Consider the following 228,496-nt stretch of genomic DNA (forward strand, 5'->3'; position numbering starts at 1 on the left):
TTTCAGCTTCTGTTTTAAATACAGTATTTTGGTTGGGCTGTTCTGTTTGGATTTGTCTCATGATAGCACTTACATTTCTGAATAGGAGCACTACAACTTACAGCTTAAACCTTCTTAATTAAAAATTGCAACATTAATTATTTCCTTGAAATCTGTTTACTATCTCTCTTTGTGGTTTACTAAATTGCTCTGTGAAGATACCTCCATAAATCTAAAATAGCTGATGTAGTATGTTAATTTTTATCGCAACACATCTCTATTTCTTTAACTTATATTTTCTATCTCCTAATCCCAAGTTTCATATGCATTTTAGAACCACCTCATTATTGTATTTGGGAAAACTTACATATGTACAAATATGTATCTACAGAGATACTCACAGTAACACTTTCAGACTCTCAGCAAATGAGAGTCCAAAAGTGGCAGGTTAAAACTGTGACTGATACCAGATGAATCATAGAATCATAGAATCAAGGAGTTGAAAGAGACCTCATGGGCCATCCAGTCCAACCCCCTGCCAAGAAGCAGGAATATTGCATTCAAATCATCCCTGACAGATGGCCATCCAGCCTCTGCTTAAAAGCCTCCAAAGAAGGAGCCTCCACCACACTCCGGGGCAGAGAGTTCCACTGCTGAACGGCTCTCACAGTCAGGAAGTTCTTTCTCATGTTCAGATGGAATCTCCTCTCTTGTAGTTTGAAACTCTCTCCTGGGCACACAGAAGACTGGACAACTTGGAAGGCCCTGAAAAGACTATGTGCACTCTGGTACCATCTTGTAATTGAAACTACTTTCAAATTATTTATTGAGCTATTATTGTTTGTTGTGTGCCTTCAAATTGTTTCCAGCCTTGGCGATCCGAGGGAAAACCTAGAGCGACCCAAATCTATGAGGATATAATTTGCTCAAAGGGGATTTATCCTTGCCTTCTTCTGAAGTTACCCTCTTTGTATCTTATTTACAGTACACACAGAATTCAATAAAACAGTGTTTCTCAACCTTCCTAATGTTGTGACCCCTTAATAAAATTCCTTTTTGTTGCTACTTCATAACTGTCATTTTGCTAGTGTTATAAATATCTGATATGAAGGATGTATTTTCATTCTCTGGACCAAATTTGGTATAAGTATCCCATACGCCCAAATTTGAATACTGGTGGGATAGTGGGGTTGATTTTGTCATGTGGTAGTTGTAGTTGCTGGGATTTATAGTTCACCTACAATCAAAGAGCATTCTGAACTCTACCAATGATGGAATCGAACCAAACTTGGCACCCAGAACTCCCATGACCAACATAAAATACAGGAAGGGTTTGGTGGGCATTGACCTTGAATATTGGAGTTCTAGTTCACCTACATCTAGACAGCACTGTGGACTCAAACAATGATAGATCTGGACCAAACTTGGCATGAATACTCAATATGCCCAAATATGAACACTGGTGGGGTTTGGGGGAAAATAGATCATGGCATTTGAGAATTGTAGTTGCTGGGATTTATAGTTCATCTACAATCAAGTAGTATTCTGAACCCCACCACAATAGAATTGGGACAAACTTCCCACACAGAGCCCCCATGTCTTCTTCCAGCCTTGCACGCTCTCCCTCGCCCACACATGTGCACCATGCTGCCATGCGCTGAGCGCGCCTGTTTTCCCCTCCCCACTTGGAATTTCAGAAACAACCCTCCCCTTGGTTGAGAGGCCAGCCAAGAGCCCGGCCAATCACAGCAGAAGAGGACTTTTGGTGGGAGAATTTGCCGTGTATCCAAAAAGGAAGAGAAGGTCAAGCGGAGAGATCTTCAGCCTTCTCTGTACAAATATATGTTTGCTGATGGTCTTTGGCGATGCCTCTGAAACCCCCTCATGACCCCCCAGAGGTCCCAAACTCCAGGTTGAGAAATACTGCAATAAAATAAGGCTCCAAAAAACTCAAATCTTGGCCAGCTTTCATGGAGAAATGTGTACCTATTGGTGGCCCCCAAGTCAGTGATCGGTAGAATCCACTCCAATCCAAAACACCTCACCTATTTTAGGGACAAGTTCAGCACCTTGGGGAGTTCTTACAAAGTCAGAATAGAACCAGAATGGATTCACTGCTCCACTGAAATGGAAGCATCATCCGGACTTGGCAAAATAGACACTTTTCCTTTACCTTCACATTTGTATCACCAGATATTCCTGCAAAACTTCACACAGTTAGATCAAACATTAATGGATTATTTCATCATTCATAGCTCGCTATCTATCTCTGTCCAGGAGCTGTTCCAGCTGTGTTTTGTCTCAAACTGACTGGGGTAACTTTTTCAGAGTGAAGGAGGAGATAGTCTTATCGCGTTTTGAGTTTTATCATGCCTTCGGATTCCTATGGGAAAAGCCAACTCCAAGGAGAAGGAATCACTGTGGTAAATCCAAAGACTTGATAATCCTGTAGGGCAGGATTCATTTCTGACTCGTGTTTAATCTATTTTAAGTATGTTGTTGTTGTGTGCCTTCAAGTCATTTCCGACATATGATAAACCTAAGGCAAACCTGTCACTGGGTTTCTGGAACTGAGAGCGTATGACCCGTTCCCCGCACAATCACACTTCTATGTAATGGAGTCCATTTTGGTCAGTAATGAATCTCCTCAACGCTTCACATAGGGATGGAAGCAGGAAGATGTAGGCCTTAAGGGTGGAGAGAGTCATATTCCCACGCAATATTGAGACATGCAAAATGTATTTTCCATATCTTATTTTGAATCACGTCCTACAAAGCTCTCTGCTGTGCTCATTCAAGGCATAGCGATGGAGGTGTCTGGTCCAGCAGGGTCCTCTTTCCGCGGAGAACAGTGGCTCGCACAACGTGGGTCTCAACGTGGTGTGTCGAACCACAGCCCTGAGGTGGGTTGCACAATGGCAGCATCAATTTCCCACTATTGTTTCATGTTTCTTTCTAGAGAAGCAGGTAGCCAGGAAGGGAAAGAAGAAACTTGACAGAATGACTAGACGTGGGGCGTTGCCGCTGTTGTTGTTGGGTGCCTTCAAGTCATTTTCAACCTGTTGTGAACCTAAGGTGACCCTATCACGGTACTTTCTTGGCACAATTTGAGAATTGCCTCTGTTGTTGAGAGTGTGATTCACAAGAGGTGCATTTCATGGCCAAGTAGGTATTGAAACTCTGGTCTCCATGTCTAATGCTCTAACCAGAATTCTTTTTTTATATGGTCTAAAGCATTGGTACCCAATCTTTGGTCTGCCAGTGTTTGGGATTTCAGCTTCTATAATTCCTGAGCACTGGACAAGCTGGCCTATTGAAGCTGAAGTCCAAAACAACTGGAGGACCAAAGTTTGGAAATGACTGGCCTAAAGGATTCTTCTGTGCCAAACAACTTGTTATCCTAACAAGAGAAGAAGAGCAAAGATGTGAGAGTGTGGGCGTTTGTTGTTTGGGTTAGCAAATCTATCTTGAGACAGCATTCCAAGATAACCGCTGTTTCTGTCGCATAAGGTTGCCAAGTGAAACAAAGGGAAAGGCTTTAATGGTGGCTCAGAACATGGAATTTCAGCAGCCGGTGCTTACAGGATAAGCAACATCTGGTGAAGATCCTTCTCTTAAGCACCTACAGTTAGCTCTTCACATTTGTGGATATTTCTTTTGCCACTTTGATTGGATTTGATTAATATGGTGGATTTGATTAATATGGTCTTTAGGAATTTCTAGATCCACCAATGTAACTCTATGGCCAATTTCAAGTGGGATTTCACCACAGAGTTGTGTTGGAGGAACTAGAGCAGCGTTTCTCAATCTGGGGGTTGGGACCCCCCCCCCCGGGGGGGGTCGCAAGCGGGTGTCAGAGGGGTCACCAAAGACCATCAGAAAACAGTATTTTCTGTTGGTCAGGAGGGTTCTGTGTGGCAAGTTTGGTCCAATTCTTATCATTGCTGGAGTTCAGAATGCTCTTTGATTGTAGGTGAACTATAAATCCCAGAAACTACAACTCCCAAATGTCAAGGTCTATTTTCCACAACTCCACCAGTGTTCACATTTGGGCATATTGAGTGTCTGTGCAAAGCTTGGTCCACATACATCATTGTTTGAGTCCATAGTGCTCTCTGGATGTAGGTGAACTACAACTCCAAAACTCATACACTTCCAGTATTTTCTGTTGGTCTTGGAAGTTCTGTGAGGCAAGTTTGGTTCAGTTCCATTATTGGGGGAGTTCAGAATGCTCATTGATTGTAGGTTACCTATAAATCCCCTCAACTACAACTCCCAAATGACAAAATCAACCTCCGCCCCTAAACCCCACCAGTACTCACATTCGGGCATATCCAGTATTTGTGCCAAATTTGATCCAGCGAATGAAAATACACAGTACATCCTGCACATTATGCTATCTAAATACCCCAAAGGATAATCTTAGGTAGCTCCTCTTAGTACTTGGATGGGACACTGCCAATGAATACTAGATGCTGTAGGCTATATATCAAAGGAAGGAACTGGGAAAACCACTTCTAGGTATTCATTGCCAAATAAAACCTTATGATTTAAAGGGTTGCCATATGTCAACATATGACTTGAAGATGCATATGCACAATATTTCATCATCTTTTCCATCTCCTTGTTTTCTATTCTGCTGACTCCAGGAATTGCCCCATAATCCAAGTTGTCTTTTTTTTCAATCACAGTTATATTTTGCATATTATGTTTTAATCGTTTGTCAGTTTGAATCTTAAGAGTCTAATACTTTTTTTTTTACTTCAGAATTTAGTTTAGAAGCAGAATCCTTAACTTAAGGGGCTGTTCAGCCCAGTGGCATAGTGGGTTAAACTGCTGAGCTACTGAACTTGGTGACCAAGCAGTCGTTGATTCAAATCCGGAGAGTGGGGTGAGCTCCCGCTGTTAGCCCCAGCTTCTGCCAACCTAGTAGTTCAAAAACATGCAAATGTGAGTAGATCAATAGGTACTGCTCCGGCGGGAAGGTAACAGCGCTCCATGCAGGCAAGCCAGCCACATGACCTTGGAGGTGTCTATGGACAATACCGGCTCTTTGGCTTAGAAATGGAGATGAGCACCAACCCCCAAAGTTGGACATGACTGGACTTAATGTTTGCCTTTACCTTTACCTTACTTCTCAGACCACGGTGAAATGAGGGGATAATTCTTTCTCACTTACTTAGGGAATTCAATATGAGAAAGCTGAGCATTAGATGAGAACACTGGGAGACTAGACTTCAAATCCCTGCTCGACCATGGGAATCACACTCTCTCAGCCTCAGAGAGAGATAATCTGAACCCTCATCTGAACAAATTTTGCCAAGAAAACCCTGTGATAGATTCGCCTTAAGTCAGAAATGTCTTAAAAGCACATAATAACAAAGAATGTGCTTCTAACCAGAAGGTGGATAAGAGAGCAGATAGGAGGATGAGTCCTAGCAGCAGAACTACTGAAAAGGAAGGAAGGCACTAACTCCCCTTTGGAGAGTCTTGCAGAAAGATATTTAAGCATTGCAAATTGCATCACACTCCTGTTCTAGTAACTGAGCTGAATATTTGACAACAACGTTTTCCTCTTGCCCACGAAAACTGGAGACTTTGTACTCCCATCTTCCACCTGGAGATGATCCACAAAAACCAAGCTCTGAGACCTGCCAATTGTACCTGAAGGTCTTGTGCAAGTTCAGGAGCCCTTCCCTATGTACTGTAATGCAGCTGCTCTCCCTGTTCCTTGACGGGGATGGTGGATCATGGCATAGTCATTGCCCAGCAGCTTGGGCCGGATGTCAGGCTGTCTTTGTGCTCTGTCAGAGCCAGGTACATCTCGACAATCTGGTGCCAAGCAGGGACAGGGCAGTGATTGGCTTCTTATCAAAGGGCCCCTCCTTGTGCCTGCCAAGAAGATGAAAGTCCAGTTTTGCGTATCATAGGCCTTTTCCGCTTTCCACTTGGCAGTGCTACAGCCATTGGGAGAAACCATGGATATCCTGGAGATAGATGCCCAGTATAGGAAGAAGGTGGCGGCTAATGTAAGAGCCTTTTTGTGTGTGTATCACTCACAGTGGAGGGAGTGGGAAATGGAAGCACAGTCTTGGGTGATGGTCTCAACCTACTATAGAAAGTTCCTTCCCTTGAGGGAGCTAGGATTCTACAACTCTATGGGAAAACGCTGTATTTATTTATTTACCATATTTGTATACTGCCTTTCTCAGCCCGGAGGCGACTCAAGGCAGCTCTGTATGCTTGTCAGTTTGACTATTTAAGACCCATTTCTGCCCTCTTTTTCAGGATTATGTTCTCACCAGTTCTTTGAGGGTTGCTGTGAGTTTTCCGGGCTGTATGGCCTTGTTCCAGAAGCATTCTCTCCTGACATTTCACCTGCATCTATGGCAGGCATCCTCAGAAGTTGTGAAGTCTGTTGGAAATTAGGAAAATGGGGGTTATATATCTGTTTATATATTCACAGATATATTAACCCCATTTTCCTAGTTTCCAACAGACCTTACAACTTCTGAGGATGTTTGCCATAGATGCAGGCGAAACATCAGGAGATAATGCTTCTGGAACATGACCATACAGCCTGAAAAACTTACAGCAACCCAGTTCTCAAGTAGCCTATTCACTGGTATACTGCATAAACTCACAATAACCCAGTGGTTCAGGCCATGAAAGTCTTTGACAATACACAGTTCTTTACGGATAGTAAATTTGCATAGATTCCAATATATCTTTGCCACCACTTCATTATAGCAATTTTTATATTCAGAACTGTGCTCAACAGTTTCTTCTTCTTTACATGAATGACATTTCCAATCTGTGGTTATTCTTTCATAGAATCATAGAATCATAGAATCAAAGAGTTGGAAGAGACCTCATGGGACATCCAGTCCAACCCCCTGCCAAGAAGCAGGAATATTGCATTCAAAGCACCCCTGACAGATGGCCATCCAGCCTCTGTTTAAAAGCTTCCAAAGAAGGAGCCTCCACCACACTCCGGGGCAGAGAGTTCCACTGCTGAACGGCTCTCACAGTCAGGAAGTTCTTCCTCATGTTCAGATGGAATCTCCTCTCTTGTAGTTTGAAGCCATTGTTCCGTGTCCTAGTCTCCAAGGAAGCAGAAAACAAGCTTGCTCCCTCCTCCCTGTGGCTTCCTCTCACATATTTAAACATGGCTATCATATCTCCTCTCAGCCTTCTCTTCTTCAGGCTAAACATGCCCAGCTCCTTAAGCCGCTCCTCATAGGGCTTGTTCTCCAGACCCTTGATCATTTTAGTCGCCCTCCTCTGGACACATTCCAGCTTGTCAATATCTCTCTTGAATTGTGGTGCCCAGAATTGGACACAATATTCCAGGTGTGGTCTAACCAGAGTCTAACCAATAGTTGCCTTGCTCCTAATTGTTTAAAATATGTTTTGAGCAGAAAATAGGTCTTTTTTAGTGTTCCACATTGTAACCATTTCCAGATAGTAGTCTCCTTTTCTACTCCTCTTTTTTATTTTTGCCAGGCAACAAGGCATTTTTTCACACACACACACACACACACACACACACACACACACACTCAAAATCCAATATATTTTCTCTATACACACCTCTCAATGTTTTAATTGCTGTCTTTGTAGTATTTACTCAAGCATTTTAATTCTTCTACAGTTTGGTTCCCTCAGCCTCCATCATTGTGTGGTATGCCTAAGTAAGTGCACTGTATAGATACATTTCATCATCATCGCCCTCATCACCTTCATCATCTTGAGCAACATTTTGCTCTTTTCCTCAGGTAGCAAAATGTTATGTCTGCTTCATCTGTTGAAAAGGGTTGTTGGCTTGCTTGTCTTGTGTGTATTATGTGTAGTGCTTTTCATTACTCGTAGTGTGGCAAACCTTGAGAAAGATTAATAGCTGCAGGTGAGATAAGATTCCATGAAAGATATCTTGCCCATCCCTGCTTATCTTTCCATACAAGTGCCAGTCACATGGAAATACAGGGCAGAGTGGTAACCTGCTCTCATTTTACATAGGATGGCACTCACAAGACTACACTGAGCTGGCAAACATTCTTCCTGAGATGAGTCAGAACTTAACATAGTACCCAGAATCCCTTGCAATATTGATGGGGAATTAACATGATTCTCCAAGATGCCAACTCAAAGACAAAGAAAAATAACAACTGGCCAAGATCCAGAAAAAGTGACAATGAGGGGTGCGGCGAGGAAGATAGAGAACGGTTGAAGAACAGCCGGAACTTAGATACAGATATACAAGTTAAAAGTTATGGGACTGCACTGGATACGCAGGCAACAGAAATGGTAAATTATGGTTTTATCCTAGTATTCACTGGTTAGAATATATGCAGGTGGAAGAAGATTAATTCTGAGAAGACAGGATTGTAGAATAAGACAATTCTGCTGCAAAATCTTTATGTTGAATTCTGATCATTATCTCTTTGTTCTTCATCATACTAGAGAATAAATCTGGTTTCTGCCTCCTGCAAAATTCTGGGGTTTGTAGTTTAATGAGGCTGTTAAAGGCGCCTCCCTAAACTACAAACCCCATAATTCTGCAGGAGGCAGAAACCGAGTTTAAAGCGGATTCATTCTCTAATTTGATGAGGTCCTTTTCTTGAAAATATATCCCTGCATATTATGTAGGAGGATGATTTAGCCTGTCTCAATCCTCCCCTTGTCTGGGTGTTTAACATAGACAGTGTCTGCAACCAGGGATCCTCCAAATGTCTTAGTCTGCAAGTCCATGCTAGCGTGGGAGTTGTAGTTCAATTCCGCCAAACTAAATTAAAGCATACTTATTTGGGGAAGGTTACTATAGACAAATGTCTTAGTCTGTAGGTTTGTGGTATGGGAGCAAAAGTCCTCTAAAGCTTACTTTGTTGAAATAGGTTACTATAGCCCAGGCATGGGCAAATGTTGGCCCTCCAGGTGTTTGTGGGAGTTGAAGTCCAAAACACCTGGAGGGCCAATGTTTGTCCATGCCTGCTATAGCCTATTAAAAGCTTGATAAGAATTATTCTAATCTCTTTTAGCCTGAAATTCTAAAGAACATTGTTTGGCAACTAAGCTGTTGGCTCGTTTTGATGTCTTCACGTGAAACAATTGATGTTCCACTTTTTTTTATGTCAGGAGCGACTTGAGAAACTGCAAGTCGCTTCTGGTGTGAGAGAATTGACTGTCTGCAAGGACATTGCCCAGAGGACGCCTGGATGTTTTGATGTTTTACCATACTTGTGGGAGGCTTCTCTCTTGTCCCCGCATGGGGAGCTGGAGCTGACAGAGGGAGCTCATCCGTGCTCTCCCCGGATTCGAACCTCCAACCTGTTGGTCTTCAGTCCTGGGCACCACCGGGTACTCCTCTAAGAGACCAGAAAAGACACTTTTTGGACTATAACTTCAGAATCTCCTGGCCAGCATGGGAGCTGTAGTTTAACAAGGAACTTTCCCAAGTTTGGTCACATCTTCCTATGAATAAAAACCAAGGAAAAGAAGGAAAACTGCTAAAACATGTCTGTAGTACTTCAACTTACAGGGTTACAGCCTGTGTTGGATGGGGTTACACTCCCCCTGAAGACGCAGGTTCGCAGCTTGGGAGTGATCCTGGATTCATCGCTGAGCCTGGAACCCCAGGTTTCGGTGGTGGCCAGGGGAGCTTTTGCACAGTTAAAGCTTGTGCACCAGTTGCGGCCGTAACTTGGGAAGTCTGATTTGGCCACAGTAGTCCACGCTCTGGTTACATCCTGAATAGATTACTGCAACGCACTCTACATGGGGTTGTCTTTGAAGACTGTTTGGAGACTTCAACTAGTCGTAATTTAAGATCTACTGGGAGGCCCTGCTCTTGGTCCCACCAGCATCTCAAACACATCTAGTGGGGACGAGGGAAGGGCCTTCTCGGTGGTAACCCCCCGCTTGTAGAATTCTCTCCCCAGCGAGATTAGATCAGCATTCGCCCTCCTTACTTTTAGGAAAAAACTAAAGACGTGGTTTTGGAGCCAGGCCTTTGGCTAGTGGGCACAGCAGCACTTTAGGCACTGAACTCAGACAATAGGATTGTTTGAAAATTGGAAATGGTTTTATGACCTGTGATTATGTAATTTTAATTAATAACACTGTTTAATTGTTATGTAGTGGATTTTATATTGCTGTTTTATATTGTTGTTTTGATACTGTTGGCATTGAATTGTTGCCTGTTGTTAGCTGCCCTGAGTCCCCCCTTGAGGGTGAGAAGGGCGGGGTAGAAATGGTCTAAATAAATAAATAAATAAATAAATAAACTTTAACTGTTCTCTTTCTCCCTTTCAATGTCCCCTTCTTAGATGAGGAGTGTTCTATTGAAAATGACGCCTTTCTTCATCTCCTGTGCCATCTATTTTGTACTCCGGGTCCCTGAACCCAGCATCCTTGCCACTGTTGTCAAGTGCCTTCCGACCCTCTCCTTGGCGTTCTTTGTGGCCAGCCAGTCCCATAGTGTTGGAGCCTGGACGCCGTATGCCCGGAGGCTCTTCCAAGGGTTTCTGCTCTCAGCTCTGGGAGATGCCTGCCTGGTGTGGCCTTGGCTTTTCATTCCAGGTAAGGGGCTTGCAAAATTGGATTGAATGGAACTTGGTCCAACTCATGGCATTTCCATGGCTTAGTCAAAATAGTAAAATGGTGCCACTCCACCACACAGCACAGGGACAGCACTGTTTGCAGGTGTCAAACACAACACACTAGTAGAGAGGGGACCTCATCAGACACAAGTCCTCCCAATTTCCACACATTTCTGCAACGTTTCAGGGACAAATAGCCACAGACCCCTTCACATGACGTAAAACTATTTCAAGTTGTCATCCATTGTGTTTCATCCCTGAAATGTAGTAGAAGTGTAGAGAAATAGAAGACAGGGAGAAATCGTCTTCTGAGCTCCTGATGCGTCTGGAAATGGAGAAAGTGGGGAAAAACAAATGGCATGGCATCTGTCAGCTTTGCCCATGTCGTTTTGGTTTAGTGATGAGGAGCAATGGAAAGATATTACTTGATGGAATGCCGGTGGCCCTTTTGCTGGAAGGACTGCTGACCGAAACGTCGGTGGTTTGAATCTGGGGAGTGGAGTGAGTTCCCGTCTGTCAGCTCCAGCTTCTCATTCAGAGACATAAGAGAAACCTCCCACAAGATGGTAAAACAGCTGGGCGTCCCCTGGGCAAAGTCCTTGCAGACTGCCAATTTTCTCACACCAGAAGTGACTTACAATTTCTCAAGCAACTCCTGACACTCACACAAAAAACCAACACTTGATGATAGCACTATTTTAAAAGGTTTCAAAGGTGCGTGATTTCCTTGGTTTAAAAAAAGAAAGAATACGGAGTGGGCAGAGACTACACTCGCCCATGTGATGGTTCCAACATGAGACACAATGGGAGAAAGGCTGGGGAACAAATGTGTCTGATGGGAATTTTAAATCGGAACTATGGGTTTTTAAATGGAATGCTATGATACACTGTGCTAAGAAGATGATTCCCCCTGCTTTCCAAAGCTCATCTGATGAGGACTAGGGCTGTCAGGTTTGCAATATTAGATATGATGCATGAAGCATCTATGGCAGTTCCTCAGAGAACATCTTTCCAGGCAGGAATCAGCCAGTCTTTGAAGCTGTAAAGCCATTCAATGCTAATCAAGGTGGCCAACTACAACATTCACACTTGCCTCAAGCAGATGAGAGTACTTACTCCCACCCTGGACATTATTCCACAGATATATAAACCTCACTTGCCTAGTTTACAACACACCTCACAACCTTTGAGGATGTCTGCCATAAATGTGGATGAAGCATCAGGAGAAAATGCTTCTGGAACATGACCATGCAGCCTGGAAAACTCATAGCAATCCAATCTTTCCAACAAATAACAACCTGTCTAATACAAATTAGGAAAGATTTTACCAGTTGTAAATTTATATTCCAAGGTTGGGAAGACTTGTAAAGATGCAAACTCTATAAATCTGTCTGTAGCAGTTGGTCTTACCAAGTAAATTATCACCTCTGACCACATGAGGGCACCAATGACATGTCCAGGCAGTCCCCAAGTTACAAACAAGATAAGTTCTGTAGGTTTGTTTTTAAAGGTCATTTGTAAGGGACTGCCTGTACTGTATATCTCTGGTTCTGTACAAAGTAGAAAGATTTGCATGGTTGGAATTTAATATGCTTCGAAGCCTGTGCCTAAATGCCTTAAAGGCACCAAATCCATCTGAACCTAAACAGTGTTAGACCTGGTTAAAACTTGAATGAGAAAACACCAAAAATATCAACTACTGTATAAGGAACTGATAGAATAATCTCTGAGTATTCCATGTGTACGAATCTTAATTGTGCAAAGGCCCTCCCGGCCACCGCCGATGCCTGAGCCTCAAGCGTAAGTGATGAGTTCAGGAGGACACCCAAACTGCAGACCTGTGACTTCAGGGGGAGTGCAACCCCCTCCAACACAGGTTGCCACCCTATACCCCGATCTGGTTTGCGATCTACCAAGAGGACTTCTGTCTTGTCGGAATTAATCTTCAGCCTGTTCCTCCTCATCCAGACAGCCACAGCGGCCAGGCACTCATCCAGCACCCGAGGGGCTTCCTAGGAATTAGGTGGAAAAGAGTAATAGAGTTGCATGTCATCTGCGTAGAGTTGGCACCCAACTCCAAAACTCCAGATGACCTCTCCCAGCAGTTTCATGTAGATGTTAAGAAGCATGGGAGACAGAATGGAACCTTGCGGGACCCCACAGGTCAAAGGCCAGGGGTCCGAGCAGGTGTCTGGAGCGGCCCTCCAGGAAGGATTGGAGCCATGACAAAACCGTGCCTCTCCGAAACCCATCTCGGAGAGTTGTCCCAAAAGGGTACCATGATCGATGGTATCGAAAGCCGCTGAGATGTCCAAGAGAACCAACAGGGTCACACTTCCTCTGTCAAGCTCCCTACAGAGGTCATCCACCAAGGCGACCAAAGCCATCTCAGTACCATGACCAGGCCTAAAGCCAGACTGTGACTGATCCAGATAGTTGATGTCATCCAGGAAACCCTGGAGCTGAGAGGCGACCACCCGCTCCAACACCTTGCCCAAGAAAGGAAGGTTGGAGATTGGTCTGTAGTTGTTCAAGACCGTGGAGTCAAGGGAGGTCTTTTTCAGGAGTGGTCTAACCACAGCCTGTTTTAGTCTAGATGGAAAAGTCCCCTGCTCCAGCGATACATTAATGATCTACATAAACCAATCAATCAGCCCACCTTTGGCCGGTTTAATTAGCCAAGATGGGCAGGGGTCCAGAGCCGACGTGGTTGTCCTCACAAAATAAATATGTATACCCAGCTTCAAGTTAGCCATCAAATGTCTGTAATTCATGTATATGCCATCCTAGAGCTCTGAACTATTTGGGCCAAGTTGTTTTAATTATCTACTTCTGTCTTTTATCTCTCTCTCTCTCTCTCTCTCTCTCCCCCCCCCCCCCCTTTTGCAGGGATGGCTGCCTTCGCTGCTTGCCACATCGCCTACATCTCGGCTTTCGGCTTCACTCCTTTTCGGCCTCTTATCCTCATCGTTGTTGCAGGGCTAATGACGACGTCTTATGTCTCCTTGCTGCTGCCGTGCCTGGAGGGCATCTATGTGTGGGCTATCACAGCCTATGTAGGTCTACTTGGCATCATGGCATGGCGCGCCCTTTCTCTCAGCAAACGACTGAGTGCTTCAGTCGGCAGCGTGATCTTCGTTGTGTCCGATCTGTATGTTGGCCTCGATAAATTCTGCTCCCACATGCCTCATGCCCACATGGTCATCATGCCCACCTACTACATCGCCCAGGGCTTGATTGCATTTTCAGTGGCCTCTCAAAAAGTCCCTCGGAAGGAGCATTGAGCCTTTGAATGGGACTCATGCATTAACATTTTAAAATAGTGGGACAACTTAGGAATCCTGTCTTTCAACAATCCATCCTCCATCTTCTTTTCGTCTATTCTACAAAGAATTTACACACTCTAGCCTTCTTTCATCTCATTCCCTCAAGAGAGATGTCTTCATTTTGGGACATTCCAACATCTATTTTACTGTATCATCTATGATGGCTTCTGAGGCATTGTCTACCTCAGTGGTTCCCAGCCTTTTTTTGACCAGGGACCACTTGATTAGGGACCACTTTGACCAGGGACCACATTCCAACATTGGTACCAAAAGAGTTACCAATCAGTTTTTTTTGTCAACTTTAGATTCAATTTGGTTATTTGATTCAGAAAATTGCATTGGATAGACCACATCAGCTCTAGTTTCTGGTACAGAGCATATGCCATCCAGTAGTCACCATCTACTCACCCACAGAAAACCATATTTAATAAGCCTTGGCATTATAAGAGGATTTCATGAGACCAGTCACTCTTGTTGCAACGGTGTAGTAACTGTGAGGGTGCGGACCATAAATGGCATTGGATAGACCTCATCAGCTCTAGCTTCCGATACAGAGTATATGTCATCCAGTAGTCACTGTCTGCTCACCCACAGAAAACCATATTTAATAAGCCTTGGCATTATAAGAGGGTTTCACGAGACCAGACACTCTTGTTGCAACAGTGTAGTAACTGTGAGGGCGCGGACCATAAATGGCATTGGATAGACCACATCAGCTCTAGCTTCTGATACAGAGTATATGTCATCCAGTAGTCACTGTCTGCTCACCCACAGAAAACCATATTTAATAAGCCTTGGCACTATAAGAGGGTTTCACGAGACCAGACACTCTTGTTGCAACGGTGTAGTAACTGTGAGGCCGCGGACCATAAATGGCATTGGATAGACCACATCCGCTCTAGTTTCTAATACAGAGCATATGCCATCCAATAGTCACCATCTGCTCACCCACAGAAAACGATATTTAATAATCTAGAGCTGAAATAGTAGTGGTAGTAGTAGTATTTCGTGGGTAGTCAGCCTCTCCCCTCCTGACATCCCTGCTGCCTTGGCACTATAAGAAGGTTTCATGAGACCAGTTGCTCTTGTTGGCACGTAGTTTCGAGGCAATGGTGTAGTAATGGTGAGGCCATATTTTCATTCTTGCAGACCACTGGTGGCACATGGACCACAGGTTGAAAACCACTGGTCTGTATGGACTAAAAAGATCATATTTATCTTGTATCTGATGTTGGAATAGCATACATCATATCTGGAGAATTCTGTTCTTTCTTTCCTTCCTCCTCCTCCTCCTTTTCTTCTTCCTCACCCCTAAAGATTTAAATCCAAGTTTAAAAGATCAAATTTATACCTCACATTTTTCTGGGAAACCCAGGTTATTTTACATCTCAGCTTTAGGGGCCTTTATTATTATTTTTTCAGGTGCATTTATATTGATAATTACATATCGTTATTTGCACATCTCTGTCTATCAGCATTTAAATACCAGTCACTTCACTTAACACAATACAATGCTGTATTGAGGCAAATGTATAAACTGTGAACATATTTATATACATCAAGGAGAAGAAAATGGAGCAGCCACAGTCGTGTGGTGGGAAATAATGTGGATTATCATCATGAAAACGGCTCTTTAATATTGAAGTGACCTCACACAGGAAAAAAATCATGTGACTGTTTATACCGCACCTTATTTCAATTTAATAAGGATGCGTTTGGTGCTAATGTGGTCACTAAGGGCCAGGAAAATGTGAACTGAAGCAGAATGTTTTTGTTTATGTAGACAGCACTTGTAATTTCCTCTTGGATACAGTCCTAATAAAGAAGTTAACTGGGAATGCCTCGTGGTTTAAAAGCATTTATGGTTGAAAAGCAAATGTATGTTGCCATTGTTCCAAGCTGACATCTATAAGAGTGCGTCTAACAATTAAATTAATGCAGTTTGAGATCACTTTAGCTGCCATGGCTGAATTCTATGGAATCATAGGAATTGTAGTTTAGTGTTGCACCAGCACTCTTTGTCAGAGAAGGCTGAAGATCCTGCAAAACTAGAAGTCCCATGATTCCATTGCATTGAGCTATGGTGCCAAGCTTATTAATACTACAGTGCAGAATCATAGAATCATAGAGTTGGAAGACCTCATGGGCTATCCAGTAGGCCTGGGTAACAACGGAAAAATTTGTTTCTAAAATCGATTTGTATTTGGGGGTTTTTTTTGTTTCGATATTTAAAATAATTACAAAATGTTCCTTTTAAAAAGTTCGATATTTACGAAATTTCGTAAATGGTAAAAAATTAACGAATCGATTTCCGAAACAATAACGAATCGATTCGTTAATGGCGGACGCGACCGCGAAATACGCTAAAAAACCTCCAAAACCTTCTGAAGCTTCCCTCTCCCTCTGTTGTTGACTGTTGGTGTGATATTATAATTTTTTTCACTAATTAAACCATAAAACTGGCCCAGACATGCGGAAATAATAACGAAACGACCTCAAAACAATAACGAAACGAATACAATATCGAAATACGAAGCATTTACAAAACGTTTTAGAAAATTTGTTTTTTTTAATAATTGCTCCAGAATGGTTCGTTATTGTTTTGTAATTGAAAAAATTAACGAATTATTAACGAATTACGAATTAACGAAACGAAACCGCCCAGCCCTACTATCCAGTCCAACCCCCTGCCAAGAAGCAGGAAAATCACATTCAAAGCACCCCCAGCAGATGGCCATCCAGCCTCTAATTAAAAGCCTCAAAAGAAGGAGCCTCCACCACACTCCGAGGCAGAGAGTTCAACTGATGAGCAGCTCTCACAGTCAGGAAGTTCTTCTTCATGTTCAGGTGGAATCTCCTTTCCTGTAGTTTGAAGCCATTGCTCCATGTCCTAGTCTCCAGGGCAGCAGGAAACAAGCTTGCTCCCTCCTCCCTATGATTTTCCTCACATATTTATACATGGCCCTCATCATGTCTCCTATCAGCCTTCTCTTCTTCAGTCTAAACATGCCCAGCTTTTTAAGCCACTCCTCATAGGGCTTGCTCTCCAGACCCTTGATTATTTTAGTATAGATTCAGCTTAAGTGCTGTTGACTCGGACAATCTTCTTCTGAGTACATATACATAGGATTTTATTTTTCAAGTGGTTTCAAACTGCATTAATACAACAGTGATGTTCATGGGTTTGGGCACATGGTTTCTTACACTGTTTAGGTAAAGGTAAAGGTAGTCCCAGTCCCCTGACATTAAGTCCAGTCATATCTAACTCTGGGGTGTGGTGCTCATCTCCATTTCTAAGCCAAAGAGCCAGCATTGTCCGTAGACACCTCCAAGGTCATGTGGCCGGCATGACTGCATGGGGCGCCGTTACCTTCCCGCCGGAGCAATACCTATTGATCTACTCACATTTGCATGTTTTCAAACTGCTAGGTTGGCAGATGCTAGGGCTGACAGCGGAAGCTCACGCCGCTCCTCGGGATCGAACCTGCGACTTTCGATCAACAAGCTCAGCAGCTCAGTGCTTTAACCCACTGCGCCACCGGGGGCTCCGGTGTTTACAATGTTTACGGTGTTTACACTGTTTACAATGAATGAATGAACTGCTTATTGTACCAGCCATAGGCCATGACATCAAATAATACACAACCTTTAAAAGTAAAATAAGCACTTTCCAATATAAACATTAAACTTATTCTATATACTGGCTCTTTAAAATTACAGTAGCAGTGGCATGATAACAATAACAATGTATGATCTGTATCATTCCAAACTATCTCCAATGAAGTTCAAGCTCTTTTTTCCAACTTAAAAAATTATATTTAAAGCATAGGAGAATCGCCAACACGATGAGTGATGACTGCCATGGTGCCAACCAGGAACTTTGCTCTTGCCCACAACCAGTTTACAAAACGATTGATCAAGTATTTCAACACATACTTTCAGTACTTCCTTGAGGTCCTTTTCTGGTCATGCTCCTTCCTTCTGGATACTTTCTTGAATAGAGAGTAATGAAGGTGGAGGAGATGGGGCAAGTGAAGTTGTGCCCAACTAGTGTGTCTACAAACTATGAAGTCTGGGGGAAGTTTGGGGAAAAACCAGCAATCTAGCATAATGATTACCTTAAAAACAAAATAACCAATGAACGAAATCACACCAAATTTGACAACAAAATGTCTCACAACACAAGGAGTGACCATCACTCAAAAAATTATGATTTTGTCATTTGGGAGTTGTAGTTGCTGGGATTTATAGTTCACCGACAATCAAAGAGCATTCTGAACTCCATCAACAATGGAATTGAACCAAACTTGGCACATAGAACTCCCATGACCAACATAAAACACTAGAAGGGTTTGGTATACATTGACCTTGAGTTTGGGAGTTGTAGTTCACCTACATCCAGAGACCACTGTGGACTCAAACAATTATGGATCTGGACCAAACTTAGCACGAATATTCCATATGCCCAAATATGAACACAGATGGAGTTTGGGGAAAATAGACCTTGACATTTGGGAGTTGTAGTTACTGGGATTTATTGTTCACCTACAATCACAGAGCGTTCTGAACCAGACCAACGACAGAATTGGGCAAAACTTCCCACACAGAACCCCCATGATCAATGGAAAATACTCAAGGCCATCCAGTCCAATTCCCTTCACTAGGGCAAGAAAATGTAATCAAAGCCCTCCTAACAAAGGTCCATCCAGCCATAGATATAGATAGATAGATATGATTCATACACACACAGATATAGTATCATAGATTTGAAAGGGACTCCTGAAGAAGGAAAATTATAGGTTGCAAGTTCCAGAGTAGGCAAACCAGACACTCTCCACATCAACACTGAATAAGAAACAGCAAGAAATACTATTTACCCACAAGCAGAAAGAAATTACATATATTAGAAACCAACACTTTCTCATTACTTTATTTTCCAGATCAACAAACTGGGCCACAGCAACGCCTGGCAAGGGACAGCTAGTAATAATAATAAATACTAATAATAAACTTTATTTATACCCTGCCACCATCTCCCCAATGGGGACTCGGGGCGGCTTACATGAGGCCAAGTCCGAACAACAAATTACAGCAAAATAAAACCAAAAACAACATGCAACAAACAACAACATGGTAATTACATAAAATATATGAATACATTAACGATATAAGATTACAATAAACATAGTCGCAATGACAATGGGCAGGCTACATGTGCAAGAAAATGATTTAAAAAACTAATTAAAGACTGATTAAAAGCACAGGTGAGATAAAAGGAGAAGCAGGTTATTTGCGGGGGGGGGGGTCATTAAAACAGGAATTGTGGAATCAAGCTCTCTCACAAAAGTGGGGGGGGGGGCTATACTGCAATGACAAAAATGTTGAGGCTAAGCAATAGTGTGAGGTTGTATACCTACTCACCAAAGGCACAGTGGAAGAGCCAGGTTTTAAGGTTCTTTTTAAAGGTTTCTAGGATAGGGGCTTTCCTAATCTCTCCAGGTAATGAGTTCCAGAGTCAGGGGGCCACAGAGGAGAAAGCTCCCTCCCTTGTGCTCACCAGGTGAGCTGGTGAAACTGGTAGGGGCAAAAGAAAGGCCTCCCCAGGAGCTTCTACAGCCAACAGGAGGGTGGCCAGATGCAGTTCCCTGTAAACACAGAAGCAATTACTACAAAAAGCAGAAAACATAAAATTTCCAGGTGTGGAAATATTGCAGTTTTGAGCCAAATATTATTTATTTTATTTATTTATTTACCACATTTATATACCGCCTTTCTCAGCCCGAAGGTGACTCAAGGCGGTTCACAATCGGCAACAATTCAATGCCTTCACAACTATCAAATGCAAGTTAAAAACAGATTATAAATAAAATTAAAACATTAATATATAATACAAAAAACCAAACAAAGCCATAAAAACATAATCTGCAGCGTCTCCTTACTAAAATCGTGATGCAAGCGCATTGTCAAATAGTTCCAAATTTCATCTTAATCTAATTATGTTGCATTAGCAAAAGCATGCTTGAAGAGCCATGTTTTAATTTTCTTACGGAATGTCAGGAGGAAGGGGGCTGATCTTACATCTGTGGGAAGGGTGTTCCACAGCTGAGGGGCCACCGCTGAGAAGGCCCTGTCTCTCATTCCCATCAAACACATCTGTGAAGGAGGCAGGACCAAGAGCAGGGTATTCCCAGAAGATCTTACAGTCCTAGATGGTTCATAAGGAGAGATACTTTCGGACAGGTAAGCTGGGCTGGAACCATTTAGGAATATGCGGATCTTTGCATGTCTGTAAGTCCCTTCAATTGGAAATTACGGTATTTTAAATCTGGGTTTGTTCCTGCGTTGTACATGGCTGTTTCTGATTGATCAGCTCCTAAAAAGAAGGTGGCACTTGAGTAGAAGGCAACAACTTTGTTTGTGTGCCAGAAACTTCATGAAATGTGTGGAGGGCACATTTTTTCTGGCCAGGACAAAACTGTGCCTCCCTAGTCAATGTTGTACATCTTTTCACAAGAAGATCAATCAGGAACAGCCATGTACAACCCAGGAACATGCACCCTGTTGTTTGATGCCACAAGTACACAACCAAATCTGTCTGGACGGATGGCCAGGCAGCCAGGCTCTAAAAAGTGTAAATAAAGACAGCGTTCTGTTCCTGGCTTGAAAGTGTCTGTTCCTGTTTGATTATGCAGTGTTGACTTGGGCAGAAGTGGTCCTACCCCATAAACTTTGTGTGGCAGATACTTCATGAAACATCTGGGGGGCACAGTTTCTCTGTCCAGGGCAAAGAACAGAACTTTTGCAGTGATCTGCTGCAGTGATTCTTTGTTTATCTGCATATTCACATCTTGAGGGTTTTTTTAAAAAAAAAAGTGGCCATCTTGGGAGCTTGTAAATATCGCAACAAAGCATCAAGTCAGGACAATGGAGGCAGAAATCCCGGGACCAACAGGTCTGTATGTGGACCTCTTCTGAAGTCCCAGGATTTTTTTGCCTCTGTTTAAAACCCGTGATTTTGTGCTGTCTGGCTAGTCCTTTCCTACTGCAGAATTCGAGCGTCGTATTCCACTTTATTCTACGGCAATGTCTAATGCGTTTCTGGGATTTGCAGTTTATGGATATAGATTTAAAATTCACAGACGCAAAACTCTATTGCCTCATCAGATTACCAATTCCAAAGGGTACATTCAAGGTATTTAAACTGCAATTATAGTGTTAAAAATGTGTAGTGCGGAAGTCTTCTACATGATTTCCACCACTACTTTTCTTGTTTCTTCCATCAGATCATAAAATTAGAAAGAATGAAGTAGTGTGTGTGTGTGTGTGTGTGGCACTAATAATCTTTGTCAATAGATGTTGTAAAACTACAACTATTTATTTATTTATTTACAGCATTTATATGCCGCCCTTCTCACCCCGAAGGGAACTCAGAGCAGCTTAACAAGTAAAAAGTAAATACAATATATTATATAATTACCATAGCACAATATTAATATTATGTATTACATTGTACTATAACATTATACTGTAATGTATTATAAGTAATATTAAATTTAATATAAAATATAATTATTTCATATTATTATTAGTATTATATTGTATTACATTGTAATATTATCAATATTATATGTATATATAATAAACATGAGCCAACAATGTGATGTGGCGGCAAAAAAAGCCAATGGGAATTTGGCCTGCATCAATAGGAGCATAGTGTCTAGATCTAGGGAAATAATGCTACCCCTCTACTCTGCTTTGGTTAGACCACACCTGGAATATTGTGTCCAATTATAGGCACCACAATTGAAAAGAGATATTGACAAGGTGGAATGTGTCCAGGAGGGCGACTAAAATGATCAAGAGTCTGGAGAACAAGCCCTATGAGGAACGGCTTAAGGAGTTGGACATGTTTATCCTGAAGAAGAGAAGGCTGAGAGGAGATATGATAGCCATGTATAAATATGTGAGAGGAAGTCACAGGGAGGAGGGAGCAAGCTTGTTTTCTGCTTCCCTGGAGACTAGGACATGGAACAATGGCTTCAAACTACAAGAAAGGAGATTCCATCTGAACATGAGGAAGAACTTCCTGACAGTGAGAACCGTTCAGCAGTGGAACTCTCTGCCCCGGAGTGTGGTGGAGGCTCCCTCTTTGAAAGCTTTTAAACAGATGCAGGATGGCCATCTGTCAGGGTTGCTTTGAATGCAATATTCCTGCTTCTTGCCAGGGAGTTAGACTGGATGGTCCATGAGGTCTCTTCCAACTCTATGATTCTATATTGTGTTATATTATATTATATTATATTATAACTACTATGACTCCACAACACTGAGCAATGACAGTTAAAGTTCTGTCAATCTGCATTAAATCTACACTGTTGATCAGGCATGGGCAAACTTTGGCCCTCCGGGTGTTTTGGAATTCAACTCCCATAATTCATAACAGATTATGGAAGTTTGTCTATGTTGTAGATGCACCGAGAAAGGAGGGTGGGGTTTAAAGACAGAAAAGATGGCAGGAGTCCTACATCTGCTAGTAGGTGAATAGGATATTTTTCTCCCCAAAACACAGGATTGTTTAGCCACCCAAACAAGTCACAACTATAAAAACTGGGGGTAAAGCCTCCACCCATTTCTAAATAAATTGTGTATGGATTAGCAAAACCGAACTTGCTCATTACTCATAGCATTCTTTTCATGATGTAGAAAAACCAGTCCCATTGTGCCTGACCCCATTTTCTTCCAGTTTCCATTAATTACCCAAGGAACGCACACCCACATTAAATATTTAAGGCGCAGAAGCTTTAGGCACAATTCATATATTAAGTAATCTGTCTGGTTCTACTTGGCATCTTCATTCCGATTTGATTTGTTTACGTTTCTTCTATAGTTTCTTATGACTCTAGTTCCAGGTAACATCTACATCTACATCTGTGGATGAATGCAGGTTAATACTATCTTAACTGCCATGGCTCAATGGTATGGAGTTGGAGAGTTGTAGTTTTACAAGGTCTTTACCATTCTCTATCAAAGAGTGGTGGTGCCTCACCAAAACGCAGCTCCTATGGTTCCATAGTATTGAGTCCTGGCAGTTATGGTGGTGTAAAAATCCATTTATTCTCAAGTGTAAATCAGGCATGGGCAAACTTTGGCCCTCCGGGTGTTTGGACTCCAACTCCCACAATTCCTAACAGCCTACCGGCTGTTAGGAATTGTGGGAGTTGGAGTCCAAAACACCCGAAGGGCCAAAGTTTGCCCATGTCTGGTGTAGATGCACCACCAGCATACATGGAAGCATTGGGAGATGTTTCTGCAAAGCTTCTCCAAAGTATGGAAGCAGTTATGAAGATCAGATGGAATTTGACATAGAGTCACCATAAGACCAAAACAACTTGAAGGCATGCAATAAAAATTTCCATTATGGTGTCTGGCCCTCACAACTGCTCAATGTTATGCCTCTGCTGCTTCAGTACAAAATTTAATATCTATTGTTGCTCTTCCACTTTTCAATGCTAGGAGATAGCCTTTCAATCAATCTCATTTAATTGCTAACCAAGAGCCACATTGGTAGGGTTAAACTCTTGGGCGGCGGGACTGCTAACTGACAGGCTAGTGGCTCGAATCCAAGGAGAGCGGGTTGAGTTCCCTCTGTCAGCTCCAGCTCCCCATATGGAGACATGAGAGAAGCCTCCCATAAGGATGGTAAAACGGCAAACATCTGGGTGTCCCCTGGGCAATGTCCTTGCAGATGGCCAATTCTCTCACACCAGAAGCAACTTGCAGTTTTTCAAGTCCCTCCTGACATGGAAAAAAATTGCTAGCCATCCTGTGATCAATTCATAGCTGAAAATCAGGACTGAAATCAATGATAATCATAATGTTGTTGGCAGCTCAAAACAATTAATGGGAAACATCCTTGAGTATGATTATGGATCCATAATAATGTTTCCTGGTTATTTTGATGAGCCAATCTCCATCAATAAGGTAGTTTCACCTGACTGTATTGGAGAAAATACTGATGCATCTATTTGGTAGAATTAATGCAGTTTGATACCACTTAAACTACTATGGCTCAATGTTATGGAATCATGGGAGTTGTAGTTTTACAAGGTGTTTTGTCTTCCCTGCCAACGAGCATTGTTGCCTCATCACTACAAATCCCAGGACTCCATAGCATTCACCATGACAGTGTCAAGCCACCTTAATTCAGCAATACTCTCATCTCCTCACTTTTGTATAGCTACATCCTGAGATAATCAAAACACAAGGTCTTGCCAGACTAAAGGAAGTAGTTCAGAACTGGCCTTGGGCAATAGATTTAGTGTTGCTCTTTAGTCCTATATTGAAACAACTGGAGGCACCCTGAAAAATAGCCCATCAAAAGTTACCTCCTAGTCACAGTCTTCTCCAAAATGGTAAGATAAACCATATTGATCTTTCCATGCTACTATTTTTTTTTTCAAAATTTGTTCCAGAGCTTGTGAATGACAGCTCTTGAGCAGAATTTCTAAGGCCAATGGGAGATGTAGTACAAGAACAAGAACAACAAAATATTTCCAACTCAGCCCTGTCTCTGAACTAGCATATGCCATGCAAACTTCATGCAAATATGGGTCCTCTTTCGACTTCTTTTCCAGTGAAGCATTTCTTCCTTTTTGGGCTGATGTGTCAACAGTAATACCTTTTTTTTGTAGAGTACTTATTTTTGCATTTGCATATTCCAATGGTGGACAAAGTACAAGCTGCAAAGAGTTCCTCCCAAATTTTTAAAAAGCTTGAAAAGAAAAGATCCTTTGTGCCATCTAGGTGTGGGGAACTATTTGCTGTGGTTTTGCTTCACTCTGAATTGTTTTAGACTTGGACAGGAGTCCTTTAAAAATGGATATAAATCTGTTCAGTTCCATTTTTGAATGGGTGGGCTGTACTTTGGGAAACTGTCCATATTGCTATATTCTTGGTTGTTGAAGAAATGTTAAAAATTCCTCTGACTCTCTAAATGATTAGTGATTCAATTTCTATTGGTGTTGGTGTGTGCCTTCAGTTCATTTCAGACTTATGATGACCTTAAGCAGCATTTCTCAATCTGGGGGTCGGGACCCCTGAGGGGGTCATGAGGTGGTGTCAGAGGGGTCACCAAAGGCATCGAAAACACAGTATTTTCTGTTGTCATGGGAGTTATGTGTGCCAAGTTTGGTTCAACCCCATCATTGGTGAAGTTCAGAATACTCTTTTATTGTAGGTGAGCTATAAATCCCAGCAACTACAACTGTCAAGGTCTATTTTCCCCAAACAAGTGTTCACATTTGGGAATATTGAGTATTTGTGTCAAGTTTGGTACAGATCCATCAATATTTGAGTCCACAGTGCTCTCCAGATGTAGGTGAACTACAACTCCATAACTCAAGGTCAATGCCCACCAAACCATTCCAATATTTGCTGTTTGTCATGGGAGTTCTGTGTGTCAAGTTTGGTTCAATTCCATCATTGGTAGAGTTCAGAATGCTCTTTGATTGTAGGTGAACTATAAATCCCTGCAACTACAACTCCCAAATGACAAAATCAACTCCCCCCCCCCCCCCAACCCCACAAGGATTTGAATTTAGGTGTATCGGGTATTTGTGCCAAATTTGGTCCAGTGAATGAAAATACATCCTGCATATTTGATATTTACATTAAGATTCATAATAGTAGTAAAATTACAGTTCTGAAGTAGCAATGAAAATAATGTTATGGTTGGGGGTCACCACAACATGCAGAACTGTATTAAGGGGTCACGGCATTAGGAAGGTTAAGAAACACTGCTCTAAATAATTAGATATTCAGTTTCTATTGGTGTTGTTGTGTGCTTCAGTTCATCTCAGATTTATAGTGACCTAAAGGTAACCCTATCACAGAGTTTTCTGAGGCTAACAGTGACTTGGTCAGCAAAACCTAAGTGTGACGTTTGTCTCGTGTCTCTTCTCTTTGACTTCCTAACTCTGTTATGATCCTGTATTTCAAATCACCTTCAGGCTGCCAGATGTCATGTTGCTTAACAAACCTGTTTAGTTACTAGGAACTATGCACAAATCATGACAGGTATTTTATTTTATGCTCCTGTTAATTCTGTTGTTGTGTCCAGTTTTGGGCACCACAGTTCAGGAAGGATATTGACAAGCCAAACGTGTCCAGAGAAGGGTGACCAAAATGGTAAACATTCTGGGTATTATGCTCTTTGAGGAGCAATTTGGGGAGTTTAACTGAAATGTTTTTAATACTAATGATAATTAATTCTGTTTTAATATTTGTATGTTTGTATGTTTTAAATTGTATTGAAATGCTTTTAATGTAATCTGCTTTGAGTCCCCTTTTGGAGAGAAAAAGTAGTATATGTTTAGTCTGGAGATGAAAAGATTAAGAGGTGACATCGTATCCATGTTTAAATATTTGAAAGGATTGGGTTGCTGTGAGTTTTCCGGGCTGTATGGTCATGTTCCAAAAACATTCTCTCCTGACGTTTCACCCACATCTATGGCAGGCATCCTCAGAGGTTGTAGGATCTATATATCTGTGGAATGTCCAGGGTGGGAGAAAGAAGTCTTGTCTGCTTGAGGCAGGTGTGAATGTTACAATTGGCCACCTTGATGAGCATTTAATGGCCTTGAAGCTTTAAAGACTAGCTGATTCCTACCTGGGGGAATCCTTTGTTGGGAAGTGTTTGCTGGCCCTGATTGCTTCATCTCAGGAATCCCCCTGTTTATTTTTTAGTGTTGCTCTTTATTTACTGTCCTGATTTTAGAGGGTTTTTTTTTACTACTGGTAGCCAGATTTTGTGCATTTTCATGGTTTCCTCCTTTCTGTTGAAATTGTCCACATCCTTGTGGATTTTAATGGCTTCTCTGTGTAGTCTAACATGGTGGTTGTTGCAGTGCTCCAGCATTTCTCTGTTCTCAAATAATACACTGTGTCCAGGTTGGTTCATCAGGTGCTCTGCTATGACTGACTTCTCTGGTTGAATTATTGCGCAATGCCTTTTGTGTTCCTTGATTCGTGTTTGGGCGCTGCATGCAGACAAGAGTTTTTCTCTCTCACCCTGGACGTTCCACAGATTGGTTGTGGGTCAACACAATATGAGGAACTGCATTAGAAAGGTTGAGAAAAACTGGAGTAGTTGAAGCTTCCGGACAGTCTTCGAAGGCGACCCCATGTAGAGTGTGTTACAGTAATCTATTCGGGATGTAGCAAAAACTATATACAGGACCAGTGCTTTTGAAAACTAAATTAAGTTCCCAAAGTTTAACTGCTTCTGTGGTTTACACCAACAGATATAATGGGAGGAAGAGAAACTGGGACTTTTAAAAACAACTGAAAAGTAGGGCAACGAATGATTAACTGGGACTGCTCTTGCCAAATCCCTGGTGGATAGTGGCTAAGCATATATCCTCCTGTTAGGCTATGATTCCATTTCCCTCCCCTGGGAAGAAGGAAATTATATTTATTTCATTGTGTATGTGTTCTGTTCAACAGAGTTTTCATTTATCTTAGGTAGCTAATCAAATCTTCTCTATCCTTGCCAGGAAAAATAAATTATTAACAGATTTTAATTCAGTTATAGGAAGACTGTATGGTGTGTTCTTGGTTGTGTGTGTCCTGCTTTGCTTTTGGAAAACTTAATGCAAGCCAGGAGGTTTATTTAATCAAGCAAACTGGGAGAGAAGATTTCCCAAGCCATTCGTATATTGCTAATTATTTTCTAGAGCACTCTCCAACCAGGAAAGCCTGGCCTAAAAGACAAGAAAAGTCATCTTTATAGAAACACCATGCTGAGATAGAGAAGGTTGTGAAGCTACAATTAGCTACATGCCCGAATGAGAGAGAATATTACCTAGGGTTCCTTCATGCTGTGTCTGTATGGCACCATAGTTCCACTTTAGTTGCCACAGTTTTGTCATATGGATTGCTGGGATTTGTAGTTTAGTGAGGGGCATATAGAATTTTCAGCCAGAAAGAGGCTGCTAAGGAGGCTGTTCAGGTTCTGAACTGGTGCTTGGCAGCTGTAATGGTCTGGATGAGGTTGAACATATTGAAATTGAATCCAGACAAGACAGAGGTACTCCTGATCAATCACAAGGCCAAACAGAGTATAGGGTTACAGCCTATGATGGATGGAGTTACACTCCCCCTGAAGACACAGGTTCACAGCTTGGGAGTGCTTCTGGATTCATTGCCAAGCCTGGAACCCTAGGTTTCAGTGGTGGGTAGGGGGGCTTTTGCACAATTAAAACTTGTGCACCAGTTGCGTCTGTACCTTGAGAAGTCAGATTTGGCCACAGTAGTCCATGCTCTGGTTACATCCCAAATAGACTACTGCAACACATTGTACGTGGGGTTGCCTTTGAAGACTGTTTGGAAACTTCAAGTGGTCCAATGGGCAGCAGCCAGATTACTCACCAGAGTGAGTTACAGGACGCATTCAACTCCTCTATTACAGCAGCTCCAGTAGCTGCTAGTCTACTACCAAGTACAATTCAAAGTCCTGGCTTTAGCCTATAAAACCTTAAATGGTTCTCTCACGTCCCCGCATGGAGAGCTGGAGCTGACAAAGGGAGCTCATCCATGCTCTCCCCGGATTTGAACCTTCGACTTGTCAGTCTTCAGTCCTGCCGGCACAAGGGATTAACCCATTGCACCACTGGGGGCTCCTAACAGGGTAAATAAATAATAATAAATAAAAAAAATTGCCTCATTAAACTACAGACCTCAGGATAGAATCATAGTAGTCAAAGGGGAATAACAGCCCATAATGGTGTCATGTGTAATCCGTATCCAGGATAAGTATTTGCGTGCCCTTTGTTGCTTTCCTTCTGGCAGCAAAACATCTTGGACCAGTCATGAGTAGCCTTGTTCAATCCAAGTCATTCTCCCTTTGCCTTTTCATGCCCCTCTTCTTAGACTTGGAGTCTTCTAATGAAGCTGTTGCCCTTCTTGATCTCCTGCATCGCCTGTTTTGCACTCAAGCTCCCCGAACCCAGCATCCCCGCCACCATTGTCAAGGGCCTCCCATCCCTCTCCTTGGCATTCTTTGTGGCCATCCAGCCCCACGCTGCCGGAGCCTGGACACCGTACGCCAAGGCAATCTTCCAAGGCCTGCTGCTGTCCGCTGTGGGAGATGCCTGCCTGGTGTGGCCTCAGCTTTTCTTTCTAGGTAGGTGGTTAAAAGAGATCCTGAAAAGGATTTGACAGGAACTCAAGAATGGATTCGGTGGAACTGGGTCTAGTTCAGGCACAGGCAAACTTTGGCCCTCCAGATGTTTTAGACTTCCACATTTCCGTAAAAAAAAAAAGTTTTACAAGGAATAACATGTTTGAAACTGGAACAGTTTGATTTAGTTCACTCAACAAGTGAGTCTGAATAATTTCATATACCAAAACATAACTACGCAACTGTTGTGCATAATGCTCAAAAGGTTGCACCCCAGAATGTGAGATCCATAGTCCTTCGTCTAATACAGTGGTTCTCAACCTTTGGTCTTCCAGCTGTTTTGGACTTTAAGATCCAGAAATCCCAGCCAGCTCACCAGGGATTGTGGGAGCTGATGTCCAAAACACCTGAAAAAAACAAAGGTTGGGAACCACTGGGCTAATATTAAACAATGATGACTATTGCCTTCCCTGTTATTAAAAAGTTAAAGGAGCTATCCATGGTGCTGAATATTCCTGGGGTGGGGGAGGCAGTATTCAGGAATTTAGATAGTGTGATTTAAATTGATACTTAAATGCCATGCTAATTGAATGCATGATGCACCACATGCATATTTGCAATATTGCCCACTGGCTATGTTCAGCAAATAGGATCTGTAACAAATATTTATAATCTGTCATCTCCATTAAAAGGAATACTGCTCTTCAAACCAACTGGATATGGCCTTTTTCATTCTTGGGCAAGTAAAGCTGAAAGGGACTCTGGGCACCGCAGCCGAAGGGAGATACTGAGAAGCTGTAATGTGTCCAGAGAAGGGTGACTAAAATGATCAAGGGTCTGGAGAACAAGCCCTATGAGGAGCGGCTTAAAGAGCCGGGCATGTTTAGCCTGCAGAAGAGAAGGCTGAGAGGAGGCATGATAGCAATATATAAATATGTGAGGGAAGTCATAGGGAAGAGGGGGCAAGCTTGTTTTCTGCTGACCTGGAGACTACGATGCAGAACAATGGCTTCAAACTACAGGAAAGGAGATTCCACCTGTGAGAGCTGTTCAGCAGTGGAACTCTCTGCCTCGTAGTATGGTGGAAGCTCCTTCTTTAGAGGCTATCAAACAGAGGCTGGATGGCCATCTGTTGGGGTTGCTTTGAATGCAATTTTCCTGCTTAGCAGGGGGTTGGACTGGATTGACCATGAGGTAGAATTCTATGATTCTACACTGTAGCATTAATAAGCTTGATACCATTTTAACTGCCATAGCTCAATGCAATGGAATCATGAGACTTCTAGTTTTGACTCTATGATTCTAGGGCTTTAAAAACCTTTTGCTGGGGAAAATGGAAGGAAAAAGGAAGAGGGGGCGACCAAGGGCAAGATGGCTGGATGGCATCCTTGAAGTGACTGGATTGACCTTGAAGGAGCTGGGGGTGGTGATGGCCGAAAGGGAACTCTGGCGTGGACTGGTCCATGAGGTCACAAAGAGTCGGAATGACTGAACGAATGAACAACAAAAACTTTTTGCACTTGTGATTTCTTTCTGGCTGAGAAAATTTTCTGTGACTTTGGTTATTAGATATATAAAATAAGTATAAAAACCAAACATTTACTGATAATAAATCAGCATTTGCTAGGCTTGCGAGATAATAACAGGAATCTAGGCTATAAATTATAACAGAGACATTAGAAACGTAACCTAGCTGCTAGTGTTTTGCAAAAGGCAGGCTGTGTTGACATTGTTTTTCACCACATGAGGGTGCCAACAACATACTTATATTACAAGAGCCTACATTCCTAGAAAGATCAGAAAGAGAGTCAAATATCCCATCTCTCCTTTGGGGAGATGGGATATTTTCCTCTGAGGCTCATTTGATGGCATTGCATGGGTCTGCTGTGTTATCATTTAACCTTTTTAAGCAGAGGGCTGGTTCACAATCCCTCAGACTGTTGTGACAGAAGTGATTATAATTTTTAATTGTGTTGTTGTGTGTCTTTAAGTCGTGTCAGATTTAGGGTGATCCTAAGTCTAAAGTTTAGGTCCGGGGCCGGGGAAATGACCTTGGAGGGCCACACCTGGCCCACAGATCTTAGTTTGGGGCACCCTGATCTAACTTGTGGCACAATTAAATGGCCAGGTTAGATAGTTATTTGTCCTGGAACTATGACTGAAAATGGACCTGAGCAACAGACAACATTTTAAAGATAAGGTTAAAGGTAAAGGTTGTCCCCTGACATTAAGTCCAGTCATGTCTGACTCTGGGGGTTGGTGCTCATCTCCATTTCTAAGCCGAAGAGCCAGCGTTGTCCATAGAAACCTCCAAGGTCATGTGGCTGGCATGACTGCATGGAGCGCTGTTACCTTCCCACCGGAGCGGTACCTCTTGATATACTAACATTTGCATGTTTTCGAACTGCTAGGTTGGCAGAAGCTAGAGCTGACAGTGGAAGCTCACGCCGCTCCCCTGAATCGAACCTGTGATCTTTCAGTCAACAAGCTCATCAGCTCAGCGCTTTAACCCACTGTGCCACAGCACTATTTTAAAGATAGTTAGGGTGAATTTTTAAAAAATCAACATATGTGCCTATCATGCATCACTCTTACAAAATCAGAATCATCCAGGCCATAACATGTCCAACATGTAGGTAGGTATGGATTGAAAATTGGACAGTGCACAAATCTGCCGGGAAGGAAATCATCCCCTTCGAAATGTGGTTCTGGAGAGTAGTTTCCAAGGACTGCTGAGAAAACAAATAGATCATGGCTGAGCTAAACAAAAAATTAAAAAACAAATTAAATGACACTATTGTACTTTGGATATGTAATGAGATGAAATGACTTAGTCAGATCAAAAATTATGCTTGGTAAAATGGGAGGCAGTAGGAAAATAGGGAAACTACATTCCATTGGACAGAGATGACTAAAAAAGCCACAGCCTTGAGTCTTCCTCTTGGAGGTCTCTCATTCAGAAGGCTGCCATCAATCAAAGATGACTTAATAGAAAATATCAGCAATAATGTATTTTCAACTTTTTTCTCTTTTTTCAGCATGGAATGGGAAAGTTATTGATAAGTGTGTATGTGCCTTCAGTGGTGCAGTGGGTTAAACTGCTGAGCTGCTGAGTTTGCTGACCAAAAGGTTGGCAGTTCAAATCTGGGTAGCGGAGTGAGCTCCCACTGTTAGCCTCAGCTTCTGTCAACCTAGCAGTTCGAAACCATGAAAATGTGAGAAGATCAAGCTTCAGCGGGAAGGTAATGGTGCTCCATGCAGTCATGTCGGCCACATGACCTTGGAGGTGTCTATGGAGAATGCCGGCTCTTCAGCTTAGAAATGGAGACGAGCACCACCCCCCAGAGACAGGCACAACTAGATTTAATGTCAAGGGGAAATCTTCACCTTTACCTTTTTACGTGCCTCCCAGTCCCCTTGTCAATTTATGATGACCCCATGAATTTTGTAGGGTTTTTTTAATGCTAGGATACCAAGAAGTGGTTTTCCCAGTTCTTTTCTCTGAAATATAACCTTCACTACTTGGGATTCATCAGCAGTCTCCCATCTAAGAACAAACTGGGGCTGGCCTGCTTAGCTTCCAAGATCAGATGGGATCTGGTGATGGGTTGAGGACATATTGTGCTTGTAGGAAATCCATTGCAACGGTGCCATCTTAGAACTGAAGACCCTCTAAACCAGGTTCTGTATTGACCTATTTCCTTTCCTTCTCTGCTGCAGGACGGGCTGCCTTTGCCGCGTGTAACATCTCCTATATCTTAGCATTTGGCCTGACTCCCTTTCGACCCTTCATCTTTGTCATCGCCTTGGCCTCCGTGTTTGTGCCTTACGCTTACCTGGTGCAACCATGCCTGGAGGGCCTTTCTCGGTGGGCCGAAACAGCTTCCAAAGTCCCACTCAGCATGATGACTTGGCGGGCTTTGTCTCACCCTGGACTCAGGACTTCCATCGGCAGCCTGCTCTTCGTTGCATCTGATCTCTTCTTTGGCATTGAAACGTTCTGCTCTTTCCTGCCTCACTCTCGCTTCCTCATCATGTCTACCTACTACACTGCCCAGGGCTTATTTGCCCTTTCTGTGGCCTTCCAGAGAGTCTCCAGAAAAGACAGCTGAAGTCTGGAAGTGAAGACTTCAGTAATATTTTCCATCATTTGCTTTCCTTCAAAATTCAGATTGTCCACCAACTCTCCCAAAGAAGCTCCACCTTCTTTCTGGAAACCAGGCTTATTTATTCCTTAACATTACAAGACATGATCCACTTCAACTCCAAGGACCTTTGCTATACAGAAACTCATTGTGTGACTTCAGGCTGGTCATACTTTTTCTCGACTTGATCTACCTTACTGGGTTGTTATGGGGATACAGTGGGTGAGGTAGAACCAAGTACCCTGCTTTGACCTCAGTGGAAGAAATGCAGGACAGAGACATAATAAGGAAATTCATGAATAAAAGTCAGAAGTGATATGTTTAAAGTATTGTTCAGTCAGAGACATCTCCGGCCCATTCCCTGTTCGGATGTCAGCCAGCACGCCAATGCCTTAGATCAAGAAATAGTTTTCTAAGATCTACAGAGACACTCACTGGAACAACCCAGCAAGCAAGAGTCCAAAAGTGGCAGGCTAAAAACCCAGAACCTCAATCAATGGCTGATACCAAATGAAAGGCTCCCTCCTGGGCACACAGACAACTGGGCAACTTGGAAGTCACTGAACAGGCTGTGCTCTGGCAACACGAGATGCAGAGCCAACCTTAAGAAATGGGGCCACAAAGCGGAGTCCATAACATGCAAGTGTGGAGAAGAGCAAACCACAGGCCACTTATTACAATGCAATTTGAGCCCTGCCATATGCACAGTGGAGGGCCTTCTTATAGCAACAGAGGCACTCCAATTGGCCAGCTACTGGTCAAAGGACATTTAATAGAATGCCAAGTTTTCAAACTTTGTGTGTGTGTTTTTTAAAAAAAATACAATACAGCTGTTTTGTTTGCTCTTGATACAATAAATAAATAAATAAATAAATAAGTTGGGAACCTCTGGAATAAAGTTATTTTAAAACAGTAATTAGTTATAGTTTTGTTGCCCCTACTATAGATCGTTATTGTTGTAGTTAGAGTTTTATTAAAGAATGCTCTTTACTTCCCCATTACACACAATGGTTGTATTTACTGAAATGGCATTGTGTATTTCCATCGACCCAACAAATTAGCAAATGCAGCAAGGATGGGAAGCTCTGGGCCTTTATATAGTTTGGAGCTTTAACTCCCAAATGTCTTAACCAGGATGGCAAATGGTATATGGTTATTAAAATTGTATTCCAAAACACACATACTTTCAAAATATCCTGATTTGGTAGAAAGTTCAAATGTATTCTCTATCACAGCTTCTCTCTTCTTCTCCTATTTCCTCCCTTATCCTCTATTCCAGTGGTTCCCAAACTTTTTTTGACCAGGAACCACTTTGACCAGGGACCACTCTGACCAGGGACAACTCTCCAACATTAGTATCAAAAGGGTTAGGTAAAGGTAAAGGTTTCCCCTGACATTAAGTCTAGTTTTCTCTGACTCTGAAAGGTGGTGCTCATCTCAATTTCTAAGCCAAAGAGCCGGCGTTGTCCATAGACACTTCCATGATCACTTCCATGGAGCACCGTTACCTTCCTGCCAGAGTGGTACCTATTAATCTACTTACATTTACATGTTTTCGAACTGCTAGGTTGGCAGAAGCTAGGGCTAACAGGGGAGCTCACCCTGCTCCCCGGATTCAAACCGTCAACCTTTCAGTCAGCAAACTCAGCAGCTCAGCAGTTTAACCTGCTGCTCCACCAGGGGCCCCGCACCAAAAGGGTTACTAATCACCTCTCAACAAAAAATTGCTCCAGGCACTAACAAGCCACAACAAACAAAAGCCAGGCCATCAAATGCTAATCAAGGTGGTCAGTTAAAACATCCTAGCTCCAGCAGACAAGAGTCCTTTGTCCCACCCTGGTCATTCCACAGATATATAAACCCTTTTTCCTAGTTCCAACAGACCTCACTACCTCTGAGGATGCTTGCCATAGATGCAGGCGAAATGTCAGGAGAGAATGCCTCCAGAACATGGCCATATAGCCCGAAAAAACCTGCAACAACCCGGTTATAAATCGGTTTTTGGTCAACTTTAGATTCGGTTTATTTGGGAAGCTGATTCAGAAAATTGCATTGGATAGACTACATCAGCTCTAATTTCTGATACAGAACATATCCCATCCAGTAGTCACCATATGCTCACCCACAGAAAACCCTGGTCCTACCATCTTAGCCCAAAACAGAATTAGTTGTTGTTTACCCAGCAAGTCAGCTGGGCCCGAGTAATCCACTTCCTCCTGGACTGTGGTGGGTGTGGGGAAGGAGTGGAAAAAGCAGCTGCCCAGCCTCAATGCAGAAGCAGGTGCTCCATAACACAACAGTTACACAGCAGCAAAGGGAAGTTGGATGTAGCAGTCGGGATGTAACTCCCTTGTGGGGAGATCTGGAGATTCTTTTGCTCAGAGGTCAGTTGGCTGATGGCATCTTGTATCCCATGCCCAGGAGGAGTCTGGTTGTCCTTATGGCTGGTAAGTGGATGAACCTACCATTCAAAAGTACAGTGAGAAATGGGGCGAAGTCAAGCCTGCTGGTTGGCATAATGAGGAATGTTTCTTAGGGCCAATCTACACACTGTGCAGTTACTCTTGGCAGGGGTCCCGACTCCCAGGTTGAGAAACGCTGTTCTAGTTGTTCTTCCTTATTAATAACCATTGCCACTTGACCACAGAGTCACATTGCCACTTTAACCACACGGTGACATGTATTAACCTCATATGTCCACATTTTCATGTTTAAAATGTTGGAAGATATGGCATTCTGAAGCCCCAAAGAAGCCCCAAAGTTTTGGAGAGAAATCAATAAAAGTTTTGAGAGGCAACCGGGCCACATTTTTTGGCAAATCCAAGAGAAAGTGTCCTGGAAGTTGAATACATGGTTGATTAAAGTGAGTCATAAAAGACGTGCTTTAATTCTACCTATCCTTCTCCAAAGAAATAGAAATCCACACCTCCTTCATTATACACCCTAAAATCAATTTCTAGCTCCCTTTGTCTCAACTTGTTAGCATCTATTCTACAGCTACAAGGCTCCAGAATGTAAGCCCTTCCAGTTAATTGGCAGAGGAGGAAAATGAAGCTGGCATCCTGGGATGAGTAAACAGTTTGGAGCAAAACGGAAGATTGGCTTTATTGTATCAGCCACAAGCTGTACTGTGTAGGAACAATGACAAATATGGCCGGAAGACAAAGCCAGTTGGCATCAGGAAAGAAGAAGATATTCATGAGGACATGTTAACATTTTCCTGAATTCCTAAGTTGTTCGTAACACAGAGGGACATCAAAATAATCTTACCAGACTCAGATCATTCAAAAGAAAAATAATTTAAAGGGAGACAGTTGGATAAAAAAAGATGACAAATTATATTTGGTATAGATGACTTGGTGGAATTTATGTAAAAATAATGACAAGTTGTAGTTTTAGATAGAAAATAAATCCTAGTAATTAGTATTATTGTCAAGTTTAAGCCTTAAAGGGTTGTTGTTGTTGTTGTTGTTGTTGTTGTTGTTATTGCTCAGACATGGCAAATGTTGGCCCTCCGGGTGTTTTGGACTACAACTTCCACAGTTCCTGACCTCAGGCCTTTTCCTTTTCCTGCTCAGTCACTTAAGCTCTTTGACTATAGGTAAACTATAAATCTCTTTGACTATAGGTGAACTATAAAGCTCAGCAACAACAACAATTCCCAAATGTCAAGGTCTATTTTCCTCAAACTCTACCAGTGTCTGGGCACATTGAGTATTTGTGCCAAGTTTGGTCCAGATCTATCATTGTTTGAGTCCACAGTGCTCTCTGGATGTAGGTGAACTACAAATCCAAAACTCAAGGTCAATGACTACAAACCTTTCCAGTATTTTCTGTAGGTCATGGGAGTCCTGCATGCCAATTTTTGTTCGATTCCACAGTTGGTGGAGTTCAGAATACTCTTTGATTGTAGATCAACTATAAATGCCAGCAACTACAACTCGCAAATGACAAAATCAATCCCCTCGCAACACCATCAGTATTCAAATGTGTGCGTATTGGGTATTTGTGCTAAATTTGGCCCAGTGAATGAAAATACGCCCTGCATATCAGATATTTACATTATGATTAATAACAGTAGCAAAATTACAGTTATGAAGTAGGAACAAGTAGCTGAGGGCGAAAGGGAAAGGGTCTGAGGCCAGGAATTGTGGCGTTGAAGTCCAAAACACCAGGAGGGCCGAAGTTTGCCCATGCCTGTTATAGCTCATGCCAAGCTGAAATGTCACATATTTGTTTTTTTAGCCTTTAAAGAAAACCAAGCTCTTCTGATTACTTAGAGCTAGATTTGCCATATTTCTGGCAAAATGTTAGACTCTTCTTTGCATATCTACACTTCCTTCCCTGGGATGTGAGTTTATGAGGGTTTGTGGTGAAGCAGGCGAAGGGTGTGACCAAATGGCTCTACAGTGTCTGAATGTATTACACATATGTGTTTCTCCTGTAAACTTTCACTCTTGTCTTCTGGGATTTAATTTTGTTTATCAGAAACAGCTCCTATTCAATGAACCCAGCAGATGCTCAAATACACCTGGAGAGCAGGTTACAGGTGTGTGTCTGTGTATATAGACTCATGGAATTATAAAGTTGGAAGAGACCCCAAGAGCCACTTAGTCTTAAGTCCATTTTATCATGCAGAAATATACAATCAAAGCTTTCTGACAGATGGCCATTCAGTCTTTGATAGGTGAGGCATGAGCCCTCTTTGATAGAGAAAGCTAAAAACCTTCTATAACAACATCTCCTATGATCCTACAGATTTCAGCTGTGGCAGTTAAAGTGGGGTCAAACTGCACCAATTCTACAGTGCAGACCAATGGTTCCCAATCTTTTTTTGACCAGGGACCACTTGACCAGGAAATCACTTGACCAGGGCCACTTTGACCAGCGACCACTCTCCAACATTAGTACCACAAGGGTTACAAATCAGTTTTTGGTCAACTTTAGATTTGGTTTGGTTATTTGGGGTGCTGATTCAGAAAATGGCATTGGATAGACCACATCGGCTCTAGTTTCCAACACAGAGCATATGTCATCCAGGAGTTGCCATCTGCTTGCCTACAGAAAACCATACTTCAGCATTTCTCAACCTGGGGGTCAGGATCCCTGGGGGGAGGGTCATGAGGAGGTGTCAGACGGGGAGCCAAAGACCATCAGAAAACACAGTATTTTCTGTTTGGTCATGGGGTTCTGTGTGGGAAGTTTGGTCTAATTCTACCATTGGTGTGGTTCAGAATCCTTTTTGATTGTAGGTGAACTATAAATCCCAGCAACTACAACTCCCAAATGTCAAGGTCTATTTCCCCAAACTCCACTAGTGTTCACATTTGGGCATATTGAGTATCCGTGCCAAGTTTAGTCTGGATCCATCATTGTTTGAGTCCACAGCGCTCTCTGGAAGTAGGTGAACTACAACTCCAAAACTCAAGGTCAATGCCCACCAAACCCTTCCAGTATATTCTCTTGGTCAAGGAAGTCCTGTGTGCCAAGTTTGGTTCAATTCCATTGTTGGTGGAGTTTAGAACGTTCTTTGATTGCAGGTTTACTGTAAATTACAGCAACTACAACTCCCAAATGACAAAATCAATTATCTTCCAACCCCACCAGTATTCAAATTTGGGCATATTGGGTATTTGTGATAAATTTGATCCAGTGAATGAAAATGCATCCTGCATATCGGATATTTACATTACAATTCATAACAGCAGCAAAATTACAGTTATGAAGTAGGAACAAAACTTAGATGATCCCTTGTAGTCCAAGGATGATTGTCCTCCAAGTGTAGTATCCTGGCAGTGGGTCTGTAGGTGACTGTGGAGCCCTATTCTTGATCTGCATCTTCTCCCACAGTGAGGGCATCGGTTTCCAGGTGGAAGGTGGTTCCAGTCGGGGTTTGCTTGACGTGCCTTCCTCTTGGCATGTTTCTCTTTTGCCCTCCATTTGTGCTTCTTTGAATTCTGCAGCATTGCTGGTCACAGCTGACCTCCAACTGGAGTGCTCAAGGGCCAGGGCTTCCAGTTCTCAGTGTCTATGCCAGAGTTTTTAAGGTTGGGTTTGAGCCTGTCTTTAAATCTCTTTTCCTGTCTTCAAACATTCCGTTTTCCATTCTTGAGGAACAAAAATAATGATATGGTTGGAGGTCACCACAACATGAGGAATTGTATTATGGGGTTGCAGCATTAGCAAGGTTGAGAATCACTGCCATATTTAATAAACCTCAGCACTATAAGAGTGTTTTGGGAGACCAGTTGCTCTTGTTGCAACGGTGTAGTAATGGTGAGGCTGTGGACCATCTTTTAGTTCTTGCAGACCACTGGTGGTCCACAGACCACAGGTTGGGAACCATAGGTGCAAATGCACCCTCAGTTAATAAAACCTCTGACAGTGAACCTCTTTTTTAGACAGTCTTTTTGCATTTTTTGAGACCTTTCCCCCTTCTCCTCTGTCTAGATGAAAAGGAATTTTAGCAGCATCAGTATCAGGATGATAGTAATGGGAAGGATGGAGAAATACAGACTTTCAAAGTCAGGTTGCAGCAGTAATTCCAGAGTAAACAATGCAACAAAGCCTGAGCTGGGCTGATCCTACTATTAGTTCTATCCTCTTCCTACAACATAGTAACGGGGAGTTCGCTTCTTTATTTTGTTTACATCTCACCTTTTTCTACAGAGCCCACGATGGCTTTCATCCAAATCAAACAAGTACTGCTTAAACCTTATTTGTGTAATATCACAACAACAATAGATTTTATTACAGTCAACAGACCATTAGGCGACACAATATAATGCATGTTAAGAGCAGCACAGTCAAAAAATATAATTACTGCCTTGCTATTTGAAATATAAGCTATTATTTGCTGGATATATTAATTATTCCAGAATTGCACAATATTAAAAACAGAATAAAAGTTAAACGGAGTAAAGGTTAAAACACAAAGTCAAAATACATTATAAACAGAGAAAACGTGAAAGCACAGCCCTATTAACATATATCTCAACTGGGAAGCATGATCTCTGATCTCTGTCCACTAAGAGGAAAACATCTTTTGATTTACTGGTTTTGGATACATTTTTACATGATTTGTTTATGTAATTATTTTAAATGTTTGTCTTATGCACTGCTTTAATTGTATTTTGTTTGGCTTCTGTTATGAGCTGCCTTGAGTCCCATATTGTGAGCAAGTTTAGATAGATAGATAGATAGATAGATAGATAGATAGATAGATAGATAGAGGTCATCTAAAAATAAACTTCTATGGTACAGATCAGCAAGGATACAACCTATTATTATTATTATTACTATTACTATTATTATTATTATTATTATTATTATTATTATTATTATTAAGACTCTGGCACAAACCAGTCAAGGTGGTCCCAGTGTTGATCGGCACATTGGGTGCAGTACCTAAAGACCTTGGCCTGCACTTAAACACAATCAGTGCTGACAAAATTACTATCTGTCAGCTGCAAAAGGCCATCCTACTGGGACCTGCACGCATCATTTGCCAATACATCACATAGTCCTAGACACTTGGGAAGTGCCCAACATGTGATCCAATACAACAACCAACAAAGTGATCTTATTTCCTGTGTACGAATCTTGTTGTGTTAATAATAATAATAATAATAATAATAATAATAATAATTCTCACTCCCTCATATAGGTCCTTGAACATAAACCCTCATGGAAATGCCAATGGTTTTCATTTTGAATCATAGAATCATGAAGTTGGAAGAGACCTCATGGGCCATCCAGTCCAACCCCCTGCCAAGACGCAGGAAAATTGGATTCAAAGCACCACTGACAGATGGCCATGCAGCCTCTGTTTAAAAGCCTCCAAAGATGGAGCCTCCACCACACTCCGGGGCAGAGAGTCCCACTGCTGAACAGTTCTCAAGGTCAGGAAGTTCTTCCTAATGTTCAGGTAGAATCTCCTTTCCTGTAGTTTGAAGCCAGGGCCACAGAAAACAAGCTTGCTCCCTCCTCCCTATGACTTCCCCTCATGTATTTATACATGGCCATCATGTCTTCTCTCCACCTTCTCTTCTGAAGGCTAAACGTGCCCAGCCACTCCTCATAGGGCTTGTTCTCCAGGCCCTTAATCATTTTACTCACCCTCCTTTGGGCACATTCCAGCTTGTCAACATTTCCCTTCAATTGCGGTGCCCAGAATTGGACAGTGTGATTCCAGGTGTGGTCTGACCAAAGCAGAATAGAGGGGTTGCATGACTTCCTTGGATCTGGCCACTATAGTCCTATTTATGCAGGCCAAAATTCCATTGGCTTTATTAGTTGCTGCTTGACTTTGTTGGCTCATGTTTAACTTGTTGTCCATGAAGACTCCAAGGTCTTTTCCACATGTACTGCTATCGAGCCAGGCATCCCGCCATTCATTTTTTTCTGCCTAAGTGGAGTATCTTGCATTTGTCCCCATTGAACTTCATTTTGTTAGTTTTGGCCAATCATCTCTCTAATCTGTTAAGATTGTTTTGAATTCTGCTCCTGTCTTCTTGGGTATTGGCAATCCCTTCCAATGTGATGTTGTCTGCAAACTTGTTCATCATGCCTTCTAACCCTTTATCTAAGTCATTAATAAAAACGTTGAACAGGATAGAACCCTGCGGCACTCTACTTGTCGCTTCTTTCTGGGACGAATCTTTAGCCCCTCTGGGCCTCCCAACTCTTTGAGAAGGCAAAGAACAGAAAGACAGCAAAAACTGTAGCCACTGACAGTGTTTAGTAACTCTGGAACAGAACAGTGAAAAACATTGGAGGAACCAGCCAAAGTCCAAGCCACTGTATTAAAGAATAGGGCTTTGCATATTCTGAAGCTCTTGACCCTATTTGCATGAATAATGACTCACAGAAGCAGAGCCACTCATCTCAGCAGAACAAAAGGGCATTCACGTAAAATACAAATGCAATGGGAACTTCATAGCTTCCAGCATTTCACAGATAAAAGCTGCGGTTAAGCAACATCAGAGTGTGGACAAGATAACAAAAAGGTATTCATGAGAAAGAGCACGCGAGCTAGGAGAAGACGCCGAAGTTTGCTTTGGCTTGAACCTACAGGGAAGAGCAGGATTTGTGTATCCCGATACAAGTCTGCCCATGCTGTAAGATTTGCAGAAGAAGGCTTTCTCTTCCCACCCCAGGCATGTCTGGTGAGAACATGAGAAAAAGCCTTCTAAGACTGAATCTACACTGCCCTATACCCCAGATCACTGCCCTATACCCCAGATTCCAGATTATTTGCTTTGAACTAACTAAATGAAGTTCAACAGAGGCAAATGCAAGATACTCCTCTTAGGCAGAAAAATGAAATGCAAAGATGCAGAATGGGGGACGATGCCTGGCTTGATAGCAGTATGTGTGAAAAAGACCTTGGAGTCCTCATGGACAACAAGTTAAACATGAGCCAACAATGTCATGTGGCAGCTAAAAAAAAGGCAATGGGATTTTGATTGTAGGTGAACAATGGGAGTGTAGTGTCTAGATCAGTGGTTCTCAACCTGGGGTCCCCGGATGTTTTTGGCTTTCAACTCCCAGAAATTCTAACAGCTTGTAAACTGGCTGGGATTTCTGGGAGTTGTATGCCAAAAACATCTGGGGGCCCCAGGTTGAGAACTACTGGTCTAGATCCAGGGAAGTCTGTGTCCAATTCTGGAATCACACTGTGTCCAATTCTGGTCAGATGTTGACAAACTGGAATGTGTCCAGAGAAGGGGCAACTAAAATGATCAAGGGCGTGGAGAAAAAATCCTATGAGAGCAGCTTAATGAGTTGGGCATGCTTAGCCTGCAGAAGAGAAGGCTGAGCGGAGACATGATAGCCATGTATAAATGTGTGAGGGGAAATCATAGGGAGGAGGGAGCAACTTGTTTTCTGCTGCCCTGGAGATTAGGATGTGGAACAATGGCTTCAAATTACAGGAAAGGAGATTCCACCTGAACATTAGGAAGGAACGTTAGGAGGTGAGAGCTGTTCAGTAGTGGAACTCTCTGCCCCTGAGTGTGGTGGTGGGGGCTCCTTCTTTGGAGGCTTTTAAACAGAGGCTGGATGGCCATCTGTCAGGGTGCTTTGAATGAGATTTTCCTGCTTTTTGGCAGGGGGTTGGATTGGGTGGCCCACGAGGTCTCTCCCAAATCTATGATTCTATGAACTGGACTATATGACTCTCCACTGCCATATAACCTGGGATAAGCAGATAATCTGGGATTAAATCCTGGGATATAGGGCAGTGTAGAAGGGGCCTAAGTAGTGACTCTTGAGTTATGGGACTCCCTTCCAGTTGGCTTCTTCCTTGCTGTCTTTCTACAAAATGAAGACTTTTGGAATTTAGTATACCATGGCAGATAAATGGAGTAGGGTCATAGTCTAATTTTTTAAGGATTTAAGCTTTTATCTTAAGAATGTTAGTAAAATGCATTGTACTTTTAAAACATTGTATTTAGTTGACAAACTAAATAAACAAAACAAGATTCTGCCTATTCATTCCTCTCCCCAACACTGAATTGAGTACAACTACTTTTTGCAGCAAATGAAGTAGACCTAGGACATAAGTAGGAATTGGAGAAGAAAATTAAGACATTTTAAAAACAAATGACAGAGGATTAATCAGGAGTGACCATGACCATGCCAGATCAGGACATCAGGAGGTTATGAATCGTCTATTAACAGGGCTTTTTCCTCCAGAAAACTCTCAAATTGGAAACCACAATCTTTCACATCCCGCCTTTTCTTTGCCAGGTTCTCCTGTTGCTCCCTCTGCCTGGACAACATGATGGTGAGTTGATTCTAAATGAAGAGATTGTTCCTTTTTGTTCTGTATTTGTATGCATGTTTAATTATTCCCAAGAGAGAAATTAGCATTTTAGCAAGGACCCAGCAAACAATGTCAATAGCTTCAGTTTCTCTAAGACAGATATGCAGAAATGGGGAGAAATGTTTGTATTGAACTTCTGTCTAGAAAGCTGCTTTTACGAGGCTTTCTGCAGCTACGGTATGTCCCACTTGTAGAAGTTCTGGTTGAAAGCAAGTTCATGAACTTTTTGGCCTCGTAGAACAAGGCTGCCAACCTAGCAGTTCGAAAACATGTAAATGTGAGTAGATCAATAGGTACCACTCCGGCAGGAAGGTAACAGTGCTCCATGCAGTGATGCAGGCCACATGAACTTGGAGGTGTCTATGGATAACACTGGCTCTTCGGCTTAGAAATGGAGATGAGCACCAACCCCCAGAGTCGGACGCGACTGGACTTAATGTTAGGGGAAAACCTTTACCTAGAACAGGGCTGTTCACAGGCATTAGATAAACCATCTGTTGCACTCTGGTCTGAATTCACCTTTGCACCCAGCAGCACACAAGAGTCCAGTAGTACTAAGTAAACAGTTTATTGAAGCAAGCAAATATCAAAAGGCAAAATGTAAAAGGCGATGTAAAAGCAATGTCCAAAAAGCTTTCAAAAGGCAATAGTTCAAACATCAAAGTTCTGTTCAAAAGTGACAAGGTATTTGAACTGGATTATATGGCAGTGTGGACTCATATAATCCATTTCAAAAATCAAAACATAGACATAAATCCATAACCTGGAACACAGGAATTTATTCCAAAACATGAATTTATGAACATGAGCACAAGACTTTCCCAAAGATCTTAGACATAGACTTGAATGTGGAACAACAAGAAGATCCAAGGTGTACACAGTAACGCAGTGTTGCCTGCTCTAACCCTTTCAGTAAACAACACTTTAATCCACGAAGTCATGCCTTTGACATCTGGTCTGTTTCAAGGATTTCTCACTGAGTCTCTGTGACCTCCGTAATCTGATTCCCTCCTCTCAGAGATTGAGTCCCATACTCCTACTGACCTAAGGTGTGGATCTTTTCCTTCCAGCTCCTTGTCTTCCATTGCCAAGGAACAACCAGGGGAAAGTTCTTCCCTATCTTCTGATGCCCAAGCATCTCCATCTCATCCCTGCTCTAGAGCTGTTCCTTTCTGAGCAGACACACACTCACCCCCCAGACAGAATCATGATACAAAATCCCCTTATTTCCCACACTGGAAAACCCATTATTCCTCACAACCCCTGAGTGAACAATCCCGTCATCTTCAGAATATGGCTGAACAACAACACTATTCACTTTGACAAAGGTTGAGTTCAAAATTACAGAATTACAGTTCGCCATTATATGCTTCCATGTCTATGGTTTTCTTGAGGGATGTCTGTGTGTATGTGTGTGTTTGTCAGGAAAAAACACCTTTTTGGACAATTATTCCCATTATCTCAGAGATTTGGGGAGTGGAAGTCCAAAAAATAACCTTTTCAAGCTCAGATGCTGCGTATTACAAATAGTAATGCACAATTGTTATATGTTCTCGTGCTGTGTTCATATACACAGTGAGATTCCACGCTGTACATAAATGCACACATTAATAATTCAACACTTTACTCTGCCTCTTTACTTTCAGTTCTCCCCCATCCCTCACTTCTGACAGGCAAAACGAATTCAACCAGAACTACAGTTCCTCCTATGACAACTCCTGGTGAGTAAATATCAGCTCAAGTGGGTTCCTGACATTTCCTTTTTATTTCTTATCCCATTCCAAATTAAGCTGGTGTGACTGAGGGCAGAATGATGCATAAAACTATGGGGATTTGCAGGTGTCTCTTTCCTCCTCCTGAGGTCAATAAGAAGGGTACATCTACACTGCAGAATTGATGCAGTTTGATACTACTTTAACTGTCATGTTTCAATGCTATGGAATCCTAGGAAGTGTTATATGGCAACACATCGGCTTACTTTGGTAGAGAAGGCTGAAGAACCCATAGAACTACAGCTCACATATTTCAATTGCATTAATCAATGGCAGTTAAAGTGGTATCAAACTGCAATAATACTACAGTGTAGATGCATGTTGAGCATCTGTAAAAATCTTGTTCCAAACTGTGCTCTTTACTATCATTAACTTTTCTAACCAAGTAACAACACTGCCAACTTTGCTGCCTGATTCCTATCCCATCTTTGACTAACATAATGGCCAATGGTGGATTCTAGGCCCTTTCCACACAGCTAAATAAAATCCCATATTATCTGCTTTGAACTGGAATATATAGCAGTGTGGACTCAGATAACCCAGTTCAAAGCAGATATTGTGGGATTTTCTTCTTTGGTATTCTGGGATATAGGGCTGTGTGGAAGGGGCCTAATGTTTATTTTACTTAAGTGATATGTGTCTTTACTGTTCTAATGTAGCACAAATCCTATGTAAAATCATGCTACGTATTTTTGACATTAATATTGAAATCTGAAATATATACAGGAAGTCTTTACTACAATGGATCTATACACAGTTTGAGTCCAAATTGTAATAGGCAAATCCAAAATCCCAGGTCATATATCTAAAATTGGTTCAGGATTTAGGCCCCCTTTACACTGCCATATACAATCTAGATTATCTGTTTTGAACTGGATTATAAGGCAGTGTGGACTCATATAATCCATTTCAAAGCAGATAATGTGGGGCCAGGCTTAGCATAGCAGGTTAAACTGCTAAGCTGCAAAAATTCTTGCCTATTGAAAGGTTGGCAGTTCAAGCCCAGATCGAGGTGAGTGTCAACCGTCAGCCCCAGCTTCTGCTTACCTAGAAGATCAAAAACAGAAATGTGAGTGGATAAATAGGTACGGCTTTAAGCAGGAAGGTAATAAAAGGCACCCAAAAGGAGTTGCTGGCTATTTGATCAGGATGATGTTTATGGATGACAAAAACCTCCTCAGCATGGAAGATGAAGCACCCCACCATGGCCAAAGTCAAGCACAGCCTCCAGATGCCAGAAATGGTGAATAATGGGAAAAGCCTTTACCTCTGTTTATGTATTATCTGTCCTTGCTAATTGTATAATGGCATTGCATGTTTGCTGTATATGTGTTCTGTAATCCACCCCGAGTCCCCTCGGGGAGATAGAGTGGAGTATAAATAAAGTATATTATTATTATTATTATTATTATTATTTGAAACACAACTAGATGAGTCCACAGCAGACACTCTACTGGTTGTTGAATTGGATCACACGTCGGACACTTCCCAAGTGTCTAGGACTGTGTGATGTATCAGCGAATAATGCGTGCAGATCCCGGTAGGGTGGCCTTCTGCTGCTGACAGATGGTAATTTTGTCAGCGCCGATTGTGTTTAAGTGCAGGCCAAGGACTTTAGGCAATGCACCCAGTGTGCCGATCACCACTGGGACCACCTTGACTGGCTTGTGCCAGAGTCTTTGCAGTTTGATCTTTAAATCCTCATATCGTGTCAGCTTTTCCAGTTGTTTCTCTGCAATTCTTCTGTCACCTGGGATTGCGGCATCAACGATCCATACTTTGTTTTTTAACACGATTGTGAGGTCAGGAGTATTATGCTCCAAAACTCTGTCTGTATGAATCCGGAAGTCCCAGTGGAGTTTGGCATGTTCATTCTCTGTAACTTTTTCTGGCTTGTGATTATTATTATTATTATTATTATTATTATTATTATTATTACATGGCAGTGTAGAAGGGACCTGAGTTAGATCCTTTCAAGTTCAGACAATGGAGAAGCTTACCCATTGCCAAGCAAGACTGATATCTGAATCCAGTCTCCTCCAGATATGTTGGACTACATCTCCTATTATGTCCAGGCAACACAGCTAGAGTCTGGGAATGATGGGAGATCTGGTCCAAGGAGTTTGGAAGACGTCAACTTCTGTTGTGTCCATCTTCATTTCGCTGCCTTCACAGATTGCTGCAAAGACTCTATCGAAGTCACGGAAAACATTACTGTTGAGCTGTGCTCTCCATCCGTTGATGTCAATGCCACAAAACTTCAGTGCCAATGGGATACAGAGGCACAGGAGATGGGCTGCATTAATACCACAGATCTTTGCCATGAAAACCAGTCCCAAGTGTGTGTGAACACAGCCTTTCCTCTACTGCCTAACTGCACCGTCTCCATATGCACAGGTAAGTCAAAGTAAAGGCTAGGAACTATAATAGAAGCTGAGGGGGAAACAAGTTTTTACAAGTTGTGGAAATAGAATACATTTTGCTCCTTTAAGTAAAATCTGAATGTTTTCATTTCTGAATTTGGAGGCTGGGCATGAGATATTATTGCTAGTAGCCACTTTTTGCTTGATATTCAAGCAGTGCATCTTATAAGTCAGAGCACGGTCCAGAGTAACTCCCAGGTATTTGGTGTGCTGCAATGCTCCATTTGGATTCCTTCCCAGGTAATCCTCAGAGCTCGGGATGCTTGTCTGTTCTTAAGATGAAAAGCACATGTCTGTGTTTTAGATGGATCAGGGATCTGCTGATTTTCCCTGAAATAGGCTGTAAGAGCACCTAAAGCTTTGGAGAGCTTCTATTCAACTATTTCAAAGCTTGAGCGGTGATGACATGATCGTCAGCATAGATGAAACTCTGTTGCTTCTGGCAGTGGCTGAGATAGATTTATACTTTAACTTACATACGCTTTTAAATGATTTTATCATGTTTTTAACATGTTATTTAAGTGCGATGATTTTAATTGTATTTTAGAATTCTTTTGTGAGCCGCTTTTGGTCCTAATCCTGGAGAAAAAACATATTATAAATCAAATAAAACAAATAAATAATAGATTGTCTGAACAATTTGAATATTGTGCTGGGAATTGCCTTTCTATACACCCCCATCTCTTGTCTCTGTTAATAATGTGCCATTTTCCATTTTAATGAATCAGTGAAGCCGGTTAGGTCAATTCATTTACATTTTGTTAGCGAAAATGTGTTGATTGTTTATTCAGCCGGACCTTGGCAGGCAATTCAAACTCTAAATTTAAATTTCAATTGAACAGTGTAAAGGCTTTTAATAGGGCTGTGCTTCTTATGTTTCAACTGAACTGTAATTTTTTTCAAATTTGTATCATTATTTTGATATGTGCGTCTGAATGTATATGTATGTATATCTATATGTATATGTACATGAATATGTATATATAGATATAAACTGTATCCTGGTTTTAAGCTGTTTTGGATCCTGTATAGTACCCCCAGTGGCACAGTGGGTTAAACTGCTGAGCTGCTGAAGTTGTTGACCAAAAGATTCCCAGTTCTAATCCGTGGTGTGTGCTGAGTTCCCACTGTTAGCCCCAGCTTCTGCCAACCTAGCAGTTCAAAAACATGCAAATGTGAGTAGATCAATATGTATTGCTCTGTCAGGAAGGTAACAGCGCTCCATGCAGTCATGCTGGCCAGATGACCTTGGAGATGTCTATGGACAACACCTGCTCTTTGGCTTAGAAATGGAGATGAGCACCAACCCCCAGAGTCACACACAACTGGACTTAATGTCAAGGGGAAACATTTACCTACTATAGTGAGAACAGTGAGGAAAGAACTAAATGTGTGTAGCTCCAGAATCCAAAACCACATCATTTTTAGCAATGATGGAGGCCCCTTCTATACTGTCATATAAAATTCAGATTATCTGCTTTGAACTGGATTATATGGCAGTGTAGACTCATATAATCTATTTCAAAGCAGATAATGTGGCTTATCTGCTTTGTTTTTAGATTGTATGACAGTGTAGAAAGGGCCAGAGAGGACAGAGCCAGAAAAAAAAATAGTTCTATCACTCTTTTGGGACTGTGACTCAATAATTTCCCTGTTAGCATGGTTATGTCTTAGGTTGTTGTAGCTATTTGATTTAAGACTTTGGACTATTTAGTTTCAGCTGTAGTTTCTGGTTATTCACCAGCATGTTGGTTCTGTTGAAGTCGGAACAAGAGCAGGCATGGGCAAACTTGGACTCCCCCAGATATTTTGGATTTCAACTCCCCTCCATGCGTTTTGAACTTCAACTCCCACAAAGCCTAACAGCCTACAAGCTGTGGGAGTTGAAGTACAAAACACCTGGAGGGCCAAAGTTTCCCCATGCCTGAACTAGAGTTCTCATGGAGATGCAGTGCCACCTGTGTTTCTGACTTTGCTGTACTTTTTCTGCGCAGGTCCAAGCCCCGTGAAGAATTTGACCTTAGGCATCCAGACCAATAGTTCCATCATTCTTCACTGGCAAATTGCAGTAGACTGCTGCTCCACATCCCCTGCCATCAACCATACATCAGTGGCTGATGACAACTGGAGGAATGGTACAACAGAGATCTCAAGGCTGTTACCTGGGGAAGATTATACCATAACTGTGTACAGAACCCTAGATGGAAGAGTTAGCCAAGGCACCTCCATCAACGTGACCACAAGTGAGTCTCCAGTGCATCTATACCAGGCATGGGCCAGGTGTTTTGGACTTTAACTCACACAATTCCTGGCCTCAGGCCCTTTCATTGACCATGGTATCCTTCTGGGTCGCCTCTCGGGAATGGGTCTCAGGGACACTGCACTTCAATGGCTCCGTTCCTTTCTTGAGGGCTGTATTCAGTCGGTGAAGCTGGGGGATACCTGCTCGAACCCCCGGCCATTGACCTGTGGGGTCCTGCAAGGTTCTATTCTTTCCCCCATGCTATTCAATATCTACATGAAACCGCTGGGCGAGATCATCTGGAGTTTTGGAGTTCGGTGCCATCTCTATGCAGATGACACTCAACTCTTACTCTTTTCCACCAGACTCCAAGGAAGCCCCTTGAGTCCTTGACCAGTGCCTGGCAGCTGTGATGGGCTGGATGAGGGCTAACAAGCTGAAGCTTAATCCTGACAAAACAGAGGTCCTCCTGGCCAGTTGTGGGACTGATTGGGGCATAGGGTGCCTACATGTGCTCGATGGGGTCGCACACCTTCTGAGGACACAGGTCCGCAGCTTGGGGGTCCTTCTGGACTCCCTTTTGACACTTGATGCTCACGTGTCGCCAGTGGCTGGGGGGGCCTTTGCACAGTTAAAACTCGTGCGCCAGCTGTGCCTGTACCTCGTGAAATCTGATCTGGCCATGGTGGTCCATGCCCTAGCCACCTCTAGGTTGGATTACTGCAATGTACTCGACGTGGGGTTGCCCTTGAAGACAGCTTGGAAACTACAGTTGGTTCAAGGATCAGCATCCAGGCTACTCACGGGAGCTGGTTACAGAGAGGGATCAACACTCCTGTTTAAACAGCTCCACTGGCTTCCAATAAGTTTCCGGTCCCAATTCATGATGCTTAAGCGGCTGAGGGGGGAAAGGAAGGGGCCTGAGGCCAGGAATTGTGGGATTTGAAGTCCAAAACACCTGGAGGGCTGAAGTTGTCCCAGATGTATGCAGTAGAATGAATGCAATTTGGCACAATTTTAGCTGTCATGACTCAATACTATGGCATCATGGGAGTTGTAGTTTTACAAGGCCCCTACCAAAGAGTGCCCCCATCAAACTACAACTCCCATGATGGTCTCCAGACTCATAGTCCAATATTCCAACCACTGCACCACATTCTTCCTCACTTGCATATACATGTAAGCAAATTAACAGGGGGTGGGGCAGTTCTCCCAAGGCCCCCCATTTGTTTTGGGGCGCATGGCCACCATTTCTAGCCACTGCCAAGCCAGGAGCCTTCCTATGCTTTCCCATGACAGCCTTGGCCATTTGTAAACTGGGGGAAAACAGAAATGAGTCACCACGTGTGCTTTCTGCTTGCTTCCAGATGAAGGACTCCAAGCCCTCCCAATCAGCCATGCCAGAATAGCCTGAAACCAAATGTTGTTCCAGTTATTCGGGCCAGAATATCCTGCAACCAAATTTTGTTCCAATTAGAGGACCCAAGTGTGGACTTAACAAATTTGTATTGATTCAGGAGGCTTACATTACTTCGGAGAACACCAGACGATTAAAAAAAAGAAACACAACATCTGAATCTGTTTCTTTCCTCTATAATATTCTATGTAAATGGCAGGGTAACTCAACCATAAAATTATCACAAAAATGGAATGTGATTTTTAAACAGTATTTGTACGCAGTCCTGAAATGCAAAAAGGCTGTCATCTTAAGCTGCATCTACACTGCAGAATTAATGTAGCTTGACATTTAAACTGTTATGACGCAATGCTATGGAATCTTAGGAGTTGTCGTTCAAGATTTTTAGCCTTTTCTGCCATAGAATGCTAGTTCTTCGCCAAACTACAAATTGCAGGTTTCCATAGTGTTGAGCCACGCAGTTAAAATAGGGATCTGTATTAATTCTACAAAGTAGATACACTTTAGGTAGCTAGAACCATTGTCAATTCATAGTTGCTATGAGTTTTCTGGGCTGTATGGCCATGTTCCAGAAGCATTATCTCCTAACGTTTCGCCCACATCAATGGTAGGCATCCTCAGAAGTTGTGAGATCTGTTGGAAACTAGGCAAGTGAGGTTTATATATCTGTGGACTATCCAGTTTGGGAGAAAGAACTCTTGTCTGTTGGAGGTAGGTGTGAATGTTTCAATTGGCCACCTTGATTAGCATATAATGGCCTTGCAGCTTCAAAGCCTGCCTGGTTGCTGCCTGGGGAATTTTTTGTTGGGAGGTGCTAGCTGGCCCTGATTGTTTCCTGTCTGGAATTCTCCTGTTTACTGAGTGTTGTTCTTGATTTACTGTCCTGATTCTAGAGTTTTTTAATACCAGTAGCCAGATTTTTTAAATTTTCATGGTTTTTGGTCATGCTCCAGAAGTATTCTCTCCTGAGCATTGAATAGCCTTGCAGCTTCAAAGCCTGGCTGGTTGCTGCCTGGGGGAATTATTTGTTGGGCAGTGTTAGCTGGCCCTGATTGATTCCTGTCTGGAATTCCCCTGTTTTTTTTGAGTGTTTTTCTTTATTTACTGTCCTGATTTTAGAGGTTTTTTTTAATACTGGTAGTCATTTTCTTCATTTTCATGGTTTCCTCCTTTTTGTTGAAATTGTCCACATGCTTGTGGATGTCAATGGCTTCTCTGTGTAGTCCGACATGGTGGTTGTGAGAATGGTCCAGCATTTCGGTGTTCTCAAATAATATGCTGTGTGCAGGTTGGTTCATCAGGTGCCTTGCTATGGCTGACTTCTCTGGTTGTTTGTTTGTTTGTGCAAATTGTCTCTTTGTTTTATTTGGATCTTAGAAGCACAGTCCAAGTTCTTGACAATACAATATTCTGGGACATACAGTAAACCCTTGATGTCTGCTGGGATAGCATTCCAGGGCTTCATGTGGATACCAAAAATCCATTGATGCTCAAGTCCCATTATATATAACAGCATATAAAATTGTGCTCCTTGTTTAAAATGGCAAGGTTGCTTTTGGAATTTTAAAATAATCAAGCTATGGATGGTTGAATCTGTGGATACAAAGCCCCCACGGTATAGTTTAGCATCTTTACAACAGCTTTAAAGTTTAGACTAAAACCCACAGTGGATTCACCATCCCATTGACTTTGGAGACTCCAGCTGCTGCTGGTTAGAACAACTCACCCACATTTTGTCACCACACGTGCAATTCTAAATCAGCAGCTGCTTGTAGATCTGCTCCTTGACATTTTGGTTTTTTCCTTTGACTCAAGTACCTTCACCTGTCGTAAACGTCGCAATAAAGAACCGCACCACGGATTCTCTGACAATTGGATGGACCCCACCTGGAGACTGTCAAGCTAATACCTACAACTACACAGTTTGCATCCTCAACTGCACGGTTGTCTCCGAAAGCCCATACATTGCGGAACATCTGCAGGCAGGAGTTACCTACAGTATTGTGATCTATGCTGTCACCAAGAGCAACATCTCTAGTCCTGGGAAGCACATAAATGCCACCACAGGTAAGGTGCAGTTAGTGCTGTGTGACAGAGATATGGGGAGGAGGTGATCAGAAAGTCGTTCTTTGCCACTGGCAACATCTATACTTGTGCATTAAAGTATTTGATTGCTGTCTGGTTGCTTTTTTTGGGACTCTAACTCCCATGGCACTGCTGACTGGGATATTCTGGGAGTTCCAGTCCCCCAAAAGAAGTCCCCAAAGTCTATGCTCAATATGACAGACTGGATACAATGTACATAAAAGGCCAGGTTGGCCTTTTGCAACACACAGCCCTCTAAGTCAGCGTTTCTCCCGGGGGTTTGCAAGGGGATGTCAAAGAGGTCACCAAAGACTATCAGAAAACACAATATTTTCTGTTCGTCATGGGGGTTCTGTGTGGGAAGTTTGGCCCAATTCTATCCTTGATGGGGTTCAGAATGCTCTTTGATTGTGGGTGAACAATAAATCCTAGCAACTACAACTCCCAAATGTCAAGGTCTATTTTCATCAATGTTCATATTTAGGCATATTGAGTATTTGTGCCAAGTTTGGTCCAGATCCATGATTGAGTGAGTCCACAGTGCTCTCTGGATGTAGGTGAACTACAACTCCAAAACTCAAGGACACTGCCCACCAAACTCTTCCAGTATTTTCTGTTGGTCGTGGGAGTTGTGTGTGCCAAGTCTGGTTCAGTTCCATCATTGGTGGAGTTCAGAATGCTCTTTGATTGTAGGTGAACTATAAATCCTAGCAACTACAACTCCCAAATAACAAAATCAATTCCCCCTGCAAACTCAACCAGTATTCCAATTTGTGCCAAATTAGGTCCAGTGAATGAAAATACATCCTGCATATCAGATATTTACATTACAATTCATAACAGTAGCAAAGTTACAGTTATGAAGTTGCAATGAAAATAATTTTATGGTTGGGGAACTGTATTTAGGGGCCGCGGCATTAGGAAGGTTGAGAAACACTGGCATACATGATAATACTTATTTGAGGTCTATGCTACCAGCACAGAATGTATCGCAAGATAGTTTGATGTTTACAAGGGCATTCTTAGGATCTGGCACTGTATGTCATCATCCCTTGTGGTTGTGGGTCCTGGGTATATAATATTGCAGTTTCGTCATTTCTAGCATAACACAGAGCTCAGCAAACCATACAGGCCATGGGGTGACAGCAGCTATTGTCAACGTGAAGTTTATTAGGCTAACTGAAGCACATCAGCATACAGCTGAATCTTGAATTCTTATTTTATGCCAACACTTATGTTTTGACCATACAATCTTTTACTTGGTAAAGGTAAGTTTTTCGGGCTGCATGGCCATGTTCCAGAAGCATTATCTCCTGATGTTTTGCCTGCATCTGTGGCAGGCATCCTCAGAGGTTGAGAGGTCTGTTGGAAACAAGAAAAATGGGGTTTAGGTATCTGTGGAATGTCCATGGTGGGAGAAAGAACTCTTGTCTGTTGGAGCTAGGTGTGAATGTTGTAGTTAGCCAGCTTGATTAGCATTTAATGGCCAGCCATTTTCAAGGTGTGGCTTTTTGCTGCCTTTGTTGAGAGGTGATTAGCTATACCTGATTGTTTCTTGTCTGAAGCTCCCCTGTTTTTATTTACTTTTTTGATTTTAGTTTTTTAAAAACACTAGTAGCCAGATTTTGTTCATTTTCAAGGTTTCCTCCTTTCTGTTGAAACTGTCCCCATGCTTGTGGATTTCAGTGGCTTTTTTGTGTAGTCTGACATGGTAGTTGTTGAAGTGATCCAGCATTTCTGTGTCCTCAAATAATATACTGTGTCCAGGTTGGTTCATCAGGTGCTCTGCTCTGGCTGACTTCTCTGGCTGAAGTAGTCTGCAGTGCCTTTCATGTCCCTTGATTCACGTTTGGGCAATTCTGCGTTTGGTTGTCCCTATGTAGACTTGTCCACAGCTGAACGGTATATGGTAGATTCCTGCAGAGGTGAGAGGATCCCTCTTCTCCTTTGCTGAACATAGCATTTGTTGAATTTTCTTTGTGGGTCTGTAGATTGTTTGCATGTTGTGTTTCCTCATCAATTTCCCTATGTGGTCAGTGGTTCCCTTAATGTACGGCAAGAACACTTTTCCTCTGGGTGAATGTCTTTATTCTCGTGGCTTGTTCTCAGTCTTGCAGCTCCTCTGGTGTCTGTGGTGGAGTTTCCATTGGCCTGTAAAGCCCAGTTTAGGTGGTTCAGTTCGTTTTGGAGGATGTGAGGTTTGCAAATTGTTTTTGCACGGTCTGCCAGGGCTTTAATTATACTCCCTTTTTACTAGGGTAATTTATTATTATTTATTTTCAGCAACTTAACAATCAAATGGGCATGATCTGTGCACAGTAAATGTTCAAACTCTGATTTCACTCATTATTCTTTCCCAGTTCCAACCAGCCCAAATGTAAGTGTGATTGAGTACGGCAACAACAGTTTCTCCTTTTCCTGGAATCCTCCTGAAAACCAAAAAGCAAGCTATACATACTGCTTGAGCTGGTTGCCTGAAGACGAGAAAGAGCCGCTGCAAAATTGTTGCATTTCAGACTTCAGTTACACCATCCAGAAACTCCTACCAGGACGCCTCTACTCAGTGAATGTGACTTCGGAGATTCATGGTCTTAAGAGCGAGAAAACTACAAAATGGATTTTGACAGGTGAGTGCAATTGTTAGGAGAAGTGAGAACATGGCTTGTAATGCTGCCGTTCAAATTTTCCAATTAGGAGAAGTAGACACTATGTTCATATTTCAGTTCAGACATGAAGCTGAGTTGAGTAGGATTTGGGACCAGTCACAAACTGGTAATAAATGGGAGGAGGAGGCAGACCCAAAGATGTGATCTGGAGACTTCCAAACTACACAACTATAGCACTACAATACCATTTTTAAATGCTCCAGCAGCATACTAGGGAATTCGGGGATTTATAATTTGGTGAGTTTTTTGGTTGAGAATTCTAAACACTTCTCCCTAAACTACACAACCCAGAATTCCACAGGATGTGGCCATATAGAATCATAGAGTTGGAACAGACTGCTTGGGTCATCCAGTCCAATCCCCTGCCAAGAAGCAGGAAAATCTCATTCAAAGCACCCTCTACAGATGACCATCCAGCCTCTGTTTAAAAGCCTCCAAAGAAGGAGCCTCCACCACACTGCAGGGCAGAGAGTTCCACTGTTGAATGGCTCTCACAGTTAGGAAGTTTTTCCTCATGTTCACGTGGAATCTCTTTTCCTGTTGTTTGAAGCAATTATTCCACGTTCTAGTGTCCAGGGCAGCAAAAAAAAAAAAAAAAAACAAGCCTGCTCCCTCCTCCCTATGACTTTCCCTCACATTTTATACATGGCTCTCTTCATGTCTCCTCTCAGCCTTCTCTTCTGCAGGCTAAACATGCCCAGCTCTTTAAGCCACTCCTCATAGGGCTTGTTTTCCAGAGTCTTGATTATTTTAGTAGTTATGATTATTATTATTTATTAAATCAATAATAATAATAATAATAATAATAATTTGTTGTGTCAGGAGCAGTCACTTCTGGTGTGAGAGAATTGGCCGTCTGCAAGGACGTTGCCCAGGGGATGCCCAGATGATTTGATGTTTTTATCATCCTTGTGGGAGGCTTCTCTCATGTCCTCGCATGAGGAGCTGGAGTTGATAGAGGGAGCTCATCTGCCTCTCCCCAGATTCGAATCTGTGACTTGTCGGTCTTCAGTCCTGCCAGCAAAGGGGTTTAACCCACTGCACCATCGGGGGCTCCATAATAATAATAATAATAATAATAATAATAATAATAATAATAATAATAATTTATTTGTAGCCTGCCGAGGGGACTTAGGGCAGCTTCCCGCATAATAAAGGCAAACATTCAGTGCCTGTATAAAACAGAGGTAAATATAAATAACAATAAAATATATGTTAAAACAAGTAATTTAAATAATGGCAATCAGCATTTGAACCATTAAAAGCCAGGCAAGCTAGCATATCAAATCTGTTTCCCAATGGATGTGAGTTAAAATGGAACTATAGCACTATTATTCTGTAATGTGAACAGTGCCATGGTGTGTTGGTCAATATTGGACTGAGGCAGAGGGGATCTGGGGTTTAATCCTGCATTAAGCCATAAAACTCTCTGGAAGACCTTGTAGACCTTAATCTGTTTCTTCTAATACCTTTCTTTCAGTCCCATCCCCACCAACTGATTTCAGCATCCAAACCATTAACCAGACAGCGGCCATGTTCACCTGGGTGGCTCCATGTTCGCCTTTCAGTGGGTACCAGCTGAAGTGGAAGAATGACTCTGAGGAAAATGGAATTTGTCTTCTCCAAACTTCCAAGGGAACTGTTTTACCTGGGCTCACTCCAAGCACCAACTACACCTTCACCCTCTTCAGCTTGGTGAAAGGGAGAAACATGACACGGCTCAGCACTGATGTCCAGCTACAGAAAGCCACAAGTACTTATTTTCAGGTTATACAAAGAAAGGGCAGAGAAAAGGGGACAGGGTGGGGTCTTATTATAAAAATAATATGGATCCAACAAGGATCTGGTTCATGGAAAGAAACATTAGCTTGAGCAATGGAAGTTCAGTGGAGAGCAAGGTTTGAGAGGGGACTTGACATCAATGCTTGGAAATGTTTCTTTTCTTAAATATTGCCATTCCCAAAGTCTCCAATGGACATTCTGGCTGGCAGATTTCTGTGTTTATCTATATAAATAAAAATGTAATGTTCGTTTGTGGGATTAACAGAATAGAAACACTACTTTGTTTGTGCTTTTCCTGCATGGCAGGGGGTTGGACTAGAAGGCCCATGTGGTCTCTTCCAACTCTGTTAATCTATGCTTTTATGAACATGCAGATTATGAGTGCTAGCATTGAAAATGTAGCTTTTCTAATTGTGTAGACAACTCCCTCAATCCTCTTTGTTTTTCTGCCTGCACAGAGCCAGAAAAAGTAACTGACCTGCAGTGCAGGGCTTTGTCAGGGGGTGACAAATTAAAGTTGTCCTGGAAATGCCCCCAAAACAAGATCAGTGAATTACGTATCCTCGTGTGGAATCAGATTTGGACAACATGGGATACATGTACGAAATCAGTAGTGATTGACCGCCTTCAACCTGCCAGGAGATATCGGATCCAAGTGAGAACATATTGGTATGACCAGTATGCAATGTCCGATCTTGATTATTGCTTCACTGACAATACAGGTGAGACGCCTAGGAAATTTTAATGGGTATCTTAGATCCATGTTTGTTTGTTTATTTATTTTATAGTATTTATATATTGCTTTTCTCAATATAAGTAATTTTGCAATTATCTTTTGTATACTGCTTTTCTCACTCCTGGGAGGACTCAAAGCAGTATACAAAAGATAATTGCAAAATTACTTACATAAACCAAATCATAAAAATATGTAGTAGACAATATATTGGTCTGGTTCAGCTTGCCTTTTTCTTATGTTCCCATTTGGCATGGGTTCCCTCCTTCCAATTTGGTATCATGGTATGAGGGAAGCCAGGCTAGATTTTAATCATCTCCCCTTCTACCAGTTTCCCACTGCATGTGTGGTCAAGTCACAAACATGTTGCTTTCAGTATTAAAAAAGACAGAAAAGTGAGATTTTAGAAAAAAAGATGGAAGCTATGATCCTGTTTGGATGAAGGATTCATTATTGAACCTATCTGCCATTTTAAATCTAGGTTCTATTTTGAATTGGGTAGCAAAGGGGATGATGACATATTGGTTTGTGGTATTATGCACTAGGCTTATGCACGGATTCGGAGTGGTTGGTTCCCTTTGGCCAATCTGACTTGTTCAGCTTGCTCAGATGGCCATAACAGCAACGGCCCAGCCGTCACATTTTTTCGTCCATTACGGGACAACGTGGCGGCCGATCATGGCTCCTTCTCCCCTATTTGGCATCACGAGGATGCCGTGTGCTGTGTGCTGTGGGTTTCCCTGTGAGCCCTTCCTGTTGGGCCAATCGGAGTAGAAGAACGCCATGATGTGTTCTTATGCAAGCAGTGTCTGCTTCCTTAACCCCATTGCTGAAACCCAGGCTCCCTTGAAGGGAAAAAAAGAAAAGAGTCTCAGGAAGGGTACTTCCTTAACCCCATTGCTAAAACCCAAGCCCCCTTGAAAGGAAGAAAGGAAAGGATTCCAGGAACAGAAATGGGAGCCTCATAAGTTCACCATTGCTGCCAGTGAGGTGGATATAGCCACATTTTTCTGCTGCGGACTGATAATGGCTATCTGGCTACCCACTTGTTTTTAGGAGGCACGCAAAAATGGATATGGGTTCTACCAAAATCTGGCTAGCAGAAACGGATCGAGGTTCAGCCGAAATGCACAAGCCTATTATCCACACATGTAACTGGAGGAGAGTGGGGAGATTGCACACATTCACGCACTTCCAAGATATTGTTGACATCCTCTGCCCTTCCTCTCTGTGCCCTTAGGGATTATCGTAGGACCACTGGTTGCTGTGCTGCTTCTCTTAGTCATCCTCAGCTTGCTGCTCCTCTATTTCAGGAGGTAAGCAAGCTCATTAGTGCCAGCTTCCCTTCCATGGAATTGTCTCTTCCACCCAAAAGAGAGCACCCAGGGCTGTAGTATGAATCCGAGTGGCATCGGGTGGGTTCTGTGTCAGTGCTAGAAAGGGATAGGCATGTTCTGGGTTTTGTTCTGAACTTTAAAGACGCTATTCCAAGACAGAACGTATTTTGGGAATGGAATTAAACACATCCTCGTGTAATGATTTGAGTTTTGGAGACCTGGCTCAAATCCTTGCTCAGCTGTGTAAACCCACTGGATGACCCTAAGCAAGTCAAACATTTTCATCCTCAGACTTTTGCCTTGTTGCTGTGTGTTGTCAAGTTATTTCTAACTTATGGCAACCCTAACGTGAGTGTATCATGGAGTTTTCTTGGTAAGATTTGTTCAGAGGGATGTATTGTTGGAGACTTTAATGGCCGGAATCTCTGGGTTGTTTGAGTTTTCCAGGCTGTATGGTCATATTCCAGAAGCATTCTCTTCTGACGTTTTGCCTGAACCTATGGCAGGCATTCTCACAAACTCTGAGGATGCCTACCATAGATGAAGGCAAAATGTAAGGAGACAATGCTATTCAGATGGAGTTAGCCATTGCCTTCCTCTGAGCTCAAGGTCATCCAGTGGGTTTGCATGGACAAAAATGGATTTGAACGGTGGACTCCACTGCTCCAACTATTACACCATACTGACTCCAAAGGTCACCTTACAATCACCATAAGTCATACATGACTTGAAGTCACACAACAAACCCTTGGATACTTCCATCGAATGCTGAATAAGACTGGATTCAGTGAAGCACCTTCATGGCCATCCTCAACAACCAAGGCTCAACCCACAGGTTCAGTCCTATTACCAAAGCAAGGCAGGTAGTTGTAGGGTCCACGCTGGTCCCTAATGTTGGAGGGCAGGGTTATGTGTTGCAGAAAATGTGTTGTCCCAGGATGTGGATCAATGCAATATTTTAGCATTATTAGTATTCATTGGGGCTGTCCAACCATGGAAAAATTTGTTTCTAAACTCGATTCGTTTTTAGGCGGTTTTTGCGTTTTGTTATTTAAAAGAATTCCGAAATTTTTCTTTAAAAAAGTTCGATATTTACGAAATTTCGGAAATTACGAAACAATTTCGAAACAATAACGAATCGATTCGTTAATGGCGGACGCGATTGCGCAATACGCTAAAAAACCCTCCAAATGGGACAGGGGGAATTACTGAAGCTTCCCTCTCCCTCTGTTGTTGACTGTTGGTGTGATAATTTATTTTTTTATCACTGATAAAACAAACAACAACTATAAAACTTGCACCAGACATACGGAAATAATAACGAAATAATAACGAAACAATTTCGAAACAATTTCGAAAAAATTACGAAACAATTACGAAATAAATTGAAAAATTCGTTTCGATTTTAAGTTGCTCCTGAATGGTTCAATATCGCTTCGTTATAAAAAAAATAACGAATTAATAACGAATTACGAAATTAACGAACGGAACCGCCCAGCCCTAGTATTCATTATTTCCAGCACCCCATTTTGCATTGGGCTAGTGCTGAACTTTGAAAGCTTACTTTTTTGCACTACATGCCCCATCATCTGGAAGTTATTGTCCCCTGTAGTAATGTTTCTAAGCTGTCTGAGAGTGAAGGCATTAACAAACACCGAGCCATTTATGAACTCTGTTTTCTTGTCTTGTTTGCAGGAGGAAACCCAGTAATGGCCTGAAGAAACCAAAGCCAGATATGGGACTGCCTGAGTGAGAATGATGGGGGAAAGGAGAGGGTTTTTTAGTTGTCTTAGAAAAATAATGTGGTTTAATGTGCCTGAAGCAGGGGTGGGAATGATTTGGTCCTCCAGACATCTCCCCAGAATACTTTCCCACTGGCTATTCCCATGCTGCTGGGAATTACAGTCCAAGCACATATTGAGGGCTTAATGAAACCCACCTCTATGGAAAAGCAACGATGGTGTAAACACATTCCCATGCTATTACTGTAATCTAAGAGAGTAAAAGAACAAAGAAAATAGCATCTTAAGATTTCCCTACTCCATTTGCCTAAAGTTGGTTTGTATTACCCATGGCTCATAACATTTAAATGGATGTGCTTTCCGCTTTTCCTCCCTGTACAGAGTCCATGTCTCAGTGCCAGTCTCAACTTTCCCAAATTACTGCGATGAGAAATTTTCCAGTAGTGCCTTTGGTTTTGTCAAGGAATACCAGGTATGAAGTTTGGGCTTTAAAAGCCATAGCCTGCCAGCTTTGAAGCCAAAGCCTCCAAATTCCACCCCCATTGTCTGCCAAGAAAAGCTGCTACCAAAATTCAGGTGTCAGGTCCTTTATATTCCCAGCCTCTCAGATCTTCAGCCATTCTCCTGCCTCATATCCAACAGACAAGTAGTGAATAATAATAATAATAATAATAATAATAATAATAATACACTCTATTTATATTCTACCTTTCTCCCCTAGGGGAGTTAGAACAGATTACAGAATTTTTATACATAGGCAAACATTCAATGCCTTTACAATCATAAACAATGAGACACACAAACAAAGGCAGAGGCTTCTCCTTTCATTTCCTGCTTCTGGAGGCAGTGCTCATCTCTGGCTCTGGGGAGGTGCTTTCTCCATTTTCAAGCCAAGGAGTCACCTGCATTGTCACCTCCTGGTTGTGTGGTCGGCAAGATTGCTTGGAGTGTTTCTTTGCCTTTTCCCGCCAAAGTAGTACCTATTTATCTACTCACATTTGCACGTTTTTGAACTGCAAGGTTGGCAGGAGCTGGAGCTGACAGAAGGAGCTCAACCCATCTCTCGGATTTGAACTGCTAAACTTCAGGTCAGCAGTTCAGCCAACCTTCAGGGTAGCAGTTTAGCCAACCTTCAGGTCAGCAGTTCAGCCAGCCTTCATGTCAGCAGTTCAGCCAACCTTCAGGCCAGCAGTTGAACAGCACAAGGGTTTAACCCATTGCATCACCACAACTCCATGAATGAGATGTGAGACTATAAAGAGAGAGACAGCTCTTACTGTACACTATGAACAGTAAGAACTGTTGATAGCTAAGATATCTATTTATGTACATATCTACAAACATAGGTATTCCAAAATAAGAAAAAAAAGCATGTCAGATAAGGAATATTCAGCCTGAAGTGTCATTCAGTGGTATCAAAATAACGTCACATGATGGAACTAATTCCTTCTTCAATTTGAACCACACACTTAAATCACATCATAAACCCGGTGTTGTAGATTGCCGTGAGCATACAGCTTCACGCCTAAAAGCCCGTATCATGAGGGGTGTAATTGGATTGAAGTGTGCATTCCAGACATTTACATAGATATCTTCATTTCCATAATATGCTTAAATCTCATTTATTTGTTTCTGCTCAATATCTCACAAAATGAGTAAGCATTATCAACTATGGCACCACAGATCCTATTCAGACAGCCTTTAACACGTTGTTGTTATTATTACATTTATTATTTTACTCTCTTTATTATTATTGGAAGGATACGTAAGCACATTTACATTGAAGGTGGTTAGAATAATGGTTTAATCAGAGTTGGACAGTCCTATCATAAATTACAGTTTTATGTAAATATTCAAAAACATTTCACCCATTGATGCCCTAGGAATTGAGAGGAAAACAACAACAATTGCCAGAAAAACAATGAATTATAATCAATTAAGCCGCAATCTTTCTCACATTGTGACATTTTTGCTCAGCCACTTGATGTTTGATTTCCTGCTTTAGTTTTTTTAAATGTACATTTAATTGTACTCAACCCATCAACACTGGATGTTCAGTTGAAATGGCAGGGAGAAGGTTTGAGGAAAAGAGACAAAAGAGAGTTCCTGAGGTCTGTAAAAGCACGGTTTATTCTCGGTTGGCGCCAACCGGATATGGACCCTGTTGGTATTCCAGAAAACAGGGTGATGAACAAAGGAACTGCCTTGGTTTATATACCCTTTAAAATAATATGCATGCATCATACAAGCATCACAATGTGCGTCACAAAATTCCACTTTTACATCATCTTCAATAGCATATTTTAACTTCAACACCTTTAATCTTCCATTAAGCACCTTTATCTAAAGAGCTGCTATTAGTATACCATTGTGTACAGGGGCGGCTCAACCCATTACGCAAAGTAAGCATTTGCAGTATAGTTGATTTTGCCCAGGGGCGCTCTTGAGGCACTCTTGGGGCAAAATAGACCTTGACATTTGGGAGTTGTAGTTACTGGGATGTATAGTTCACCTACAATCAAAGAGCATTCCAAACTCCACCAATGATGGAATTGAACCAAATATGGCACACAGAACTCCCACGATGAACAGAAAATATATATCAGTGATTGGTTGGGGGGGGGGGGGAATACTGTTTGCTTACTGTTGAAAATTACCTGGGGCTGCCTCTGATCGTGTAACCCATAGCTCCAGAGTGTCTACTGATAGCAAGAACTTCCATCCATCTTAAGACAAGTCCTTTCCTGGTACGAGAGCTTCTTGATAGCACTGTTCAACGGAGAAAATGTTGTGGGCCTGAAAATAGTTGTTCTTTTATGGTTTTGGGGTGCTGAAAATGAAAATGACATTTAAAAATGTATATTGGCTCTAGTTTTTATGATATAAGCAATCACGTGATCACGTATGGTTGAAAAAATGCATGTTGCGACTTACACTATGGAAGATTCTAGAATATTCTAGAAAGTTTGATGACGCAGTATTAGTGCCGTGTGCCCTATATAAGGCCAGACTTTTGAACGGTGAGGGTCAGTCAGTTGAAGACTGAGACAGTATCATTAAACATCGTTTTACATTGTTCTTTTTACTGTAGTTATGCCTCGCACATGTGTAAATAAAGCACTATGGAAAAAAGATATCAAGGTAAATGGACTCCGTCAATGCTGTCAGACTACTGCTGGAGCATTGTAAGAGACAATCCTTTCCTTGAATACAAAAGAAAAGTCAAGAGAAGCAAACAGGATATAAACTAAAGTCACGATTAAAGCGACATTTAAACTTTCAGACTTTTCAACTGCATTAGGCCTACTAATATAGTTTCTTGCTGCACAAACATAAACAAAAGACTAATTAAATAAATATTTCTCATGTATAAACTATTGGCAATATAATTTGACTAAAATTTAGTAAATATTCACGGTTTATATACATGCAGTAAGGTTAGGCGCATTATCATAATATTAACTAATTACCTATTGTGGAGAAAATTGAAATAGCTGTTGCATAAAAGTCAGAGCCAATTAACACATTTAATTATTATATTTGAATTCAGCATGTTAAATTTATTAAGAAGCTGCACATTTCATTTCCGAAACAGAAAAACTGAAAATTTGTAGAACAGTGTAGCCAGTCTACATCATTAATTTTACAATAAACCCTGCTTGGTATGAAATGGAAGAGTCTCATGATATTTGCTAGAAGCCTTAGACATTCCTTTCCATAGATCCTGGCCTCTTTCTGGCCTCTTTGTGGCATCTAGTTTGCAGCTTTTAGGAAGAGCATTTCTTCCCAAGTGAATGTTCATGCATATATTTCCCTTTGTGATTTCATACATATTTTCTAATTCCTATTCCTAATATTTATTTATTTATTTATTTATTTGTCGTGTCAGGGCAACCAGTCAATTATATTACATTTCTAACAGAACAAAGCAAACAGACAGACAAAATACAAAATTTGTGAGTTTGGTAGTTAATTAAATGTCCTTTGACCAGTATCTGGCCACTTGGAGTGCTTCTGTTGTTGCTGCAAGAAGGTCCTCCATTGTGCATGTGGCAGGGCTCAGGTTGCAGTGCAGCAGGTGGTCAGTGGTTTGCTCCTCTCCACACTCACATGTCTAATATACACACTCCACACTCGCATTTCTAATATAGTAACATCCTATATTATGTATTTCCATCATGCCTTCATCACAGTTACAAAGCAGGGCAAAGCATTTGGCCATTAAATCAATAAAACGAACTTGCAAATAAGAAGTATCTTGCTTTGCTGAAGGAGCTATCCTGCCATGTAGAACTCTGTGCCCAAGGTCAACTAATGGGTTCTCGTGGATGAGCAGAGATACGAATTCTGCTCTTCACAATCGTAACCCAACTGTTAAACCACTCTAGAATACTGTACTGATTCAGTATTTCTCTTTTCTATATTGTCATAATAGCAACTGCAGGACATAGTGGTGGAGCAGCCTCAGAGTGTGGTCCAGCAGCCTGAGAATCAGCCCAAGAACCGCTATTGTAATGTCGTGCCATGTACGTTTCGTTTGTTTCCCTATGGTCTGCATTACCTTACATAACCCCAAGGAATCTGCTTTCCATTTGGGCATCTTGCTGCAAGGCAGACATGGGCAAACTTCTGCCCTCCAGGTGTTTTGGACTTCAACTCCTACATTTCCTAACAGCCGGTAGGCTGTTAGCAATTGTGGGAGTTGTAATCCAAAACACCTGGAGGGCAGAAGTTTGCCCAGGCCTGCTGCAGAGGGTTAGCTTTTTTGTATGCATAGCTTTTTTGGAATCACCTAAAAAAAAACCAGATTCAAACAGGAGAAGACTGGACATGTCTCTTCTTGTTGTGTGAGAATCACTTGCTCCTTATGTCCAGAGATCCTAGCTTGGCAGCCTAATACATCTCCAAGCTTGGAAAATATTCTTTGTGAAGTCTTTTGCATCTTGCTTATATCCTCCATGATGGGCCAGGGATTCTGGGAGTTGAAGTAGAAAAAGATTTCCTGAGATCTGCTAAGACAAACATTAGGATGGATGAACTAGAGAGGCAGATAAGAGATCTCCATCTCTATCCTGGATTTATACTTCCAGACAGTAGTACTTTATTAAATGCCAGTAGTATAGCAGATAGAATCTGGGATTTATATTGGGGAGTTGGGTAAATCTGTGGGTCATGAGCAGATGTGTGATTCTGTTGCTAATACATGCCTCCAGGTTGACTCCAACTTATGGCAAACATAAGGTTTTCTGGGCATGGTTTATTTTCAGGGTGTTTGCCATTGGCTTTCTGTGAGGCTGGCAGAATAAGACTCCCTGAGGTGGATTTACATGCCTGAGTAAGGATTCAGTTTCCAGTCTCCCAGAGTCAAAATCCAGTATTAAAACCACCACACCGGCTCTGACCTGGAAAAACTCAAGTTTATTTGTTTAACATGTCAGAAGCAAATTGAGGAGACAGTTATCATGCATTTAAAAATGCAAACAAAGTTAAAAACTTGGCATTATACTAAATGTCCTTTGACTAGAAGCTGGCCACTTGGAGTGCCTCTGGTGTCGCTGTAAGAAGGTCCTCCATTGTGCATATGGCAGCTCAGGCTGTATTGTAGTAAATGGTCTGTGGTTCGCTCTCTTCCACATTCGCATGTTGTGGACTCCACTTTGTAGCCCCGTTTCTGAAGACTGGCTCTGCATCTCATGGTGCCAGAGCACAGCCTGTTCAGCGCCTTCCAAGTCACCCAGTCTTCTGTGGGGAGTCACTCATCCATTCTCAGCCACTGATTGAGGTTCCGGGTTTTAGCCTGCCACTTTTGGACTCTTGCTTGCTGATGCATTCTTGTGAGTATCTCTGTAGATCTTAGAAAGCTCTTTTTTGATTTAAATTCAAGTTCAAACTCACCTTTAAGCATACATTCACTGGATAATTTTGGGCCAGCCCTACCTCAGAAGCAAGAGATCAAGATCTAAATAAGTGTCTGATATTTGCTTTCTTCTCTACAGATGACCATGCCCGAGTCCAGCTCCTCCCCAGACCTGGAGACCCCAACTCTGATTACATCAATGCTAGTTATATGCCTGTGAGTCCCACAGACTGTATTCTAGTGTGAAATGATACTGTATGTTCAGATGTGGTTTGATTTAGAAATCTTTGAAACCATCTTGGATAGAATCCTGTGACTTCCCTTGGCACAGATGTAAACGTTCAGTTTTGAGTAGGACATAATTGCCCCTGGATGTAATGCAGTCACTCCTCACAGGCTGCATCAAAGCTGTTAGAGTTGGCTATCCACATTTGTGGATTTATTTTTTGGTGGATCTGATTACTCGTGGATGTGATTAATGTTATCTCTCTTGAAATCTCCTCCATCGTGACTCTGTGGTCAGCTGCTGCTAGATGTTGACTATAGAGTTGGACTGAAGGACCTAGGGACTCCTAGAGAGATAATCTCTCAAGTAAAATAAGTTTTTTTTTCCAACTCAGTTTTGCCACTTTCACAGGGGCCCTTGTGCTCCAACCCCCCATCCTCCTAAAACTGTAGGGCTTCCTGTATAACAGCGTTTCTCAACCTTCCTAATGCCACGACCCCTTAATACAGTTCCTTATGTTGTGGTGACCCCCAAGCATAAAATTATCTTCGTTGCTACTTCATAACTGTAATTTTGCTACTGTTATGAATCGTAATGTAAATATCCAACCTGCAGGATGCATTTTCATTCACTGGACCAAATTTGGCACAAATAGCCAATACGCCCAAATTTGAATAGTCTTGGGGTTGGGGGAGGGGGTGTTATTTCATCATTTGGGAGATGTAGTTGCTGGGATTTATAGTTAAACTACAATCAAAGAGCATTCTGAATTTCACCAATGATGGAATTGAACCAAACTTGGCACACAGAACTCCCATGACCAACAGAAAATACTGGAAGGCTTTGGTGGACATTGACCTTGAGTTTTGGAATTGTAGTTCACCTACATCCAGAGAGCACTGTGGACCAAAACTTGGCACAAATACTCAATATGTCCAATGTGAACACTGGTGGAGTTTGGGAAAAATAGACCTTGACATTTGGGAGTTGTAGTTGCTGGGATTTATAGTTCACCTGCAATCAAAGAGCATTCTGAACCCCACCAATAGAATTGGGTCAAACTTCCCACACAGAACCCCCATGACCAACAGAAAATACTGTTTTCTGATGCTTTGATGACCCCTCCAACACCCCCTTATGACCCCCCCAGGGGTCCCAACCCCCAGGTTGAGAAACACTGTTGTGTAAGCTATTTTTCTCTTAGTCTTAACCAGCAATGGCAATATAACATGCAAAGAAAGAAACCGTCACCCACAGTCGCACAAACAGATTAGATCTTCAAGTTTACTGAAGAATACTAAAGTGTGCACAACTTTTTAGAACAAATGTTCCAGTCCCAGCCCAAGGCAAGTACTTCTTTCCTTCCCATTTATTACAGGGATTCAAGAGGGAAAAGGAGTTCATTGCAGCTCAAGGACCGCTCCGAGAGACGTTGTGTGACTTCTGGCGCATGATATGGGAGCAACGGATCACAACTTTGGTCATGCTCACCAACTGTTTTGAGAATGGACGCGTAAGGGTTACCCCATTTTGTCTGGGGACGAAAGAGAAAGCTTCTAAGTAAAGCTTTGTGTCGTTGGGAATTGCACACGGAAGGAACAGAGACTATGTGCTGTGCCAATATTTATTATGGGTTCATTGTATTGTCAGCTCCAGCTTCCCATGATGGGATATGAGAGAAGCCTCCCACAAGGATGGTAAAACATTAAAAATTCGGGCATCCCTAGGGCAACATCCTTGCAGACAGCCAATTCTCTCACACCAGAAGCAACTTGCAGTTTCTCAAGTCACTCCTGACACAAAAAAACAAACAAACAGAAAATTTTGGGGAAAGAATTGACATTTGAGATCATAACCTTTTGGAAAAAACAGAATCTCCAAAACCTTTTGAAAGTGTGATCTTTTGGAGATTAATTGGCATTCACTATCATTTGGAAAATCATAACCTTTTTTGTAAAGTATGATCTTCTCAAGAAGAGCTAAAAACTCATTTGAGTGAGTCTTCTTTTTAGTGGTATATATCCACTAGTATTCATAGAGTTAAGGGAAAACTGCATACCAATACACACATATACAATACAGTAAGCAATCTGAATTATATACATAACAAATAAATAGTATAGGAGGCTTGTAGAAGGTTGATATTTCCAACAGAAAGAGAGTATCCTAAAATTACATCACTAAAGTTTCATGATTTAGTGTGGGCTAGAATCTTAGGATATGCATTGCCCCAATCATCTCACTATTCTCAATATTCTTCTTGTCTCTTTTCCTCAATGTTACTCTTTCCTCTTCTGGACAGGCGAAATGTGAACGCTATTGGCCTCTGGATTACACCCCCTGCACCTATGAGGACATCAGTGTCTCTGTTCTCACAGAAACCATCCTTCCCGACTGGACCGTCCGGGACTTCAGTATCAAACGAGTGAGTGAGTGGGATTTAGGGCTAGTTCTGCTTTTGCTTCCTCCAAATGTCTTACCACTTGATCCCCTCTTACTGCTACAGTGAGAAATATCCTTCAAGTGACTTTGACAGAGCCCTCCCTTCACCAGATTTGGACCTACCTTTCTTCAGTGGAGACTGGTGGCTTCCCTATTTATGGGGCAGTAAATCTTGTTCTAGTTTCAACCCAAATTTTAAAGGGGTTGTCGTGGATATTGGACCCTATCCTATCTTCATAATACAAATGGCACTTTGGGGGTCTCCTTTAAAATTCATACTAAAACTTAGAATGAATTCACCATCCCAACTGACACAAAAACTGTGTGTGTGTGTGTGTGTGTCTTCCAACAGGTGAACGAATCTGAGGTCCGTCTTGCCAGGCATTATCATTATTCTTCTTGGCCAGATCATGGGGTACCCGAGACCACAAGTGGTGTCCTTCACTTTCGAGATCTCGTGAGGGCCCACATAGAGGAACACAAAGACAGTGGGCCAGCTCTGGTGCACTGCAGGTAAGCCAAGAATGCATCTACACTGTAGAATGCATGCAATTTGATGCCAATTTAACTGCCATGACTCAGTGCTATGGAATCCTGGGATGTGTATCTTTACAACCTTCCTTGCTAAAGAATGTTGGTGCCCCATCAGATTACAATTCTCAGGATTCCATAGTATTCAGAGGAAGTATTTTGAGTATCCCTTGCTTAAGAAAATCCAGAAAGGTGACTTGAAGGCACATAAACATGCATTTATATTTTAGCTTTTAAAGCAACAATCCTTGAGATATTAAAGGCTTTCATGGCTGGAAACACTGGGTTGCTGTGAGTTTTCTAGGCTGTATGGCCATGTTCCAGAAGCATTCTCTCCTGACATTTCACCCACATCTATGGCAGGCATCCTCAGAGGTTGAGGGACGCCTCAACCTCTTGTTCCCATTTTTACAGCGCCGGTGTGGGACGGACAGGAACATTCATCGCCTTGGATTCACTGTTGCGCCAAGCCCAAGAGGAAGGACAACTAGGTGTCTTCTCATTTGTCCAAAGACTCAGGATGAACCGTCCACTGATGATTCAGACGGAGGTGAGAGGCAGACCCTAGATCTCCTTTGATCAATATGTCAGATTTAGACCCAAGCTGAATAAGGATAAAGAATTAGGATAAGGGCAGGTTTGGGGCAACATTTTTACCCATGGCTCTCATTGTGCCCTAAATATCTAAAGGGATCAGATCCCTTCTGGTCTTGGACTCTAACAGGGTTAACTCTGGTCAGTACTTGTATGGGAGACCCCCAACACATACCAGGAGATGGAGACTATTTGACAGAGGAAGAAAGCGGTAAACTGCCTTTATATATTCCTTGATTAATGAAAGCTTTAATATTCATCTAAATCAGTGGTTCCCAGCCTTTTCTTGATGAGGGACCACTTTGACCAGGGACCACTCTCCAACATTAGTACTGAAAGGGTTATGAATCAGTTTTTGGTCAACTTTAGATTGGTTATTTGGGGTGCTGATTCAGAAAATGGCACTGGATAGACCACATCAGCTCTAGATTCTGATACAGAACATATGCCATCCAGTAGTCACCATCTGCTCGCCCACAGAAAACCATATTTAATAATCTAGAGCTGATGTGGTAGTAGCAATCTTTCGTGGGTAGTTAGCCTCTCTCCTCCCGACATCCCCACTGCATTGGCACTATAAGAGGGTTTTGCCAGACTAGTCGCTCTCATTGCCTCATGGTTACGAGGCAACACTGTAGTGGCATTGAATTGCTGCCAAATGTAAGCCGTCCTGAGTCCCCCTTCAGGGATTGAGAAGGAACGGGGTAGAAATACCGGAAATAAATAAATAATAGTAAGGGTGAGGCTGCGGATCTCATTTTCGTTCTTGTGGACCACTGTTTGGGAACCAGTGCTCTAAATAAATAGAACAATGCCATGATTGCTGGCAGCTATTGATATATTTCCCCACAGCAGACGTACTATGTCTCATCTCACCCACATTTGCTTTTTAGGGGTCTCTGTCACATTGCGTGAGAGTGCATTCCCTTTTCTGTAGGTTGGTGTTGCAGGTGTATGAATTCATATGTTAGAACCAAAGAATTGGAGTAAAATTTGTAGAACCCCCCCAGGCAGTTGCCATGAGCCTGAGGATTCTGGGTATTATAGTAAAGCTTTGATTTAAAGGGATTCTTACCATTGATTCATGCAGATGTATAAAAGAGAAAGAAAGAAAGTCTCTTACCCTTGAGAGGTGGTCAGTAAGCCTGTGCTCCCTCCAGGTTCCAACTCCTATAAAACCTGGTCTTTAGAGCCAAAAATAATAGGATGATGGCCGCTAGTTCCTCTTCCATGTTGCCTTATATTGTCCACTTCTGCCTTGGGGCTATATTATTTCTGTTGAACAAGCAAACTCCCAAATGAGTTGCTGTGAGTTTTCCAGGCTGTCTGGCCATGTTCCAGAAGCACTCTCTTCTGATGTTTCTCCCACATCTATGGCAGGCATCCTCGGAGGTTGAGGGGTTTGTTAGAAACTAGGCAAGTGAGGTTTATATATGTATGGAATGTCCCAAATGGTAGCTCATCCAGGACACTGGAGAGCTGATTCTTCACAGAGCTTGGCATGATGCAGCTCAAAATGTTGCCAGTGTCACAGCTCCACACAAAGGCTTCCTCTCTGTCTCCACAGTCCCAATACATTTTCCTGCACCAGTGCCTCCTAGATGGAATCAAATCTGCCACGAAGCCTGGGATGGAGAAGACGGAGTACACCATTGTCTATGAAAACGCCTCGACTTTGCGGGAGTATGAGATCTCCCGTGTGTGAGGGATCTCAGAGCTGGACTTGCAAAGAGTTGGAGAGGTCTATGTCCCAGGTCTTCCCAAACGTTGAAGTGGTCATTTTCCTGGGAAGCATGGGGTAGACAGTTTCTAAGGGGGACTTAAGTTTCTTTGTAATTCCTCCTCTTTTCCATGCCCATCAAATATTTGCAGATGTGTTCATGGAAATGGAGCACAGTTTCAGAAGGAAATGCTAGCTTCACAACAGACAACATAGCTGCACTAATGTTTATGTGCATGCCTCAGAAGTTCTCCAGATATCTGTTCCTCCAGAAGTATATTCCATGTGACCCTCTATGATGGTGTTGGGGGAAAATGTGGCTGCAGGCTGCGTGTGGCCTCCAAATCATACTTTTATTGGCCTGTAATGTCTCCCAACCCCCAATAAATTAATCCATCAATTTGGGGGTCATTTCTGACCTGAAAACAGGCTAGGAGGTCCTCAAAATATCTGCAAATGCGACCAATTCAGACTACCATCTTGTTAGTGATATGCAACAGTGGCTGTCCCATTTTGGATAGTACACAGAGAGCTGTTCTTTTCTCCTTTATGTCCCATCCCCAAGCCTCTCCCTGGCCACTGTCCGATTCAGCTGCCTTTTAGATGTGGAAAGAAGAGGGAGTTATGCATTTTCATGTAGATCTAACCATTACATTCACATACATTTGCAGGGAGAGGCTGGGACAATTTCTATTGTTTTTTTAGGTAATCCAGAACACAACTCAAAAGAATCATTGCCTTTGGGAAATGAGAGAGGAGGGAACATGTGTATTCTAATGTGATTTCTTCTGCTTACAATGTTTATCTTTAAAATAAATGATGGCTGTGATTCTGCGTTATAGTCTATAGTTCTTAACGTTAAGCACCTATAACTACATTACAGAAATACAATAAAAGTCTATTAGTAAGTGGCAAAGATACACATCTGGGCATGATGTCATGACAGCCCCTAGGTCAGGCATGGGCAAACTTCAGCCCTCCAGGTGTTTTGGACTTCAACTCCCACAATTCCTGGCTCAGGCCCCTTCCTTTTCCCCCTCAGCCACTGCAACTGCAACTCCCAAATGACAAAATCTATTTCCCCAAACCCCACCAGTATTCAAATTTGGGTATATTGGGTATTTGTGCCAAATTTGATCCAATGAATGAAAATACATATGACATATTAGATATTTACATTATGATTCATAACATAACAAAATTACAGTTATGAAGTAGCAACAAAAATAATGTTATGTTTGGGGGTCACCACAATCTAAGAAACTGTATTAAGGGGTCACGGCATTAGGAAGGTTGAGAAACACTGCTCGAAATGGTCTTCTGCATGCACTCTTCAGGTTTATCTCTGTATACGTATACAGAGAGAAAAAGAGAAAGAGAGAGAGAAGAGAGAGAAGAGAGAGAGAAAGCGAGAGAGGAAAGGTGGAACTAGGGACTCCCTTAATACACACTCTTTCAATCCCACGCTCAGCCGAATTGTATGGAGTTTGGACATTCAAAACAGGCTCTCAAATGGACTCAAGGGCTACTTGGTGAAATCATACTCCCTTTTTCTCAATGTGGAAATGACAGAGAGGTTCTTTGGTTGCTCAGGCAACCTAAGTGTCAGCTCCATAAAGTTGCCATAGTAATGCTCTCAGATCCTTCCCTGTATTTTTTCCCCCCTTTCCTCTTCCGCCAGGTCAGGGCTCTCTGCAAATGATCAGATCTGACTCTCATTTCTGACAGGGAAGAAGGAAAGAACAGGCTTCTTGTTGTTTCTAGGAGCCGAGCTTGGAAATATGAGATTTTGGGGATTGCAACTCCTCAAATATTGAAGACAACATAGCTAGTGATGTGGGAGTTCTGGGAGTTATTATTTTTGAATAATTAATGCAAAGACAGTAAGACACTCTCCCATTTTTGTAGAGGATACATGTCACCGGAAACCACAGACAGAACTGAACACCATTAAGTACTTGATTTCTGGATCCAGCATATCATGCTGCAGGATTTAGATAATCCTAAAAAAAAACTTCAATAGGAAATTCTTAACCCTATGTGGTGTCTCAGCCTGGTTGTTCAATGATTTTCTTCTACATTTATTATAGTTATGAACTCACATACTACATTTATTGCAGCATTTCTCAACCTGGGGATTGGGACCCTTGGGTGGATCGTGAAGGGGTGTCACAGGGGTTGCCAAAGACCACCAGAAAACACAGTATTTTCTGTTGGTCATGGGGGCTCTGTGTAGGAAGTCTTGCCCAATTCTATCACTGGTGGGGTTCAGAATGCTCTTTGATTGTAGGTGAACTATAAATCCCAGAAATGACAACTCGCAAATGCCAAGGTCTATTTTCCCCAAACTCGATCAGGGTTCACATTTGGGCGTATTTAGTATTTGTGCCAAATGTGAACCCTCACCCCATCAGAATTCAGTGTGCCAAGTTTGCTCAAACATCATTGTTTGAGTTCTCAGTGCTCGCTGGATGTAGGTGAACTACAACTCCCAAACTCAAGGACAATGCCCACCAACACCCCCCCCCCCCCCCCCCAGTATTTTCTGTTAGTCGTGGAGTTCTGTTTCGTTCAATGCCATTGGCGGTGGAGTTCAGAATGCTCTTTGATTGTAGGTTAACTATAAATCCCAGCAACTACAACTCCCAAATGACAAAATCAACCTCCCATCCCCACCCCACCAGAATTCAGTGTGCCAAATTTGGTCCAGTGAATGAAAACTACAACTTCTAAATGACAAAATCAATCCCCTGTCCCAACCCCACCAGTATTCAAATTTGGGTGTATCGAGTATTTGTGCCAATTTTTTTTCCAGTGAATTAAAATACATTCTGCATATCAGATACTTACATTACGATTCATCACAGTAGCAAAATTACAGTTATGAAGTAGCAACATAATGTAAATCGATGTTAAATAATGTTATGGTTGTGAGGTCACCACAACATGAGGAATTGTTTTAAGGGGTCGCGACATTAGGAAGGTTGAGAAACACTTCTTTTCCTTCTTTTCCAGCTAATATAATGGAAATCTGATTCCTCTTCTTTTGAAGGATGGTAACTTTGCTTTGGTCAGTAATGATTCCTTTCATTTCTCTCTCTGCAGCAATTGCAAAGTGCAGAAAGTATTTCGTGAAACCTTATCTCCCAACTGCTTTAATGTGTTTATCCTCAAAATGGTGTTTCTGGTGGTGCATGGGTATGGCAAATCTTGCTCTAAGGGCGCACTTACACTGTAGAATGAATGCAGTTTGACTAAGGTTCAATGCTACGGAATCCTGGGAGTTATAGTTTGATGAGGTTCCAGGCCTCTTTGGCAGAGAAGGTGAAAAACTGTGTTGTGACAGTTAGTACACAACTGTGGCAGTTAAATGTCAAAGTGAATCAATTCCACAGAGTAGATGCACCCCAAGAGGTTAATTTTAAAATAGGTTTGCAGCACTTTGAAGTCAATAAAGGACAAACTGGGAAGAGGAGAATGAAGCTGGGAAAATTTAAAAACAGATGAAAAAATGGGATGGCAGGGGATTCTTGGGGATCATCTCTGCCAAACCAGGATAGTTGGAGGGTATGGATAATATGAAGAAAATTCTATGCATATGGAGGGAAATTGTTGAATCCCATTGTCAGTAGGTCATCAATTGTACCCACTGTTTAACATTTACACAAACAATCAGCCACTGTCAGAAGGGACAGAGAGTTTCATCTATGCTGATGATCGTGCCATCACTGCCCAAGCAGGGAACTTTGAAATGGTTGAACAGAAGCTCTCCAAAGTTTAAGGTGTCTATTACAGGGAAAAACAGCTGATTCCTAATCCATCTAAAATGCAGACATGTGCTTTTCACCTTAAGAACAGACAAGCATCTCAAGCTCTGAGGATTATCTGGGAAGGAATCCCATTGGAGTATCGCAGCACTCCAAAATACCTGGGGGTTACTCTGGATCATGCTCTGACTTACAAGAAGTATTCCCTGAATATCAACCAAAAAGTGCACTAGAAACAATATCATATGAAAGCTGATTGGCACAACCTGGGGGTCACAACCAGACACAGTGAAGACATCTGCTGAATACACATGCCCAGTGTGGAACACACCTCAGTATGTTAAAACAGTGGATGTGGCTCTTAATGAGAAATGCCACATTATCACAGGATATCTATGCACAGGATATCTATGCACCTCACTACTGGAGAAATTATATTGTCTAGCTGGTATTGCACCACCAGACATCTGTATGGTGGTCCGCGAGAAGGCCTTACTGGTGCATTATTTAAACTGTTATATTTATTCATATAATGATCTGATCATCATACTCAATATATCCCATATGCATGGGGGTATTGGGGTACGATACAAAAGGTTTGCTACGGTAGACCCTCTGTCACTCAGATTCAGACCCCCCCCCCCCAAATCAAAATCCTGGCTACGGCCCTGTGCCGGGAAGTAGCAGGTAATCATGAAAGGACCAAGGCAGTGACATCTCCGGCCCATCCTGTTTGGTTATCAGCCAGCACACCAACGCCTTAAATCAAGAAATAGCTTTGTAAGATCTACAGAGTTATTCGCAGGAACACCTCAGCAAGCGAGAGTCCAAAAGTGGCAGGCTAAAACTCAGAATCTCAACCCATAGCTGGTACCAAATGAAAGACTCCCTCCTGGGCATGGAAGGCACTGAACAAACTGCTCTTTGGCACCACAAGATGCAGAGCCAGCCTTAAGAAATGAGGCTACAAAGTGAAATCCACAACATGCGAGTGTGGAGAAGAGCCAAACCACACACCACCTATTAAAATGCAGTCTTAGCTCCACCACATGCACAATGGAGGACCTTCTTTTAGCAACAGCGGAGGCACTCCAAGTGGCCAGCTTCTGGTCAAAGGACATTTAGCATAATGCCAAGTTTTTAAATGTTGTTTGTGTTTTTAAGTACATTACAACTGTACCCTCAATTTGCTTCTGACAGGATAAATAAATCAATTGTACTTGAGTGCATTTTCCAGGAGAGGGCAGTGATGTCAGCTTTTCCCTGGTCACATCTCTTTCCCATTCACACACACAGCGTTTACACACCCACATGCTCTTCAGACAATTCAGACTCCCCTATCTATCATCCTCTTTGCTAAATATAAACAGACCAACCTTTTCTCGAGCTGTCTTCAACAATCAGACCTCCCCATCTGCAATCCCTTGCAGGGCTTCTGCCTCACAAAAAGGTGTATGGTTCACCCTCTCTCAACCTTAGGATCTTCCACATTTCTTGTACTACAATACCTGTCATCCCCAACTGACAGCAAATCCAAAGGGATCTGTATTCCAATGTATCAGGGAATATTATAGAATCATAGAGTTCAAAGAGACCACATGGACCATCTAGTCCAACCCCCTGCCGTTCAGGAAAAGCACAATCAAAGCACCCTCGGCAGATGGTCATCCAGCCTCTGTTTCAAAGCCTCCAAGGAAGGAGCTTTCACCACATTACATCCCTTTTTTTCACTGACAATTTCCCTCTGTCTGGGAGCAGCAAGTGACTTGTAGCCTTCATTATTTATTTATTTATTGTTGTGTCAGGAGTGACTTGAGAAACTGCAAGTCGCTTCTAATGTGAGAGAATTGGCTGTCTGCAAGGATGTTGCCCAGGGGACGCCTGGATGATTTGATGTTTTTATCATCCTTGTGGGAGGCTTCTCTCATGTCCCCACATGAGGAACTGGAGCTGATAGAGGGAGCTCATCCGCCTCTCCCTGGATTTGAACCTGTGACCTGTGTCCTGCCGGCACAGGTGTTTAACCCACTGTGCCACTGGGGGCTCCTTGTGGCCTTCATTATTCAGTTGGATTATTATGCCCATTATCCCCAGCCAGCATAACTAATCCTTGGGGAATATGGAATTCTTCTGGAGGATCATGTATTTCCTATTTCTGCTCTAACCTATGGTGCACAGCATGATTAATAGCAGGCAGGGTCTAAATAATATCCTAAAGGCACCAATTGCATTTGATCTTGGATGCTAAGCAGGGCAGCCTTGGTTAGTACCTAGATGGGACACCATCAATGAATACCAGGTGCTGTAAGCTATGTTTTAAATGAAGGTACTGGCAAAAATCACCTCTGAGTATTTCTCGCCTAAGAAAACTCTGTGAAATTCATTACCATGAGTTGACAAGTGATTGGAAGGCAAACACACACACACCAGCTGCAACATATGACACTTCCCGCGTGTCATAAATCTCGCCACCATTCTACAGCACACACACCTGTGGTTGTTTTGTTCCCACCTCCTCATATTCATTCACTCTTTCTTTTTTTTTTTTAAATGGTTTTTATTAAGTTTTTCACAATCCACACAAGGAAAGAAGGGGAACAAAAAACAAGAAGATAGAACAGTAGGAAAGGGATAGGTGCACACAGAAAAGAACAAAAAAAACCCCACCATATCTAACTAACATCTAATACATACAAAACAGCTACTCAAACTATTCTAAAATGACTTCCACTCCAACCTCAGGATCTTTTCAAAATATTTCTTCACCTTAATTTTCTATTCTTGTCCCATTGTTTTTTCAGCTTTCTTCTCATAATCATATATCAGGGACCAATCTGTCCTCCTCAAAACTCTTCCTTCATTTCTTCTCATCAAAAAAGTTAATTCGTCCATGTCTCTTATTTCTTTAATTTTCTTCCACCAGTCTTCAATACTCGGGACCTCACCATTCTTCCAATACTCTTTCTTAGTATCTTCCTTACAACTTCTTTCTCTTTTCCTCTTCCATGTGTGACGTGCCTCAAATATAATTGTTCTCCACTCCACTTCCCTCAGTTTGAAGCCAGCTATTAAAAACAAACACCTCTGGAAGTTTTGTGTTGCTGAAATCTGTGATGATTATCACTATATTTTTTAAAAATCATAAAAATCAGGCAGGATCTGGTGCCTCTGAGGTATTAGTAAAGGTAAAGTTTTTCCCCTGACATTAAGTCCAGTCGTGTCCAACTCTTGGGGTTGGTGCGTGCTCATATCCATTATTATTATTATTATTATTATTATTATTATTATTATTATTAGCTTGGGGAACCGGCAGTGCCCAGGTTATTTGACAAAGGCATTGTCTGCTTCAAATTGAGTCTAGATCCAATGTCAGCTGGTTCAGAGGGTATGGGTGAACTCCCATATGCAAGTCCCATTGTTGATGGTCCATTGTCCTCCAAACCGCACCAGGATGTAGAGTGGGTCATGGGGGTTCTGTCTGCCAAGTTTGGTGGGTCACAGTGGTCTCAGGAAGTGAGTGAAGGTATTGATTTATTGAGTGAAGGTGTTTAATTGATTTGTTGTGGTTTTATATTATATATTAATGTTTTTAATTGTATTTATGATATTGTGTGCATTGAATTGTTGCCTGTAAACCACCTTGAGTCGCCTGCAGGCTGAGAAAGACAGTATACAAGTACAGTAAATAAATAAATATCAATTTTTAAGCCAAAGAGCCGCCGTTGTCCGTAGACACCTCCAAGGTCATGTTGCCAGCATGACTGCATGGAGCACCGTTACATTCCCACCAGCGCAGTATCTATTGATCTAATCACATTTACATGTTTTTGAACGGCTAGGTTGGCAGAAGCTGGGGCTGACAGCAGGAGGTCACGCCACTCCCCGAATTCGAACATGTGACCTTTTAGTCAACAAGTTTAGCAGTTCAGCGGTTTCATCACTGCACCACAGGGGGTACCCAGGTATTAGTTTCATAGAATCACAGAGCTGGAAGAGACCCTCAGGGCACACAACCAAACCACTCCCAACAGATGGCCATCCAGCTTTGAGTTAAAAACCCCTAGAGATGGAGCCTGTAATTTCTTTGCAATCTCTAATTGGAATCTCTTTTCCTGCTATTTAAATCAATTGCTCTGCATCCTAGTCTTTCCTGTTGAAATCCAATGACTTTATTAGAACCAAGTCAAGTGTCCAAAGAGAGCATCACAGCTTTTGTCTTGTTCATTGCGCTGTGGTTACTAGACCCCCTGCATCCATCACAAATATGCCCTGAAAGGAAGCAACAGATCTGCTCTTTCCAGCCACTCATGCTTGAACAACTCAATGACAGATACAGGAGGATGGGCAACGCAGCATCCAATACGTGATCTCATATTTCTCCCTTCCGTACACAAGCTTCCCAACCATATAAACAGTCAGCTGTCCATTCTCTCTCGCAAGCAGGTTGAAAAGTCATCTTAGTTTCTGAATCCAATAGTTTTATCTCCCCCAAGGTGAGAAATATGAGGCCCTAAGACAACAAGGGCACAGTGGGTTAAAGCGCTGAGTTGCAGAAGGCTGGTAGTTCGAATCCAGGGAGCGGGGTGAGCTCCTGTCATTAGCCCCAGCTTCTGCCAACCTAGCAGTTCAAAAACATGCAAATGTGAGTAAATCAATAGGAACTGCTTCGGCAGAATGGTAGCAGTGCTCCATGCAGTCATGCTGGCCACATGACATAGGAGGAATCTATGAGCAACACCAGCTCTTTAGCTTAGAAATGGAGATGAGCACCAGAATAGGACACAACTATACTTAATGTCAGGGGAAAACCTTTGTGTGTGTGTGGGGGGGGGGGGGGGGTTGACCTTTCTAGTTTGCCTGGACTACTTATGGGGAAGGAAGGAAGGAAGGAAGGAAGGAAGGAAGGAAGGAAGGAAGAAAGAAAAGGTAATTCGCACTTCTTGGAATTTAAATTACTGCAATACTAGAAATTTGAGGACTGAAGGAAAATTTCATGGTGGAGGCAGAATTCTGATTTAGAGTCAATATCTTCTTTTTCCCCATGGCAACTACACTACAGTTCCCTCAACACTATTTAACATCATCCAACAAGCCATTTTTTTTTCAAAATCAGAAAAGAATTTCCAGCATTTTTTGAAGGGAATCCAAAGCAAAGCATGCCCCACAAGACTCCTGAAGCAGAAAAACGTACACCCTGACTTTTGCCCCTCTGCTTCTTTGAGTCCTAAGTAACATATTATGTGTTATTGAAGGCTTTCATGGCCGGAATCACTGGGTTGCTGTGAGTTTTCAGGGCTGTATGGCCATGTTCCAGAAGCATTCTCTCCTGATGTTTTGCCCACATCTATGGCAGGCATCCTCAGAGGTTGAGGGGTCTGTTGGAAATTAGGCAAAATGGGGTTTATATATCTGTGGAATGTCCAAGGTGGGAGAAAGAACTCTTTTCTGTTGGAGGCACGTGTGAATGTTGCAATTGGCCATTGCTTCAAGGCCTGGCTGCTTCCTACCTGGGGGAATCCTTTGTTGGGAGGTGTATGCTGGCCCTGATTGTTTCATGTCTGGAATTCCCCTGTTTTCTGAGTATTGTTCTTTATTTACTGTCCTGATTTTGGAATTTTTAAATTTCTGGTAGCCAGATTTTGTTCATTTGCATGGTTTCCTCCTTTCTGTTGAAATTGTCCACATGCTTGTGGATTTCAATGGCTGAGGATGTCTGCCATAGATATGGGAGGAATGTCAGGAGTGAATGCTTCTGGAACATGGCCATACAGCCCGGAAAACTCACAGCAATCTAGTGATTCCAGCCATGAAAGCTTTTGACAACACAATTCCAGAAGGTTTAACATTATGGGATCTAGAAGAGCCTGCATACCCTGAAGGCACCATATTCTGTTTGATCTTAGAACTTTGGTTGATAATTTGATACCTGTATCCCCTAATCATGGAGGAATACCAGGTGTGTGCAGCTCTGTGCTTTCAAGTCACCTGTTGACTTATTGCAACCACATGAATTTTATAGGATTTTCCTCGGCCAGGAATACTCAGAAGTGGTTTTGCCAGTCTCTTCCTCTGAACCGGCTGTTAGGAATTGTGGGAGTTGAAGTCCAAAACACCCGGAGGGCCAAAGTTTGCCCATGCCTGATTTAGAGGTAAGAAAGTGGAGCAATTGATTCAAACTGCAGGGAAAGAGATTCCACCTAAACATTAAGAAGAACTTACTGATTCTCAGAGCTGTTTGACTGGAAGAAGCTTCCTGGATGGCCATCTGTTGGGAGTGTTTGGATTGGGTGGCCCTGGTGGTCTCTTCCGACTCTATGATTGTATGCTAGCCCCTTCCCCAAAGCCCTCCCAGGTTTCCTAAAGCATTTAAAGGCGCTAAAGAAACGCTACCTCCTGGCTGCCTTCCTGCCTCCCTTCCTTCCTTCCTTCTTCTCTAGGCTATGTAAACCCCACCTCCCCTTCCTCGGGGCCCCACCCTTCACCAGCCACGTTTCAGCACCAAGCAGCGCGGACAGCTCCCCGGCCCCAGAGAGGGAAGAAGGGAGGGGGAAAGGGGAGGGAGAGAGGAGAGGAAAAAGAAGAGGAGGAGGAGGGGGCCCCACGCCCACCAGCCCAGCCTCCTGCCTCTCCTCGCCGCCTCCATCTCTCGCCTGGCTTTGGAGCCACCGCCTCGCCAACAACATCCCTGCTGGGAAGACGAGCCCAGGGAGGGAGGAAGAGGAAGAAGAGGAGGAAGAAGAAGAGGAAGCAAAGGGTAAGAGGCGCCCCTTGGGCACTTAAGGCATTGTGCGCCCAAAGAGATCAGGGCTTCAGTTGTTTGGTTCATCCTTCCTTTCTTCTTTGTTCCTTTCTTCCTTGTTTCTTCTTTCTTTCCTCCCCTCCTTCTTTGTTTGTTCCTGCTTTCCTTTTTGTTCCTTCCCTCTGCTGTCCTTCTTTTATCGCCCCCTATTTCTTTTTTTCCTTCCATTCCTTTCCCTCCCCTCCCCTTGTTCTTTCTTTCCTTCTTTTTTCTTCCTGCCTGCCTTCTTTCTTTCCTTTTCTCCTTTCTTCTCTCCCTCTTTCTCTCCTTCCCCTTCATTCCTTCCTTTTTGATTCCCACCTGCCTTCCTGCCTGCCGTTCTTTCTTCATTGCCTCTCTCTCTTTCCTTCCTTCCTTTCTTTCTGCCTTCTTTCTTCCTCCTTTCTTCCCTTTTCCTCCCTTCCTTTCCTCTCTCCTTCCTCCCTTCTTTCCTTGCTTTTTCCTTCCTTCCCTCTTTCCTTCCTTTCTTCCCTCTTTCCCTCCTCTCTTCTCTCTTTCCTTCCTTCCCTCTTTCCTCTCCTCTTTCCCTCCTTTTTCCTGCCTTCCTTCCCTCTTTTCTTCCTTCCTTCCTTCCTTCCTTCCTTCCTTCCCTCCCTCCCTCATTCCTCCCTTCTTCTTTTCTTTCTTCCCTTTCCTTCCTCCCTTCCTTCCCTCTTCCTCCCTTCCTTTCCTCCCTCCTTTCCTTGCTTTTCCCTTCCCTCCGTCTTTTCTTCCCTCCTTCCTTTCCTCCTTCCTTCCTTCCCCCTCTTTCCTTCCTTCCTTCCTTCTCTCCTTCATTTCTCCCTCTCCTCTTCCCTTTCTTCCTACCCTTCTTCCTTCCTTTCCTCCCTCCTCCCTCCCCTCTCTCCTTGCTTTTTCCTTTCTTCCCTCTTTTCTTCCTTTCTTCCCCCCTTCCTTCCTGCTTTCCTTCCTTCCTTTCCTCCTTCCTTCTGTCCTTCCTCCCTTCCTTCCTTCCTTCTCTCCTTCCTCCCCTCTTTTCTACCTTTTTCCTTCCTTCCCTATTTTCTTCCTATATTTCCTCTTTCCTTCCCTCCTACCCTTCTTCCTTCCTTTCCTCCCTCCTCCTTCCCCTCTTTCCTTGCTTTTTCCTTCCTTCCCTCTTTTCTTCCTTTCTTCCCTCCTTCCCTCTTTCCTTCCCTCCTTCCTTCCCTCCCTCTTTCCTTCCTGTCTTCTCTCCTTCCTTCTTTCCTTCCTTCCTTCCTTTCTTCCCACCCTCTGGGCCGGCGAAGGAAAAGAAAGAGGGAGATGTTTGATAAGGAGGCACAATTCTTTCCCGAAGTGTTAATGCAAGGCTCCAAAAAGTGATCCTGTTTTCCCCCTTGTTGGATGTGCGAGGTGGGTTTGGAAACCTTCCTTCCCCCAACTTTGCTACAGGTGTTGGATTTAAGCTCCCATCATCCCCAGCTCCTTCTGGGATATAGATGGACCTCTTTTTTCTTGCCCCATGCGGAGTCTTCCAGAAGGAAGATATTTGGAACGGGCTTTGGAACTTCACCAGCATCTGCAGAAGTTGGGCAACAGGTCCCACCATCCCCAGACCCATTCTGGGATATATAGAGGGAGAGTGTAGCGCAAAACCAGATCCCTTTTTTGATCGTAAACATATTCAGTGGGCTTTGGCCTCTCCCTTCCCTGACTTTGTACAGGTGTTGTATTACAGCTCCGATCATGCCCAGTCTTCTCCTCCAATGATATATATCAGGCCTGGGCAAAATTGGGCCCTCCGGGTGTTTTGGACTCCAACTCCCACAATTCCTAACAGCCTCAGGCAAAAGGAAAGGGCCTGAGGCTTTTAGGAATTGTGGGAGTTGGAGTCCAAAACACCAAGAGGGCCCAAGTTTGCCCAGGCCTGATACTGATGGATTTCTACCATCTATGGATTTCCACAGAAAACATCTCCCATTGTCTCTTTCCCTGATGTGCTAGGGATGATGGGAGTTGTAGTGTGGTTCTCTGGATGACTGCCAGATTGGGAGAAGCTGATATACAATATAGCTGGGTGTCCCCCATTTATTCTACTCACCCACGCCAACAATATTAGCATTAAACTGAAATATGGGAAGGAAAAATATTATCTACACACATATAAGGGTATGCCAGTGGGGTCAATGGGATCTTCCCACTGATTGCCAAGGATTTGGGCATCTATGCCCTTTCCCACAGATAGTGCCGCTCAATAGGGCAAGGCTAATGGTGCTCCCTTGTACTGTAACTTCGACCACCGCCCCCTTTAAATTCTACAAAAATCAATGTAATCCATTTCAAGGCTGAACTAAGGAAGGAATCCAGTCAGATGCAGGGAGAAAGATGGTCATGGAGGATGGGGCCTTTCTGGTTTACTCTATGTGTGTGTGAATGGGGCATACATATAGAGACACATATCTAATCCCTTCAGCATTTGCATAGAGAAAAAAGAGAAGGATATATTTATCTTATTGTTGTCATTATTATTGGAAATACCACAAGATTAGTTCACAGCAAACAAGATCACTACGCTGGCTTTTGCATTGGATCACACGTCAGACACTTCCCAAGTGTCTTGGACTGTGTGATGCATTGGCGAATAATGCGTGCAGATACAAGTAGGGTGGCCTTTTGCAGCTGGCAGCTGGTAATTCTGTCAGTGCCGATTGTTTTTAAGTGGAGGCCAAGGTCCTTGGGCACTGCACCCAGTGTGCCGATCACTACTGGGACCACCTTTACTGGCTTGTGCCAGAGTCTTTGCAATTCGATCTTTAAATCCTCACATCGTGTCAGCTTTTCCAGTTGCTTCTCATCAATTCTGCTGTCACCTGAGATTGCAACATTGATGACCCATACTTTGCCCCCCCCCCACAATCATGAAGTCAGAAGTATTGTGTTCCAAAATTATTATTATTAATTATTATTACTTATGAATTATTATTATTATTTGAAACACAACAAGATGAGTCCATAGCAAACAAGATCACTATGCTGATTGTTGTATTGAATCACACGTTGGACACTTCCCAAGTGTCTAGGACTGTGTGATGTATTGGTGAATAATGCATGCAGATCCCAGTAGGGTGGCCTTTAGCAGCTGACGGATGGTAATTTTGTCAGTGCTGATTGTGTTTAAGTGCAGGCCAAGGTCTTTAGGCACTGCACCCAGTGTGCCGATCACCACTGGGACCACCCTGACTGGCTTGTGCCAGAGTCTTTGCAGTTCGATCTTTAAATCCTCAAATTGTGTAAGTCTTTCCAGTTGCTTCTCATCAATTCTGCTGTCGTCTGGGATTGCAACATTGACGATCCATACTTTGATTTTTTCCACGATCATGAGGTCAGGAGTATTGTGCTCCAAAATTATTTATTATTATTATTATTATTATTATTATTATTATTATTATTATTATTATATCTTCCCGTGTTATGTTACATTTCCTTCTTCTGGGCATCACTCTGTGTTATGAAGAAGAGGCAGGTTTTTCTTTCTCTTTCAACCTGCACAAGATACATTGGCAGAGAGGGGAAGACTTTGAAAACAGTGAGAATCATACATTTTCCTTTTGGAGATGGGCATTGGCCATGATAAGTGGGCTCATCTGTGCCCTAATAAGAAGGAGGTGACGTTGGTTCATTGGGGAGCCTTTGCTTTCCACAGCAAAGCTGATGGGAATTGCTGGATGTGACCCATCAATAATTCAAGGCCAAGCAAGCAAGCTGTTGTCTTTGGTGGGTGGGGCAGGGCTACTAGTCTTTAAAAGCTCTCAGCGTAGAAAACCTACCATCTTGTAGCTTGATCTGTATGGAGCAAAGTGGACTTTGTGCTGCTCTTCATGCTAAGAGCTTCGCTGTGGAATGGAACAATATAAGGCTAAAAGTTGTTGCTGTTATTGTTGTGTGCCTTCAAGTCATTTCCAAATGGGTTTCGGGAATGGGTTTCCAGGGCTGAGTGATGAATCAAACCCTGGTCTCCAGTGGTCAAGCCACTACACCATGCTAAAGATACTTCTGAGCATATTAAGTGTGCATCCTTCCATATCATCGTGGAGTGATTTTACAGCAACACCCCCCCCCCCCCATTTATTTCTTGGTGTCTTAATTTTAGGCCAGTTCCTGAGATTATTTGGGGCACTGATTCACAGAATTGCATTAGGTACTTCGCATCAGATCTAGTTTCTTAAATATGGTTAGCATTGTTCTCCATGGGTGAGCAGATATCAACTAGTATATGGTACATTATATGCTCTGTATCTCAAAAACTACAGCCATGGTGACATGTTATATCTGCAACAACCCTGTGAGGTTGCACAGTTTTATAGAGTTGGAAGAGACCCCAAGGGCCATCCAGTCCAACCCCATTCTGCCAGGCCTGAAGACACAATCAAAGCACCCCCGACAGATGGCTATCCAGCCTTTTAAAAAATATGACTCTACTTTATCTGAGACAGTCAATTCCACAGGTTTTTTTCCGTGTCAGAAGCGACTTGAGAAACTGCAAGTCACTTCTGGTGTGAGAGGATTCGACATCTGCAAGGATGTTGCCCAGGGGATGCTCAAATGTGTTACCATCCTGTGGGAGGCTTCTCTCATGTCCCCACATGGAAAACTGGAGCTGACAGATGGGAACTCACCCTGTCTCGTGGATTCGAACACCAACCTTCAGGTCAGCAGTTCAGCCAGCACAAGGGTTCGAACCCCAACCTTCAGGTTAGCAGTTCAGCCGGCACAAGGGTTTAACCCATTGCGCCACCACGGCTTCTCATCTCAAACAATGAACTAAGTACAATATAAAACATGGTCAAAATAATGAGTGCACCAGAGTAATATGCAAGCATTCGAAGCAACTGCTATGTGGAACGGAAAATATACTGTAAATTTTGGTACTGTTCCACCATCCAGGCAGACTCCACAGTCAAATTGTTCTTACAACCAGGAAGTTCATCCTAATGTTTAGCTAGAATTGGCTGTAATTTGAAGCCTAGTCTCACAAGCAGTGGAAAACAAGCATGAGCCCTCCTGAAATTGACATCCTTGGATGGGAAACTGTGAGTCACCTCCAATATTCTTCAAGGACTGTATGAGGATGTGAAACCAAGTCCCTGTGGTCCACATCTAAAGCTCATAAACACTATATTCTACTGATCTGACATTGTTTCAGCCGGAGAAGCCCAGCCTTAGTATTTTGCTTTCTACAAACTTAAACAGAGATAAGAAAGATGTAGTTGGAGTATACAACCCATCAAGTAGTGCTGAACTTCAACTCCCATCGGCTCTATCGGTATCGCCATTCTTTGGAGTCTGTAGTCCAAGAATTCCAATTCCCTGCCGCCTCAGCAAGGTCCTTGCAGTTTTAGCAACATAATCAGTAGTGAGAGATTATGGGTATTGTAGTCCAATGATTCTAACCTCATGTAGCCTCAGAAGCATGGTCAAGGGTGAGAGATTATGGAAGTTGTAGTTCAATATTTCCAACCTCTTGCACCACCAGCAGTATAGGCAATGGTGAGTAATTAGGGGAAAGGTAGTCCAACAGTTCCAACTCTGTGCAGTCCCAGCAACATATTAAATGGTGAGGGATGATGGCAGTTGTCGTCTAATATTCCCAACCCTTAGCAGTCTAGCAGCATGGTCACTGGTGGGGATTATGGCTGTTGTAGTCTAATATTTCCAACCCTTAGCAGTTCTAGCATGGCCAGTGGTGGGGATTATGGCTGTTGTAGTCTAATATTTCCAACCCTTAGCAGTTCTAGCATGGCCAGTGGTGGGGATTATGGCTGTTGTAGTCTAATATTTCCAACCCTTAGCAGTTCTAGCATGGTCAGTGGTGGGGATGATGGCAGTTGTAGTCTAATATTTCCAACCCTTAGCAGTTCTAGCAGCATGGTCACTGGTGGGGATTATGGCTGTTGTGGTCTAGTATTTCCAACCCTTAGCAGTTCCAGCAGCATGGTCAGTGGTGGGGATTATGGCTGTTGTAGTCCAACAACATCTGGAGGTCTGGGTGAAATGCTGAATATCTTCTTGTCCCACACATGCATGCACACACATAAACACACACGTAGACATGAGGCAGCAAGAAGAAGGAGGAGAGAGGGAAGTCAGGTTTCCAAGTCACAATCTGTATACGGTGAAGGATGATTAACAAGGATTAGTTTAAATTGGGGTTCTCCAGGATTAATTTGGAACGCATTGCTGGAATAATTATGAGTGACACCATCAATCCTTTGGTGGCGTGGGGAGGATAATGATAAGGATAATGATAAGAATGCCAAGCGGGATTTCCAAGCCTGCTCTCTTTGTTACGCTGATTCCTAACCATGTTGTGAAATGGCAACTCCCATCATCCACTGCACAGGATGATGGGAATTACAGTTCAACAACACAATTTAACCACTTTTTCTCTAACCTATGATTGCTAAAAAATTCAACTGATAAAGATTTCCCCAATATTACCAAACCACTTAGTCCCACTTCCTCATCCATACATGTTTAATAACTCAATTATTTATTTATTTATTTATTTATTTATTTATTTATTTATGTTTTGTTTTACTTCATAGCATCATGTACAGCAGCAGTTCTCAACCTGGAGGTTGGGACCCCTGGGAGAGTCACGAGGGGGTGTCAGAGGGGTCGCCAAAGACCATCAGGAAACAGAGTATTTTCTGTTGGTCATGCGGGTTCTGTGTAGGAATTTTGGCCCAACTCTGTTATTGGTGGGGTTGAGAGGCTTTTTTGATTGTAGGTGAACTACAAAACCCAGCAACTACAACTCCCAGATGTCAAAGTCTATTTTCCCAAATTCCACCAGTGTTCACTTTTGGGCATATTGAGGATTCGTGCCAAGTTTGGTCCAGATCCATCATTGATTGAGGCCACAGTGCTCTCTGGATGTAGGTGAACTACAATTCCCAAACTCAAGGTCAATGCCCACCAAACCTTTCCAGTATTTTCTGTTGGTCATGGGAGTTCTGAGTGCCAAGTTTGGTTCAATTCCATTGTTGATGGAGTTCGGAATGCTCTTTGATTTTAGGTTAACTATAAATCCCAGAAACTATAATGCCCAAATGACAAAATCAATTCCCCCCAACCCCACCAAATTGGGTATTTGTGCCAAATTTGGTCCAGTGAATGAAAATGCATCCTGCATATCAGATATTTACATTTTGATTCATAAGAGTAGCAAAATTACAGGTACGAAGTAACAACAAAAATAATGTTATGCTTGGGGGGTCACCTCAACATGAGGAACTGTATTTAGGGGTTGCGCACTAGGAAGGTTGAGAACCACTAATGAACAGTACTGTATATATAGGAAATACATTGACATTATGTGTAAAGAAATCAAATCGGATAAATGGTGCCCAATACCACAGCATCACATACATTATGTATAAGACCCCTTTGTGACTTTTAGCCCACCCTGGATATGTGTGTGGTGTGTGTGTGTGTGTGTATTCACACACACGCACACACATACACATATACATATGTATGCACATCTTTAAAGAAATGGGAAACTAGGGCTACTCTAGATTTTGAATAACTATCTAACTAAATAAATATACAATTTGTAAAGGAAGTAAAATTGGCTCTGGGGTTGAATTGTTCTCTGTGCCTGTTGCAGCGTTGGGAGAGATGCCAACCTTGCTTTGGGAAAGGACAACGGGAAGTGTGTTTGGCATGTATGTGTGTGTGTGATAGAAAGTATGTGCTGTGTGTGTTGTGTGTACGTGTGGATTGCTTCCCCTGGTGGACAGCTCCAAAAAGGCTCGGCTTGCTTCGGTTGCCATGGTTTTTCCGAAGGAAGATGGGGAGAGTTGGTGTGAATGCTGCTACGTCACCAAGCCATCCGCCCCAATCCTCATCCAGGCATTTACTCTGAGTGTGTGAGTGTGGATGTGTGTGTGGCATCTTTGCCACATGACTCTCCCGCCCCTCCTTTCTCTGCTTTGCCCGGAGCTGGACTTGGATTGTCAACATCTCCGGCACATTGTGGCCAATGCCATCCCTGCTATTTTGCTCTTACCTTCAGAGCTCATAGAAAGAACATCTGGGAGTAGCTTCAAGAAGACAGAAATCAGAGGCAGGTGAGGCCAAGGGAGGAGAACCCATCCGAGTCCTCCAAAAGAGAAGGCAAAATTGGGTTGCTTTGACTGGGATCAATTTTTGAGGAAGCTTTCAGAAGTTTTATACCAAGCAGATATGAAATCTGAGCTGGGCTTTACATCTAAAGAACAGAGAAGAGAAATATATGTTCTTGTTAGACTTTGGTTCCCATCATCTCTCAGCATTGGCTTGTGATGAGATGGGACCATACCTTGAAATCTGAGCTGGGCTTTGCATCTAGAGAACAGGGAAGAGGAATATATATTCTTGTTAGACTTCGGTTCCCATCATCTCCAGCATTGGCTTTTGGTGAGATGGGACCATACCTTGAAATCTGAGCTGGGCTTTGCATCTAGAGAGCAGGGATGAGGGATATATGTTCTTGTGAGACTTCGGTTCCCATCATCTCCCAGCATCAGCCTGTGATGAGATGGGACCATACCTTGAAATCTGAGCTGGGTTTTATGGAGCAGAGATGAGGCATCAGAGGGACCTTCTAGACATGTCCTATACCCCAGGATCTGATTGCAGGTTTTCTGTTTATCCCAGATTATCTGGCAGTGTGGACTCATATAATCCGTGTTAAAGCAGAAAACCTGGAATCAGATCCTGGGATATAGGGCCTGTCTGGAAGGGCCTTAAATCTCCCCAAGATGTTCTTGTTATATTTCAGCTCCAATAATCTTTTGACACTGTGATGCAACTTGTAGTGTACCCTTATTGTATAGGTCATATCTTGAAATAGAAGAAAGCTGAGGAATATGTATTATCTCCAGATGTTCTTGTTAGACTCCAGCTCCCATTATCCCCCTGCATTGGAGGTGCTGTGGTGGAACTTATACCGTTCTCCATGTTTTGATGTGCAGGGATGAGGAATCTATGTCCTTCCCAGATGGTCTTGTTAAACTTCAGCTGCCATCATCCACCCCCAGCATGTTGGGATTTGTAGTGTACCCCGAAATGCATCTACACTGTCAAATGAATGCAGTTTGACATCACTCTCAACACTATGGAATAATGGGAGCTGCAGATTATTGAGGAACCAGCACCTTTTGGCAGAGAAGGCTCAAGACCGTACAAAACTACACCTCCCGTGATTCCATAGCAATTAAAGAGATGTCAAACTGTATTAATGTGACAATATAGATGCAACCCTACATCCTTTATCTGTGGACTGCTTTCAGTGCCTAACCGTAAGGCTAGGTTTGCAGCTAAGGTTATGTGCAGAGCCTCTGAGCATGTGTGGAAAGTTTGGCTTGCCCATTCAATCGCCATTAAACAATGCAAATGTAATGCAGTCAGTGTGGAATGAAAAGGAATGGCTATGAGTCCACGCTACCATTGGGTAAAATGAGACAGCCAGCTAAAATGTGGGGTATTGTGAAAAGGATAGGAAATTGCTTGTGGTTGAAATGGTCATGATTAGTTTTGAAAATATTTTTGTTATGGTACCAAGGATGGACCGAAGTTTGCCCATGCCTGGTCTACACTGTAGCATTAATGAAGTCTGACACCACTTTAAGTAGCACAACACAGTGTTGTGGTTTCGTGAGAGCTGTAGTTTCACAAGGTCTTCAGCCTTTGCTGCCAAAGAGTGGAGCCTCACCAAACTACAGATCCCAAGCTTTCGTAGCATTGTACTATAGCAATTGAAATGGTGTCAAAGTGCATTAGCGCTACAGTGTAGACACACCCTTTGTCTCATATAACCGCACAGGGAGAGAGCCAGTGTGGTTCAATGGTTAGAGCGCTAGACTATAGAATCATGGGAATTGTAGTTTTATAAGGTCTTTAGCCTTCTCTTTACCAAATGACAAATCCCATTATTCTATAGCATTGAGCCATGGCAGTTAAAGTGGTGTAAAACTGCATTAACTCCACAATGCAGATGCACCCTGAGTATAATTGTGTCCAGGAGGACAGACAGTGTGGTGTAGTGGTTAGAGTGGTAGACTATAGAATGTTGGGTGTTGTAGTTTTACAAGATCTTTAGCCTCCTCTTTACCAATCTACAGATCCCATTATTCCACAGCATTGAGCCACGGCAGTTAAAGTGGTGTTAAACTGCATTACCTCTACAGTGTAGATACACCCTGAGTCCCATATAATTGTGTCCAGGAAGACAGTGTTGTGTAGTGGTTAGAGTGCTAGACTATAGAATATCTGGTGTAGTTTTACAAGGTCTTTAGCCTTCTTGTCACCAAACTACAGATCCCATTATTCCATATCATTGAGCCATGGCAGTTAAAGTGGTGGTAAAAGTAAAGGTAAAGTTTTCCCCTGACATTAATTCTAGTCATCTCTGATTCTGAGCAGTGGTGCTCATCTCCATTTCTAAGCTGAATGGGCCGGTGTTATCCATAGACACCTCCAAGGTCATGACTGCAAGGAGCGCCATTTCCTTCCCACAGAAGCGGTACCTATTGATCTACTTACACTTGCATGTGTTCGAACTGCTAGGTTGTCAGGAGCTGGGCCTAACAGCGTGAGCTCGTGCCACTCCCTGGATTCAAGCCACCAACCTTTTGGTCAGAAAGTTCAGCAGCTCAGCGATTTAACCTGCTGCACCCAAAGTGATATTAAACTGCATTGACTGTACATTGCAGATGCACCCAGAATCCCATATAATTGTGTCCAGGAAGACGGACAGTGGTGAAATGGTTTGATTGTTGGACTGAGACGCTGGAAGACCAGGGTTCAAATCCACACTCTCTCAGCCTCAGAGGAAGGAAAGGTCAAACCACCTCTAAAGAAAACCATTTTGATAAAATCGTATGATAGGGTCTCCATAAGCTGTGGTTCACTTGCACGTACATAACAACACCAAGGGGATACAGGATGGTAGCCTTAGGGGTTTTGCGTGAAGGTTGTAAAACAGATCTTTTGCAAGGCTTTCTTTCAAAAAAGCAACAACATTGCATAGGGAAGAGGGTTAGGACAAGCTTCCAGAGGCTTCTGCAATGAGTGGATTAGAGCTGGGGGAAGGGGCCAGAACGTCAGATAGAGCTCCACTTTTCTCTTCTGAAACAGAAAATGGTAAGTTGGGGGTTGACAGGAAGGACTTAGCTATAGGCAATGCTGCGATTCTCAAGCTGGGCTTCTTTGGGGATTACATATTTAATCATGTTCCAGGCCTAATCATATGTATGGGAGGCATATTATGTATAGGAGTTTAAAGCAACATCCCTCTCTCCCTCCCTAATTCTCTCTCTTTAACTCTCTCTCGCTTTCTTTCTCGTATACATCACACACACACACAAATGCACGCATCAGACCTAAACTCCTGAAAAATTCATCTTATCATCACTGATGGCAAATGAAGCATTTTCTCCCGACTTTTCTCCCACATCTATGGCAGGCATCCTCAGACGTTGAGTGTGGAATGTCCAGGGTGGGAGAAAGAACTATTGACTGCTTGAAGCAAGTATAACTGTTGCCATTGGCTACCCTGATTAGAATGTAATGGACTTGCAGCTTCAAAGCCTGACTGGTTGCTGCCTGGGGGAATCTTTGTTGTGAGGTGTTAGCTAGCTTTTAAAGAGAAATACTCAAAAAGCAGGGGAGAACAAGCCCTATGAGGAGCAGCTTAAAGAGCTGGGCATGTTTAGCCTGAAGAAGAGAAGGCTGAGAGGAGACATGATAGCCATGTATAAATATGTGATAGGAAGTCACAGGGAGGAGGGAGCAAGCTTGTTTTCTGCTGCCCTGGAGACTAGGACACGGAACAATGGCTTCAAACTACAAGAAAGGAGATTCCATCTGAACATTAAGAAGAACTTCCTGACTGTGAGAGCTGTTCAGCAGTGGAACTCTCTGACCCAGAGTGTGGTGGAGGCTCCTTCTTTGGAAGCTGGATGCCCATCTGTAAGGGGTGCTTTGAACACCTCCCAACAAAGGATTCCCCAGGAAGCAACCAGCCAGGCTTTGAAGCCGCAAGGCCATTAAATGCTAATCAACATGGCCAATTGCAACATTCACACCTGCCGCAAGCAGAAAAGAGTTCTTTCTTCCACCCTGGACATTCAACAGATATATAAACTTCACTTGTCTAGTTTCCAACAGACCCCTTAACCTATGAGGACGCCTTCCCTAGATGTGGGGAAATTGTCAGGAGAGAATGACTCTGGAACATGTCCATACAGCCATAAAACTCACAGCAACCCAGTGATTTTGGCCATGAAAGCCTTTGTTTGGAGGTGTTAGCTGGCCCTGATTGTTTCCAGCCTGGAATTCCGCTGGCTTTTGAGTGTTGCTCTTTAATTACTGTCCTGATTTTAGAGTTTTTTTAAATACTGGTAGCCAAATTTTGTTCATTTTCATGGTTTCTTCCTTTCTGTTGAAATTGTCCACACACTTGTGGATTTAAATGGCTTTTCTGTGTAGCCTGACATGGTGGTTGTCAGAGTGGTCCAACATTTCTGTGTTCTCAAATAACATGCTGTGTCCAGGTTGGTTCATCAGGTGCTTTGCTATGGCTGACTTCTCTGGTTGTTTGTTTGTGCAAATTGTTCTCAAATAATATGCTGTGTCCAAGTTGGTTCATCAGATGCTACGTTCAGCAAATTCTACAATCAGCAAAGGACAAACACTCACACTTGTTTCTCTTTATTCACTGGGAAATTCTTTGTTGGGAGATGTTACCTGGCCCTGATTGATTCATGTCTGGAATTTTCCTGCTTTTTGAGTGTCTCTCTTTATTCACTGTCCTGATTTTAAAAGCAATTGAACTCAACAAGCATGTGGACAATTTCAACAGGAACTTTTGCCTGCTTGAGACAACCATGCTATTTAATAATGATGGTTGTCTCAAGCAGGCAAAAATTCCTGTTGAAATTGTCCACATGCCTGTTGAGTTCAATTGCTTTTAAAATCAGGACAGTGAATAAAGAGAGACATTCAAAAAGCAGGAAAATTCCAGACATGAATCAATCAGGGCCAGCTAACATCTCCCAACAAAGAATTTCCCAGATAGCAACCAGCCAGGCTTTGAAGCTGCAAGGTGGCCATTTTCAACATTCACACTTGCCTCAAATAGACAAGAGTTTTTTCTCCCACCCTGGACATGCCACAGATATATAAACCCCACTTGCCTAGTTTCCAACAGATCCCACAACCTCTGAGGATGCCGGCCATAGATGTGGGCAAAACGTCAGGAGAGAATGCTCTGGAACATGACTGTACAGCCTGGAAAACTCACTGTACAGCAACCCACACTAGTTTCCTTTTTTGGACAAATTTAGACACCCAGTTTGGGTTGGCCCCCATTGTCTCTTGTATTTGGCCAGGGCTGATGGCATTTGTAGTCCTGAACACTTGGAGGAGTCAAGGTTGTTTCATCTACATTTATTTTATCACATCCATCTTGGGGTACCTCTCCATGCCGTCTGGTGTGCCACAGCTTGGCAGAAAGTTCCTCTTCTTCCTTCTGATTCACTTCCTCCATTGCCAAAAAACATTTCGGGATGTCTCCTGGGCAGCCGGCCCAAAATGTGCATCCATGCTCATCTGTCTGAACAGAATAGGAGATGAAGTTGTGCTTGGGACATGTTTTATGGCATGCTCTTGCCAGCTGTGTGCGGATGATGTATAGGTTGGAGAGGGCAGAGCATTTACTACTAATTGCTTTTCTTTACTACTTCCTTGGCAATGCAGATCCTATGGGCACGGTTTTGAGAGAAGTACTTTTTGGAGTGTTCTCAGAACTTTCCAATTAGCATAGGCACTGGCCAGGTTCCCTGGGAGATCCTGGGAGCTGTCCAAAAAAGTAACTTTCCCTATTTCTGCTTTCCTTGTTAGTGGTCCTGAGCACTGCTGTGCTGAACCTACGGACACAACATTCAATTGCATGGGATCTTTGGTCCTAGACTAGAGTCGACATGGGCAAACTTTGGCCCTCCAGGTGATTTGGACTTCAATTCCTACCAGCTGTTATGCATTGTGGGAGCTAAAGTCCAAATCACCTGGAGGGCTGAAGTTTGCCCATACCCGGACTAGAGCCTCCAAATTCAGCAGTAGCATATCTTCAGGAATCAGTGGGGCAGTGGATCCACACCTGGTTTTAATTTAGCATTTAAAGCAGCTTTGACTGTGTGTTCCTGCATATTATGTCCTCTATATGGATTACCTGGAAAATGCAGGATAAGCCAAGTCAACCTTGAGGACTTGGAATGGCTTGCAACATAAATGGCAGCCATTCAATGCCATTCAATATGCAGTGAAAATACAAATACATAATAAATTAAATGCAGATAATCAAAATGACAATTTATCGTAACTGATCATGGAAACAAATGAATAAAACACACATGAAAACAACAATTAAAAGCAGATTTAAAACCCAATAGGTAGATTAAAACCAAAACCATCATTAAGGTCCTGTCCATATACGATTCATGGTGTAGCAGCCAGATATTCAAGTGTCTCCATAAGCCTGGGAGCATAAGAAAGTGTTTAATTCTTTTCTGAAAGAGGAGAGCGTGGGCACCATTTTAATCAGTTCCAAAAGATGGGGGCAATTGCAAAAAAGGCCCTTCCCCTCTTTCTCTTTCCCACCAAGCGGGTTTAGAAATGGGGCGGGACCAAGAGGAGGGCCTCGCTTGATGAATGCAGTGTCCAGGCAGATTCACATGATGAGAGGCGGGTGCTCAGGTAGTCTGGACCCAAACTGTTTAGGGTTTTAAAGTTAACAACCAGCACTTTAAATTTCACCCGGTAGCAAACTGGGAGCCAGTAGAGCTGCCATATCATGGGAGTTGTTCACTCCCTGTATGGCATTTCAGTTAGTAACCTTGCCACAGATCTCTGCACCAGCTGAAACTTCCAAGTGATCTTTAAAGGCAGCCGCATGTACAGCATGTTGCAGTAGCCCAGACGAGATGTAACTAAGGTATGCACTACCATGGCCATATAATGCATCTCAAGGTATGGGTGCAGCTGGCACACACAAGTTTTAATTATACAAAGGCAAACTCCTGGTCACCGCCAACATTGATATGCAGATGATATGCAGATGATATCACTTTGATGGCTGAAAGCAAAGAGCTGAGTAGTCTTCTAACCAAGGTGAAAGAAGAAAGTGCAAAATCTGGGTTGCAGTTAAACATCAAAAACCCAAGATTATGGCAACCAGATTGATTGATAACTGGCAAATAGAGGAAGAAAACATGTAGTGACAAACATTGTATTTTTAGGAGCAAAGATTACTGCAGACGCAGACTGCATCAAGGAATCAGAAGAGGTTTACTTCTTGGGAGGAAAGCAATGACCAATCTCAATAAAATAGTGAAGAGTAGAGGCATCACACTGGCAACGAAGATCCGCATAGTTAAAGCAATTGTATTCCTTGTAGTAACCTATGGATGAGAGAGCTGGACCATAAGGAAGGCTAAGTGAAGGAAGATAGACACTTTTGAACTGTGATGTTGGAGGAAAATTCTGAGAGTGCCTTGGACCGCGAGAAGATCAAACCAGTCCATCCTCCAGGAAACTAAGCCCGGCTGCTCGCTGGAGGGAAGGGTATTAGAGACAAAGTTGAAGTACTTTGCCTACATAATGAGAAGAAAGGAAAGCTTAGAGAAGACAATGATGCTGGGGAAAATGGAAGGGAAAAGGAAGAGGGGCTGACCAAGGGCAAGATGGATGGATGGTATCCTTGAAGTGACTGGCTTGACTTTGAAGGATCTGGGGGTGGCGACAGCTGACAGGGAGTTCTGGTTTGTAATGATCCATGAGGTCGCAAAGAGTTGGAAGCGACTGGACAAATAAACAACAAAACACTACATATCCTATCAGACTTATCACTAAAGTCATTGTGGATGAATGCTGGAAATCCCAGTTCAAAACACTGGTGGCTCCCATGTCAAGGGGGTAGTGGATCCATATCAGGTTTTAATCCAGGCTTTAAAGCAGCTTTGATGGTCTGCTGCTGCATGGCAGGAGGTTGGACTGGATGGCCTTTGTGGTCTCTTCCAACTCTGTTATTCAAAGCCACCAAATTAGGTTCAGGATCTTGAATAGCTCCAACCAAAATCTGGAGTGGATTCATTGCCCCTCTAATACATGAGTCACAGTTGCCCTTGGTCCAACGACATCAAGTACATGTACATAATTCCCATTTCTGGTTTACAACCAAAATCCTGCTGATTCTATGATTGAATTTACTTACATGTTAACTCATCAATTCATTCAGTCTAGTAGGGATTAACTAATGGGATTCAGGCAATTGGGATTCTTGAATCCCAATTGAAAATGTAACAACAATGTGCTCCATTACATTGTTATTCCAGAATCTTTTGGAACAGGCTGATCCATGATGGCTTATGTTGAAATTGGACCCCAAGTGAAGGGTATGGGGGTGTTGTCTGACATTAGAATCCCTACAGATTTAGAGTGCAGCAGCCCCTTTTGCCACAGAGCCAAGGCCTGTTCCCAGCTGTGGGGAAGGGTTTCTCCTCTTCCCTCTCCCCATTTCTTCTTTGACACTTCGCAGTGTATCATGAAAGTGAGCCGCCCACCGGTGAAGCGACTGGAGCTGCTAATCTGGTCAGACATCTGTCTCTTGTGGGGAGGGGAGGGCGGAGGAGAAGGGGAAAACAAACCCGCCTGGGCTATTGCCATCCGCTGTGGTTATATGTTTCCTTCCTGCAGGGATATTTTTCTAAAAATGAACCTCTTCATGTTTTTCAACATGGTCTGAAAGCAATGCTTGGGGCTTCCATTCCCCACAGCTGGGGAGAAGTCATGGAAGATAACACCATTGGTGCTTACCAGTTATCATAAGGGCTATTTAATGGGGAAATGCCAATTAGGAGTGTGGGTGCTATTGCAGCCCTGACAGCCTGCTTGTGGTCTACCAGTAGCCTAGCATCTTTTTGTCTACTGTGGGACTAGACTGAACTTTGGTCTTGTCCAACAGCTTTCATAGAATCATGGAATCAAAGAGTTGGAAGAGACCTCATGGGACATCCAGTCCAACCCCCTGCCAAGAAGCAGGAACATTGTATTCAAATCACCCCTGACAGATGGCCATCCAGCCTCTGTTTAAAAGCTTCCAAACAAGGAGCATCCACCACACTCCGGGGCAGAGAGTTCCACTGCTGAACGGCTCTCACAGTCAGGAAGTTCTTCCTCATGTTCAGATGGAATCTCCTCTCTTGTAGTTTGAAGCCATTGCTCCGCGTCCTAGTCTCCAAAGCAGCAGAAAACAAGCTTGCTCCCTCCTCCCTGTGGCTTCCTCTCACATATTTATACATGGCTATCATATCTCCTCTCAGCTTTCTCTTCTTCAGGCTAAACATGCCCAGCTCCTTAAGCCGCTCCTCATAGGGCTTGTTCTCCAGACCCTTGATCATTTCCTCTTCTCTCTGCAGGATGTCTGAGGATTTACAGTAGAGTCTCGCTTATCCAACATAAACGGGCCGGCAGAATGTCGGATAAACAAAAATGTCAGAAAATATGGAGTCTCCTAGTGTTACCCGTCCAACGCATCGCTAGACACCTAGAATACTAACAGGAGGGACTCAAAGGCTTAAGTCAAGGCAACACCTTGGGGCTAGAGTGGCCCAACAGGAAGTGCCCGGATATGGAAGAAGAACATGGAAATCACAGAGGGAAGGAGGGAGGACACTTCCACTTCCAGTCCTGCCTCTTTTCCCTGCTTCCTCCCTCCTCCTCCTCCTCCTCCTTGTCTTTCCCTTTTCACATTAGGAATGGAGAGAGAGTTGGGAGAACTCCTTTAATTGAATTTTTATTTATTTATTTATTATTTACAATATTTATAGCCCACCTTTCTCAGCCATACGGCGACTCAAGGTGGGTTACAGGTTGGCACAAATTCAATGCCATACATTCATAAAAGAGCAATTAAAAACCATCAACATATCTAGTAGACTGTGACCCCTTAAAGGAAATATATTATCAGATTAATGATTATGGAATATTAATAGATAGAAAGTATTGCACTGTATGCAACAAACACCTGCAAATGTATGCTTACTTGAATAAATAAATAAAACCATCAACAAACACATATAAAAACCATTAAAAGATTTAGTCATTGGTGTCATCTTGTTAAAAATGTTTTTCAGAGGCGTTGTCTAGTCTTTTCATGTTCATTATTCATAGTTCCATGTTATCTATTATGCTGCATTCTCAAAAGCTTGCTCAAAAAGCCAAGTTTTTATCTTCTTTCAGAATGTCAGGAGGGAGGAGGACGATCTAATATCCCTGGGGACGGAGTTCCATAATTGAAGGGGAAATGCTCGAGGAAAAGGGGGCGTCGGATAAGACGGAATGTCTGATAAGCTAAGGTCGGATAAGCGAGACTCTACTGTATCTGCACTATCGAGTTGCATCAGATTAATACTACTTCAACCTTCTGTGGGATCTGTAGTTTAGAAATACTGTACTTAGAATTCTCTATAGAAAAGCACTGTATTTTGAGTATCATTCTAGAAACTTCAGGATTCCATAGGATGGAGCCTAGGCAATTAAAATGGCATTGAACTACATTAACTACATAATGTGGATAATGGAATGAATATGGGAGTAATTAATGGAATTAGGGAAGTTACTTTACTGGTAGAGCAAGTCTGATTTTGTTGGTGGTTCGCAAAGTTACTCTTAAAGGGTGTACTTAGAAGCAGGAATCCTCACAGGTATTTCTTAAGTAGAGGAAGGTCCATCAATATAATGGAAAAGTGATCTAGAATGCAATGCATACGTCAATGAGTTATTTGTAAGTATTGTAATTAGCACTGGCAACAAATCACCTTTTTAAATATTAGTTTTGGTATGAGCATTGGACGATAACTCTGGAAATGAGGGTTCAGTTCCCCGCTCAGCCATGGAAACCCTCTGAATCACTTTGGGCAAATCACACACAACAAGGGAGATCTGGATTTAGTTCCTTCTCCTGATTCAAACCATTGTTGCTGCTGTTTCAGCAATTTCTTGTTTATAAGAACCTTCACGTTGTCTCAGAATTAATGCCAACCCTGTTCTAGGATATTCTTGGCAAGATCCATTTATTGCCTTTCCTTTCCTCTGAGGCTGAGATAGTCTGACTTGCCCAAGGACACCCAATGGGTTTTCATAGCTGAGCAAGGATTTGAACCCTGGTCTCCAGAGTCCTAGTCTAAAACTCAATCCATTTTATAATGTGTTGTTGAAGGCTTTCATGGCTGGAATCACTGAGTTGCTGTGAGTTTTCCAGGCTGTTTGGCAATGTTCCAGGAGCATTCTCTCCTGATGTTTAACCCATATCTATGGCAGGCATCCTCAGAGGTTGTTGGGTCTGTTAGAAACTAGGCAAGTGAGGTTTGCATATCTGTGAAGTGTCCAGACTGGGAGAAAGAACTCTTGTCTGCTTGAGGCAAATGTGAATGTTGCAATTGGCCACCTTGATAAGCATTTAATGGCCTTGCAGCTTCAATGCCTGGCTGGTTGTATGGATAGATACCTACAAACTCCAACCATCACCCAAGTCAAAAAAAGAAGCACAACTAAAGCACTGGCAGACTGTGCAAAAACAATCTGCAAACCCCGCCTCCTCCAAGGTGAACTGAAGCACCTAAACTGGGCTCTCCAGGCCAATGGAGACTCCACTACAGACATCGGAAGAGCTGCAAGACCAAGAACAAGCCAAGAGAGTAAAGATGAAGATCCACCCAGAAGAAAAGTGTTCTCACCATACATCAAGGGAACCACTGATCGCATAGGGAAGCTGATGAAAAAACACAACTTACAGACTATCTACAGACCCGTGAAGAAAATCCAACAAATGCTACATTCAGCAAAGGGCAAGAGGGATCCTCTCACCTCTGCAGGAGTCTAACGTGTACCATGCAGCTGTGGACAAGTCTACATAAGGACCACCAAACGTAGCAGCATTGCACAAATACAAATCAAGGAACATGAAAGGCACTGCAGACTGATTCAACCAGAGAAGTCAGCCAGGGCACCTGATGAACCAACCTGGACACAGCATATTATTTGAGAACACAGAAAAGCTGGACCACTCTACCTTGTGAAACGACACAGAGAAGCTATTGCAACCCACAAATATGTTGACAATTTCAACGGAAAGGAAGAAACTATGAAAATGAACAAAATTTGGCTACCAGTATTTAAAAAAACTCTAAAATCATAACAGTAAATAAAGAGCAACACTAAAAAAAAAAAAAACAGGGAAATTCCAGACAAGAATCAGTCAGGACCAGCTAAAACCTCCCAACAAAGGATTCCCCCAGGGAACAACCACCCAGGCATTGAAGCTGCAAATCCATTCATTGCCAATCAATGTGGGCAATTGCAACATTCACACTTGCCTCAAGCAGACAGTTCTTTCTTCCATTCTGGACATTATTCCACAGATATATAAACCTCACTTGCCTAGTTTCCAACAGACCTCACACCCTCTGAGGATGCCTGCCATAGATGCAGGTGAAACGTCAGGAGAGAATGCTTCTGGAGCATGGCAAAGCTCACAGCAACCCACTTTATAATGTTTGTTCAATATATAAACACCCCAGTCTGGATTTAAGAAAGCACCTACTAGCACAAAACACTTTCTCCTTGCAGGATGGTAGAAACATTGAATTTCTGGTACTTTCCAGATGTAAAGGGCTGCAATTCCCACTGTCCCCCCTCCAACAGGACAGTTGTTTTTCTTTCCCCTCCGTTCTTTCTCTTTGATTTCCTCCCTTGCAAAGTGACAGCCCAGCGAAGAACAGTTGAGCAAATTGGAGGGGGGGGGGGGGAGTTTACACTGACAGGAAATCTAGGGACAAGTTGGAAATAGGCCCCGGGGTTGGGAACGCATTGCTAGACCCTCTGAGGAAAGGAGTGTCAGTGTGCATTCATCCAAGAAACAAGAGAGAGAGAGAGAATGAAGTGAAGTGAAGGAGAAAAAAAGGAGGGTGAGTTCAGGACAACCTGCTGCATTAGCAGGGAATCTAGAAACCTGTGATTTCTGGAAAAAATCAGTTTCAGTAATGTGGAAGATTAATAAATAAATTATACAGATTAAACCAATGATTTGCTTGGTTTGCTCTGCTGAGCTTTTGGTTTCCTCCCTTGCTTCAAAGGAGGAAGCAGGGATTGGAAAACTGAAACTGGAGAGCTGCTTTAAGCATGGTTTTCCACACGCGGCTGAATAGAGTCATGTGTTGTGCTACTCCTGAATCCATGTGATGGGATGCAATTTGTGATTACCCCTGTAGATTTAAATACAGACACACACACACTCTTCAAAATTATCTACCAATGGAGAGGCAGTAAACCAGTGAGTAGGCTACTTGAGAACTGGGTTGCTGTAAGTTTTTCGTGCTGTATGGCCATGTTCCAGAAGCATTCCATCCTGACATTTCACCTGCATCTATGGCAGACATTCTCACAACCTCTGAGGATACCTGCCATAGATGCAGGTGAAACGTCAGGAGATAATGCTTCTGGAATATGGCTATACAGCGCGAAAAACTTACAGCAACCCAGTGATTCCAGCCATGAAAGTCTTCGACATTACTTGAGAACTTTTCTTCTTGGTAAATTACAGTGTTCTCAATCTGAAGGTCAGAACCCCTGGGGGGGGGGGGTCATGAGGGGGTGTCAGAGGTATCACCATAGACCATCGGTATTTTCTGTTGGTTATGGGGGTTCTTTGTGGAAACTTTGACCCAATTCTATCGTTGGTGGGGTTCCAAATGCAGTTGGGTTGTAGATGAACTATAAATCCCAGCATCTACAACTCCCAAATGTCAATGTCTATTTTCCCCAAACTCCACCAGTGTTCGCATTTGGGCTTATTTGGTATTCGTGCCAAGTTTGGTCCAGATCCATCATTGTTTGAGTCCGCAGTGTTCTCTGGATGTAGGTGAACTACAACTCCAAGATCAATGTCTACCAAACCCTTCAAATATTTTGTCTTGATCATGGGAGTTCTGTGTGCCAAGTTTGGTACAATTCCATCACTGGTGAGGTTCAGAATGCTCTTTGATAGTAGGTGAACTAGAAATCCCAGCAACTACAACTGACAAATGACAAAATCAACCCCCCCCCCTCCCCCCAGTATTCAGATTTGGGCATATCGGGTATTTGTATCAAATTTCTTCCATTGAATGGAAAGACATCCTGCACATCAGATATTTACAACATGATTCATAACAGTAGCAACATTGCAGTTATGAGGTAGCGACAAAAATAATTTTATGTTTGGGGGTCACCACAACATGAGGAAATGTATTAATGGGTTGTGACATTATGATGGTTGAGAACCACTGATCTACACTGACCATATAATGCTCTTTTAACTGGACAGCCAAAATCAGTTTCAGTGGCAATGTATTTCACTTAAACCTTTACTGTGAGTGGGAAAGTCATAAAAAGTTGAGAAGTCACCCAATAATGGCATCATGGAAAAATGGGACTCTTGTTCTTGGAAAGCCCAGAGGGCTAAATTTGACTTTCTGGGGTTCAGAGTTGGACACGCGGCCTGAAGATCCCCAATATTGCCATATTTTTTAAAAGAGATAAATATATTTTAAACAGATAGTCACAGATATGTGGGCTTGGTGCTCAATGGGCTATTTAAAGGATACTGCGAAACCAAGACGGTCTCCAGCAGAGATTTCTATTTCTGCTTATGGCTTCAGATTAATCGTCTCCCCTCTCCACTGAAAACCCTTTAGGTCCATATTTTGCAGGTGTTCCTTGACCTCAATTCATATAGCTCTAATTCTATGCAGCCTGAAGAAATAGGTGGCAGAGAGAGAGCAAAAGGGGAGAGAAGAACTCGCTATACAGTCTTTCACATTTTGTCTGATGTTTACTCTGTGTTATAATATTGAATTCTGAACTGCAGCTGCTCATCATCATGAAATTGCTCCTACCATGAGTTGTTGTAGGTTTTTTGGGCTGTATGGCCATGTTCTAGAAGCATTCTCTCCTGACATTTCGCCTGCATCTGCGGCAAGCATTCTGAGGTACAGCCCGAAAAACCTACAACAACCCAGTGATCCCAGCCATGAAAGCCTTCAACAATACATTTCTCCTGCCATGGAGGAAGGAGGAGAGAGGGAGGAAGGAAGATTCAGAAACATAGGTGGACTTACATCAATAAGCCAGTTCCAACATCTCTATCTGCATTATCATAGCTCACTACTATGTCGTTTCTGGGCATATCACAGCAGTCCCTACCAATGACTGTTGTGAAGATGGTAGCTTAAATCAGAGAGAACAGGGAACTTTGAGGGAGATGGCAGATGGTTTCTCCACTCTTATTAATGGTGTTTCCACAGTTTTCAGTCCTGGCTTCACTTCAACATTGGCTGTGGGTCCTGCTGTTCTCCAGACCCTCAATCAATTTAGTCACCCTCCTCTAGACACATTTTTAATGTCCACCTCAGGACACACTCTCAAAGGTTGGAACAAATACTTTTTGGGACTGCAGCTCCCAGAATCCCCTTATCAGCTGAAGCCATTTCCTGGGCAAAAGACTTCTCAAAACCCACATAGATGCTCCCTTTCATGTTGCCATGAGAAAAAGGTGAGATATTAGCATAATGCATAAATAATGAAGGTGCTAAGTGGTAACTTAAGGAGGTTATCATTTATTTAAAGGGTTTTATTATCCTTGGGCAGAAGGTTTCTGGCCATCCTTGTTCAATCTCCACATACATGTCTCTGGTGCTAACCTTCCATAGACCTTAAAAAGGACACAAGGAGACTTGGCAACAGAGCTTGTATGCTATGAGCTGGGCTTAAAGAGCTGCAATTCCACCTGACTTAGATCTGCTTCAAGAGAAGTGCCTTCAGACCTGAGTTGCTGTGAGTTTTTCAAGCTGTATGGTCATGTTCCAGAAGCATTCTCTCCTGACGTTTCACCCACATCTATGACAGGCATCCCCAGAGGTTATGAGTTCTGTTGTAAACTAGGCAAGTGGGAGAAAGTACTCTTGTCTGTTTGAGGCAAATGTGAATGTTCCAATGGCCACCTTGTAGCTTCAAAACCTGGCTGCCTGCTGCCTGGGGGAATCCTTTGTTGGAAGGCGTTAGCTGGCCCTGATAGATTCATGTCTGGAATTCCCCTGCTTTTTGAGTGTTCCTCTTTATTCACTGTCCTGATTTTAGAAGCCATTGAACTCCACAATCATGTGCACAATTCCAACGGAAAGGAGGAGACCAAGAAAATGAACAAAATCTGGCTACCAGTGTTAGAAAAACTCTAAAATCAGGACAATAAATAAAGAACAACACTCAAATAACAGGGGAATTCCAGACATGAATCAATCAGGGCCAGGTAACACCTCCCACCCTGGACATTCCACAGATATATAAACCTCACTTATCTAGTTTCCAACAAACAAATCAATCAGGGCCAGCTAACACCTCCCAACAAGGGATTCCCCCAGACAGCAACCAACCAGGCTCTGAAGCTGCAAGGCCATTCAGTGTCAATCAAGGTGGCAATTTGCAAAATGCACATCTGCCTCAAGCAGACAAGAGGTTTTTTTTTTCTCCCACCCTGGACGTCCCACAGATATACAAACCTCACTTGGCTAGTTTCCAACAGACCTCATAGCCTCTGAGGATGACTACCATAGATGTAGGCAAAATGTCAGGAGAGAATGCTTCTGGAACATGGCCATACAGCCCGGAAAAGTCACAGCAACCCAGTGATTCCGGCCCTGAAAACCTTCGACAACCATTCATAAGCAAGTCTCCCCCTCCCCTATGCATCTCTTTCCCTGCCCAGCAGCCAAGGGGTGTTAAATCCTCCTTCTGAAACAATGTCTCAAGGATTTGGGTTGTGAAGAAGCGCATAAGCTGTGCCGATCCCATCTGTGAGCTGTCAAGGAGCAGTAAAGTGAGGTGGGGGGGGGGGAGGCGGAATGAATGTGTCAGGTGGGTGATGGACTTATGGGCTTATTATGGGAGGATGCAAAAGACGAGAGTGTGGGAAGGGCGTTGAAGAAAGGCGAAAGCAGGAAAGAGAGCCTTTAACGACCATCACTGCCTCTCTCCCTTCTGTCTCTCGATCTTTGCACCATTTCTTTTCCTTCCCATTCCCTTGTCAGACCGAAGCAATATTTACAGGAAAGCCATGCCCATTCAGCTGGCAGGGCTGTGAACAACGCCATGTGCCACAGTCAAAATAAACCCACGCAGATGCGTTTCCAGTCACCCTGCCTATTTCACTTTTAATACTGAGCTCAAATTAAAAGTGCCATTTTTCAGAAGAAGACCTCTTTAACCCTTAACTCATCTTTCCTCTTCAGCTCTGATGAGTCCAGTGTTGTTTCTTTTCTCCCCCTCCCAAGGTATCTCCATCTCTCCATCTACTGTGTACACATCAGCCATCCCCTTGAGGCTATATACTACGTGCATTAAGTTGTATTTACCTCTTGCCGGGCTCAGTGGCCCAGTTTGTATATAAGGAGCTCTTCATTCACGTGATGTGCCTCCCTCCCCTCCTTCCATTCTCTATCGACACACATATGGTTTCAACCTCTAAAGCCCTAAGTGGCTTATGGGCTGGCAACCTGAAGGAGCCCCTTTCCCCTTATCCAGCTGCACTGACCTCAAGGTCTTTATCTCAGATCTTCCTCGGGGTTTCCCCATATCCCCAAACTGATGGCTAGATAAGAAAAGGTCTACTCAGTGTTGGCATCCCATTTGCAGAATGCACACCTCGGAGGAGCTCATCTGGTAACAGCATCGTGGTCTCTTTGGTGCCAAGTGAAGACTTTTGGATTCACAAGCTCAAGGATGGCAAACAAGACCCATGAGGAAAGGTTGAAAGACTTAGGTATGTTCAGCCTGGTGAAGACTGAGAGATGACATGATTGGTTGTGGTTGTGTGCCTTGGAGTTGTTTCCCGCTTACGGTGACCCTAAAGTGAATGTATCACTGGGTTTTCTGGGGCTGAGAGTGTGTGACCTACCCAAGGTCAGTCATTGCCAAGCAATGAATGAAACCTTAGTCTCCAGTTATGGTCCAATGCTCAAACTATCTTACAACAAAGATGTGTTTCCAAGTTTGTTCTCTTCTGTTCCAGAGGCTATGGGCAGGCGAATGGTTAGATTTTGACTAAACATTAGAAGGATCTTCTTGATGGTAAGAGTGGTTTGGCAATGGGACCAATTACTCAGAGATGGTGGGATCGCCTTCTTTGGGCATCTTCAAAAAGAGGCTATACAGCTTCCTACTGGGGATGCTTTAGTTAGAGCAGGCATGGGCAAACTTTGGCTCTCCAGGTATTTTGCACTTCAACACCCACAATTCCTCGGGTTTCAAGAAAGGGCCCGAGGCTGTTAGGAATTGTGGGAATTAGAGTCCAAAACATCTGGAGGGCCAAAGTTTGCCCATGCCTGAGCTAGAATTTCTGCTTGGAGTAATATTTGAACTTGCTGGCCTATTCTACGATTCTGTTATTCTTATAGAGCAGTATTTCTCGACCTGGGGGTCAGGACCCCTGGGGGTCATGGGGGAGGGGGTCAGAGGGATCGCAAAAGACCATCAGAAAACCACAGTATTTTCTGCTAGTCATAGGGGTTCTGTGTGAGACGTTTGGTCCAATTCTATCATTGCTGGGGTTCAGAATTCTCTTTGATTGTAAGTGAACTATAAATCCCAGTAACTATAGCTCCCAAATGTGAAGATCTATTTTCCCAAACTCCACCAGTGTTCACATATTGAGTATTCATGCCAAGTTTGGTCCAGATCTATCACTGTTTGCGTCCACAGTGCTCTTGGGATGTAGGTGAACTACAGCTCCCAGACTCAAGGTCAGTGCTCACCAAACTCTTCTACTATTTTCTGTTGATCATAGGTGTTCTGTGTGCCAAATTTGGTTCAATTCCATCATTCATGGAGTTCAGAATGCTCTTTGATTGTAGGTTAACTACAACTCACAAATGACAAAATGAGTTGTATTTGAATTTGGTTGTGTTGGGTATTTGTGCCAAATTTGGTCCAGTGAATGAAAATACATCCTGCATATCAGATATGTATGTTACGATTCATAGCAGTAGCCAAATTATATTTATGAAATAGCAATGAAAATAATTTTATGGTTGGGGGCCACCACAACATGAGGAACTGTCTTAAGGGGTCATGACATTAGGAAGGTTGAGAATCACTGCTATAGAGTAATGTAGTGGCAAAAAGAACTTAAAATGGCATTCTAGATTGCATCAATTGAATTACAACATGCATTTCGAGAGAAGTAACCTTCTCACTGTATTTGGACAGACTTCATCTGCAGTGCTGTGGTCAGTTTGGGACATCACCATTTTCGAAGGGCATCAACAAGCTGGAAGATACCCAGAAAATGGTGACAGATGTGCCAAAGGGTCTGGAAATGAATCCCTATAAGGAACAGTTGAGAAACCTGGGAGTGTTTTTACAAGAGGCAATGTGATCATGGTCTTCAAATATTTGGAGGGCTGTCATGTTGAATGCAGAGCAGGCTTGTTTTTCTGCTGTTTCAAAGAGTAAGCCCTCGAGCAATGGATTCAAATTACAATAAAAGATGTATTTGGATTAAACATTAGGACAAGCTGTTTGGTAAGACCTCTCAGATAGTGGAGTAAGCTGTATAAGTAGCTGGTGGGAACCTCCTTCATCAGCCTTCCATTCAGTGGTTGATAATCATTTGTTGGATGTTCCTGCAATCACAGGTGTTTGAACTAGACGATGGTGACAATTCCTTTACACCATCTATGAGTCTCCCAGCGCGGTGTTTAGATCAACATATAGTTCTTCTTTGCTGTTGATTTGACTGTGGTTTTGTATGCCATGGCATTTTCATTTTAGCTACAGGCTTTATGGTGGTGTTTTCCTTTGTTATTGATTATAGTTGTATTTCATATATATTTAAAGCGTTTTGCTGCACCCAGAATGTTTTTTTTTTTCCAATGGAGAGATTTAAGTTAAGTTGAAAACTGCAACCATCATACCCAAACACCAAAGGCAAAGGTATTGGGTATTCAGAAGTTATAATTCAGCACATGTTGGGGGAAAGCTGAGTTATCTATATAAGTGTATCTACACTTCATATTTATCGCAGTCCAGTACCACATTGTCACTACTCCATCCTATGCAATTCTAGGATTTGTGTTGAAGTATTTACATTTCTCTGCTATGTATGTATGTATGTATTTGCAGTATTTATATACCACTTTTCTCACCTCTGGGGGGACTCAAATGGTTTACAAAAATAATGGCAAAATTCAATACCTTACATACATAAACCAATCATAAATCAAACAACGTATGACTAAGCATAGAATACAATAGGACAAACTATCCATAAGATAATAGGACATTTAAACATGAAATATAAAAATTAAAAACACCTAATAAAAACATTAAAATCACATGATCTACACTGGTAGATCGGGCCATTCCAGATGCAGATTACACATATTCCATATTTACTTCTTGTACTGCATTACTTTACTAGTCAAAAGCTTGATTCCATAACTATGTTTTCTTTCTAAAGGTCAGGAGGGAGGGTACTGATCTAATCTCACCAGGGAGAGAGTTCCAGAGTTGAGGGGCCACCACTGAGAAAGCCCTGTCTCTCGTCCCTACCAACCGCACTTGCGAAGCAGGTGGGACCGAGAGCAGGACCTCCCCAGAAGATCTTAATTTCCATGATGGCTCACGGTGGTCCACACTCTTATTACATCCAGTTTAGATTACCGCAGTGTGCTCTACAGGAGGCTGCCTTTGAGGACTCTTCAGAAGCTTCAACTATGGGTGGCAGCCAGATAGCTCACTGGAGCTGCATACAGGGAGCTTACCATCCCCTGTTACGTCAGCTCCACTGGCTGCTGATTTGCTACCGAGCACAATTCAAAGTGCTGGCCTTGGCCTATAAAGCCCTAAATGATTCTGGCCCAGCTTACTTGTCCAAATGTATCTCCCTCTAAGACTCTCCTAAGATCATCAGGAGAGGCCCTACTCTTGATCCCACCACTCTCGCAATCGTGGTTGGTGGGAATGAGAGACAGGGCCTTCTCAATGGTGCCCCCTCGGTTGTGGAACACCCTCCCTAATGAAATCAGATCGGCCCCCTCTTTCCTATCTTTTAGGAAAAAACTTAAAACTTGGTTGTAGTAGCAAGCATTCGAGCAGCAGATGCAGCAATAATAATGAGAATGATTTATTGGATTGACAATGGACTGACCTGAATTGTGACTTGAAATTACTTGATTTTAATTGGATGTTTTGTATTTGATATTTTAGCTATTGTTTTAAATGTAAATTGCTATTATAATTGTCTTTCTTTGGGCATCTAATGGTTGCCAATTGTGAGGCCGCCCTGAGTCCTCCTCCAGGGGTAAGAAGGACGGGATACAAACGTATGACATAATAAATGGATATATGTTTCAACAGTTAAAGTTAAAGTAGGATCAAACTGCCACAATGTGTAATACTGTAGTCCATGCTTTTAATTCCTCCCCCCTCCTTCTTCAGCCTTATAAAAATGTTGTGAGGAGTGTGGGTGGATTACATTTATTAATTGCATTCATATCCTTCTTATTATCCAATGAGCTCAAAGCAGTGTACTGTTCATAGGTTACCTCCTTTGCATGTTTTGCTCATGCTGGTACAAACTGGGCTGATTGAGGCCACAGATCAGTATTGCCTCAGCATAACATAAATATCCCTGTGGTGATAAGTTACACCGCCGCCGTGCATTTCCCATGCAGAACAGCAACATTGCTTAACACACATCAAGAGCTGAGTGCTGTTGTACAATGCACAGCATACATTTCTCATGCTCAACCACAATGCACAACTGTAGTGCACAGCCTCAATGCACAGAGCATAGACAGGCACGTCATGTTGATGTATGCACAACTCTGTTTTCGTCACTGTCAGCAGAACATCTCTGTTGCGCTATGGTGAATAATTTCTCCAGCATGTGCAGCATGATTTACAGATGAGTATACCACTAGTACTAGAATGCTAGAAAAAGAAAGGAAGACAGATTGAGAAGCTGGCTCATGTTCCCTCACATTTGACATCTTAATGGGGACCTGGACTTTTATCTCCAGGTCCAAGACTTGATAAGTCCCTCCATAACTCTCAATTAAATGAAGCGGTTGCAAAGTGGAGGCCCAGAATCATGAATTCAAGTGCTGCCACCACAACAAGACCAATGCCCAAGGCAAGTCAGCTTGTATAGGACGATCTCTTTATCTTGCCTCCTTCCACCCTGTTCTCTTTCTGTGTTCCCAGTCTTTGCTCCTGGATCCCAAGGCAGTTACAGCCAGTTTGTCAAGAGATAAATGCCACTGTCCAAGCAAGAGAAACATCCTGTCAATCTGATTTGTGGAGGCTGTGACTGAGCGCAGCGGATCATCCAAAATGGCCATTTCCTTGGGCTCGCTCTCCCTTTGCACCCAGATCCTTTCTTCCTTGTTAATTATTTATAGAATCATAGAATCATAGAAATGGAAGAGACTTCATGGGTCATCCAGTCCAACCCCATTCTCCCAAGAAGCAGGAAAATCACATTCAAAGCACCCCTGATAGATGGCCATCTAGCCTCTGTTTAAATGCTTCCAAAGAAGGAGCCTCTACCACACTCTGGGGCAGAGAGTTCCACTGCTGAACAGCTCTCACAGTCAGGAAGTTCTTATGTTCAGATGGAATCTCCTTTCTTGTAGTTTGAAATCATTGTTCTGCATCCTAGTCTCCAGGGCAGCAGAAAACAAGCTTGCTCCCTCCTCCCTTTGACTTCCTCTCACATATTTATGCATGGCTATCATGTCTCCTCTCAGCCTTCTCTTCTTCATGCTAAACAATACCATTACCACTCAAAAGGTCCACAAAGGGATGCAGAGCAAATGCCATGTGGAGTACTTATAGAAATGGGGAGAGGTAGGGAGGCAAAGGAGTGGGAAGCTAGACTCCACAGTTCCTTAGAAGGGAAAGGAAGAGTGAGTGGTGAAAAGAAGGCGTCACTAGAACTCCTGGATCCTTTGGAAGCAGAAAGGACTTGGAGTGAGAAAGTAACATGGAGAGTAGTAATTGGGAAGTGTGGCCTTCTCTGGCAACTGAGATCATAGCGCAATAGCGCCACAACCCAGCCAGTCCTGGCCCAGCTGCTCTCCGAGGTCCTGAAATCCAGCACGGCGTGCCTGCGATACGTGCCTTCCCTGACTGTGTTGTTATTATTATAGGGAAACTCCCCAAGGGACTGCTGGCCCCCTCCTTCCTCCATTCCAGCCAAGCTGTTGCCATTCTGTCCATCAAGCATCAGGGGAGATGCTGTGTCCAATCAGGAGCTGCTGCTTTGTAATAGGCACTGGGGAGTCCTGACAGCTGCTCTCTTCCTCCTCCTCCAAACCCATGATGCATCCAACATGCTTGTAATAACAGAAGGGGAGAAGAGAGACCAAGAAGAAAGTGATTGTTTTGGTGTGCGCAAGTGAGATGTGCACACAGAAGGGAAAGTCCACTCTTCAGTGGAGCAACAAACAGCCCCACAGCACCTTTAAGCCCAACAGATTTATTTCAGCATGAGCTTTTGTGGATTACGATCCCACTTCCTCTGATCCAAGGCGTATCATCTGTCAGGTGTGCCTGTGTGCAACGCTGCGCAGCTGTGTGGGTGGGATCAGAGCAAAACAGAAGGAAGTGGTTTCTGAGCCAGGAGAACTCGTGCTAGGATGAGTTTGTCAGCTCCAAGAAAAGCATTTGTTGCTTTGCAGAAGCTGACAAGCACAGCTGTCCCTTTGGAAACAGCCCCAGTGTTACAAAGAAAGTGGCATCCCAAAAGATCCTTCTGCCAAGAAACGTCAGACAAAATGGTCTAAGATCATGTGGCTGAGATCTGTGGTTTGTTTTTATCAGCGCATGGGGTGGGGCTGTTTGTTTGTTAAACAAACTCCCATCGTACCACTGTGTTAATCCCTGAGATGCTCAGCCGTAGCATCTCTGCTCTCGGCATTCTCGCTGCCTGTTAAAAGGCACAATAGTCACTGCCAGCCTCTGTTGCACAGCTTTAAAAAGGCACATGGAAAACAGCTGAAACCTGGGAGCTCTTTTTCCAGCTTTGGAAGGGATAATAATAATAATAATAATAATAATAATAATAATAATAATAATAATCTTTACTTATACCCTGCCACCATCTCCCCGAAGGGGACTCAGGGCGGTTTACATGAGGCCAAGCCCAGTAGTGCATTACAACAAAATAAAACCAAAAACACAAAACAAACATTGCAACATCTTATAATTCCTAATTCTGTGAAAATTCTGCAGGAATATGTGTAAATTGCAGCCCTGGGTGGCACAGCAGGTTAAACCACTGAGCTGCTGAACTTGCTGACTGAAAGGTTGGCAGTTCGAATCCAGGGAGCAGAGTGAGCTCCCACTGTTAGCCCCAGGTTCTGCCAACCTAGCAGTTCAAAACATGCAAATGTGAGTAGATCAATAGATACCACTTTTGCAGGAAGGTAATGGTGCTCCATGCAGTCATGCCGACCACATGACCTTGGAGGCATCAGCTTAGAAATCGAGATGAGCATCACAGAGTTGGACATGACTAGACTTAACATCAAGGGGAAACCTTTACCTTTACTTATGTGTAAATTCTGCCAAGTCAAAACAAAATGTCCAATTTAATGTGTGATAGCTGTAATTAGACACAGTGAAAATAGATTCTCACTGACTGGAAGGGAAATGAAGGCAAGTCCAGACAAGGCTGAGAAAGGAACAGCCAGGAGATAGAGGCATTCTTAGTTTGGTTCAGTTTTTATTTGGAGTGCTATAATGCTGTGATTTCACTTTAATGGCCATGGTTTCATCCTATAGAATTCTAGATCTTGTACCCTTCCTTAAATCACCAATTGAATTCCATGGAATGGAACTATGGTAGTTAAAGTAGAATAATAGTACTATAATAATGTACTAAAATTGGTTCCTCTGAACACATTGCGTCTTGTCAGCATCCTTCTTGAACTGGGCACAGGGTTTCAGATGAGGTCTGACCAAAAGCAGAATCGCATAGTACTGTTATTTCTCTCCATTCAGACCACATGTCAAACTGAAGGCACCTGGGCCAAATTTGGACTGCCATGTTATTTTATGCACCCTTCCAGATAATGGACTACAACTCCTATATTACCCCTCATTAGACATTATAACTAGAGCTGATGGGAGTTGTGATGCAGTAACATCTGGAAGGTTGGTTTGTGGGGAAAGTGGGTTTTGAATGTAGATACAAGGCTTGTGGGAATGGTGACTGGCTTTAAAATGTCATTTAATTTTTCCTCAACCTCAGAACCACAAGCTGTTGGGTTGCAATTCCCATAATTCCCAGTCTGCATGGTGGATAATAAAAAAAATAATGGTAGTTGTCATTCAATAACATCTGGGAACCCTCACTGGGTAAAAACTAAAGCATTCTAACGACTATGTGAAAAGATTATAACTGACCCTCTGTATCCATGGATTTTTTTTTTGTTCATAGATTTAATAGCCCTTTGAAGGCAACCATGAGGCTGATATGGACTTCACTGAAAATGAGTTAGACAACCCTGATCTGGATACTAAATAGTTTAGTTCAGCTAAGTGTTTGGCCATGTCTCTGTGCCTTTTAGAAATGCTTGTAAAACAGAAGCCCTTTGCCCTGCTTATCTGAAAATTGATAAGGCCAATGCCCTGGAGAGCTGGTCTATGTGGAAGTAATAAAATGCCTGACATTTTTCAAGCCGCTTGGCTGGAGAAGGCTAAAATTACAGGCAGCAAAAGACTGGGTGGGAGAACAAAAACAAGCTTATCAGAGCCAACCAAAAGGAATGACATTTTGAAAATTAAACTGAGTGGGGAAAGGAATGCATCCATTTTTGTTTTTACTACTTCAGGAGAGAGTGGCCATGTTCGAGTTCTCCAACCCAGTGGCTTCTCCAAGACATGTTTATGAAAGTTAACAAGAGTCAACATCTTGTAGTGTGCATTCACAGGGCTTGCCTCAGGAGACCCTTTGGATAATTCCAGTCAAGGCCATGCAATATGTGGTCTCCAGATGTTATAATCTCCAGATGTTTTAGAGACCTATCAAATGATGAGAGTGGCAGTTTGTGGGGTTGCAATGCAATAACATCTGGAGGGTGATACACCCTCAGAATAAAAACCATGAGATCAATAACATCTGCCAAGTGTTTTTCTAGCCATGGGGCTGTTTGTTGTGGTAGCAGTTGTAATATGATTTAGTTTCATATTTTAAAAGCTGGGTGGCATTCTCTTAGGCCATTGTAAAATGACTTAAGAATCAAGTAATGGGGAATTGCAATGTTGCACAACACTGGTAATTTGCATGGGGAGAAGAGATGTAGCTGTCAAAGGCTTTCGTGGCCGGAATTACAGGGTTGTTGTGAGTTTTTCGGGCTGTATGGCCATGTTCCAGAAGCATTTTCTCCTGACATTTCACTTGCATCTATGGCAGGCATCCTCAGAGGTTGTGAGGCTGAGAACAAGCCATGAGAGTAAAGCCAAAGATCCACCTAGAGGAAAAGTGTTCTTACCATATATCAAGGGAACCACTGATTGCATAGGGAAGCTGATGAAGAAACACAACCTACAAACTATCCACAGATCCACTAAAAAAATCCAACAAATGCTAAATCCAGCAAACGACAAGAGGGGTCCTCTCACTGCTGCAGGAGTCTACCATATACAATGCAGCTGTGGACGAGTCTACATAGGGACAACCAAACGCAGAATTGCCCAAACACAAATCAAGGAACATGAAAGGCACTGCAGCTACTTCAACCAGAGAAGTCAGCCATAGCAGAGCACCTGATGAACCAATCTGGACACAGTATATTATTTGAGAACACAGAAATGCTGGACCACTTCAACAACTACCATGTCAGACTACACAGAGAAGCCATTGAAATCCCCAAGCATGTGGCCAATTTCAACAGAAAGGAGGAAACTGAATAAAATCTGGAAATGAATAAAATGAATGAATAAAATGAATAAAATCTGGCTACCGGTATTTTTAAAAAACTCTAAAATCATAACAGTAAATAAAGAATAACACTCAAGAACAGGGGAATTCCAGACAAGAAATAATCAGGGCCAGTTAATCACTTCCCAACAAAGGATTCCCCTAGGGCAGTAAGAAGCCAGACCTTGAAACCGCAAGACCATTAAATGCTAATCAAGGTGGCCAATTGAAACATTCACACCTACCTCAACCAGACAAGAGTTCTTTCTCCCACCCTGGACTTTCCACAGATATATAAACCCCATTTTCCTAGTTTCCAACAGACCTTGCAACCTCTGAGGATGCCTGCCATAGATGCAGGCCAAACATCAGGGAAGAATGCTTCTTGAATATAACCATACAATCTGGAAAACTCACAACAACCCAGAGATGTAGCTATTTCTCCAGCACCATTGTGCAGACATCAAAATGGCTGTAGCACAACAGTCCTAATGTACAATGTGTACCAATGCTCAATGTGTTTCCAATGCTCAATGGGAACATTTCCACATTGCTGCTCAAATTTCTTGACCTATGCTTTGTAAATACACTGAGGGGAGCTGGTGAGGCAAGCTGACCTGCTTTTCCCATTTCTCTCTGTTTTGTTGCATGCTCAGTAAAGGATTCTGGAGGCAGCTGCTATTTACCTTGCCTGTTGTAAACAAGCATACTTAACGGTAGTAGGATCAGTTGAAGTAAATCCCATTCTTTCTAAGTGTGTTTTACTGCAGTATTTACTATAGGCATACTGCTGCATCCCAGACCCAAAAGTATGAGTTACTTTGACACCTTCCCAATGCCAATGCTCCAAAATAAACACTATGGAGAATGAGGAGGTGTAAAAGGATTTTGTAAAAAGGAGCGCCTTTGTCAGAGACTTTGTTAACTGAAGCATGCCTGTATATAGGAGTGGTAATCCAAATCTTTGCTTTAAGAGGGTTAAACTTGTCACTGAAAGGGTTTCATCACTCTTCATTCTGCTTCGTCTTCCAGGTTCCACAATGAATGCAGCACGGAGGTCAGCCCGAGTGGATTCAGGGGCGACGGAGTCCCAGATGGAGCCGTCGCTCAATGCCACTGAAATGCCCAGCAAGGAGAATGTTTTTTCCGACATGAAAGACAAATTCATGAACAAACTGGGAAAGCTGCCAAGTGCGTAGAGCTGTGCTCACATCTTTCTCCTTCCCATCTCAGATTTCAGATTGCAGAGAGGGCAGGATTCATCCAAGTTGAAAGGGCACCAGCTATTATAAAAATGTTTTCTGAAATAAATTGGAGTCACGTAGTCTGCCATTTCTCAGCCAACTTAAGACTTGGCTTGAATTTTAAAACATAGACAATGCACAGGGCTGTGTCCTATAAAAAAAACCAAACTGGAGAATGTGTTACCAAAAAATGTCACCTCTATCTCTTACAAAATATAGTTCCAATTTCCAAGTGAGCAATGTAGCATATCATTGTGATGCAATTTTTGCAAAGGCCAAATCTTATCGCTCTTGGAGGTGGAGCTGATTGTGTGGCAAGGCAATTTTAGAAGAGACGTTGTGTGTCCAAATGACATGATTTGAGTGGCTAGGGGTACGGATTGTGTGAATATCGTGGCAATCTATGAATGGTGACTCTGCCCCCCCCCCCCCAAGAATCCATCCTCCACATCTTCACCCTCTTCTTGTGCTCCCCTCCAGTTCCACCTTGGGCTTTGGCTGCGATCATCATTGTTGTTGGAGTGCTACTTCTGTGCTGCTGCTTCTGCGTCTGTAAAAAATGCTTTGGCAAAAAGAAGAAAGGAAAGAAAGGGAAAGACAAAGTGAAGGCGCAGATTAATATGAAAGAGGTGAAGGAGTTGGGCAAAAGCTACATCGATAAGGTAAGTGGCATCATTTCAGTGGCTGTTGTAAAACCCTTCGACCTATTATCTTTAATTACATTCAAAGAGATCTCTTTCCAAAAGGAAACCCAGTTTGCAGATGAGGAAGAGCATTTTATTTCCTCCTCATCTCTGACCTAAGAAGCCGAGCAAGAGCTCATGTTTGCTTTGCTGAATCTCTGGTGTGCTCAGAAAGTAGGCAGAAACTGACTCTCTAAGGGTGCATCTACGCTGTAGAATTAATGCTGTTCAGCACAACTTTAACTGACATGGCTCAATACTATGGAATAATGGGATTTGTAGTTTGGTGAGACACCAGGACTATTTGGCTGATAAGGCTAAAGGCCTTATAAAACGACAGCTCTCGTGATTCCATACCATTGGACCATAGTTGCTCTCTCATGATTCCATACCATTGAGCAGTTTGACATAGTGGTGTCAAACTGCATTCATTCTATAGTGTGAATGCACCCCAAGACTTCTTCCTAAGCTCAGCACTGTTAAACCCTCTGCTATTCCCCAAGTCTTACAAATAGTAGAGGGGTTCTTTCTGAACTTGTCCTCTTCATAGTTTCACTCTCCTATGATAAACTAACTATTGTGTTTGTGAGCATTGGCTTTTCAAATGCAACAGACTTTTCCAACCTGGCAGATTCCTGATGTGTGGGTCTATAACTCCCATCCTCCCCCATAATCATGACCAAAAAGATGAACTAATGAAGAAGAGAGAGAGAGAGAAAGAAGAGAGCTGCATCCCATTTTTAAAATAAACCACACAATTGGTTTTTCTTACTGTCCTTTGAGTACAAAGCTTAGCTGAAGATGGAAGAGCCAGGCTGTCAGCTAATGTCTGTAGCAGCAAAGAGAAAAAAGATGTAAAACCTTGAGCAGTGAACTTCTCTGCTTCTTCCTTTGTACAATATTCATGAACACTGTCTCTTCAAGCAGGATCCCCTTCAGAATTGAATTGAATTTTTAATCATGCTCATGGAGAAAATCTGCCACATGAATTCACCTTTCCACCCATATCTTTAGTCTACTTGTTGACCTTTTACACTTGCGTGCCACATCCCAAGCTAAGCAATAGAATTTTAAGTCTGCATATCACGAAGTTTTTGGCACTATAACATTTGCCTTTGTTATTTTCCATGTAAGCAAAAGGAAGACTTGTTGGCTTCCCTGCTCATTTTTCCGTCTTTCTTCTAGGTTCAGCCCGAGGTAGAAGATTTGGACCCATCACTGCTGCAGGAGCCCAAAGAGGAGAAGCCACAGGAAAAGCTGGGGAAACTCCAATACTCACTTGACTATGACTTTCAGAGCACACAGGTGGGAATGGTCAATGCTTGTTCCCTTTTTAGTCTGGAACAGACCAGGTTAGCCACTCACAAAACAAGCAAATAAGGCACTGCAGCACTGGAAAAGAGTGCCAAAATACACATAAATGTACATATCTACATGTTTGTTTATTTATTTACTAGCCATCCCCTGCCATACGTTGCTGTGGCCCAGTCTGTGTATTTGTGTTTTGTGTGTGTATATATTTGTGCATATGTGTGTTTGTGTATATATATGTGGTTTTGCGCATGCGTTGTAATGTCTTTTTTTTTTTGCTTTTAAAGTCCCTTCTGCTGTGTTTTTCAGTGTTTTTATGAGTGACGGTCACTTGTTGACCTGATAGGTGTATTGTGTCCAAATTTGGTGTCAATTGGTCCAGTGGTTTTGAGTTATGTTAATCCCACAACATTACATTTATAGATAGAGAGATAGAGAGATTATTTATTTATTTACGACATTTATATGCCGCCCTTCTCATCCCAAAGGGGACTCAGAGCGGCTTACAAGATATATATACATACAATATATTATATTATTAGCATAGTACAATATCAGTATCATATATTACTATATTATACTACACCATTTTATGTATAGGTGCAAGTTGTAAAACAATTGCTCTGATCTAAATAGAAATATACTACATCCCTTTGTCACAAGGAGGACCATGATCAAATGACCTGCTTGCTAGCTCAGTCTGCTTCCCAATTGTTGACTGTGGATGGCGGCTTAAATACCCATATCTCTCTGTCTTTATGCCTCTTTTATCTTTAAACTGGATTCGAACTGGTCATCCTTTGGGGGAAGGTCATTTTCTGCAATAGGATGCCCTCTTGTTGTGGTGGTGTGCCTTCATGTCATAACTAACTCATGACAACCCATCTAATGTTTGCCTATGTTTGCACCTTTCCACAGCTGGTAGTGGGCATTATACAAGCTGCTGACCTGCCAGCATTGGACATTGGAGGTACCTCTGATCCTTATGTCAAAGTCTTCCTGCTCCCAGAGAAAAAGAAAAAATATGAGACCAAAGTCCATCGCAAAACTCTCAACCCCACGTTTAATGAGTCCTTCACATTTAAGGTAAGGTTCCCTTGCTTTCCCTTTTCCCCAAAGCTCCAGAAATATGTTGTGCATTGTTCTTCTCAAATGTCACCTTCATTTATAGCTTTAAGCTCTCTCCATCCTTCATGAATCTTCATTTTTCTATCTCACATCACACTCCTTTCATTCATTACTCCATTTATTACCTCCTTTTTTTCTTCCTTGAATTATAAGGTGGCTTACAAAACATAAAATAGTTACAAAGAAAAGTTCAAATTGAACTAGTGATGTGTACAAAGGCTAGAAAGATCTATATCAATAGAACAAAAAACAATGTAAAAACAAATCAGTTAAAAGGCAAGATGTGGACAATACAGTGTAGTATTAAAAACTTCCACAAAACAAAAAAACTGAATAGCATCATGGAGGAAGCCAGTCAATCAATTCTACAAAGAGATTTCCAAAACTTTGCAGCAGCTACCAAACAGACCTTCTCCCAAGGTCAAAACAGTGTATCTGCATGGATGGTACAATCGGGAGAAGGGCCTTCCCTGAAGATCTCAAATCTTCTGTAAGGTCATTTAGAAGACTACGGTCCTTTAGAGAGCTAGTGACACTTCAACAAAACCAATAACCTTTCAATCAAGAGTGGCTTTCTTCAATCCATTATTCCTTGTGTTTGTCATTTAGGTTCCCTACTCAGAGCTGGGTGGCAAGACCCTCGTCATGTCTGTCTATGACTTTGACCGCTTCTCCAAGCATGATGCCATCGGTGAGATCCGTATTCCCATGAACACTGTAGATCTGGCACATGTGATTGAAGAGTGGCGGGACTTACAATCAGCAGAGAAGGAAGAGGTAGGTACTAATGCTCAGTCACTGGCAGGACCATCTAAATGTTCATGTAAATCTTCCATTCTATTGCTATGATAGTTTGAAAGACTCAGCAACAGTAGTTGGAAGCAAGCATGAGATTCTGATTGCAGAATCAGCATTCCAGCAGGATTGGTGCTAGTTCTGTAGCTTAAAAAAAGTGTTTATAGGAGAGGCTCCACTACATTCTTCCCCTCCCTGTATATGGAGGTCATTTCCAGAAGCTTTTCTGTCAATCTAGCATGGCTCTATCATTAGGAGAGAGAAGCAGTAGCATTAGCTAATGTTAGGGTTGACAATTGCATGGGATCAATTCTGCCCTGCTCCACCGTCCATGAGCTGCTCCCATCTAATGTACTGGAGTCCCTGATGGTATAATGGATTAAACACTTATGCAAGCAGGACTGAAGAGTGACAGGTTGAAGGTTTATTTATTTTATTTATTTGCTTCACTTTTATACCGCATATTTCAGCCCTTGACAGGCGACTCAATGCGGTTTACAGTGCAATTAAAAACACGGCAATACAACAACCGGGACGACAACGTCGCTCCACAACAATTAACATAGACAGACAAATCGACAAACAACATATATAGCGCCTCCGTTAAAGTCAGATCCATTCTCATAGTCATTGTGCCGTTCCTATGTTCAGTTACCGTCTTCCTTAGTTAGTTGCATTGCTTAGCCGAACGCTTGTTCGTAAAGCCAGGTCTTGACCATTCTCCGAAACGCCAGCAACGAAGGTGCCTGTCTGATGTCAGCTGGCAAGGCATTCCATAGCCGAGGGGCCACCACTGAGAAGGCCCTGTCTCTCATCCCCGCCAAGCGTGCCTGTGACGCAGGCGGGATCGAGAGCAGGGCCTCCCCAGACGATCTTAATGTTCTAGTCGGTTCGTAGGCGGAAATGCGTTCGGAGAGGTAAGCGGGGCCAGAACCGTTTAGGGCTTTATAGGCTAAGGCCAGCACCTTGAATTGAGCCCGGTAGCGGATTGGCAGCCAGTGGAGCTGGCTCAACAGAGGAGTGGTGTGCTCCCTGAGTGCCGCTCCAGTTAGCAACCTGGCTGCCGAGCGCTGGACCATCTGAAGCTTCCGGGCTGTCTTCAAGGGCAACCCCACGTAGAGCGCATTGCAGTAATCAATCCGGGATGTGACCAGAGCGTGGACCACCGTGGCCAAGTCCGACTTCCCAGGTTCGAATCTGGGGAGAGGCGGATGAGCTCCCTTTGTCAGCTCCAGCTCCCCATGCAGGGGCATGAGAGAAGCCTCCCACAAGGATGGTAAAACATCAAAACATCCTGGAGTCCCCTGGGCAACGTCTTTGCAGATGGCCAATTCTCTAACACCAGAAGCAACTTGCAGTTTCTCAAGTCACTCCTGACATGGGAAAAGGATCGAATGTACTTCTTGGTCTATTTCCTCTCCAACATGGCAACTGGAAGAGATGTCATATCATCCCCTATCAGCATTTTGGAGAAGGAAATGGAGGGAAAATAGAGCATTGGGAGCTCTGAGTGGTGGATTTGTATTGATGTATTCATTTATATCCCATTTGCCACAAAGTGTTTGGTGTGTGTTGATGTACATTTGAAGAACTTTGAAAAGATGGAGGCAATTTTTGCATGGAAACAGCTTTTAAAAAAGCAATATGTGATACCATGGTAAAATGAGAAGATGGGAATGGTGCTTCTTTTAGATTCTTCCAGGAAAAACTAAACTCTTGCCTTTTTCCATTCCACACAAAAATGGAGATGATTCCCATTTTTATAAGAGTTAAAGCATACTTCTTACACTGACCCATGGATAAGTTAATTTTTGGGTGGGGGGAGTAATTTTATTTTACTATAATTTGACTAACAAGTAGTTCTTCATGTAGAGCAAGAGTACTGTTTCTTTGTCCTCTTGCAGTGAAATGTCCAGTGGCAATTTGAATATTCCGTGTAATTTGAGCAATGAGTCTACTCTTGTACTTGCCTTAACTTTAAAGGATCTATCCAAAGTGCCTACTCTGTTTTGGTACAGAATTTCAGAACCTTGGATAGCACAGTTTAGGCTAAGGCCTAGAACAGACTTAATAGCTGCCACTGAAAATATTTCAGGCTGGCCTTGATTCCAGCTCAGAATCTGTCCTGTTTGTCTTCCTTCAGCATGAGAAGTTGGGGGATGTCTGCTTTTCACTCCGGTATGTCCCTACAGCTGGGAAGCTGACCGTGATAGTCCTGGAAGCCAAAAACCTCAAAAAGATGGATGTGGGAGGTCTTTCAGGTAAGAGGTTACCATTGTGATAAACTAAAATATATAAAGGATGAGAGCATTGGGACCTAGCTGCTCTCCATAGGCATTTTCTTCTCCCAATTTCTAATTTCCCAATTCTCAGGGTACATATTAAATTAATACATTTGGGCAATCATTAAAAATCACAAAAGGGTATGTTATGCAAAGTTTATGGTGTTGCAAAAGGCAATAAGGGTGGAGAAAAAGAGGAAAGATTAAAGAAAACCCCAAAAGGCTTGGTCTTAAAGTCCTTATGTCCCTACCATATTGGGATGGTGAAGGAAGAGTTCTCACTAATCCACAAATCCCATGGCTCCATAGGATGCTGCCGTGGCAGTTAAAGGTGGAAATACCACTGTAATTTGTGTAATACGAAAATGTTACTGGAAGTGCTGCCTGAAGGCACTTCACTCCCTCATTCTCTTCTTCTGGAGCATATCGTTCGTCACCATGACTCTAATGTTTCCTTTTCTCTTTCTGCATTCCCTATCTCAATCTCTCCTTCCCAACTCCCATTCCAGACCCCTATGTTAAAATTCATCTCATGCAGGGAGGAAAACGTATTAAGAAGAAGAAAACAACCATAAAGAAGAATACATTGAATCCTTATTATAATGAGTCCTTCAGCTTTGAGGTGCCTTTTGAACAGATCCAGGTAAGCCTCCTTTCCTGGGCCCCACATAGCTGTATAAAATCCACATTGAACTGGATTACATGGCAGTGTGAACTGAGGCCCCTTCCACACAGCTGAATAAAATCACACATTATTTGCTTTGAACTGGAATATATGGCAATGTGGATTCAGATAACCTGGTTCAAAGCAGATATTGTGGATTATCTGCTTGATAATCTGGGTTATATGGCTGTGTGGAAGGACCCCTAATCTCCCATTTCACTTATACGATGCCTATCCTGATTTGGAATATGGTGATAACATTCCCAGATTATTTTCACCTTGCCAAAAGTTGACATTGCATGTTCAAAACATTTGTATTTTTTTAAATGGAGAGAAATTGCTTGTTTTTTAAACTTGCATGGTAATTTGCATATTACTTTGAACCCCAGCAAGCAGATATAGTTAGTTTTTAATTTGATATAACCCAACTTTCTTTCAGAACTGAGATACAATGCAATTTATACATAATGCAGTCAGCCTTCCAGATTTATGTGTTTAACTTTTAGGAATTCAATTATTCGTGAATTTGATTAATGTGTTGTTTCTACGAATCTCTAGATTCTCCAGCAGAAGTTGACCATAAAGTTGTGCTGAAGGATCAAGAGATTCTCTAGGCTTCTTTAGGTACTTGTAAACTCCCCCGCCCAGCTTTTTTTTAGGAGTCATACTAGAAGATGTAGGGATTCTGCAATATTGGAGAGTCTTCTGCATATTTTTAAGAACCAATGAAAAAAAATAAAAATTGCAAATAATTAAAATTCCATTAAACTTGCTATAATTTGATAATATGAAAACAGAGATGAAAATACCTGTAGAACCTCTAAAATAGCGATGTTATTGGAAAAAATAGTGGGAATGATAGCAGTAATAAGTAATAAACAAATAGTTACTGTTATTTTTGTTTTCGGCACCTTATCTGTAGCAATCCATCCGTAGTCAAAATCTATTCTGAGTAGAAATGTATTTGCTTGGTAATACAAAGATCAGATTAGCCTCCTTGAAAAGGGAGTGCCATAATCATGGGGTCAATTGAACATAGTCCCACACTATTTTTTGTCATTTCTATTCCATGTTCAAATAGCTCACTAGCTTGCTGTTAGACATGGCATCATGCTATAGAGTCTCGCGTCCTTCCACATTCTGGCTTATGTAACCAATGTGAGTCTTTGTAAATTTGTCAAATGACACTCTGTAATACCACTTACATAACAAATATTTTTCCTCCTTGGAAGAAGTCTATGAGAAAGATTTTCAAATATTCCAAATTCTTCTCCGTGAACAGGAACATGCTATGTTTGCTCCTGTTTTTGAATCTCGAATAAATCTCTATATGGAGAAAGAAGTCTGTTCTGCAAATCCTAATGGAATTGGCAAATTCTGGAGTATGTTTAAAGTATTCCTTGATGCTAGTCTTTTGAAGAGCTTTTAAGGAACTGGGAAGATAGGCGGCCATGAATGCCAAGTGTCCCAATCTCATCCCAGATAAATTACTTGAATCTTTCCCATCTTAAATGGGAAAACTGAACTTTTTTGGTGGCACTCTGGGACTTGAAGCTATTGCATAATAGAGGAGAGAAGATGCAGTTCTCAGCAGAGAAGTTATTAGCTTAGTCTGAGGTTTACATCCTTTTTCATATCTCCTCTAATTTCCTATAACACACTATCCTAGAATATAGACTGAGCATCTTTCATCCAAAACCCGAAATTGTCCACATGGGTGTCTTATATAGTGCCACTTTGCATTCTGATGGTCCAATGTACACAAATGTTCAATGTGTTGTCAAAGGCTTTAATGGCTGGAATCACTGGGTTGCTGTGAGTTTTCTGGGATATATGGCAATTCTGGAACATGGCCATATAGCCTGGAAAACTCACAGAACATTATTTAACATGTTGTAAGAAATTACCTTCACGCTTCCTGTATAAGGTATATATAAAACATAAATGAATTTTACATTTAGACTCCCATCTCTGAGATATGTACAGTATATGCATCTATAGGTATTTCAAAATCTGAAAAACCCAGTCCAATACACTTCTGGTCCCAAATATTTTGAGTAAGGAATCCTCAACTTGTATACCAAACAGTCATTGATAACTCAAGAAGGAGAAAGTGAAGTTGAAAGTGAGGGTTGTAGTTAGGCTTAGAAATGGCAGGAGGGAGAAGGGATGGAATACCGTGTCCAGTTCTGGGAACCACACTACAAGAAGGATATTGATAAGCTGAAATGTGTCCAGAGAAGGGCAAACAAAAAAAATCAAAGATTGGGAAAGCCTATTGGGAAAGGCTGAGGGAGATGGGTATGTTTAGCTTGAAGAAAAGAAGGTGGAGAGGAACATGATTGCCATGTGTACAAATATTTGAATGGCTATCATGTTGAAGAGAAGGCAAGCTTTTTTTCTGTTTTTTTCTGGAGACGAGGACATGGGGCAATGAATTCAAGTAGCAGGAAAAGAGCTTCCACCTAAACATTAGGAAGCACTTCCTGGCAGTAAGTGTTTTGATTGTGTGTTCCTGCTTGGCAGGGGTTTGGATTGGAGGTCCTTGGGTCACTTCCAGCTCTATGATGCTATGGTTAAACCTCTGCATTCTACCTATGATTCTTCATATGATTGCAATTATAATTCTTCTCCCTTTACAGAAAGTTCAGGTTGTTCTGACGGTCCTGGATTATGACAAGCTCGGCAAGAACGAAGCCATTGGAAAGGTCTTTGTGGGCTGCAATGCTACAGGCGCAGAGCTTCGCCACTGGTCCGACATGCTGGCCAACCCTCGGCGGCCCATTGCCCAGTGGCACACCCTGCAGCCCGAAGAAGAAGTGGACGCAGCGGTTGGCATAAAGACCTCTTGATGCCCCTTGGTTGCTGGCCGAATTACCCGGCAACAATTCTGTCTCCCGTCCAGAGCGCATGGGAGTGTGTGGGTGAGGCGCCCCTGAAAATGCGTATGTGTGTGTGGAGGGGGGAGCCTGTGAGCCTGTCTCTTCTCTCAGAGCCATTTCCTGTTGAAAAAAAATCTTCCAAGAGTAAATCCTGTTTTTTATCCACTGTGTAAAAAAAGGAAGGAAGCTTACATAGTAGTTGGAGACAGGAGAGAGGTTTAATACAGGTTTATTATGAAGCTAACAAAGCAAATTTTACAAGTTTAGATATTTTGCTTTCAGATATGAGTAATGCACTTCAATTCTGACCCTCATTAGCAGGTGGGCTTACCTTTCAACACAGAAAAATACTTAAAATTATTGGATCATATGTTACCATGCTGCCATAGGTCTCAAATAAACCTACTGTTTATCCCTTTGAACCTATAGATTTGCTACCGGTGTCTTTAAGTGAAACCATTTTGTACACGTTTTGGCTAATGTTCTATGGTGCCATGTTTGAAAACTAGACCTCAGTTGGAAATCGGTTGTAAACAATATCTACAGATGTGTTTACAACAGGTTTACTAATATATTTGTTTTCTGATTACGTCAACTATATAACCTTAGATGTTGTGTTATACCTGGAAAGCAAGATGCAAAGTTAAAAAGCATAGCAGAAATGTTTTGAACATTTAGAAAAAAATGTTTGAAAACATAGAAAATAGAAAACTTGAAAATAGCTTTACATTGTGACCAAGGCTGCAGTTTATACCCACTTACCTGAGAGTATGTCTATTGAATCCAATGGTACGTATTTCAGAATATGAAACTGATTCATACAAAAACATTAAATTGTTGGTCTTTTGTGCTATAAAACATTTAAAATTTGGATCGCCTTAGAAAACCCAAAACACTATTAGTTAGGGATAAGACTTAAAATATAAAATGTGTGAGTTTAAATTACAGAACTCTAGGAAGTGTGTGGTAGTAGTGCTAATTACTTTAATACCTTATATTAACATGCTTATTTGGTGTATAAAAACTAGATACTCAACTAAACTTTAGTATAAATTGGTAATTTAGGCCCCTTTTACACTGATTTATAATCAAGATTATCAAAGCAGATAATCCACATTATCTGATTTGAACTGGATTACATGAGTCTACACTGCCATATAATCCAGCTCAAAGCAGATAATCTGGATTTTATAGGGCAGTGTAGAAGGGGCCTTAGTTTCACCTGCAAAATTAACATGATTTTTTTTCAGTTTTAATGTTTAAGCATAGTAGAGTGTTAAACATCCATCAGCCAATGTATTAAACTATTCATATATAGTTTATCCTATTTTATATTGATATAATTTAGATTTTATAGCAGTTTTAACATAGCCATTGTCCAATTTTACAGTACCTGCTTAACAGCATATTTATTAAATATTTGATATGGGTATTACACAAAATTTGCTATAAGCTTTAAGTGGACGAGATAAGTACAGATTTACTAGTGTTTTACTACCCAACTTGTAATAATTTTGCTATCTTGAAAACAAGTTTACATTTTTGCTACAAGCTTAAGCCTGGTTTATTATTACAACTGCAATGAGTTTGATGTTTGACACATTTTATAAATGACAAAGAGCAATTATCCAGATGTTTACTCTAGGATTTACAGCTGGTTTACAATGGTTTTACATAGGCTGAAAAAATGTTTACAATCCATTCTCCTTTGCTGTGGCAATGCTACAAAAGTACGGGTTTTGCAAAAAATATTTTGTAATTCTGTAAGTAATTCTCTAACTCTAGCTAATTTGCTGGGCAATTTATTTAGTAAGTAAACTCACATTAGCAACAAAATTGTTTTAAAGAATTTCCAACCATTTGAAGAATTAATTTGAAACTTCAAACATTTGATCCCCAAATCCAAGTATTTGCGTGAAATTTTCAAAAATCACATTTGGAATCTGAATTTTGAACAAAATTCTGAGAAAGCTTTTATGTCAGAGCTGCTCAGATATGTGGACTAGAGGATGCTGCAAGTTGTCATCCCAAAATTAACTTTAGATGTGTTCCTTAATTTTAAAAGGATACCATATTTGAGTTCTGCGTAGGAACTCAATTTAGAACTATAGCTATTAATATGGAAGAAAATTTCTCATTCACTGTACGTTTACAATAGATTTTATATCTAACATAAATCTGAAGTTCACCTAAGTGTTAAATCCATGGAACTCAGCGAGAGAGAGACCATTAGGTTGTAGAAACATTTCTTAATCTTGTGAGTTACAGATGAGGTCCAGTTTTCAAAGAAAGTTGCCATCTCTATTTGGGACAACTTGAAATCCTTTTAATATGGTCTGAATTAGAATTACCTTATACCCTTTTTTGATGCATTTACCTACTCCTTGGTCATACCATACTTATGGGATTAAAATCCCACCACTCCCTTTCTGTTAGAATGATATACTAATCTTCATCACCATCATTTTCATCTTCATCAATGGCTTCAGCAGATCCTTAGATTCAGTAAGAACTTGAGAAGCCCATACTTGTAATTTTTTTTATTCTGTTAATGTACTGTTTGGGATTAGCAAATGCATTTGATGCCTTTCTCTTCTTGGGGAGGTAGAACAGTATTACGTTTTCAAAATCCTCTTGTGGGGAGGGGGAATAGGAAGTTTCTAAATCTTGCAATGTATTCCTATATATCAGTGGTTCCTAACCTTTTTCTTTTTGACAAGGAACCACTTGACCAGGGACCACTCTCCAATATTAGTACCAAAAGGTACTAAAAGGTATGAATCAATTTTTGGTCAACTTCAGATTCGGTTTAATTATTTGGGGTACTGTTTCAGAAAATTGCCTTGGATAGACCACATCAGCTCTAATTTCTGATACAGAACATATGCCATCCAGTAGTCTCCATCTGCTTGCCCACAGAAAACCATATTTATTAAGCCTCGCCATTGTAAGAGAGTTTTGCGAGACCAGCTGCTCTTGTTGCAATGATGTAGTAATGGTGAGGCCACAGACCATATTTTAGTTCTTGCAGACCACTGGTGGTCCACAGACCACAGTTTGGGAACCACTGCTATATATGTTTTCATATAGTTAAGTCCCACTAAATTCAATGGCACTTATTCCCAGGAACGTGGGTAACTAAAGTTATAACTTTCATAGATTCATATTCAGGAAGAGTTAATAATAAATTGCTTTGGAGTATTACGTTATCTAACTCTCTCATCCTGGCTTTAAAGGTGCAGTTATTCCTTCTTTAATCAGTTCCCCCACACTGAGTGCTTTTAGATAGAGTTGCCAGATGGAAAACAGGAGGTGGTTTCTGTTTCTTTAATGGTTGCATAGAAAAGGGAGTTTCAGCTTGTCAGGCAACCAGGTAACAAGCAATGGTCTTCTGAAATGCTCTCTTCTACATAACTATTAAAAGGATAGGAGCTGTCTCCAGTTCTCAATGTGGCAGCTCTACAAGAAGACCCTTGACAGAAACAGAAGACAAAAATTATGAGAAAATATGGAAAACAATATACTACCTAAATATTCCGCCCAAACCTTAGGAAGAACTTCCGGGTGGTAAGAGCTGTTCGACAGTGGATTATGCTGGCCAGAGTGCTTGAAAAAAAGAAGAAGATTGGCCACCAGTTCATTCACAAACTACATAACTTTTACAGCATTCTTGGGGGATTCTCAAACCAATGTCTTTAATTCTTCAAGTCAGTTTTCGCATTATTTTTTTCCTCAGATTTTATAGAGGTGGGAATTGTGCAGTGGCAGTCCAGGGAAATAAAAAAGTGTTGGTTTAACATATGAATTTTATCCACTGTCAAATTACATGTATTCTAGGCTCCACAAGTCTAGCTGGTATGCTTTGTTTCATCCAAATGTAAAGAAAATTAGATTTTAAATGAAACCTAGCTCCTAGTGGTATTCTTTGAGCGCAGCTGAGCTTAGCATAATGGAAGGAATCTTTTCTACACAGATGTTTAGGCTCGAAGGTTTTTTTTAATCAGCCTACTAATCATAACAAATAAATGGTAAGGATTGTGAATATTATAGCCCAAAGGTTTATCTTGATTTACAAAGACAACCTGGATTTTCAACTTTTTTGGGCTTTGAGTATATCTGTTGATCATTAGTGTTAACAGGTAAGGATCACTACCCAGTGATGAGTGTCAAATCTAAAATTAATTTCCTTCAAAATAGGAAATAATACTCTAATCACATACCGGTAAGTGAGTACACTCAAGCGTTCAAAAAGAAAGTCCCCATAAATTAATTACTGCTTCATGCTTTGTTTATTAAAAATGTAAATGGATCCTGTTCATTTCATCAATAAGCCCATGATAATACCTAAAGCTATGCAGATCCTAATAGATCCAGTGTCAGATTTGTAACCATGGAAATGTTGTTACTAATAGCTTCTTGGGGAGATGTAGATCTTAATCTCCTTCCACACTGTGGAGCAGGAATCAAAGATTAAACCAAAAAAGAAGAAAGAAAGAAAGAAAGAAAGAAAGAAAGAAAGAAAGAAAGAAAGACTAGACCCAGGTTAGCTGGCCATCTGAGGGACATGGTGGCCATATTGATATGTTGCTAACTGATGTGTTTTATAGTTGCAGTGTTGATAGGATTCCATATCCATCCATGTCATTTTAGATGGTCCCTTCTCGGTTGACCTTTCCAGATCAATCTTGTGTCAAACAAAGCCATCACATCCCTTTGGTTTTCATTTTGTTAATGTCAAAAGAGAAGAGAAGCATTCCAGATCATGGTTACTGCCGAGCCACAAGGAGGTACTGTGTAATGTGTCACGCAAATGACTGTTCATTTCAAGTAGCTCAAACACCATCTCATTATCTGCTAGCACCATCCACACCCTTGAGTAGATCAAGAGGGTGTCCATAGAAGACGGGTGACATTGAGTTGTCGGTCAGTGCTGTGTTGTATTTCCATCCAATGTGCCCTGCAAGCAAATTCACCTTTCTCACAATTCCTTTTCCCTGCTAACATCTATCCTCTGCTTTTATTTGGCATCGGCTAGCATGGAGATGCCAAGGTCAACATGTCCACAGCAGTGAAAATAGGCCACCTTGAAGTTTAACTGTCATGACTGAAGGGCTTGTGTAAAGTGCAGAAGGCTTTGTAACTTTGGTGTGTGTTGTTTCTATTCCCCGACAGTCCTCTCAACCACCCTTTTTAGTGGTGCTGTCCTTTGAAAGCCGCCCTCCGTTCCCCTTTTGAAACCAGTTTTAATATTGATGTATTTGACCAAGCAGTACTCTTGTCTGTTAATAAATAAGAGATCTCTATATTTCAAATGTGTTGCTTCTCATTGTCTTTGCTTATGGCTGCAGGGTTGAGGTGGGTGGTGTTGCAGGAGGGCCTGAGTTGAAGAACTATAAATCTTGCTATACAATGGTTTGTGAAAGAAAATATTACCTTCCATTGATTACTGAACTTTTCAAAGATGACTGAATCGATTTCACTAACTTCAACTGGACAATGTTATTTTTGGCTTCCTATGAGAGTCATGGGCTTACTGTTAAGGGAAAACTGAACTATTTAATCCATTGAGGTGTGGAAGGTATGAGGGTGAATCTACACTGTAGAATTAATGTAGTTTGATGCCACTTTAGATGCCATGGCTCAATGCTAAGGCATCGTGGGAGTAATGGTTTGATGAGGCACAAGTGCTTTTTGCCAGAGAAGACTACAAGACTTGAAAACCTACAGCTCCCATTAATCCATAACTTTGAGCCATGGCAATTAAAGTGGTGTTAAACTGAATTAATTCTACAATGTAGATAGACCCTAAGTGTTGTCAGGCTGAAATTCCAGTCAGACTCTGCTAGTAACTTCTAATGATGAGATAACATGGGGATTATGGTAGACCGGCATCTGAAAAAGAACACTGCTTTAGTTTCCGATGTGCATTTAAAATGGTTCACAAATAAAAATCCATTAGGCTCACAAGGCAACAACAACAACAGCAAATGTATTACCCACCTCTCCTCCTTACAGCTTAAGGTAAGATATTGAAACACGGATGAAGAAGAAAAGAATCCTCTCATCACATTGCATTAGTGTTCCTGGATTTATTGCAAGGAAAGACATACAAAAATAATTAAACTGTTTAATTGTGATGGAATCAATCAGCAGCAAGTAACAGCTCCCATGTTAACAGGTAAAGAATTTGGCTTAGGTTTTAAATTTAAGCTTTAAAGGAGCTGTTAAGGGTTCTGGTTGTGGGAAAGAGTTCAGAACTTTGGACAGCTCCTCTGGATATTAAAAAAATGTGTCAGGAGCGACTTGAGAAACTGCAAGTGGCTTCTGATGTGAGACAATTGATCGTCTGCAAGGAAGTTGCCCAGGGGATGTCCGGATGTTTTGATGTTTTACCATCCTTGTGGGAGGCTTTCCTCATGTCCCTGCATTGGGAGCTGGAGCTGACAGGGGGAGCTCATCCACGCTCTCCCTGAATTCAAACCTCCAACCTCTCGGTCATCAGTTAAAACAGAAAGCAGATTCACCACCATGTTGATATAGAATCTCAGACATGGGCAACTTTCGACTTTCCTCCAGGTTGCTCTTTCGTTACCCAGGGACTAAACGGGACACCGAAATACTCCATAACTATTTTAAAGCCACAAATCAACTTGCTTTTTAAAGGGGGTGTTTATGCAGTCATTCTGGACATTCTCTATTATGTACAAAGACCTTCCAGCTACTAATAATCCCAGCCTGGGGCAGGAACACATGTGAAGCAAGTTAAAGCCACCTGTCAAAACCCAGGGGACGGCCCTGCATTAAATATCTCTCGGCCTGGGCAAATCCCTCCCAATCCCAGAGTTAAAACAGGGGCTTTATGTTATGAGGATCAAGAGCGCTTTTCATTCAATTAAAGTGAGGAACAAAGAGCAAAATGCATCAGGATGAATAGCGGGGGGTGTGCAGAGATGAAAGGATATTGGAGAATTAACGTGAATAGGCAGAATATATGATTACTACATTACAAAATGAATTGTTAGAGCTTGTTTGAGGCCATGGATAGGGATCGGCAGTATGCAGCCTCCCATAGGTCTCTGGGATACAAATCCCTAGTGAGTTAAGAGATGATGGGAGTTGATGTTGAGAGATAATGGGAGTTGATGTTGACAGGTGATGGGAATCGGAGTTGAGAGATGACAGGAGTTGATGTTGAGAGATGATGGGAGTTGATATTGAGAGATGATGGGAGTTGATATTGAGAGATGGTGGAAGTTGATGTTGAGAGATGATGGGAATAGATGTTGAGAGATGGTGGAAGTTGATGTTGAGACATGATGGGAGCTGATGTTGAGAGATGATGGGGTTGATGTTGAGAGATGATGGGAGCTGATGTTGAGAGATGATGGGAGCTGATGTTGAGAGATGATGGGAGCTGTTATTGAGAGATGATGGGAGTGGATGTCGAGAGATGATGGGATCCGATATTGAGAGATGGTGGGAGTTGATGGTGAGAGATGATGAAGGTGGATGTTGAGAGATGATGGGAGTTGATGTTGAGAGATGATGAGAGTTAATGTTGAGAGGTGGTGGGGGTTGATGTTGAGAGATGATGGGAATTGATGTTGAGAGATGATGGGAGTTGATGTTGAGAGATGATGGGAGTTGATGTTGAGAGATGATGGGAGTTGATGTTGAGAGATGATGGGAGATGATGTTGAGAGATGATGGGAGTTGATATTCAGAGATGATGGGGTTGATGTTGAGAGATGATGGAAGTCAATGTTGAGAGATGATGGGGTTGATGTTGAGAGATGATGGAAGTCAATGTTCAGAGATAATGGGAGTTGATATTGAGAGATTAGGGGTTGATGTTGAGAGATAATGGGAGTTGATATTGAGAGATTGGGGGTTGATGTTGAGAGATAATGGGAGTTGATATTGAGAGATTGGGGGTTGATGTTGAGAAATGATGGGAGTTGATGTTGAGAGATGATGAGAGTTGATGTTGAGAGATTTTATTTATCGTGTCAGGGGCAACCAGACAATTGTATTACATTTCTAACAGAACAAAACAAACAGACAGACAAAACACAAAATTTGCAAGCTTGGTAGTTGGTTAAATGTCCTTTGACCAGTAGCTGGCCACTTGAAGTGCCTCTGGCTGCAAGAAGGTCCTCCATTGTGCATGTGGCAGGGCTCAGGTTGCATTGCAGCAGGTGATCTGTAGTTTGCTTTTCTCCAGACTCGCATGTCGTGGATTCCACTTTGTGGCCCCATTTCTTAAGATTGGCTCTGCATCTTGTGGTGCCAGAGCACAGTCTGTTCAGCGCTTTCCAAGTTGCCCAGTCCTCTGTGTGCCCAGGGAGGAGTCTCTCATTTGGTATCAGCCATTGGTTGAGGTTCTGGGTTTGAGCCTGCCACTTTTGGACTCTCGCTTGCTGAGGTGTTCCTGCTTAAACTTGGACTGTTACATTGAGGAAACCTGGATTCAAATTCTTGTTAAACGACAAAATTAATGCAGTTCAGTGCCATATTAACTGCTGTGGCTCTAATCATGAGAGTTACAATAAAAGATCTTTAGCCTTCTTTGCCAAAGAAGTGCCGCCTCACACTACAGATCCCATGAATGTCAAGTTCCTATTCATGGAGTGTATATATAGAATGCTATTTTTGTAAAATTGTTTAATTTTTATGGCATTGTCTTGATTATTACGGCATTGAATGTTTGCTGTTACTTGTTGAAAATCGTGAGGGGATAGGGTGGGATATAAATAAATATTATTATTATTATTATTATTATTATTATTATTCCTCTTATTTTTATATGCTCCATTTTGTAAGTCTTTATAAATTGGGGGGGGGGGGCATGAACCACCACCCTTTGCTGCTGTTGGTGAAGAAATAAATGACACAACCCTCTTTTTAATGGGACTATTAGTGGGCTTTCCAAAGTCTAGCTTTTGTTCTGGAAAAATGGGAACCGGGAAAATGCAGGCTTGCCGCGACGCCCTAGGCCCCGTTGCCATAGTGACCGCGTCTCTGACAACCTGAAGCTCGTCGCCCGTTTCCCTTCTCCGCGCGCGCTTCCCGGTTGCTCTCCACTCTGATTGAACGAGAGAGCTGTCTGTCAAATCGGGAGGCGACGAAGGGGGCGGTCTTCCCCAAAGTAAGTAAACTCAGGTGGGGGAAAACAGAGAAGAGGCGATAGTGTGGAGTTATTCCTGAGTGGCAGCAACTCCATACTGAGAAGAGGAGTCTCCCCAAAAGTGAGTGTGTGAGCACTATAAATTGAGTAATCTCTTCTCCCAGGGTGCATCTCTTCTACACTGTAGAATTAATGCAGTTTGTCACCATTTGAACTACCATAGTTCAATTTTATGGGAATCCTAGGGTTTGGTGAGGCACCAGTTTGGTGAGGCACCACTTTGGCAGACCTTGTAAAACTACAACTCCCAGCATTGCATGGCATTGAGCTATAGCAATTAAAGTGGTGTCAAACTGCATTAATTCTACAGTGTAGATGCACCCACAAATGTTTCAGAGCAGAAGTATTTTAGATTTCAGATTTTTTTTTCTCTCTCTCCAGATTTTGTAACATTTGCATCTTTGCTATTGTTATTGTGTGCTTTCAAATAACTTGTAAGTGATCCATCGCAGGGTTTCTCTTGACTAGATTTGTTCAGGAGAGTTTTGCCATTGTCTTCCTCTGCAGCTGAGAGAGTGTGACCTGCCCAAATTCACCCAGTTGGTTTCATGGCTGAGCAGTGATTCTAACCATGGTCTCCAAAGTCCTATTTTGATGCTCATATAGTGAAATGGGACCAAAATATAAATATGAAATAAAATGTGTTTTCTGTACATCTGGTACACATCGCCTCTCAATGTAATAATAGAATCATAGAATAATTGAGTTGAAACAACCAATAGTGAAAGGACCAAGGTAGTGACATCCCCAGCTCATCCCCGTTTGGATATCAGCCAGCATGTCAATGACTTAAATCAAGAAATAGCTTTCTAAGATCTACAGAGACACTCGCTGGAACACCTCAGCAAGCGAGAGTCCAAAAGTGGCAGGCTCAAACCCAGAACCTCAACCAATGGCTGATACCAAATGAGAGACTCCCTCCTGGGCACACAGAAAACTGGGCAACTTGGAAGGCACTGAACAGACTGCGCTCTGGCACCACGAGATGCAGAGCCAGGCATGTAGCCGGGGGGGGGGGGGGGGCTTGAGGGGCTTCAACCCCCCCCCCCCCCCCCCCGAAATTCTCATGGTGGTTCGCGAAAAGGCCTTACTGGTGCATTATTTAAACTGTTATGTTTATTCATATCATGATCTGATCACCATACTCAATATATCCCATATGCATGGGGGTATTGGGGTAATGATACAAAAGGTTTGCTAGGGTAGACCCTCTTTCACTCAGACTCTCCCCCCCCCCGCCCGAAACTCAGCCCCCCCGAGACCCCCCCCCTGAAAAAAACTCACCCCCCCCCCCCCGAATCAAAATCCTGTCTACGGGCCTGTGCAGAGCCAACCTTAAGAAATGGGGCTACAAAGTGGAATCCATGACATGCGAGTGTGGAGAAGAGCAAACTACAGATCACCTGCTGCAATGCAACCTGAGCCCTGCTACATGCACAATGGAGGACCTTCTTGCAGCAACACCAGAAGCACTCCAAGTGGCCAGCTACTGGTCAAAGAACATTTAATCAACTGCCAATCCTGCAAACTTTGTGTTTTGTTTGTTTGTTTGTTAAAAAATGCAATGCAATTGTTTGGTCTGCTCCTGAAACGATAAATAAAAATATTGAGTTGGAAGAGACCTCGTGGGTCATCCAGCCCAACCCCCTGTCAAGAAGCAGGAAAATTGCACAAAACTGTTTGTTTACATTGAACCATCAGAAAACAGAGATGTCACTCTCTCAGCCACCCATGTGAACCAATTTGTAACATTTCGGATTTCTGGATATTTATTTATTGTGTCAGGAGCAAACCAAACAGTTGTATTACATCAAAACACACACACAAAGTTTGCAAACTTGCATTCTATTAAATGTTCTTTCTGGATTTCTGGATGTGGAGTATCCAATATAAATGATAGTTACAATATGGATGGACTTCTAATCTAAGGTGCGGATAGGGACCAAAGTAGGATAAATCTACTCTGGGGTTAAATCAGGAAGAATCCAGCCGCATCAGCATCATCTGAGTATCGGTGTAAATGAGTAAGAAAGGATTAGCACAGGAATAGGGATCATCCTGCCTTCCTTTGTGCCATTGGACGCTGAATCCATTCAAACATAGCTACTGGTTATTTATTTATTTATTGTGTCAGAAGCAAGTTGGGATACAGTTAAAATGCATTTTAATTTTTTTAAAAAAGAACCTAGCATTATGCTAAATGTTCTTTGACCAGAAACTGGCCACTTGGTGTGCCTCTGGTGTCGCTGTGAGAGGATCCTCCATTGTGCATGTGGCAGGACTCACACTGCATTGTAGTAGGTGGTCTGTGGTTTGCTGTTCTCTGCACTCACATGTCATGGACTCCACTTTGTAGTCCCATTTTTTTAAGGTTAGCTCTGCATCTTATGGTGCCAGAATGCAGCCTGTTCAACGTCTTCCAGGTCGTCCACTCTTCTGTGTTCCTAGGAGGGAGTTTCTCGTCCAGTCTCAGCCACTGATTGAGGTTCTGGGTTTTAGCCTGCCACTTTTGGACTCTTGCTTGCTGAGGTTCCTGTGAGTATCTCTGTAGATTTTAGGAAGCTGTTTCTTGATTTACAGCGTTGGCATGCTGGCTGATATCCGAACAGAGGATGGGCTGAAGATGTCACTGCCTTCGTCCTTTCATTATTGTCTGCTACTTTCTGGCAGATTTCAGCTGGTGCGATACCAGCTAAACAGTGTAATTTCTCCAGTGGTGTCAGGCGTAGACATCCTGTGATAATGTGGCATGTGTCATTAAGAGCTACATCACATGTGGTGAGATGTTTTCCACACAGGGCATGCGTATTCAGCAGCAGAGTAGCAAAGCACAAGGGCAGATGTCTTCACTATGTCTGGTTGTGATCCCCAGGTTGGTAAATAGCTAGTGGTAAAGACTGCTGGGATTTGCAATCAGCTAGTATTTGGACTCTGCATGACTTCCACTTCTGGATCAGCGGAGAAGTGTTGTAATTACAATTGGTAATATAAGGAGTAGTGTTTCTGTAAGTGTTGACTCACCAAATTTCCCATTTATTAAATGGGCCTACTGTGTGGTGTTACCAAGATTTGGAAGTGCTCTAGAATATTTTGGTCTCCCACGCAGGTGCCTATATTCCTCCCTCCGAATAGAAACAGCGGCTGCAACAATACAATTCTAGAGGTATGCTGAAAAGAAAGTCACATTTAGTTCCGTGAAGCCTTGCTCCCAAATGTGAGGGTGCAGGACTGCATTTGACAGTCTAGCTTAACATCCTTTATTCCAACTGGCATCAGCTGCAGAGACACAGGTAGAAACCTTTAATTTTAGCTGTGGATGTCACATTCTTTTCTTACTGAACTGTGAGCCTGCGCCCTTATTTATGCAAAGTCTGTGGTAGCCTACCACTTTGCATTGCAAGGCAAGGCTCATTTATATATTATGGAAAAATCATAAGGAAAAGGAACTGATGAATTTCAAGTGCTGCTGCCCTGATAACATCATTGTTGTTTTCATGTGCCCTCAAGTTGTTTGACTTACGACAATCCCAAGACCGGGTTTTTAACCTTCCTCTGAGGTGGAGACAGTGAGACCTGCTTAATGCATCCAGGGGGTTGTCAAGGAGTTCAAATCCTGCTCTCCCAGAATTTTAATCCAGCACTTAGACCTCTATACCATGCTGTCTCTTTCTGATACATTACAGTCACTTCAAACATCAGTCTCCTCCTCCGCCTTGTTCTTCCTTTCCAAAACATGGAATCTAGCTACAGACTTTAAGTTCTGATATCCCCCATCGTCTTGAGACTGCTAAGAAAATGGATGAGAGAACTTGAGGAGTTGCTTACAACAAGTCAGACAGTTGGTGCTCCTATCTCAGTACTTATGGATTGGCAGGTCTCCAGGTTTCAGACAGAATTTGTCTCAAAGACTGTCTAGCAATTTCCATCTTGAGATAGCTCATTTATGTGGATGTCTTCTAAAACTGCAAATCCCAGGTTAAAATTCTGTCAACAAAAGAAGCTGAATTTTGCAAGATTGCCATGGGAAGACTAAACCACACAAACATTATTCAATTATTTGGTTAAATGAAGTAGTCAGGGTGACTGAGGTTAGTTAGATGTAGAACTCATTTGTGTTTAATAAATCCAATACCATTTTTGAGGACCAGTGACATTCATGCTGAGTTAAGCACACATGCTCAAAGTCCAAATTAGGGCTCTTTCACACAGCCCTATATCCCAGAATATCAAGGCAGAAAATCTCACAATATCTGCTTTGAACTGGGTTATCTGAGTCCACACTGTCATATATTCCAGTTCAAAGCAGATAATGTGGGATTTTCTGCCTTGATATTCTGGGATATAGGACTATATGGAAGGGTCCTTAGTGGAGTAACATAGCAGGAGTAAAAGCTGAGTTGGTAGGATATTGGTGACCAATCAATAGGGGTGGAGCTGACACATGAAGATAATCCTACGCAAACCTCTGAGCCCTTCAAATCCTATAGAGCAGGGTTTTCCAAACTGGGTGTCAGATCAGCTGCAGTGTTTGAGTGTGTTGTATGAACATAACAAGAAACTTCGGAGTCTATGTGAAATAAACAATAAATCATGTATTTTAAAAAATGTAAATAAAAGGTTTTCATGAGTATGTTGTGTCCCCATACATTTTGTTATTAAAATTTAAGCATGTGTCTGTATTTCTTTTAAGAGGTTGGATTAACCTCCGGTTTGCTAGTAAAATTTAAGTTACTGTGTTACGAAATGATGCACGTCTAAAAGGTGTTCCATCAATATGAAATGTTTGGAAAGCTCTGCATTAGGAGGATTATTTCTTAGACAGTAAGCCACAGTAATGTATTTGGTGTCTTGGCATATCGATTTGTGTCCTTTACTAGGACTTTGGAGACCAATGGTTAGATCCCTGTTCAATTATAGAAACCCACTGGGTGACATTGGCCAAGTCACACACACCCAGCCCCAGAAAGGAGCCCCCGGTGGTGCAATGAGTTAAACCCTTATGCTGGCAGGACTGCTGACAGGCAGGTCAGTGGTTTGAATCTGGGGAGAGCAGGTGAGCTCCCTCTGTCAGCTCCAGCTCCCCATGTGGGGACATGAGAGAAGCCTCCCACAGAATGGTAAAACATCAAACATCCAGGCGACTTCTGGGCAATGTCCTTGCAAAAGACCAATTCTCTCACACTAGAAGTGACTTGCAGTTTCTCAACTTGCTCCTGACATGAAAAAAAAGCCCCAGAAAAACTTATGATAGGTACACCTTAGTGTTACCATGAGTTGGAAACTACTTGAAGGCGCACAATGACAACATTGTAAGCATAATATGTTGCCTGAGAATTGAATTGCTCAGATTTGGTAGTGAAGATGCACATGGTCAGGCTACTGAAAAAGCGAATCAAGTTTTTGAGAACTGGTTTGCCACTATAGTTGTGGAACATTTGTCAAACCCCAAATTTTCAAGAAAACAGAGATAATTGGGATAACGTTATAACTGTGACGTCTCAACTTGTTGGGTGAGTCAGGCTGCTTTTTGGAAAAAGTGATGGGGATGTTTGCTTCATCATTCTTAGATCAAATCAATTTGTAGCCACTATACTGTTATTGGACTTTTAAATGGAGCAATAATACATTACTACTGAAATTTATTCAGTAAGATATTCTGTGATACTAATATTTAACTGGAGCAAATAAATGTGGAGAGAATTTAATGTTGAATTAGAAATTCAACTATATTGAAATTTAATTGGAGTAATTATATGTAGAAAGCAGAAATGGGTGAAGATTTGAAAAAGTATTTTAGGTTCTAGCTGAAGAGTGAGGCTTGCAGAGATTTCAATGGGAATTTATTTCTCACTATGTTTGCCTTGTGCTTTCTGTGCAGCCATGACAGCAGCAGGTAGTGCCAATGGTTTTGGCACCACAGCTTGGTGGGGATTTTCTCCAGCGCTTGACCTGCAAGCCACGTGTATGTACCACTTCTACCACCAATATTTTTCCGCCTCTTTTACAATGAAATTTGACCTCCTTGTCACACAGATTATGTGAGGAATTTGAAATTGCTTCTTCTAGCTAAATGCATCTAACTTGGTTGTGATTTCTTTGACTGTGCGAAGTATCTGCAAAATGCCCAGATTCTGCCCAACAATTGACATCTAGTGAAACAGAACTTCTGTGTAGATACCACTTGTCGCATGAAACCAGGGGGCCACTGTTTTCCATATTAGGTGTCTTTGATTTTAAAAAGGAAAGTTTTAGTGCCAAAATATACCTAGTGTATCTCTTTTATTGTTCCATTGAACTCTGGCACAGAATTTGATTTGCTGAAGTGACATTTATTTGAAGTAAAATACAGGCAGTCCCCAAATTGCAACAAAATCAATTCTGCAGGTTGGAATAAAAGTTGAATTTGTATGTACACACACACACACTGGATAGCATAAGGAAGGGTTGATGCCCCAGTGCAGTGGTGTTTGTTTTGCTGTCTGTGCCCCTGTTCAGAATATTTCATCTCATTTTCTGTCCCTATGATAATTGGATTTTGAAAAATGTAGCTTGTTGTGGAAGCAAGGATTGATGAGAAAGCTTAGTAGAGACCTCTTTTCCCATGATAGCTCTTTCAGGAGTGAATTTCCCTTCCAAGGGGTGGATTTTTCTCATTTCCTGTTGTCTCACTTCCATTCTTAACTATGAGTTGTTTATAAGTGTGATGTTTGTAACTCGGGGACTGCCTGTACAACCTATCTGTGGATTTGTAGATCCTGGAAATGCAGAGATATGTTTGAAAAAGTCCCAGTTGTCAAAAGACACTGATAGAATCCTGTTTGGGGACTTAGGTCATAAGTGGATTTACATCTGCAGGAACTGAAATTGGACAGTTTTGTAACATCCATACCAAGTAAACATCTGCTGTTATGTTACCACATAGGGCAGTAGTTTTCAATCTGGGGTCCCCAGATGTTTTTGGCCTACTACTCCCAGAAATCCCTGCCAGTTTACCAGCTGTTAGGATTTCTGGGAGTTGAAGGCCAAAAACATCTGGGGACCCCAGGTTGAGAACAACTGACATAGTTGCAAAGTGACCAATGTACGTTGGGACAAATGCACATCAGTTCTGCTGTGAATTGAAACAGTCTGTGGAGTGCTGATGTACATCAGATGACTCTTGCTGGTGTCCCATTACACATCTTCACAATTCACTAACAAGGTTTCTAAAATATAGCTAAGTACATGTAAAATTACATAATATATATAATGATAGAGGGTTTTGGCCTATAGCTGTAAAGCCTGTGACCTTTTCTAGAAGGATCTCTCATTGTAGCTTCCGGGCTTGTTCTTCTGCTTAAAGTACATCTCTCAGCAGACAGATTTCCAGAGATGAGTCACTCTGGAAACACACTCACTGCATTTTAGATACAAGTGCCATCTTCTTCTGTTGATCTTGTTCATTGACAATCCCTTTTTCTGCTTTACAGCAGAACATTGGTTTTCAAAAAGCAAATTGGATACATCTTCAATTACAAAACCATCTATAAGCTCTGGCCTTTTTGGTATTAAACATACACACCCTTTAAAATAGGAAATTAAAACACTGAAAATAAATGTTTACATTCCCCATGTAGGTGTTTCAGTAATGAAGCACACAGCTTACTCCCAGCATGGCGCAGAAGATACAGTTTCAAGTGGATTTCACTGATAAGTGAATGCCCAGGAAGAACAGAATTTGCCCTTTAGCCATAAAGCCAATGCTGACTCCTTCAAATATGGCTTGAGTCAACTTTATATGATCATCTCTCCCACCATCTTCATCATCATCACCAAACAACTTTCAAAGAGGCTTTCAGTGAAAGCCCGCATATAACTCCAATATAATTAGAGATAACTTCACAGTGAGAAAACAGAATTTGCCTTTAATGTAGTGCATGAACAACCATTTCACTTACCAAACAGGTCTGGAGTCTTCTATGGAACATCTGCAGCCATCCCAGGATGGTATTCCTGAACTGAACATCCTGCTTGTGGGATCAATAGATGGACGTCATATCCTCAAAACAATGAGTCGACTGTGCCGATGGCCACGAAGAAAAATCAATGTGTGTAAATCTCTTAATTATAGGTTTATCTTAAGAGGTGTGTGATTTGTTATATCTTTGCTTTGTATTTTGCAGCTTTTCTAATCATTGCTTAGAAGTGTATTTTCCTCATATTTTACTTCCCTGAAATTCACTGCTGTCAATGTGGCATCTGACAGAGATGCTTTGACAACTATTTAACAAGAGGAACTTCTCAGATCCTGGGTGGCTAGTGCTGATGTCCCATCAAAGCCCAGGGGGTTGACATATGCGAGGGGGCAGGATATAAAGCTGAAGAAATGCCATGATGGAGCAGGGCGGGTCACACAAGCAGCATCCCAGCAGGCCCTTTCCCTTCCCATTACAACTCCTACGAGGCAACATTCACCAGCAGCGCATCCTCTTGTGATGTGACCTTCCTTCAACAGGAGGTGGCAAATCGGCAGCACTCCCCCTCGCAGCCAGTGCTTTTGAGTCTCATTTCATGACAAGGGGAATTTGCTTTTATGAGTGAGGAAGAATGAATAAGGCAAGGGGAGGGGAGTTCAGAGTCTTGTTTTAGTGTCCAAATATACTCACACTGCTAAGATTTTTGGAATTTTGCACATAGGAGTAAATTCTAGTGGGCTACAGTGGGAGAGGGAATGTAAAGGTGCTAGAATCCTTTGGGTAGTTTATTTTGGACTAAACCAGGCCGCTAAATTTGGTACATTAAGCAAAACCTTGATCAGAATGCAAATGGAGAAAGCAGCATCGTTGTACTGTTAGAATGCAGTTCAAAGATATCTTCTTGCCTTCACAGTGTGCCCTCCAAGTGTGCCCTCCTTTTTTTGGGAATGGTGATTTGTTTGCTTAAGTTTTTCTAGTCTCAAAGAGTTCAGGAGTAGAGCGCACATTTAGTACACAGATGGTCCCGAGCTGTGGCCCTGTCATCTCTGAGTTCAAACCCCCGATTCAGGTATCTGGGATGGCACAGAGAGACCTTAGCTTCAAATGTCACTATACTAGGCAATCCTAAGGCCCTTCCACACAGCCATATAACCCAAAATATCAAGGCAGAAAATCCCACAATATTTATTTAATTATTTATTTCATTTATATACTGCTTTTCTCAACCCCTAAAGGGACTCAAAGTGGTTCACAACAAAACAAATGGCAAAATTCAATGCCTCACAATATAAAATGCATTACATAACTAAAATAACATATAACAGTAGATTAAAACCAATAAACTATGAAACATTGAACGTAAACAAACATAAAACATAAGACATTCAACTTTGCACCAATCCCAGGATATCTTGACTACTTAATCTCACTCTCAGAATGCGTGTTTGAAAAGCCATGTTTTGAGCAATGCCCTAAATGTCAATCTGATTTTGCTGGGGAGGGAGTTCTGAGGGGACTCCACAGGACAATGGCTGTGGGGTCAAGCAGGTGTCCCCCATCAACACCTTCTGAAACCGACCCTCTAAGAAGGACTGGAGCCACTGTAAAATAGTATCTGCTTTGAATTGGGTTAGCTGAGTCCACATTCCCATATCTTCCAATTTGAAGCAGAAAATGTGGGATTTTATCCAGCTGTGTGGAAGGGGCCCTACTCGACTTCATCCTCTGGGAGGGTAACTGTTTAATATATGCTCCTTTAATTCCTTCTCTCCTTGCCTCAGTTCTATGTTCTAGAGAACAATCTGGAAACTATAGGTCGGCAACTGCTGTTTTTAAGTCTAGCTCTGGAGTCTTCAGCAAAAATGGGACTTCAAGGTGAGAGGAAAACAACAACACTTCCCCCAACTTCTTATCAAACTTATATCCCTCTGTAGGGAAAAACAGAGATAGTAGGGTTTGGGAAATGTTCTAGAAGATAAACGTCTAAGGCAGGGCTCCTCAAACTTTTTAAACAGAGGGCCAGGTCACAGTCCCTCAAACTATTGGCGGGCCAGATTATAATTTGGAAAAAAAAGCACAAATTAATTCCTACGCACACTGCACATATCTTATTTGTAGTGCAAAAAAACCACTTAAAAACAGTAGAATAATTAAAATGAAGAACAATTTTAACAAATATAAATTTATTAGTATTTCAATGGGAAGTGTGGGCCTGCTTTTGGCTGTTGAGATAGGATTGTTGTTGTTGTTGTGTGCTTTCAAGTTGTTTCAGATTTAGTTTGACCCTGAGTGAGGGCCGGGTAAATGACCACGGAGGGCCGTATCCGGCCCCCGGGCCTTAGTTTGAGGATCCCTGGTCTAAGGAATAGTAACACAAATCATGTTTCTCCTTTTTAATCCCACCCAAGAGAAGAGTGAAACATTTTTGGAGCTCATGGGGAATACCCTTCTCCGAAGCCAGACTGCTTCCTATTTGCAGGAGAAGGCAAGCCTCTTCATACAATGTGTCACAGACTCTGATTTCCAAGTGACCCATCTGCCCAGTGTGGACTTGTCTCGACTCAAGGTAAAATACAAAATAACCCAGCAGTATATTTATGGAGCCAGGCCACTTCATACCTCACATTCCTTCTCATTCTATCTACCACACCAGCAGTGAACAACTAGGAAGCAGCATTACTTCTCCACAAGACCTTGAAGGCTTACAGATATCCTGAAAACAAAGTTTGCTTCTGAAAAGGATTGGGGAAAAATTTTCTCTGTTTTTAATGTCCCTCCAGGGCATTTTTCACCTAGGAGAGGCACCGTTAACAACAGGAAACAACTGTTGACTACTTGGAGCCCCCAGTGGTGCAGTGGGTTAAAGCCCTGTGCCGGCAGGACTGAAGACCGACAGGTCGCAGGTTCGAATCCGGGGAGAGGCGGATGAGCTCCCTCTATCAGCTCCAGCTCCTCATGCGGGGACATGAGAGAAGCCTCCCACAAGGATGATAAAACATCAAAAATCATCCGGGCGTCCCCTGGGCAACGTCCTTGCAGACGGCCAATTCTCTCACAACAGGATGCGCCTGACACAACAAAAAAAATATATATTAAAAAATTACTTTCAGTGATCTAAAATGGTCCTGGGGGCAGAAATATGGCAAAAGTGCCTTCACAGGGCATTTGGGGTAAAGGGGGTCCTAGATTTTTCCCATTCTTGCACAATTATTTTGTCTTGTCAGAAATAACACTTGGGGACCCTAGTTCCAGCAACTGACTAACATATTTCGTTTCTTGGATAGTTCAAGGAGAGAGATCAGTTGGAGTCTATATTCCGGTTCTGGAGAAACCCCGACCCACAGGCTTTCCAAATCAAGCAGCTCTGGGACTTGAGAGTCCGGCAGTATCTGGGCAGCCGCTATGATGCTCGCCGTGGAGTGTGTGACTGGGATCTTACTATGAAGCTTCACGAACATGGGGTGTGTAACAATGGTCAAGCAAGTCCTCGTAGTTCTGTTTGGGGCTGCTGTTAAGGAAAGGCCATGAAGAGAGTCCCTGACTTTGCTGCCTTTCTGTTGAGATTTTTTTTTCTCCTCCTAGGCCAATATGATAAACATCCGTGAGTTTTTCCACTGGCGTGACACAGGCATAGCCTTTGAAATGCGAGAAGGTGCCTATGACATCCCCAACAAGACAATGGCATCTGGTCGCCTTCTTAGACATGTGAGCTGCCATGTTTTTTTGAGTCTGAAGTCTGGCTGTCCTAGGCCAAGGACAGAGTATGAGGATGGGTTCTCTCTACGTGGGGATGGGGGAGGATAGAATATAAAGAGGGTAGTTTATATCCCATGAGAAGATCCCTTCTATCGGGTTGCTTTTTATGTATTTATTTAATTGTCCATTGCATGTTTTATACCAGGGTGGGAACTGCAAGCTTTTAGCCACTTGCAGCTTCTGATCGCATTTTTGAGGAACCATGGCAATGCAATTTTCTTGCCCTACATTATTATTATTGTTTAAACACAACAAGATGAGTCCACAGCAGACCCTCTGCTGGCTGTTGTATTGGACCACACGTCGGATATTATTATTATTATTATTACATGGAGGGAAATACAGTTTTGCTAAGAAAAATATATAACTTAGGAGGTGGGTGCTCCCGCAAGTTACTCTGGGAGCCAATGTAGTGTCCTAAACCCCCAGAGTTGACTGCCCTTGTTTTATACCACCCAGAGTACTCAAGCACACATGCTGCCCCTCCCATCTTTATAGTCACAGCAGCTCTGCAAGATAGTTCAGGCTGAGAAAGAAAGATTGATTTTACAACACAATCAAGATCTCAACTCTGTGATTCTATGGAATGAGTTTTTCAAGGCTGAACATAAGTTTGAATGCCGTTTTTTCCTAGTCCAGCACTCTGAACTCAACCAGCCCAGACATTCCTGTTACTGCAGCATCATGGATGATGCACTAAAATCTCTGTCTTGCTTCTGAAATAATACGAGAAGAGAGTCTTACTTTATAACTCTCCATTAATTAAAGTCTATTGTGATGCAGTTGCTTTACTCAGTTATTTTAAGTACATATCCAGAGATTAAGTCTGATTATGCCTATGATTCTGAGGCCAGCTGTTTTCAAAGTGCTTCTTCCTTACCAAACTCCAATATTTGTTCTTAATTCTCTTAGATTCCATCTTCCCCTTCTTTCCAATCCATTCTGCCAGGGCTAATTGACAATTAGGATGAAATATCAACCTTAAGATTTGTAGCAAAAATAGAGTTTTGTAGCACCTTAAAAGTATGCATGCTTATTACATGGTATAAGCTTTTGTGAACAGTCACCTACTTCAGACGCCCTTCTTTTGATGAGATACATTACTTGTTCTTGGGATACCTGACATGCTTCCCATTACCAATCCCTACACTACAAAGAGCAGAGCAGAATATTCCAGGGAAAGCATGCATTTTCACGTGTCATGTTTGCTTTGAAACTAATGTAAAGTGTGGAAGGATTTATAGTAGTGACCTGGTAGATGGGAGAGTATAGCATGCCCATCAATTTGGTTGCCTGCCAAATTTTCCCTATAAATCCTAGACTGTCTTTGTAATTGCTTTTCCCCCTGCTGGGGTCTTTAACTAATAGACAGTGGTCTTGGGGAGAGTGAGACATCTAATCCAAATTTTTCATTATTCATTTTTGTCCTCCCAGAAAGGGGAGCCTCTTCCAGCACGGGGATACTGGGGAGACATAGCCACTGGCCCCTACATCACCTTTGGAATTGAATCTGAAGATCCCAGTCTGCTGAAGACAACCAATGGCATCCCCAGTAAGGTGAGCTATAAAATAACCTAGGATGAAAATTGAATAAAAGCTAGATCAAGAGTAGGCAAACAACAGGGGCTCAAAGGGAGGCTTTTCCCAAACCAATCTTTTCTGTATTGACAGAGTTCCCAAGATATATCATTGCACAATATCACTGACTTGTTGTCAGAACTCCAGAACAATGATCGCTATGACCCATTGGCACCTTCTAATGAGGATGGCAGTGGTGACTATACCAGGTTGGATACTTCCAATGGTAAGTACCTGGTCATGCTCTCTAAGGAAGTTACATGGAATATCTTGGGGTGGAGACCCCAACAGATTAATGTGTGTTTACTTGTTTGTTTGAATGGGTTTAGATAATTCTCTGGCCCTAAGATTTCAGCATTGGTTTCATATATTGTGTGACTCTTTGCCAACAGGAAAATGGAGTCAGGGAGAATAAATGAGCAAATAAAAACTATGTTTAGCTGGTTAAATATCCTTTCCTCTCCTCTACCGCACTCCCATAGGCTCCAGCAGCAGGCCTCTTTCACTCTGATGCTGCACTTTGAGTGGCTGCTGAAGGAGAAACCTAACATTTGGTTATAGTAGCCCCCAATGATGCAGTGGGTTAAACCCTTGTGCTAGCAGAACTGCTGACCAACAGGTTGGTGGTTCAAATCTGAGAAGCAGGGTGAGCTCCCATCCATTCAGGGACATGAGAGAAGCTGCCCACAAGGATGGTAAAACAGCAAACATCCGGGCATCCCCTGGGCAACGTCCTTGCAGGCGGCCAATTCTCCCACACCAGTAGCAACTTGCAGTTTCTCAAGTCGCTCCTGACACCCCCCCCCCCAAAAAAAAACATTAGGTTTCTGCTGGAGAAAAATCAACATAGCTGGAAATGGTTTACATCTTTTCAACTTCCCTCATTTTGTGATGTAGCTCTCATCTTTGAGTGGCTAAGAAGTTGAGGCATCATCCATTTCTAGTTGAAAAGAAAATCCCAGATAGCAAGGGTAGGGAAGATCTTTCTGCTTCACTGCCAGTGTAAACAGACTGGGCTGGCCGGACTAGTAGTATCACTTGATGTGAAATGTCTTCATATGTGCTTTTGTTTTCATAATACTGGAAAATGGATTATTCTGTCTATTACAAGTTTGTCCCACACTTCAATGCAGAAAGCTAGCTGCTGGTTTCCAAATTTCTGCTTTTGATCTCTAAACTTTTTGACCTCTAAATTCTTCTGTTTTGGTTTTCCTCTCTAAACTCTCATCTCTGTTGCAGAAAGGCACTGATTTCCAGTTTGCATCCCCAGTTATCAGAATGTATCTGTTCTTCCATTCGCTTGCCTTTGTCCAGTCTGACTTCTGTCCTACCACGATCACAGTTTGTGTGTTTCCAATAACACAGGGCCTTTCACCACAGAAGATATCCGAGTCTGCTTCCTGCCTCTCAACTGTCTCCCTGAGCTCCATCACAAAGACAAATATCGACAACTCTTCAACCTCATCTTCTTCTCTTGCAGGTATGGAGGGGGTGAAGGCCTGAGAGTTTTGGGAAAGACTTATGCGGAAGCAAATACTGGAATCAAAGTTCTTGTGTCTTCTGTGGAGAAAGGAGGGATTAGTCAGTTGTGTTGGGAACCAGAGCTTTTAAAGAAGGCCAGAGTGTCACACAGTGAAATCAGGAAAATTTGTAGTCAACTTATTTGGACTACATGCCAGTCAAACTCATAGTGCTCAACTGTACTACACAGTGGTTCCCAACCATTGGTCTTTCAGGTGTTTTGGACTTCAGCTCCCATCATTCCTAACAGCTGGTGAGTTGAAGTCCAAACACTTAGAGGACCAAGGATTGGGAACCACTAGTATAACATAGAGTTCACTTACCTGTCCTCTTTGTTTCCAAATTTAAAGTAAGGGTGTATTATTATCCCTATGGTTAACGTTTAGTAAGCCAGGCACCTGCCCTGCTTTTATCAGTACATACACAGAAAATCTTCTAACATTAAACCTTGATTCTTAAATCCCTTCTATGCTGCCATATAAAATCCATATTATCTGCTTTGAACTGGGTTATATGGCAGTGTGGACTCATATAATCCAGTTCAAAGCAGATAATGCAGATTATCTGATTTGATACTCTGGGTTATATGGCTGTGTAGAAAGGGCCTTAGTGAAGCCCACTGGGTTTTGTGATCTGGCATGATCTAAAGATGGTTGATTGGGTGGCAACAGTACCACCCAACCAACCATCTTTAGATTTGGCAAGTTTCTTCTTCATTGCAGTGAGCTCTCTCAAATACTTCTTTCCAATGCTTTGCCTTGTTTCCAACAAACACGCACACAGTCATATTCAAAATGCTGTCTTCTCAGATAAGTACGTTGGCTTGTTTATCAAGTTTTATACATCAATTTTCTGCCAGGGTACAGGGCTTGCAATGTAATAAACATTATACAAAAAGGGATAAGGAGGACAAAAGATGGAAAGGAAAGAGGAAAATAATCTAATAACCAGCTAGTGGAAGGAACAGTGTGGCTAAATTTTTAAACAACTCTCAACCATGTTTGATGCTGGGAACTGCAGTGCCCCCAGGGGAAATTTCACGCATGCAGCACCGTCAGCACACACACACTGCCATTGTAAGGCAGGAGGGAACTTTTATAGGAAAATAGTTTCTTGTATCTCCAGGAGCAAATGTTGAGAAAGTACATAGTAATTTAGTCAATTTCAAATTGAAGGATGTCTGTACATCACCAGATAGGGAAGTTACATTGATAAGCACTTTATCACTACTTATCTCCTCCTCTTTGTTTGTCTTTTGTAGCATGGTGCACTTCCTTCAACCAAATTTGAATCTGATGTCGGCCACAAAAGCCACTCTCATTGTGGAGTCAACAAAGTAAGTATTATTTTCTTTACTATTTGACAGCAGGATCCTCCCACTGCACACAATATGCAAAAATTAGCCCACTTTTCTTGCAGTAGATAGATTCCTTGGATTGGAGCTGAAGCCCTATACTCAAGCCCATGCTATGAGGTTATCTGAGTGGTAACCTAGACTCCCTGACAGGGTCTGTGTTTTTTAATTATTTGATTGCATTTATTTGGGAACTTCTTGGCATCTGATTATGTTTACCTTTGCAATCCTCAGAGTTTTATTGTATGTCTGGAGTATATACAGTACAATATATTCAGCTTCTTAAATTGTGCTTATAAGAAAAGGTTATCTCCTGGCTTTCACTTAATATCTAAGGCATTCCCAGTATCTTCACATTAAAATGAATGCAGGGTGGAAAATACCTTTTACTGTCCTAACACAGAGAGTTGAAGCCATTTAGAAAAGGAAGTACTAAACCACAAGTGACTGGTGCTCTTTGGGAATGCTAAAACAAAAATAGCAGATGGAGTTTGTATCATCATTAGGCACAGCTGGAACATAATGAATCTCATTATGTTTATGTGCACAAGTAATGCACAAACTGGCAAACAGGGAGAAAATGTGGAGGCAGTAATAGACTCTGTATTTCTAGGCGCCGAGATTATTGCAGACGCAGACTGCAGCCAGGAAATCAAAAGGCATTTACTTCTTGGAAGGAGAGCAATGACCGATCTCGATAAAATAGTTAAGAGTAGAGACATCACACTGGCAATGAAGGTCCTCAGAGTTAAAGCAATGGTATTCCCCATAGTAACACGGATGTGAGAGCGGGACCGTAAGGAAGGCTGAGCAAAGGAAGATTGACACTTTTGAACTGTGGTGTTGGAGGAAAATTCAGAGAGTGCCTTGAACCGCAAAAAGAACATACTAGTCCATACTTCTTCATGGTTTCTTTGACTCACACAAATGGGTCACTTGCACCTGTGTAGTGTATTGTTCAAAGCCTATTAAAGCTATTATAGAAGCTTCTTTGACAGTAGTTCTGCCTGTTGGTTCCATCCCTGGACTGCACAAGTCTCTTGTGTCATCAAGTTTCCGGACCTCAAGTATCTAGACTAGAGATAGGATCAGGCTGAGGGATTCCTCCCCTCCATATTCCTATGCATGTTTCCCAAAAGGGCTTTGTCTTTACTCTTCCTCCTTGCCACTGTCTCCTCCCCTTTGATGATGTAACAATGGAATTCTGTGAGGGAACTTCCTTTTTATTTTTATTGCCCTGAGCTGGCCATGTGACCTTTTGCTATTGTCCAGTCTCTTCTGCTTTTTCTTTCTACCTATGAAGATGCATATTTTGCCTCTTTCTAGGCAAAATGTAGCTGCATGGACTTTTTACCCTTTTACCATTTTAGAAGATGAGATTTAGTAAGCTAGTTAGCTCCAAGACCTTTTCTATCAATAATGTATTTCTTTTACTTCAGTAAATATCTTTTGAACCTAAAGTTCTGACTCTGCAATCCTGGGCTATCCTAAGAATAGCTTATCCCAGTTTCACCACATATAAGTTCCTGCTGGTTATGAAGTTTACTTCTGGGATGTATGGTGGAATCACCCCAACTGAGGGTTATTTTGAGCCTCACAGCTCAGATTCCCCAACAAGGCCCACTCCCCATGTACCACACCAATGCAATTACCATCTAAAATCTCAGTTCCATTGACACCAAAGCAGCAAACATCAAGGGGTGGATAAGCAGGTTTGTGTGAGTTTATTTGTCTATATTTATTTACTTTATTTATACCCCATCTTTCTCCCTGTGGAGACTTAAGGCAGCTCACAATCTTACACTTTAATCATAGTTTAAAGAGTGCAATATATATATATATATGAAAAAATAAAAAATACAGTGTGAGTTCACTCAAATAACTTCAGTTATAGCTAAACAACCTGACCTTTTTCATGGGCTCCATGACTCATGCAGACTAGCAAACTGCTAGTCAGTGTGAGTCAGACTAGTAGCAGACTCATAGACCAGGAGTGAATGTCATGCCACACAGGAGAAGAGCACCTCTTTCCCAAACGCAGCCTCAATTTGAGACCTTGAATCCAAATTGAACTGAGATATGAAATTTAGTGGTCAACAGTTTTGAGAGATGTCATGGAGAAGAACCCCTTTTAGAAATGCAGCCAATGCTGTGACAGCTCTAGTTGAGTGATTTCTCACTTGATCAGGAAGCTGTTTGTCTGCTAGTTCATAAGGCAGACAAGTGGTCGCTGCAACCCACTCAAAAATGTTGTATAGAGATAGGCAAGCCTATCTTCATGAATAGATCACACAAGGAAAACCTTTGAACTGACAAAATGAAGAAGTGCAAGCAGCGTAAAAGGCCAATGCTCTGCAAACACCAAGGCAATGTAGAGAATGCAGAAAAAGCCACAACTTAATTGGCTGTTTGCATGCAGATTGCTAAACTCTTCCCTCTTGTCATTTTAAATTTCTATGGAAATTGCAATTCCATGCACACTTAACCAGAGAGCAAACCCCATTCAACATGACAGCAGTTTTTGTTTTTAACTAATTGGAGATGTTCAGGTTTTGCTTGCATTTCACAATGCTGCTTTCCCATTTCTTTGCCTTTCAGTCAGCTACCTCCTCTTTGAGATAATCTATCTCCTGTTGCAAAAGACAGGCACTTGAGCTGAGTCCTTCCAGAGTCAGAAAATGGTGCCTCAGCTGTGAAATTCCCTCCCTAAGGAGATTTGCCCAGTGCCTGCCTTACTAAGTGTCAGGCTCCAAATTCACACAGTGCGGTTCCTCTGGGATTTTCATGAATAGTCGTGTAGATGCTTTTGCTTCTCCTCCTACTTTCAGTCTGCTATTTTTCTGTGTGTGGTAAAAAGAAACAAGAAGGAAAAGATAATAAAATATATGTTATAACAAAATAACAGCGAGACATGTAGTATTATTTTTCTTTCTTGTTTATTTTTCACTGTCATTGGAAATAGCTATATTAATTCAAAAAAGACAGGCTATAAATCGTTCAAAAAAGAAGTGAAAGTCACACCTGAGTAAAAAACACCTGCTCCACTTCTCTCTCTCTCTCTCTCTCTCTCTCTCTTGAAAGAGACATCCTTGGCTTCCTTCACATTTGATGGCAGCACAGGTGTATTTTGTGCTCAGTTACGGATATCCAAGCATAATTTGTCTTGGACTTTTTTGCTGACTGGGGCCAGCTGATGACATGAGTGGAATGCCCTAAAACAAATAAGAATTAATGGCCATTGAGTTTCTTTCAGGGAGCATTTAGATTTCAGAGAATCAAGAGTCCTTTGGGATTATAGAAAGCCAAATGAGTTAGAACAGCCTGCCAACTTAACTAAAACATTGAAGGGAAGTCAGGGCTCCTTGAGTCTTCAATAACAATAACACTTCTCTCGCTTTTCTTTTCACAGCTTCTTGCCTGACCTCCGCAAGGAACAGCTGTTGGAGTTCTCTTCCCGAGTGACCAACCTGGCAAGAGAGGCAGGATTTGTGCCAGTCCAAACAACAGACAAAAACATATTTTCCTTGTTCCAACTTGGGGTTCAGGAGGCTGGAGAAATCCATAGCAATACCTCCACCTGAGATTATCGCCTCTAGTCCCCGAGGTCATTCCTTCTCTTCTTTTTCACCATAATTGTTAAATAATAAATGCCATTGCTGTAAAAAAAAAAAAAAAACTTCCACTTTGGATTTGTCCTCCATGCAATAATTGTTAAAGCCTAGGTTTTCAAATGCTGTAGTGGTTAAAGGATTTTCAACAAGACCAGTACTATAATGGTAAATAATGGATAAGTTGTAATGGGCTACCTGTTTGATTTACTGTTATGCTTCATTGTTATCACATGCAGTAGTTTTTTCTTAGGGTTGCCCAGCAATGCCAAGGGGAAGGAAACAAAATCTGATGGTTCTGAGTGCCTGTTCCTCTTTGCCTTTCTTCTTGAATGTAGAAAGCTCCCCAATCACTGAAATAACTATGGGCAACTTTTATTAATGTTACCAATCAACCTTGACCTGCCAGCCAAATTATAGGGCATGAACTTGGTGTGGAACAAGCTGAGGAAGTGGCCATCCTCAGACCTACTCCTCGGCTAACATGGGTGAGACATCCAGGTCCTCGGATACAACAAATTGTTGCTTCCAAAGCAACTGCTTGGGGAAACGGACTGATAATTCCATCTCAATTCCAGAGGATATTGAGACCAGAATTATAATATATAATATAATAATAACTTTATTTTTGTATGCCAGCTCCATCTCCCCAAAGGGACTTGGGGTGGCTTACATATGGCACAATGGGCCCAAAACAACATGTAAAATAAACACCACAGTACAATACAAAAGTAAAACCAAGAGCATATAAAACAATGATTTAAACTCAAAACAGTGCCCAATAACCTATGGCGAGAACTGTCATAAAACATGGCCAACTGTAAACAAGAACAAGGGGATAGAATAGTGCAAGTTGTAGCTAATGAACAAGGGCATGGGATGAAAATCTAGTGCTGGGTCATTAATTGCGGACCAAGGGGGCTAGACATTCACAAAGGCTCCTTCAGGAATGGAAAGGCCCTCTCCCTCGCCTCCACCAACCACCAAGAAGGCCCTCTCCCTTGTCTCCACCAACCATGCTTGTGACAGTGGTGGGACCATGAAGAGAACCTACCCAGCAGATCTTAATGCTTGTGCACGTACATGGGGCGTGGGGTGGGGGGGATGCGGTCATTAAGATAGTCAGATCCTAAACCATTTAGGACTTTGTAAGTGATAACCTGCACTTTGAATTGGGATCGGAAACTTATCAGCAACCAGTGGAGCTATTTTAATAGGGGCATCGTCCACTCCCTATAATTAGCTCCAGTTAGAAACCTGGCTGCCGACCTTTGCACCAGTTGCAGTTTCTGGGCCATCTTCAAAGGCAGCCCCACGTTGAGTGCATTGCAGTAATCCAACTTGGATGTAACTAAGGCATGGACCACCATGGCCAAGTCAGGCTTCTCAAGGTACCATTGCAGGTGGCACACATGATTGAATTCACATGCACATCATTTAATAATTTCCATGCAGAGGTGCCTTTCTACTCTGTTTGCAGTTTTAGATACTGCACCCCAGTTGCTGCTGTAAGTTACCAAAGATCTCAAATTCAGGAAAAGTATATCACACAAACACTTCTAGGAAATTCAGCCTTTCATTCTAGATTGCAGTCTCATTTACAGGTAAACTCTTCCTATTCCAAAATTTCCCCAAGGAGTGATTATATTCACCTCCTGCAATAAAAACAATGATGGGTTCTTATTCACCCTAAAAGCTGAAACAGAGAAGACATTTGAGATGTAGCTATGGAGGAGGGCAAAACGAAGATATTGCCTTCTTGAAATAATTCTGTGAAATTTTCCTTCTATTCCTAAATCTCTGCAGAGAGTGAGATACTGAACATTGGTTTTGCATCAGTTAGTCCAAGATGCCTTAACACATTGCTCAAACCTTTCTAGAATTCTTCTATTTGCTATAATTACACTGACTTGGTAGCTTTGCTGAACCCTTTCTTTAGGTGCTTAATCTATGTTTCTAAATGTTGAACTGGAGTTTTAAGTTACTGTGGTGCTAAAAAAGATTGGGAACTGATGGAAAATGTCATTTTATTTAGTACAAGGGAAATCATTTTATTTAACCTCCACTCCAACCTTGCACCACTGCATGAACTTAACTATTGCTGCAATATTTGTAAAAGTTTGTGGAAACAATAATTGTCAGTACTTTCTACAGTTAATTTCTCTCTAATCTTATTGTTACAATCTAAATCTTACCCAGTCTTGTGAACTTTTCTTCTATGATCAGGGTAACACCTCGTGCCCTTGATGAAGTGGGAGAGAGTCCACGAAAGGTCATACAAAAATAAATGTGCTGTAAAATTTGCTAAGCAGTGCTTCAGGACTCTGTTGTCTCTGCTCCTGTGTTAACAGACTTGTTCGCAGAGTGTTCAGACTTGGCACAATGGTTCATTCACACTCCTACGTAAAAACTCTCATTCCCAAACTGTTCACAAACCCATTTCTCTTAAATATACAGTGTGCCTCCATAACACATAGATTATGTTTCCTCTAATGCATATGTACAAGTATGTATGCACAGTGATCACAGATGTACAATCTTATACTCCCAAAAGCCTTTCTAGACGTCATCTGTCTGATATGTAGCCATCTGTTTTCTTACTGGTCTTTCTTTGGAGCATACGATATGCGCTACCCCCAGCCTTTCACAGATGAAAACTATGACCCATGGCCAAGCAGTATCAGAGTATGGTCAAGGTGGTAAACGTTATTAATGAGAAAGACCACACAAGCTAAGAAAGGATGCAACATTTGGCTTTTGCCTGAGCCTACTGGCAAAAAGCAAGATTGCACCTCTTCATTTCCTTTCTCTTCTCAGCTGATTTAATGTTGCATACTATTTTTGTACTTTGAACTTAATTTTCAGCACCTGAAATAAGATTAGGACGAAGTAAGAGGAGGAACGAGAAACTGTGATATTTGAAAAACAGTTTAAAAGTGGAAAGATAGAGGCTTAATTAGGACTGTCCCTGTCAAATGTGGTTTACATTTTGCTGGTGAATTTTGAAGATAACTCTTAATGTATGAGTGACCTTCCTATAGAGCCAGCGTTTCTCAATCTGAGGGTCGGGACCCCTGGGAGGTCACAAGGGGGGTGTCAGAAGGGTCACCAAAGACCATCAGAAAACATAGTATTTTCTGTTAGCCATTGGGAAGTTCAGCTCAATTCTATCGGTGGGGTTCAGAATGCTCTTTGATTGTAGGTAAACTATAAATCCCAGTAACTACAACTCCCAAATGTCAGGGTTTATTTTCCCCAAACTCCACCAGTGTTCACAGTGGGGCATATTGAGTATTCATGCTAAGTTTGGCCAGATCCATGATAGTTTGAGTCAACAGTGCTCTCTGGGTGTAGGTGAACTACAACTACAAAATTCAAGGTCAAGGGCCACCAAACCCTTCCAGTATTTTCTGTTGTTCATGGAAATCCTGTGTGCCAAGTTTGGTTCAATTCTGTCATTGGTAGAGTTCAGAATGCTCTTTGATTTTAGGTGAACTATAAATTCCAGCAACTACAACTCCTAAATGTTTAGGTCTATTTTCCCCAAACTCCACCAGTGTTCACATTTGGGCATATTGGATATTCGTGCCAAGTTTGGTCCAGATCCATCATTGTTTGAGTCCACAGTGCTCTCTGGATGTAGGTGAACTACAACTCGAAAAGTAAAGGTCAATGCCCACCAAACCCTTTCTGTATTTTCTGTTGATCATGAGAGTTCTGCATGCCAAATTTGGTTCAATTCTATCATTGGTGGCGTTCAGAATGCCCTTTGATTGTAAGTGAACTATAAATCCCAGTAACTACAACTTCCAAATGACAAAATCAATCTCAAATTGAGTATTTGTGCCAAATTTGGTCCAGTGAATGAAAATACATCCTGCATATCAGATATTTACATTACGATTCGTAACAGTAGCAAAATTACAGTTATTAAGTAGCAACAAAAATAATTTTATGGTTGGGGGTTGTCCGATATGATGCCAGGCTAAGTTAAACAGATATTTTTCTAATTGTTCTTTGTCCCCTTTTGTTATTTGTCCGTCTTTATGGTTGAGTCACCACAACATGAGGAATTGTATTAAGTGGTCACAGCATTAGGAAGGTTGAGAACCACTGCTTTATATGATGACGGAGAGATTTGGATATTTGACTCCGTAATGTTATCAGTGCCAACCTCTCCATTCTTTACCTCCCCCTTTACCCATACCCATAGCTGCCTTGTGTCACTTCTTATCAGAGGCATGCATTCCATTCTCCTTTTCCCCTAAAAGGCTCTGCTGTTGTTGACCTGTCTTCTTTATAAAAGGCCACCAGCCATTTTGGTACCTGCATTCTCGCTGGAAACTTATCTGTGTGCCATCCAATTCAAAGACACCAGGTAAATGGGATAAATCTGGGGTGGGGGAGAAATTGTAAGTAGCAGGTATTCTTGTGCATTAAATTTTATGGGCATGTGTTGTAAGTAAAATCCTTTTTTTCAAATACCTTGACTCTAGGAATTGCAGAGTTAGTATGCAAAGATACAAGTTATAGCAGGCATGGGCAAACTTGGGCCCACCGGGTGTTTTGGACTTCAACTCCCACAATTCCGAACAGCCTCAGGCCTCTTCCTTTTCCCCCTCCGCCGCTTAAGCGGTGGAGGGGGAAAAGGAAGAGACCTGAGGCTGTTAGGAATTGTGGGAGTTGAAGTCCAAAACATCTGGAGGGCCCAAGTTTGCCCATGCCTGAGTTATAGTCTTACCTATACATTAGAATATTTAAAAAAACATCCTCCCCTCTAAGGTCTATGTAGGATTTGAAAATGCGATAAGTTACATACATAAGCTTTACTTACAGATCAGACTATATAATTGTAAAATAAATAAGTAGTAGAGTCAGCCCACCATGTCTGCAGATTCTCAGTCTATGGATTCAACCCTTTGTGGCTTTGATTTTTACCAATTTATATAAAGGTCACCATTTTAGTATGCCATTGTATGTAATGGGATTTAAGCATCCATGGATTCTGGCACACATGGAGGAGCCTGAAACTAAAGCCTAGCATATACCAAGGGCCTGATGGAAATGTAAATTGCAAATACAGCAATATTCCAAGATAAACACAAATAATAAAATACAACTGTCTTCTTGGGGGATTGGATTCAGTGCAATATATTGATGTCTAGGCTGGATGGCCATCTGTCAGGGGTGTTTGAATGTGATTTTCCTGCTTCTTGGCAGGGGATTGAACTGTATGGCTCATGAGATCACTTCCAAAACCTAGCATTTACCAAGTAACTGATGGAAGTGTAAATTGCAAATACAACAATATTCCAAGATAAACACAAATAATAAAATACAACTGTCTTCTTGGGGGATTTGATACAATGCAATACACTGATGTCTAGCTGGGATGGCTATCTGTCAGGGGTACTTTGAATGTGATTTTCCTGCTTCTTGGCAGGGGGTTGGACTGGATGGCCCATGAGATCGCTTCCAAAGCCTAGTATATACCAAGGGACTGATGGAAGTGTAAATTGCAAATATAGCAATATTCCAAGATAAACACAAATAATAAATTACAACTGTCTTCTTGGGGGATTGGATACAGTGCAATACACTGATGTCTAGGCTGGATGGCCATCTGTCAGGGGTGCTTTGAATGCATTTTTCCTGCTTCAAGATAAACACAAATAATAAAATACAACTGTCTTCTTGGGGGATTGGATTCAGTGCAATACACCAATGTCTAGGCTGGATGGCTATCTGTCAGGGGTGCTTTGAATGCAATTTTCCTGCTTCTTGGCAGGGGGTTGGACTGGATGGCCCATGAGATCTCTTCCAAAGCCTAGCATATACCAAGGGCCGGATGGAAGTGTAAATTTCCAACACAGTTATATTCCAAGATAAACAGAAATAGTAAAATCCAACTATCTTCTTGAGGGATTGGATACAGTCCAATACATTGATGTCTAGACTGAATGGCCATCTGTCAGGGGTGCTTTGAATGTGATTTTCCTGCTTCCTGGCAGGGGGTTGGACTGGATGGCTCATGAGATCTCTTCCAATTGTATAATTCTATGAATCTATGTGCAGGACTTTGTTTTCTTTTCAATGACATTTTTGTAGAGTGTTAGAAACACGTATAGACCCTGTAAAAATCTGTTTGCATACAATATAAAGCCTATGTAAATGCTACTGGAACATGGTAAAAGCAAAGAAATAATACGTCCTCATTCAATAGTGATTCATTTATATGCTTCCTTCCAAAGTATCTGAAAGCCCGGAAGATCCAGAGGAATGTCTTCTATATCACTTAATCCTTTACTGGTTGAACTGCAGCTGGTCAGACCCTCATTTCCCTGCACAGGATAAAAAGTGATTGTATTCAGACTATATTCATAAGAGCTGTTATTTCATTTTAGCCCTTACACTTATGCTATTATAATACTTTTTAAAAGTAGAATAATAGAATCAGAGTTGGAAGAGACCTCGTGGGTCATCTACTCCAACCCCATTCTGCCAAGAAGCAGGGAAATCGCATTCACAGCACCCCCAACAGATGGCCATCTAGCCTCTGTTTAAAAGCCTCCAAAGAAGGCGCCTCCACCACACTCTGAGGCAGAGAGTTCCACTGCTGAACAGCTCTCATGGTTAAGAAGTTCTTCCTAATGTTCAGGTGGAATCTCCTTTCCTGTAATTTGAAACCATTGTTCAGCGTCCTGGTCTCCAGGGCAGCAGAAAGCAAGCTCCCCCCCCCCTCCCCGCTTGTTATGACTTCCCCTCACATATTTATACATGGCCCTCATCATGTCTCCTCTCAGCCTTCTCTTCTTCAGTGCAGCTCTTTAAGCCACTCCTCATAGGGCTTGTTCTCCAGACCCTTGATCATTTTAGTCTCCCTCCTCTGAACACATCCCAGCTTGTCAGCATCTCCCTACAATTGCCCAGAACTGGACAGAGTATTCCAGGTGTGGTCTGACCAAGGCAGAATAGAGGGGGAGCGTGACTTCCCTAGATCTAGACACTATGCTCCTATTATTCATGCCAAAATTCCATTGGCTTTTTAAGCCGCCACATGACTGTTTATATATCTATGGAATGTCCAGGGTGGGAGAAAGAACTCTTGTCTGTTTGAGGCAAGTGCGAATATTACAATTCTCACTTACCTCAAACAGACAAGAGTTGTTTCTCCCACCCTGCTGTAAATGCGGAATGTCCAGGGCGATAGAAAGATCTCTTGTCTGTTTGAGGCAGGTATGAATTTTGCCTTTGTCCACCTTGATTAGCACTGAACGGTCTTGCAGGTTCAAAGCTGGGCTGGTTGCTGCCTGGAGGATCCTTTGTTGGGAGGTGTTAGCTGGCCCTGATTGTTTCCTGTCAGGAATTCCCCTGTTATTTGCATGTTCCCCTTTATTTACTGTCCTGATATTAGAATTTTTTTTAATACTGGTATCCAGATTTTGTTCATTTTTATAGTTTCCTCCTTTCTGTTGAAATTGTCCACAGGTTTGTGAATTTCAGTGGCTTCTCTGTAAAAATGAAAATGACCATAGTCTAGCTACCAGTATTAAGATGGCTCCTCTGTGTAATCTGACATGGTAGGTGTTAGATCCCAAAAAAGGATTCCCCAGAAAACAACCAGCCTGTCTTTGAAGCTGTAGGTCCATTCAATGCTAATCAAGCTGGCCAATGGCAGCATTCACACTTGCCTCAAGCAGACAAGAGTTCTTTCTCCCACCCTGGACATAATTCCACAGATATATAAACCTCATTTGCCTAGTTTCCAAAAGACTTCACAACCTGTGAGGATGCCTATCATAGATATGGGTGAAACGTCAGGAATGAATGCTTCTGGAACATGGCTATATAGCCCAGAAAACTCACAGAAGCACAGTGATTCTGGCCATGAAAACCTTCGACAACACATTAAAAGCCATAGTTTAAAATGGACTAGGCAAACCTTCCGGAAGAGATAGAAATACGATTTTCTGCTGTTTACATGCAAAAATAAATGAGAATTTTTGCACAGAATGAGTCTGAAGAGTGTGAAAATGTGCATCAGACCAAATCCTCACTTTTTCTTGATACTTGAGAAACAAGATTTGACGGTTTTCCCAAACATTTTGGAATGTTTGTCTTGCAATTCCTATCAATGTCCCACTTGAGTGTTGTAAACCCATTTCACTTGGAAGGGAAAAAGATTCTGTTGAGTGACTCTCTCTTGCCCTTCTCCTTCCATGAGACTTGGAGCCCTTCCACACAGCCATATAACCCAGAATATCAAGGCAGAATACCCGACAATATCCGCTTTGAACTGGTTTTTCTGAGTCCACACTGCCATATCTTCCAGTTCAAAGCAGATAATGTGGGGTTTTATTCAGCTGTGTGGAAGGGGCCTTGATCTCTTTGAGGAAGCCCAAAAGCAGGTCCACCACCGACTCCTCCTGCTGTATTTCTGCCTCTTCTTGGCAGCAGATGTCTCCAGAAATGGTGCTGAAGGATCGGTTTCACACCTTACGCTAAGAATAAAGCCGTCCCTTCACAGCTTTAAGAGGCGAGGAAGGGAAGAAAGGCGGCCGCCTCTGTATTTTCGCCTCGAGACTATGAAATGTCTCTTCCTTCCCCCTCTCCAGCCCCTTCCTATAATTTGAGCCTGAGGAAATCATTTCTTTGAAAGCATTTATATTAATCTCTACAGGGTTTGGGAAATGCAGCCCTTAATTGTGTTAAAAATAGTTGCATTTCTGCACATTGGCCGAGGAAGAATCCCTCTGTTTGGCTTCTTCTGAAAGGTGAATGAGAGCAAAAGGCAGGAATGGCTGAATGGGCTCCTTCCTTCCTTCCCACCTGCCTCCATTTCCGTGGCCTCCCCGAGGAATGGCGCAGGCCCCATTTTAGAAATGATAAGGCAGCATAAATTTAGCTCCTCTGAAGAGCTGCTGCAAGATAACCGTTGATCCTGGGAACAACTCAAAATGATTGCTTGGCTTTTATTTTGGTCAGCGGAGGGGACAAAGCAAAACAAGATGAAACCACATTTACCTACTCAACCCCTCACACACTGAAATGAAGTCTATTTTCTGTCTGATCTTTTTGAGGGGATATAATTATGATTATTGATTACCGGAGGGGAAAGCTTATATATGCATATCTCTGTTTCTGTGTTTTGTCTGCTGCGTTTTGTGCATTTTAAAATATAGGGTAATTCAGCCCCGCTGGGCTCCATACATTAAGTAGAGCCGGTTCTCTGTATCCATGGGTTCTGCCTCCACAGATTCAACCCAACACAACTCGAATATCTGTCTGTCTGTCTATCTATCTATCTATCTATCTATCTATCTATCTATCTATCTATCTATCTAAAGAGTTACAAGCTCTTTCTGTCATGTATTAGAGTAGTTTGCTTGTATTTTACAAGGTAAAGGTAAATAATAATAATAATAATCCTTTATTTATACCCCGCTACCATCTCCCGAAGGACTCGGTGCGGCTTACAAGAGGTCAAGCCCAAATACATCAGTAAAAAAGCAACAACAACAATACAGACAATAAATAAACTCATAAACAAAGCAATAAACAGTAACAATAACACCACAACGCATTAAAAAGCCATGGCAGGCCAATTGTAATAATTAAAATTTTAAAAATGCTGGGCATGACAAGGTGTCATATAACTAGGATAGGTATTTGAAGAGAGATGGAGTGAGCAGACAATCCTAGATCATTAGTAAAGTGCGATTAGGGACATGTTGCTTGGGTTTCCTTATTCTGGGAAGGCACACTGGAACAATCATGTTTTCAGGCTCCTCTTAAAGACTGCCAAAGTTGGGGCATGCCTAATGTCCTTGGGAGCGAGTTCCAGAGTCGAGGGGTCACCACCAAGAAGGCCCTATCCCTCGTCCCCACCAATCGTGCTTGCGATGGAGGTGGGATCGTGAGTAGGGCCTCTCCAGATGAATGAAGAGATCGTGTGGGTTTGTACACAGAGATGCGGTCACGCAGGTAGGTGGGTCCCAAACTGTTTAGGGCTTTGTAAGTAAGCACCTGCACCTTGAATTGGGACCGGAAAATGAACGGCAGCCAATGGAGCTCCTTAAACAGGAGGGTTGACCTCTCCCTGTAAGGAGCACCAGTTAACAACCTGGCCGCCGCCTGTTGGACCAGTTGAAATTTCCGGGCCGTTTTCAAGGGTAGCCCCACGTAGAGTGCATTAGAGTAATCCAATCTGGTTTTCCCCTGAGAACAAGCCCTATGAGGAGTGGCTTAAAGAGCTGGGCATGTTTAGCCTGAGGAAGAGAAGGCTGAGAGGAGACATGATGAGAGCCATGTATAAATATGTGAGGGGAAAACATAGGGTGGAGGGAGCAACTTGTTTTCTTCTGCCCTGGAAGTAGCAGCCAAAAGTAAAAGGACCAAGGCAGTGACATCTCTAGCTCATCCCTTATTTGGGTATCAGCCAGCACGTCAATGACTTAAATCAAGAAATAGTTTTCTAAGATCTACAGAGACACTAGCTGGAACACCCCAGCAAGCGAGAGTCCAAAAGTGGCAGGCTCAAACCCAGAACCTCAATCAATGGCTGAAACCCCCTGGGCACACAGAAGACTGGGAAACTTGGAAGGCGCTGAACAGACTGCACTCTGGCACCATGAAATGCAGAGCCAATCTTAAGAAATGGGGCTACAAAGTGGAATCCACGACATGCGAGTGTGGAGAAGAGCAAACTACAGACCACCTGCTGCAATGCACCCTGAGCCCTGCCACATGCACAATGGAGGACCTCCTTGTGGCAACACCAGAGGCACTCTAAGTGGCCAGATACTAGTCAAAGGACATTTAACCAACTACCAAGCTTGCAAACTTTGTGTTTTGTCTTTTTGTCTGTTTGTTTTGTTAAAAATGTAATACAACTGTCTGGTTGCTCCTGACACGATAAATAAATAAATAAATTCTGCCCTGGAGACTAGGATGTGGAACAATGGCTTCAAACTATAGCAAAGGAGATTCCACCTGAATATGAGGAAGAACTTCCTAAATGTGAGAGCCGTTCAGCAGTGGAACTCTCTGCCCTGGTGGAGGCTCCTTCTTTGGAGGCTTTTAAACAGAGGCTAGATGGCCATCTGTCAGGGGTACTTTGAATGCAATTTTCCTGTTTCTTGGCAGAGGGTTCGACTGGATGGCCCATGAGGCCTCTTCCAATTTGATGATTCTGTGCTTGTTTGCCATTTGATTACACATCAGCATGCTAGAAATGAATGTGTCTAATCTTTGAGGAAAAGTGAAACAGTGTGTGTGTGTGTGTGTGTGTGTGTGTGTGTGTGTAAGTGGGTGCACGTAGATATTAATGATGTATTATTTTTCCTTCCTCAGTGTATCTGAAGTTTGATTTCTGAAAATGTCTGAAGAGTGAGTAGTAGTCTTTTTTTAATTTGCTTTATTTTTTCTGATATAGCAAGCCAAGGTGGCTCACAACAAACAGGTCACAATATTGATTAAAAACAGAGCCAATGAATTAAAATATAAATATCAAAATTAAAAAAACAAATATTTTGTGTCATAAAGCATAAATATTAAAATACAATAAATATACAATTAAAACTACATTTTAAAATATCACCATTAATCATAGTAGGGGTGAGTGGGTGTTTTGCTACTTAATATCTGGTTTCTTTACAAGCAGCATTGCAGAGAGTAGAAGTATGGAAATTTATTCAGAATCTTCCACATGTATGATAATTGACATAGATTCACTGGGTTGCTGTGAGTTTTCCAGGGTATATGGCCATGTTCCAGAAACATTCTCTCCTGACGTTTTGCCCACGTCTATGTTGAATTATTTCAGCCAGAGAAGTCAGCAATTAACCAACCTGAACACAGCATAGTATTTGAGGACATAGAAATGCTGGGCCACTCTAACAACCATCATGTCAGACTACACAGAGAAGCCACTGAAATCCACAAGCATGGGGACAATTTCAACAGAAAGGAGGAAACCATGATAATGAACAAAATCTGGCTACCAGTCGTTTAAAAAGCTCTAAAATCAGGACAGTAAATAAAGAGTAACACTCAAAAAAGCAGGGAAATCCAGACTGGAAACAATCAGGGCCAGCTAACACCTCCCAATAAAGGATTCCCCCAGCAGGAAGCAACCAGTCTTCGAAGCTGCACGGCTATTCCATACTAATCAATCTGACCAATTGCAACATTCACACTTGCCTCAAGCAGACAGGAATTCCTTCTCCCTCCCTAGACATTATTCCACAGATATATAAACCCCACTTGCCTAGTTTCCAACAGACCTCACAACCTCTGAGGATGCCTGCTATAGATATGGGTGAAACATCAGGAGAGAATGCTTCTGGAACATGTCCATACAGCCCGAAAAACTCACAGCTACCTAGTGATTCTGGCCATGAAAGCCTTCGACAACACATTGATATAGATTCAGATTTCATATGCTTCTGGAAGGTAATTTGTGCCTCTTGAGTTGGGAGGAGGACTGAGGAAATCAAAATTTCTTGAGGAATGAGTGATCCTTTTGAGCATTTTTATCTGGAATTCAAAAATATTCTAAAATCCAAAATTGTTGGCAAATGTCTGAGACAGTTACACCTTGGTTTTCTTATGGTTTAGTATATGCACCCTTTGTGTCATGTACAAAGTATTGTATGGCCTTACCTTCATGCTATGTGTACAAAGTCCATATGAAGCAGGAATTAATTTTGGGTTTAGACTTGGGCCCTGTCTCAAAGATATCACATTATGTATTTGTACAGTATATACAAATAGTAGTAGTAGTAGCAGCAGTAGTAATATTTTTATTTTTGTGTTGTCGAAATGACCGGAATCCCTGGGTTGTTGTGGGGTTTTTTCGGGCTATATGGCCATGTTCTAGAGTAGTGGTTCTCACCCTGTGGGTCCCCAGATGTTTTGGCCTTCAACAAGGAGCCTGTGTTGTCCATAGACACCTCCTGATTGTGTGGCCAGCATGCCTACATAGAGTGTCTTTTTGCCTTTCCCAGCAAGGCAGTACCTATTGGTCTACTCACATTTGCATGTTTTTGAGGTTGGCAGGAGCTAGGGCTAACAGTGGGAGCTCACCTCATCCTACAGATTTGAAATGCCTACCTTCGGGTCAGCAGTTCAACAGCACAAGGGTTTAACCCATTGTGTCACCCACAGCCCCCTATGCTGTACATGTATTCCAAAAATCGAAAACAATCAAAAACACTTCTGGTCCTAAGAATTTCAGATAAGGGATACTTAACCTGTGTTGAGTGAAAATTGAAGCCCTGGGAATGAAAACACATTAAGCAGTTTTCAGATCTATAAATGTGATTTATTCTGACTGATTGGGTTTCGTCTGTCTTTTACAGGGAAGAAATCACTGTGAGTACCCACAACAAAGCATCTTCAAGTTGGATGAACAATGACCATTCATCTTTTATTTTGTGCTGTGTTCTTTTCCTCTTTCAAATGAGAGAAACTCTTGTTTTTGTTAGTTTTCTGCCACATGTGGTAACTACAATGTAAAGGAATTGGTGGGACTGATTCCTGAATAAATATGCTAAATGAACGAACCAAAGCCATTCCCATAGAGCAAATGTGCTCATTCTACTGCTACTTGTAAGCTCACAGACCCACAAATCCAAGATAAGACTTATAGCTGATACATCTATGGTTTTGTGTCTGTCCAAATCTCCCTTTTATCTCTGGAATCCTATAATATCTGTTAATTAATGTAAATTAACGTATCACTGGAATCCTATCTCACCTTTTAATTAATTTAGCTTTGAGTAGTAGAAGTACTATGAAATCCTCTGAGCGAATTGCTAAGATCATGGTGTGTATCAGAACACCCCCAAGAGAGCCTAATGTGCATTGGGACCAATGCACATCAGTGTTCAATGTGCATCAATGCACTCTGTGCATCAGTGTGCAATATGCATTGGGCATTTTGCTGGCTCTGCCATGTAGTGATGCAACAACAGCCCTCAGATCAATACGGACTTTATAAAATTGACCTATTCTAGTTCATGTGTGTGTGTGTGTGTGTGTGTGTATGTGTGTGTGTATGTGTGATATCTCTCCTATAGAATTATATCTAATATTTTTAACAACATATTTGTATTTAATTTAAATGTGAAAGAATCTCTCTACTGGATTTTGCACTTTAGCTTTTGGGAACATGAGTTCCCAAAGTGTTTGCAAGGGATCACCTGTGGTAGTTTTTTAGAACTCGTCTCCTTTACAAATTTTGAAATGATTTGTTTTTAGACATAACTTCCAGAAGTTCTTAATTTCTAAACAAAGTCAAGAATCAAGCTATTTTAGGATTATATTTCTCCCCCTCAAATTATTATTATTATTATTATTATTATTATTATTATATATTAATTATAATATAATAATAATAACAACAATAATAATAACAACAACAACAATATGAGGATTTAAAGATCAAACTGCAAACACTCTGGCACAAACCAGTAAAGGTGGTCCCAGTGGTGATCGGCACACTGGGTGCAGTGCCTAAAGACCTTGGCCTGCACTTAAACACAATCAGTGCTGACCAGATTACAATCTGCCAGCTGCAAAAGGCCACCTTACTGGGATCTGTACACATTATTCACCGATACATCACACAGTCCTAGACACCTGGGAAGTGTCCGACGTGTGATCCAATACAACAGCCAGCAGAGTGATCTTGTTTGCTGTGGAGTCTTGTTGTGTTTCTAATAATAATAATAATTATTATTATTATTAATAATAATAATATTCCGCTCCATTTTCCCAAGGGGATTACGGTATACACATATATAGGCAAACATTCAATGCCTTGTATACAGTGAACAATGAAATACAATACAAAAACAAAGACAAAGATTTCCCTTTCCATCTCCGATGTCTAGAAGCGATTCTCAACTCTGGCCATGGGGAGGAGCTTTTGTTGCACGTTTCCATGCTGAGAAGCCTGTTGTGCGTAGACCTTCCTGGTCGTGATTGCCGGCATGGCTGCATGGGCATCTTTTACCTTCCCACCAAGGTGGTACCTATTAATCTACTCACATTACGTGTTTTCAAACTGCTAGGTTGGCAGGAGCTAGGGCTAATGGCAGGGGCTCACCCCAGCTTCGAACTGCCTTCTGGTCAGCGGTTTTTCTGCAGCTAGCGGGTTACCCCACTGTGCTACCACAGCTGTACCGGTAGGCTGTTAGGAATTGTGGGAGTTGAAGTCCAAAAGACCTGGAGGGCCAAAGCTTACCCATGCCTGAGTTAACACAAGCAAAAGCAAACTGGTGTAGCCTTCCTTAATGTCTGCCATCTTGACCACAATCCGGTGTGGCTATCTTGACCACACTCTGATGTTTCTTGGCTATACATATTGAGCCTTTTATCTGTGAATTATTAGGGAATATGAAATTACAGACAAGATGGACTATAAATCCCATAATTTTGGACAGTATAGCCTATGAACATAGATGATGGGAATACTAAAGAATATCTGGGAGCTCAAGCCTGGGAAGCATTGAATTAGGGCACAGTATACTAGTTGTCAAGCCTGAAGGCACCAGGCCCTGTCTGAGCTAATCAAGGCAGAGTCAGGCTTAATTCATACTTAAGATAAGGGACTGCCAAGAAATACAAGGTATTGTAGGGTATGATGGCAATGGCAAACTACTGTTGAGTATCCCTTAACAAAGAAACATTCATGAAATTCATGGTGGTTGCCACAAGACTGCAGAAAGCTTGATGACACTCCCACTGACTCTCTTTCTAAGAAAAATGACCAAAGGAAAACCTTACCCCACCCAAATAAAACTGGTGACATCTAGTGGGTGAACTATAAATGACAGAAAGACAAATGAAGTCCTGGATCTGACTAGGAATTTATATTACAATACTTATTTACTTCCTTACTTAGGCAATCCCTTGTAGCCTGAGAATGGTGGCCTTCCAAGTGTATTGTCTTGGCGTTGGGTCCATGGGTAGCTGTGGGGCCCTATTCTTGATCCGCATGTTCTCCCATAGTGAGGAAATCGGTTTCCAGGTGGAAGGCGGTCCCGGTCAGGGCTGGCTTGATGTGCCTTCCTCTTGTCAAGTTTCTCCCTTTCGCCCGCCATCCATGCCTTTTGAAATTCTGCGGCACTGCTGGTCACAGCTGGCCTCCAGTTAGAGCACTCAAGGGCCAGGGCTTCCCATTTCTTGGTGTCTATGCCAGTCTTTAAGGTTGGCTTTGAGCCCATCTTTAAATCTCTTTTTCTATCCACCAACATTTTCCTGTACTTGAGTTGGGAGTATAGTATCTGCTTTGGGAGATGGTGATCATCATTCAGACAATGTGGCCAATCCAGCAGAGTTAATGGCGTAGGAGCATCGCTTCAATGCTGGTGGTCTTTGCTTCTTTCAGCATGCTGTCATTTGTCTCTCCGTCTTCCCAAGAGATTTGCAGGATTTTTCAGAGGCAACGCCAATGGAATCATTCCAGGAGTTGAGTGTGACGTCTGTAGACAGTCCATGTTTCACAGGCATATAGCAGGGTTGGGAGGACAATAGCTTTACAAACAAGCAACTTGGTCTTTCTGCGGATGTCCCAGTCCTCAAACTACGGATGTCCCCAGTCTTCCTATTAGTAATCTGCTTTTCCATATAAGATTACACTTTTAAAAAGGGAGTAAAATTGTTTAAATTGACTATCATTGAAAATCCCCAAGACAGAAGCCAGAAATGGGGATTTGTAGCCCTTTGAAATTATTGGGCTGTATCTCCCATCATCCCAGCTAAGTGCTTATGGTAGATGGGAATTGCATTTCAAAGACTATAGATCAGGAATGGGCAAACTTCAGCTGATAGGCTGTTAGGAATTGTGGGACTTGAAGTCCAAAACACCTGAAGGGCTGACGTTTGCCCATGCCTGATCTATATATTATCCAGTCCCAGAGGTAGGCAGTTATATAATTTCCTTCCTTTTCTGCGCCAATCCTCTGTATCAGGAACTTGTAGATGCAAAATCCTTTTGTTGGTGGTGCTATCATTGTATTGTATTTCTTGTATTTTCAATTAAACCCCCACCTCAAAGATGAGATGCATGGCAGCATTTACAGAGCTTCCCCGCTCCTTCCATAGCACGCCATAAAAACATTGTGACCGTGAGCAAGATGAAATTAATGTGTTATTTATTACTGCAGTTTGAAGAAGAGGAGGAAGAGGAATATGTGGAAGAAGAAACGGAAGAAACCGTTGTTGAAACAAAGCCACAAGTGCCACCTTCCAAGCCTACACCTGCTCCTCCTCCTCCCCCTGCCACTGTCCCTCCTCTTCGCCGAAAATCTTCTGCTAATTATCGAGCCTATGCTGTTGAGCCACATGATAAGGTAAGTTCACATGTTCTCCTTCCAGGGGTTTGTTGCAGATAATTGCCTTCAAGTCAGCTTTGACTTATGGTGCCTCCATTAATGAGAGATCTCCAAAAGCCCTTGTCATCAACAACCCTGTTCAGGTCATGCAAACTCAAGCTCTGGCTTCTTTGTTTGAATCTAGTCATCTCTAAAGCAGTCCAGTGGCAACACTAGAGTTGGTATCATCCTCATGGATCTCCTCATACCAGACCACACCACAATACTGTCGTTAAAATACCAGAACATTTCACAAAATAAGCAATTACAATATATACTCGAGTATAAGCCGAGTTTTTCAGCCCTTCTTAGGCTTAAAAATGTTTTACTCTATTTATTATTATTACTAGCCGTCCCCTGCCACACGTTGCTGTGACCCAGTCTGTGTATATGTGTTTTGTGTGTGTATATATGCTTATATGTGTGTGTATATATTTGTGTGTATGTGTATATATGTGTGTTTGCATATATGTGTGTGTGTGTGTGTGTGAGAGAGAGAGAGAGAGAGAGAGAGAGAGAGAGAGGTTTTGCATGTGCAGTGTAATGTATTTTTTATTTTTTGGCTTTTAAAGTCTCTTTTGCTGTGTTTTTCAGTGTTTTTATGAGTGACAGTTACTTGATTTGTGTATTGTGTCCAAATTCGGTGTCAGTTTGTCCAGTGGTTTTTGACTTATGTTAATCCCACAAACAAACATTACATTATTATTATTATTATTATTATTATTATTACATTATTTCACTTTATTATTATTTTATTACATTTTACTCTATTATTGTTATTATTACATTTATTATTTTATTCTATTTATTATTATTATTATTACATTTACATTATTTTATTGTACTATTATTATTATTATTACATTTTTACTCTATTATTATTACATTTATTATTTTACTCAAATTTTATAATTACATTTATTATTTACTCTATTATTGTTATTGATACATTTACATTAGTTTACTCTATTTTTATTACATTTATCATTTTACTTTATTATTATTACGTTTATTATTTTACTCTATTATTATTGGAAGAATACGTAAGCACATTTACATTGAAGGTGGTTAGAATAATGGTTTAATCAGAGTTAGACAGTCTTATCTTAAATTACAGTTTTATGTAAATATTCAAAAAACATTTAACCCACTGATGCCCCAATTAATATCATTTTATTGGTATACATTTTTATTTTGAAATTTACCAGTAGCTGCTGCATTTCCTACCCTCAGCTTATATTCAAGTCAATACGTTTTCCCTGTTTTTTGTTGTTGTAAAATTAGGTGCCTTGGCTTATATTTGAGTTGGCTTATACTCTATTTTTTAAAAAACCAGCAATGTAAACAAGAGGGATTCACAACTGAGGGTGTGTGTCTAAAATAGCCTTTTTACAAAAGTAGATTTGGACCTTGTATTTCAATTTTTAAATAGGTGGAGATGACCAAAGGAGTCCCAGATAAGTGGAATATTGGGCAGAACCAGGACTCAATAATTGAGTTTATAACAGAAAAGGGACCCTTTCCAAGCTTTATATATGCATTAAAACTCACTCCACCCAGGTTAGATAGTACAAGCCAAGCTTTTCCAAGTTGCTGAATCCCACTGAATTTAGCTTCATCAGGCTCAAAGTAGAACTATACATTCTTTCCTTCTTTTCCCATTGAGATGTCTCCCTTAATGTGAACTTGAGCTTTATCTGTCAGCCTAGACAGCTTTATTTGGAAGAAGAAGTTTGGAAGATCGCTACTGTGCCTGTTTGTAATAAATGTTTCTTCTTCAATTTTTTTATTCCATGACAGAGAAAATCCAAGATATCAGCATCCCGGAAACTGCAACTTAAGGTGATCTTGGGAGACAGATTAAAGGGGGTTGACATGGGGAAGAAAACACAGCAGACACAAAGAAGCTGGTAGAGAAAAAACATGAGACAAGGTTCCAAGTAAAAGAAACCATACTGGAATCAAACTGTATCAGTGGTTTTCAACCTTCCTAATTCCGCGACCCCTTAACACAGTTCCTCATGTTGTGGTGACTCCCAACCATAAATTTGTTTTTGTTGCTACTATGTAACTGTAATTTTGCTACTGTTGTGAATTGTAATGTAAATATTAGGCCTGGGTAACAACAGAAAAATTTGTTTCTAAAATCAATTCGTTTTTTGGGGTTTTTTGCGTTTCAATATTTAAAAGAATTCCGAAATTTTTCTTTTAAAAAGTTCGATATTTACGAAATTTCGTAAATGTTAAAAAAATTACGAAACATTAACGAAACAATTTCGAAACAATAACGAATCGATTCGTTAATGGCGGACGCGACCGCGCAATACGCTAAAAAACCTCCAAATGGGACAGGGGGAACTTCTGAAGCTTCCCTCTCCCTCTGTTGTTGACTGTTGGTGTGATATTTATATATTTTTTTCACTAATTAAACAAAAAACAACTATAAAACTTGCCCCAGACATGCGGAAATAATAACGAAACGACCTCAAAATGATAACGAAACGAATACATAACGAATCCGAAGCATTTACGAAACGAATTAAAAAATTCGTTTCGTTTTTAAGTTGCTCCAGAATGGTTCGTTATCGCTTTGTTATAAAAAAACCGAATTTTTAACGAATTACGAATTAACGAAACGAAACCGCCCAGCCCTAGTAAATATCTGATATGCAGGATGTATTTTCATTCACTAGACCAAATTTGGCACAAATACCCAATACGCCCAAATTTGAATACTGGTGGGGTGGGAGGGGGATTGATTTTGTCATTTGGGAGTTGTAGTTGCTGGGATTTATAGTTCAAACAATGGATTCAAACAATGATGGGGGAGATATTGATTTTCTCATTTAGAAGTTGTAGTTACTGGGATTTATAGTTCAAACAATGATGGATCTGGACCAAACTTGGCACAACTACTCAATATGCCCAAATATAACCACTGGTGGAGTTTGGGGAAAATAGACCTTGACATTTGGGAGTTGTAGTTACTGAGATTTATAGTTTACGCACAATCAAAGAGCATTCTGAACCCCAACAATGATATAATTGGGCCAAACTTCCCACACAGAACTCCCATGACCAACAGAAAATACTGTGTTTTCTGATGGTCTTTGGCGACCCCTCTGACATCCCCTTGCAACCCCCCCAGGGATCCCGACCCACAGGTTGAGAAACACTGACCTAGATGATGGAGAGGGTTCACAGGGAAAGATTCAAGGAAATCAGAAAAAAAAGAAAACTAACCTGATACAAAGTATTTGGTGAGAAGGACACACTGCGGAAATATTCCAAAATCAGAGAAAAATCCAAAATCTAAAACACTTTTGATCTCAAGTATTTCAGATAAGGGATTCTCAACCTGTATATATATATGTATTTTCTCTGCCAGACACTGTTGCTCCAGGTGGCAAAGCATGAAATGGAAAAGGAGGAAGAAGAGAGTGTTCAGGAGAAAGAGCGATACCTCTCAGAACGCTGCACACCTTTAGAACTGGCAGGCCTTGGTCTCGCAGAGTTGCAGGTAAATAAGGAATGCAAAGGAAAATCAGGGCTTCACCAGGGACAAGATCTGAGGTGTATCCACACTATGTAATTTTAACCATTCAATTCAGTTTTAACACTCATGATTCCATTCTATGAAATCTGAGACTTGTAGTTTGGAGTGGGAAGTAGGGTTGTGCATGGAACCATTTTCCTTTGTTACAGCCGTACTTTTGTTAACTTCGGGAGCACGTAACAGGAAGGCCCCTTCCAGTACAAAAATCAGCTCAACATGAAAGCAAGTGGGAGCCAATCCCGGCTCCTCACCTGCTTTTAGTGAGCACGTGGCGCTCCATCCCTCCATGCCTTGGAAAGAGTGCTTGTGTGGCATGCAGTTCCAGAAAGTACGCTTGCCTGCCTGCAGCCAAGCGCCTCCTCTAGAGTAATATTGAGAACTTGCCTCTTTGACATGGAAAGATAGTGAGTGTGTGGTGTGCAGGCCCAGAAAGCACGTGTGCCTGCCTGTCTACAGCTGAGCACTTCCTCCGGAGTAAGAGAACCTTACCTTGAAAGAGAGTATCTGTGTGTCGTGCAGGCCCAGAAAACGTGTGCCTGCCTGCATCCGAGCACCTCCTCTGGAGTAAGAAAAGTTGCCTCCTTACCTTGGAAAGAGTGTGAGTGTGTGGTGTGCAGGCCCAGAAAGCATACGTGCCTGCCTACAGCTGAGTGCCTCCTCTGGAGTAAGAGAACTTGCCTCCTTGACTTGGAAAGTGTGTGTGGTGTGCAGGCCCAGAAAGCGCAGGTGCCTGCCTGCAGCCAACACCTTCTTTAAAGTAAGAAACAGGTAAGAAGCCTCTTTAAAGCACATGCCTACCTGTAACTGAATGTCTCTCCTCTACAGTAAAAGAGCTAAAATGCCTAAAATGACGGGAAGGGAAGCCTGAGAAGCCCCCCCCCCCCCAAATAATGGGCTGATAGAAAATTGATCTTTCAACACCTCAGAGCAAAAACAGATATCTGCCCACCTGATTTGGGGAAGCTCCCAAAAAATGGATCGAGGGCCCCACCGAAAACTGGGATACAAAACAGGTCAAGTTTTACCCCAAGTGCACAACCCTAGTGGGAAGTCAAGAGTTTCTCCTATCAAACAGTTTTCATTCATGGAGAGTTCAGCTGAAAATTCTAAATCCCTCTCCAAACTGCAAACCCCAGGTTTCCCTAGGATAGAACCATAATGTAAAGTGGGATCAGTCTGCGTTAACAGTGCAATGTGAATATGATCCTGATCAGCATCATCAGGTGAAGGCAGGGTTCAAGTGGGAAATGCTGAGGAGTTGGGGGGAGGGCTAAGGAAGATAGTGCCACCTGCCCCGAAACCTCTGAAATTAGCCTGTTTCTTTCAGGTGAAGCAAAGCATACTTCTGCATCACCTGTACTAAAATTAAATTAACAACCTCTCTCTTGAACTTCATATATGAAATGGAGTGGTGAGGCACCATCTGGATGAAATGTTCATATTGGGGAGGTCCCAGGTGAAGCAAATTGTCTTCTGGTTCTGTAACAAACGCAACAGGCATTTGCATCAGCAAACTTAACAGCAATGCACCTGTAACAAAAGACTGCTTGCTGCATCCAACATTTTTACCACCTTCTGTATTTGTGGTCATCAGGTTAACAGGGGCTTTATTTGCAAGTCTAGTTGCTCTGATGCACAGTTCTGAAGCAACAGTTTATGGAGGGAAACCATGCTATCAGCTTAGAAAAACAAGCTTAGCATCTGGCAAAGATTAAGCCAGAGTTGCCTCAGGAAATTAGATCCCTGTTATCTTCCAAAGACAAAACAAAGTGTGCTAGATCACTTGAAATGACAATCGGGCACAATTCATCATTTGAGAGACTACCTTGTCTCAAACAATGCTAAATATCTTTTATAGACATGGAACTTCCTTTCTTCCTTTCACCAGTTGAGTTGAGCTAAGTTGACTCTCAGAATCTCAAGTATTGTTAAAGCTTTCTGGATATGACAGAGTGAGCTTTGAAACTGCCCTTTCTTCTTTCTTACCTTTGAGCCTTTATTCAGCATAAGTCTACTAATGCAGCATGCTTCATCTTGATCTGTCTCCCACTCAACAGGAGATGTGCCGGGTACTCCACAGACAGGTTGACAAAGTTGATGAAGAGCGCTATGACATGGAGGCCCGGGTCAGCAAAAGTGTCAATGAGGTGAGTGTCAGACACTTTCAGAGGTGTGCCACCTTAGCATTTCACATAGCCACTTCAGGAGAGATAAAGGCTTCAAACTACAAGAAAGGAGATTCCATCTAACATGAGGAAGAACTTCCTGACTGTGAGAGCCGTTCAGCAGTGGAACTCTCTGCCCCAGAGTGTGGTGGAGGCTCCTTCTTTGGAAGCTTTTAAACAGAGGCTGGATGGCCATCTGTCAGGGGTGATTTGAATGCAATATTCCTGCTCCTTAGCAGGGGGTTGGACTGGATGGCCCATGAGGTCTCTTCCAACTCTAGGATTCTGTAATTCTATAATTACATATAATAACAACAGTAATAATAGGAAGCACAAAAGGAACCCTGAAATGGAGATCCAGCATGATGTTGTTTTGCCTGGAATTATCAACTCGTGTGGCATAGAGAACTGGGCAAGATCCATTTGGAGGGTGATCAACATTACAGGACTTACTTACTTACTTAGGCAATCCCTCGTTGTCTGAGTATGATGACCTTTGAAGCATAGGGTCTTGGCGGTAGTTCTGTAGGTGTCTGTGGAGCTCTGTTCTTGATCTGCATGTTCTTCCACAATGAGGACCAGTTTCCAGGTGGAAGGCAGTCCTAGTCAGGATTGGCTTGACGTATCTTCCTCTTGGCCTGTTTCTCCTTTTCATGCTCCATTCATGCCTCTGTGAATTCCGCAGCACTGCTGGTCACAGCTGACCTCCAGTTACAGCTCAGTGGCCTGGGCTTACCAGTTCTCGGTTTCTATGCCACAGTTTTTAAAGTTGGTTTTAAGCTTATCTTTAAATTTCTTTTCCTGTCTACCAATATTATGTTTCCTGTTCTTGAGTTGGGAATATAGTAACTGCTTTGGGAGACGGTGATCGGGCATTTTGACAATGTGGCCCATCCAGCAGAGTTGATGGCGTAGGAGCATTGCTTCAATGCTGGTGGCCTTTGCTTCTTCCAGCATACTGACATTTGTCCACCTGTCTTTCCAAGAGATTTGCAGGATTTTTCAGAGGCAACGCTGATGGAATCATTCCAGGAGTTGAGTGTGACATCTGTAGAGAGGCCACGTTTCGCAGGCGTATAGCAGGGTTGGGAGGACAATAGCTTTATAAACAAACATTTTTGTATCCATATGGATGTCCCAATCCTCAAACACTCTCTGCTTCATTCCTAAGAATGCTACACTTGCAGAGCTCAGGCGATGTTGTATTTCAGTGTCAATGTTGACTTTTGTGGAGAGTTGGCTGCCAAGGTAGCAGAAATGGTCAACATATTCTAATGTTACACCATTAAGCTGTATTTCTGGCATTTGCAAAGGGAATGGCTGGTGCCTGCTGGAAGAGCACTTTAGTTTTCTCAATGTATAATGAGAGGCTGAGCTTCTCATATATTTCTGCAGTGGTGTTTGGAGTGGCTTGTAGGCCTTCTTCTGAATGCACACAGACTACATAACATCAGCATATTGGAGTTCTATAACAGATATTGTTGTGACCTTGGTTATGGCTTTCAATCTGCTGAGGTTAAATAGCTTGGTATCTGTCCAATAGATGATTTCCACTCCGGTGGGAGTATCATAACAAAAAAAGATGGAAAATAAGGTTGGGGCAATAACACATCCCTGTTTGACACCTGATTCCACCTTAAATGGGGCACTTTGAGAGCCATTGCTGTCCAAGACTGTTGCCATCATGTCATCATGGAGGTGTCGCAGGATGTTCACAAATTTGTCAGGGCACCTGATGAGGACTATTACCCAGATAAAAGTAGAGGAAATATATATAGCTCTGATTGCCATGGGATTTTTATAAGCTGCTTAGGAACCTTTTTTTTTTTTTTAATGTAGGCCACACACACACACAAATCAATATATATGTTGTGGAAAAGTTAAGCATATATTAATGATAATCGCTAGGGGGCAGTGTGGGCTCCTTTCCATATTAGAATCTTAAAAGCATCATACATATAATCTGCTTTGACTTTGAATGATTGTGTGTGTGGGGGGGGGGGGGGGGGCTATTCAGAGGAAGCCAAAAACATTCCCTGCAAACAAATAGTGTTACAAAAACCCCATGATAGGATCACCTTAGGGACTAGGATGTGATTTGAAGACACACAATATCAAACAAGAACAAAGAAGAGGAGTCCTGAACCTTCTTACATGTTACTTTCTTATGGTCCATTGCTTTAGTTATTTCTTTTTATATTGGGTATACCGTAAGACTCCTGTATCCACGAGGAAACACATTATCGGGCTGATTGTGGTTACTTAGAACCACAGATATGACCCAATGCCATTAATTTACCACACTTCTGGTCCCAGTGAGCCTTCAAACTGCACTGGAAATTTGCTAGATCCTCCAGCATGACTCCATGGGAAGCTTTAAGGGGAAGCAATACCAAAGAATCATAGTATTCTAATGCCATTTTAACTATCATGGTTCCAGCCTATGGAATCCTAGGATTTCAGGAGCTGCGGTGGCACAATGGGTTAAACCCTTGTGCCAGCTGAACTGCTGACCTGAAGAATTGAAGATCAAAGGTTCACATCTGCTAGACAGGGTGAGCTCCAGTCTGTCAGCCCTAGCTTCCCATGCAAGAACATGAGAAAAGCCTCCCACAGGATGGTAACGGACAGCCATTTCTCTCACACTAGAAGTAACTTGCAGTATTCTCTATTAGCCCTGACATGATTTTTAAAAATCCTAGGATCTGTATTTTAATGACAGTTATTTGGAATTTTCTGCCAGAGATATCTAACATCATTTGGGGGAAAGTGCACTATTTTACTCTCCAGAAAAAAAATTCTAAGTATCTCCACAAACTACATGTTCTGGAATCCAATGGGACAGAATCATGCCTATTAAAGCGGCATCAAAGTGTTATAACTGTGCACTATTATGGTTACACTCTTCCTCTCCCTTTTCCAGATTGAGGATCTGAACCAAAAGATCTTTGACCTACGAGGCAAATTCAAACGCCCAGCTCTTCGCCGTGTCCGTCTCTCAGCGGATGCCATGATGCAAGCCCTACTCGGCACCAAGCACAAGGTCTCCATGGATCTGCGGGCCAATCTCAAACAAGTCAAGAAAGATGACACCGAGAAGGTGAGCCTGGAAGGCAAGGAGTCGATAAGGCAGGGAAGGAAAAAGAGGAAAGTATGTGGGTTGTTGTAAGTTTTCTGGACTGTATTGCCATGTTCCAGAAGCATTCTCTCCTGACATTTCACCTGCATCTATGGCAGGTATCCTCAGAGGTTGTGACTTCACAACCTCTGAGGATGCCTGCCATAGATGCAGGCAAAACGTCAGGAGAGAATGCTTCTAGAACATTGCCATCCAGCCCGGAATACTTACAAAAACCCAATAATTCCGGCCATGAAAGCCATCGACAATACAGAGGAAAGTATGTTTGTACAATCTTTAAGCTCAATCTGGAAAGAGATAGTACATATGGGAAGACTCCGCAAATTACACTTATGTTTACTTTTCAGGAACGACAAATCAAAGCACACTGAATTGCATGTTGAGACAAACAGATGTTTTTTGCCACTTAAGAAAGCATATTTTCAAAAACCATGCTAAACATATCTGCTGTATAGTACATCAGCTATTTAGTTACATAGACATAGCTTTAGATTGGCTCTGTTCTTTAGAATTAATGCAGTTTGACTTTAACTGCTATGGCTCAGTAAGAGTTACAGTTTGGTGGGGCACCAACATTCTCTGGTAGAGAAGGTTAAAAACCTTGCAAAACTACAACTTCCATTTTTGTGTGTGTCAGGAGTGACTTGAGAAACTGCAAGTCGCTTCTGGTGTGAGAGAATTGGCCGTCTGCAAGGACATTGCCCAGAGGATGCCCGGATGTTTTGATGTTTTACCATCCTTGTGGGAGGCTTTTCTCATGTACCCGCATTGGGAGCTGGAGCTGACAGAGGGAGCTCATCCGTGCTCTCCCCGGATTTGAACCAGCGACCTGTCAGTCTTCAGTCCTGCTGGCACAAGGGTTTAGCCCACTGTGCCACCAGGGGCTCCTTTACAACTTCCATGATTCAGTAGCATTGAGCCATGGAAGACAAAGTGGTGTCAGACAGCATTAATTCTACAGTTTAGACTAGACACCCCTCCCAATGATGTGTCCTGCCCCAAATCTACAAGCCCATTGGGGAAAGGGCTCTGCTCAGCTACCGATCAGGGTACAAAGAGTACAATGTTTCCGGTCTCCTTCCACCAACAAGCAGGCTGCAACAAAAAATTGTGATCTAGTCACATTTGCATGTTTTCAAACTGCTAGGTTGTTAGAAGCTGGGCCTAACAGTGGGAGCTCACCCCACTGCCCAAATTTGAACCAAGGTAAAGGTTTCCCCTGACATTAAGCCTAGTCATATCCAACTCTGGGGGGTGGTGTCATCTTCATTTCTAAGCCAAAAAGCCGGCATTGTCCATAGACTCCTCCAAGGTCATGTGCCAGCATGACTGCATGGAGCACCATTACCTTCCTGCTGGAGTGGTACCTATTGATCTACTCACATTTGCATGTTTTCGAACTGCTAGGTTGGTAGAAGCTGGGCCTAACAGTGGGAGCTCACTCCACTGCCCGGATTCAAACCACCAACCTTTTGTTCAGCAAGGTCAACAGTTTAGCGGTTTAACCCATGCACCACCAGGAGGCCCTCTTGTAACTCTATGTACAGAGTTACAAAGCAAGTTACTCATTTGTAGCTCTAGATTATGAATCTATAACTGCAATGTCCTTATTTTGATATAGATGCTTGTTTCCTCCTTTGTCCTGTTAATCTGGGCAAGCTTAACTTCCAAAACCCCTAGGAATGCCAAGGCACAGAGATGGATGATGAGGATGAGTAACAGGTGCCCAAGACATTTCTGGACTTAGGTGAAAGGACAAGATGCTGATATGTCCCATTTCCTGTATACAAAAGTAAATAACTAGCCTGAGAATTGAATCTCATGAATGGAGAGCATGCTTCATTACTGCTCCTCAAGACAGCATGGTAGCCAAGAGACCACAATGCCTCCTAGCATCTGCCACTTGTGGCAACTGCCCCGCATTTTCTAATGGCAGGACTGTGAGAGATCACCAGACCCCCTTGAAAATTTCCATTGTGTCCTCAGTGTAGTCTCCAGTCCAAAAAAAACCAAGAAGAATTTATCGATCAGCAGTTATGCATGACTTGTATCTAACAGGAGGCTATAATGCCATGTTCTTTTACTTCTGTCATCTTCCAGCAGGAGAATCGGGAAGTGGGTGACTGGCGCAAGAACATTGATGCTCTGAGTGGCATGGAGGGCCGCAAGAAGAAGTTTGAGGCCTCTCCTGCAGGGCAAGCCTGAATTCTGGGGTGAGTGATACACAGAATTAAAGAAGGTGGATTATATGTGTTAATGAAAAAGTGTGTGATATACTGTACTATAGTCAGAGCATGAGAAAATTGGAGTACAACTTTCTGTCCAGTGTTCCACACATTTTAGGATGAGATTCAGAATGCACTAGTTTTATTTCACTTCATTCAGGGCCAGATCTTTTGCAGATAAATTGATGCAAAAATATAGTATTTCTTTCCTTAGCAGAGAGTTATATTTAGAGGACTTCTGACGTACCTTCAAGCTTTAAGTTTCTGTGATAACAATTAGTATAGCTCTTTCATTGCATGCATTATTTAGTTGTAAACAATATAGGAGTCCTATAAGGTAGACCCATATTATCCCATATGAATGAAAGAAATGAAATTATTATGACTTTTCATTTCTTTAATTCATATGGGATAATATGGGTCTACTTTACAGGGCTCCTATAAAGTTTACAACTAAATAATGCATGCAATGAAAGAACTATACTAATTATTATCATAAAGAGTGTCTTTATAGTTACCTTTCCAAGTCTTATTATGACCTGGAAGGGTCGCTTATAAAGGCACTCGATTAAGACCCTCAAGGATAATGATACATTATTGGATGTCCAAAGTCAGAAGTGTCCATGCTATTGCATGTCCTGATAGCATATATGCCCATGAAAGATGGACAATGAAGAAAGCTATTAGGAAGAAAATTGACTCATTTGAAAGGTGTTATCTCAGAGTGCTACAAATAACTTGGATTCATAAAAAGACGAGTAAATGGGTTTTAGAGCAAATCAAGACTGAATTCTCCTGAGAAGCCAAAATGATAAAACTGAGACCGTCATGCTTTGAACATATCATGAGAAAACACAATCATGCTTGGTAAGGTAGAAAGAGGAAGACTTCATTGCAGATGGATAGACTCAATCCTGGGTCTGCAAGGCAAGATGACTTGAATGTCTCTCATGTATCAGGTCATCAGAAGTTAAAGGCAATTTGATGGAAGTTAACATCAACAGTATTTCAGATGTGGGGAGCCTGAAGTCTGTTTTAAAAGTCTTAGTAATTTAATAAGAAACAAAAAAAGCAACAAAAATCAAACTGAGAACTCTCTGATACATAACTCTGTCTCTTAGCCACTATTCTGTACCACCTCAGAAGAGAAGCAGTGCAATCAGGAATTTGCTTCAGGATGGTTCCTTGGATTTTCTGTCTTCTCTTCTTTCAGATGGGCTCCTTGATTGGCAGTTGCTGTGGAAATCTACCCACACGAAGATCTTCCAACCTAGAATATGTCCTCATTATCTGTAGTGTATGAATTTGGCTGAGAGGGTTCTGTGTGGAGAAGATCTTCCTGCTCCTAGGAACATTTGCCAACAAGATTGATAACTCAAATTTGAAGAACATTTAGGAGGAAAGAATATAATTTAAGCTCTAGGGTGTATCCACTCTGCACAATTGTATCAACTTGATACCATTTTCATTGCCATGGCGCCAACAGGTAGAATCCTAGAATCTGTAGTTTGAGGAAGGGCTGTTTGGAGAAGGGCAGAAACTTTTCTGTAGTTTGGAGAAGGGCAGAAATGTCTCTGCCATAAAGCTCTATTTTACTCTCTTGTGCTCCCTAGATCATAATAAGTTCTCTCCTAAACTACGTACAATTTCCAGGATTCCATAGGTTGATGCTATGACCATTAAAGTGGCATAACAACAACAACAACAACTCTTCATTTGTATTCCGCCCTGTCTACCCGAGAGGACTCAGGGCATATGCCAGCATATACAGACACAAGGCAAACATTCAATGTTTACTATGTATCCAAAACTAGTTACACCAAAAAGAAATGCCTAGTTCAAGTTCCAGTTAAGAAGGCAGATTTGTCCCCCAAAAGTTGTCATAGACTCGTGCTGGAAAACCTAGCAAATTCATAGATTATATCCCTCTCTAAGTGTCTCGGTCCTCCAGGGAGACTTTATGGTATGCTGGGACAGGAAATGCCCTCTTAATTTAATGGTTTTTGGTCGTACCTATAATTTAAAGTAACTGCAGCCTAGCCAGGAATGTATCCCCTCTCTCACAGATGTGGGAGTCTTACTGTACTAACACTTTCATAGCATCTCATGGCAAGAGGTTGTGCAGTGTACTGTTCAAACACGTAAATATCAATCTGCAAACTACAAAATGGAGAATGACTAAACTCAGTCTAAGTGGTCATAGATGCAGGAAAAAACAAGCCATGGCTAAGTCAATAAGCAGAAATTATGGGAAGTGATCCTGTATTAGGATACGTAGGTACAAGATGTAGTTGCAATAGCATCCGGTTCAAATCCACAGTAAACCTTTTTCTCAGTTGCAGCACTCTTATATTGGCCATTTTCTGCTTGGAGGGAACAACAAACAAGATACAAACAGGCATCCATAAGGAACATAGCGGATGCTTTAGGGATCTCTGTAGATTGTATCCGTGCTCTGCATCTAGCTATAACAAAGTGGATGGGTTTGCTTTTCCTAGCACTAACACCAAAAACCATGGAATGGCTATTTCAAGGGCCTGCAACAGAGAAAAGTGGGTTATAGGATATTTGGGTCATTGTGCGGTCAGTAGAGTGAGCTGTAATGACATAAATCCAACTTAACATTGCAATTCAAGATGAGCAACAAGATGAATGCATTCTCATAATGAGACATGCGAACTAGCAACTACTGAGTGTAGCCATGCTTAAGTTGTAGTCCAAACAATATTCATATTAAATAGGACTATGTATATTAAGAGGGACCTCCATAAGGGAGCAAGAAATGTTCTTCAAGTGATTGCAACCCACCAAGAATTCTTACCCTCAGAAACAAGATGCTTTATTGCTTTTGTATGTGAATTGAGCAGCTAGCAGTCCATATAATGTGAGGGTGGGATGTAGGAGACAAAGAAAAAACTTAGCTAGTCAGATATATACTCCAGCAATCTTGTATCAGTAAACCCAGTGCCATTTGGGGGGCCACTGTTTCTGCTCTCAGTTACTTGCTGCTCCAGCGCTCCTTTTGCAGAGCTAGCTGCTATTTCCTGGAGTGGTCCCTGCTGATCAGGGATCATGTAGGCAATGTGATAACATCATTATGTCACTTAGGCATCAGTAACCTGATGGGGCCACATAGGAGGCATGCTCACATCATGATGCCACCAGATGGGACTCTGTTTGTAGTTAGGACAATGCCCTATTTCATCATGACCCTTCTGAGAAATCAAGAAATGGAGGTGGGGAGAGCATGCTAGCATCGTGTTTGTGTTCTTCCTAGCAGTTGCGCTTTCTCCAGGTTCACACAGCCAACACCTGCCATTTCTTGAGTGGCCTGTTTCTCCAACGCCTTACTTGGAGGGGTATCTGTGCCCATGGACTCGCAGTCCATACTGGTAAGTGGTAACAGGAGGGGCCCCCGGTGGCACAATGGTTTAAAACTAGGCCTGGGTAACAACGGAAAAATTTGTTTCTAAAATCGATTTGTATTTGGGGGGTTTTTTTGTTTCGATATTTAAAATAATTACAAAATTTTCCTTTTAAAAAGTTCGATATTTACGAAATTTCGTAAATGGTAAAAAAATTAACGAATCGATTTCCGAAACAATAACGAATCGATTTGTTAGTGGCGGACGCGACCGCGAAATACGCTAAAAAACCTCCAAAACCTTCTGAAGCTTCCCTCTCCCTCTGTTGTTGACTGTTGGTGTGATATTATAATTTTTTTTCACTAATTAAACCATAAAACTGGCCCAGACATGCGGAAATAATAACGAAACGACCTCAAAACAATAACGAAATGAATACAATATCGAAATACGAAGCATTTACAAAACGTTTTTGAAAATTCGTTTTTTTAATAATTGCTCCAGAATGGTTCGTTATCGTTTTGTAATTGAAAAAATTAACGAATTATTAACGAATTACGAATTAACGAAACGAAACCGCCCAACCCTATTTAAAACCTTGTGCTGGTAGGACTGAAGACCGAGCACATGAGAGAAGCCTCCCATAAGGATGGTAAAACATCCAAATATCTGGGCATCCCCTGGACAACGTCCTTGCAGATGGGCAATTATCTCACACCGGAAGTAACTTGCAGTTTCTCAAGTTGCTCCTGACACACACACAAAAGTGGCAACAGGAAGATAAATAGTCTCGCCAGCATATTATACCAACAGGATTTTAGTCCTTGTGATCACTGATGAAAGAGCCCTTTGACATGAAATCTATCTCTCCTTGCAAGTCCTCAAGAGTTGAGCTGCTAAGGAAGAAATTAATCAGAATTGATCCAAAGTGAACACATAGACTGGAGTCCTTTTGGTGAATTATAGTGGTAAACGTTGGACTTATATCATTGCAACTTTTGGTCATTTACCAACTGTTCAGTGACTAACATTTCCCTAGCCTGACTTTCAAGATGGGTTTTGATGGTCAGAGTAGGAAATGGAGTGTACCTTGACACTTTAGCCACATGTCTGATGCAAGATCTTGGCCAGCCATTGCTAGGATGTTGGAGTGTGAATGAGGTACAAAGACTCATCCAGCCATTTTCTTGTAGCTAGATTCCCTACAAGGATGTAATTTTCAGCAACCTCCCAAGGATCCACAGCAGTCCTTTACATGCCCTCTGCAGTAAGTCCAACTAGGAAAGAATAACTGTTTGACACTTGTACATTGAGCTTGTAAAAGTGGACAAGTTAATGGAGTCTCCTCCATCAACTTAGCTACTTTTACAAGCTCAGTGCACACATGCCAAGCAGAGATGTGCACAGCTCTGGAAATGATCATCTGCAAAAGCAACTTTCTCTAGGATCTGCCTGCACAATGGCAATTCAGCCTTTTTCTCCCTAAGTTCAAATGGTTTGTCATTCTAGTCTTTTTCTTTCTCTGTGTTGGGAATGAACCTCAAAGTACTGTTTTTTACCCTTCTAGACCGTTATGATTCTGAGTGTAAATCCTTGGTGCCCAGTGTATGTATAGACTAGTCCTGTGTGGCCCTGCCCAAGTTTGTGATCGCCTCCTCCCTCCAGTTGTCCCAATTACTCATCTGTCATCCCACTTTTTCAGCTAATTTTTAAATGTCCCAGTTTCAGTCCTTTCCTTCCACTTTTTTTCTTCTCCAGCTGGTGCAAACTGATTGCAAGATACAAAGTCCTTTGCACTTAATTAATTTATGTGGGAGGAGAGGAAGAGACAGGATCTTGTTCTTCCCATTAGGCTCAGGCAAAAGCAAACTGTTGCAGCCTCTCCTAGCTTGGGCATTATTATATTGTGTTAATTACTTTTGATGTCTTGAACTTTTTCTGATGTTGCTTGGCATAATCTGGCTTTCGCCTGTGAAATGTTGAAGGGTATCTTTTAAAGAGCAAATGCAGACACTTGTGAAGGAAGATCCCAGAATACGTACTTCAGGGCTTGCTTTCTGGTTGTCTTAGAAAACCTGAGACCACCCTTTAGAAATCACAAGGATAATTTTTAAACCAATGCTTTATTCACATTCTTTTTACAGTACATATCTCACAGCTTGTCCATTCATATATGTGTAGCACTGTTCAATAAGAAACACAAGGAACTACGTAATAAAAAAGATATTTAAAAAAACAGTTGAACAATTATGCTGAGAAAACAGTGTTATCACACTACTTAGAAATCATACTAACATACCACTTTTTGCCATAAAACATAGATTCTGAAAAAATACAGTACTGTAGTTCCATGAAAAATCAATAGAGCATATAAATAAATAAATATACACAAACAACATGAACTTAAACTCTTTTCTGCATGAATTACAGTTGGCAGAGATGGGGTGATTTGGAGTGAGATCTTCTGATGCCCTTCAGATCTTGTTGGACTAAAATTCCCAGCAGTCATAGCCAGCATAGGTAGCAGTGAGAGATTGATGGGAATTCTAGTCCAGTGACAACTGGAAATCAACAAGTTCCTTATTTTTGTTTTAAAGTAACTTGAACTGGAAACTCAGTTGAAATCAGTCTGTTTTATATGCTTATCAGTTGCTTCTTATGTCTTTTTTTTTTTTTGGTGGCATGACAAGAATGATACAAAAACTTGGTCTTTGCAGATATGAACAGCTATAGACAAAGTGGGAAAAAACAAGGCTCAAAATCCTATTATTTGCAGTGGTCTCCAGCACTACAAATCCCACTTCTGCATTGCCACCGCTTTCCTCTTTCCCAAGTATTCATTGAAAAGGAAGGAGGAAATTACCAGTAAAGAAAATCTAGGCACAGGTGCTTTATAACAGAATAGACTATTAGCCATTCCCTTTCTGGGAAGGGAAATAAATATGGAAAAATATAAAATATATACATATATACACACTGCTATATAAATAATAATACATAAATTATTTGTCAGCACAAAAATCCTTATTAGAACTGTCTGTTCTGCAATTTCTCAATAAATAAATCTGACATATAATAAATAAGTTATTTAAATAGCTCAGGAAGAACTCAAGTTGGAAAGGTGAACAATTACAGTGTAAGAAAAACAAAACTAGTAAAAATGGTTCAAAACCCCCAATATCTTTGTCCGCACTTCTGGTTGGCAGTCTGTATGTGACCTAGAAACACATAAATACATTGATTCATCCCAACACTAGGCAGTTTTGGGATGCTGGAGTCAACAATTCAATATAAAGATTTTAATCATTTCAGCATCTGTGTTGAAATGAAATCTCCTCTTTCTTCCCCTCTTATTGCATCAAATGTGAATGCTTCATTTTGTTCATGGCAAGAAAACCCAGAACTCCAGGTTTGGCAAAAGCTCTACTTAAAAGTTTGACCTCAAATTCCTTCCCAACCAATCAAGAATTCCCATTTATCCAAAGACATAGCTTGGACTCATGAAACTAGGGTTTTGTCCTAAAATGCTCAAAGGATCAGCTGATTCAACATCCAATTGCTGTCCATAGAAGTCAAAGTCTTCAAACACAGGCTCAAGAGGAATTTTGTTGACTAACGGCAGGAATTGAGAGAAGGGAGGCAACTGATGGCTCTGACGCAGGCTCCCCGTTGAGCTGAGACTGACAGGTATGTTGTAGTTTTCAGAATAGTACAGGTTGTAGCCATCACTGAGAATCTTCTCATGGAAGTTGCATGACTCCTCAGAGTAAAACAACTATTGGAGAAAGAAGTGTAAGTGAGATTATGCTTCTGTTTATGGTACATTTCATAAATATAACATTCAATATACAGACATGGTATTCTAGAGATATCAGGAGTCATCAGAGTTTGGAAAGTTTACTGTTTACACTACAGCTCTCAACATTGTTCCATCAGCATGACTTGCAGACTACTGGTTCATTCACCATATACAGGTAGAGAAAAATAATCTAAAAGCTGTAGATTATTTGCAAATGGAGTTCAAGTTTAGGAATTTCTGAGTTCATTGTAGACCAGCCATGCAAGTTCTACCAAATGATCACCTGCATTAACTGCTAAATGGAATTGTGCCATATCTTTTGCGGAAGTGTGCAACTCCAAAACCAGGGATAGGAATTGTTTGACCCTCCAAACGTTCTTGAAAGGCAGCTCTAATGGGTCCTAGACTGCATAGCTAAGGGTAGTAAAAGCTGACAGCTATAGTTCAACAACAAGAAGGCTGCATGATTCCCAGCCCTACACTATATGAACATGAGATCAGAAACAGTTGTTTAATTATTGCTGTTGTTATGTGTCTTCAAGTTGTTTCAGACTTATGGAGACCCTAAGGTAAACCTATCCACAGGATTTTTTGCTCTTGCCCTCCTCCTGGTTGGTAGGGAGCACAGTGGGTCAGAGATGCATCTGGCCATGCCTCAGACTCAGGACTGGACCACTTAGGGTCTCAGTGGAGACAACCAATTGAGATCCACCAGGGTTCCAGTGGAGGTGGACCAACTGAGATCCACCAGGGTCTTAGTGAATGTTGGCATTGGTTTGCATTTGGCTATGGGACATAGCTAGTTGTCTGATCCCACTTCTCTCTCCACCAGCCACAGAATGGTTATTCAGGGTGGCTCTTATAGTAGACCTATAAATCTTGGGATGACTTAATTCACTGTGAAGAGAGGAAAGTAATTTGACCTCAAAGTCCACCAAAAAAAACATATGCAAGTGTATAGTAGACTTATGCTTGCATATCACAAACAGGAGAGCAACCATGATGTTGCATTTGAGTGACTACAACTCTGGAGATCAGAGTTTGAATCCTTATTTGGCCACACCTGAATTTGAGCAACTATGAGGAGTTTAGCCTGCAGAAGAGAAGGCTGAGAAGAGACACAAGAGCTATGTATAAATATGTGAAAGGCTGTCCTAAGGAATAGGGGGCAGGCTTGTTTTCTGCTGCCCTGGAAACTAGGGGCACTTCCACACAGCCCTATATCCCAGAATATCAAGACAGAAAATCCCACATTGTCTGAGTATGGACTCAGATAACCCATGTCAAAGCAGATATTGTGGGATTTTCTGCCTTGATATTCTGGGATATAGAGCTGTGTGGAAGGGCCCTAAGACTCAATGGAGCAATGGGTTCAAATTACAGGAAAGGAGATTCCACCTGAATAATAGGAAGAACTTACTGACTATATGTGCTATTCAACAGTGGTACTCTCTGCCTTGAAGTCCAGTGGAAGCTCTTTCCTTGGAGACTTTTAAACAGAGGCTGGATGGCCATCTGTCAGGGATACCTTGATTGTGCTTTCCTGCATGGCCCATGTGCTATCTTCCAACTCTATTATTCTATGATTCTAAGTCACTCTCTCAGCCTCAAAGGACGGCAAATTGTTGCCCCTTGTGAAAACAGGTTGTTACAAAAATATACTGATAACAAGATGTTTTTGTTGATACATAATTTCTGATCCAAGCTTTGGCCTGTCAAACAAGCACACAGGCAATCAAACTTACCGAGCCATACAGTCGTCCATTGGGCTTCATACAGAGAAATCTAGAGGTCTTCTTGGCCTGCATGCGAATGACTCCTGGCTTCACAGCTTTGAGCTCCATCAAACCTGAAAGAAATTGAGCAGAAAGGAAGGGGTGAATGGGAGAATCACAAGTCCTCAGCCAAAGTCCTTTTTGTCTAACCCAGTTACCTTCCTCCTCTTTGGGTTCATCAATAGCTCCAAGGTGTAACATAATGATATGATTTCATTGCCAGACTGAAAGCCAGAGAATGTTCTTATTCTTCTAAATCTCCCTCTATGGCTACAGGTGAACTCACTGTATATTCTTCTGCACATTTACTGTCTTTCTGGATGCTTTGCTCTGCATTGCTTTATTATGGACCATCAGGTCCAATCATCACTCAATGTAGGGCAGTGGTTCTCAACCTGTGGGTCTCCAGTTATTTTGGCCTAAAACTCCCAGAAATCCCAGCCAGTTTACCAGCTGTTAAGATTTCTGGGAGTTGAAGGCCAAAACATCTGGGGACCCACAGGTTGAAAACCACAGATGTAGGATCTTCAGCTGAAGCATCCCCAGCAGGTAGCTAGCCACTGTCTTTTTGAAGACATCCAGACAAGGAGGCCTCACACCTCCCTAGGCAATTGGTTCTATTGTCAAGAAGTTCCTTCTGAAGTTCAATCAAAATCTACCCTCCTGTAACTTCAAACCAATAGACTTTGCCCTAACCTCTGAGGCAGCAGAGAATAGGCCTACACCATCTTCTCTAATTAAAGTATGCAACTATGTTCCTGTTCCGTCTTCTCTTCACTAGGTTGAACATGCCTGCCTTATTTTCTGTAGCACGCACAGTTGTATAGAAGTGGATATCATGAATCACAGACCAATCTCAACAGTGTCAAATGCTGCCTCTGCTGAATTTCCAGCTTCCAGCACAGCACATATATTTTTCTCTAGTCTATCTACTTTCTTCCCCACCCCCCAAAACAGACAAATCTTGACACCAGTCAAACACATCCGTTATGTGTCTTCAAGTCATTGCTGATGTATATAGACCCAATAGTGTTTTATGGAGCTGAGAGTATGTGACTTGCTCAAGGTCATCCAGTGGGTTTTCATTACCAAGCAGAGATTTGAACGTATTGTCGAAGGCTTTCATGGCTGGAATAACTGGGTTGTTGTAGGTTTTTCGGGCTATATGGCCACATTCTAGAAGCATTCTCTTCTGACGTTTCGCCTGCATCTATGGCAAGCATCCTCAGAGGTTGTGAGGTCACACCTCACAAACTCTGAGGATGCTTGTCATAGATGCAGGCAAAATGGCAGGAGAGAATGCTTCTAGAACATGGCCATATAGCCCGAAAAATCTACAACAACCCAGATATTTGAACCATGGTCTCCAGATTCGTAACCTAACATTCAAGCCATTAAATCACACTGTCTCCTTATATATACAGTATATACACACACATACATAAATGTATATCCATTTCAGATCTTTTGTACATCCCAAGGGTTTCCCCAAAATACTCACTGAAGGGGTTCTGAAACCTGGATCCACCCACTGTGCCGTCTGACAAGATCTCCAAGTGGAGGTGCGTCTGCTCATCCGCTGTGTAGAGGTGCCGAAGCCGGACTTGCCCATCAAATTGGTAGATGGGGTTGGAATTCCGCAAGGGCAGAGCAGGAGCTGTGCGGAGCAAGGCAGCCCAGAAAACTAGGCTGACGAGAAAGAGAAGGTAGTCTTTGCACCCAAGATGGACGGAAACGACCACCATGGCTTGAAGGTGGTCTGGCCCAAGAAACAAGTAAGGCCAAATGGCAAAAGAAAGGCCGGGTGCCTGAAAAATGCCAAGAGGTGAACGTAAGGTTCTAGTTCTCAGCCTTGTAGCTCCCTGGACACTATTCTTTTCTCCAGAAAAGAATGGGAGAGTTCTGGATCCCAGCCGATTCAACGTATTGAGACTCACTTATCACTTGGAATCTTGGTGAGTCCCAAAATGAAATTTCAGTCCACCAAGAATGGTTGAAAGAAGTTTCTATTGGGGTTGAGGATAGGTTTTTATATATATTTGAAAAGTTTTTTTAAAGGACCCAAAATCCAATCAGTTAAAATGTATTAAAAAGGGAGAATTTCCTTCTGTTCCCTTAGAGCTGTCTCAGTCCACACGGGTTTGCTCCCAGCCAGTCGGCACAGGGGTATATATACACGAGCACCCTTCAGGGCAGGGGTTGATGCCCTTCCCCTTGGCTTTCACTCTACCCACATCCTCCTCTTCCCCCTTCCCTCCTCCCTTTCTTTTACACACACACACACACACTGGGCCCAGAGCGTGAGTGAGTCACGGGGGTGCCTATAGCAAGCCTGCTGCCCCAACGGTGGGGGTCACGAGGATACCAAAGTCTAAATATTATCATTCCACAACTGCTTTCATGCCTTCCGACAGGAAAGGATGATGTAACCCCAGGGGAATATAAGAGTGAGGAAGAGGGGCGGGAGAGAGATGCCGAGGAGGAAGCACAGGGAGGGAGGGAGCAACTCTTGCCACAGCATTCTGGTAAAGGACCAGGAACCTCACCCAACATGTGCTCTCTATTCCCAGATCTTCCTAAACAGGTACCACTGTGGCATCCACACATCTCCAAATCACATTTGCATCCACAAGTCTTTGGGTCTCTGAGTATCCCTGTAGTAGGAATGAACAAAGTGCACGCCTCCTTTCCAAAATCTTTTGGCAGCCCTTGACAACTTCAGAGTCCTCACACTAACCTTTCCCTGGCCAAAAATGCCCGTCAAAGCCTCAAGGTATAACCTTTTGAAAGGTTGCCTTTTCTGTCCTGTTCTACATCAAAACATGTTTGGCCTTCTGGCAATAGCAGGGCTTTTATTTCAGGGTGGGGGGGGGGGGGGGTTGTAGTCCATGTGGCTCTGATTGGTTCTGCAGCATTGAAAAAGCCCCCAAATCTTGCCAAACGCCTGCTGCTGACAGTGACAAAATAACTGTTTTGAATGCAGATGGTGTCAAATTCAACCCTTCAATTCCTCCCACCTATATGTTGAGTTGGGAAAGGCACTTTTAAAAAAATAGGGAGAAAATTATGAAAAATCACAAAATATAAATCAACTGCACCCTGACTCCCTCGTTCCCAATATTTATTATGATTTTTAATTATTTTTCTCTAATCAAAATGTGGGTTTGTCCATTCCTGCAAGATCATACAGTTTCATCATCCTATCTTCTTGTGATGGCATGGCTGTGCCCTTCTATTTTTGTACATAAAGGAATCTAGCAGCTGTATTCACATACTAAATAATTCTTCCTTTTTTCTTGTCCTCCTGATCTTCCATCAAATTCAAAAAAGACTTTAGTTTTAACTTCCTGGATAGCCAGTATCAGTGGCTTTAGACCCATTTAGACCTGCACTTCCCAAACTTTCTGTTGTGAGGGATTTATTTATTTCCTGTCAAAGGCATTGCATAAATAGGTAAGTTTAAAACTGACAAAATAAAGAGATCACAAGCTGCTAAATAGATTTAGTACAAAAATGGGCAACTTTGACTGCATTGTCTGCAGCTTTAAACAGTTCTTCCTCTGTGCATGAGGCAGGGGATTGTGGGCAAGCATACATATGCAGAGTTGTTTGTTCTGCTCGACAGATGCACAAGGTGGAGGATTCTTCCAGGGTGTGCCATTTTGCCAGGTTGTCTTTTGATCCACTTCTGAGTCTGTTCAGGGACTTCCAGGTTGCCCATTCTTGGTTTGCCCCTGGAGGAAGACCCTCGTGGAGGGGGGGGGGGGATCCAGTTGGAAATACCTGGTTTTGGAAGAACATTTAGAGAAGTGGTGGTTCTCATAAAATGTCTCCTTGATTTAATTCTACTGGGAGAAGGCTGATAGCCATATAGTGGGTGGCTTTCACACTATTCAACCTTATCTCTCTAACAATTGGCAGCAACCTCCCATCCCACATCAAGGGGGGGGGGGGGGGGGGCAATGCCAGCTAGCTTGCAGAGTCTATCAACAGGTGTAGGTTTAAGACACAGGAGGAATGCACAGTCTTCTTTCCCAATGTGCCAGGGACCTGTACCATATTATTTGTGCCCATTTACTCAAAACTCTTCCTTTCTTTCATGGAAACTCATCAAGGACCATCAGCTATGGCTTGTGGACCAGCACAAGTCCCTGTATCACCCTTAAAGTAGAAATGTTTTAGACAGACTCATTATTTAAGATGGTGGCACATCAAAGTAGAGACTGTCAAGTCATGCCACACATTGAGTAGCCTTCAAAACAAGGGATGAGGTCAACACAAGTCTTCAACTGGGCATGCCAGTTGAAGCCAGAGGATGAAAGGTCACAGAAGGACAGACAAATGTATTTTTCCAAGACAGAGCAACCGATTAAGCTAATTAGTTTTGAAACTAAGCATTGATTTACCAGCTACTTTTTAAAAAAGTTAATTATTATTAAAGTAAGGATTTATAAAAGCTAATGATGTCAGACCCAATCTTAGAAGAGTCCTTCCCCTTTAAATCTCAGAGAGGTTGGAAATGGGAATGCCTCTTCTTCTAAGATGGAAGCTGTTGCGTACGCTTTTCTTCCCAATCAGATTTAGCTTATTATTAATTAATGAATTACCACATGTATTGATAATCTACAATATCATTGCAGTTTAAAAGATGCATTTCTTCTGTTAGTCTTTCCATTTATATTTTGTCTCTCAACATTTCTATTAGTTCATTTACCAGCATCTCTTTCTACCTGCTTCCTCCCTTCCCTTCCCTTTTCCCTGTCGGATTGAGCTCAGAAAGGACTTTATTTTCTTCTTTCTTTCTTTCTTTCTTTCTTTTTATTTATTTATTTATTTATTTATTTATTTATTTATGCTATTTCTACCCTGCCCATATCAACCTGAAGGCGACTCAGGGCGACAAAAAAGTCCATCCATGTTGACTCCTTGTCATTTCCTTTCTTTTCTCCATTTTTGCGAGCTGAAATCCAAATCACCTGGAGGACCAAAGTTTGTCAACCACTGCTTTAGGTCCTTGTAAAAGGCAAGGTTTCAAGATGTTGGCTGATATTCTGTATTGCAGTTATGGGTTTATGACCTGTTCTGAGTAGAGTGGCGAAAGGTGAAAGTTTAGCCTGTTAAGGGAGAACAAAAAGATCCACCAACTCTTTTTGCTCTCTCACTTCTGATATTTTTGGATGCCTAGAAGGGACATGGTTCTTTCCAGTTTCCAAAGACTTTTGGCTTATCGACAGTTCCTATCAAAATCCATGATTTTGGCCCCAAACCCTTCCCTTGAGTTATACATGAGGTAGCCTTATATATGAGTACACACGGTCCCTGGTTTTTATTTTCACCTGAGCTTTTGAGGCTATAAACCCATTTCTTCAGATGCATATCAGAGTGATAATAAATGACTCATATACAAACATATTTACACAGTTGTGGGAATGGGATGGAATGTAATAAGATGTAAAAATATGCCGATCATGACCTTTGCCTTAAATGTTCTGGATCTGTAACAACTCCGTTTTCAGTAAGGTCATATAGTCTTACTGTGAGGCTAAATAAATGCCTTCCAGCGCACCTTAACAGACAGCAGGTGCAACAAACAAAGGGGGTCTGTGCAGCTTCCAGTAAAGACACAAAGATGTTTTTTAGGCCCTTCCCATTACTAGTGAGAAGCAGGAACCATATAATTGGTGGGATGAGGTGGAAACATCATTATCCTGTGCCCTATTTGGCAACTGAACTCCTTTGTCTGATGTTGCTGCTGGCTGTTAGTGGGTTTGAAACATCACGCCAGGAGATATTATACACAGAACTTTAAAAAAAAGATGTGGAGTTGTGATCCAAATAAGTAACTTAGTCAACTTTGGTGGAGTGACATGGCAATTTCCAGTTTCTACTAAGATTGCCAATTTTGATGTTCAATGTATTGTCGAAGGCTTTCATGGCTGGAATCACTCAGTTCTTGTGGGTTTTTTCGGGCTATATGGCCATGTTCTAGAGGCATTTCTCCTGACATTTCACCTGCATCTATGGCAAGCATCCTCAGAGGTTGCTTGAGGATGCTTGCCATAGATGCAGGCAAAACGTCAGGAGAAATGCCTCTAGAACATGGCCATATAGCCCGAAAAAACCCACAAGAACTGAATTTTGATGTTTGTATTGTTTTTACTGACTCTGTTTCTGTGTCTTTAACAGCACTATAATAATTAAAGCAAGTGAGGCAGTCGCCTCAGGCAATAGATCTAAGCTTGCAGGTCATGATAGAGGCACATGTATTCTCTCTCTCTCTCCCCCCCCCCCCCACTTTTAATTGCCAGTGATGCAGAGAAGTGCTTTTATATCCTTTCTCAAGTACCAGAACAATCTGGCTGGGTTTGGGCATGATGCCCTTTGCTATAAAGTATTTCCTTTCCATAAATAGGAAAATGTGTTAGGTCAGGCTCGATTTCTTTTGAGTTGCTAGCCTGAATTTATTTGTGTAGTTTACAAATATATAACCTCCAGAGTTATATAGTTACACAGCATTTCATGGCTCATCACCTTCCCAGTCTCTGCTTACTGGGCAGCAGTTTCTGCAATTGACAGGAGTCTGTTCCCATGTTAGTGAAGAAGCAACAGTTCCACCACCGCTCATTAGTGATCCAAGTCCTAGGAGCAAAGCAGGGTCTCTGTTGCCATTTCCAATTCACATCAACGATTGCTTGTGCGTGGAGGTGGGTGGGAATATCATCAAGCTGCTTTTGATTGACATAAGCATTGGGCCTCCATTGATAAGTGAGAACTGGGTGACTTTAATGATTCCTATACAAACAGGAGGAAGCAAGGTTGGGCAGGGGGAATGACAAAAAAATGTCCCAAAACTTTTAAGACTACCTAATATACTCATGTTTAATCCTACACATTTAGACAAAAAATAATATTAAAAAAACCTGGGACAAGTTATCTATGGGTCAGTGTGACTCCTGTGCCTTAACTCTTATATATATATTTCTGAGCAGAGTAGTGAAATGTGAGAGCTTCGTCTGTTATGTGAGAACCAAAAAGAACCGCCAACCTTTTCTGCTCTCTCACTTCTGAATTTCTTTGATGCCTAGTAAGGAAATTGTGCTTTCCACTTTCCAAAGATCCTTGGCTTATCCACAGTTCATATCAAAATCTAGGATTTTGGCCCCAAACTCTGCCCTTGATTTATACATGAGGCCAGCTTATATATGAGTATATATGGATCCTGGTTTTGATTTTCACCTGAGCTTTTCAGGCTATAAACCCATTTCTTCAGATGCATAAAAGAGTGATAATACAACAGGCGTTCATTAAAAGTTTCCCCTGACCCATTTCTATTTATCACAAGATGCTGAAACTGCATATGTGCACATTTGCATATGTTCATATGTGGAGCCCCCGGTGGTGCAGTGGGTTAAACCCCTGTGCTGGCAGGACTGAAGACCGACAGGTCACAGGTTCGAATCCGGGGAGAGGCGGATGAGCTCCCTCTATCAACTCCAGCTCCTCATGCAGGGACATGAGAGAAGCCTCCCACAAGGATGATTAAAAAAAACATCAAATCATCCAGGCGTCCCCTGGGCAACATCCTTACAGATGGCCAATTCTCTCACACCAGAAGCCACTTGCAGTTTCTCAAGTCGCTCCTGACATGACAAAAAAAGTGTAATGATATCAGTCTCTATAGGTTACGTGCCAATTTACAACTCAGAACTGATAACGGTCTTTGTATTATTGAAGGCTTCCATGGCCAGAATCATTAGGTTTTTGTAGGTCTTTTGGGCTATATGGCTGTGTTCTAGAAGATGGCCATATAGCCTGAAAGGCCTACAACAACCCGATAATGGTCTTGATTTTACAGGTGCTGAAGTGGTGTGAGTTTTGATAATGGACCCAGTGGAATACAGACCAGCCCTCAAGTTCCTTTACTTGAAGGGCCACACATCAAAGGAGATGTTCGATTAGGTTTATGGTAATGATTCCCCATCATATGATATAGTCAAGAACTGGCATTGACATTTCAAATGTGGTCAGACTTTGGTGGAAACAGTTCCAATTCCAGGGCAACCCCACTCTGCTATTGAGGAACACACCATCCAGCAAGTGGAGGTTGCCATTTTGGAAAAGCACCGTGTAACTATTCACCACCTAGCCCAAAATGTCAAGATTAATGTGGGGTCTGTGGAAAAAATAATCCAAGACCATCTTCACATGTATAAAGTATCTGCTCACTGGGTCCCTCGGCTGCCCACACCTTTCCAGAAGCAGGAACGAGTTGGATGTTCTCAAGCTGTATTGATGATGTGTCATGGAAACCAGGAGGACTTTTTCAACAGACTGATCACACAGGATGAAAGCTGGGTCCATCACTATGATCCTAAGACTACAGTCCAGTCGATGCAATGGAGTCGTGATGCAATGACTCACCGCCTCCAAAGAAGGCATGTGCCCAACTCTTGGCAGGCAAAGTCATGCTTAAAGTATTTTGGGACCTACACGGAGTAGTACTGATGGATCGCCTAGCAAAGGGTACTATGATCACTGGGGCATACTATGCTTCACTGCTGCAGTAATTGCGGGAGGCCATCAAAACCAAGAGACGTGACATCCGCACCAAAAGTGTCCACCTTCTGCGAGACAATGCATCGTTCACAACTCACATGTTGCCCAAATGGAAGCATGCTCCTGTGGCATCCCCCTTATTCACCTGGACTTGCACCATCGGAATTCCATCTCTTTCCAACAATGAAGTTATTTTATAGGGCAAGCATTTTTCAGATGATGAGACTCTGATCTCTGAAGTCACAGCATGGCTTTTGGAGCAACCTGTCGACTTCTACAAGCGATGTGTTTACAGTTGTTTAAAAAAGATGGGAGAAGCATGTGTCCCCAGGTGGCACCTATGTAGAGAAGGACTAATGACTGTGCCAAGTTTCATTGTTCTCCATCCACAGGAAGTGGGTCAGGGGAAATCTTTAATGAATGCCCCTCATAAATAACTCATATAAAAACTTATTTACACAGTTGTGGGAATAGTATGGAATGTAGTAAGATCGAAAAAGATGCCAGTTGTGACCTTTGCCTTAAATGTTGAAAGGGCTGCGTAATGTGGTAGCTCATAGGCTCTAAACAAGGAGAAAAGCAGATTTGGCTGGACTTGATGGTACATTGTCTGGGTGTGAAACAGTGGCTTAAGTTCTGAGATCAGCTGGGGGATTCCCCAAAGGAGAACATTGTATTCCTAAGCATCCTCTACTGTAAGCTCGTAAACCAGCCTCCGCATTTCCGGATGGAGTCCACCTGCTGCCTCTTCTGTCCAACGTCCCACATCTGTATTGATGGCTTTCACAACCTCTTTCCTGTTTAGCCTCATGTGAGCCATTGCTATAAGTCAGGCATTTGAGGGGATGAGGTGGTGTTGGCCACTCTTCTGTGGGTTGTAAACCTTGCAGTGCTCATAAAGTGCATACGTTGGAAGGGAAAGATGATGAGAAAATTGGCAGGATTTCCGGATATAAAGCGAACAATGGGCTGATGATTCTATTAATCCTTTCTTCCTCCATTAGAAACTTGTCTTCTTGCAATTTCCAAAGTATTGATGGTATGTTAGAGTGCTGAACAAAAAAAAAATAAATCAAAATTCCTATCTCTTTTAGCTGCTGTGAGATTTGGAATCAGCAACTATACAGACTGTACAATATTTATCTTTTTATTTGTTTCTATAATTTCAATTAGATACTTCCTTTCAGAGTGGTACCCAACGCAGCTCACAAAAAACAAAGAATCTGTGAAAAACAGAATACAGTGGAACCTCTACTTAAGAGCATCCCAATTTATGAGTATTTTGAGTTAAGAGCCAAACTCAAAATGCTGTGGTCAGGGGAGCTTTTGCACAATTAAAACTTGTGCGCCAGCTGCGCCCGTACCTTGAGAAGTCTGACTTAGCCACGGTGGTCCACGCTTTGGTTACATCCCGTTTAGACTACTGCAACGCTCTCTATGTGGGGTTGCCTCTGAAGACTGCCCGGAAGCTGCAGTTAGTCCAACACTCGGCAGCCAGACTACTAACGGGTGCTGGGTACAGGGAGCACACCACACCGCTGTTACACCAGCTCCACTGGCTGCCAATTAGCTTCCAAGCACAATTCAAAGTGCTGGTGTTAACCTATAAAGCCCTAAACGACTCCAGCCCTGTTTACCTCTCCGAATGTATTCTCCCCTATGAACCATCAAGATTATTAACATTGTCTGGAGAGGCCCTGCTCTTGGTCCCACTGGCCTCGCAAGCATGTCTGGTGGGGACAAGGGACAGGGCCTTCTCGGTGGTGGCCCCTCGACTCCGGAACTCTCTCCCACTGGAGATCAGAACCGTCCCTTCTATCCTGACATTTAGGAAACAGGTGAAGACCTGGTTATGGAGACAGGCATTTGACGAGTGAGCCAACACCCTGAGATATGGATGGAGGATGATGAGCAACGATTTTAGTGTGACGACTGACCATTATAGTTATTGATTGTAATTGCTGTTTTAATGTTTTACTGTAATATGTATTATGATGTTTTATTGATTGTATGTGATATTATGGTTGGAAACCGGTCTGAGTCCCTCAAGAGAGGTGAGAAGGCCGGTATACAAAACCTTTAAATAAATAAATAAATAAATTCTTGTCCCTGGTTTCACTTTGACATACAAGCAACATTTTGAGTTAAGAGCTAGCATAAGGGAACGCTAGTGCAAGAGTACAGGGTTTTAGACCTTCAAGGGAGCAGCCTCTGAGCCTCATGCTTCATGATCTTGTCCGCTTCAGAGGATTGCTTTTTTGCTTTGCTTTTGTCTGCTTTGAGGAACTTTGGGTTAGTTGATTGTGTGTGGTTTTTATTTCTGGTATGTTTGGCTTCATGGTTTTTTATGTATGATTTTATTAATGATTTGGGTGTTTTATATTTTATACTATATATGGTTGTGGCATCAAATAGCTGTCTAGGTTGTAAGGCTGCCTTGAATCGCCTTCAGACTTGAGAAAGGTAGGATAGAAATATTGTAAATAAATAAATAAATAAATAATAGAGTTGTGTGTTATCTGCGTATAGATGGCACTGAAGTCCAAAACTCCAGGTGTCTTTACACGGGGTTTTCTGAGGCTAAGTCTCAAGACTTAGGTCCCCCCAAGACTCAGTTGGATCCCCTGATTGCCAGTCTTCACTGTGAACACTAAGAGTGTGTGATTTGCTCAAGGTCACTCAATGGAGCGGAAAGGACCATTGGGATATAGTCTTTTCCATTATAGCGAAGTACAGTCAGCAATCCATATTTGTGTATTTTGTTATTCACAGATTTAAGGAATATTCTCAGGTAAAAAAAATGACAAATATTCTTAGGTGTAAAAAGAAGTTTTTTATTCACATTTTCCCACTTTGTAAGGGGAGGATTTTGATTGCAACTATAGTATTTTCTTATACATTTACACCCATAATATCAACAGACAGACAAAAAAAGATCCCCTGCACTTGATCCAGCAAAATAAAGAAGTTTCAAATGTGTGGACCTCATTCAGACTTGCTGTTCCTGTACACCTGGGTACCGGTGTTTACTAATTAGAGCTCAAAGACGTAAATGGAAAGTTTATTATTTCCTGCACCATGGCAAAGGAGGCAGAATTATTTCTAAACTGGGGTTGTGTCAAACACTTTTCTCAAATAAACCTTCATTTGCGTTCAGTTTCTAATACGAATAATTCAGTGGTACTAAAAATAGACACCTGGATCTGGAAGTGGGGTTATTTTTGTTGGTCGACAGACTTAAATAAATGTCATGTTGGAAAAAAAACCCCCAGAGGGAATAATTTTCCACTGACTTTCTGTAGTCTACGCAAAAGCCAAGCTTCACCAGAAATTAAATTATAAACACCTGGTACAAATGGATTGGTGTTTGTGTTTCCTAGAAATTAATCACATGTTGCATCATACAAGAGAAAAGGGTTATTGGAAAGGTGTGGAAGAAATAAAATAGTTTATGTTGAAAGGAGGAACTAGGCGAAAGGGCATATTTTTGCAAAATCTCATAATAAAGTAAACAAAAATACTGGGTTGCTGTAAGTTTTTCAGGCTGTATGGCCATGTTCCAGAAGCATTCTCTCCTGATGTTTCGCCCACATCTATGGCAGGCATCCTCAGAGGTTGTGAGGTCTGTTGGAAGCTAGGCAAATGGGGTTTATATATCTGTGGAATGTGCAGGACGGGAGAAAGAACTTTTGTCAGAGGAAAAGTGTGCTGTCGCACACTGGGCCTGTGCATAAGACTGTAGACAGGACATAAGTTCTGTGTGCCCTACGAGACACCGGGGCTGCCTCAGATTAAAGGCCCTTGGATTTCCTTAAAACAGAGTCTTTAGATTGCTTAAAGGTTCAACAAAGTTCTTTATTATTGAAAACAAAAAGGTACTTTAAGGCTTTCTTAATAGTCTATTAGTTCTCTCTCAATCTTGTCCACAGGGAACAGGCACTATCTTCATAAACTGTAATTTAACTAATGGGGAAATCCTTAACTTCTAATCTGGGCAGTCTGTCTTTGCCTCTGTTGGCGTGGAGCCCCTACACCCGGTACCAACTGCTTCTGGCTTCCGCGAGAGACCCTTACCAAGCAGAGCTTTGTAGACTTCCAGGGGAGGAAAAGGAGTTCAGGTTTCGGTGATAGCTGGCTGAAGTGCTGTGGGACCGGATTCCCTCAGGAAAGGAGCTGTAAGGCTGTATATCTCCCGGCCAAGCTGTGGGCTGTATAACCCCGGCCAAGCTGTAGAAGACGAAGCTTTCTACAGGAGCTCTTGGTATTATGTCCTGCATGGAAAGCTTCTCTGTGTGGACTGAACCCAAAAAGGCTCCTATTTCCTCCAAAAACCCAAAAGGGGGGCGGGACCAGGGAACCTAACTATAATTGACAGGTAGCTTGGCCTATGATTGCAGCCAAAAGAAGCCACCTATCTGCAGACATTCAATGCAAAGCAAACAAAATTGGAGCTCCTGGTACAGTTGTACCTGCACAAAAAGTGTTCTTGCCATACATCAAGGGAACCACTGACTGCATAGGGAAGCCGATGAGGAAACACGACCTACAAACAATCTACAGATCCATTAAGAAAATCCAACAAGTGCTACATTCAGCAAAGGACAAGAGGGATCCTCTCACCTCTGCAGTTGTCTACCATATACCATGCAGCTGTGGACAAGACTACATAGGGACCACCACACGGAGCATTGCCCAAACACAAATCAAGGAACATGAAATGCACTGCAGACTACTTCAACCAGAGAAGTCAGCCATAGCAGAGCAACTGATGAACCAACCTGGACACAGGATATTATTTGAGAATGCAGAAATGCTGGGCCACTCTCACAACTACCATGTCAGGCTACACAGAGAAGCCATTGAAATCTACAAGCATGTATACAAATTCAACAAAAAGGAGTAAACCATGAAAATGAACAAAATCTGGCTACCAGTATTTAAAAACTCCAAAATCATAACAGTCAATAAAGATAGCGGAGCCCCAGACAAGAAACAACCAGGGACAGCTAATCACCTCTCAACAAAGGATTGCCCCAGGCAGGAAGAAGCCAGAACTTGAAAACTGCTAGGCCATTAAATGCTAACCAAGGTGGCCAATTGGAACATTCCTTTCTCCAACAGACAAGAGTTCTTTCTCCCACCCTGGACATTCCACAGATCTAAACCTATCTAAACCTGATTTTCCTAGTTTCCAACAAACCTCACAATCTCTGAGGATGCCTGCCATAGATAAAAGGGTCTTGCTACATCTTAAAGATTAGCATTTTTAATGTCACATGACATTATGAGGATTGTAATGATTGTGCATATTACAGAGATAGTGGTTGGTGGGACAGCAGTAAGATGGGACACAAATAACGACAGCTGACAATGGCATTATTAACCCTGGACATAAAATTTCAGATGACTGGTTCATATAAACATCCTGAAAATAATTAGGGCACGCAACTGATGGGAAATAACGTGAGGTTTGCTAAGCTTAGTGAGGTCGCTTTCAAGAAATCAGGATATTCTGTTGCATTTTGAAATCTTGGCTTTTTCATGTGTAAACGCAAGCTGTTGTGAAAACTGGCCAATAACTACTGTGGACCAGCATTCTGTTCGTGACATAAAGGCATGCAAATGTGACTCACATGACATGTGTGTCTTCAACTCTTTGTGCTCCATCCTGTATGCCAGGGAAAGGAGGAAAGGGAATTAAAAGATTCCCGCAGGCAGGAAACAACCAGGCTTTGAAGCTGCAAGCCTATTAAATGCTAATCAAGGTGGCCAATTGCAACATTCACACTTGCTTCAAGCAAAGAAGAGTTCTTCTCTCACCCTGGACATACCACATATATATAAACCTCACTTGCTTAGCTTCCAAAAGACCTCACAAAATCTGAGCGTGCCTGCCATATATGTGGGCGAAATGTCAGGAGAGAATGCTTCTGGACATGGCCATACCGCCCAAAAAACTCACAGCAACCCAAGATACAATTGATCTGGGATCTAAAGGGAGGGAAAAGAAAAGTGAATTCTATTTGTGGGCACATTGTATATAAGACCCTGTTGCAGACTCTCCAGCTGTTCCAATTTGGCAGCAGCCATCCTGATTAATCCTCTATCTTCCCTCTTTTTAATCTGCTTTTAAAATGTCCTGGTTTCTCTCTCCTCCCTCCACTTTCCCATTTTGTCCTTGGCTTACTTGGAATGTAAGTCTACTGGGAACAGGCTCTCCTAGATTAAACCTTCTTCCTCATTAATAATTTTTGCCAACTTGATCATACTCTGAAGACATTTGGCAACATGCATCCATTCATCTGTAAAATGTTGCCAAGTGTGAAATCGGCATAGAAGGCTGAAAATCCCTCAATTTCCCTGGTAGTTAAGATACAAAATCTAAATGAATTTCACTTTCAAAACAGCTAAAAAAAATTCAGTCTTATTCTACTTAACAGTAGCTTTGTCCCTTATCTATGGAACTATTGAAATCGAGCAATTTAAAGCAACAGTGGATAGTGGGATTCGGGCCGTGGATAGTGAGACCTGAAGCATGGATACCAAGTTCCAATAAGCTGATACCAATACCAGTGGCAGGCTGCCTGTGGATCCATGTGCCTGGCGAGATGAAGAAACTAACCCAATGTTCCCAAATCAAGAAATTTCACCAAGCTGAAGAAGCCGCCAAGGTTGCGAGGGCCATGAGGGCCGTGGGGCCGTGGGGTTGATGTGGCTGGCTGCTGTAGGGAAAAGGGGGAGAGAAAGTCACACAAACTCAAGAAGGATATAATAGTCTCACTTATCCGACCTCCGCTTATCCGACATTACGTCCTATCTGACGCTCTTATCTGACACCCCCCTTTTCCTCCAGCATTTTCCCGTCAGTTAAAGGAGCGCTCCCCAACTCTCTCTCGATTCCCAATAAGTGAAAAAGGCAAGACAAGGAGGAGGAGAGGAGGGACATGTTGACAATGGATTACTCAGGATCAGAGACCTGGCTGAAGAGACATGTTTTTAGACTCACCCAGAAGGCCTGAAGAGAGAGGGCTAATCTAATTTCTTTAGGGAGGGTATTCCAGAGCCAGGGAGCTACCACCAAGAAGGCCCCCTCTCTCGTTCCCACCAATTGTATTTGAGATGGAAGTGGGATCGAGAGAAGTATCACTGGTAGTTGCTGCTGGGCTCTTCCCATCCTGTGAACATTTGCATAAGACTTGACTACTGCCACCTGAGGAACTCTCCACTGCAGTGCTGTTTGGGTGCTTTAATATTTGGAACCATTACTATTATGATGGCGCAACTGGCACCACCTGTATGTAAAACTTTAAGTTGCAAAGATTTGAACTTCCTAGGGAGAAGAACAATACTTTCGTCTTCATTCTTACCACCAAAAACTCAACAGAGGGACATGTGAAAGGCTTGGCTCAAAGCTCTTGGTCAAGTCATTTTTTACCACCAATTCTTAAGTTTATACCCTTAAGATTCATACTTCATGCCCAGCTCATCTGGACGACGTTGAGGAATCTTAAGCGCCTTCAAACCAGTCCTTTGGCATCAAGAGGAAGATTTTGTGTCTTCAATATAGGCAATTGGACTGGGGTTGTGAGTGTTTTGACCTCATAGCCATTGAGAAAGAGGGAACTTGGAAGCTACTTGGACCCAAGACAACCAGAGACTGTAATGTATATTTTCTTTACCCCTTTTGGAACATCAAGTTCCTCAGAAAGATAACTCTTTGTAAACAATAAAGCCTATTTCGAGTTATCTATAGTGTCTTGTTGATCCTCGAGAGTTCTAGTTCTCTAAAGGAAGGCAAGAAGCAATCCCCTGGGGGAAAGTTGCCACATCCTTCTTTTTTCGCTAAGAACTATAGATCCCCAGGCAGCGACGGCATAACTATGGTTCAGAGATGGTGGTATATCAGTGAAACTGATCATTATACAGTACAAGCATTGAGAAGATAGGTTTCTTTCCTAATGAGAGTGGCTTTTGTGGTCATTCACCATCCCTGCTGCCATGCCACTATGTATGTGCCTCCATTGTCACCACCTTTTCCTTGGCATGGTTACACCAACCACATAAATTGCACTCATTGTCGTATTTCTTAACTTTGTAAGAAACTAGTGTTCCTTATGACAAGCAAATGGGGGATGCCTTTAGTCGACACTGTATTTAGACATTTAATTATACACTTTCTAAAATATGCCCTGCAGAACATAATTATACACTTCCTTGAGTGCTCTAAAAGCTGAGGATGCCTTTTGATTAGTCTTCAGCTTATGCTATATTTAGCTAATGATGGGATGTAGATTTGCATAGGACCGTGCCGTTACAAAGTTAATTATAAACTTTTTATATGGGTGATAAAACATAATTAAAAGCTGCCTTTTGTGAGATGTCTTTGGTCTACATTATATTCACAGAAAGCAGTAGGGCTTTCTGAATAGACGTGCCAAGGCATGTTCTGTTAGAAAGTTAATCATACATTCCTGGCTTCAATATTCAGCCTCCCAACTGCTTCCTGTTCGGCATAGCTGAGGAATTATTTCTACATTTTTCTGTAAGGCAGTCAGTTCCCCTTTGTAGTTTCGTGCTCATTGGGATTAATTATTTCTTTTTCACACCTTTCTTCGTTGTGTAATTGTGCTATTTCCCAACACAAAATCAGTGGGAGAAGTAGTTAAAGAAAAACATGCTACCTACATGTCCGGGCACTGAGCTTTGCAAGCTGGGGCAATAGCAGACACCCGCAGTAGCAGCAATTCTTCTTCCAGGTCTCATCAGCAGCCCACAGGCTAGCAACGCCCCCCCCCCACACACACACACACACATACATGTGCTGGAGTGACCCAGATGTGGTTTTCATTCTGATCGAATAGCTTCATACATGGCCAGGTGTCAGAGCAATCTCAGCTCAGTTTGCTCCAACCATCATCCCAACCTACCTCCTTATATTTGATTTAAGTCGTTAAATGAAGAAATAGTTTTCTAAGATGTACAGAGACATTCGATGGGACACCTCAGCAAGCGAGAGTCCAAAAGTGGCAGGCTAAAACCTAGAACCTCAATCAATGGCTGATGCCAAATGAGAGACTCCTTCCTGGGCACACAGAAAACTGGGCGACTTGGAAGGTGCTGAACAGATTGCACTTTAGCACCACGAGATGCAGTGTGATTGTGGAGAAGAGCAAACCACAGACCACCTACTACAATGCAGTCTGAGACCTGCCACATGCACAATGGAGGACCTTCTTATAGCAATATATAGAATGCCAAGTTTTTAAACTTTGTGATATTTTTGTTTGTTTGTTTTTTTTTAAATACAATGCAGCTGTTTGGTTCACTCCTGATACAATAAATAAATAAATAAATGACCTCCTTATAATTGTTCTATTTCTCACAACTTTGTGGGGATGGTTGTCATCGATCAAAGATTAGTTGACCAGTGTCCATCAGATGTTGTTTGAGGGGACATCATAGAGAGACTTGGGGTGGTGGTATGGAGACAGTTTTGCCCAGTGGGGGATGGATGCTACCCACATTCCTTGTGTAGAGAAGCCCAGTTGAAGCTTCTCATGCCATCCCTAGGGCATGGAGCCAGATGTCTGGAGACATTGATCAACAGACAGGTTGATCTGGGTCCAGACCTATGTTTGTGCCAACCCTGTCTACAACTGCAACCAAATAGAGTCCAAGGTATTGTACATCTATTATTCTTGGATTTGGTATGTGGAGAACATCTCAGACCTGAGCACACAGCTGATACGTAGGAGGACACACTGGAGAGCCACTTGTTGTCAATGGCATTACATAGAATCTGAACAAATTCTGGACAATTCTTTCATAGAATCATAGATTCATAGAGTTGGAAGAGACCTCATTGGCCATCCAGTCCAACTGCCTGCCAAGAAGCAGGACAATCGTGTTCAAAGTGCCCCCAACAGATGGCCATCCAGCCTCTGTTTAAAAGCCTCCAAAGAAGGAGCCTCCACCACACTCCAGGGCAGAGAGTTCCACTGCTGAACAGCTCTCACAGTCAGGAAGTTCTTCCTAATGTTTAGGTGGAAACTCCTTTCCTGTAGTTTGAAGCCATTGCTCTGCATCCTAGTCTCCAGGGCTGCAGAAAACCAGCTTGCTTCCTCCTCCCTATGACTTCCTCTAACATATTTATACATGGCTACCATGTCTCCTCTCAGTCTTCTCTTCTGCAGGCTAAACATGCCCAGGCTTTTAAGCCACTCCTCATAGAGCTTGTTCTCCAGACCCTTCATCATTTTAGTTGCCCTCCTCTGGACACATTCCAGCTTGTCAATGTCTCTCTTCAATTGTGGTGCCCAAGCTAAATAGCCAAAATGGGAACAAACTACATGACAGGATCCTTATACATACTCATACATAAAGCAGACTTGTATTTAACTTGCCTAGTAGCAAAAAGTGATCACAAATCCCATGCAGGTGGTTTTTTTGTGTGTTTCAGGAGGGACTTGAACAACTGCTAGTCACTTCTGGTGTGAGAGAATTTGCCGTCTACAAGGACGTTGCCCTGTGGATGCTCGGATGTTTTACCATCCAGTGGGAGGCTTCTCTCACACCCCTGCATGAGAAGCTGGAGCTGACAGATGGGAGCTCTCCCCGCTCCCTGGATTCAAACTATTGGTCAGCAGTCCTGCAGGCACAAGGATTTAACCCATTGCACCACTGGGGGCCCCGATCCCATGCAGGTAAATGCATACAATCCTACAGAGCCATTGGCCATTTTGTTAAGGTAAACTTTAAGTTAGTAAATCATCTTGTAGTATGCTAACAAATCTTGTGCAGGAAAAGAAACTGCTGACTGAGTTCCTGCCTGGAACATATAGCTGCTATGTCATAGTTATATTTCCAACTTAACTCCTTAATACATACTTTAAAAGCCCAATATCTGTACTAACAAGTTCTGTGGTGCTTCCTTGTGGATCTATGGTCATGGCAATAGTGCTACAGTTGTAAATATGAATACAAAATGAGTTTCCACATGGAGAGGAAAAGTGGGGTATAACTAAACATAAGAAGAAATAAACATAAGAAGTGTTTCTCAATCTGGGGATAAGGACCACTGGGGGTGTCGTGAGGGGGTGTCAGAGGGATGGCCAAAGGCCATCAGAAAACACAGTATTTTCTGTTGGTCATGGGGATTCTGTGTGGGAAGTTTGGCCCAATTCTATCGTTGGTGGGGTTCAGAATGCTCTTGGATTGTAGGTGAACTATAAATACCAGCAACTACAACTCCCTAATGGCAATGTCTATTTTCCCCAAATTCCATCCGCATTCACATTTGAGCATATTGAGTATTCATGTCACATTTGGTCCAGATCCATCATTGTTTGAGTCCACAGTGCTCTCTGGATGTAGGTAAACTACAACTCCAAAACTCAAGGTCAGTGGCCACCAAACCCTTCCAGTATTTCCTGTTGGTCATAGGAGTTCTGTGTGCCAAGTTTGGTTCAATTCCATCATTGGTGGAGTTCAGGATGCTCTTTGATTGCAGGTTAACTATAATTCCCAGCAACTACATCTCTCAAATGACAAAATCAGTCCCCCAAACCCCACTAGTATTCAAATTTGAGTGTGCTGAATATTTGTGCCAAATGTGGTCCACTGAATTAAAATACATCCTGCATATCACATATTTACATTATGATTCATAACAGTAGCAAAACTACAGTTATGAAGTAACAACAAACATAATTTTGTGGTTGTGGGTCACCACAACATGAGGAATTGTATTAAGGGGGTCACAGCATTAGGAAGGTTGAGAAACACTGTCATAAGACTAATGTACACCATCATAATTGTCCAACATGATGCCAGGCTTGAGTTAAACAGCCGATATTTTTCTAATTGTTCTTTGCCCCCTTTTCAAGCACCATGAAAACCCTCATTTCTAATCATAGTTTTCAACCAGGGCAAAGCACAGTGTTCCACATACTGTTGCCATCATCCCTTGAATTCTACTTCTCTATGTTCTCCATAACCTATGGATCAGTCCCAGAAAGCTGGTTTTGTTTAGAAAATGTTCTCATCTGAATGAATGTGGCTGTTGGGGAAGAAGCTGCTATCACCTTGATGGCATCCTGATGATTTGAAACACCATATTCAAACCATCAGATCAAGAATTTTGTTATATTTTTATCCAAAAGAGTATACAAACACTGCATTGGAAATTAATGGCCTGTCTCAGCAATACTGTTCCTACGAAGATCACCGAGAATGGCATTTTTACAAGACAGCCTGTGATGTCAGTAAAATATAAACAATGTGGAACTAGTCACCTCAAAGATCATCTCTGGTCTCATCTGGAGAGTATATGGCGCAAGAGAACATCACAAGATTTTTCATTTCTAGTAAGTGCCATCTCAAGGAGAGAAACTTGTTATGCAGGTCAAGGAAATGGAGATATTGGGGAAAGAGATAATAGAAGGAGATTAATCATGAGTGTGTCCAGAAAGGCAGCTGTCCTATACCCTGAACTGTCCTGAACAACCCCAATTATCCCTCTGTCATCCCATTTTTTCATCTACTTTTAAAATATTCCAATTTCCCTCTTCTCCTCCCACTTCTCTCCTTCATCCTTGTTTTATTTCAGTTGCTGTAAACTGAGTTCAAAATGCAAAACTGATTTAATTCATCAATGTGTAAGGGAGGAGAGGACAGGAAGGCACAGGGCCATGTCCTTCTTAGTAGGTTCAGGAAAAAGCAACCTGCTGCATCCTCTCCTAGCTTGAGTGTCCTTCCTCATTGATAGCTTTTAACATCTTGACCACACTCTGATGTTGCTTCACTACATATGTCCCAGTTTTGACTTGTAAAATGTTGGAGAGTATGCTATCCTTCAATCTCTGGTTCTTTACCACAGAGAAGAACTTGCAACTAGTGTTTATATGGATTTAGACATACTACAATTTCTCATCCTGCCCCTTTGCTTCACACAAGTATGGATAAACATATTAGTGTCACAGATCGTCTGATTTTAGTGCTCAAACTCAAGCCCCCCCTAGAAAGTTAAGAGATGCCATTTCAAAGCATACTAGAGCAGAACCTACAACATATTGTAATATCGTATGTATGCATATACAAGGGGCGTTTCCCCTCACCTACTTCTATTTATCACAGGACACTGAAACTGCACATGTGTAATGATAGAAGTCTCTATAGGTTACGTGCCAATTTACAACTCAGAACTGATAACGGTCTTGATTTTGCAGGTTCTTGTGTGTGTGTGTGTGTGTGTTAGCAGAGATTTGAGAAACTACAAGTTCCTTCTGGTATGACAGAATTGGTCATCTGCAAGGATGTTGCCCAAGGGATGCCCAGATGTTTTGATTTTTTAATATCCATGTGGGAGGCTTCTCTCAAGTCCCTGCATGGGGAGCTGGAGGTGCCAGAGGGAGCTCATCCCCTCCGCTCTCCCTGGATTCGAACCTGTGACCTGTCAGTCTTCAGTCCTGCCAGCACAAGGGTTTAACCCACTGCACCACTGGGGGCAGGTGCTGAAGTGGTGTAAGGTTTGATAATGGACCCAGTGGAATACAGAGCAGTCCTCAAGTTCCTTTATTTGAAAGGTCACACACCAAATGGGACATTCGATGAGATGAAAGAGGTTTATGGTGATGATTCCCCATCGTATGATGTAGTCAAAAACTGGCATCTTCAATTCAAATGTGGTCAGACTTTGGTGCAAACAGCTCCAATTCCAGGGCGACCACACTCTGCTATTGAGGAACACACCATCCAGCAAGTAGAGGTCGCCATTTTGGAAAATCGCCATGTAACCATTTGCCTCCTAGCCCAAAATGTCAAGATTAGTGTGGGGTCCATGGAAAAAAATCCTCCAAGACCATCTTCACATGCATAAGGTATCTATTCACTGGGTCCCCCAGCTGCTCACACCTTTCCAGAATCAGGAATGAGTTGAATGTTCTCAGACTCTATTGACAATGTGCCATGGAAACCAGGAGGACTTTTTCAACAGACTGATAGGACAGGATGAAAGCTGGGTCCATCACGATGGTTCTGAGACTAAAGTCCAGTTGATGCAATGGAGTCCAGTAGATGCAATCATCACTTTAGTATCAAGAATTGAACCAAACTTGGCACACGGAACTCCCATAGCCAACAGAAAATACTGGAAGGGTTTGATGGCATTGACCTTGAGTTTTGGAGTTGTAGTTCACCTACATCCAGAGAGCACTGTGGAATCCATTTCTGATGGTCTTTGGCGACCCCTCTGACACCCCCTTGTGACCTCCCCCCCCCCAGGGGTCCCGACCCCCATGTTAAGAAATGCCGGTCTAATTTCTCTGACCAAGTAGGCATGGCATGAAAGTAGAATGAACCATTTGAATTGGGAAGGGGAGCAGCAGAAAGCCAGGATTCGAGGGTTCTTTTTCCTCCATTCCTTTCCCACTTCTTCCAAACCATCTTGCTTCCATCTCAGTCTCTGCCTCCTTACTAGTACCGTCCTCCTTTTCCTACACAACATAAATATTGCATCATTGTTTGGATTATGAAGGATGCTCTATCTTTTCAGCCACAGGATTACCCAGAAGCCTGTGCAAGAGCAGAGACAGTAGTGACGGAGACATGATACACACTCTCACATGTCCGTCCCAAAGCTTGTGGGGAAATAAATACAGAAGCCATCACAAGACCCGCCTGACGCACAAAGGTCTGGCTAAAATAAGAGTCTCACATGCAGGTGAGAAAGTGACGTGATTGTGGGGATATTAACACAATCAAAACGCAAACAGAAGGGCCATCTGGAAACTGAGTGGCTAGATGAATTTTTTTTACTGGAAATAAGAGTACAGTACAACCTGGAAAAAAATTAAATCATGCCTTCTGGTTTGTATATGTGACATCAGAAACAGTAGATTTCTAGCATTCCTGATTAAGCATTTTTCCACCATTGAGCAGTGATGGATGCTGGAATGCAAGAAAGAAAAGGGAGTATAACAGTACTAAACTTTCCATGCATCATAGAATATTTCAGAGACAACCAGTCCATCTTTTCAAACCATGGTTTGAAGGATTACGAATGCTTGGGCATGACTTCTTCACTCCTCCAGTACTGAGATGCCACTCACTGCAGTGAGCCCTTGGTATGCACTGGAGCATGGTTCCAGAACACCCTGTGGATACCAAAATCTGTAGATGCTCAAGTCTCATTATATACGTTGGCACAATAATATGGTGTTCCCTATATAAGATGGCAAAATCAAACTTTTGCTCTTGGGGATTTTCCAAACATATTTGCCATGGTTGAATCCATGGATGTAATTCTGCAAGGAATTAAAGATGTGGATGTTTTGTCGTGCTTTCGACTGACGACAAACGACGTGTATCATGACCTATGTCATCATTTAATCTTAATTTCTATATTACACTACTATTCATATTTTGTAAGTTAAACTGAATTGATTCTGATCCTGTTAAATTGCTCTGTTTTCATGATATTCCCTATACTATTATACGTTTCTATCCATCTTATTGAACCACTTACCCTTTAATCAGTTTGCATATCGGACTCCTCCCCCCTCCAAAATTAGTCTGTTGTTGCTTGATGCTTGTTTATTATTGTTATGCTGTTTTATGCAATTTTAAATTGTAATTCGTTTTTGTTCTTCTTTTAATTGTATGTTGCCTGGGCTTGGCCTCGTGTAAGCCACCCCGAATCCCGTCGGGGAGATGGAGGTGAGGTAGAAAAATTAAGTTCTTCTTCTTCTTCTTCTTCTTCATGTAGAATCTGTGTATGAACAATCCCCAAGTTACAAACAAGAAGAGTTCTGTAGTTTTGTCCTTAAGTTAAGTTTGTTTGTAAGTTAGAACATGTTCTTTTTATAAGTGTAACTTGAGACATAGCTTTGGATAACATAAGGAAGGATTAATACCCCTGTAATTTCAACTCCTTCTGTCCCTGTTATAATTGGATTTTGAAAAATTTGGCTTGTTGTTGAAACAAACCGATTGTTGATCAATCTTGAGTGGAGACACCTTTTTCCTGTGGTAACTCTTCCAGGAGTGAATTTCCCTTTTGAAAAGGGAACATTATGTGAGTTGACACAACTGACCATTGTACATATCTTGTTCTGAACTGCAAAGAGTAAACTACTTATTCTTTATTGTTCATCTGCGTGGCATGTTTTCTTTCTCTGACAAGGCAGTGTGTGGGCTGATCAAACGTGAACTACACGTGGTTTATTTTTACATTACACCACAAATACAACATTGGTGGGATCACATCTCTATACAGTAGCAGTATAAATGCTTTATTCCTCATATAATGGAGCAAACTACAATGTGGATTACTGAGCAGTGCTCAGACCACCTAAACCACATTGGCACTCTGTGCTGGTACGTCTGTACCAGGAACTCCAACTTTATTTTCTTTCTATTAAGTGTTTGCATGCATTCCAAGATTTCAGGGATTCTGCAAAAGGTGGCTTCCTTTGGTTTGCAGTCATAGGGCAAGCCACCTGTCTATCATTGTTAAGTTTGGATCCGACCCTTCTCCCAGGGAGATGGGAAGGGAAGAGGGGGCCATTTTTAGTTAGTCTTAGTGAGGAAAGCAAAGTTAGAGGATGTGGACAAGCTTCTCCTGCAGAAAAGTTTCATTTCTCAAGACATTCCGAAGGAAAATTCCCAAAGCTCTGGCTGGGAGCTTGCAGCCCCTCAGCCTTACAGCATCTGAAGGAAACAGCCCTAAAGTCTTAAAGAAATTCCAGAGGGAAAACTGCTTTACAGACCCAAAGAACTCCAGCTGGAGAATCTACAAGCGTTGTCTGGTAGGTTTACTCGGTGCCAAAACGCAGTTTGGAATCGGTAGTAGATTCCACACCAACAAAGGTTAGATAACAGACAACCAGGGAGAGGTTAAAAAAGGGGTTTCCTCTCAAAGTATAAGAACAATTAACAAAGACAGTTGCCTGTCCCTTGTGGACAAAATTAAGGAAGCCACCAGTTGATTTAAAGCCTTGAAGCATTTTTTTGACTCATTGAAGATTTGAGAAATATCTGTTTAATTTGTTCAATAATAAAGGACTTTGTTTAACCTTTCAAGCCACTTAAAGACCATTTCTTCAGGAAAATCCTTGAGGGCCACTTTCATGGCGCCCTGGCTTCCCACTGGGCACAAGGTGCACTTCCTATTTCAAAAGACAATTATTACAGGCCCAGTGCGTGACAGAACACACTCTGAGAAACCATAGGTTGGCTTTCTCCTTGAATCCCTGCAAATTTCTATTCTTTGTTGCATCACCAACAGAGAGCTCTTGGAGTAGAAGGCTGAAATTGGGTCTTAATCATGATACAACTGCCCATTCTAGCCTCGATGATTACCTATTGCACTAAGCCCTGTATTTTGTTGAGTTTTGTCTCCAACCTTTCACCTCCATTCTCAAATTTTCAGTACACACATCCTGACTCAGCAACATTCTTTGGAGATGAGATCTTCAAAGAGAAACAATGAAAAGTCACATTTCCTAAAGGCAGGGGATAAACCTCCAGGAAAGGTGATCAAGGTGCACTGTAAAGTGAAGGTCAATTGCATCAGGTTTAGGAAAGGAGCCACATTAAATAAATATTAAAAAGGACAACCCTGTCCTCGTAGTGTTTACATTGGCAAGAAGCCTTGTTGACCAGGCAAAGTCCCTGTGAAACTTTAAGTAACAACGGGACCCTTTCCAGATCGAACCAGTTTGGCAGTAGGTGAGATCACAAAGAACATGCCAGGGCAGAGCAACCAAGGAATGGGGGAGCCCGTCATTACTCCTGCCCATAAACTGCCCAACCCAGCAGAAAAGAATGCAAGTTTTACCAGCACAGATTACTGCAGCGTTTCTCAACCAGGGGGTTGGGACCTCTTGGGGGGGGGTCACGAGGGGGGTGTCAGAGGGGTCGCCAAAGACCATCAGAAAACACAGTATTTACTGTTGGTCATGGAGGTTCTGGATTGGAAGTTTGGCCCAATTCTATTGTGGATGGGGTTCAGAAAGTTCTTTGAATGTAGGTGAACTATAAATCCCAGCAACTACAACTCTCTAATGGCAAGCTCTATTTTTCCCTAAACTCCACCCGATGTGAATTAGATTAGTTAAGAAGTCAGGTATGAGAGACAGACTGGAAAGCATTTTAATGGGAATTCCAAAGAAGTCTGCAGGCAAGCTTGCTGTATACGGAAGATATGCACAAGCATCACGTGAGAGACAAGAGCCTCCAAAGAGATCTCAATGAGCTTTTCTCCAGCCCTTGTTGGTACATCCCAGGTCCTAGCCATACATGGGCAGAACTTCACAGAATGGAAGACTCTCATCTGTCTGAAAGCATTTTATACTGTCTTCCAATTATATTCCCAAAATGGTTTCTTCTAATGGTTTAAAGATCCATGGTTACTTCAGTACAAATGATTAGCCCTCCACATTTGGGGATTTGAAGTTTGTAGAGTACTTGTGGGTGTGATTAAAATGTTCTGTAAGAATCTCTAGGTTAGTGTTTCTCAAACTGGGGGTCAGGACACCTGGGGGGGGGGGGTCGTGAGGGGGTGTCATCACCAAAGCCCATCTGAAAACACAGTATTTTATGTTGATCATGTGGGTTCTGTGTGGGAAGTTTGGCCCAATTCTATCATTAGTGGGGTTCAGAATGCTCTTTGATTGTAGGTGAATTATAAATCCCAGAAACTACAGCTCCCAAATGTCAAGGTCTATTTTCCCCAAACTACAGTAGTGTTCACATTTGGGCATATTAAGTATTCTTGCCATGTTTGGTCCAGATCCAGCATTGTTTGAGTCCATAGTGCTCTCTGGATGTGGGTGAACTACAACTCCAAAACTCAAGGTCAATGCCCACCAAACCCTCCCAGCATTTTCTGTTGATCATGGGAGTTCTGTGTGCCAAGTTTGGTTCAATTCCATCGTTGGTAGAGTTCAGAATGCTCTTTGATTGTAGGTGTAATTCCCAGCAACTACAACTCCCAAACGACAAAATCAATCCCCTCTCAACCCCACCAGTATTCAAATTTGGGTGTATTGGGTATTTGTGCCAAATTTGGTCCAATGAATGAAAATACATCCTGCATATTGGAGATTTACATTGCAATTCATAACAAAGAAAAATCACAGTGACGAAGTAGCAACGAAAATAATTTTATGGTTGGGGGTCACCACAACATGAGGAACTGTATTAAGGTGTTGCGGCATTAGGAATGTTGAGAAACATTGCTTTAGGTCCTCCAGGGTGACCTTTATAGTCAATTTCCACTGGAGTCACCTTTGAGAACACCGAGGCTTTGTTCATCTGATCAGTCACAGCTAACATGAACCTGACTTCTGGTCTGCTACTTGTTTCAGGGTCAAGACAGTGGTTCCCAACTTTTTTTGATTAGGGACCACTTGACCAGAGTCTACTCTTCAACATTAGTACCAAAAGGGTTACGAATTGGCTTTTGGTCAACTTTAGATTTTGTTTGGTTATTTGGGGTGCCGATTCAGAAAATCTCATTGGATAGACCACATCAGCTCTAGTTTGTGATACAGAACATATGCCATCCAGTAGTCACCATCTGCTCACCCAGAGAAAACCATATTTAATAAGCCTTGGCACTATAAGAGGGTTCGCGAGACCATTTGCTTTCGTTGTAATGGTGTTGTAACAGTGAGGCTGCGGACCATATTTGAGTTCTTGCAGACCACTGGTGGTCCACGGACCACAGGTTGGGAACCACTGGTTTAGACCGATTGTAAAAGCGATTTCTCTTATGTGGAGCTCTGGGATTTTTGTCTGAACTGTGTTCAATCCACCAGTTTCACCAGTTCACCATGGATAAAATTGTTACTAGAATGCATCAAAAAGTCCATACTCACGTTTCTCAATGAATGTTCACTGATGAGATTGTACAGTGAAGAGTCAAATGCAGGGCTAGGAAGAATAGGAAGAATGTGTTGTTGAAGGCTTTCATGGCTGGAATAACTGGGTTGCTGTGAGTTTTCCGGGCTGTATGGCCATGTTCCAGAAGCATCTTCACCCTGGACATCCCACAGATATATAAACCCCACATGCCTAGTTTCCAACAGACCTCACACCCTCTGAGGATGCCTGCCATAGATGTGGGCAAAACATCAGGCGAGAATGCTTCATGGCCATACATGGAAACTCATAGCAACCCAATAGGAAGATCTCTGCTACTTTTTTCTTGGTGAGAAAGCTAAGTGGGATGGACTGTCTTCAAAGATGAGTTCTCTTAATTTGAAGGGAAGACCAGGACTAAAGTACTGGAGTAAATGGAAAAGAACAAAGTTGCTCCCTGCAAAGCATATTGTGACATTTGCTGGCTGGCAGCAAACGACATAAATGTTCCTTTTCAAAACACTCCAAGTTTGTGCGTGAGGCTTTTGTTCAAAATGGCATCTCACGTGGAGAAAGAACGGAAGAGCTTTCTCAGCCCTTAAAAAATCTCACTTACACTGCCCATCTGTCCAAATTGAAGTCTCTGTTGAAGCTTGGATACGAGAGCATAGCGAATGTTCAGAAGGCAATCAGCAGCAAATGCTAGAAAAGCACTATTGTTGTATGTAGGCTTTCAAGTCTTTTTCTGACTTACGGTGAACCTATCAAAGGGTTTTCTTGGCAAGATTTGTTCAGAATGAGTTTGCTATTGTCCTCCTCTGAGGCTGAGAGAGTGTGACTTGGTGAAGACCCACCAGTGGGTTTCAAGTCCCTCTCTCCAGAGTCAGTCCAACACTCTAACTGATCTCCAACATTAAAATATATATTTCACTTTACCCAAGCATTGGTCCCTGTGCACAACAGAGGAATTCTTCTTGGGATATGGATTTTTGGAAACCAGCTCGGTTAACTCTCTCCCCTTTGAAAAATTAATTTGGCCACCTAACAAACATTATGTTCAGTGCTGTGAAGAAGTGTCAAATATTATGGGTGGTTTTAAGACAGGGATGTCACACTCCTGTTTCACCAAGAGCCACCTCAGCATCATGGTTGCCTTCAAAAGGCCATGGATAGAGAATCTGTGAATACAGAGGGCTCCTAAACCCATGGATGGAGAATCCGTGGATATAGAAGGCTACTGAAATCATAGACAAAGAATTTATGGATACAAAGGGACACTGAACCTATGGATAGAGAATCTGTGGATACAGAAGGCTACTGAACTCATGGATGAAGAATCTGTGGATACAGAGGACCACTGAACCCATGGATGGAATATCTGTGGATATAGAGGGCTACTGAACTCATGGATGGAGAATACATGGCTACAGAAGGCCACTGAACTCTTGGATGAAGAATCTGTGGATACAAAGGGCCACTGAACCCATGAATGGAAAATCTATGGATATAGAGGGCCACTGAACTCATGGATGAAGAATCTGTGGATACAGAGGGCCACTGAACCCATGGAAGAAGCTGTGGATACAAAGGGCCACTGAACCAATGAATAGAAAGTCTGTGGATATAGAGGGTCACTGAATTCATGAATGAAGAATCTGTGGATACAAAGGGCCACTGAACCCATGGATGAAGAATCAGTGGATATAGAGGACCACTGAACTCATGGATGAAGAATCTGTGGATACAGAGGGCCACTGAACCCATGGGTGGAGAATCTGTGGATACTTAGTGGTCGATGTGCTTTAGTTTTTACCCAGTGTTACTGAACAACAACTCCCATTACTTTGGATTATGCAGACTGGGGATGATGGGAATTGCAATCCACCAGCACTTGGGGCTCTGAGGCTGGGGAGGGGCATTTAAAAGTCAGGCATCATACCCACAAGTCTTGTATCTAAAATCAAACCCCACTGTCCTGACCAAACAGAACAAGTTACAGCCTTCCAGATGTTCCTGTTTCACAACTCCCACCAGCTTGAGACATGATTCTAATGAGGTGGTAATCCAGCATCTGGAAGGCCGCATGCAATAACATGGAGGGCTGGATTCAGACCGTGGGCCTTGAGTGTGTCATATGTGTCTCAAGATGTTGATTGTGCAGCAAGTGGTGAACTTGGTGGTACAAGGTATTTCAGAAGGTACTACCATGCATGTTGTTAGGAGATCCCTCGTAGCCTGAGAATGATGGTCCTCCTAGTGTCGTATCTTGGCAGTGGGTCCATAGGTAGCTTTGGAGGCCTATTCTTGATCTGCATGTTCTCCCGCAGTGAGGACATCAATTTCCACGTGAAAGGTAATTCCGGACAGAGTTGGCTTGATGTGCCTTCCTCTTAGCATGTTTCTCCTTTTTGCCCTCTATCTGTGCCTCTTTGAATTCTGCTGCACTTCTGGTCACAGCTGATCTTCAGTTAAGGGTGCTGAAGGGCCAGGGCTTCCCAGTACTTGATGTCTATGCCACTGTTTTTAAGGTTGACTTTAATCCCATCTTTAAATCTCTTTTCCTGTCCATCACGATTACATTTCCCATTCTTGAGTTGGGAGTATAGTAACTGCTTTGGAAGATGGTAACCGGGCATTCAGACAATGTGGCCAGTCCAACGGAGTTGATGGCGTAGGAGCATTGCTTCAATGCTGGTGGACTTTGCTTCTTCCAGCAAGCTGACATTTATCCGCCTGTCTTCCCAAGAGATTTGCAGGATTTTTATGAGGCAATGCTGATTGAATCATTCCAGGAATTGAGTGTGACGTCACACTCAACTCCTATCATGCATAGAAGTTGTCTAACCAAAAGAGCTGTCATGATTGGCTTGATGAAACTTGATGAGACTTTTTTAAAGACCTTCAACAGTGAGTTGTTTTGAAACACCTTCAACACCTGGTCAAAGGACATTTAATATAATGCCAAGTTTTTAAACTTTGTGTTTTGTAAATATATTACAACTGTACCCTTTATTCATGATAAATAAATAAGGACATAAATCAAAAGTAACATTGCTCCGCCAGGTGGACTATTAGAGCAATTGCTTTCTAGTTAAAGGTTTATATCCCTCCAAAATGTCTGAATTAATGACTGAATAGGGACAAATTTGCTTTCTGAAGGTTCAATGTACACATGTTTTCATGCACAAAATTATTTTAAGTATTGTGTATAAAATTCCCTTCAGACTATGTGTATAAGGTATATAATGAAACATAAATGAATTTCCTGTTTAATCTTGGGTCGCATCACCAAGATACCTCATTATGTTATGTACAAGTATTCTAAAATATGGGGGGAAATCTAAAATACCTCTGATCCAAAGTGTTTTGGATAAGGACTGCTCAACTTGTCTTTGAGAGCATGTCATCTGATGAGATCCTAGACCAATTTCTAGATAACTGGTTGAGACTGCATCTTTCTTCCTTCTGCTTATATTTAGTCATTTGGG

At 42.1% G+C, this 228,496-nt stretch overlaps 7 protein-coding genes across 11 annotated transcripts; 6 read left to right on the top strand and 1 right to left on the bottom strand.

Moving 5' to 3' along the window:
* Positions 1 to 2,774: 2,774 nt before the first annotated feature.
* LOC132779380 (lysoplasmalogenase TMEM86B-like) lies at positions 2,775 to 15,030 on the top strand. 2 transcript variants are annotated; one of them, XM_060783073.2, is made up of 3 exons: positions 2,775 to 2,882; positions 10,305 to 10,557; positions 13,467 to 15,030. In XM_060783073.2, the coding sequence occupies exons 1-3, from the start codon at positions 2,787 to 2,789 to the stop codon at positions 13,859 to 13,861; spliced, it is 744 nt and encodes a 247-aa protein (XP_060639056.2). In that variant the 5' UTR covers positions 2,775 to 2,786; the 3' UTR covers positions 13,862 to 15,030. The 2 variants fall into 2 exon arrangements, with proteins under 2 accessions (XP_060639056.2, XP_060639055.2); XM_060783072.2 differs by lacking the exon at positions 2,775 to 2,882 and adding an exon at positions 5,675 to 6,008.
* A 2,718-nt stretch (positions 15,031 to 17,748) lies between these two features.
* LOC132779496 (lysoplasmalogenase TMEM86B-like) lies at positions 17,749 to 33,193 on the top strand. The gene is made up of 3 exons (XM_060783181.2): positions 17,749 to 17,823; positions 28,832 to 29,084; positions 32,802 to 33,193. The coding sequence occupies exons 1-3, from the start codon at positions 17,749 to 17,751 to the stop codon at positions 33,191 to 33,193; spliced, it is 720 nt and encodes a 239-aa protein (XP_060639164.2).
* Positions 33,194 to 46,975: 13,782 nt separating this feature from the next.
* Positions 46,976 to 74,452, top strand: PTPRH (protein tyrosine phosphatase receptor type H). The gene is made up of 17 exons (XM_067470497.1): positions 46,976 to 47,069; positions 48,002 to 48,223; positions 50,244 to 50,492; positions 53,724 to 53,975; positions 56,354 to 56,620; positions 58,140 to 58,412; positions 58,900 to 59,163; positions 60,415 to 60,490; positions 62,207 to 62,260; positions 62,635 to 62,725; positions 66,689 to 66,779; positions 68,250 to 68,326; positions 69,715 to 69,849; positions 70,639 to 70,761; positions 71,131 to 71,291; positions 71,724 to 71,859; positions 73,471 to 74,452. The coding sequence occupies exons 1-17, from the start codon at positions 46,976 to 46,978 to the stop codon at positions 73,606 to 73,608; spliced, it is 2,703 nt and encodes a 900-aa protein (XP_067326598.1). The 3' UTR covers positions 73,609 to 74,452.
* Positions 74,453 to 84,061: 9,609 nt separating this feature from the next.
* SYT5 (synaptotagmin 5) lies at positions 84,062 to 135,537 on the top strand. Of its 4 annotated transcripts, none has more exons than XM_060780464.2 (10): positions 84,071 to 84,144; positions 109,942 to 110,068; positions 120,269 to 120,427; positions 120,961 to 121,142; positions 122,349 to 122,468; positions 123,393 to 123,560; positions 124,212 to 124,379; positions 126,541 to 126,658; positions 127,189 to 127,322; positions 129,986 to 135,537. In XM_060780464.2, exons 2-10 carry the CDS (start codon positions 110,029 to 110,031, stop codon positions 130,193 to 130,195), a joined length of 1,299 nt encoding a protein of 432 aa, XP_060636447.1. In that variant the 5' UTR covers positions 84,071 to 84,144; positions 109,942 to 110,028; the 3' UTR covers positions 130,196 to 135,537. The 4 variants fall into 4 exon arrangements, with proteins under 4 accessions (XP_060636449.1, XP_060636447.1, XP_060636448.1 ...); XM_060780465.2 differs by lacking the exon at positions 84,071 to 84,144 and adding an exon at positions 92,092 to 92,246; XM_060780466.2 differs by lacking the exon at positions 109,942 to 110,068 and having other exon boundaries at positions 84,062 to 84,144.
* A 3,826-nt stretch (positions 135,538 to 139,363) lies between these two features.
* On the top strand, positions 139,364 to 160,255 carry DNAAF3 (dynein axonemal assembly factor 3). The gene is made up of 12 exons (XM_060783074.2): positions 139,364 to 139,473; positions 145,291 to 145,374; positions 147,357 to 147,499; positions 149,149 to 149,242; positions 149,776 to 149,933; positions 150,652 to 150,828; positions 150,950 to 151,072; positions 152,558 to 152,680; positions 152,795 to 152,927; positions 154,067 to 154,181; positions 155,484 to 155,558; positions 158,986 to 160,255. Exons 2-12 carry the CDS (start codon positions 145,293 to 145,295, stop codon positions 159,155 to 159,157), a joined length of 1,395 nt encoding a protein of 464 aa, XP_060639057.2. The 5' UTR covers positions 139,364 to 139,473; positions 145,291 to 145,292; the 3' UTR covers positions 159,158 to 160,255.
* A 10,306-nt stretch (positions 160,256 to 170,561) lies between these two features.
* Positions 170,562 to 189,347, top strand: TNNI3 (troponin I3, cardiac type). Its single transcript, XM_067469481.1, has 9 exons — positions 170,562 to 170,572; positions 172,546 to 172,558; positions 176,359 to 176,544; positions 178,366 to 178,407; positions 179,954 to 180,085; positions 182,179 to 182,268; positions 185,210 to 185,386; positions 187,529 to 187,638; positions 188,864 to 189,347. The coding sequence occupies exons 1-8, from the start codon at positions 170,562 to 170,564 to the stop codon at positions 187,628 to 187,630; spliced, it is 753 nt and encodes a 250-aa protein (XP_067325582.1). The 3' UTR covers positions 187,631 to 187,638; positions 188,864 to 189,347.
* A 3,772-nt stretch (positions 189,348 to 193,119) lies between these two features.
* Positions 193,120 to 198,772, bottom strand: FGF21 (fibroblast growth factor 21). The gene is made up of 3 exons (XM_060783076.2): positions 198,091 to 198,772; positions 196,560 to 196,663; positions 193,120 to 194,790 (listed from the first exon to the last, which is right to left on the bottom strand). The coding sequence occupies exons 1-3, from the start codon at positions 198,332 to 198,334 to the stop codon at positions 194,491 to 194,493; spliced, it is 648 nt and encodes a 215-aa protein (XP_060639059.2). The 5' UTR covers positions 198,335 to 198,772; the 3' UTR covers positions 193,120 to 194,490.
* Positions 198,773 to 228,496: the final 29,724 nt, after the last annotated feature.

Source organism: Anolis sagrei, chromosome 6, assembly GCF_037176765.1.
Source record: "Anolis sagrei isolate rAnoSag1 chromosome 6, rAnoSag1.mat, whole genome shotgun sequence".
Lineage (NCBI taxonomy): Eukaryota > Metazoa > Chordata > Lepidosauria > Squamata > Dactyloidae > Anolis > Anolis sagrei.

Excerpts from the sequence above, each read along its gene's own strand:
- LOC132779380 (XM_060783073.2), top strand. The coding sequence starts at position 2,787 with ATGGAGGTGTCTGGTCCAGCAGGGTCCTCTTTCCGCGGAGAACAGTGG. Across the intron at positions 2,883-10,304 it reads TGTCGAACCACAGCCCTGAG|ATGAGGAGTGTTCTATTGAA; the intron begins GTGGGTTGCACA and ends TCCCCTTCTTAG. Across the intron at positions 10,558-13,466 it reads GCCTTGGCTTTTCATTCCAG|GGATGGCTGCCTTCGCTGCT; the intron begins GTAAGGGGCTTG and ends CCCCTTTTGCAG.
- LOC132779496 (XM_060783181.2), top strand. The coding sequence starts at position 17,749 with ATGAGTGATGACTGCCATGGTGCCAACCAGGAACTTTGCTCTTGCCCA. Across the intron at positions 17,824-28,831 it reads TTTACAAAACGATTGATCAA|ACTTGGAGTCTTCTAATGAA; the intron begins GTATTTCAACAC and ends CCCTCTTCTTAG. Across the intron at positions 29,085-32,801 it reads GCCTCAGCTTTTCTTTCTAG|GACGGGCTGCCTTTGCCGCG; the intron begins GTAGGTGGTTAA and ends TCTCTGCTGCAG.
- PTPRH (XM_067470497.1), top strand. The coding sequence starts at position 46,976 with ATGATGTTTATGGATGACAAAAACCTCCTCAGCATGGAAGATGAAGCA. Across the intron at positions 48,224-50,243 it reads CACCGTCTCCATATGCACAG|GTCCAAGCCCCGTGAAGAAT; the intron begins GTAAGTCAAAGT and ends TTTTCTGCGCAG. Across the intron at positions 62,261-62,634 it reads CCAGATATGGGACTGCCTGA|AGTCCATGTCTCAGTGCCAG; the intron begins GTGAGAATGATG and ends CTCCCTGTACAG.
- SYT5 (XM_060780464.2), top strand. The coding sequence starts at position 110,029 with ATGGCAAACAAGACCCATGAGGAAAGGTTGAAAGACTTAG. Across the intron at positions 124,380-126,540 it reads AATCAGCAGAGAAGGAAGAG|CATGAGAAGTTGGGGGATGT; the intron begins GTAGGTACTAAT and ends GTCTTCCTTCAG. Across the intron at positions 127,323-129,985 it reads TGCCTTTTGAACAGATCCAG|AAAGTTCAGGTTGTTCTGAC; the intron begins GTAAGCCTCCTT and ends CTCCCTTTACAG.
- DNAAF3 (XM_060783074.2), top strand. The coding sequence starts at position 145,293 with ATGACAGCAGCAGGTAGTGCCAATGGTTTTGGCACCACAGCTTGGTGG. Across the intron at positions 149,243-149,775 it reads AGCAAAAATGGGACTTCAAG|AGAAGAGTGAAACATTTTTG; the intron begins GTGAGAGGAAAA and ends ATCCCACCCAAG. Across the intron at positions 150,829-150,949 it reads TGAAGCTTCACGAACATGGG|GCCAATATGATAAACATCCG; the intron begins GTGTGTAACAAT and ends TTCTCCTCCTAG.
- TNNI3 (XM_067469481.1), top strand. Across the intron at positions 178,408-179,953 it reads CCCGGAAACTGCAACTTAAG|ACACTGTTGCTCCAGGTGGC; the intron begins GTGATCTTGGGA and ends TTTCTCTGCCAG. Across the intron at positions 180,086-182,178 it reads TTGGTCTCGCAGAGTTGCAG|GAGATGTGCCGGGTACTCCA; the intron begins GTAAATAAGGAA and ends CCCACTCAACAG.
- FGF21 (XM_060783076.2), bottom strand. The coding sequence starts at position 198,334 with ATGGTGGTCGTTTCCGTCCATCTTGGGTGCAAAGACTACCTTCTCTTT. Across the intron at positions 196,664-198,090 it reads CAGGTTTCAGAACCCCTTCA|GTTTGATGGAGCTCAAAGCT; the intron begins GTGAGTATTTTG and ends AATTTCTTTCAG. Across the intron at positions 194,791-196,559 it reads ATGGACGACTGTATGGCTCG|TTGTTTTACTCTGAGGAGTC; the intron begins GTAAGTTTGATT and ends TTTCTCCAATAG.